The 271,738-nt window shown below is 42.8% G+C and overlaps 3 protein-coding genes and 1 long non-coding RNA gene across 4 annotated transcripts; all 4 read right to left on the bottom strand.

Moving 5' to 3' along the window:
- Positions 1–24,083: 24,083 nt before the first annotated feature.
- Positions 24,084–36,712, bottom strand: EIF6 (eukaryotic translation initiation factor 6). The gene is made up of 7 exons (XM_066587708.1): positions 36,609–36,712; positions 36,389–36,520; positions 35,662–35,747; positions 31,962–32,137; positions 29,479–29,655; positions 25,631–25,812; positions 24,084–24,303 (listed from the first exon to the last, which is right to left on the bottom strand). The coding sequence occupies exons 2-7, from the start codon at positions 36,493–36,495 to the stop codon at positions 24,294–24,296; spliced, it is 738 nt and encodes a 245-aa protein (XP_066443805.1). The 5' UTR covers positions 36,496–36,520; positions 36,609–36,712; the 3' UTR covers positions 24,084–24,293.
- Positions 36,713–43,148: 6,436 nt separating this feature from the next.
- FAM83C (family with sequence similarity 83 member C) lies at positions 43,149–65,765 on the bottom strand. Its single transcript, XM_066586364.1, has 4 exons — positions 65,051–65,765; positions 52,698–52,865; positions 46,910–47,034; positions 43,149–45,224 (listed from the first exon to the last, which is right to left on the bottom strand). Exons 1-4 carry the CDS (start codon positions 65,555–65,557, stop codon positions 44,444–44,446), a joined length of 1,581 nt encoding a protein of 526 aa, XP_066442461.1. The 5' UTR covers positions 65,558–65,765; the 3' UTR covers positions 43,149–44,443.
- Positions 65,766–96,015: 30,250 nt separating this feature from the next.
- Positions 96,016–101,461, bottom strand: LOC136587785 (uncharacterized). The gene is made up of 3 exons (XR_010787493.1): positions 101,432–101,461; positions 96,879–97,016; positions 96,016–96,172 (listed from the first exon to the last, which is right to left on the bottom strand). It is a non-coding gene; the product is annotated as an uncharacterized lncRNA (long non-coding RNA).
- A 32,897-nt stretch (positions 101,462–134,358) lies between these two features.
- UQCC1 (ubiquinol-cytochrome c reductase complex assembly factor 1) lies at positions 134,359–249,145 on the bottom strand. The gene is made up of 10 exons (XM_066586541.1): positions 249,063–249,145; positions 240,545–240,646; positions 224,624–224,725; positions 218,263–218,370; positions 214,732–214,804; positions 213,550–213,607; positions 193,321–193,429; positions 149,498–149,575; positions 144,274–144,387; positions 134,359–134,958 (listed from the first exon to the last, which is right to left on the bottom strand). Exons 1-10 carry the CDS (start codon positions 249,084–249,086, stop codon positions 134,824–134,826), a joined length of 903 nt encoding a protein of 300 aa, XP_066442638.1. The 5' UTR covers positions 249,087–249,145; the 3' UTR covers positions 134,359–134,823.
- Between the last annotated feature and the right edge of the window lie 22,593 nt (positions 249,146–271,738).

The raw sequence follows: 271,738 nt of genomic DNA, 5'->3' as shown, positions 1-271,738 counted from the left end.
TACAATACCACCCATGACACCAGTCATATTAAAAGTTCATACTTAAAGCTTAGAACTTTGCTCTCGTGCATGCCAAACAAGCTTATTTTACTCCTCTCATCTCTGTACTCTTCAACAATCCAATATGTCTTTGATAGTCTTCACTTCCTTTTTATCCCTAAAGTGCAGCCATCTATGACAAATCTCAGTGCAGAGGATCTGACTCTTTATTTCAATGATGAAATTGACAACAACTGGAAGTAATAAATCTCTCAAGCTCCAAGCAGCTTCGATCCTCTTTCTTCCCAAACCTCCTATTGTGGTTTTTTTCTTCATGTCCTACTACCTGCACTAGTGATCCCATTCCCTCATACCTCATCCATTTTCTCTGCCTGGCTGTTACTAGTCATCTCATTGTGATATTTAACTTCTCTCTTTCCTCTGGGATCATTCCCTCCTATTTTAAACATGCTATCATATCCCATTAGTTAAAAGGAAAGAGAAACTCTACCCATCATGTGCTGCTAACTACTGACCTGTGCCTAATCTTTCCTTCATTTTTAAACTGCTGTAATGGTTCATCTACTCTCCTCTCATCCTCTAACTCTCTGCTCTTTTCACAACCCTATTTAATTTCCATTCCCTCCAATCTACTGAAAGTACCCTTACAAAAGTGTCAGTTCATATATTGACAGGTAAATCTAAAGGTAACTATTTTCTATTGATTATTTTAAAACCCACTGCAGCATTTGACAGCGTGGATCAGCAACTTCTCCACAGTAGGTTCCACTCAATTGTCCTTAAGAATATTGCTCTTTTGGTTTTCTTCCTACCATGCTCAATGTATCATTTGGCAGCTCTACTTCTTATTCTCTTCTGTTCCCTTTGTAATTAGGGTTCACTCTTAGGTCCTTTTCTCTTTTCCCATTACACAGTCCCTACCAGACAAACTCTCAGCAGATTTTGCTTTCACCACCATCAGCATGCTGATTACACCCAATTATAAACCTCTTTCCGTGACATCTCCCCTTCTCTTACTACAAAAGACAAAACATTTCTGTTAACTGTTTCTAACACCATGTTGTGATATCCAGACAATGGACTTTAGTACCACAAAAACTGTCCATTTAAGTTTTAACTGTTTTGTTTATAGCAGTTTTATAATAGTCTAATACTGTGTATATTGCCTATTGCATTGTCTAAGTGGTGGATGCTACTTGTTCAGCTAAAATGCAGCATCACAGTTTCACAATTTGTAGTGATTCAGCAGACACTAACTAGCTAAGGTCACCAGCTTGTTCACTCTGGCAAACGACAATCATGAGGTTCTCGTTTGTCTAAAAGAACCTTTAGAGGAGTGAGAGCTAGAGCTGCAAGGGGAAGCAGAACTTACCCCATAGCTTAAGAAGTGAGATTGAAGGATGTAGCTACTGGTGGGAGGTAGAGCTCTAATTTGAGGAGCCACTGCCAGGCAGGGCAACCTCAAGATACTATACTTTTCCTCAGGAAAGTTAGGATCAAGGGTACCTACATTGAAAGAAAGAGCTCACATAGATCAGCTTTGGATCTAATGAGGAATTTGGCTACCATTTTGTAAACCAACCTGTTTGAAACAGTGTATTAAGTACTGCACCTTCATTTGGATGTTTGTATTCATCAAGCTAACTAGACAAGTAAACATGACTTTAACTGTTCTCCTGACTTTCTGGACTTTATTGAGGTATGTACTGCCACCATAACACCTGCAGCAGGAAGCGGAGACAAGTCCAGCACATCATAACCTCAAAACCCCATTTTTATACTGTTTTGTGACATGCCAATAACTGTCACCTGTGAGGGGAATTTAAGACAGTACCAAGACAAATTATCTGTATTTCAGACCAACATTTGTTATCTGCACTCCCAGTAACCACAATGTCCTCTGTCTTTTTCAAAAACTACTCTTGTTTTTTCAGTCTACTAACCTACCTAAACCTGATATTTCCAATTTAGTCTCTGATACTACCTACCATAACTCCTAGTTAGTCCATTGACTATTTTGCTGTAGTACTTGACTCCCATCCTTTCTTCACTTCCTGTATTCAATCACTTGCATGCTTATGTCATCTGCACCTGAAACCATCTCCAGGATCTGCCCTTTTCTTATTTTTGCTTTGAATTCATATTTTGACTTAGGTACAGTAACTCCTTATTATCAGTTCTTCCCCTCATTAAACTCTCCTATCTCCAATTTATCCTGAATACAGCAGCTTTCTGTCCAATCGCTACACCAATGCCTTCACACCATGACAGTTATTGCAAGGGTTTCCCATACATTCTAGAATACAATTAAAACTTATCACTCACACCCACAAAGCTCTGCACAGGGCTACACCTACCTATATTTCCTCCATCACCTCGGCCCATCATCCAACCCATGCCTTTTTGCTAATGATCTCAGACTACCATTCTCCATAAGCCAAACTTTCCATTCTTATTTCCAAGACTTTGCTGACCTGGACCATTTTTCTGGAATGCACAACCACAACCAATCAGGTTAATTTCTTCATATATCTTCATGTAGGCCTATTGCAATTCCAAATCTGACTCTTCTCTGTTTGCCCTTTTTTACATTCTTCCTCAGAAACGGATCCCTTCTGTAATACCCCAGTAATATCCCATTAGTAATACCCACATTCCATGCACACAAAGGCATTTCACAAAACATTTCAGATCTTTGCATAAACAGACACTGATTGGCAATTGGCTTATGCTGTTTGTTTTTGCATCATTCTATTTAGTCAAAGATGGCGAGACCATTGTATGGAACACATCAGACAACAATTCAATACATTCAACTTCCTACTCTTTCCCTAATATCCCCCTCTCCGTGTCAATTATCTCCACCAAGGACTTTGCTACATACTTCAAACATAAGACAGATAACATCAGAGAAAACCAAAGGACAAAGAGACACCATAGACTTCCACACAGTGGGGAAGAAATCAATGCTTGGTGCCAGCGCACAGTGACCGTTGACCCACCGATCTTCAGTAAGCACTCCAACAATATAGATAGCTGTGCAGCACTCAGGAACTCATATCCACTCCATATGGTTTTATCAAAGAATTTATACAGTTTATTGTAACTCCATGGTATCCAACAGCATCATGCTTGACAAAGACCGTAAAGTTCGAAACGTTGCATATCTGTTGGATACCATGGAGTTATAATAAACTGTTTGAATTCTTTGATAAAACCATGATAGAGTGGATATGAGTTCCTGAGTGCCGCACACCTAACATCAGAGAAAACGTCAACCTTTAGGTCCTGCAACCCTTCCACACAGCTACTCAGTCTTGTACCTCTTTAATGTTTCCTCAGCATTACTGAGGACAAGCTCTCCATCCTACTTTCCAAATTGCACCTCATTACCTGTGTGCTTGACCCAATCCCAACTTACCTCATCCCAGGGGCGTAACTAAATGCTCATGGGCCCGGGTGCAAAAGTATATCTTATTTCCCCCCAACTTCTCTTAACCCCTTAACGCAGAGGCATAACTGGAAGCTCCTGGGCCTCAATGCAAAACCTGTAACAGGGCCCCCAACGATAATTCTTTATTTATAGTACTGGGCTCCCTATATGGAGAAGAGAGGTCTTATGGGCCCCCTAAGGCTCCTGGGCCCGGGTGCAACCGCATCCCCTGCATCCCCTATAGTTACACCAGTGCCTCATCCCCTTACCAACATGTTTGTTGCAGTCCTCACCTAGGTTTTCAACTACTACTGGTGTCTTCTTTGTGCTTTAAACATACCTTCATTAAACCCATCTTCAAAAAGCCATCCCTTGATCTTTCTTCTCTGTCCAGCTACTGTCCCATGTTTCTGCTCCCATTTGTGTCAAACCTTCATACTTTCACCAGTACCACAAGTCCACTGTCTTGATATTTGACTCCACCCTCTCCTTCAAACTGTAAATACAAGCACTCAGCAACTTCTGCTAACTCCAGCTCAAAAACATCTCAGATACACTCTTTCCTCAAATTGAGTCAACAAAAATGCTCTCCTCTTCTTCAGTCTTGACCAATACAATATCTTTCTTTGCAGTCTCTTATTCAATGCTCTTTGACTCCTCCCATCCACCTCTGTCCTTGTTACTCTCCTGCCTCTCCTCTATGCCAATCTATTCACTGGCTATCCACTGTCCAGAGAATCCAATTCAAGAAATTATCAATAATATATAAGGCTGTCTGCAGTCTGTCCCCTCCATACATCCCTGACCTAATATCCTGATACCTCGCCACCTGTAATTTTTGGTCCTCACAAAACCTCTTGCCAGTCGTAGTGCTCCACATAGTAATATTATCTTCCATTTTGTGCTTTCTATAGGCCCAACATAGTAAGTGCAACTTTTAGTGAAAAATGTCCCTGCTCAGTTATAATGCTCCTTCCCATGGCCCATTCCATATTAATGCCCCTTGTCATGGTCCCATTCCATAATAATGCCCCTTGGCATGGCCCCATTTCATTATGCCTGTTATATGTTCTAAAATGGGAAATAGTTATACTCACCTCTGCTTCTCCTGGCCTCTGCAGTAAGCATCAGTGAGATCCTCTGCTGACTTCTGGGTTGCACAACTATGTAATCACTACAGCCAGACCCTAGCCTCAACAACACTGAGGCCAAGGATTGCCTGCAGTGATCAAGTGCGATTGTCACATCATTGCATCACCAAGAAGTCAGCGGGGCAACTAATCATTGTTTACTTCAGATGCTAGAGGTGAGTATAGATTTTTTATTTCAGTAAATTCACTTTCTCCCAGCAGAGTTAATGATCAATCAACTCCTGGACAGGTCAATAAATAATCCAACTTATCACCTCCTTGACAAATCTTTACACTAGATGACTACAGAGTTTACATTGCTTTCAAGCTTCAAGGCTTCCAACCTAGATAAGGCTTTCCTCCATGTCCTCCTTTTCCCTTTGCTTTGATCTAAACTACTCATTTTGACACTTCTGCACCTATAAGCACTAGATTTTTCTACATTCTTTCCTACCGTTTTGAACTTAATAAATTCTCTACTATACAACCCTCTTAAAAAGGCCTTAGATGCTAATAAAACTCATACAAAGGTTGTCGAGCCTATAATCACCCAAAAAACATCATTTCTTCTATTTAGTCCTTGAAGTAATTTTAAAAGAAGCCATTTGCATAATTTTTTCAGTCTGAATAAAAGTGGTCTTAGATGGCCAAAATCAGGTTTCTAACTCGTCTTATCCTATTAAATAATGTATTATTACAAATGGCCTCTATTCTGGAGTAAGCACGATGCATTTTTGAATAACAAGAAAAAAAATGGAACGTTTTCAATCTTCCATACATCAACCTCACATCTGTCATTAACTTTCAATATGAGGAGATTTATCCCCTAGGGTTTTTTTGTCCATAACTGTACACATTACTGTGTTCAAATCAACAATCACCAACATGGGACAATTAACTTTGTCATCCACAAATTTAATCAATTTGATAATAACTGTGCGAGTGTATGGTGAAATTTAATTGACTTATGCACCATTACCGAGACAACTCTAGAGAAATTAGAAAAAACATGAATGATATTCATGACTACATCAGTTACCTTATATGACCCAGTACAAAGTAAGACCACTACACGTAGACAATTTCCAGAAGATGAGTTGTAATAAGGTTATTAAAAAAATAATAATCTCATCCATATATCTACCATTCCCCTGGCAGTGTGTATTACACCATAGAATAATATGGGTCCGTCTGCTGTGCTTGTGAAGTCCATTTTTTCTAACATCTACAATCTTCACCATAACTCGCTAGCAGCAACATGTATATAAAATGCTCTCCCAGAGAGCCCAAACTGGTTATACAATGATGTAATCAACAAAAAAACTTGCAAAAGAGACATAGATTTTATTACCCTATAAAAAATTCCTAATATTAGAAATTCTTCATCAACTTGCTGTTGCTTACATCAAAATTAAGCAGTGCACAGGTCAATATCTGGGAAATATGTAAGCAGGACTGAGCTTCACAATACAATTTCAAAGTAGACTCAGATGGAACACACTATCCCAAATTATCTAGCCAATCCCTAACACATAAAATTTCAGGCGTGCCTCTTCAAGGAGGCATGCCATATCTCCCTAAACCAAACCCCTCTTCATTCCACCTGATAACATGCTCCCTGTCCAACTACAATCCCTCCTAGCAGCAATCAAAGGCCCCCTGCAGTCATACAGTTTCGGCCACTATTCAGTTCAATTTGACCATTGTCTATGTGTATAGCATCCCATACTCTCCACCTTGCCAAACCTTGCACATCTCCACCCTCTTTACCATCTGTATCACCCCATTATTTGTAGCATGTAAGCTTGTTGGAGCAGGACCATCACCCCTACTGTATCCATCAATTGATTACAACATGTAACCGTGGTCTTGTTTCTGTTCCTGCTGTTCTGCAAGCACTGCAGAATTAAAGGGGTTGTCCCGCGGCAGCAAGTGGGTCTATACACTTCTGTATGGCCATATTAATGCACTTTGTAATGTACATTGTGCATTAATTATGAGCCATACAGAAGTTATAAAAAGTTTTATACTTACCTGCTCCGTTGCTGGCGTCCTCGTTCCCATGGAGCCAACTAATTTTCGCCCTCCGATGGCCAAATTAGCCGCGCTTGCGCAGTCCGGGTCTTCTGCAGTCTTCTATGGGGCCGCTCGTGCAGAATGCCGGCTCCGTGTAGCTCCGCCCCGTCACGTGCCGATTCCAGCCAATCAGGAGGCTGGAATCGGCAATGGACCGCACAGAAGCCCTGCGGTCCACGGAGACAGAGGATCCCGGTGGCCATCTTCAGCAGGTGAGTATGAAGACGCCGGACCGCCGGGATTCAGGTAAGCGCTGTGCGGGTTGTTTTTTTAACCCCTGCATCGGGGTTGTCTCGCTCCGAACGGGGGGGGGGGGGGGGGTTAAAAAAAAAAACAAAACATTTCGGCGCGGGACAACCCCTTTAAAGATTATTATTTAGGTGACTTCAGAATACAAAGATTGTACAGGTTTACAAAGTGTGGAGGTAAACCTAGTATTTCTGCTATGCACAAGGTAGATTGGCGAAGTCTTTCACATAATGGAGACACATAGACAGGGCTTTAAGTAAAGTTACTCTTTCAGGTAGTTATTGAAAAGGCAGAAGAAAGGAAATACAGCATAAACTCAAGTCAGTTTGTAGAATATTAACACTCCATAGATAACCCTAAACATTTGGCACAGTGCACAAATTTCAAGTATCAGGGTAAAATATGTTTTTATAGCAGGGTCTTTATCAGAAAATATTACAAACTGTGTCACAGTCTCCAAAGTTTCTCCTCGGCGCTCGGCAGACACTTCCACAGCACCGGACCAGCAGCTTTGCACTCGTAAAGAGGCGACGGGGGCCAGGGTGCGCTGACAACTGAAGCATTGCAAAGTAATGGGGGTGCTGTATTTGCTGAAATCAGCTGCAAATATGCCGCTGATTTAGAGTCAAAATGTGAAGCAATGATGCAGATGTTGACTATTTTAGATGTGGAAGTGTTGTGGAATTTTTTAACTCACCTATAGGAAATAATGGGCGCGTTTTATGTACGATCCCATAAAAATAGGACAAGCTGCAGTTTCTCTGTCTCACAACATCGATGGGAGAGAAAAATCGCAAATGTAAATAGACCCATTTAAAATAATGGGGTCTATTTTCATGTGAGTTTTGTGTCGCAACGTACAAACTCACACAATAAAATTGCCCGTGTAAATAAGCCCTCAGAATCTTAGTCAGTGTCATCCAACATGACTAAACTTCATAACTAAGGTGTTGTATTTAAAAAATGGTCTATATCGAAGGTGTGATTAGAAGCCATGAGAACCTGATGCAAAATCTGTAACTAGGCCCCCTACCTACCATGTGCTGTTTATAATACTGGTGTCTTATGTGATGGAGGGGTCTTTGGGCCCGCTAAGGCTCCAGGGCCTAGCAGCAACTGCTACTACTGCATTGTTTTTCTAGCTATCTGCAATTGGGTTGTCCTTCATATAGACCAGGGGAGTAGCTATAGGGATAGCTACTCCCCTGGTCTATATGAAGGACAACCCAATTGCAGATAGCTAGAAAAACAATTTAAAAACAGCCTTTAACCTTGTAATCAGACCTCTGCAGGCTATTCTTGGGGTCTCACTTGGCCACATTTATTTTTTTACTTTCTTTTTTAAAATCCTTTATACTTTTAAATTGTAAGCTACTAGGGGGTGCTGATAAGTGCTTGACTTCATTTGTTTTCACATCAATGAAAATTATGTAATTTAAAAGCTCAATCTTTGCAATACACTTTGTGAGCAAATGTTGGCATGATCTCATGTGCCATTATTTTATGCAGGTTTGAAGACAACATGGCAGAGTCTGCAGCAGATTTCACTGCAAAATAGAGCATAGTGATGAAGTTTCTGTTTCTGAAAGAGATGTCGGCCAAAGACATTCACAGTCATATGGTGCAAACACTAGGTGACAAGTGTCCTTCGTACTCCACAGTTGGGTTGCCAAATTTGAAACTAGCCACTTCAAGTTCGATAAATGATGAAGAAGACCATTACGGAAGACCCCCGGTGGTGCCCGTTCCAAAACCATAGACACCATCCATGATATGATTCTAGTAGACCAGCAAATTTCTGCTAAGACAATACCCAAGACTCTGAACGTTTCCATAAAAATAGTTGGGTCTGTAACTCGGTATCATCTGGCCACAAGCAGTGCTGGTGCTATGGAGGGGCAAACCTAGTGCAACGTCCGAGGAGCGGGCTCAAAGCCGAGGAGATAGCAGGGTAGATAAGGCCTTGTCACGGGCGGGGCTCTACCGTCTCCTCCCCTTGGGGTAGAACAGGACCCGTCCAAGTTATTGCTGGGGGAGTTTCACAGGGAAAACCCAATCCACGGTTTACCTTAACGTCCTTCTTGTCACTCGTGGCGCCACCGTTCCATCCTCTGCGGTGAATCCAGAAGTTGAAATAAAATAGTCCACACCCAGGGATAATTTTCTAAGCAAAATCAGGAGCGATCGGTAGTGCTCTTTTACTTGAATAAATTTGAATACAGTCCAAACTTCATAACCTCAGGTTGATACAGGTACAACAAATGATAACGGTGAGTCAGGGAGAATGCACAGGATATCAGTAGAATCCACAGTCCCAGTTATCTGTGGGGCTTTGCTCCCTGCTACTCCCTTCTGTTACTTACTACCGGTCCACAGTCACGAATAGGGTTGCACTCTGTACTGCCCAGTGGTTACTCTCACTCTCTCTCAGTATGCCATATTAGCACCGAGGGGGCCTGGGTGGGTTGAGCCCAGGGCAGACATCGGACCATCGCTCAGCCTCTTACATCTTTGGGATCCTTGTACAACAAGGCACACTTTCTCCTACTCAATAAAGGTTCTTCTCCAGACAGGCTCAGACTTAAGCTCAGGCTGACTTGCAGAACCAACTTAGACTCCCTTGCACTCCCTAGACGTTAACCCATTTAGTGCTGCAGAGGTGCAATACACATCAGATGCACACACATTGAAGACACTGACAATACAAATGCATAAGACAAACACATTCATACTTATGTAGGGGCCCCGGTAACTCTGGGCCACTACAGGGGCAGTTGCCCAGGGCCCCCATTGCTAGAAAGGCCGCCTACTTCTGCACTGCTGTACATCTACCCATCATTGGAAGTGAGTGCAAGGGCAGCTGAAAAGCAGTGACAACTGGTGGTATGAAGAAAAGCCTTGTGAGCTGCGGTGTTTTGCACTGCTGCCAACATATTTCAGTTCTGCACCTGCTAACTGCACGTTTTCTGCCCAAAGTGAGCACAGTGGCTGCTGTTCTGTTTCCTGAAGACCTCCAGCATCTAGAAGTAGTGTGCAGCAGCACTAATAGCACCCTGGCGCTAAGTAGATGACATCACGCAACATAGGAGCAGAGCGACAGCATCTGAAGAGACGAGAAGCTGTAGCAGGGGGGTAGTTATCAGTTAAAACATCAATGTAGACTGAATTCCATTTATATTGCTGATAGTGAATGAAGAAAAAACATGGTATACCCAAACTTTGGGGGCAGAAGAGATTATTGTTTTCTAGGAGGCAAAATTACTTTGTAACATGTTTTCTAGAGGGTGTACAGAGGGGAGGGTCGGAATTACTATGTTGGGGCAGGAATGAGGCATTATTATTGTCAGTGTATCATAATTACTGTGTAGGGATGGGGTGTGGCTTGGACAAGGTACTGTGAAGAAGCTCACTGTATGAGCTCTGGACCCTGGCACCGCTTACTGAGACCTTGGTAACTTAAAAAAGACCCTAAGCAGCAGAATCAGTGACAGAATAGCAAGGGAAAGTGCACAGGTCGACTTCGATCCACACCAGCAGCTGCAGGGGAGAAGAGCCTTACAAGATTCCTGAGCTCTCCGCAGTTCCCCTCCCTGATGGCAGATAAGGTCAGCAATCAGCATGGTGCCCTTACAACCCTCTCACATCTACATCAGATAAGGATGGGGGCTGCAAGATGCCACCATGTGCTCCAACAGAGCCCTCAGCTTCCTCTAAAGGCTCATTTACATGCAAAGACAATCTTTCAAAAGATTGAAAGATTGACCGTTCTAGCAATCATTTTGGAGAAAATACTAATTAGCACTAATGCCAATTAGCACTTGATGAGCTTCATTTGCATGGAAATGAGCCTCCAGGAGCTGCTGGCAGAACACAACAGGTGGCCTGAGCTCTGCAATTAGCACCTTTGTTCTCGCAAAATCAAATACTTGGTTATACTAATCCCTGGAGACTTCTCTTCTCTGTATGCCCTGAACTATCTCCCCTTATTGGATTGCACATTGAAAGACTTGAAGAAATATGACAAAAAGTATCTTTCCTGGTTTGGTCGAATAAACGTGCTAAAGATAAACGTCATTTCCCGTTTCCTGTACTTATTCCAGACCTTGCTTATCCAGCCCGCAGGATCTTCTTCAAGCGCTTACAATCTGCCTTTACTCAATTTATATGGGAAGGGAGATACAGTTGCATTAGCTACCGAACCCTCTTAAAACCTAAAATTGCAGGAGGGGCAGAGCTTCCTCACCTTAAGCTTCATCACACAGTTGCTGTCCTCTTATGACTGTATGACTGGCACTTTCATGGGGAGTCTAAACTATGGATCCAATTGGAAACAGTCATTGTGGGAACTTCTCTAAAAACTTTACCATGGATAATGCCCTCATCCAGACCCTACAATAAGGTTAAATGCTCCCTCTTTGCCCCATATTTCCTCACATGGAATAGGATTACTGCAAAAATAAATATTTCCAGACAAAGAGGCCCTCTGACTCCCCTCTTCAATAATCCTGAGTTTTCCCCTAGCCTTGCAACAGAGAGATTCATGGAGTAGCTTAAGTCAGATGACACTAGAATTACCCGAATCTGAACAGAAACAGGACAACCGCCTTCACCCAGAAGTCTCACTCTCATAGTTCTCATACATGCAACTTTCACACTATCTCAACACTAACATATCTATCTCTGCATTCACAGCCCCTTTGACTCTCTTTCTAATTGTCTTTACTAAAAGGTTGCCTCCGATCCGGTGTCTCTCACAAACTTATGGCTGGTTTATTGAGGACCATTTTACTTAGCACCCTGTTTTTATGAGCACATGGGAAGAAGAACTTGCCACATCCATAACACCAGAGTGGAGCAAAGCATTTCTATTGTCTCACAAGCTTCCCATGGCCTGTAAAGTTTAAGAGAAGAATTATAAGCTGTTAACAAGATGGTGCCGATGTCCGCACTGCTACATCGTATCTATCCATCACTTACACCAAATTGCTAGAGATGCAGTTCGGGCACTTTAACCATGCTGCACGTGTGGTGGGACTGTTCTTTACTTAGACCATTCTGGAACATAGTGTTCTCCACCTACACAAAAGGTACCAGATGATTTATTACAGCGTCTCCTCAGATTGCCTTGCTCTCCATCCTCTCAGGATTTATCTAATCAATAAAGAAAGATCTCTTATGCCATTTTTTAACCGCAGCCTGTGCTGTTATCCCCAGACATTGGAAAACTTCACAAAAAGCCACTATTCGTGAGTGGATACAGGAATTGAATGAAATCATGTCAATGGAGGAGAGGCTGTCTGAGGATTCAGACCTCCCAGAAAAATTGATAGCAATGTGGAGCCCTTGGCTAGAGTTACAAAACGCCTCTGATTTTCAGGCCTTGTTAACCTAAACCTCATGCCATTAGTGATACCTCAGGGCACCCCCACCCTACCCTACCCTAATTTAAATTTACATCTTTGGTATGCATCTGTGAATCTCCTCCCACACCATCCCCTTTTTTATGTCTCTCTTCCTCTTTCTTACTTCCTTACTTTTGCCTTCTCGCTTCTCTTTCTCTTCTGTTAAATTCCTTTCTACTATGCTATCAATATTAAACCTATATAGAGTTCAATTTGATTGTGTGAAAGTTGTAACTAAGATACTACCTCCTTTTGGGTTGACGATATGGATGTATAGTTATCTATTTCATTATAATAACCTTAGTAAAATGGATTCATAGATTAGGCAATATAGAAGCTTGAATTGTTGACCTCATAAGTCCTAGCGGCTTTATCTCCTTCCTATAACAATCGTGACTCCCCCTGGAATCCCTGGTGGAGTCAAGTTTGACAGGGGAGTGACGCCCCCTGTACCTGATTGGGTGGATAGTTTGCTGGGCTGCAGGTCCTGGCAGCCCAGTAGCACACAGCAGAATGTGTTAGAAATGGAAGCTGCGGCGGCGGCAATATCAGCCCAACCACCATTGCAATAGCACTACTCCCCGACGCCCACCTCTGTGTTTAGGTGCAGAGCAGGGTTGGCAGCAGCGAGGGCAGACCGGACTGAGGCGACTTTACGTGGGGCGACGGCATTCGACAAGCGCAGCAACCTGCAAGCACATGTGACGGGAAAAATCTGTGCCAGCAGCATGGGGGGAGAGAGAGTGACAGGCAGCGGGGCCAGACTGTGTGCGGTGAGTGTGGGGAGACCACAGCGGCGCAGGGCACTGGCTTACATGCCTCCCCGCAGACAGCTTTATGCAAGTGCGGCAAGGGAATGTCACTGCTAGGCACCGGCCACGGACAGCAGGGAGGGCAGAACGCAGGGGGAAAAAAGCCAGGTAACTGCTGGTAGGCACTGGGCACAGACAGCAGCACTAGAAGGACAGCAGGGAGGGCAGAGTGCAGTGGGTTAGCCGGGTACCTTCTGTCAGAGCACTGGAGCTGAGCGGTGACCACTGGAAGAACAAAAGAAAGGTAGAAGGACCGTCAGCTCTTGACCCAATGAGAAGCTAGTGGTGTGATAGGGGGTGTTACTCATCCAAGCCCTGTCAAACTCCTAGCTTCCGGTGGCATTAAGATACACTAATACCCACACATGGTACACTAAGTGGTACAATATTGGCCATTATTGTAATGTGTGAAAACAAAAGGGAAATTAATATTTAGCAGGAAGCACAAACTATGCATTATTATTGTGTGGGGAACTAGAGGTGTTTATACATGTTACGCAGAAGTTGAGGAAAATGGTCAAATTCAACAATCATAGAAAGGTAGAGCTGGAAGGGACCTCCAGGGTCATCGGGTCCAACCCCCTGCTCAATGCAGGATTCACTAAATCATCCCAAACAGATGTCTGTCCGACTTCTGTTTGAACACTTCCATTAAAGGAGAACTCACCACTTCATGTGGCAACATGTTCCACTCATTGATCACCCTCACTGTCAATAAAGTTTTTTCTAATGTGTAATTTGCGTCAACTCCCTTACAGTTTCATCCCAGAATAGACTACATCTTCGTTTCACACAAACTGCTAGATGGCTCCCCCAAATGCTTATTGGGCAATTTCATATGGTATGATCATGCTCCTGTGTTTGGGGAAATCAGTCCTGGGAAACAGAAAATAACTTACATAGGGACTCAACTTGCATGGCTGATCTGTCTGAAACTATCAGAGTTTTCCTAGAATCTCATGGGTCTGATACCACCCCTGCGCCAATAAAGTGGGAAGCACTTAAATGCATCCTGAGAGGGGTATTCCTAGCTCATGGCTCAAGACTCAAGAAAGAACAGTCATTTAAACTCAATCAACTTTTGTGTTCCTTGGAGACACGAGAGGCAGCCAATAAGAAAAAGAGGTCAGATGCCCTACTAATAGAAATAACTAATATTAGACACGAGATACTCTGTATACTTGATAAAAATACCATACATATAAGAGGCAGATTTCGGGCAGGATGTTAAGAGTACGGCTACAAAAGCGGGAGATGGTTGGCAAGAGCCTTACATCCACGGATTTCCCAGGCAAATATACTTTCTATCAACTCACCCAATGGGACAGTCGCCCATGCCTGTCTGGAGGCATTTAGAACATACTATACTAGATTGTATAACATCCCTTGCCCAGCGGCGTCCAGCGAGGCCAAACTAAAAGATAATATTACACAATATTTACGACAAAACATCGTTAAAATTGTCCTGGTGGAAGAGGTGGCAACCCTCGAAGAAGATATCACTTCCTCAGAGCTATCCCAAGTTCTGAAAGACCTGAAAATAGGGAAGAACCCTGGGCCGGATGGGTTCACGCTGAAGTTCTACAAGTAGCTTGGCGGGCAACTGTCAGAACTTTTGCTGGAAGCGTTCAACACGGTTTCTCGGGGCTACCCTTTGCCCACCCAGGCATTGCAGGCCCATATCGTGGTGATATTAAAACCAGGGAAGGACCCTCTTTCTTGTAACAGTTACAGACCCATTTCCCTCATTAATAGTGATCTTCAAATATTCTACACGATTCTGGCAAACCGGTTGAATCCTCTTATCCTTCGCCTAATTCATCCGGAGCAGGTTGGGTTTGTCCGAGGTAGAGAGGCCCAAGATAATACAATTAAAACTATGTCCTTGATCAATAAGACTCGTGGCTCCCATATCCTCTTATGCCTCCTGGCTGTAGATGCGGAGAAGGCCTTTGACAGGGTGAGCTGGAAGTTTCTGAAGGAGGTGTTGGGGGGAGTGGGTCTGGGCCCAAGAGTCCTTTCCTGGATAATGACCTTGTACAGCTCCCTGTATGCGCGGATTAGAGTTAATGGTCTCCTATCAGACCCATTTGAGATCCATAACGGTACCAGGCAGGGCTGTCCACTTTCTCCGATATTATATATTCTGGCAACGGAACCTATGGCGGTGGCCCTGAGAAGGAATCGTGCGGGGGGGGGGGGAGGGGGGATCGTGGCAGAGACCATAAGTTATCTATCTTTGCAGATGATTTACTGATCTATGTCACAAATCCCCGTATCTCCTTACCTGGGATTATAACAGAAATGACCAGATACGGGAAGATCAGTAATTTTAAAATGAATTCTCAAAAATCAGAAATCCTTAATATTTCCCTTCCAAGTTCTGAAGTCAGCATTCTGAGGGAAACCTTCCCCTTCCTCTGGAGGGAGAAATCCCTAAAATATCTGGGAATACAGACATAGCCGACTCCTATGAACTAAACTTCAGACCCCTGCTATCCTTGTTGAAGATGGAACTGGAGGGATGGTTGAAGATAAACTTTTCATGGTTTGGAAGAATTAATGTCCTAAAGATGAATATCCTCCCTAGAATACTTTACGTCTTCCAGACAGTCCCCTGTGACCTTCCCAGGCGTTTCTTCACACAATTGCGGAAGTCTATGGTTCGATTTGTCTGGAGAGGTCTCTCCCCAGAATAAGCTATAAAACTCTAACTAGACCGAAAAGCTCGGGCAGGACAGGCCTACCAGATCTTGAACTTTATCATAAAGTAGCAATAGGGAGATGTATATTGGATATCTTGCTCTGCGCGGACGAGAAGGCCTGGGTGGCATTGGAAACAAGTCAGAATCTGCTCAACTTGGGGGAGCCTTTTGGATCCCAGGTAGGGTGGATTGGAGAGGGGCGGGAGCCCCACCCCTTGGAGGATTTCCGGTAAGAGGGGTCAAGGGTCCAGGACTCGTGATCACCCGCTTATTCCCACTCAGCCGGGTCCAAGCCACAAGCAGATTCAGGGCAATCTGCTGAATCTGCTTGTGGCTTGGACCCGGCTGAGTGGGAGTAAACGGGTGATCACGAGTCCTGGACCCTTGACCCCTCTTACCAGAAATCCTCCAATTCCAGCTACAATGATGACGGAGGTACTGTCTTTTTTGCCAAACCACCCCTCGCCACATGTTCGTAATGTCCTGGGTCCGCAAGGTATGTGCTCGCTGTGGGACCTAGCAGATGGACATAAAATAAAACCAGGAGCTTGGATGCAGTACTTTCAGGTGAGGGACTATTTAGGGTCAATTAAAGCCCCCGAACTATTAAGAGCGGAAATTACGCCTTTTGAAAGGTTATGCGTGGCCTCGGATTCCCCCCTCCCCCTCCCATGTGGTCTCTCTACTGTACGAGTTGCTAAACGATGCTGAGAAGAGGGGAGATTGCTTAAGATGGGAGGCGGGGTGGGAGGAGATGCTCGGGAGATGTATCCCCGGAGAGCTCTGGAATAAGTCCTACATCCTTTCCCACAAGATGTCCATCTTGACCAAAGCACAGGAACTAAACTACAAAATAGTGACGCAATGGTACAGGACTCCAGATAAACTCCACAGAATATTCCCCTTGACCCCAAATGAATGTTGGAGGTGCTGCTCAGAGGTGGGAACTATGTATCATATCTGGTGGAGCTGCTCGTTAATTGCTTTTCTCTGGGGCAATGTCGCTAGGCTATACACAGCAGTGTGCAGGTCCTCCCTGGTCCTCACTCCTGAGATTGCTCTCTTGTCCATGTTCCCGGGCTCTATCTCACAAGCCAAGAAGGGACTCCTGAGACATTTTATTATGGCTATGCGTCATATTATTCCCCTTCACAGGAAGCAGAGGGGAGCGTTAACAAGGGCCATGTGGGTAGAGGCACTAGACTTTATCAGGTACATGGAAGAGGTCAGGAGCTCCGACTCGGTGGTAGACCAGGGAATAGACAACTTTTCCAACACTTGGAAAGTGTTTGGCAGCGTTCTCTAAATGGCTTGCCAATGGCTCAACATAGGAGTTGACACAGTGGACTCCAATGACCCTAGTGGACAATGTCTTACTTCAATTTAATATGTGTGGTGGCCAAGGCAGAGATTACCGATTCCTACCTTTCCCGCCTTATGAAGTTTTTTTTTTTTTCTCTCTCTCTTTCTCGCCTAAGTTTCAATTCATTCTTTTCCTTTCTCTCCTCTTCTACCTCTTTCTTTCTCTCTCTCTTTCTTTTACCTTTTTTCCTTTCGTCCTTAAATTGTATTTGATATTTGTTAAAAGAGTTAAGTGGTATGCAACAGGTGGGCTCATATACATATATATGTACTCACTTCTTCTTTCTACCCCTTTGACAGTTTCGTCGCGAGGTTTATGTTCCAAACTATTTTCGAGGCCTCACAACCTATCTCTGGCAGGGCCCTTAGTTGGTCTTCCAGAGAGTAGCAGGCCCACAGGTTGCATAGTACACATTCATGTTTTTTAAAATTTGTCCTGATATATAAGTCAGAATTTAAGTATCGAGCTGCCAAGGTTATAACTAGATCAAGGTCTGTATTCAGGATCAGTATTTCCATTGCTATACACAAAATTTTCATTTCTCTCCTCCTTTGGTATATTAATAGATCATAATCTACTCTATTCTACTTTATAATGTAGTGTATCTCTTTGAAGTCTTGATAAGCGGGTCATGTTCAGTTATTGTATGTGATTTGCAAAAGAAATCCCTAATAAATACATTTTGAAAGAATCCATATGCAGACAGCTGTTTTGGGGGTTTTGTCCCTCAGCAGTCTGCAGTAGGATTCTGGCTTGGCTAGTGAGAGGCCTATGACGTCAGTCAGGAGGGCTATCGTCTCTCCTTAAGGAGAGTATCTAGAAGGTGGGTAAGGAGACTTATAAGGCCATGCAGTTGTAAATCCATCTAACAGTTTGCCTTGTCAATCCTATATTTGGTCATTTTTTTGATAAGTATGGTATGAGATACTATGTCAAATGCTTTACTAAAGTCAAAATATACTATATTTACCGCATTTTCCTGATCAACCCAGTCACTGATTCTGTTATAGAAGGAAATTAAATTCTTCTAGCATGGCTTGTTTGTTTGTTACAAACCTATGCTGGCTCTGGTTAATTACTCTATTCTCCTCCAAGTACTTGCATACATGCTGTTTAATAATTTGTTCAAAGATCTTTCCCGGTATAGAAGTCAGGCTCACAGTCCTATAGTTTCCTGGATCCACCATCATCCCTTTTTTGAAGATAGGGACATTTGCCCTTTTCCAATCTTCTGGGACTTCTCCTCTTCTCAGGAATGTTCAAAGATTATGGCGAGTGGTTCAGCAGTTACCACTGCTGCTTCCTTTAGTATCCTAGGATGTAATTCATCTGGACCTGGAGACTTGAATTCATTTAGGCCTCATGTCCACGGGGAAAATCGGGCCCGCTACGGATTCTACATGTAGAATCTGCAGCGGGTCCCTCCTGCCCCGCGGACATGAGCGCTGAAAATACAAATAAATGACAATAAACTCACCTCCCATCCGCTCCGTTTCTTCTCTTCGCGGCGGCGTCATCTTCTCTCGTCGCGGCCGGATCTTCATTCTTCGGCTCGGCGGATGTGCACGATGACGTCGGTGACGTGCCCCGCGCATGCGCCGGGCCGAAGCAAAATGATCCGGCCGCGGCTGAGAGAGGATGGCGCGGCGCCGAAGAGAAGAACCAGAGCGGGTAAGTAAAATGTGATTTTTGTGTCCCGCGGATCCGGACGGCTTCCATAGGCTTCAATAGAAGCCCGCGGGAGCCGTCCCCGCGGGAGACCCGCATGAAAATGGAGCATGGTCCAGATTTTTTCATGCTCCATTTTTTTTAAAATCACTTTTATTGACGATCCGCGGGTATTTATCTACCCGCGGGTGGTCAATGCATCCCTATGGGGTGCGGATCCGCGCGCGGGAGAAGAGTTAAAATCCGCTGCGGATTTTAATTCTTCTTTTCCCCGTGGACATGAGCCCTTAAGCTAGCTAAGTGTTCCCTCACCATCTTTCTGGTTATAGATAGCCTGAATTCTTTTATTCCACCACTAATATAAGGAAGATCAGTTGATGTTACATCTACTTTCTGAGAGAAAGCAGATACAAAGTAGGATCTTAAAAGTTTGGCCTTCTCAACATCATTGTTAACTAATTCACCATTTTCATCCTGTAAGCGTCCGATGGCATCTTTAACTTTGCTTTTGACATACCCTTGAAATCCTTTTTTATTGCTTTTGGCCTCTGTTGCAATCCTCAATTACTTTTTAGCTTTTTGAATGATCATTCATCGAGAGAAATATAACAATGAACGATCATTTTACTCAGCTGATGGTACACAGTCATTGGCTGAAAAGAAGTTGGCCATGTGTAAAATTTCTGCCCGATAATCTGATGAAAGATTTTTCATCCAGGAAGGATGAGCAGTCTTTTCTGGAATGTTCTTTCAAAGGAAGATTATTTGTTAACAAAAGATTGTTCATGAACACATAAAAACTTTTTTCTAACTCTCGGGCAAACATTTCAAGCATGGTCAACTTCTTTCCAAAGTGTGACTATCTGAAATCCTTCAGCTAAAATGTTTGTTTTTTGACAAATTTCACCCAACAAGCAATTGTTCTAGTTAAAATCATCCATGTTCATCAACTTTAGTCTGTGTACGGCCACCTTAAAAGGAGTACTATATCTGTTTTTAGATAATGAGAAAATCACAAACTTTGTGAGGTACAAAAGTTGGCAGTTTAACTTTGTGGTGTGTTATTACCATCTAGTGCAACACTAGTCTTGGACAAAATTTGGTGCACTATCTATCTGTCACTAATGTTATCAGGGGTGTTAAGAGATCGAAGCTGCAGCCCTCTGCAAATGCCACCTGCTGAATGAACTGAATATGACTGTGGTATTGATGCAATATTTGAGCATTTCGGGGCACAGATTTTAATTATTCCCAGGGCCATGCTTTGTCTAAATCCAGCTATGGACACAAGAAAGGTATATGCCAAGTGGGTTCAAAAATATCTGTCAGCAGATCAAAAGTATGCCTGAGTGCAAGCCTCATGGTGAATTCTGCAATATTTTCAGCAGGATATTTATGCTTTCCTCTCTTGACTGGTACCGATGGATGAGATGTGGATTTTTATGTATGATCTGGAGTAAAAATTACAGTCAAAAAACGGAGACGCAGTGGTTCCCCACATACTAAGAATTTTCAGTGTGAAAATGTCATCATCCAACGTGATGGGGTCTATCTGAGATAAAGATAGGCTAATGCTTGTGGACTACTTTCTAAAGCGGTCATGTCTTGGGTGTGTATTACACAATAATTCTGGATAAATTAAAGGAGGAATTGAAGTCTGAAAGGTGCAGAAACTTAACCAAAGGTGCCACGTTCTTGTACAAGCCTCATCCTACACAGCAGACATCACCCAGAGCAAACAAACTGACCTGGGCCTTGAGGTGCTGGATCATCCTACCTACTTGCTTGCTTGATCTGGCTCTTGGAATGTGTTATCTAAGATGTAGAAACACCACAAGGGAACCAAATGTGCCTACATTTCTAATGCAAGTGCTGCGGCTGACACCTGGTTTGCCACCCAACCAAAATAATTAGATCTAGCTGGGTTGAAGAAGTTGCAGCACCACCATCAGAAGTGCCTTGGTAGCTGAAGGTACTGTGCAGGATAACTGCTCACTGTTCTGTCAATATTTGTAGTCAAAGCTAAGGACTTATCGGCACCCCCATTATTAATAAAAGGAAAAAAAAAATCCACTTATTTTCACATCAAGAGTTTGCTTCAATTTCCTTACCAAATCAAAGACAAGACCTTATTTTTTTATAATCCCGCTAGATTCAATCTGTAATGCTTGTTTCAAATAGATGCCTATAATTGCCACCTTTGGCTTGATGATCCAAGGGTGTGATATTTAATGTACGTGCGAAAGATCGCGAAGCAGCCCTGACATGTGAGACTTTGGCTTCCCTTGCCCACCATAGCTGTAGCAACACATTTTATATGGTCTTAATCACAGCAGTCTGACATCTTCAGAACAGAGGTGCATTGTTTATATGGCATTGTAATTCCACTTGAAACTTTTAGGAAGTGCAATTATGGGAAAATCCAGCCTATAGGTCTTCATACAAGGCACTGTGTTAGCTCATTAACATATGAATGATCCTAGGATGAAATTCCAAATACACCTTCCTTTTTAAAAGCATTTATTTTTCCAGGGCCTTCCCTCGCATATAGTGTTCACCTACTGACATCAGTGTAAAACCTCTTGCTCCGTCCTCTGCATAAATGTGTTTACAGAATTGCCTATCTGAGTCATTGGTCTAGGGTTGAGAATCCCAATTTAAAGGGCCACTCCAGGAGGAAAAAGGGAAAGAAAGAAAAAAAAAAAAAGATCCCTGCCCTACTCGTCCGATTACACTGGTCTAGAGAATAAAAAATACTGTTACAAGAACAAACCACACTGTTTCTGGAAGATAGTTCGTCCTTGAATCCAGATCTCGTTTCAGAATTTCTGTATCAGCCTCAGTTTTCATGTGAATGTTTTTTGTAAATTCTTGCGTCATCGAGTTCCAAGAAAACAAAAAAAAAATTGCCAGTCCACAAAGAAATCAAAAGACAATAAATAAAAATTACCTGAAAGTGCTGCGTAATAAGTCGGCGCTATACAAATAACAAGATTTATTTCCATGCAGTGCAGCCTCTTGTGCAATTCTGATTTGGCACCACCTTGAGGGCTTATTCACACGAACATATATTGGTCTAGTTTTCACACCCGGCCGATATAAGAGACCATCAGTTCAGATGGCATAAAAACGATCGTCCGGAAGAGATAGCGCATACAGTGCACATTCCGGTCGGCCGTTTTAACGCCGGACAGAAAAGGTAGCTCTGGACTCCTCTTTTCGGCCGGAATACGGCAGCTAGTCACATAGACTCCTATAGGAACTTATGAAAGCTGCCAGGAAAGCATCTCTGCTAAACTCCCTCACCCTTCCTGGCTGCTGGCAAAGGAAGGGGGCAGAAGATTAGCACACTAGCTCCCGCCCCCTCCCATTGCCAACAGCCGGCAAGGGACAGCGTTGGGGAGAGTAAACGCTCTCCCCCTGTATTAGCCATCCATATTACTGCCAAATACTGCCGGAAAAAGCTAATCTGTCAGTAGTTTTCCCTGAACTCAGATGCGTGAAGGGTAGAGACTAGCTACTAGGTTATCTCTGATCCTGCTTCCCATCTATAGCATATCTTCAGCAGCAACAGGAAAGACATAATACAGCAATACTGTGCATGGTTGCTGTAAATCCAGTGCTGCTCTGAAGTGGCTTCTTCTCCCCACAGAATTCTATGGGCTGCAGCTGTAACCTGGTCTCCTCAGTGAGCTGATCATCTTTCTTCACATTTACAGGTTTGTCATTTTACTTTTCCCTTATTTTATGTGCGCACAATTGCTGGAATTTTTGGGATATTTAACCCCCTCCCACTCCAGGGTGTAAGTTTACGTCCTGGCAGCAGGATACTTCCCGCAACAGGGCGTAAACTTATGGATCTCGCGCTATCCTGCATCGGGAGCTGGCTGCCAGTCACAGCCGGCCCCCCGCTGTTAACCTCTTCCCTGCCGCGATCCATGTAGATTGCGGCATGGGAAGGGTTCAGAGAGCCCGGCCTGTTGCCATGGAAACAGGACACCAGACACTATGACGTCCTGTAGTGCCATAGCCTGTGATCGCTGTATAAGCGATAAGGCATGGCAGTAGCCCTGCCATGCCTTATCACAGCAATCATCAGTGCTGTGCTGCAAGTCCCTCAGAGGGACTCTCATTGTGTAAAAGCAAAAAAAAGGAAAACACCTTTTTTTAGGCTCTCATATTAGCATAAAAAAACGTTAAAAAAAAATTAAAACCCCACATATTTGGTATGGTCACGTCCGTAACGACGCGTACAATAAGTTGCACATGCTTTTGACTGTGCACGGAAAAAAAGTGTTGAAAAATAATTGTAATTTTTAGCATTTTGCCTCCCTAAAGACGCGATAAGTGATCAAAAAAGTCGTATGTACCCCAAAATGGTACCAATAAAAACTACAGCTCGTCTTGCAAAAAATAAGCCCTCATAGAGCTCCGTACATAAGAAATTAAGTTACAGGACTTTGAATGCAGCGATTTAGAAGAAAAAATAAATTTCCAAAAAAGGGTTTTTATTGTAGAAAAGTGGAAAAACCTAAAAAAAGTGTAAGAATTTTGGTATTGTTGTAACCGTACCAAACCGCAGAAAAAGTGGATTGTGTCATTTATGCTGCATGATTAACGCTGTAAAAAAAATTAAATAAATGGCAGAATTGATGTGTTTTCTCTCCCTGCTATCATAAAAAAATATATATAAAAGTTTCACAATATAGCCAATGTACCCAAAAGTGGCACTGATAAAAACTACACTTCGCCACGCAAAAAACAAGCTCTTATACAACCGCATCAACGGAAAAATAAAAAAGTTATGACTTTTGAAAAATGAAGACAACCCGCCAAAAATTGTTGCATCCTTAAGCCCAAAATAGGCCATGTCATTAAGGGGTTAAACAGGTAAAATTAAAAGAAAAATGTTGTGAAAGAGTTAGATAATACTGAACACAATACAGATGTGTGTAAACCTCAAAAACATATTTAATCCCTTATCAAACAGTAGAAACCCAATAAAAACGTCTACATACGGTTATGTATGTGCAATATTGTCAGTGTGGATGTCATACTGTAGCAGGTTAATGCGGGGAGCTCCGGATTGTGGACCTCTAATGTGAATGAAGCTAAGAGCCCCCATTGACTTACAATTTGCCAGTATTGATATGTTTGCTACTGTGAGAAGGCACTGCAATTTTAACAGTCCGCTGAAGAGATCATTTTGAAGTTTACATTTTATGGAAAGATACATCTTACGAAGTAGAGTTATAAAAGTGATTTTATTATATGAAGTGCATTATAGAACTGCTTGTTTTTATTTTTGAACAGGTACTGCACCTAAATATTTCTGTTCAACTAATGCAGAACATTTAGTAGGTAAAGCTGAAGCAGCAGTGACCCTCTTCTATTAACAGCCAAGCATGATTTTATCAAGAGCAGCTGATTCTCTGGACGTCCAGCGGTGAACAGTTTATGTCAGACTAAAAGACAAGAGAAAAAAGAGTCAAGTCAGTAAAATTGCATGACAGTCTGAAATGTCAGGATTAATAAGTGATGCTTTCCTGAAACCACCTAAGGCAAACAAATAAAAAAATGAGCTTTGTGATGACAGATCTGCATCCATTCAACTTAGTGCTATGCACCTTTAATTACCAAACTGCCATGGTTGGCACAATAGGGTTCAGAAGCCCCTTTCTTGTGGCTGCTGAATGATTTGCAAGTGTTTAAGATTAAATGATCTATTCCCCGACAGTGTTCTATAATACAACACACTTGCTACAACAGGTGAATGGCCAAACCTCAAGAGTCAATTGATGTTTCCTGGTTAAAAAAAAAATCCTCCAGTCTTATTTTCCTTGCAATAGATGATAAAAGTTTGATCAGTGGGGGTCTCACCACCAAGACCTGAACAGATCCCAGAGAACAGGGGTCTTGATCCCCCTCTCCTCCTCACTGTAGGCTCACAACACACCCTGCAATGAGGAGGATATTGAAATACACTGCGGCCGAACATGCACTGTGCTGCTATAGTCATTTAAATGGGGCTGAGAGACATAGCCAAGCACAAGCACTCTGCTATGTCAAACAGTGACACTATAAATGACTATAGGTGATAAGTCAATTTTGACATAGCATCTTTTATGCAGTTATGGGGGTTTTACATGCCCCTTTGGTGGCCTTTTGTACATGCCATTTGCATTTTTTCCTATGACAGAAAAAAACAAACAAAAACACACATTCACGACATTTGCATTGGAAAAAACTGTCGGAGCCCCAAAACACTGTACATAGTGTCTTTCAAACACACTCTTTCAGGTGACTTCAGAATAAGCCGTTGTGTGAATATCGCTGGCCATTATGTGGCATTTACCACCAGTTTTCCCCTCTGCAGGCTCCATCTCTTATTCTCAGTATATTATCATACAGTTGAAAAATGTTATGCTGAAACATACTGGAGACCAGAAGAACACCCCTTTGGCCTTGGTTTGCTGAATGGAAGTCTAACAAAATATTAACATGTGACAGAAGCTTTTCCTGGGGTATACAATGGGCTAGGTGAAATCTGCAGTAGCTTAATTGAGGTTTTATGTATTTGAAAATGGTCCTAAAACCCTAGCAGTGAAAGGGTTAAAAGTAGGGATAAACTGCAGACAACTATTTTTTTTGTAGTAGTAGATGCAAAAAGTCTCAAAAAGTACCCACAAGCAACATGAAGCAATTGTGTCAGTGGAATCAATTAGTGAGATTCAACGGTCCCCCAATGTTATATTTAAAAACTTTTACCTGGCTGAAGAGACAGCGACATACCTGTCAATAAGGGAGTCTCTCATGCTGGTGGCAATCGTGCTTGGCTGAGCATCACTTAGCTTAAATACACTTTCTATGACTGACAGTTCTGTACTCGTGGTGTCCAGGCCACAGAAAGCACACCAGTCGTTGACAACCATTCCCGCTGCAATCACTTCACTACCTCGATTTACTGTACCAGCCTGCAAAATGACAAGTCAAGGTCAGCGTCAAAAAAATGCTTACATAAGACAGGATTCATAGCAATTCCGAATACAAAGACTTGAAATTAAAAAAGTCTTCTACAGCTTAATATATGGGGAAAAAAAAAACATTTCATATACGCTGACTTTGAAAATAAACCTGCTCAAACAGGTAGTCCAAAATGGTCTCCATTTCAGCAATGAAACCCTATGCTTCAGTCCAGGGTCTCGCCTAGATCAGCTCTGAATTTACAAATGGCAATAAGGCGTACAGTCTTGTTGCAATGTGCAACTAGCTAACCACTGCTATTTTGCAGCTGCAGCTTTAAGAGAAAAAAAATTATATATCGTACATATATATCTCAATTTCTCCCCTCCATCTAGAAAACATTCTAGACACTAGTGTCTGCTAAGCTCACCTTTGATCCTAACTAGCATCACCTTTTGTGTCCCTCTTCAGCCACTACCCATCGAAGAGAAACAGAAACTGTCCTGCTCCTCACGACTTTTACACGAATCCCTGCTGCCCGTGCACATAGCCCAGACATAGTACAGACTGAACAATGCTGCGGAAGCAGGAGCAGTGTAGCCACCTTGGGGAAGGGAGGACAGCAGCAAAGGAGGAAGGCTGCACCAGGCCATGCTTCTGCTCAGACAAGCGTCCTCAGCGGTGTTCAGCCTATCCTACACTTGTCTTGGTGCTGCGTATCACTCCGGCAGGAAGAGAAGGAAGCTATACACATGGAAGATGGAAGAAGTGAGGTGTGCAATCAGAATAAGTGCCTCTCATCGTCATTTCTGTATAAAGCTTCCTGCCAGCAGGGGGTCCTACTCGAACTACTGGAAAGTTGGGCTGCACAAGACTTATAACTAAGGAGTGACAAATAAAGACTGGTACTTCAGATCCTACTAGGGGCCGCTTACTCCGAGAGGTAGATATTTGCACATGTAAAAAAAAAAGTGAATACCGATGGAACACATGTAAAGGGGGGGGGGGGGGCATACACATCAAATACAAATTAAAAACCACATGCATTAAAAACCATTTTACAGTCCAAATACGCATACGTCCATGCGAATGAGGCCTTAGGGTATGGACCTACATTGTCGAAGTGCTGTGGATTTTCTGCAGAGATTCCACAGCTTTTTACAATACCTTCAATATGGACAAGATTTTATGAAACCTTATTCACATGCTAAGAAATAGATCAGCAGCATAAATTGACCTACAGTGCGGACTTTAAACTTGCACTGCATCCTAACTAGGCTGTGGATTGTCACAGCACATTTCACTTCAAAATAACCAAGTCAAATCTACATGTTACCAATGCAGATTATGCCAGAGATGTGCTGCAGCTTGAAGAAGCAGAAGTTAAAAAAAAAAAAAGACACACAGGAGGGTCACTGTACCAATAGTGCTTTTATCATACCATTAAAAAGTTATCCATATACAATATATCTGTCTGGAAACCACTGGGTAACACTGACATGGAAAAGGACTTGGGGTTTGAAAGTAAATTGGAGCAACCAGTGTCAGACAGCTGCTGCCAAAACAAATAGAATCATGGGGTGCGTCAAGGAGATCTAGGGGCGCATGATGAGAACATTGTTCTTTCTCTTTACAAGTCACTGGTCAGACCACAAATGGAATATTACGTACAGTTTGGGGCAACTGTACTCAGGAAGGACATATCAAAGCTTAAGTGGGTACAGTGGCAGGCAACTAAAGTAATAAATGGAATGGGACTACAATACCCAGAGAGGTTATCAAAATTGGGATTATTTACAATACAGAGATCTCTCCCATCATCTGTTTATACCCAGGACTGTAGCAAGAGGGCGCCCTCTACGTCTAGACAAAAGTATCTACACCAACATAGGAGGGGGTTCTTTACTGTAAGAGATGAGAGACTATGGACTCTGCCTGACAATGTGGCGATGGCAAAATTACTAAAACAGTTGAAGAGGGGCCTGGACGTCTTGAGTAGAACAATATGTGTTATAGGCACTAAAAGGCGTGTTGATCCAAGGAATTATTCTGACTGGCAAAACTGGAATCAAGAAGGAATGTTTTTCCTAAAATGAAGAACATTGGCTTCTACCTAGTGTTTTGGGGGGGGGGGGTTTGCCTTCTTCTGGATCAACATTGCAGGATAACAGGCTGAACTGGGTGGACAAGTCATTTTTCTGCTACACATACTATGTTACTAAGGGCTTAGTTACTAAGGGGTTAAATTACATTCATTGTAACAAAAAAAACCCTAGGAGTTGTTGAAAAATCAAATGAAAAGTTTCTGTGTGATTGTAACATTGGTATAGGTAAGTGATTACAATATCAGAGCAAAAGGAGAATTTATTGCAGAAAACTGACCCCCTGAAGGGAGGCTCTAGTACCCTGCTGTACCGCCTCTAGCTTGGATACAAGATGTGATACGGGTGGGCAGGGATGCTCTAGTAGCCTGCTGTACCACCACTAGCTTGGATACAAGATGTGATACGGGCGGGCATGGAGGCTCTATTACCCTGTTGTACCGCCTCTAGCTTTGGATGCAAGATGTGATACAGACGGGCATGGAGGCTCTAGTACTAGCAGTGTGCCGCTCCATTGCAAAGACAGGATTAAGGTGCTCACCATTAGGTCTCCAAACTCTGTGATAATCAGGGCTTAAACTAAATCTTCATTTGTTGCTGAAGACAACCCATTTCCACTCCGTAGCAGTCCAGCTTCGTTGTTCACAACACCATTGGAAAAGGAAGCGATGGTGGGTGGGTGTCAAAGGCAGTATTATTGGGCAGTGTGAGACCAAATATCCTTCAGCCAAGCGCCTGGAAATGGTTCCAACAGGCACAGGAGCCTGTTACGATGTCCACCATCCAGAGACAGGCGGTAACGGAACAGTTGGAGCTGCTCATGCTTGCCGGACGATCATCTTTACTGTTGGTTTATCGAGGGCGCCCTGAACCCGATCACCTTGTGAGGAATGCCCTCACGCATCCAATGGTCCCAACACCTTCTAACAGTCTGGTCAGATATGACTATCTAGATTCTCGCATTCTATTAATGATCCTCCTCTCAAACTCTATTAACTGGGCAAAATCTTTTTCATTACATTATAGAGGCATCTAATGGTCAGCAAGCTCTACACAAGCAGAAAAAGAAGTCCACTACACACAAGGAGCCTCTGAGAGCCTTTCTATAGGCCAAGGGTAGAACCACTTTTAGGGTCTTCGGGAACAAGACCATTCATCTAATCACACCACAAGACTAATCTATTTGCATATCTGCATGAGATGTAATTGTATGTTAAAGTTTGCAGGGGGGTTTTTTTGTTTGTTTTTTTTAAATCTTTTTTTCTACAAAAAGAGTGCATATTAGGATTTAGTACAGTTTGACTGCAAACAGAAACAGATTTCTCCCTGGAAATAAGTACTGGCCTGTCTTGTGTATTGAAGATATTTTGGTGGCAATCCTCATAATAGAAATCCCTTTTCTAAGTGAGCAACAAGTTTGGCATATCTGAGGAAGACCTAACACCTTAATGAATTAAAATTTGTGCTTTAACCGTGTAGCACATTAACGACGCACAAATAGTTTGTAAGCTGGAAGAGAACTAGTTAAAGACCAAAACCAAGTCATTAGTACATTCAGGTTTTTTCTCCATTTACCACTAAAGGGACTTGGAGTAATGATGACAGTTCATCCTGGTCTTCTATTGATGTTTTGGGATGCACCAAACCGCCTTGATTACTAAATGCGCAGTAACTGCCAACAAGAACTTGATCAGCAACAGTCTGTCTGAAAACTTCTACTTTCAGGACATCGGCTAGGATCTCCTCCGTCTCCTGAAACATAAGGGAGAGAAAAAGTGTGCAGGACAGTTAATGTACAACATAGAATACTACAATATCTAGCCTTCAATTACTCCAGGAGCCATGACGGATCAATAATGCTTCTCCATACTCTGCCAGGTCTGTTTGCAGAGACAATCTTTAAATGGGACACTGCAAGCAGATTTAAGCCAATTACAGTCATCAGTGCCCAGGCGCCGAGATCTGCAACTGCCTGCGATCTCCCATATACAGGCTGACTGCAGCCTGTAAATACAGCATTAGAGGGGAAACCGCAGCTGTGGACACCTAGGACAGGCAAGTTTAGGATATTTTATTATGTTTTTCATGGGCAACATGATTAAAAAAATATATCTATCTATCTAGTTTAACCGACAGCCCCTTGTATAAAGGATCAAGAACCGTTAATACACAGCACTTGGTCCGGGGCATTAAAGGGGTTGTCCCGCGGCAGCAAGTGGGTCTATACACTTCTGTATGGCCATAATAATGCACTTTGTAATGTACATTGTGCATTAATTATGAGCCATACAGAAGTTATAAAAAGTTTTTCACTTACCTGCTCCACTGCTGGCGTCCTCGTTCCCATGGTTGCCATCTAATTTTCGCCGTCTAAAATGGTCTAATGGCCAAATTAGACGCGCTTGCGCAGTCCGGGTCTTCTGCTTTCTTCAATGGGGCTCCGTGTAGCTCCGCCCCGTCACGTGTTGATTCCAGCCAATCAGGAGGCTGGAATCGGCAATGGACCGCACAGAAGAGCTGCGGTCCACGGAGGAAGAGGATCCCGGCGGCCATCTTCAGCCGGTAAGTATAGAAGTCACCGGAGCGCGGGGATTAAGGTAAGCACTGAGCGGTTTTTTTTTTTTAAGTCCCTGCATCGGGGTTGTCTCGCGCCGAACAGGGGGGGGGGGGGGGTTGAAAAAAAAAAACCCGTTTCGGCGCGGGACAACCCCTTTAATGCCACGCCATTGAAGAATACGTTCTGCTAGTGACTCCAGTCACACTAAGGGGATGTTATCCCATGTAATTGGGTCTCCTATGGATGTTCCATTGGAAAACTCCAAAAGGTGTTCCCCCTGCCCCCCCCCCCCCCCCTTTTTTTTTTTTAAAGGACAGTGTCAATACCCTCCAGGGGTCTTACACGACAGACATCACAGATGTATGTATAAAAAGTTATTATGCACATGGGCAGGAAAATACATGTTACCATTACAACACTACAATGGGAGACCACTGGGTAACACCGACATGGAAAAGGACTTGGGGATTTTAGTAAATTAAGTTTAACTGGAGCAACCAGTGTCCGGTAGCTGCTGCCAAGGCAAATAGGATGATGGGGTACGTCAAAAGTGGTCTAGGGGCACACGACAACAAGAACATTGTGCTTCCTCTTTACAAGTCACTGGTCAGACCACACATTGAATATTGTGGACAGTTTTGGGCAACGGCACTCAAGGAGGACATATCAGAACTTGAGCGGGTACAAAGGCAGGCAACTAAAGTAATAAATTGAATGGGCGGACTACAATACCCAGAGAGATTATCAAAATTGGGGTTAGTTTAGAAAAAAAATAAATAAAATAAAGGACAGCTGAGGGGCAACCTAATAACTAAGTATAAATATATCATGGGACAATAGATCTAGAGGAAAGAAGGTTTCTACACCAACATAGAAGGGGGTTCTTTACTGTAAGAGCAGTGAGACTATGGAACTCTCTGCCTGAGGATGTGGTGAGAGTTCAAGAGGGGCCTGACAGCCTTTTTGGGTAATACATTATATGTTATAGTCACTAATTCATTCAGAATGTTTTTTGATCCAAGGATTATTCTGATTACCAACTCAAATTCAGGAAGGAATTTTTTCCTTTAAAATGGGGAAAATTGGCTTCTACCTTATTGGGTTTTTTTTGCCTACCTCTGGAAGAGCATTGGGGCAGGAAAGGGGGGGGGGGGGGGTAATAGACTGAATTGGAAGTACATGTGTATTTTTTTTTCCGGCCCAACATACTATGTTACAATGCTCTTGCATTCATTGGCAAGTCTCCATTCCATGAGGAACTATTTTGGTGGGAGGATGGAGATAACACAGGACATCCCAGTAATTCTATAAAGTCCATCAAGAAACAGATGACAATGGAAGACGTGTAACAATATCAACTGCAAGTCTTTGATGCAGAACAGAAGGCCATTGTGAGAGCACTCAACACGTTTAGGGACAAAAGAAGTCTGGTATCTGCATCAACAGGCATAGATCGACAAGGATGCACCTAAAACGAGAGGGGAAACAAAAAAAGTCATACCCGGTCAAGATCAGGGTGTACAAGGGCTACATAGTCATTACAAGCCATCACATTTCCTAATGCTGAGAGACGCTCCTCCACTCTCTGGATTCGGACAGAGTCTGGCAAACTGTTTCGGATGTGCTGGAGCTCTTGGTCGGTCGTGTTGTTTGGAACTAGAAGGCCATTTCGGTTTCCTAGAAGAAATACAAACACACGTAAAGCAAGCAAGTTAAAAAGGGCCTGTCCTCTAAAAACACATAATACCCTATCCACGCGATAGGAAATAACTTGTGGATCGACAAGGGCCTGACTGCTGGGCCCCCACCAATCCCAAGAACGCAGCCCCAGCGCACCGTGAAGTGAGGACAAAGGAAGACGTGAATGTGCACATCCACACCACTCATTAAAAAGGAGCCTGCTGAAGATTAGCAAGTTCAAGCGCTTTGCCATCTTTGGCAGTACCATTGAAGTGAACAGAGGTGTGCTGGGGGACTCAGCAACCAGACCCTCTCCGATCAATAAGCTAGATAGTGGAGAATTTGCGAGAACCTATTTAAAGCTTTAATAAAGAAAAAATGTATATAAAAAGCACAACTGTTTTAGTATTTTGATCACGTCATTTGATGCTGTTACGCAGTAAATAATGGAAAAGTCATATATGTTATCTGTGAGGGCTGTCGAGCAACAGATTTTTTTTTTTTGTGAGCTTGGAATCCTTCGAATACAAGATCATTGGGGGCCATCAATATTACAGTCCCAGAAAGGCAATACATATTAGATGAAGGTCAGCTGAAGCCACTCATTTTAGTGGGATTGGGCAGTCATCTTAACATATCAGGAGGTGATGTGCATCAAGATGCGCAATCCTTTCGCTCTCAAGGACAAGCAGCCAAAGGTGTGTAGTAGCAGCTTGTTTCCCTTTCCTCTGGCTAACTTTGGCTAAGCTGAGTGCACATGCTTAAGGTGGAAGAGGGGAAAACTGGTATACATAACTGTCAATCTAATGAGCATTCAGCAGATATTTATTTAAGGTCTACGGCCACCTTAAGATACGTACAGACTACAGCAATGAGGCAAGAAGATTTGTGGGGTCTATCAGACACCAGTCAATCAAGTACAAGTGGATCCTCAACATGCAATATTAATTGGTTCTAGAAAGATCACTATATGATGAAACCAAAACTTTATGGTAAATGGCAGCTGATTCCAAAATGTCAAATATTTACCCCTCAGGATTGAAGAAAAATAAGCACAGAATCAATACAGGTAAAACCAATCCTTATATATAATGGAAGGAGCTACTGGAACCTGGAAATCACTTCCTACAAGGACTGGAGCATCTACTGGATCTGAGACCATGGTCTGTACGTTCGATAGTACACGAGTCCCATCATGTCGGATGTAGCTGCTGCAGTGGAGTTATGCCAAGTGTGCTCCCCAAATCTCTGTACGGGACAGAAGCCGCTCTGCACCAAACATACAGGGAGCGGTACAGGCATTTCTATGGATGGCTGCTGTGTGCGGGTTAGGCCTCAAGACCACGGGCGGGTCGGGCTCCATCTGCAGCCATGGACATTTTCTTACTTGTCCATGCACGGCTTCTGCACAGCTGATGCGCCGACCTGCAGTACATTATTTTATTTATCTCCTGCTCTCCCACGAATCCGCGTCACGTCCGCAGTGTCAGCTGCAGGTGTGCCACGGATCACACAGCTTCCATTGACTTCAATAGAAGCAGTCCATGTGGGATCTGAAGAAAAAAAAAAAAAAGGGGAACATGCTGCAACTTGTTTTCCGGACCGAAAGTTCCGCAAATCAAGTCTGCATGCTTTAATAAATTTGCGGACACCCATGTATCCCTATGGGTGGCCTGATTTGCGGATCTTCAGCAAATCAGATCCGCCTGTGGACATTGAGCCTTAGGAGAGGCAGTAAGGTGCCCAGCAGTGCAGCTCAGACTGAGGTAAGCTACAAGGGGAACTTCTCATCAGGGCAACACAAAACAATGAATCACAGCATAGCTCAAGGGAAGAGAAGAACGTCCTTGTAGTGAAGCACTCAAACATGGCCGATTCTCCAGGCAAGACAGGAGGAGGCATCTGAGTCCATTCACATTGTGAGGTTAGAGTTTTGACAGAGTGGTGTTGATCTGTGCACAACTGATGCCCCCAGATGGGAAGACAGGACCTGAGGTACATTTTACCTGAAAAGCAGCTGGAAGGATATTAAAGGGTTACCTGAGGGGTTTTTTTTGCATAATGTGATTGTTCTCAGTAAGAGAAACCAAGCGATTTTGTAAATATACCTTCTAATGGCTAACAAAAATACATGGTGTTATAGCAAGCTTTCGGACCTGCGCAGGGTTCCTCAGGCTTATGATGGAACAAGTCTACAGACATTTAATATATACACACGATAACATGGGAGAGCACGAACATGGTGAACTTAATGTGCACTACATAAATACCAGAGACAGAGGGTGAAAGGGCCCAGACCATGCGCATTCATTACATTTGTCTTTAGATCTGTTCCATTATGCCTGAGGAAGGACCCTGCGCAGGTCCGAGAGCTCGCTACAATATCATGTATTTGTTAGTCATTAAAGGAGATGTCCCGCGCCGAAACGGGGTTTTTTTTTTTAACCCCCCCCCCGTTCGGCGCGAGACAACCCCGATGCAGGGGTTAAAAAAACCACCCGCACAGCGCTTACCTGAATCCCGGCGGTCCGGCGTCTTCATACTCACCTGCTGAAGATGGCCGCCGGGATCCTCTGTCTTCATGGACCGCAGGGCTTCTGTGCGGTCCATTGCCGATTCCAGCCTCCTGATTGGCTGGAATCGGCACGTGACGGGGCGGAGCTACACGGAGCTACACGGAGCCCCATAGAGAAGAGGAGAAGACCCGGACTGCGCAAGCGCGGCTAATTTGGCCATCGGAGGGCGAAAATTAGTCGGCACCATGGAGACGAGGACGCCAGCAACGGAGCAGGTAAGTATAAAACTTTTTATAACTTCTGTATGGCTCATAATTAATGCACAATGTACATTACAAAGTGCATTATTATGGCCATACAGAAGTGTATAGACCCACTTGCTGCCTCGGGACAACCCCTTTAAGATATTTACAAGATTGTTCTCAGTAAATGAAACCAAGCAGTCACATTTTACGCTACTGCCTAACACGGTACCAACCCCTCCCCCCCTCCTCCTTTTTTTTTGCATATTAATCCCACTTTCTGACCACAGCGTAGCTCAAATTTACACACAGCGCCAACAACGTGCCCGTTCTTTGCTCCAACAGCATGTCGCACGACATTGACGTCACTATTTCATTATGGCCCAGTGATATTTCATGCACCGATCACGAGGCTAGGGCACAATAGCCTTGTTTGCAGGATGACACTGGCGAGGTTCTGCGTGAGGCAGACAACTGACAGGAGATTGGCTGCAGCAGCGACGCGATTATACAGGCATGTCACCGCTGCAGCCAATGCAAAAAACACTGGTAGGAAGGGAGGAGCAGCAGCTCAGAGTAGCACACAGTTACGAGGTAAGTACTTAATCATTTTATAACATCCCCCACCCTCAGTTTGCCAATTCAGGCAACCCCTTTAATTTACTTGTGCAGTTAGCGCCAATCTGGGATCATTTAAGTTAAAGTTTCTCTATATCTATAACACACAGTTGTATGGCACGCCAAAGTCACGGTCCGTACTCACCAACGCACATTCTTCCAATAATTCGGCATCCAGCTATGGACGCATGCACAACCGGTATCGTCTCAGAAAGCTCTCCTTCAAACACGCTGCAAGAGAAACACTCAGGATTAAAGCAGGTTCTGTTGCAGCACATTTGTATCGGGTGGCGGACGAACGGTTCCGCTTGTGGGCAACCTCACGGCGCTCATGCGAGACTTGGCAGCGCTATACAGATGACTCCTACTGTCTCATCCATGTCCGAGGAGGCAAGAGGGGCAGACACTGGGGCCAAACAGGCTACTAGCAAAGACTGTGTCCCGCCAGCAGGAGGCGCTGCCTCATTCACATGCAGCGATGGAAAACTTTAAAAACTGATTACTAAGGTGGGCTTTTATTAACAGAAACGGAAATAACTAGAAAACATGACTGTCGGTATTGTTTTATTAGGGTCAGCACAAAAGTGGAATAGGAAGCCAAGACATCAATCCCATTGAAGTCAACGAGCGCAACCCCTATCGTACTTCCAGCTGTGAGAACGACAGCGGGCTGGAGGATCAGATGATCAATGGGGATCCCGAGCGGTGGACCCCTTGTGATCAACTATTGATGACTCATCCTGGGGGGATATCTTATCAATAGTAAAGGCCTGGAGAACCCTCCATTGCTCTGCCCATGGCCTCCTGTAACACGTGACCTCAGCAGCTCCATATAGATTCACTCCACAGCTGGTCGTGGAGACGTCACCCACCTGTAGAAGTTCTCGGAGCCTCCTATGGCTACCAGGCAATATGTGTTGGTTAGTTTCGCGAAGCAACCGATCTCATTGTTGTTCTCAAAGGAGGCGCGGACTGCCATGGCTGCTCCACCCGGGAAACCGTCACTAGAAGCAGACAGAAGACACGCTGACTCCGTGTATACACCCGCACACTGCCTTATCACCGGCAAATCAGCCCTTACCGCGGCCTTACCTCGCTCCGTTACCGATCACTCCCGACAACTTCTCGTCCTCCGCCAAACACGTGGCTTGGCCGCAAAAACTGGTTGCACTTCCGGGTTGCGCCACTTGACAGGAAGTGCCTCGAACGTAACCAATAGAAAGCAGTCTTTGAGGATGACGCGTGAGGCTGAGGACGCCATGTTTAGAGTGGTCATCGCCACTAATTCCATCCAGTCTCGTTTTATGGCACTCGAGCAGCAGCATTCTAGCACACAGCTGTATCTCTTAGTTCATATAGTTAAGGCTTTCATGGAATGACAGAAAAATGTTTAGAGGCAAAATGTAGGATTGCCACCATCACTGTCAAAAACATTGGGGAGGGATTGTGTAGGTGTGCTTTCACATAAGCACTTTTTTTATAGGATATCTATGTGGTAGGGAAGTGGTTAATATCAGCATCCATAATGGTTTGGGATAGTTAGGCCTCGCTCACACTGGTGCGTTTTACAGCAATTAACGCAGCGTTTTGAACACCACGTTAATCGCGATATAATGCTTCCATTGAAGTCAATGGGCCTCGCAGGCTTGCGTTTGATCGCAGCACTGGACGTCACTTTATAGACCTGCGATTTTGAGCACTGTCAATGGGAGCTGCGACCAAAAGTAAAATCACGGCAGAGCACCGCGCTTGAAATTGCGGCGTTTTGCCGCATTCATGCATGAGAGCGGCCTTAATAGGTTAATTCCATGGTGGTCTCAATGGGTCAATGACAATATCTACAGTCATTTGACTGCAGTCATTGAAAAGTTCAAAGCCAAAATCCGTGGTGTCCTAAGGCCGGCCGCATACTGACATATTTGCGCACACAATACGCAGAGAATAGAACCCATTGATTTCCCTGGATTCCTACACATTTCTGTATTTTGCATGTGCAATTTGGAGGCGGAAAAATAAAAATAAAACGTTCTATTTTTTTGCGTATTTGCGCACCAAAGGTCTTGACAAATGCGTGCGCAATACGCAAGGACATGTGTGAAACACCTGGAACTAAGACAAATTAGCCTTTCCACTCGGGGCGTCCCTGTGTCCCGCGCGCAAATGAACATACCCTGTGGGCAGTAAAATACACCGATATGCACATAAAAAATATAGTTCGTTTTGCAAAAACGCAGTGCTGAGGCGCGTGCGAATTCACGTATGCTCGTGTGAAGGAGCCCTAAAGAGCATCAGAAAATAAACATTTTTATTTTAAACATATTTTTTATGATTTTCTTTTTACGTTTTTGTTCATAATTAGAGATGAGCGAACATACTCGGCCACGCCCCTTTTTCACTCGAGCACCGCGATTTTCGAGTACTTCTCTACTCGGGTGAAAAGATTCGGGGGGGCGGCGTGGGTGAGCGGGGGGTTGCAGAGGGGAGTGTTAGAGAGAGAGAGCCCCCCCTGTTCCCCACTGCTACCCCCCGCTCCACCACGCCATCCCCCGCTCCCCGGCGCCCCCCAAATCTTTGCACCCGAGTAGCCAGGTACTCGAAAATAGCGATGCTCGATCGAGTAACTACTCGAAACGAGTCCGTTCGCTCATCTCTATTCATAATCTATATATTTTTTTTAATCCTGCATTTTTCACACTGACCACAGAGAAACTTTGCCGTTGTCATCTAACTCAGGGCCTTTTCATACGGGCGAGAAATCATTCAGATTCCCGCCATTAGCGAGAATCAAAACTAGTGTTAAGTCTAAATGAATGCAGAACTGAACGATAAAATAATTTGTTGTTTAGTTTCTGCATGCATGAAAACTAAACGACAGATCGGCCCGTGTAAACAGGCCTGTTTACTGTGAATACAGGCGGGCAGCTGGAACCATCCCCGGCCACTCCAACTCCATTCACTAGAGGTGAATGGAAAAATAAAAAAGCTATTGCGCGCAAAAGATGGCTGCAGAAAATTAAAAAAAAATATATATATATATATATATATATATATATATATATTTCTTTGAAAAAAATACAATTAGTACAGCAAAAAACAAAACTATATAAGTTTGGTATCGTAGTAATCGTACCGACCCATAGAATAAAGTTAACGTCATTTTTGTTGCCGTTTGTGCGCCGTAGAAGACGCACCAAAAGATGGCGGAATTTCATTATTTTTTTTCTTCATTTCCACTTAATTTATTAAAAGTTTTTCAGTACATTATATGGTACATTAAATTGTACCTTTGAAAAATACAGCTCGTCCCGCAAAAAACAAGCCCTCATACAGCGACATCAATGGATAAATAAAGGAGTTATATTTTAAAAGGGTGGAGTGCTAATGAATAAAATCCCATGCGGACCCCTGCTAATGGTCCATGATCCATACATGTATACTACAGTGGAGTTAGTAGGCGGTGCTGTGGTTGCGTGATGCAATGATCTGTATAACACGCGGTAAGCATCATTTGTCTTTGAGACAGCGTTCTGCGCAGTGGTGAGGGAATCATGGCAGAGCTGACGGAATTCCAACACAGTCAGATTGTTTGGGCTTGTATGATGGGTGCCGCCATAACAAAGGCAAAGGAATTTTTTGCTGTATCACTAGGCATAGTATCCAAGATTATAACCGTGTACAGGAAAAAGCACAGGACCGATCATCACTGGGACAACCTGTCAAGCATCTGCGCCCAACAGGTCGGCCCATGTAAATGCACCCTTAGAAAGGAGACATAATATCACAGGCGGATGGCGCCGAGAGGTAACACCTATATTTAGCTTAGGAACGCTGTATTCTCTCCTTAGGGAGAGCACATAGAAGGTGAGTGAGTGAGGAGATTTATAAGGCCATTCATGCTCCTCTGGGTAATATGCAAATAAGGGAGATGGAGCAATACCTCTACAGCACTACCTATTGGAAGACAGCATTCCTGCAAGTCAATATTAGACTCTTTATACAAGCCTTGTAACAATGACTGGAAATTGAAAGCCAAGCCAGCATCCATACACAGACAGCTGTTTCAGGGTGTTTGCCCCTCATCAGAGTGCAGTAGGTTTATGGCTTGGCTAGCAAGAGGTCTCTGTGGGTCAGAACCGCTATCTTTTCTCCTTAGGGAGAACACCTAGAAGGTGAATGAGTAAGAAAAGACTTATATAGCCATTCATTGTTCCCAGTCATTGTTACAAGGCTTGTATAAAGCATCTAACTTTGACTTGCAGAAATGCTGCCTTACATTAGGTGGCGCTACAGAGGTATTTTTCCATCTCCCTTTTTTGCATATTATCCAGAGGAGCATGAATGGTCTTATATGTCTACTCACTCACCTCCTAGGTGCTCCTCTTTTTAAAGAATTTAGAAGTGGTTTCTGCGCCTAAATCCTGACAGAATCCTACAACATTTTGCAAGTGAGTGGGGTATTTTATCTGCCATTTACAATGGGTTTAATCTGTGTGGATCCACTGGGACATCTGCAGTAAATTTGCCATGTGAACGTCTTTTGGCCTCATTTACATGGGCTGTATACTGTCATAGCCATGCCAGATATTTTCAACGTGGATCTGACAGTTTAACCTGTGTCAGAATGTCATGGACGAGCCTCGGAGTTCTGTGGTGGATTCACATAGATCAATACAGAGATGTCGCCCCTGTCAATGGAGCAAATCCCCTTCCGGCAGCCCAATAAGGTTTCCAAATGGATTTCATGTGGAAACTGCTCCAAGAATTGACATGGTAATTCTTTTTTAATCCACATGCAGAAAAATACGCATCATAGTTCATATGTAGTTCATTTTCATAGTATTCAATAGAATGCTAAAATGATGTGGATTTTGCAGTGGATTTGGGCACCAAAATCCACCACAAAATTCTGCCATGTAAACAAGGCCTCGTAGTATTATAAAAATGTAAAGAAAATGGTATATGCACAGCATAAATATATTTCATTATGGGACAATCAATACAAAAAAATCTATAGTCTATAAATCTAAGTAGTGATGGGATCTGCAGCAGACTGGAGATGATGTAAAAGCATTCCTTTATTCAGACTTCATAAAACAGATACAGGCAAGCGATGTTTCGGCCATAAATAGGCCTTTATCAAGCATGCCTGGTCCACCGACCCATCTGAAGTAACTAGTGACTATAACCTGTAATATTGTAACACTCAAGAAAGACATCCAGGACCCTCTTAGACTCTTTTTTCTAATTCACCAATACCACATCCTCAGGCAGAGAGTTCCATAGTCTCACTGCTCTAACAGTAAATAATCCCCTTCTATGTTCATGTCCTTTTTTCTTCTAGACGTAGAGGATGCCCCCTTATTACAGTCACAGTCCTGGGTATAAATAGATAATGGGAGAGATCTCTGTATTGTCCCCTGATATATTTATATACGGTTATTAGGTTGCCCCTCAGCCGTCTTTTTTCTAAACTAAGTAACCCCAAATTTTGATCACCTCTCTGGATATAATAATCTCTCCATTGCATTTATTACTTTAGTTGCCCAACTTTGTACCCGCTCAAGCTCTGATATGTCCTTCTTGAGTACCGATGCCCAAAACTGTATACTTTTTTCTATGTGTGGTCTGACCAGTGACTTGTAAAGAGGAAGAACAATGTTCTCATCATGTGCCCCTAGACCTCTTTTAATGCAACCCATGATCCTATTTGCCTTGGCAGCAGCTGCCTGACACTGGTTGCTCCAGTTAAGCTTACAGTTAACTAAAATCCCCAAGTCCCTTTCCATGTCAGTGTTACCCAGTGGTTTCCCATTTAGTGTGTAATAGTGACATGTAGAGATAAGCGAGCATACTCGGAAAAGCACTACTCGCTCGAGTAATGTGCTTTATCCGAGTATCGCTGTGCTCGGGTCTGAAGATTCGGGTGCCGCTGCGGCTGACAGGTGAGTCGCAGCGGGGAGCAGGGGAGAGCAGGCGGGAGAGAGGGAGAGGATCGTTCGTTCCCATCTGCCTTCATTCACAGTAAACAGGAGTCACTCAAACATTGAGCAGCTGTTTACATGGGCCAATAGTTTCTTGGTTTTGAATTCTGCTAAAAACCAAGAGACTTCGACAAGTGAGCAATTTCTCGCTCAGTACCCTGTCGGCAGCTACATGTACACAGGATTATTATCACCTTAAGTCACTGTTTCAAGCAAGAATTCGGGCGATAATCTCCCCGTTTAAAGCACCCTTTAGACTACTAATGCACTACACCTACTCTGATTGGCCAATCAAAGAGCAGTGCACAGCGTGCATTAGGTTGTTAGAAAATTGCTACTGCCATCTTGGACATGCAAAAACAGGACATGAAACTGCTGGATCAGAGGGGTGACAAAGAAGGGAAACTGCTGCTGATATGCCAACCACCCCTTACAGTCCAGGGACACAATTTTGTCCCGAAGCTGGAGGGTTGCTTAATAAAGTACTAGTACTAATTTGGCAACAAAAGCAGATGCTAAGTATTATAAATTAAGACTTGTGGTGCGGCATAGGAAAATAAAAGATGGCTAACATGCATATACCATTTGTACACAGTGTTTTGTGGAACAAATCTCATTGACATTTATTGAGCATCCGGGTGTGGCTCTTTTTTTTTACTATTGCAAAAGCTCCAGCGAAATGCCAAGTGTGAACCTGACCTAGAAAATGTAACACCATGAGATAACAGCTGAATACATGCAACATAGAAATCCAGTCCAAAGCAGGCAATTGTGTTGAAATCAAGTATTAAAATATTATTTATATAACAGTGACTCAACTATCCGACGCACCCAATTTGCAATTCAAATAATTTACTAGCAGATTAGTAATATGTAGATGGATTACACACCCTCGGTCCTGTGGTGTGGTCAATGACATGTAAGAAAATTACTTAGTATTATACTTGTTTATGTTCAGGACACACGTTTAGGTGTCAACCATACATTGGGTAAATAGTAATAACACCGCTGGAAACTTTCTAACTCATATCTGCAATAACAGAGCTCACGCAGATATGGCTTCCTTTATTTTACTTTGTGTGTTGCATTAAAGGGGTTGTCTTGCGAAAGCAAGTGGGGTTAAACACTTCTGTATGGCCATATTAATGCACTTTGTAATATACATCGTGCATTAAATATGAGCCATACAGAAGTTATTCACTTACCTTCCCTGCGCTGGCGTCCCCGTCTCCATGGCTCCGTCTAACTTCAGCGTCTAATCGCCCGATTAGACGCGCTTGCGCAGAAGGGTCTTCTGTCCTCGGCTCAGTCTGGCACAAGCGGTGTTCTGGCTCTGCCCCCTTCTACGCGCCATCGCGTAGCTACGCCCCGTCACGTGTGCCGATTCCAGCCAATCAGGAGGCTGGAATCGGCACACGTGATGGGGCGGAGCTACGCAATGATGCGTAGAAGGGGCGGAGTCAGAACACCCCTGCTGCCGGACAGACCCGAAGGCAGAAGACCCTTCTGCGCAAGCGCGTCTAATCAGGCGATTAGACGCTGAAGTTAGACGGAGCCATGGAGACGGGGACGCCAGCGCAGGGAAGGTAAGTGAATAACTTCTGTATGGCTCATATTTAATGCACAATGTATATTACAAAGTGCATTAATATGGCCATACAGAAGTGTACAACCCCACTTGCTTTCGCAAGACAACCCCTTTAAATTTACTACAGTGTTTATTGTATTTTTAAAGGGGTTGTTCTGCAATCAAAGGGGTTGTCTGACTCGTAAGACCTCAGGACAACCCCTTCCCCATGCAATAAAATAATATATGGTGATTTATATGCGCCTCTCCTCACTCCCACTGCGGCTAGCGCCGGTGCTCAGTCCTCTGCTCTGATATCTGTTTACAGCTGCAGTGCCTACCGGTTTACGGGACGCCACGGGAGCTGCAGTCAGTAACAGAGCTCAGCGATGGACTGCAGCTGTAAACAAAGACCGGAGGGGAGGACCAAGCACCCGGTACGGGTATACCGGGAGTGATGGGTATATCATCATTTGTTATTTTACTGCATGGGGAAGGGGTGATTGTAAGTGAATGCAGTTACTGTGTCACTCGAAGTTGGCACAATCTAGCAATTGCAAGAAATTCAAATCTGCTGGATTTTATGCAATTTTTGGGTTGTGGCCATGGCAACTTGCAAGCCACAACATTATTGCATTCACTTACATTAGTTTGTGATGTAGCATGAAATCACTGTTATCTTTGACTTCGCCACAGTGCCCTAACCTTTAATGTTAGATATACTAATTGGTCTCCCACCAATGCGTACTTTTAGCCAAAAGCGTTACAATCATCATGGTTGCAATCATTTATAACCATGTACAGTCAAAATGACTAGATGTAGTGGGAAGGAAAAAAACAAAAGCAATCAACACCTCCATTATGAGATCTCATCCGTCAATTGTTTTGTAAATTATACTAGAAGTTATGGGGAACTTTTGGGCAAAAATAATCAGCAGACTGTAATTTTAACAGATTGTCCATTATTGTTTGTTCGCTGTAATCATCTCTTTCTAGGGCTGACTTCAGCAAATGTATTTAGCATCCAGTTGAGCGTCCTCGTATATAGGACTCACCTTTTCCATATCTTTAAATTAGCAATTATATCAAGCACAGGTAGGGTGTGCAGGGTTTTCCAGACACAGCATTTTAAATCCGTTGCTAGATAGTTACACAGATGGCTATAAGGTCATGAATTATTGAAATGGATCCTATACAACACATATTACAGAATTATGAATACATTCTGAGTCACTTAGGATATGAATATAAGATAGATGTAATTCATGGATATTAGAACAGCTCATCTCGGCTGATAGCACCATTGCTCCACACGTCATTTCCCAACCTGGGGTAACATTTTGCCATCCTTAAAAGTTCTTTCCATTACATCACAGGGGTTAAGGCAGACCCTGAAAACGACTGTACACTTTAGTCTCCTTTATTTTGGAATTAAATTTTGTGATGAGTTCTAATTTACTATGTCCAAGGGTCATTCTTTTAAAATCTTGGCTAGCATCTTCTCTCTTAGTATCAGCAAAAGTAGTCTTATTTGCGGAAGTGCTGTCATAACTAGTTACTTTATTTATTGCTGCATCACTTTTCATTCTTGGAGACATCTTGTTTTGTGGATGTAGAAGTTTATTAGACTGCTCAAACTTGGCTCTAATTACAGACGGCGAGTCAATCAGATCAGAGGTAGATTTTGATAAAGTCTGTTTTTGGATGGCCAATAGGTTATTTTGGTCAATGTGAGGAACTGACGGTCTCCTCTGGTCTTTGGGTGATTCCACCTTTGCTTTACTTTTCTCATCATGTGAGTTTCTTTCGCGATATCTTGACAACACTGGTTTTTCTTCACGAATCACAGTAACTGCCTGATTATTAATAAAGGGTGGTGTCTTCACACTATTTTGGCTGTCCGTACTAGAGTTACTGTCAGATTGGGTCGAACGTTCGGGAACTACAGGTGGTTGAGGAGTAATTCTCACAGCTGGCCATCGGTTCCTGGTAGGAGTAGACCCAAAGAGATTGTAGTTTTCATTTTCTAGATTAGAAAAGTAGTCACTTTCTAGTGAATCTGCATACAAAGCTCGGAATTCTCTCTCAAACTCTTCTATTATGTTCCCTTTGAAGTAGGTTGCCATATTGCTGTGGACATGACCCGAAAGCCAAGTGAAGCTGAAAGATAAGAGAGTGTGAAAGTTACTTTTTTTGCTTATTAAAACCGAACATGAAAAAAAAAATCACAAAGTATCAAGAAGAAAGCTCACACAAGTTTTACCACCTCTACTAGTCACGTTTCCCATTAGGCCTCTTGTAACCTTGTAATTTGGCCTGATTTAATGGGCGTGTCTAACAAATGTGTGACCTACATAGAATATTATAGATTGGTATCATTCAGTCAACTAAAGAGCTTATGCACACTGCCATATTATGGATCCATAGTCTGGGGCTCCATAACACATTGCCTATAGCCTGCTATGGGCTCATACTATACCTTATTGGGGAGGCACACAAATGATTCATATGTAGTCTGTGAGAAAAATAATGTGTGTGCCATTGTATCCTGTATTAAAGGGGTATTCCCATCTCAGCCCCTCACCCTGTTGTGGCTCACCTTCTTGTGCTCTGCTCCACATCCAGACAGCCTGAGTTTTATGAAAACAGGCAAGCAGACCATTCAATTCTACGCGGTTTCCACATCTCTGATAGAAGTGAATGGGAGTTAGGTAAACAGCGTAGCACAGCTAGCTAAACTGATTCTGTAACTTCTGAAATGCGGAAAAAGTTTAGCTCGCTGTGCTGCGTAATTCAGCAATTCCCAATTACTTTTAATGGAATTACAGAAACACTGTAGAATGCTCAGAAAAGTTTCATTAAAACTCTCAGGATGTTGGAATGCAGTGCAGAGATGGAAGTGGTAAGCTGGGACAGGAAGGAGGAATTTTCGAGATAGATGTGGTTACCACCTCTGGAATCTGTGCCTATCAGACAGTTAAGGCAGGTCTGAGCTGGAAATACCCGTTGAAGGTGTTATTCTCTATAAGCATTTGTTCCATGTACAGGTCTGTGTACATAGCTTTACTGTATGCATGCAGGGGTGTAACTGTAATGGGTGTACAAGATGCAGTCGCACTCTGGCCCTGGAGCCTTAGGATGCCCATAAGGTCTCGGTTCCCCATATAAAATAAGACCACTACTATAAATTAAGCATTATCATTAGGGAAGCGCTGTTACAGATTTTGCATTGGGACCCAACAGCTTCAAGCTATGCCTCTGGATGGGGCGCTGTTAGGGCCCTTTTATGTGGGCCAATAATCTTTCATATTCCCACAAGCCAGCAAGAATCTGAATGAGTAGTGTTCAGTGTAAACGCACGCATCGACTGAACGATAATTAGCTTGCTTATGATTTGTCATTCAGTTTCTGCTTGCATAAAAACTGAAAGACAATCGTCCCATGTAAACAGGTAGTGGTTCATCTAGGAACGACTGCCTGTTTACTGTGAATGGTGGCGAGCGGGCAAGAAGGATCCCCGACCCCCCACCACCACCACCACCTACATTGAACAATGATCCTTCCTGTGTAAAAGCACAAGAATGATCATCACAGTGTAAAAAGGCCCTTACAGACTTATCATTGGGACCCAGGACCTTCAGGTTATGTCTGTGTATGCATTCCCCAACAATCCGGCACATTTTTAAGTCAACTATGCAAATATTGTCCAAAATGTATGCTACGACACAAAGGACCAGCTCAAAAGTCCTGGATTGTTGGGCATTGTTGGACATAGTTTACTGAATATTTTTGAAGTAAGAATACCATATGTTTTCCACTGCATGACAAATTTAATGTAAGATTACCTGTAGGAACCAGCAATGACATGCTCACAGTCAATCAACAGAAACTTCTCTAGTGACTGGCCAGAGAATTTCTTCCCAGACTTTGTACAGTACGTGTCTCCAGTTACAGTGCGAACTTTCAGATTCTACAATAAAACAGATGCATGAAGAAACTTGTAAAATATTACAGTAGATTTACCCAAACAATACTAATAAGGCATGTGAATTCATAAATATTCAGTGCAGATAGCATCAAGCTCTCAAAATGTTCATGTCAGGACTTTATAATGACTTTGTTAAAGTGCTCTTTTAGGGCGCAGTCAGACAAGCGTGTTTTATGTGCGTTGAAAATGAAAGCTTCTAAAAGAACCAATGGGTTCTTATAGAAGCGTTCATATGTGAGGAATTAGCAGCACAAAACGGTGCGAACCTAAAAAAAAAGAACATGCACTATCTTAGGTGCGCCCCAGCAGGAGTTTCCATTGACGTCTATGGGAGAAGGAGTTAATGGAAACTCTGGCGCTGCCAATAGCTTCCCACTGCTTACAGCAGGGCATGTAAAAGGTGCTGATCAGAAGCACCTTTTAAATGTCCCGCTGTTAACTCCTGTTAGTCCCTACAGGGATGAGGGGACTTTGCATGGGTTACATTAAGCCCCGCGGGGACTGACAGGATTTTACAACGAGACATTTAAAAGGTGCTTCTGGGCAGCACCTTTTAAATGTCCTGATATAAGCAGCGAAGTATTCCTACTGCCCCCTGTTGGGTAATTCCCAAGCAGTGGGGGGCAGTAGGGTACTCCCTCCACCTCTCTCTCCAAGGAAATTCCCTATAGTGGGGAGAGAGAGGGGGCGGAGTATCAGGGCTTCTGCCAAGAGTGTGGGAGGAGGGGGTGGGGCTAAAGGTACCTGCCCCACTAGTCACACCCCTGCAGGGTTTGCTATGGGGATTCTCTATGAATCCCCATAGCAAACCATGGAGGTGCGTGGCTAGGGGCAGGACTAAGGGGGGCAGCTCCCTCTAGCTCCGTCCCCTCCTCCCACGCTCTCGGGGGAAGCCCTCAGAATTTCTCCATAGCAGAGAGCAACAGCCCTGCTATGGGGGAATTTTCTTTAAATCGGCATGGTAAAAACAGTTTTGACGGCATACAATGCCTAAAGCACCTACGTGTTTCAATTCAAGTTGCATACATTTTGGAGTTGTTCCTTTTATGGCGGTCCACTAAGTTTCCGTCACTCTCCACAAGATTGCTAAACTGGGATGAATTCTGAATTTGCTAAAGATGGTTGAGCAAACAATTTTTTTTTACATTTGCTTGCACAATTCATTATTATCAGCAACACGTTTTGCCATGCAAATATGGAATGTGCTGCCAACAATAATAAAAGTGAATGTTGGACGAATGATAATATGAATGATCGGTCAACTGTGTGAAAGCCATGTGAACAAACACTGATATTGTTGATCGGTGCTCATCATCTGGCTTGGATTGAGCCTTGTTAAAAAGCTTTTTGGCACTTTCACTTTCTAGGGGCTACATTTGGGTTAACATTTTTCTGCTCTGTTATGACAGTCGGTAACTTGATCCAGTGCTATCGTGCATAATGAGGTCTGTCCAGCTTACATTCAGCTCTCCACCATTTTTGGGGTTGATATAGCGCAATTCTGTATTTTATCCAGGTTTTTTTGTTGCATCTGTGCCAGAGGCCTCGAAAGCAACCTCAAGTGCAGATGTGAATATGGTCTTAGGTTGCTTTCACAAATGACAGAAAAGTCCGCCACAGTCAAATCCTCAATTAAATCTGCAAGTCTTACAATTTGCAGCAAAATTGCAGCATACTTTGTCCTTTGCAAATCTGCAGCAATTCCACTGCAAATCCGTGTCAAAATCTGCATGAAAAAGCCCCTGCACATTGGATGACTGTCGGGTGCATAAGCGTCCCACAACTGATCCAGCAACTATTGCTCCTGTGCTTTACACAGCAGTGATAGTCATTCAAGTAAATAGCGGCAGAGTGGGTTGGGGATCGTTCCTGATCACCTGCTTCCATTCACAGTAAACAGGCAGTCATTCAAACATTGAGCTGCTCCTGTTTACACTGAGAGAGAAGCCACTCAGCAGTCTCGCTCATTGCCCTCTCCGCTGTCTCATGTACGCGGTCCAAAAGTCATTCGAAATTGCTCATGATTTAAAAAGTATCTTAAGTTATATGGATTTTGGTGAGTATTTGTCTGTGGCATATTTTTCTACTATGTGTGAAAACACCCATATGGTCCTTTTGCATTGGCACGAGCTGTCAGGCAAATGATGCCTGACAGTTCGTCCGAGTGATGTTCGCTCCTGTGCTGTTACACAGGAGTGAGTATCATTGACTTCACTCACAGCGCTGCGGGCAGGGCAGCGGTGTAGGTCAGGGAGCGTTCTCCCCCCGCCCTCCTCCATTCACAGTAAGCAGACAGTCGTTCGAAAGTGAATGACTGCTGCTTACACTGAACAGTACATCAGTTTTCTGCATAAAGAAACTGAACGACTGAACAATTAACGTTCCATCACTGCATGCGGAAGCGCGAGAATCTGAACGATTCAGAACGATAATAGTCTCATGTAAAAGTGCATTAGACTCTAGAGACAATACTATAAGATAATGGTGACTACGTGACTAGAGCATTCTGCTTTTCCCATTGTTTTCTCTAATGTCTTTCAATTTTGAATGTCACAAAAGAAAGCCAATTCTAGTATAGTGAAGGACCAATATGTTGTAATAATCGCAGCACAACAGATATATAGGAGAGAAATACTCACTAGAGCTGAATGGGCTCACTAGGTGCCAAGCTGAAAATGGATGCAGACCTCCCATCCAAAGTCAATCAAGATATATGCCACTGCATTGGCTTGATAAAGACTGTACACTACACAGTCGAAACGTTGCTGTATTTATATGCGAAATGGATTAAAGGTGAAGTTTTAAATCTCTAAGAAGTTACTGCAAATTTTTCAACAACCCTGGATGCTGCTGAAGATACCGTAGTATAGTGAAGGAGACATCAGCAAAACTAAATAGAAATAATAGCTTAGAAGCATAAGGGTGCTTTTAGATGGGACGATCTGTTGAGCAAAAGGTTCCCGACAGGTCGTCCCAAGGATATTTGTTCCTGTGCTTTTACACAGGATTGAGCATTGCTGACTAAATGTCATTTGTTGTGCATTTACACTGAACGATCGTCATTCAGATTCTCGCTGGATCATCGAAATCCGAACGATAATCGTTCAGTGTAAAAGCACCTAAAGTGGTGATTTATAATTGGACTTGTTGGCAAACCTAGCTAATAATAACAGTGAATACTATCAGAGAGTGAGTACATCATCATCATCCACACAACATAAAAGATTCCAACTACTTTGGAACTAGGCCATAGTTGGCCATCGACTGTAGCATGAATAGCCTTTGTGTTCTAACTTAGGGGCAAAGGCCATTAAGCCTTTCCAATCCACTGTCTCATGTCTAAAGACATTCTGATTGAAAGCTGTACAGCTCCAATGTCGGAAGACGTCCGGCAGGGTATTCTTACTGTATATTACTGGCTGCTCAGTTCTCGGGGGGCCTCTCCAGCATGTCACATACTGCAGTACTGGCTCTAGCCAGCAGATGGCACCATTGTACAATGCCAGAAAGAGAAAGCCCCCTAGGAAACCCTGAATCCAAAATTGGATTGCAAAGGGTTAAAACCCATCTGCATCAGCTTACAACATCTTTCATTTAGTTCTTTTAGATTGTTGTCTATCCTCAAAAAACATGACAAGAATGTGATATAATGGTGGTCACCCAAACAAGACGAAACAAGGTCACTACTAGTAAACTGGAAGCAACATAGTCGTCAAAATACACTAAACTGCAAGAAGTGAAATAAAGTGTAAGTATATACTATAAAATAAGGAGGAAATTTACTAACTAAAGAGTGTCCTGGAATGAGGTGCACCAAATTAAATTACGAGGTGTGCACCTCCCAATAAATTTGGCACAAGTCTGGCCAGTCCATGCACCAGAATGTGAAATCTATTCCAGCTATGAACTGGCATAGATTTCTACTATAATTATAGGCCAGTTTCTGGCCTAAATTATAATAAATCCAACAGGCTGCAAGAGGCCACGTATTTTTTACTAAGCTAGTAACAATTTTAGAAATTTGGAGAATGAGGAGGTACGAAGGTCAAAATGCTGCAAATTTCGTTTATGTAAAAATGTTTGGATTTTTAACGCCAGAATTCTGGGGCACGGTTTTTAATAAATTTCCCACTAAGGCCTCCTGTTCACGGACGATATTTCACTGCGTTACCCGCGGCGATAATCCACAATGGGTAACGCAATGAGTGTTTTCCATAGGATAACTATGGAAAGCGCAGCCCGATGTACACGAGCAAAAATTCATGGCAATTTTACGCTCGCGTAAAAAATCGCAGCATTCCACGATTTTCAACGATGAACCTATCATTACTGATAGGATCATTAGGGAAAATCGCGGTGGCTTTAGCGGTCTCCCGTGGTGGAAATCCGCTGTGGGAAAACGCTACGACTGTGGACAGCCTGCCTAAGTGTCTGCAGATTCTGCATTGTACTTTAGAGCTGGAGGCATTTCTAAATTCTCAATTCCAGCTTAATTGCAATAGTTTTTCCATAACTTGGACTTTTTCATTACCTGCGCTTAGATTTTAAATGAGTTATCTGTGACCTTTGGGATTTTTTTTATGGATGACCTATATACACATATACCAGTATATAAGCACTGCTGCTTATATTTAACTGTCATTTTTGTGTAAATGGACGGTCATGTTACAGTCCTCCACCCTCTGTCTGCAAGTGAACACCCAATTATTGTCCTGAGTAATACATGAATTCTACAAGTCAGCATGTCTTTAAGAAAAAACGTGAGCGTTTCAAGTTTATACATGTCAAATAATGGGGTTCATCTGACTGAATCATAATTATACATTGAACTTGTATTATTTAGGACTCGTGTACTGACGGCTCTCTGCATTGTAACTTAGGGCCCCTTCACACGATCGTATGCGCAATTGCACATGCTTCAGCGTAACGTATTTGCGCAGTAACCAAGGTTGGCTGAGGTAGATTTACCTGTATATCAGCGAATAGTACTGTACTTTTTGTGTGCACACAGAGCCAGTTCGCACGCTGGTGCGACACATCCCTTCCATAGTTAAATAAGCTATTTTAGCCTAATGAGGTCCAAATTTGTTCTTTTCCCCAAGGTTATACTTAGGCGCAATGTCCACAGGCGGGTTTTAATTATAAAATCGACGTGTGTCTCCCGTACGGGAGATCCGCAGGTCTAGAAGCCCATAGGGATGCATTAGCATCAGCAGGGCAATTTAATACATGCGGATGTGTAATTTTTTTCCCGGCGTGCGGATCGCACATGCGGGAAGAAATCGCAGCATGCTCCATTTCTCTGCGGATACATTTAAGTCAATGGAAGCCGTCCCCGCCGGTACGCCGACGGCATGCTGAACAAATCCGCCGGTCAGAAGACAGAAGATCCGGCCATGATGGAGGAGAGCCCCGCAGCGTCCAGACAGGTGAGTAAATGTCATTTTAGGCCTCATGTCTGCGGGCACTGGTGGAAACCGCTGCAGGATTTCACACTTGGAAACCGTGCGTGCCCGTAAACATGAGGCCTTCGTTTATGATGCTCATTGTTGATGACAGGTTCCCTTTGAGGAGATCCTCACTGTAATTTAAATTTATGTAGGTGTCTACTGTACAATATACATTATAAAATGAATACAACTTACAGGTATTTGAACTTTATTAAATCCCAACTTCTCAAACATCTCTGTGAAGTATATGAGGTTCTTCTCATCAAGCAACATATATACCGGGACTCTTCTTTTGCTTGCTGCATCTATCATATCACATAAGAGATCCACATCTGTGAAAACATCCATCACCAATGCAATGACCTAAATGAAATAAAAATAATCAGAATAAATATAACAATACAGTGAAATATTCAGTCTACCATCGCTAGGCAAAACAGAGTTCCACCCTAAATATCTACTATAGTGAGTCTGTCATGGTTGTGACTATATTACTGGTATCCATGTGTAGTGATATGCACTGTGCCCAAAAAAAATCAGGCCCTAGAAGTTGTCGTTTTGCTGCAAAACTCTGCATGCAATTACATCTCAGGCGGATATGCCAATGATTACAATTGTGGCGTGATTTGATGAACAGTCTTGCCAGCTGAGACCATAAAAGAGTTTCCACCATTGGCCTATAGAAAGGCTCTCAGAGGCTACTTGTGTGTAATGGCCCTCTTTTTCTACTTGTGTAGAGCTTGTTGACCACCAAACACCTCTACGATGCAATTGAAGAGATTTCACCAAGTCAACAGAGTTTGAGAGGGGGAACATTATAGAGGCTCATGTACAGCAAATGGGGACTGATATGTAGCAGGATACCATATGTTACCTACATGCCTCCATGCCCGCCTCTATCAAATCATATAAAAGGCGGATCTCGTATGAACTGGAAATCAGTTGATAAGAAACTATAAGACAGCACTTCATAACCAAATAGAAAATACATTAGATGTGACTATTCATCTAATTCTAATAGAGCTTGTCACTTGATCCGTTAGTAAGGAATTTGGAAATTCCATGACTTCTCTCTTATTGCCTCAATTTTTATTTGCATCAGGAAAAACGTGCTGCTAAGGGATACGAAGATCCAGCAGAATTGAAACTAAAAAGTTGATGAACTTTGATTTTGACACTGCAAGAATAAAAAAAAACACATATCTGATCATATGCAATTTATGCAGCCAAAAGTAAAAGACTGACCTATAGAGCTTAGGAGTCCAATAGGAGACCTTCCCTGTATGAATTGCCATGCAGGCACAGGGTAGCAGGTTCATCATAACAGGTTCCCTTTAAGCTGACCACAGAAGTTACTTGTCAGCCAACCTTTACAGTAACTTTGTTTTTCAGAACCCCATTGTAATATCCCAGAAAATTCTTGAAAATGTTCCAAAAAGTGCTTCTGTTGTATAAAACTACATTGAACTCCTACAGTGTATTGAAATCAAAAGTAAACATAACCATTGTTTGAAGATTTCACTCCATCAGTTTTGGTAGTACAGATGGGAAAAGCCGAGATAACATCATGTGAACTAATTATAATGACAGGTTGCTTCTGTGACTCATTTGCATTTCATTATTTACCATGAAACTAGTGACTTTCTAATGTCTGAATCATGCTTATCCACATGACATCACAGCACAAAGTAATAGCAAGTGCAAACGGTTTCATGTGACTTGGTCTTAAAGCGGTACTAACTTTTCAGACATCTTATGCTCATCTACTAGCTTGTGTTTGTTCCGTCATTTCTGTAATGTAGTTGCATTAAAAATGTTGTTGCTTTACCACAGTAAATCACGTTTAAAGCGGCTGCCACTAAGGGTTTCCCTTTCAGCTTCCCTGCAATCCACTGTCTGTTCTTAGGTATGAAACTTCTGTAGTAACAAGAACACAGGAATGTTTCCTTAGCAATAGGGGAGAAGCTATCCTTACAGGGGCTGCTCCAGTGCACTCAGAGGCTGCAGGCTGACATATCTGCAGACAATGCAATAACAATCTCCACAATCTCTGCCTCTACCGTGTTTGTGTGTGTTTATACACACATTATATTGGGTTTACTGCCCATTTAGAAAGAATGCCTGAATTGTCCTGGCAGAGCAGAGGGGCAGGCATTCAGATACTGCCCCTGTGCTGATTGGACTGCAGGCTGTGCAATACAGCACGGGAAGTGAGGGAAAAGAAGTGCAGGACAGGAAACTACTGGCAAAATGTTAGGCTTGCCATATGCCCCCTGCATGAAAGTAGATTGCAAACAGCAGGGCAACAGAAAAATTAAGAAAACTACCTGAAAATCAGAACTTATAGACATGAAATGGTGCAAACAGCAGCAAATAAGCAGGTAAAGAGAACCTGGTATATTTTAGAAAACTTGTTGAAAACTCAGGTACACTTTAACAAAATGTGATCACCAAATACTATGAGTTAACAAGAGTTTACGTAGGACAACTATCATTTGAATTGTTGGTGGAAATAGTTCCTACAGCAAGTTCTTAGCATACAGACAAGTACAACTGCTGTTCATGTGCTTTTACACAAAGAGATTGTCCAAATCTGCTGCATTGACAGCAGGCTGGAGGATCGGCTAATCAGCGGAGATCCTAAACAGCAGACCACACCAATCAGCTATTGATGTCCTTGCCTGAGGATAGATCATCAATAGTAAATGTCTGGAATACCCCTTTAGAGGGATTGAATTGAATTAAACAGAAGCAGTGCATGCATTACCAACCGAGGCCACTGCAATGAGTATGCCACCATTTCCTGCTCCTTACACATTAACAGCTGTTGGAGGAAGAGCTGATCGGCAAGGGTCCTGAGTGGTGGCCCCTGCTAATCAACTATTGATGACCTACCCTTACAATAGGTCATCAATAGCACAGAGGAGAACTTTCAATTTTCAATGTTGCTTGTTATCTAAAAGATGCATCATATAGTAATTGTTTTATGTTCATTTTCAGACTGCTCAAGAATAATTATAGGTATGTCTCTCAATATGGCTGAATCACTGAGAAAAATGGAGTCTAAAAATTAACTTTTATTTCATTTTCATTAAAATAATAATACATACTAACGCAGTTTACTAGCTCTTGCTTTTACTATCAACAATAACTATCAGGTCCGTATGCACGGATGATATGCATTAATACACAGATATTGAAAGGCACAGACTTTTACTGGTTCACTCAGACGTGCGTTAGGAATTATGATTACTGTGAGTGGAAGAAAAATCGTGGCATGCTCTATTTTAGCGTGGATTCCATGCATATGAGCTCCATTGATCTTTATGGATGAGAGAGAATATTATTGCATGGGTGGTCGATTGTGCAATGTTCTAATGTCATTCCCTGCTTGTGAACTTTCTTCCGTGCGGACAATACCCTGTCTATACACATACGTCCATGTGGAAAACCGCATGCATACAGACGATTCGCAATTTGTTTACGCAATCACTCGCAGGTCTTCTGCAGTGGATATCCGCAAGCAGAATCCAATCCGTTCGGGTGAACCCAGCCTAAATTATACTACTGCCTCCATCACTCACCCACTAATCCCATTATTAATTACTACCCCCCATTGCTTTGGAAGCTGCCAATCAGTGATCCTGTGAGTCTACTCCGCGGGACAGCATGTACACCCTTTTATGTCCTATGCATTTCTACCTAAAGTATCATCAGGGATTTCCTATACTGGATAGTTTTTGCTAGTCTTGAAATCTCTAACATTCATTTGAATATATAGCATTGTCTCTGACATAATATAGCAGCATTGACATCGGCTGAATCGTTCCTTAAACCCCCCCCAAAATATGCTCTAGGATAAATTTCAAAAGTCTTAGTACAAAATGACTATGGGCCTTATATTGAGTATCTCTTGTTCTCAAAAACATATCTATTGTATCGCATTCTTTTTCATGTGGAATTGATGAATATAAGGCTTCAACATCAAGACTCCCCAAATAATGTTCCTCTTCAATCTGTATACCCTCAATCCTCCTCAAGGCATCTGTTGTATCTTTCACATATGAGGGAAGAGACTCAATATATGGATGCAGCATGATATCCACATATTGACTTATATTTTGTGTTAGATTATCAATCCCTGGCATGATAGGTCTCCCTTTCAAAGGTATTTTATAGTCTTTATAGATTTTTGGAAGGCTATAACAAATTGCCAACCTTGGAAATCGTGGATAGAAATACTCAAACTCTTTTTGTCAATCAGGCTATCTTGTAATGCCAGGTTAAGTATTATTTTAGCGATTTGAGCGATAATTATAGTATCTAAATGTGCCCATCTTTCAGTTTTCTGTTTTTGAGTTCTGCTTTAAAACCATCATTCAGCAGAACAGCTGATAAGCAGGACCGCATGCTGTGTTCTACCAGGGAAGAGCTGATAACAACTGATTGCTTTGTCTCAGCTGTCAGCCCCGCCTAGCAGAACAGCTGATAAACAGGACCACACGCTGTGTCTGCTGTCCATGGTGCTGAATTTTCCTTGGGAAGCTAGAGATTACATAATTTTCTCTTAGCAGCCCCTGGCTGAACAATGGAGCTAATTACAGAGCTGAGACCTCCTGGTGAGTTCTGCAACAGCTCCCAGAAGCTGATTTGCATGTAAATTAAGCTGATAAAGTACTAATAGCAATTAGTAATGCAAAACGATCGCTGATTTTTCAATCTTTTGAAAGATTATCTGTGTGTGCAAATGGGCCTTAAAGACCCTTTTATATGCAAAGATAAACTTTCAAATGAATGAAAGATTTAGCAATCTCTTTGCAAAAAGTGTTATTGGCCATTAATGGCCATTAACACTTTATCATCTGCATTTGCATGTAAAAGGACCTCTATGAGTTGTCTGCAGACACGAGCATGTGTTTAAACACACTCCTAGCTGTGCAAACAGATGCCGCCACATTGTTCTCCTGGCAGCTAGTGTAAACATGCTGCAAGGAGAACATCCTGCAGTCTTTTGAAAGAGGAGCAAAATACATTTAAATGGTATGTATTTGCTCAGTCTTTCAGCGGCTCAACGATAAATTTTAAGTGAACAAAAAGCCATCGTTCAGACGAAAAGTGCACGATGCCCGCTTTTACATGTAACGACAATCCCTCATTTTCAACCGATAATAATTGTGTGTGAAAGGGACTTAAGACTGCGTAGCAATCTGCATTCAATAACATGTTAAAACACATCCCTCTATAATCTTTCCGAGACATAATCACTATGTTTCCCCCTTTATCTTGGGATTTTTAAGAAAATTAATTTGTCCGTTTCGAATAATAGTGACAAGTTCTGTTCCAACATCAGGGGGGACATCTGGAATATGGACAGTTTTTATTTTAACGTTTTTGACCCTGATTAGAGAGAATACCTGGAAAAATGGAAATCAAAGCCAGGAAAGATAACAAATATTTCTAAAATGTTCCATTCTGTTTCCTTTATTCCGTGGTGGCACCCTTTACCAGTTATGGTAGATCGTGTGAATTATGTATCTGTTACATTTAGGAACTGCTGTAAAATTATTTATTTAAACAACAATTTATGTGCCAAGTGGATGTGGGAACAGGATATGGTTAAAATGGGTGGCAACGAAATGCATGTTTAAATAGAATTCAACTGACGTACTTTTTAATTGCTTGTTTTACCACAACCGGAGAAAAACAGAATCGCACGTGGCACAACTCATGCCCTTGCAGTCAGAAGTATTTTGGATACAGTGATATTTAAAATCGTAGCTATTCAACCTTCATTTTGCACGTCTTTTGATATTTGATTATTCCATGCAGGAATGTTTTGTCTCTTAACCCCTTGCTGTCAAGACGTTAAGAGGCATGATACAGCAACCTGTTGTACATTTATAGCATGAGCCCACATCATCTGTAGTGGGTGTCGACTGTATATTAAGCACTTAGATACTTTGATCAACAGCATATGTTGCACTTTTATAGTATGCACTATTTAAGTTAGATAGAGGAAGGGGTCTCTTTCTGTTACCCCCTAAGCCCCCTATGATGCAACCAATCAGTGGAGCACCAAAACCAAATTACCTTTAAGATGTGTTTATTGCTATAAAACGCTTATATGTGAAGCCCATGGTGTCCAATGGGTTCTTTCAGGCTACAAAACATCTCTCATGTGAAAGAACCCACTGGAAACCCTGAGCTTCACACACATGCGATTTGTAGTGATGTCGCATCGCTACAAAATCTCACAGTTTTGTAGCCCATGTGAAAGAGGCCTAAATGTATTTGTTTTCATATGCATGTTCTTACTATGGTTGAGTCCAATGATCAGTGCTCATTTACCTAACCTTTATACAGGAAGATTCAAAATCTATGCAGTACGACCGATCGTTCATCCCCCATAGTGGATCAGCACTGTTTTATGGGGAAATGCGCTGCCATCAATTATGTTTTTTCGGCTACATAAAGTATTCGATCAGCTGACGTACGAGCGGCTGCTTGCTTATCAGCTGAACGGGTGCAGCTTTATATGTGTCAATGACCTGGTAAACAAGCAGTCTAAGAAACGCTGCACACAACGGTTGACCTGTGCAAATGGGCCTTAAGTGTGGGATAATGTGAGGTTCCTAGGATCTTGGCTTGGGGACAACATTGGCATGGAAAAGACATTGGAAAGCTTGTGCACTATCCATGCTGAGGGTAATTAGTCACATTCTTTAGCTCCAGACAATCCCTGTAACACCATTTGGTTTAGCTAGAGGTAAGCACCTTTTGCACAGGCAAACACTCATTTTTCTTTCTTGCAGCTCCAAAGATCTTTTTTGTTGGCAGCACATCTCCCTTTGTAAACGGGAGTGTACTGCTGACATTGATGAAACGAGCTTGACTCCAAACTGTTTGAATCGACTTGTTTGCAAGCCAGTCAAACAAGCTTCAATCTCATTGCTTGGCACTCGTACAGCTCAGAATGAGCTGTCTATACTGGTGTAGCTATGGGGGTTGAAAGGGTTGCAATTTGACTGGACGCCTAAGACAGAGGGGCCTAGAGACTCCCCTTTCCACGCTATGACTGTCTGATCAGACAATATAATGCTCCTCCTAGGTCGTCCACGTGGCACAGGCACTGGCTAGCTTCTCCTGCATGGTAATTGATAGCTAGAACTTCCTCACGACCCCAACTCAGTCTCCTCCCCTCCAATGTTCTGAGTGAAGGTACAAACATCGAAGGGAAAGAGACTGAACTGGAGTGGAGGAGGAAGCGATCAATCACTGCACAGGAGAAGCTGCCCAGTGCCCACATTGTGTGAAGCAGTGCTAAACTGTGTGGTCAGGTATGCAATGTGCATCTTCTTGTATGACAAGGGGTAGAGAAAGAAATATACGGGTGTCATGTGTGACAGAGGAGCAGAGGGAGAACTACAAAGCGCATTATGTGTAACAGGGAGTAGAGGGAGAAATAAAGGAGCATCACATGTGATGGTGGAAGAGGGAGAAATAAAGGGGCATTATGTGTGACAGTGGTGCAGCAAGAGAAATAATGGGGTATCATGTGTGACAGGGAGGCAGATGGGGGAACTCTAAAGAGCATCATGTCCGACAGACGCAAAGGGATAAATACTAAAGGTGTTGTGTGTGACAGAGGGTAGTGGGAGAAGTATTATGGGCATCATGTATTACAGAAGAAAGAGAAAGGACCATAAGAGGCATCATGTGTGTTGGGGAACAAAAGCAGCATTCTGTGTGGCAAGGTAGCTGGTGAACCATGTGATGAGAGAGGAAGGGGACAGCCTTAAGTGGCATTCTGTATGACAATGAAGGTGGACAGAACCATGAAGGGGCATTCTGTTTGATGAGGGGGCAGAGGAGAGGATTCGAATCTACGAGGAGGGGGACACTATGACGGATAGTCTGTGCGATGAGGAGGAGACAGAAACATACTGACTTTCTGTAGTCTATGTGAAAAAGAAGGGAATGGTGGGGAGCAGTCTGAGAGAGAGGGCGGTATGGGGAGCAGTCTGTGTGAGATTACTTATAAGAAGTAATAACTAGTTGGAATTATTATAGGGGGCAGCAGGATGGAGGTTTGTAAATGGTGTGGGGATGTGGTATGTGGTGGGAAAGAATGGAGCCAAAGATGTCTGGGTCACAATTCTGCAGAGACGAGTGGTGGCAGGAAAAAATCGTCATGGCAGTCTGGGCCTGGTAGAGGTGAAAACTGAAAGTGAATGATACCAATCAGATACAGTGTCATCTGTGACCACTGCTGGTAACTGCACTATACTCGTTATCATTGTGTAGAACTGGTATCTGACCATTATATGCTGAGTTCACCATTAGAGGTGCACTAGAGCTAAGCTGCCGTATCCGAGCCTAAAATGTTATGAAAATTATCTTATGTTTTCTCCAATGTGTATATACGGTATATATTCTTTTCTTTTTGTGGGGGGAACAAAACATAATATTTCAAGGCTTATGCTGCATCAATGGGTTACTTAAAAGACCAGCGATGCTGTAAAAGTGATGGGTGAGATATGGCCATGAAGTGAAGTTTTGGGGGGGGAAGACCCAAACTGAACATTTTGCACCCATGCCCATGAGCCTTTAGCTATGCCCCTGGCTGTCTATAAGGACCCTTAGGGTGTGGTCAGAATGCTGATGTTCTAGAAGATCAAGCATTTGCTTTATCTTGCAAGCCCTGTCATTAGCTTTGCCTGCAGTTGAATTTGGATCTCTGTTTAATTACTGTTGTACCTAGGCAACTCTTTATTCTAAAACACAATGCATTCATTATCACAGTTGTATTAAATATGTATAATCACAACATTATACATCTCACACACTGCCCTGGAGATATATATAGGGACAAGACAAAGTTTATTGTATATGTGCTATTAAGACTGTAACTTTGACTTTCATCTCCCCTTTACATGTTCCTGTATAGACTCTATCTTTCCTGCCCCATTAGGTTTTGAGCTTAGTTGCAGCAGCACACATTAGTTTGGGGATAGGAGCAGGGTGGGTAAAAATTAGTGTCTTTATAGTTTTACAAAAGCGTAGTGTGAAAAACAATTAAACAAAATAGCCAACTACACAGTGCCCGCCCAACAGATGTATGAGTTGTACTTCTCCCTGGTTAAAAATAACACCTTAATTGTTATTTTACAGTCTACATCTATTAAATAAAGGGCAGACATTGTGTCATATGTTTCATTTGTAAACTATTTTTATTGGTCGATTTGCCTTCATTGCTACAATTCACTGTTAAGGGCCATTTACACAGGACGGTATCGCTCAAAATTCGTTCAAACAAACTAAATTGAGCAATAATCATCCCGTGTAAATGCAAAAAAATCATTTACTATTACTTCACTTCTTGTTGTTGACTTTCAATTAGCATAAAAAACATTGCTGGATCGCGGGATTTTCGTTCAGTGTAAATGCTCCACGCTCAGGGCTTCACATCGAAGGTGAAGCACCGAGTGCGAAGCCCGGTTTTCAGCGGTGTTCTCTGCCAGTCTAAACACTCTGAATATGCGCGAACAAACTTAGCGGTGATGTCAGCGCTCATGCAGTCATTTAGACGACTCTTGTCCTGTCTAAATGGGACAGTAGGGTCGGTTTCCACAGAACAACTATCATCTGAATTGTTTCTGTGCTTTTACATTGTTATTCACTTGATTTGCTGGAAGCATTTACAGGGTCCGACATATTGTTTGTTAACTAGTTAGAGGGGGGGGGGGCATGAGATTCATTTGGTGAGCATGTATTTGGAATTTTGACTCGCTCCTCAACCCACACTCATTAGTTGCCAAGACCCCTGAATGCACATAATTACATGTGAATGGTCTTCAAGCGAACACTCATTGCTGCAGTCTCTCACTGGGTTGACTGAGCAGTTAGTGCTGCAGCAAGTGTATTTTTGAAGACCAGAACCAGCCAGAGACAGTAGTAGCGAGTGCCCTTTCAAAGACTAGTAGGGACTGTTCAATGGAGGATCACTCACACATCTTTATGGGGTTTTGAGAACCAATAAGCCTTAAGTGAGAGGACAAAATGTTCAAAGAAAAGTGGGAGTCAATCAGCGTTCAGTGGGAGGCGCACTCTGAAGAAGCGCACACCTCCTTGCAAAGTTGTTAGCTAGTCATGAAAGACAATGATTAACTATTTATACCAGACAGTAATTAATCAACCAACCACTATTTTTAGGTCAGCTGAAACAAAGCGACCAGTCGCTAGTGAATTAATTCTTCCTCATCACCCGGTTGGTGACTGTATAGAACAACTGTCTCTTTTTGAAGCAAAAGTTTCTTGTGGAGCCCCAAGCTGTGGTCAGGGAAGGGGTTAGAAGCGGGGCTTATCACAACATATGATTTTTACCTGCGTCATTATAAAAAGGACAGTGAGTTAAAAAAAAACAGTGAGGAACACTGGAATACTGAATGGGCTATTGATATGCATTATATTTAAAATGACCATTATGCAGAATTAAATCCCACACTATGTTAATGTCCGCACAGGTTTTGTGCAGATTTTTTCCACAGCGTATGGATGAGATTTTCAAAATGCCATTCACTTTGCTGCTATAGCTACTGTAAATTCTGCAGCAAATCTGCCCTGTGTAGTAATAGTAAGCCCTGGTATTAGTGTATCTTGACGCCACCAGGAATTCCTGGTGAAGCCAGGATTGACAGGGGGTGACGCCCCCTGAACATGATTGGCTGCACATGTGCTTGCCCTGTAGGTCCTGGCAGCCCACTAAGCAAAGGGTCATTAGGAGCAGCATACAGCAGCCCACGCTGCAGCCACACAGCCTGAGCTTCAAGGGGACACAGACCCTCAATTGGACCCCTGAGAAGGTCTCGCGAAGCCCTAAAGGCTATGCAGAGCACACGTTTCGAAACCATGTCATAGAGTTTCACCATTTTCGGCAGCACATCCCCCATTTACACAGGAGAAGGTGCTGCTGGAAATGATGATCTTTTTGTGCCACATAAAAGCTGCACTCACCTGATGAACAGCTTGCTTGTTCATCAGGTGATTGGCAGCACAATCACACAGGCCAGTTATTGGGGAAATATTCGTGCCCAATAATCAGTCAATGTACAAATCATTTAATGCAGGATCCTACCTCCCCTTCTCGCATGTCTTAATGAGAGGGGTCCCTGGAATAATAAAGGTTCTCTTGGACAAATAGCTGATTGGCCAGGGACATGCTCCCGGTATCCCCGCAAGCATTTGCCAACTAGGCATTATACCTTCAGCCACTGCAGGGGAAATGTAGTATTCCATTACAGGCATTCAAATGAATGGCATGCCTTGTAATAAAAGGACAATTCAAAGTCCACCTGAATGGGAACGGTCAGGCTCAGATGAGTGGTCCCGAGAGGTGCGGGACCCACTATATGATGGTCATGTGCCATAGTATAGCACATGAACGTCATACAAGCTGTCTGTACAACCAGCTGTCAATCAAATGTTTATTCAACCAACAGCTATTGCTCCCAACCCCCCACCCCCCATTACTAGAGATGAGCGAGCATACTCGGAAAAGCACTACTCGCTCGAGTAATTTGCTTTATCCAAGTATCGCTGTGCTCGTCCCTGAAGATTCGGGTGCCGGCACGGAGCGGGGAGCTGCAGGGGAGAGCGGGGAGGAACGGAGGTAAGATCTTTCTCTCCCTCTCTCCCGCCCGCTCTCCCCTGCTCCCCGCTGCGACTCACCTGTCAGCCGCAGCGGCACCCGAATCTTCAGGGACGAGCACAGCGATACTCGGATAAAGCACATTACTCGAGCGAGTAGTGCTTTTCCGAGTACGCGCGCTCATCTCTACCCATTACACATGCATGCGCACCTAAGGGGAATGTGCCATGGTTAGACACCCTTGGTACCAGCTTTTTTCCCTTGACAAAAAAAAGGTCTAGAATGTTAAAAACCAAATTGCCTAACCCTTAATTTTTCCCTAACATCTGCTGTTATCGAAGAATCCAGGACACCTCTACACACATCAGATGGTTGGCCTATCGCATCAAATTTAGCAAAATTCATCTATATGTATGGCCACCTTAATGGGGACTTTCTTTCCACAACACAGTGTCTCCTATTTGTTAAAGCGGTATTCACATCTCTCCCTAGAATGAGGGCCCCCGGCTGCCTTCTGCCTCATCTTGCCCGCACATGGCTGGGTTTTATGAAAACTGCTGAGCACCCTGTACTTTTCTGTTTCATAATTCCCGTTCACTTCTATAGGAGTTACAGAATTGGCATAGCACAGAATGCCTAGCTGTTTTGTTATATAGAATGTTTTATAATTGATACAGGGAAGCTATAAAATTATATTTTTAGTTCATGAAAAAAATTAGCAATAACTTCTAGCTCTGAATCCCTGGACCCTTATAAATATGAAAAAACAGGAGATGAAACATTGCAGTTAACTACAAGCCTAACACATAGGCTTGAAATAATAGAAATAAATACAGATATATTGGTAGTTTCTAGTGTATAATGCATCTGTTATAATCATTGTCTGTTAAAAAGCACTTACCGATTTGGCTTTATTGATGAGGGATCTGATCAGATCTTTGATGTTGTTGTTGCGGTATTTTTGGAAGATAACTTGTACTTCTGTTCCTTTACTGCGAGTGAGAAGCGGAATGTCAGGCCATCCCAGCTCTAGATGAGGTGCATCAATATCAGAAATCATAGGAAAGTAGGTGCCGGATGTCAGCTCAGAAGGACAGCTGTCAGGAAATCCAGAGCTGTTGACATCTCCATCCTTTTCCAATGCATCCTTGGATTTATTAACATTCGTACTACTGCAGATATAGTCAATGTCCAATGAGGATAAAAAGGGCAACTCTTTTTCATCACTGAGTGTCTGTAGATATGCCTTCTCTCCTTGCTCCACCAAAGAATCTGTGGCCAGTCGTGCAGACTCATTGTAATTCAGCACCAAAGGAGAACTTTGTCTCCAAGGGTTTTTAAGTTCGTCTACTCTGCTTTTCAGTTGTCCAGCAGTCCTCAATCCTCTCCTTACTTCAGGATTGAGCATCACTGCAAGAATATCAATAGACGTTTTCAGGTAAGCGTTGAAAGCTTCCACTTGTGCGTTGCAAAGCCTTTTGTCTTGTTTATATGCAAGTCAGCTGACTGTGTTGCTATAATACTTGTCACTCGAATTGAGTTTCACTATGTATCTACATGATCTCGCGCTCTCCAGGACTTCCTCATACTTCTGCAATCTCCCTGTTACTGCTGAAGGTTTGTAATCTAGTCGAATGTTCCAACACACCCACACAGCTACCTGTTTGTTGAGTTTTTTTTTTAAACCTACCATTGAAGTAGTTGCTATCCAACTTGTCCCAACAGGCTTCAGATAAGGCTTCCTGACAACTCATATGCTATTCTATTGGACAATGTTGCGGTGACTAAATGCTTCCTTCTATTGTTTCTCAGAAGGCTGTAATAAAGTAAACAGGACTGATACTTTTACCTGGAAAGTCAATCTTTATCCTTGCTTCTTGCACACAATATTTACTTGTTCAGTTACTTTTATTGTGTAATTATTTTTGCAGAAATGTTCAAACTTTTTCCTTAAGTAAAAGTAGTTAATAAAGAGTAGTTAAAATGTAAGCATATAGTACATATCTATGGCAGCGGGTTTTAGTTGAGCACATATGGTTATGATTTTAAATTTCTTTTTAAATCGGTTAACTCATGAACATTTATCACCTCTCTGCAGGATACCTTACAAATGTATTATTGTGCATGATTGCTGGGGGCCACACCACTAGGGGGCCTTAACCATAGGCCAAACAGTGCATCTGCATTGCCCGCCCCATCACCAGTAACCTTAGGTCCCCCAGAAGTGGCACCTGTTTAAACTGTGTCCACTTCTTCAGGACTTGGATCCAGTTGAAAGTATTGAGGAGGTTAAAAAAAATCTGTACTCAGTTATTGTATGCCTCCATTGCTCCGATCTCTACTCACTTCCAAGTCCAGTGGTCACATGCCTGTTGAAGCACATTACTGCTGCGGCCAATCACTAGTTTCAGTACTCGCTGAGGTCAGTGATTGGCTGCAATGGTCACGACCCTAGATGGGTGAAAGGCTGCTGGATCCCAGAGGAGAGTGGAGGCCACGGGAAAGCCTGCAGCCTGCTGGGACTTGATTAGGTGAGTTTGACTGCTCCCCCCCCCAAAAAAAAACCGTTAGGGGATGGACGGGCAGGGAGACAGTAAATCCTGTGCACTGGGCCCACTTTGGCATAAAACAACCCCTACTAGAGACCCCCACTGATCACTAGAATGGGGTTCCCGAGCCTCAATTCCAGAGGACATTGAATAGAGCAGTAGTCACACATGCACTGTCACTCCATTCAATCTCTTGGGACTAGCAGAAATAGTAAAGTGCTAACTGTACTCAGCTGCCTCCATCAGTCCCATAGACTATGAATTGAGTGACAGTGCGCATGTGTTCTTTCATAGTCTACAGGACTGACAGAGATAGCTAAGTACAGTGCTCAAATATCTCTGTCAGTCTCTTATCTTCCTTTTACATGAACCTATTCTTGGCATGATGTAACGAGTGCTAATTGACAAGCACGTCAACCAGTGTTCATTTGATGTGGACCCAATATTGCTGCTGTGGCAATAATTTTTACGATCGTTTGTCCCCAGAGGCTGGCTGTGGATCTCCTCATTTATGCCGTAATGATAATGTAAAGCTAAACAGTCAGCATTTTTATGCTCTGTGAAAATTAATGAATTAATGATCTGCCGATGAATGAGTATCCACTCATTTGTGGGCTAATTGGTATCCCTTTTTACATGTTCCGATGATGGGACGAACATTTGTGCCCAATATTTGGGCCATGTAAACAAGCGTTTAGGCTCCATGTAAATAGACATATTACTGCTCTATTCAGTAGCTGTATATTCAGTCAAGGACAGGATTGTATCAAGTGCTGTCAGATCAGGAAATTCCTTCCCAAAGCTTCCTTCTTCTGTGAGCTAAATATATCAACAGTAGAGACTACTGCCCTGATGATTTGCTACAATGTATCTAAGAGGATACATTTTATCAGCCTGGATTGCAGGCTGTTTAGATCACAGGAGGTTATTAACTATAGTAAGTGTTCAGCTCCTCAACTGCATTCAGCCTCTAAGGCCGGCTGCACACGGTCGTGACGGGCTCCACCGCGGAATTCCGCATCGAAGCCCATCACGGCGCCCCACAGAGACCCCCAAACTTACCTGCAGATCCGGCGTCCTCACTCCCGCATGACGCTTCGGCGTGACGCGCCGCAGCGTCTTGTGTCACGCCGGCCACGTCACATGACACGCCCACCACGTCACAAGATGTGGCCAGCCGCGTCATATGATGCGGCGGCGGTAGGCGGGGAAGCGGTTTCACGCTATCTTCTGCTGTGTTACAGTGGGAGATAGCGTGACGGACGGCTTCCATTGACTGCAATGGAAGCTGTCTGCGCGTACACCCGCAGCAAATAGAGCATGCGGCGGGTGAGGACGGGAGATTTCACGGTGTGGAATTCCGCGGTGGAATTCCGCACCGTGAGCCCTGAGCTATTAGGTTCAATAGAACCTAATAGCTGCGGGCAACACAGTGGATTTTGCGGCGGAAATCCGTCCGTGGGAAGGTAGCCTTAATGTAAAAAGCAGTAATGACAAGCAAGCAGAATTTTAAAAAAACTGAGGCTGCTTTCAAACCTGCGTTAGGGCTCTCTGCTCCATTTTTGGAGAAGAAAAACTAAAAAAAACAGAGCCCCATTAATATCAATGGGGTGTCAAAAAAATGGAAAGCAAGCGAAAAGGCTTCCGTTTGCTTCAATTCTGTCAAGTTTCCATTTTTTCAATGGAAATCGAAAGATGCAAACTGAGCTATTTCTGTCCCAAAAAACAGGATCCTGACGGAATGGAAGAATGCAGAAGTCTTCCCTTTTTTAGAAATCCATTGAATTCATTGGGAGAAAAAATGGATCATTTTTTTTCTGGTTTTATATTAGTTTCTCTCCTCCAAAAATGGAACAGAGAGACGGAAACCCTGAACGGAGCCCTAACGCAGGTGTGAAAGCAGCTTATGGGCTCATGCCCACGGTTGGGCAGAGAGCCAGTGGAGACTGTGTATGGCACTGCGCATACCCATGAATCACATACACACAGACATGCGCAGTGTGATTTTTTTTTAATTCCCCGTTCTCTTTTAGAGTGGGGATGAGTATGAAAATGCTGCCCATACACAATGTATTGCGTATGGACACTCAGTGTATCATACACAGCCTATACAAATGTATAGGGCTCACGCTGCACGGTACGCAGTGAAATACAGCGTGCTGCGATTTATTTCTCTTGTATATTGATACTCACACACTGATTTTCATTGGCTCCATTCACCGCATATCACGCGTCCATGCAACGCACAAGTAATACACGGTGAAAACACTGTCGTGGACATGAGCCCTATGTGTATTAGTATTAGAAACTCACTGAACTTTTCATACTACAGGTTATCCGGGAATTGTTCATCCCATTAAGATAATTATTTTAAAAAAAGTAAAGTAAAACAGATTTTAAAAATTATAATAATTGATTAACCATATACAGCAATTCTGAATCCCCCCCCCCCCCCCCATTTCTGACAAGTCACTTCACTATTGGTTTCCCTCAACCACAGCATGCATATTGCCTTTTCTGTGCCATTTTCTTGCAATGAGTACTGGGAATGTCAATGTTGCCAACCTGAAGAAAAAATCTTTGGCATTGCGTACCTGAGTCTTTAAAAAATAATCAAAAGCCGAGGTCTTTATTGGCTGCTGTTATACTGCTATTTGCACAAAGTTTGAGCGCTATCAATTTTCATTGAGATTTTGCTATGTTTTTGTTGCTCTACTGTTTGCAATCAAGTTTGCTAGCCATTCTGCCAGTACTGTAATGGGCAGGACTTCCTCTTCCACACTTCCCATGCTGCCTTGCATAGGCCTGCTCCAATTAGCTGCAAGAGAGCATCTGAACGACCACCCCTCTGTTGCATTTAGTAACTAGCAGTGTCCCCATATCTCTGTTACTAGTGAAGCCAAATGCCTAACAACAGGCAGTGGATTGCAAAGACATGTAGTAACAAGCACTTCAAACTTGATTTTCAGTGGTAAAGCAGAAAAATAATGTAATGCCATTATATTACAAAAATGATTGTTATACACACACAGACTGTTAGAGGATCAAGGGTTGTGTGAAAGGTTAATGTCCACTTGGGCCTATTGGTTTGTTTTTATTTGTACTGGTTTATTTTTTTATGAGTTTTCTTCATGGGGTGAACCCTGTACAGGATTTAGTGGTATCTGTATAGATGTTAGTTGATATATTAATGGGGTCTGATTGTTGGGACTACTATTCAACTCCATCACCAATGACCACAACCCAGCATCCCCTCCTGACAAGTGCACAACTATGTTAAAGGGGTTGGGTTGTCCCGCGCCGAAACGGGTTCTTGTTTTTTTTTCAACCCCCCCCCCCCCCCCCCCCCCGTTCGGCGCGAGACAACCCCGATGGGTTAAAAAAGAACACCGGAGAGTGCTTACCTGAATCCCCGCGCTCCGGTGACTTCTTACTTACCTGCTGAAGATGGCCACCGGGGCTTCTGTGCGGTCCATTGCCGATTCCAGCCTCCTGATTGGCTGGAATCGGCACATGACGGGGCGGAGCTACAAGGAGCCGGCATCCAGCACGAGCGGCTCCATTGAGGAAAGAAGAAGACCCGGACTGCGCAAGCGCGGCTAATTTGGCCATTAGACGGCGAAAATTAGTCGGCTCCATGGAAACGAGGACGCCAGCAACGGAGCAGGTAAGTGAAAAACTTCTTATAACTTCTGTATGGCTCATAATTAATGCACAATGTACATTACAAAGTGCATTAATATGGCCATACAGAAGTGTATAGACCCACTTGCTGCCGCGGGACAACCCCTTTAAGCAGGAGTGTGTATGTGGCACTAGTCATGATTGCAATAAACAGCAGTCAGACCCCACCAAGCTAACATGTATTGCCTATCCAGTAGATACAGTACTATGCAAAGGCTTTAGGCAGGTGTGGAAAATGTTGCAAAGTAAGGCTGGGTTCATATAGTACTGAAATCCCGGAGAAATCTTTCGGAATGACCACACGGAAATACCGCAAGATTTCCGCTGGAGAAATGCAGCTTCAAAACCCACGGCGGCCATTTCTCTCCATATAGAGAGAGGCTGTCACGCACAGTATGTCAATTTCAGCGCGGCGTGGCCGCAACGGTACAGCCGCAGTATGTGGATGAGATTTTTGCAAATCTCGTCCACTTTGCTGGCTAATCCTGGGATTAAAGTTGCAGGCGGAGTTTCCATGCAGAAAGCCTGCACAGAAATTCCGCTGCTATTTTTTTCAAAAATAGGTGTCTGATTGACTCAAATTTTTTTTGCAGCAGGACAAAAACCTCAAAGATACAGCCAATGTCATTAAGAACTATCCTCAGCGTGAAGAGGAACAAAGAGCCCTAAAAGTGATGACATGGCCCCCACAGAACCCTGATCTCAACATCATCTAGTCTGTCTGATATTACATGAAGAGAGAGAAGGATTTCAGGAAGCCAGCATCCACAGAAGATCTGTACTTAGTTCTTCAATATATTTGAAGACACTGCTCTGTCGAGTTCCTTCAAAAACTGTGTGCAAGTGTACCTAGAAGAGCTGATACTGTTTTGAAGGCAAAGGGTGGTCACACCAAATATTGATTTGATTTAGATTTCTCTAAATTACTCACTTTGCAATTTGTCATTTGACAAAAAACTATTAAGATTTCTATTTTTGAAAGCAAAACTGCTTGTGCATGCCCTCATCATCTCCCACCAGGACTATTGGAAAATTATTTTCTTTGGCTTTCCATCTAGCACCTCTAATTCATCCTCAATTCTACTGCCCAGTTAATCCACCTATACCTCTGCCAATCCCTTTAGCCTGGAATACTACCCTGGGTGAAAAGTCACCTCAAAGCTAATCTCTGACCCTCACAAGATCTCCTTTTCTGCTGTTCTCTTGTCTGCAATTCACATAATTCCAAGATTTCTCCTGTGCATCCCCCATACTCTAAAACTCAGTAGTCCAAACAATCAGACACCCACCTTCAAAGGAAACCTGAAAAACCAGCTCTTCAGAAAAGCCTATAGCCTACCATAAACCTACTGCCAGCACAGCACTATAAGAGCAGCTTCTACCCTCACCCGCTGTCTCCTTTCTTCTACCCTTGTAGATTGTAAGCTCTTACAGTCAGGGTTCTCTCTCCCTCTGTATCTTTGTCACTTTTTAGTTCATATACTGTATATTGTACTTGTTTTTATTTTATGCTATGGACTTTAACTCCCCTTCTTCATATGTACAATGCCCTTGAATTAATAATAGGAGCTGAAACCTGACTATTGTGACTTTGGCAAATTTGTCCATTTCCATCCATACAAATTGGGATTTTCTACCAATTTAGAATGAAAAATAGTAACATTATACAATAATATTAAATAAGGCTATATTCACACTAGCATTTTTTTTGTTTGTTCCAGTTTTAGTAAAACTGGAAATTGGCAAAAATGAAGGCATTTCTCCTGTGTGTTTTTTTGTTTTTTGTTTTTTTTGGAGATTTATAAAATGGGCCCATCAAAAATAAAAGAGATACAATGCTTTCCGTTTTCAACAAATCACTTTCTTGGGTAGCCTATTAGATATGATGAGAAGGTGGTGGTGGTGGTGGTTGTGGTGGCGGTTATTGCTCAATAAATGTGGTTCTGTGGTTAATACTGTTCCCTTGTATTGCTGGGCTCAAATCTGACCAAGGGCAACATCTGCATGGAGTTTGTATTACTGCTTCTTTTCTCTACAGAAGAAAGAACAAGCATGTTGGCTCCGTTATTAGCACTGTTGCCTTGCAGTTCTAGGTTCAAAACTGACCAAGGGTGTTGACTGTATGAAGTTTTTCAAAGTTGATGTGTTCCTTGATGAGATTTGAACTTAGGAACCTAGCATTGCAAGGCAACAATACTAACCACTCATTAATTGGACCACCACCACATAGGTGTCCCAAGGGGAGCAAAAAACTATGTGGTGTGCGTACTCAGGAAACAAAGCTGGAAATTAAAAATTGGTTTGCTTTCCAGTTTTTTCCTTCTCCCATTGACTACAATGCAATAAAAAACGTATCCATCTGTATTCCATTTTTGTAACTGAAAAAAAAGTGCAGCAGTCTTTTGTTCCAGTGTAAAAAAACCGTAATGGAGGCATAAAATACAAAAACGGATTAAAACTGAAGGTCTTCAATTTCAGTACAGTTCTATGGGTTGGAAAACTGAAACATTTTCTTTCCATTTTGCTTTTTCCACAACAAAACAGCAAAACAGAAAAGCAAATGCCAGTGTGAAAAGGCCCTAAGACAATTTGTCAATTTGACTAAGGCCCCCTGTCCATGGCCGGGCAAAATATCGCTAGTGATATTCCGCCGCAGGGAGGAGGTGGATGCGCTGACAGGTCTCCGAGGCGAGACTATCTGATAGATAGGCTCACTGCGGAGAATCACGGCAATCGCAGCATGCCACGATTTAAATCCCGTAAGCGGAAATCGCTATGATTCTCCGTTCATGGACGCCGACCCTGTGCTTTCCTAAGGCTGCCTGTCCACAGGCGATGATATGTGGGCGATCACCCTTTGTGCAGCTTTCAATAGGGTTGCTATGGAAAGTGCCGGTGTCCACGAGCTCAGAGGATTTAAATCGCTAGCGATATGCCACCTCGGCCTTGGACAGGGGGCCTAAGAAGTAGCAGGAAATCAGAGAGGATATGAAGGGCACTTTGGCTGTACTAAACAAGGCACTGTATATTAATTTAGTACAGCAAACTGCCTTGTCTGCCAGCTTTCCTGTTTTCCTCTCATTGGTTTCTAATACCTTTTGTCTCACAAGGAGTGTACCGAAACTGCTCACTCAAGAAGACTTTCTTTACTTTCTAACCTTTTCTCTATAAATAGCGCCAAGGTTTAGTAAAAATTAGATAACAAAAGTTAGTGTTTGCTTAGCTTGCAAATTTTTGACTAGATGACCATGTGACTATTGCAAGAATCTGTCACTCACAGTTATTTCATAAGGTTTTGTAAAATCCTTGAGATTAAAGACATAAATTATATTGTCACCTAATATCTCGTTCCCATCGCTGTTTTTCACTTGCATTGTAATACTCCATTTTATAGGAGCTCAATAATGAAAGTGATGGCGATGCCAGATCCCCCCTGTGCCGGATAACAGCTCCTGAGGGACCCCATTGACTATAAAAGGGTTCACTAGGATCCATCATGGTGTGCAGAACTTGACGAGAAAAAATATTGCTGCATGCTGTGTTAATTTTCTGGTAACTTAGCGGAATTTGCAATAGAGGTTCATAATGTAAATGTGAACAAAGCTTACAATATATTTATATACAGATGAAATTGCCACCTCTTTATTAATACAGCATTATAGAGATTTAAAGGTATATTCACATGCAGCAGATTTGTTGCACAATTTTCTGCAACTGTTGCATTCATCTGAATGAGGCTTCAGAAAATCCATATGCATGCTGCAAAAACAACCCCATTCTGATGTAAAAACCCCTTTAACCCCTTATCGCTCCAGGACATACATTTATATCCTGCAGTGACGGAGTATGTATGAAGAGAGATCGCGCAGCTATCTCTCTTCATGCGGTGGGGGCGTTAGCTGTTTATTACAGCTGACACCTACGGGCAATAGCTGTAACCAGCGGCGTGGCTGATCAGCGCTATAAACCCTTTAAATGCCGCTGTCAGTTCTGAGATCGCAGGAAGCCGTGTGGATGTCATGGCAGCAGGGGGCCTTCTGAAAGACCCTAGGGCTGCCTTAGAAGACTGCCTATCAAGCCATCCTCGTGGGGTGGCTTGATAGACTGCCTGTCAGATTGCAGTATAATGTAATGCTTTGAGAAGGTTTGGTCATGCAGCAAGAAGTATTGATACATAAACTGGACGAAACCAAAGTCAGGGTTGTTGCTAGATGATTCATGATGGAGATGTGTGGTATGCAAATGGCTCACATGTAATGTGTAGCAATGGGGAATTCTTCCGGTAAATGCAGGGCCTCTGTAAATACGGGAAGGACTAATGTCATATCATTTTTCTGAAATGATATGGTTTCCAACAAGAGAAAATAACCCCAAAGGTACTATAGAGCTAGAACATAATGTTGTTCCAAGAAACCGCATAGCCAAGAAACTGTACAACCTGCAGAGAATATTATTAAATCCTGTTCAGGTGTTGAGCGTCGATGTCACAAATACAAACTCACTTGGAAAGTTTTCTTTAAAACTAGTCCAAGAACCTGGATATACAGGGCGAGTCAAAAGTCTCCATACAGGTGTGTTTTGTAGGTCCACATAAGCAAGAAACAAATCAATGTGATCCTGTTAGCAGGGATGGGGTCAACATGTCACGTGGCCCAGACATGTGCTGCGCACACATTGAACATGTTCTTTACATTATATTGTGATACGTATCCTAAATGTTTGCATAGGAATAAACATGTTTGCAAACCTTTTACTCACCCTGTACAGTTCTGAGATTTACACAAGTGAAAATAATGTATAAATTGCAGTGACTTTTTAGTGCTTTCCTTATGTAAATGACATGCACAGATCCTAAAACATTTAAGGAATAGCCTACAGCACAAGCAAAGTAACATCAGGAGTTTGTTGGAACTTGTTTCATTCTTTAGTAACATCAAAATGTATCACTTCCACTTGTGTCATGGACTCTTGAATTCCCTGAAGCTAGACGCCACATTAGCTAATTCTCTATTTTTACAATTGTAAATGCTCACTGGATGAAGACTTGAAAAAATCCTTTACCTAATTATTTTTACATAACATGTTTATTAAAGGGGCTTTCCCACTAACAACACAAATCCCCTACTACAGAATAAGTGATAAGGATCTGTTCAAAGGGGACCCCACTGCTGAAATACCCACCAATTATGAGAACAAAGGTCACATATCCCCTGGTAGAATGGAGCAACTGTTGGGCATGTGTGCTGCCACTCTATTCAAGTTCTATGGGACTGAGAGAGATAGTCGAGTATAGTCAGTCCCATAGAGTAGCAGGTTGTGAGAGAATCACCGTAGAGGTACAAATGTATTGTACAAGCAACCAAGAGATTGTATGTTCAATTGCCACTTAGGTGCTAAAAACAAGCTTCATAAAATAAAAAAATTTTAAAAAAACTCTATAAAGAAAATAAAGGATTAACCCTCCCTTCCTCCATTGTTAGCTTTAATTGTTAATCTTTTTTTTTAATAACATTTGTGTCCCTCTGGGGGACTTTCACCACAGCCCTGATGATCGCTGTGATAAGGCATGGCAGAGCTACTGCCCTGCCATGCCTTATCGCTTATACAGCGATCTCAGGCATTGGCAACACAGGACGCCAGTGTCTGGCGTCCTGTTGCCATGGCGACAGGCCGGGCTCTCGCGATAACATCGTGAGAGCCAGCCGAAGACATAGAAGGAGCGCGCTCCCTCTGTGAACTCTTTACCTGCCGCGATCTACTTAGATCGGGGCAGGGAAGGGGTTAACAGCGGGGGGCCGATGCCCCCCCGCTGTTGCAGCGGGATGCCGGCTGTGACTGACAGCCGGCTCCTGCTGCGGGATAGCGCGGGATCATATGTGATCTCGCGCTATCCCCAGGACATAAGTTTCCGCCCTGTTGCGGGAAGTACCCCGCTCCCAGGACGTCTACTTACACCCTGGAGCGGGAAGGGGTTAAAGGATTTAAAAGCAGTAAAAAATAACTAAGACCTATATATAAACTTAGTAGCGCCATAATCATAGAACAAATCACAGAGACATAATACAGTACCAGGATAATCTAAAAGTAAATATATATATATATATTTGGGCACCCCTTTGTGTTATATTAATAGTTAATCATGTCCTCATGATATATTGAGGATGTTGTACCTGCATTGAACCTTTACAGGGCCTCATGTGGTGCAGAGTGTTAAGGCAGCAGAAATACAGTCTTAAAGGGGTTGTCTCGCGAAATCAAGTGGGGTTATACACTTCTGTATGGCCATATTAATGCATTTTGTAATATACATCGTGCATTAAATATGAGCCATACAGAAGTTATTCACTTACCTGCTCCGTTGCTAGCGTCCCCGTCGCCAAGGTTCCGTCTAATTTCGGTGTCTTCTTGCTTTTTTAGACGCGCTTGCGCAGATGGTCTTCTCCCTTCGGCTCCGCTCGGCAGCATCGGCGTTTTGGCTCCGCCCCCTTGTAAGCGCCATCGCGTAGCTCCGCCCCATGACGTGTGCCGGTTCCAGCCTCCTGATTGGCTGGAATCGGCACGTGATGGGGGCGGAGCTACGCGATGACGCGTACAAGGGGGCGGAGCCAAAACGCCGATGCTGCCGAGCGGAGCCGAAGGGAGAAGACCCATCTGCGCAAGCGCGTCTAAAAAAGCAAGAAGACACCGAAATTAGACGGAACCATGGCGACGGGAACGCTAGCAACGGAGCAGGTAAGTGAATAACTTCTGTATGGCTCATATTTAATGCACGATGTACATTACAAAGTGCATTAATATGGCCATACAGAAGTGTATACCCCCACTTGATTTCGTGAGACAACCCCTTTAAGCTCTTGCTCACAACCTGAAGGTTGCAGGTTCATTTCCCACTTGGTTCAGGTAGCTGGCTTCAAGGTTGGCTCCATGCTTCCGAGCTCAGTAAAATGAGTACCCAGCCTGCTGTGGTATAAGGATATCTGGGGAAGGCAATTGCAAACAACCTCGCAGAAACAGTCTGCCAGAAAAATGTTGCAATGTGACATCATCCTAGGGGTCAGTCATGACTTGCTGCTTGCACCAGGAGACTTTACCTTTCCTTATTCTGAATCTGGGGATTAGGTTTTAATGTAAGTCTATTAAAAGTTATATTTTATTAATAGGGATTTGTTTCAGGCTGTGATTCATCGCCCTAAACATACTGACACACAAAATGAAGTTAATGTCATTTTGTACTGCACAGTGAACGATGTAAAATTGAAACCCAAAAACAATGGCAAAATACATGTTTTTTTCCATTATATTCTACTTAAAAATGGTTTTCAATGCATTATATTTAACATTAAATAGTATGAAAAAAGAAAAAAGGGATGTTGCTCACCACCACACTCTCCCTGACATTCATTTCCGCAGACTGCAAGGCCTCTTCATACGCACAGCTTCTCCGCCTAGTCTTCAGCGGTGGTTCATGAATTATATGATCCAAGGAAAAAAAGAAGCTGGTTTACTGAAAAATCTCTTGCCTTTATTAAATTAGTGCCACGTGTATATCAGTAAAAAATGGACGTGTTTCAGTCTAAATCTAGTGACCAAGGTCTTGGTTAAGACCGAAACGCTTACATTTTTTACTCTGATATGCATTTGACACTAATTTGATAAAGGCAAGAGTTTTTTCACTAAACCAGCTTCTTTTTTCCTTGGACCATCAAATTCATTAAATAGTATGATTACAAAAATACAGCTCACCCTTCAAAAAAACAAGCCCTCATATGGAAGACGAAAGTGAAAAAAGAACAGAAAAACAAATGTTCATCATACGAAGGGGTTAATAGTTTTCATTGGCTATTTTTCATAAACATAAAATCCATGGCTCATAAAAGATTAATCTTACACTTACGGTAATATTGATTCAGTTCTCACTCCATGACTTCAAAATACCCATGGGATCAGATATTCAGCATTTACAATCATCAACCAGATTATATTATGTTTGAAAAAGTTTTTCAAACCTTCTGCAAATACTCAAAGTTCAACAAATGTAAACATGATTAAGAGGATATCACAATATTAAAAAAGGATTATATCACAATAAACCAATATATACATATTTACACTTTCAAAGGTTAATCACTTCATTTCGCACAATGAAGGTCTATAAAGAAAGTGGAAAGGTGAAGAAACACCTATACTCAGCACTGAGGTATATTAAGGCTGGGTTCACACAGGGCGGATTTGCCGCGGCTTTGCCGCGCGGCCGCTAATCTCGGGATTAGCCAGCCGTGTGGACGAGGTTTCTCAGAAATCTCGTCCACACGGGACGGCCAATCCGCTGCGGTAAGTGCAGCTGAAACCGCGGTTTCAGAAGATGCAGCATGTCTATTTACCTTTCCTTTTTTGTTTATTTCCGTCACGGCCGCGCTCTCCTTTATGGGAGCGCCGGCTGCAACAGAAAAGCAAGCGGCCGGGCCGCTTCAGAGCCGCCGCGGCTTAAACCTCGGCGGTTCTCCCGGCGGGAATCTCGGGAATGCTGTGGCCAAACCGCGAGATTTCCAATGGGAATCCGCCCTGTGTGAACCCAGCCTTAGGGTTTGGTCTTTGCGAGGTGATCTAAAATTTTTATTACTACCATTTTGGGATACATATGACTTTTTGATCAGTTTTTACTCCATTGCTTTTGGTCAACATGGTAAGCAAAACATGCAGTTCCAGCATTGTGTATTTCTTTCTTTTACTGCATTCACCAAGTGTGATAAAAAAAGCTATATTTTATCAGTTTGGAGAAGTTTTTGTTATTATGATTTTTTTAAGTTAACAATGGAGCTAGGGAGGATTAATCTTTTATTCTCTTTATATAGTTGTTGTTTTTTTTTAATGAAGCTTGTTTTTAGCACCTAAGTGGCAATTGAACATACAATCTCTTAGTTGCTTGTACAATACATCTGTACCTCGGCGGTGATTCTCTCACACCCTGCTATTCTATTGGACTGACAGAGATAGCTGAGTGCTATAGCTCATCGCTCATCGCTCATCGCACAGTTTAAACAGCTGCCGTTCAATAGCGAATGGCCGCTGGGTATCTCAATGGAGGGGGGCGAGGGAGCGAGAGGAGAGAAATCTCCTACACTGCCCCGCACCCCTGCTGCCTTCTCCGTGTGCGAGCCAGCTCTGTTAGCTCCTGTACAGGAGTGAGGAAACACAGGGTCGAGTGTTGGGCCATGTAAATGGGCCTTTATACAGACTCATTGCAAAGTTCTGATGAGATGGTGTTACACTCCCACTAAATTAGCAAGAAGCTTCCCTACGATGAGCAAAGAGTGCTGGAGAAATTGTAGCCAGGAAGGCACATTATACCACATTTTCTGGGAGTGCCCACAAGTTCAAACATTCTGAAGAGACGTGTTTAGCCACATTCAAAGGATAACGGATGTTTATATGAGTAGCAGCCCACAGTTGGCACTTTTGTTATTGGAGTGTGACCTTGTTCCTAGACTGCATTGAAAGTACAATAGCTCGAAAATGGAAATCAAGCTCTCCCCCTTGTATCAAAGGTGTACTATACACCTTGGGTGACCATTATGTGTTTGAAAAAATATATGCAAAATCCAATAATAATCTACATAGTTTTAATTCCATGTGGAATACTTGGCGGCAATCTATGATATCAGTTTAATAATGCTATATGTTGACTTAGATTTTGTTTATAATCACTAATCTATGCAGTAATAGATTTAATTTAGAAACAACTAAGTATAATTCAACATAAATGTAAAAATAGTATGAAACTTTGCCCAGTCTTTCTCTCTGTGATATACGATTATGGCCCGGTCAATCCCTCTTTTATATTTACTTGCAGTTGAAACATTGTATACAACATTGTGATGCTTACATTTATGTCATGAAAACTCAATAAAAATCAATTGGGAAAAAAAGGGAAGAAGGTGGATCCAGGAAGCCACAGGTCTGTGAGTCTGACTTCAATACGGGAAAGATCTTTGAACAAATTATTAAACAGCATGTATGCAAGTACGTGGATGAGAATGGTGTAATTAATCAGAGCCAACATGGGTTTGTAACAAGCAAGTCATGCCAGACTAATCTAATTTATTTCTATGAATCACAAACTGGGTTGATGAGGGAAATGCAGTAGATATAGTATATCTTGAATTTAGTAAAGCATTTGACAAAATATCTCATACATGTGGTGCTGGGTGCTAAGGTAGCAGAAATGCAGTCCTAAGTTCTCGCTCACGCTTAGCCCTTGCTGCATCACATTATTGACTCATGTTCAGTCAATGATCTATTAGTATACCCGTTTTTTTCACATGTGCTGCTTAGCCCAATTCCTCCCATTCTGTATGTGCTTTTTTCATTTTTCTTGTCCATTTGTAGGACTTTGCATTTCTCCTTGTTAAATACCATTATGTTAGTCGCTGCCCACTGTTTAAGCTGCTCTAGATCTTTTTGAATCCTCTCTCCCTCTTCCCCAGTGTTAGCTATCCCTCCTAGCTTTGTGTCATCAGTAGAGTTGAGCGAACATACTCTGCCAAGCTTGATGCTCGTTCGAGCATTAGCGTACTCGATAGTGCTCGTTACTCAAACGAGCATCAAGCCGTGTTCGACCCCGCCCCAGTTTTTGGCTCCTCCCCGCAGTGACGTGCCTGTTTTGGCCCCACCGCGGGGAGGGAGAGGGGGAGAGAGAGGGAGAGGGGGAGAGAGAGGGAGAGAGGGGGAGAGTGGGAGAGGGGGAGAGAGAGAGAGAGAGAGAGAGAGAGAGTGTGAGTGTCTCGGCACCCGGTGTCCCACATACAAAAATGCTAGAGTCTCCCATTGTAGTCAATGGGGTTCGTTACTCAAGTACAGCTCTCGAATTTAACGAAAAGCTCGACTCGAATAACGCGGACTCGTGCGTTTGGGTGCTCGCTCATCTCTAGTCATCAGCAAATGTAATCAATTTCGCATCAATTCCCTCCTCCAGATCATTTATAAAAATGTTGAACAGCACTGGGCCTAGGACAGAGCTTTGTGGTACCCCACTTGATACATTTTTTTACTTAAATGTGCAGCCATTTATGACCAGTCTTTGAGTACGATCACTCAGCCAGTTGTGAACAGTTGCGTTATCAATCCCATATTTGGTCATTTTTTCAATAAGTATAGCATGAGATACTTTGTCAAATGCTTTACTAAAGTCAAGATATCCTATATCCACCGCATTTCCCTAATCAACCTAGTCAGTGATTCTGTCATAGAAGGAAATTAGATTAGTCTGGCATGACTTGTTTGTTACAAACCCATGCTGGCTCTGGTTAATTACTCCATTTTCATCCAAGTACTTGCATACATGCTGTTTAACCCCTTAATGACTGCCCCATTGGGAAACTACGTCCTCAGAAAGTGGGCTTTAATCCTAGAGGACGTAGTTTTATGCATCCTCTTTGGATTAATGCCCACTTGCCTGAGGACGTGACAACTCCATGCTGTCGGTGCCCGCAGGTAGCCGACAGCATGGAGCTGTCATCCAAGGATGCGGGCAGTCCCCCCCGACATTGCGATCGGCGCTATCCAAAAAAGTAAATAAAACAGTGAAAAAAAGTAAAGATTCAGCTGCCCTGATGGATCTGATCCATCAGGGCAGCTAAAAATGCTCACCTGCCTTCTCCGCGCTGCCCGCGATGAAACTGGTCCTCCCGGACCCGCCGGCAGTCTTCTGCGCATGCGCGCCAGACGATGACATCACGCGCATGAACAGAAGCCCAAGTGCCCAAGGCAAATTTAAAATCTCCTGGCTCCCGGCTCCTGAAGGTAGCCGAGAGCCAGGAGGTGTTATTGGGGAATGCGGTGAGCAGTCCCCGGGCCTGCGATCGCCGCTATCCATTGCATAGCGGCGATCGCGAAAAAGTTAAAAAAAGTTTTTAAAAAGTGTCCGTTTCACCTCTTCTCATGGATCGGATCCATGAGGGGAGGTGAAAATACTCACCCCCGGTCCTCAGCGGTGTCCCGATGTTTCGGGACCCGAAGTCCCCCTCTGCGAATGCGCGGCCGATGATTGACATCGGGCGCATGCACAGAGGGGCTCGAGCCCCGGGAAATTTAAAATTCCTCTGCTCCAGGCTGCCATGTGTAGCCCGGAGCAGAGGGATGTCACCAGGGACATGATCACTGTTATCCAATGGATGACAGTGATCATGTAAAGTAAAAAAAAAAGTGTAAAAAAGTTTTTTTAAAAAGTGTAAAAAGTAAAAAAAAAAAGTTTTCAAAAGTTTTAAAAAAGTTAAAAATTCTTACGTCTCATCACCCCCCATGGATCATATCCATGAGGGAGGATGAAATGACGTACCTAAGTGGTGGACACATGCGCAAAACCTGTGGATTGCCAGCGTAATTTAAAATCTCCCTGCTCCTGGCTACAAAATTTAGCCGAGAGCCTGGAGATTTCACGGGGGGCCGCGGTGAGCGGTTCCTGGTCACGTGTTCGCCGTTATACAATGGATAATGGCGATCACGTAAAAGTTAAAAAAAGGTGAAGCTTCATCTCCCCTCACCGATGCGATCGGTGAGGGGAGATGAAACTTTTTAACGGAGGCCTCCGTATTTGCACCCCGATGCGATCCTCATCCGTGAACTTTTCCAGATTTTGCGCATGCGACCGCCGGCAAAATATCGGACACATGCGCAGGAGACGGGGAAGCCAGGAAATTTAAAATCCCCTTGCTCCCAGCGACCAACGGTTGCCGAGAGCCTGGAGCAGTGACAAGTGGTCTCGTTGAGCGGTCCCCAGTCACGTGATAAAAAGGTAGCAATCTACCTTAGGTCGGTCTCACATGACCGTATAGGAATTAGATTCCGCATGCGTCTGATCCGCGGTAATACGCAGATCAATCGCATTGGATTACACAATTCCGCTCACATTAGTGGGTCGGAATTGTGTAATCCACTCGCAGAAAAGAGAACGCAGCAGGTTCTATTTTACCGCAGATATCCGCGACATAGAGCCCATTGTGCTCCATGGTCGCGGATATACCCGCTGCCCATATGCAACTACGTTGTATACGGGCTGCGGGTACCCGCGTCATCGCTAAGCGACGGTGTGGGAAATACAAACAACAACAAAAAATATATACTGCGCATGACCGCCTGCGTGAGTAGGCAGTTATGCGCAGTACATTACATGGCCGTACGCAGGGTCACGGGCGGCTCACAGCTGGGATCCGCTGCGGGCCTCCGCAAGCGGATTCCACCTATGGCTGCGTGAGCCCGGCGTTATTCAGACCGCTACCTGTAATACGCAATTTACAAGAAGCCCCGAGAACGCTCGCCTTCCTGCAGTTCCAGGAGCAGCTTTTTGAGCGTCTTCTGTGCGAGACCACCGCACCTCAGCAGGCTTACGGAGACTCACGGAACGCCACTTTTTACACCCCCATACCCGCCACTGAGGTCACGAAATACCCCCAAAAAGCATGAGAGGAGGGGGGATACACGGTTTTATTGCCCCATGTACCCATCCCAACGAGCCTCCGTAGTTACCCCTGTCTTCGGAAATACTACACAGTTCACATTATTACTTTTATCTAAGATTTGGGGGAACGCCGAAAAGGGTGTGGAGGGGGGGATATTTTTAGGGAGTCAATTTGTATTCCGTACAAGTTGGCAATGAGGCCTGGAATTTATTCCGTTGTACCCTGAAATCCAACGAGTGCTCCTTCCATTATAGGCCTAGCCATGTGTCCTTTAAGTAGATTAGGGCCACAAGGGGTATGTCTCTGAACACGGTACAAACAGGGGTATCCATTTTGGGGTGAAAGTCTTCATTCCTATGTGTGCTGTACAAAAAAAACTTTTTAAATTGATACAACTGCCAAAAAATGAAAATTGTAATTTTTTCCCTATTGCTTTGCTTAGATTTATTCAAAAATTGTAGGGTAAAAATAAACAGTACACCCCTAGATAAATTCGTTAAGGGGTCTAGTTTTCAAAATGGGATCATTTGTTGGGGTTCTCTGTCGTTTTGGCCGCTCAAGGGCTCTACAAATGGGCAATGGGGCCTAAATCACCTTCATGCTAAATTTCGGTTCTGAAAGCCACCGATTACTCCTTTCATTTTGGGCCCCGTTGTGCATCCTGACAAAAGATTAGTACCACAATGGGTATGTCTCTGAACACGGGAGAAACAGGGGTATCCATTTTGGGGTGCAAGTCTTCATTCATGTGTGTGCTGTACAAAAAAAGCAGTTTTTAAAATGATTGAATTGCCAAAAAAACGAAAATCACATTTTTTTCCCTTTGCTTTGCTTGAATTTATTCACAAACTGTGGGGTCAAAAAGGGCAGTACACCCCTAGATAAATTCGTTAAGGGGTCTAGTTTTTAAAATGGGGTCACTTGTGGGGGTTCTCTTTGGTTTTGGCCGCTCAAGAGGTCTACAAATGTGCTATGGGGCCTAAAACGCCTTCAAGCAAAATTTCAGTTCTGAAAGACACCGACTACTCCTTTCATTTTAGGCCCCGTTGTGCATCCAGACATAAGGTTAGGGCCACAATGGGTATGTTTCTGAACACGGGAGAAACGGGGGTATCCATTTTGGGGTGTAAATCCTCATTTTCATGGGCACTATAGGAAAAAAATATGTCTTTAAAATGACATATTTGCAAAAATATGAAATTTTTTTTTCCTCCTCTAAATTTAATTAATTCCTGAAAAAAAATGGTGGGGTCAAAATACTCATGACACCCCTCAGTGGATACATTAAAGGGTGTAGTTTTTAAAATGGGGTCATTTGGGGTGGTATCTATTATTCTGACACTCATGAGCCTTTGCAAACTTGGCTTGGTGCAGGAAAACAAAGTGTTCCTCAAAATGCTAAAAAGTAATGTTAAATTTGTACGTCATCTAAATGGTTAAAAAAATGGATGGAAATATATATCTTATCAAAACTTTGTACAGTATGTTTGGACATATTTGAGATATTACAGTTGAAAATGTGAAAAAATGACAATTTTTTCAAAATTTTCCCAATTTTGGCGCTTTTAATAAATATACACAAATTATATCGGTCTCTTTTTACAACCAAAATGAAGTACAACATGTGGCGAAAAAACAATGTCAGAATCACTTGGATATGTAAAGCCTTTACGGAGTTATGCTACGTTGAACGACGCATGTCAGATTTCCAAAATTTGGCTCCGTCACTAAGGCGCAAACAGGCTTCATCACTAAGGGGTTAATAATTTGTTCAAAGATTTCTTTTGGTATAGAAGTCAGGCTCACAGACCTTTAGTTTCCTGGTTCCACTTTCTTCCCTCTTTTGAAGATAGGGACAACATTTGCCCTTTTCCAATCTTCTGGGATCTGTCCTGTTCTCCAGGAATTTTCAAAGATTATGGCGAGTGGTTCAGCAATTACCTCCGCTGCTTCCTTTAGTATCCTAGGATATTATTCATCTGGACCTTGAGAATTGAATTCATTTAAGTTAGCTAAGTGTTCCCTTACCATCTCTCTGCTTATACATAGCTTGCGTTCTTTTATTCTCCCAATAGAACAGAGAGGATCAGTTGATATTTCATCAACTTTCTGAGAGAAAACAGATACAAAATTGGAATTCAAAAGTTCGGTCTTCTCAACATCATTCTTAATCAATTCACCATTTTCCTCTTGTAAGCATCCAATAGCTTATTTTCCTTTTCTTTTGCTTTTGACATACCCCCAAAATCCTTTTTTATTGCTTTTGGCCTCTGTTGCAAGTCTCAATTCATTATTACCGTTAGCTTTTCTGACACCTGCCCTACAGTTTTTGCAGACTGCATTATATTCTTCTTGAGATATTACACCATTTCCACTTGATAAACATGTTTTTCTTCCTTTTTAACATGTGTGCAAGTTCTGTGTTCATCCATCCTGGTCTCTTTAAATGCTTCCCATCATTCCTTCTTTTAGGGATCATTAATGATTGTGCTTTGGGAATCTCATTTCGCAATATTTCTCAACCTTCTTGGACATTTCTGTTCTTAAAGGGGTTGTCCCGCGCCGAAACGGTTTTTTTTTTATTCAATAGGCCCCCCGTTCGGCGCGAGACAAACCCAATGCATGGGTTAAAAAAAAAAACGTTTAGTACTTACCCGCTGCGGCGACTTCTTCCTTACCTTAGCAAGATGGCCGCCGGGATCTTCACCCACGATGCACCGCGGGTCTTCTCCCATGGTGCACCGTGGGCTCTGTGCGGTCCATTGCCGATTCCAGCCTCCTGATTGGCTGGAATCGGAACACGTGACGGGGCGGAGCTACGAGGACCAACTCTCCGGCACGAGCGGCCCCATTCACCAGGGAGAAGACCGGACTGCGCAAGCGCGTCTAATCGGGCGATTAGATGCTGAAATTAGACGGCACCATGGCGACGGGGACGCTAGCAACGGAACAGGGAAGTGAATAACTTCTGTATGGCTCATAATTAATGCACGATGTACATTACAAAGTGCATTAATATGGCCATACAGAAGTGCTGAACCCCACTTGCTTTCGTGGGACAACCCCTTTAAGAACATCCAGCCATTGGAGTCTACCTACCCTCTTTCTGAGTTCTTTAAAACTCTGCTTTTCTGAAATCCAACCTTGAGGTCTGAGTTTTCTCAGGTCTACCTCCCCTTTTTATCCAAAATTCAAGGATAGCATGATCACTGCCTCCTAAGGTCCCAGCCACCCTTACTTCCTAAACGATTTCCTCCCTATTGGTAAGAATTAGGTCCAAGATAGCAGATCCCCTTGTTTTCTTTTCTATCTTTTGGAAGAAAAAGTTGTCAGCAAGAGCCGATAGGAATTTGTTTGATCCATTACTTTTACCTGAGAGAGATTCCCAACAAATGTCTGAATAGTTAAAATTTCCCATGATCACTATGTCATGCTTTTTTGAGAGCTTGGGCATCTGATGTAGAAAGAGTTCATCCATATCTTCTGCTTCTCCAGGTGGCGTATAATAAATGCCAATGGTGACCTTTCTGTTGTTCTCTCCTTGTATTCTTACCCAATTTCTACAGAACTACCATGCTCTGAAGCTTTAATCTCTGTGGAGATGTATGCTTTCCTAACATACAACGCAATATTTTACTAGGTCTGTTTCTTATAAAAAGGTTGTATCCTTCAAGCCTTGTATTCCAATTATGTGTATCATTCCACCAGGTTTCCATGATGCCTATGACATCATATTTCTCTTCCCGTGTTAGAAGCTCCAATTCCCCTTGTTTATTTTCCATGCTCTGTGCATTTGTGTAAAAACATTTTAGTTTGTGATCGGTGTCTCTTGCTCCTCTAGTTGCCTTCTGAATTTTTTGTCTTTGTTCTTTCTTTCCACTTCTAGTAGTGAGGGTCTCAAATGTATTATTTAAGCTGTATATTTATACCTTGCCTTTCACTTCCCTTCGCATATTGTTCTAGTTTAAAGCTCTCCTAATTGACTTCTGCTCAACCCAACTGAACCTTGTGCATGTTCTCTTTATGACCCTCAAGTAACCCTTTACCTGCCAAAACTGTTGACATACCATTCAATGACCACCATATCACCCCACCTAATCTCTTAGTGTTATAAGGAACTTAATAGACATAGTGTTCAGCCTTTTAAGAATATAGCTATTAATACCTAATGTGCATGTCTGTGTGTGTGTGAGTAAAAAAAAAACATTTAATGTTGAATCATTTTGATGATTAAATAAATTAAAAAGTATAACCTGCATCTTCCATCTGCTTTATTGAGTTATCAGGATCTATGTTTTAGCCTTTCAATAAAAAATGTGAACATATTTTACTTCAAAGCCGTGCAAAAAAGTAAAAAGTTTCGATGTGCTTGTGTTTTTGCCTGAGTTATTTTCTGTTTAAAGGGTTGTCTCATGACTATTAGTTACAAATTACAATCTCTGGGTAAGTCATATTTGCTTTGCATTTCCCCTGTATCATGGGGGACAAGAGAATGTACGTTGTCCAGTAATGTATGGACATGCTAGACTGGATACCACAGAGGAAGTGCTACCCCGTAAAATTGTATATCAATATGGCAACGCGTCTTGGAAGTAACAATCAACAATCTCCCTTTAACATTCCAGTGGCCACTTCCTTTCATGTCTTCTTGTGACGAATAAATCAATGGCTGAAAACATCTCTTTTCTGGACTGTATGATATTTCTAGCACAGTGATCAGTAATTCTGGAGTAAGGGTGTTAGCGCATTGTTTTTAAGACTGCCCTGACCCCCCCCCCACCCAGCGAAGTAGATGCTCTCTGTTATTTCTCACTTATATTAATATCCACTGGCCTGCTTTCAGAGCACTGCTCATCATTTTTGTTTATATCTATGTTTTTTATTACAATGTTTAGCTGTTTTATCTCCAAGCAAAACTGCCAGTAAAGGAGGGGGTGTCCATTCATGACCACATAACAGCACACTGTTGACCTTATATTTGTACTTCTGCACTCCTGCAAAGCTCATTTCTGTAAATAGCTTTGCACTGCTGCAGGGCGCATGGACGTTGGAGATGTCCTTACATCTCTTCTGTGTGCACTGTGAAGCAGAAGAACTAAGAAGACAACTAAGTGGAGGAAGAATCTGGGTGCACACACTGCCAGCATCAGTGTGCCCTGTACCTCTGCAACAGTGCTGAGCTCTTTACAGAAGAAATGAGAGCAGTTTGAAAAAAGAGGGCAGAACTACATGTATAATGTTTAGAGTGGCCACTGGGGTCATGAATGGGCACCCCCCCTTCTCCTCCACCGCTGGTAATTTTTCTTGGAAGTCCGGTAGGGAAGGGGTTGAAACAAAGCAATTTTTTTTAAAAACTTCTCTAGAATGGAACTGCCCCCTGAAAGGAGCCACCCTAGGAACTGGATCTCCAGTGCCTAGGGGTAAATATGGCTCAGCTAAGAACCACGAGTTTGACAGGGAAGTATGCCCCCTAAACTTGCACACTGGTTAAGTATGATTTGATGGACATCATGTTAAGGTGTTTGACCTATATATTAGTCAGGATTGAAAATTATGTTATGTATTAGCGGTCAGATGGCCAGGGATGTATTTCTATTCTGTTGACTGTGATGATTAACAATAGTGTAAAGCCTGTGTTATTGTTGCTGTGCCATAAAAAGGCTGACTTATCCAGGTTTTATAAACATTTTTGGCTCAGACATGTTTTTCTGGTGTGCGGCGATCCATGCGATAGATGAAAGATGGCGATCCACTGAGCTAACAAGCCTCTAGGTAGCCTTGAACGTGGCACTGTTAACATCATAATTTTATTTTTTCAACATTAAAAAGTATAATTTCTACAAGATTCATTTGTTTCTCTTATTGACCGCAATTAAACAAGCAACTTATTTAGAGCCTTCTCATGGCCTTGGGCCTGGTCTTGCTTCAGTTAAGGATGTATGAATTATGGGGAAATGTAGACAATGATGCCACCATTTTTGGCTGATATGGAAACACCTCTTAAAGTTGTATATGAAAGTCAAAACCAGTGAAAAGGAAAACTGGCTATGTTGCCCATAACAACTAATCAGATTCCACCTCTTGAAAATGAAAACGGAGACCTGATTGGTTGCTATGGCCAACTAAGCCAGATTTCCTTTGCTCTGGCTTTGATTTATCTCCCCCATTTAATTTTCACTTCTTTTCAGGCTTAACCGATCACAAATAATGGGTGAAGCCAGACTAAGCTTTGAACAAAGGAAACGTCTACTAAAGTAGTACTGGAAGCTTTAAAACACAATTGAAGGGCAAAGACCGTTTCAGACAGGGTTTCAAGCAAATCCACCTATGTGATTTACTATCCCTCGAACTAGAGATGAGTTTGAAGCAGATGGAGCAGTTTAGAATGTCCACAAGAAATGTACTGGAAGACCATGAACATCAACGAACGCCACAAAGCAAGATAGGTTGATAGAAAAGTATCTTCGTATTCCAAAAATATCTGTATGGCAATCCGGTCATGAGACAAGAATTTCAAAATCAAGTGTCCATCACATTTTAAAGCACTGTCATTGAAAAGGGTACATTCAAAGAATGGTCCATGCTCTCAATGAAGATGATCCAGACCGAAAAGTGCAGTTTTGAAAGTGGTCAATTAAATGGCTCAATTAGCCACTACAATTGGGGATCTGCAAATTATGGAGGAACATTATGTTAATTTACCAGGAGTTACAGCGCGGTGCGGGATTAATTGGACCATTCTTTTTGAGGCTACTGTGATTGGTGACATTTACTTGATCTTGCTGCACTAATCTGTTATGCCATTCATTCAGGAGGACTTTGAGGATAAAGTGTTTTATTTCCAACAAACTGGAGCATCCCTGCACCACCATCATGATGTAAGGGCCTAGCTTGATGACAATCTGCCAAACAGACAAATTAGATGAAGTTCAGTAGAACACCCATGCCTTCACTGGACCTCATACCACTAGTTTTTTTCATGGGGATACTTTAAAGATAAAGTTTACAACAAAAAATCAACAACAGTCAATGAATTGAGTGCAGCCACTGACTGAAAAGGAATGCACACAAATTAAATGATGCTTGATGTTTGCGATTTTATTGCTTTGCCTTTAGGAGACGTAATTTAACATTGATTATTCCAATTTTGAGGAACCTTTTGTTTTCCTGCACCAAGCCAAGATTGCAAAGGCTCATAGATATCAGAAGGATAGATACCCCCACAAATGACCCCATTTTAAAACATACACCCCTAATATATTCACTGAGGGATGTCATGAGTATTTTGACCTCACAGTTTTTTTTCAGGAGTTGATGAAAATATTTCATTTTAAAGACAATTTTTTTCTATAGGCCACATGAAAATGAGAATTTGTACTACCGTGTTCAGAAACATTTCCATTGTGGCCCTAATCTTATGTCTGTATGCACAGCGTGGCCCAAAATGAAAGGCACAGCCAGTGGGCTTTCAGAACACAAATTTTGCTTGGAGGTGCTTCAGGCCCCATCGCACATTTGTCGAGCCCTTGAGCTGCCAAAATGACAGAGAACCTCCAGAAATGACCCCATTTTGAAAACTATACCCCTTAACACATTCATCTAGGGGTGTATTGCGTATTTTGACCCCACAGTTTTTGAATTAATCTAAGCAAAGAAAATGGTAAATAATACGATTTTCACTTTTTGGCAATTGTGTCATTTTAAAAACTGTTTTTTTTGTACAGCACACATATGAATGAAGATTTGCACCCCAAAATGGATCCCCCTGTTTGTCCTGTTTTTAGAAACATACCCATTGTGGCTCCAATCTGCTTACTGGACACATGGCTAGGCCTGTAATAGAGAGAACACCCATTGTCTTTTAGGGCACAACTGAATAAATTCCAGGCCCCATTGCTCACTTGTGCAGAAAAAAAATTGACTCCCTAAAAATGACCCCCACCTCTTTGGCATTCCCTAAATCTTAGATAAAAGTAAAAATGTAAACTGTGTGATATGTCTGAGAACCGGGGTAATTACAGAAGTCTGGTTGGGATGGGCATATGGGACAATAAAACCGGGTGTCCCTCTTCCCATACTTACTGCAAACCCGACAATTTTTTGGGGGGTATTTCTTGACCTCAGCGGCATGGATGGGGTGTAGAAAGTGGAGCTCTGTGAGGCTTCATAAGCTCGCTGAGGTACGGCGGTCTCAAACGGAAGGCGCTCAACAAGCTGCTCCTGGAACTGCAGGAAGGCGAGCGTTCCCGGGACATCTTGTAAATTCTGTAAGCATTACAGGTAGCGATCTGAATAATACCGGGCTCACACAGCCGTATGTGGAATCTGCTTGCGGATCCCAGCTGTGAAAACAGCTGTGGCCCTGCGTACAGCTGCGTAATGTACTGTGCACAACTGTGTACTCACGCAGGCGGTCATGCGCAGTACACGTTTTGTTTGTTTTACTGCGCCGTCACTTAGCGATGATGTGGTTACCTACAGCCCGTACACAGTATATAGTTGCATATGGGCTGCGGGTATATCTGTGACCATAGAACATAATGGGCTCTATGTCGCAAATATTCGCGGTAAAATAGAACATGCTGCTTTTTTTTTCTGTCAGTGGATTATGTAATTCTGACCAGCTAATGTGAGCAGAATTGTGTAATCCGTAATCCAATGCATTTGATTGATCCGCATATTATTGTGGATTAAGCACATGCAGAATCTGCAATTCCTATCTGGTCGTGTGAGACCGGCCTAAGGTAGATCGCTACATTTTTAGTGCATTGGATAATGGTGATCACGTGACCAGGGACCACTAAACCAAGCCTTGCGTAGCTAGGAGCAAGGAGATTTTACATTTTCCAGGCCCTCCCCAGCTTTCGAGCTTGCGTCGGCTATTTTGGCAATGGGTACTTAGAAGCCGGAGAAAGATACCTCGGGGGAAAAGTCCGGGGCCTTAGGTAAATAATTGTATCCCCTTCATTGATCTGATCTGTGATGGGAGGTGAAACTTTCACAAGCAAGTTACCAGCAGCACTCAGATAGTGGACCCTTCCTTGGAGAGGCAGTGAGTTGCAAAGCTGCGGCAGGAACCACGGACATCAGTTCCCCAAGCAGTAATCCAAAAGGACAAATTCCAGCGGTAGAAGCTGTATGGTGCAAAAAAACAAAAGGAACTTTATTCTTCCATTATTATTAAAAATGTAAAGTTTCGACTATCATTTTTAAGCATTGCTTAAAAAAGACCGTGTGACGGTCGAAATATCGCAGTTTCAATGATAATGGAAGAATAAAGTTCCTTTTTTTTTGCACCATACTTCTGCTGCCGCTGGAAGGTGAAACTAACTTTTTTTTACTTTTACATGATTGAGGAGCAGGTAGACTTTAAATTTCCCGGGCAATCCTTGGGTTTTGCACATCTGTCTGACATTTTGATGACCAGTGCATACACGGAAGCCGAGGAAAGGTCCGCAGATAAAGGTCTCGTCAGAGGACAAATCTAGGAGCCTTAGATCAGTAATTTCATCTCAGCGTTTTATATATAAGCCAGAGAACAGCCGCAGTGAGAGTTGTGAGTTTTACAGCAGGGATTTCACAGCTTGCTCAATGACACTTGTCACGGGGGCAGACAAAACAATCAACACATTTTGACCAGGATATAGCTTGTACACCAAATTTCTTTGCGATGAGGAGAGGAAGGACTTTCCCGGGTATGAAAATATTTTTTTCAGAAGTTACCCTTGGCCTGAGGTGATGGCAGCATTACAGGAACTCACTTGCATCACTTTTATATTTCCTGAGAACTTATTTATCATCTTTTATTATTGTGAATGACGTTTCACTTCTGATTAGTGAGAACTAGAGATGAGCGAACGTGTCCGTAACGGACACATCCGCACCCGGACACCGGCTTTAGCGAACACTGGAGTGTTCGCGCGTAAGTGTCCGGGTGCCGCCGGGGGGCGGGGAGATGCGCGGCGGCGCGGGCGGCAGTAGCGGGGAACAGGGGGGAGCCCTCTCTCTCTCCCTCTCCCCCCCACTCCCCGCCGCACCCCCCCGCGCTGCCACGGCGGCCCCCGAACTTTTTCGCCCGAACACCGAGGTGTTCGCAAAGTTCGGTGTTCGGGCGAAAAAGGGGCGGGGCCGAACGTGTTCGCTCATCTCTAGTGAGAACTTGTCCCATGTGATCACAATGTTATCTTCTGCAGTCATTTGGGGATTTGAGAACAGATTATATCCTCTTTCTGTTTCACTGAGCATGTGACGTGTGACTTCTCCCATGAGATATCTACAAACAATCTAAGTAATCAAGACAGGGAGGAGGTAATGGTAGCGCACTTTAACCGCTTTGTGACCACCCTATTTTTCTAACTTAATGTACAAGCAATTTTTTCCGTTTTTTCATAGTCGCATTGCTAAAGCCATAACTTTTTTTATTTTTTTGTCAACATAGCTGTGTTGGGGCTTGTTTTTTTGTGGGTCCAGTTTTATTTTTTTTTAATGGCACCACCTTGGGGGAGCTATAAGGCTTTATTCACACAAGCGTATATCGACCGCAGTTTTCATGGCCAGCCGATATATGCTACCATATGATGACTTGGATTCCAATGCATCAGATCACACAGGCATATTACCACGACGTTAAAAGTGCATGGCCGGCCAATATACTGCCAGGCAGGAAAGATAGTCCTGGAACTATCTTTCCCGGCCAAAATACGGCCGCTGCCACAGACTCCTATGGGAGCCAATGACAGCGGCTGGAGAAGGGAGGTGGGAAGGAGTTTAGCAGCATGACTGCTAAATTCCCTCCCTTTTCGCTCCTCCTCTCCGCTCCTTTCTGGCTGTTTTACAATGGGAGGGGCGGGACCGGGTGGAGCTAGTTGCTAAGCTCTCGCCCCCTCTCCACCCCTTGTCAGCAGCCAGCAAGGGGCAGGGGTGGAAACTTAGCACACTAGCTCCCGCCCCATCCCGCTTCCCGCCCCATCCCTCCCCCTTGCCGGCTCTCTGCAAGGGGGAGGGAAGGGGGAGACAGCTTAGAAGAGCTAAACTGTTTTCCACCGCCAATGGCATTGCGGGATCGGCGTATATGCTCCGGGCCTGTGCCGTCTGAATGGGTGCACAAACGATAGATTTGTGCGCCCGCTCACGCATTTTTACGGCATCGGCGGGTGCACGTAAAAATGCCTACGGCCATGTGAATAATCCCTAATGTATTGTATAACTTTTATTATTTTTGGAGGGAAAGATGAACAAAAATAGACATTCTACCGCTGTTTTTTGGGGTTTGTTTTTAGGAAGTTCACCATGTGATAAAAATAATACGATAGCTTTTGTTTCTCTGGATCAGCACAATTACGGCGATACCAAGTGTACCTAGTTTTTTTCGGGTGTTACTAGTTTTGCAAACTAAAAACACTCTTAGCGCCTTTTCACACTACTGTATTGCTTTCTATTTTGCGGTTCCATCACTGGAATAGCAAAACAATAAGAAAAAGTTTCAGTTTTTCAGCTCATAGCAATGTTTTTTGTATTTTCCGTCTCCATTCCTTTTATTACAATGAAACAAATGCGCAGACTGCCACACTTTTGTTTCCAGTTCCACTAAGTGACCGAAACTGGATCGATTTTTTTATGTTGTAGTCGATGTCATCCATTTTTTGTTTTTTTTCTGATCATGCACAGAGGGTGGGAGACACTGAAGGTCAGGGCCAAAAAGGATCCACTTTCAATGTTGAAAAACGGAAGTGAAACGGAAATAAATGGAAAATATTTTATCTGTTTTTTTACGGATCTGTTTGATAGATCCACGAAAAAAGAGGGAAAGTTTTCATCAACAGAGCTGTATAGGGGCTTATCTTTTGTGGGACAACTTGTAGAGGACGTCTTGTTCTTTTTTTAGGAGGTAGGAACAGCAAAAAAAATTCTGGAGTAGTTTTTTTTATGACATTCAGTGCAGTATAAATGATATGATAACTTCAAAATGGCAATACCAAAGTTATATGGCTTCTTTTGCACAATAAAAACCATTTTTTTAAGAAATGACATGTGTACTTGCTGCGTGCCGATAAATCCCATCCTCTATCTTGGCATATATGTGCGCGATATAAGCGCCATGGTACTACGTATTATGCCCATGAAACTGTAGTGACCACATGCTCCTGTGGGAGAGGCCTTAATGACACAATACAAGGATATTACAATATTCTGTCTTTTATTTCCTATTTAGATGGAATTTTTCACTTACATCTGATGTGATTCACTTCTTAGGAAATATTTAATCAGATCACCTCAAGCATAGATTGTGAAACCATACAGAAGCATCCTGTAAATGTCCAATACTGCGTCATATTTCTATGGAAAAAAAAAAGCTTTGTAAGTTTAGAATACACATGACCTGTATTGTTATATTTGCTTATTCTTAATAAGATCCAAGATAATCAGGGAGCTTTATTGGGTTTGTTTTAAGCAGTGCTGGAAAGAATACATGTTAACCATTCATCAACTATCATATGATTTGGGTCAGAAATTGAAGAACTGAAGAGAAGGTAGCAATTTACTGTGATTTTTGGATTACATGGCTTGGGGCTCATTCAGACGAGCGTGTTTACATGCGTACATATGTCCGCACAAAACCACACGTCTTTTAGAACCATTGGTTCCCTATGGTGTGTTTACATGTTCGGGTTTAACAGGCGTGCAAATGCACGTAGCTGTAAAATATAGGACATGCATGCACCATAGGTCAGTGGTGCGCGTCAATATTCCCCGCAGGTAGTCCCCTTGTCATTAAACACTGTGACAGCACTGTGACTGCATTCAGTGATAAGGGGACTCCCCGCGAGGAGTAAAGAATCCCCTTCCACAGCTGTCATAGCTGTGGCAGAGGATCGTAATGTTCTGCCATTGCTTTCAATAGGGCCGCCGCTACGCATTTGAGTATTTTTTGCGTTCATCAGTGTATATTTTGCTGTTTTTTGTGCACGAAGTAAAACACGCATGCAAGACCAGAAGTTGTCATATTGTCCCTGCTCAATGTAATCAACCATAAAGAGCTCACATGTGCTGCCACGCGCCATTCTGCTGTTCTTATTGTACTTTCTGGGTTTGTGAGAGAGTTGCTGAGCTTGGAGACAAGTCTTCTAATGGTTGCTGTATCGCCGATTTAGACGGTCACGTGAGATGCTGCAGGACAGGCCTGTAAAGAAAATATACTGGATTCATCCTCTGGTGTTGCAGCATGTGCGTAAAGGGCATTTCCATACTCTTCACGATGACTCGAGGTGCCATTTGGACAAGTTTATCACCTTCTGTTTGTCAGTCTAGCTGTTTGATAAGCTTCTAGAGGAGGTGCAATCCGAACTTACATACACAGACACTAACATGTGTTGGTGTATCTCAGCAGAGGAAAGACTCCTGGTCACCATGAGGTAAGTACATGGGATGTTCTATGTTATAATCTCTGTTTTAGAAATGTATTCTACGTTATTTCATTCATATTTTCAAAATTTATAGTTGGCTAAATTTTGTCTCTTTTGGTTTCCACGTGCTGGTTCCTGGTCACTGGGAATTCGTATGCTTTGCTGCATTTCAAGTTTCTCAGTGGGAGATCTATGATCAGTGGGATGGATCATCGAGAAGACCTGTGATGTCCTTTGGCAGCATCTGGTACTTTGGTGATGCCTTCACCCTCTTGTCAAGACTTGATGGACATCCCCGAGGTTTCCGAACTGCTTTGGGGCGCTGAATGGCAAACACATCTCTGTTAAAAAGCCACGGCACTCACAGTCCCGGTATTACAATTATAAGAAGGACTTCTCGGTAGTGATGTTCACTCTTGATGATAGTAACTATCAATTTAACCCCTTAAGGACCAAGTGCGGTAAATATATGGCACTTGGTCCTAGGATTTAATCCCAGCTGATAGCAGAAAAATATGGTGTGAGATTGAAGCCTGTGCTCCTGCAATCAAGCAGGAGCAGGTCAGGTTCTCAGCTGTTATTCACAGCTGAGAACTCGGAGGAGGAGGGAGAAGCATTTTTTAAGTGCTTCTACCCTCTCCTTCCCCGGGTACGTAACGCTCAATGAGCACTATGTACTAAAAGGTGAAAGAGGAAGTGTTTCTTCCACTGTGCGACCCGGCGATCACGTGACCACCTGGAGCCCCCTGTTACAGGAGAGCTGCAGGGTCCAAGCAGACCCTGATCAGTTCTGCCAGTGACTAATGTCACTACAGGGGGATGTTTCAAAAAAATGGAAAAGTATCAAATAAAAAAAAAAGACCATGTGAATATCCCTGAGAGGTCTTATATGACGTCATAGGGGTCATAGATGTTAAATAAAATGGTTACAAAAATAAGTTTAAAAAAATTACAAAATAAAATAAAAATATATACATAAAAAAGAAAATGACCCAAAGCTGACACCAACCAAAACCACCACTGTATGTACCCTGTAATCAAAAACCATACATGTTATATATAAAAATGTCCAAAACAAAATGAGGAACCCATTCCCAGACTTTATTTAAGCATAAATATAGTAATTTAAAAAAATCTTTTTTTAGCTTTTTACCCCCAATAAAAAGTCAATGAAAAAGATATTTAAAAAATAGGCCTATATGTCATGAAAAAAATGCAGCAAAAATAATTCTGGTAGCTGAAGGTAAAAAATAGGGCAGTAAAACCACCACATGGGTAAAATCCCTAAAAATTGTCTGGTTCAGATACAAAACAGCTTGGTACTTAAGGGGTTAAAATTGTGGATATAGGGGCCTATGGAAGCACTGTGGATGCTCACATTTTAAGGGCTTCCAGACTGGGTCAGCAACTTATGGACGACCAGCTGTCCCGACCAGAACCATAGAACCTCCCTTGCTGTTCAGGTCCAATTGCCCCATTCGCCATTGTGCCAGATGAGGCTTTTTGTGTGACCCCTCATGTTCTGCATCCCTTCCCTCGCAAAGACATGGACACCAGAAGGCATGTCTTTAATTACCAAATCACCCGTGGCCACCGTTTTGTGGAGTTTCACTTTGGGATTCTCACCAGCACGTGGAGAGTTTTCCACAGCACACTTCAGCTGAAACCTGGTAACATGTGTGTGGTAATTACAACCTGAGTGGTTCTGCCGGGACAACGATGCGAGTTGGAATGCAGAAGAGGCTGAAACTGCAACTCTCCCATCGGATGTTGTGGGTGAGCGCAGATCAGCAGCCACTGCTCTGAGTCAGGGTCAACTTCACGGACTACTTTCTGAGTCTTCAGGGAGCAGTTCTTTGGCAGAAGGACTATATTTGAGGGACCAGATGAACTGATCTCTTAAAACAGCATCTTTTTTTTTCTCGTCTGGCTATTCTTTTATTTTGTATATTATTTAGCTAGTTTTGCACATTTTTAGTTAGGGACTCACACAACAACGAGGACCCTTGGTGTGGGTTGCAAGCTTAAACCATTTTGGAAAATGCATACACATTATAGTGATTTTTACCAACATTTTTTTATTTTCTGACATTTAACAATGTGCATAAGTACGCAAAATTAATAACCAATACCTTGTTAGCGCTTTCTCCAAAAATGAAACTCATCAATATAGCTATATAGAAGAAATAGTGTGTCTTTTATTTCTAATAAAACCATGTCCTGTGGTTAAAAAAAACCTTTTACACAAAATATGTAGGATAGTAGTGACAGTGCTGTTACCAACTACCATGTACACTAGTACAATACTGCCACTTACTGTTTGCATTTGTACTACTGCTTTCATACAGTGTGGAAAGCAAAATGGGAGCACAATGTATGAAAGCCACCTGTATCAAGAATGTGTTGGTGTGTCTATATGGTCAGTTAACATACAGTGGCTTATACCAGGACTACTGTATGATTACTGCCCTAAAAGTAGATATGGGTCAAAAGAAGATTGGGCCACCAAAGCCATGGATATCACACAACTGAAGAAGCAGTGCAAAACTGAAAAACATGGAGGGAGCTCGCCTTTAGGGTCACCAAGAGTCGTGAACAACTAAATGGCTAACAACAACAATATGGATCATGCCTATGTAACTGACCATGGGTGTATCTATGCAATGAAGGCTGAGACTCATGGCCAGTTTCATAGGGAATGTTCCTGTGGTACTGGGGTTGGAGAGGTGGTGGAGGTGCGACGAAGTTGTCTACAGGAGGTTGAAACTGCCTTATTTGCTGGATCCTCCAGGTGTCAAGGGCCACAAAGTGTTCATCTGTATTATAGGGTGGTAGATAGGCCTCAAATAAGGTAGTTATGGTCAACTACATTGGGTGGGCCAAGTGCTTTGGCAATTCATGGAAATTACAAGCCAAAGTGCAGCCATAGAGGTCTGCCCAGTCACCCTTTCTTTTGAATTGCAACTATTACAGGATATGTTGGTCTACTTGCAATCCAGGAGTGGCGGTGGTAGCTGGTCTTCACCGCCTTTGTGCAACAAGGCATGATTTTGCTGATAAGGTAAAGGGCTGCAACTGATCCTGGCCAGCTTCTTGGATCTCATGAGAGATGGAAAACGGAGATGAGATACCAGCAAGGTCAGTCCCAGCCCCTTCATCAATGTCATCATCCGGAAAATTATTAGCTGTCCTTATAGAAGAAAAAGCAGACTATAATGAAACAGTTTACAGTGTTTGTTGTATTAGTAAAGTTAAAACAGGTGACAGATATAATTCTATAAAGTGATTAAACACAGGTAAGTATTGGTCTGCTCTTCATGGAGCAAACCTGTCGGATGTAAATTGCAACTAGTTTATGCAACTTTAAAAAATTTTGAGTTAAAGGGGTTGTCCCGCGAAAGCAAGTGGGGTTCAGCACTTCTGTATGGCCATATTAATGCACTTTGTAATATACATCGTGCATTAAATATTGGCCATACAGAAGTTATACACTTACCCCCTCCGGTGCTGGCGTCCCCGTCTCCATGGCACCGAACGAAGCCTTCTTCTGCCTGGATTAGACGCGCTTGCGCAGTCTGCCCTCTTCTGTCCCGCTCCGGCATGCTCGCGCCGCAGAGGTCTTCTGCGCATGCGCAGAAGACCTGTGCGGCGCGAGCACGCCGGAGCGGCCCCTTTAGCGCAAGCGCGTCTAATCCAGGGAGAAGGCGGCTTCGTTCGGCGCCATGGAGACGGGGACGCCAACATCGGAGGGGGTAAGTATATAACTTCTGTATGGCCAATATTTAATGCACGATGTATATTACAAAGTGCATTAATATGGCCATACAGAAGTGCTCAACACCACTTGCTGCCACGGGACAACCCCTTTAATTTCCATCCTGTTTCTGTGGTAATAGTAATGGTAATGGTAAGCACTGTTGGCGCTATACAAATAAAGATTATTATTATAATATATAGAACACATGAAGGCCCAGGCTACTGTCACTTGCTCCACACAATGTTCATTAATTCTCAATAGCAATGGGCAAACCATAGCAATGGGACATTCCACTAGTGACACAATATATAAGTACTGGGCAAACTTCACCTTTTCTATGGCAAATTATGGCACATAGGGATTAATTAATGAAGCATAGTTTAAAGATGACAATCAAAACCCAGAAAATGAATAGAAATATGTCAAAACACTTACGGGGCCATGTTTACCACCCTTCTGAGAAAGAGCAGCAGTTTGTAGTACTTGTATTGCATCACCGGCGCCACTCCTTGGCTAGGAGGAGTATTCTAGCCTGAACTTGTCTTGACATTATTCACTATATATTTGAAAAAATGAAAGCACCCAGTATATACAATCAAATAAAGGAGGAATCTTCTTTACCACCAAAAAACCAAGTGACTGCAGGCAATATGAACACTGTGCTTTTCAACCAGTTTGTATGAGGCCGGCCCCAAATACTCTGTATACGGGTATTCATATAACTTTAAAATGCATACAACTTCTAGAAGTTTGGTGAAAGAGTAAAGCTTACTCCAACAGAAAGTGGCACGAAGAGTGCCAGAACAGGCATGTTAAACAATGTTTGCATTACACATGTCCTTCTGGGAGTTGGAACTTGCTAAAGATGTTTCAGAGATATAATATGGCAAAGAAGGCAATGAAAATATGTCAGCTACAATAATGCAGTGTATCACGTATCTCCGAGTGCATTGTGCGTGCATTTACACACCCCCATTGACTTCTATAAGGGCTTTTGGTGCACAGGAAAATAGAGTATGCTGTGGGTTTTTTTTCTTACGTGACCGAAACACGCAGGAAAACTACGAGCGTGTGAATGAACCCATTGAAATCAATGGGTTCTATTCTCTGCATATTGTGCGTGCAGATTTTGTGTGTGCTCATACGCCTATTTGATGCCGGCCTTAAATGTGGATTTTGACATGGATTTTGGTGACGATTTGCTATGGATTTCACCCCCTCATAAGAAAAGGTGAAATCCACAACATAAATTGCCATGCTGCAAAATTAAAAACAGAATAGGCCATCAGTATCTAATCAGTGGGAGTCCAACTCCTAGCACCCAGCCGGTCAACTAATTGAAATCGCTGCGATGCTTCTGCGTACTGAGAATACCATATATTTTATAGAGACTGTTCTGAGTACTGCAGTGATCGGATATTGATGGCTTATCCTGAGAATTTGCGATCCTTTTTTAAAAGCTGGATAATATTAAATACAATTAGCAAAGCAGTCCGTAGAGAAAGGTGAAGTTGTACATGTCTCCACTAGAGGGAACTATAATACCATTGAGATGATAAGTTAAGACTTTTTTTTTGGTAAGGAATATATGAATACTATTTTTTTTAAGAAGGGGTGGTGGACTTTGTTTTAGAAGGGATCTAGAGTGCATTATTAATAAGTACCCTGCAACACTTGAAAATGGGAAATAAATATAACCCCCTTCACGTCCTCCTCACCACCACCATATTGGGAAAAGTCTTGTAAGGTTGGCACATATATCAGTTCTGTCCGTTATCTTACATCTTATGTGATGCCAGACCCAGCTGCAGAACAAAGTAATTCTACTAAACAAGACAATGTAGCAGATTGCATTTCCTGAAAGACAATACATATAATTATAAAACTCTTAGGCCCAATGTCCATAGGCAAAATGGAATTGCGGAATCCGCAGTCTTAGCCGCCCATAGACAATCATGGGCGCCCGCAGCTGAATTTAAGCATGCAGATTTGTTTTGCAGAGATTGTGGTCCGAAAAACATATTGCAGCATCCTATATTTTGCTGCGGTTCCCACACTGACGGCTGCCATTGACACAGCAGACACCGCCCCTTGTCCATAGCTAGCACTGGGAAGGGGCTGGAGCTGGAGGTGGCGGAGCTTAGCCCTGACCCCTCCCATTGTAAACAGCCAGAGGGGAGGAGAGAAGACGTCAGCCAGCGAGGGGGAGGGAAGGGGAAGACAGCACGTCCTGTTTTTTAGGCGATATCGCATTTGAAATTCTATGGGGGAAAATAAATAAAACTTGCATTACACTTACATGCAGAATAGGATTTTTATGTGAAAGTTACACATGCAGAGATGCGATATGTTTATCTCGCAAATCGAATAGCAATCGTAACGAAAAGCCCGTGTTTAGAAGTGCAATATCGGTCCGGGCTTCTTGGACCGATATCGTGCTAACCATGTAAATCTGGTCTCAGGCCAGCTTCACACGAGTGTATACGTATTTGCGCACGCCTGAGCGTAATATTTTTGTGGAATTAACTATGCTTTTTTGCACACGCATCAACGTATTTCACTATACTTTTTGCACCCTCGAAGCATATTCATTTGCGCGTGGCAAACAAAGGCGCACCGATTGAAATTGCTAATTAGCCTTTATGAGTTCCAGATGTGTTCTTTTTCCTGCGCAATTATGCAGTGTTTCGCGCATCTCCTTGCTTAATGTGACCTTTACAGCCCAAATACGCAGAAAAATAAAACACGTTCTATTTTTTGTGCAACTGAAATGCATGCACAAAATACAGAAATGTGAACGAAACCATTGAAATCAAAGGGTTCTATTCTCTGCATATTGCGTGCGCAAATATGGCCATGTGAAGCCAGCCTAAGCTAGGGCTACACTGAGATATTCTTGTTGCTCTACTGATTCATTTTAACTCATGAGTAGAGATGAGCGAGCACGCTCGGATAAAGCAGTTACTCGAGCGAGCATCGCTCTTCTCGAGTAACTGCATTCTTGTCCGAGCAGGCTCGGGGGGAGAGTGAGAGAGATCCACCACTACCATGGTTTAGCATGGTCTTACTGAAATATGCTGCTCAGGATTAATAGTACCTTTCAAGATGTGTAAGATGCCCATGCCACAGGCACTAGTGCAACCCCATACTATCAGTGATGCAGGCTTTTGAACTGTGCGCTGTAGACAAGCTGGATGGTTCCTCTCCTCTTGAATCCACAGGAGATGGCGTCCGTGGTTTCCAAAAAGAATTTCAAATTTTAATTTATCTCACAGCAGAACAAATTTCCATTTTGTGTCAGTCCATTTTAAATTAGTTTTGGCCCAGAGAAGAAGCTGGCATTTCTGGATTGTGTTGATATATAGCTTTTCCTTTGCAGGATTATGCTTTAGGCTTCATTCACACGAGCGTATATCGGCCGCGCTTTCACACCCAGCTGATATATGCTGCCCATCTGATGCATTGGTTTACACTGCATCAGTTCAGATGGGCATATTCCCGCTGTATAAAAGCACCTGTCTGAAATGCGCTCCTTATGCACTTTCCTGGCTGGCGGCTCTTATGATAGCCTAAGTGAGCTGCTGGAGAAAGGAGGTGGGAGGGAGTTTAGCAGTGTGTCTGTTAAACTCCCACCCCTTCCCTCCTCTCTACCCCTTGCCATCTGTTTGCAATGGTAGGGGGCAGGGTGGGAGCCAGTTGTTAAGCTCCTGCCTGTCCTGCCCCCCTCCCATTGCTTGCTGCCAACAAGGGGCAGAGAGGGGTCTGGAGCTTAGCACACTAGCTCCTGCCCCGTCCCACCCCTCCCCTTGCCAGGAGCCGAGGCACATATACGTCGAGCCTTAGCAGAGATAAACTGTCTTCCCAGGCTCGACGTATATGTGCCGTGCCCAAGCTGCCTGAACAGGTACACAACTGGCAGGTTTAGGCGCCTGTTCAGGCGATTTTCAATTGCGCTGTGGCCGTGACACGGCTGACCGAAAAACACTATGTCTGTGTGAATAAAGCCTTAACTTGCATTTGTGGATTTCGTGATGGACTGTGTTCACAGAGAATGAACATAATGGACTGTGTTCACAGAGAATGATGTCCAGAAGTATTTCTGAGCCCATGCAGTGATTTGTATTACACAATCATGCCTGTTTTTAATGCAGTGACACCTGAGGGCTTGTAGATCGTGAGCATCCAAATTTGACAGTTGGCCTGTTCTCTTGTGCGCATGAATTTCTCCAGATTCTCTGAATCTTTTGATGATATTATGTATTGTAGATTGTGTGATATTTAAAGTCTTCGCAATTTTACGTTAAGGAATAGCTTTCTGAAATTATTTCACAATTTTTAGACGCAGTTTTTCACAGATTGGTGAACCTCTGACCATCTTTGCTTCTGAGAGATTCTGCCTCTCTAACAAGATCTTTTTATACACAGTCATGTGACTTAGTAGAGAATTGACCCTCCAGCTGTTTTTCATTCATACCACTTACTGTTCCAGCCTTTTGTTAAACCTGCCCCAACTTGTGAGATGTGTTGCTGCCATTAATTTCTAAACGAGTTAATTTTTTTAAATGTAATGAAAAAAAGTCTCACTTTTCCCTTCTGCTATGTGTTCTATGTTCTATTGTGAATAAAATATGGTTATATGAGATTTCCAAATCACTGCATTTATTTATTTACATATATTCACATTTTACACAGCATACCAACTTTTTTGGAATAGGGATTGCATTTTTCAATGCTACTATTTAATATACCATTTAATATACTGCAAAACTTTTAAACATTTCTAAGTGGTTCAAAATGGAAAAAAAAACGTAATCGCACCATCTGTGAGTGAGGTCTTGTTTTTAATGACATACTCACTGTGTCAATGATTACATAACTGTATTCTAGTAGTCAGTATGATTATACCACATTTTATATAGCTTTTTTTTTGCTGTACTATTTTTAAAAAATATACTTAAAGGGGTTGTCTCGCGAAAGCAAGTGGGTCTATACACTTCTGTATGGCCATATTAATGCACTTTGTAATATACATCGTGCATTAAATATGAGCCATACAGAAGTTATTCACTTACCTGCTCCGTTGCTAGCGTCCCCGTTGCCATGGTTCCGTCTAACTTCGGTGTCTTCTTGCTTTTTTAGACGCGCTTGCGCAGATGCATCTTCTCCCTTCGGCTGGTCTTGGAAGCATCGGCGTTTTGGCTCCGCCCCCTTGTACGCATCACCGCGTAGCTCCGCCCCCGTCACGTGCCGATTCCAGCCAATCAGGAGGCTGGAACCGGCACACGTCATGGGGCGGAGCTACGCGATGATGCGTACAAGGGGGCGGAGCCAAAACGCTGATGCTTCCAAGACCAGCCGAAGGGAGAAGATGCATCTGCGCAAGCACGTCTAAAAAAGCAAGACGACACCGAAGTTAGACGGAACCATGGCAACGGGGACGCTAGCAACGGAGCAGGTAAGTGAATAACTTCTGTATGGCTCATATTTAATGCACGATGTATATTACAAAGTGCATTAATATGGCCATACAGAAGTGTATAACCCCACTTGCTGCCGCGAGACAACCCCTTTAAAAAAGAAAATTTCTGCCACCATCGTCTCACCATCATAACTTTTTTATTTCTACATCACTATTGCTGTGTGAGGGATAGTTTTTTTGCAGGGCATCCAGTGGTTTCTATTGGTATTATTTTGAAGTACACATGAAACTTTGATGTCTTTTCATTACCTTTTTTTTTATTTGGAGTATGAGTGACCAAAAATTCTGGCATTGTGTGTTTTTTTGTGATGATGTTCACCTTTCAAGTTAAATAATGCATTTGATAGATCAGACTTTTATATAAGTGGCAATACCAAATATGTTTTTTTTTCTTCTTTTAAATATAGGAAAAGAGGGGTTTTAAACTTTTATTATCATTTCAATTTTACGAATGCATGGCAGCACTAGGGGCTTTCAGAAGCACCCAGGCGACACCCCGTAATCGAATCGCAGGAGTGGACACACACATTCAGGACCCCTGAGCACCAATTAGAATATTTAACTGCTGTTGCCAGAATTGATTGCTGGACATGACAGGTCCTTTAGAGTAGTGATTCTCAACCTGGGGTACGTAGCAGGCATCCAGGCTGTGCCCACTTACCACAGTATCATCTCGGTATTTTTCTGAAAATCACAAAAAAAATACGACAGGGGAACATCGGTTGTCTAGCTAAAACTCATTACCAATAATATAAGCAGAGAGCCACATACAGAAAATGGCTCCGGCTTCAAAATCCATCCAAGCCTGCATAAGGAGGCTTGTGAAAGTATGCATATATCTCTATGTATGTAGTCGAATGTGTCAGGATTCAAACCTACGACCTCCTGCACTGAGCGGCAGCCCTTCATACGGAGTTATTCAGCATTCTAGATAGCAGTCTTCCTAGTCTCCTGTTCCACGTCCTGGCTCTATGTTTCCCAGTCTAGTCCACCCTGTGTCTTGTCTCCACCTATTGTGAGGTTATAGTGTCAAGTCCTGTGCCAAGGTATAATACAAGCGCTATGGCGTTCAATCATTGTGATCGAGACACCAACATTTTATGTACCCTTACTTCCACACAACATACTACCTGACAAAAGACTGGGTCAAAAAAGCCATTGAATATAATAGACAGAGTGGGTCTTGTATAAAGACTGTTATATCTTACGCCATTCTAAGTGCAAGAGTTATGAGATGTTAAAGTGTTCTATACCATCTGGTTAACACCTTATAAATTTTTTCTTGCACTTTACAAGAGATGGAAGACTTGTAGGTTAAGTTAAAGGCGTTATGCAAGTCCTTTGGAGAGAAGGATTGTTGGAGCTCATCTTCCTAAGCAGAGATATATAGTATCGGAGCACTGGGTCCCCCTCTCTTTAGGAGTAATCCGCTGAGCAACTACACTAAATGGGAGGGAGGGGCTGATTGTGTGCATAGCCCTTTACATGGAGTAAGGTCTCCGTGCAAAAATTGTCTTGGTAACATAGTATTTATAAAGAAAGGTCATCAATAGGAAAAGTCCCCAACAACCCCTTTCATTCTGCGGTGTGTGGCCAGATTGCCAACTCAATAGCTGCACTAATTGTACTGCGGACAGTGGCATTAAATGAGCAGTGGTAGCATATGCCATTAATTAGACACTAAATGGCAGCATTTATTTAATAGCTGTCTGGATGGCGTTAATTGTGTACGGTGTTGGGATGCACAGTAGATATTGTATAGTAGTATGAACGGGGGGGGGGAGGGGACTGTGAACTATCAAACTGTCTGATTTTAAAGGGGTATTCCAGTTGTAACAAGCTATCCCCTATCCACGGGAAAGGTCTTAACTATCTGATGGGTGTGGTTCTGACAGCTGGGATCATACTGAATGGGAGTCCATTAGGTTGACGAATGGAGTGGATGTCACACAGGTTGCACTGCCGCTCCATTTATTTCAATGAGCACACTGGAGATTGCCGAGTTGAAGCACTTGGCAATCTCTAGCGCACTTACTGAAATGACTAGAGCGATGGTGCTCCTGTGCGACCTCCGCTTTATTCATTTGGAAACCAAACAGACCCCTGTTCTGGGGATCGGTGGGGATCCCAATGGTCAGACCCCCATTTATGTGCTAGTTACCCTCTATCCCATGGATAGGTGATAACTTGGTACAACCAGAATACTCCTTTAACTTTCTCTTGTGTTGCTATAGTATTGCATTATTTGTATTGCTTTATGCATGTACTGGGCAACATGACAGTATAATGTGCTGCCAACTGAAGCTGACATGGTCAATAGATTTGCTTGAAACTGCAGTATAAAAAATGGCAACTCCTTTAAAAGCAACATGCACACTCAGCTAAACATTGTTAATGGGGGAGTTGAGTGGGGGCTGTCTGTGAGAGAACGAACACTTGGCCTACAACTATCTAAATGTACAGTAAACGTATGCTTTAATGTGGATCTTCAGTTTTAAGATTACAACATTTTCTGTGGCATAAAATTTCCAGTTTCTTCACTACCACGTATGGCCGGATAAACCGCCAGCACATTCTGAACAAACCACATGTACGTGTAACTCGAAACTCCTGAGCCCTATGGAAAAACCGGGCAACCCATCCATCACATGCCTAGTACTGCAGTGTTTTGTGGCAGATGAGTCTTAAGGTCTCTAAAACACCAGGGCTCATATATGATCCACAATTTAAGAACTCCTTACAACTAATCCACTGGATCAGGGGGCTAGCTAAAGGGTGAGCACTTGGGTCGTGGTGTCTGAGGAGACGCCAAGTCCATCTGCCACATATGAAAAGGCCAGCATTATAAAAAGGTCATGGTAGATGGCTTGGTCCAGTTAAAGGTTTGCATTTGGATCTGGTAACTTCAAGCTAAACCTCTGCACTGAAGCTAAATGTTATCATAGCAACATGGGACACTATTAATCAGAACAGACTTTAGAGGGTACCTATAAGATCATAGGAGTCCCATAAACTAAAGTTATAGGATCATAGGAGAAGGATGCTGTGTCCAAGAGTGGGATTTTTTTTTTTTTTTTCTTTTTACACTCGCCCGACTGTGTGCCCCATCTATCGGCCAACAAAGTTGCTGTTTGGTGCATGCAGCAGACTCCTTGAACATACAAAATAATATAAAATAATAAAAATACATGTATATTAGAGATGAGCGAGCATACTCGCTAAGGACAATTGCTTGATCGAGCATTGTCCTTAGTGAGTATCTCCCCGCTCGGAAGAAAAGGTTCGGCTGCCAGCGCGGGTGACAGGTGAGTTGCGGGCATGAGCAGGGGGGAGCAGGGGGAGAGAGAGATCTCCCCTCTGTTCCTCCCCGCTCTCCCCCACCGCCGGCAGCCGAATCTTTGCTCCCGAGTGGGCAGGTACTCGCTAAGGGCAATGCTCGCTCATCTCTAATGTATATGCATGTTTCAGAAGTCCACAGACAGAGGAGGGATGGGGAGGCAGGCAAGTATAAAAGTGTATAAATATCACACCTTCGAATTCAGCAGCCCTCTCCTATGATCCCATAAAAACTTTAGTTTATGGTACTTATAGCAGCAGACGGGTACCTTCTAAAGTTAAAGGGATTTTCTGGGACTAAACTATTGATGACTTATCTTTAAGAAAGGGCATCAATACTTGATTGGTGGGAGTTTGCCAATTGGAATCCCCGCCAATCAGCTGTTAGGAGAGGCCACAGAGCTCAGGTGAGAGCTGCGGCCTCTTCTTAGGTATGCAACGTCACATCCATCAGTCACATGACCTGAAAGCAGCTCAGTGAGTGTGAATGAGTTGCCATACCAGGCATAGCCGATATACAATGTAGTAGCACCGATGTCATTTCAATCAGCTGATCGCCGGGGATTCCAAGCAGTAAACCCCTACAAATCAATGGTTGATGACCTATCCTGAGGATAGGGCATTAATAGTGTGGTCCTGGAAAACACTTTTTTGAAAGAAGCCATTGTGTTTGAGTTCAGCCTCATTAACCCCTTTGTGTCGAAGCCTGTTTGTGCTTTAACTAATGTTACTGTTGTTTTTATTGCAGTGTCCTAAAGCCATAACTTTTTAATTTCTCTGTCGACATTAAAAAATGAGGGCTTTTTTTTGCGGAGTATTTTTTTCCGACATCATTTTTGGTTACATATAATGTATTGTAGAACTTTTATTAATTTATTTTTAGGGGATTGGGGGTTAAGGGGGAAGGAATTAGGCAATTTGTTTTTTGGTTTTCATTTTTATGGCACTCAGAAGGCAAAATAAGTAATGCAGTAACTGTATTCTCTGGGTGGGCATGATTCTGGCATTACCAAGCTTATACCGGTTTTTTATGTTTTGCTATTTTTATATACTAAAATCTTTTATTTATTTTAAAGATTTGCTTTTGTGTCACTGTACTCTAAGAGCCAAAACATTTTTATTTTTCCATCGGTGGAGCTCTATGAGGACTTGGTTTTTGCGATATGAACTCTAGTCTTCAATTATCCTGTTTTCAGGAACACACAACATTTTAATTACTCTTTTTACCATTTTTTCTTGAAACAAGATTAACAAAATCTGCAATTCTGGCAGGTTTTAATTTTTATTAGATTCTACTTTTAGTTCTGTTTTTTAATCACACTATTTGTTGATCCATACAACATTCTAAATCACTTTCTATTCTCTTTTTTTGTAAGTGAAATAGGCAAAATTAGCTATTTTCACCATGTTTTTTTTTAAAGGCATGTACGTGCAGTATAAATACTGTATTAACTTTTACACTGAGTCATTACGAACACAGCGATATCACATTTATGATTTTTTTCCTCTCTTTTTCACAGTAAAGGGTGAAAGGTGTGGTTTTGACCGTTTTATTTTTATTATTTTTTTTACCATTTCTTTTTTAAACTTTTATTTTTGCCCTACTAGGAGACTTGAATATCGCCATCTTTTATCATTCTTTATAATACACTGTCATACTTCAGTATAGCAGTGTATTATAAAGCCTATGAGGCTCAACCAGAGGCTGAGCCTCATAGTCTACCGTAATCAACCCTCTGGGTACCATAGCAACCCATCCGGACCTTGGGATCACATCACAGGAGCCCGATGTATGACAGAGAAAGTCATCTCCCTCTGCCAATCTTTCACATGTCACGGTCAAATTGGCCGTGGCATGTAAGGAGTTAAACAGCGGGGATTGTTGGTTTCTCTGGTCCCTGCTGTTTGAGCAAGTGCCAAGCTGTCATCCAACAGCCATGCACATGCCCTGGTGCCAAACTTCTGATGAAGCACCATAAAAAGGTAATTGCATCAGAATAACAGCCACCATAAAAAGGCATATGGGTGGTTGTTAAGGGGTTCAGATCATGGTTCACCTCTTGTTCAAATAGATCAACAGCGAATTTAAAGGAGTATTTTCAAAGTTTACCTAACATTTCCATTTAAAGCCATTATTCCAAATGTCCATCTAAATCGTTAAACTGGGTTCCAGTACCTTTTTTGCCGACCTGCACCACCATTGTTTTTTTAGCCAGCGTCAGATTTCCACATTGTTATATTTAAAATGGGCGCCGGATGTGCGAAAAACTACATCATCCACAATGCCCCACTGCCAGTTACTGATGAGGGCGCATTCACAAGTGTACAAACTGTGCCATCATTACAGAATGTGAAGGCACTGAGCATGCCTGACCAGTAAAACACGGGAGCGTAGAGTCGTTGCCACTGGATACCAATGGAGAAATAAGCATGGGAAGAGACCATGGATAAAGTCAGATTTATGCAGTTTTATAAAACACGTTGTACGGTTATATTACAAATTTTCATGTTATAGCCTTATGAAGCATATAACTCTTATTTTAAATTACTGGAATACCCCTTTAAGTTTTGAATATGCGTAGTTCAGTTGTTAGTATAGAAGTGAGCGCTACATATCTCATAAATTATGCACCTAAAAGGGTTGTCCATTTGTAAACTATTGATGGTCTTTTTGCAGGACAGGCCATCAATACTAGATAAGTGGAAGTATGTCACCAGGAACTTCTGCCAATTAGCTGTTCACCAGGCTGGTGTGCTTATGCAATGAGCTGACTACTGCAGGAAGCAAACAGCTCTGTTCCCACTGCAGTGGCTAAAATTGGTATAGCAGGCAAAGTTTCTATGGAAGTAAAATACAGCTTTGCCTGTAATACAAGGCTTGGTCACTGTAGTGGGAACAGAGCTGTTTGCTTCCTGAAGAAGTCTATTTCGTGAATAAGCACACCAGGCTATTGAAAAGCTAATCAGAGGGGGTCCCAAGCATTGTACCCCCACCAATCTACAGAGTTTACAGCCGGACAACCCTTTTAAGGCTTTTGTACAACACATATGGAAAGATCTCCAAACGCTCATAAATATACTCCAAGCAGATTAGTTACTGGATTTTAACATCCTGAATACTTTTCTATTTACCAACATATATTAAAATTAACGAAAGCAATAACAAGAAATGGAGGGGAAAAACGAGAAGGGAAGTGCGTTGTCCATAAAACCTTAGGGATTAAATAACACATTTCTATACGCGGTAAAATATGCCAGAGTGGCTGTCATTAATTTTTCCATATATAATAGAAATGGCAAAATACACAGAACTAAGTTTATTTTGGGCACTGATGTACTTTTCTCCCATTAAAAATAAATTAATCAGCAAATTCCTACACAGTTAAGCCCTCTTTCTGTAAATATAACACAGCTGTAATACATTACAAGGTGAGATTGCTCGAAATTTACTTTAGAATGCTTTACACATAAGTAGGTTCTCTGCAGCTACCCTTGCAACAAAAGCATGTTAAATAAACTGAGAAAATTCTGTTTACTTTGTAATGTTTTGAAAGAAGTGGGATATACCTTACACTTATAAAGTTTCTTTATATGACTCATTTTATAAGATGTTAAAGTGAGGAAGTTTGGCTTGGAAAACAGAATTAACAAAATTGCCTTCTCTCGACTCAAAACCAACCTGTTTCTGTGTATTCAGAAAAAAAAAATCCATGACGGTTGACAAATGTTCACACAGATATTTTTAAATGTGCTGTGCTCTCAAAGGAAAGATATACTGTGAAATTAAAAAATGTGCCCTGTGGAAGCACGGATGCATTTTCAAACTCACAATTTAATATTTAAGCAGGTTTGAATAAACACAATATTTAATGCTGAGTAAATTAAATAATAATGAAGCACTCTGAAAAGTATTATATGCGATACGTAAAATACATAGAAGTATGCCAAAAATCTGAGTTGTTTAATTGGCAAGGAAAATCAATTATTTCTCATATATGTTTAAGAACATTTCGTCCTAAAATGAAAATATAGAAATATTCTTGTCCTTGAGTCTGTTATGGTTACTGGTAATACACCGTCTACCTTTCCATTGCAGTTTGCTATTCTTCCAGTTGATGCCTGTAGGGTCATACACACACTTGGCCCACCTCATAATGGGCCAGCATGCACACCCAGCTTTCCTGTCCCCAGCCTATCTCAGTCATTCCCAGGTTAATTTAGGCACCTCTCCTCACTGCAAGGTGCCTGAGCAAAAGGTTCCTATTGTTCCGTGTAAAAGTGTACTTGATTTCTGCTTGCTACTCGCTTTTGACCATTGTCTGTATGCCCAGCTTTCCTGAACTCTTCCTGTCCCGACCTCTTTCTGTTTTCTGACTAGGTCTTGCCTGATTGTTGTCTGGTCTGGCCTCCAGCCTTATTCATTGTATTGCATGAACTCCACCTACTCTGGCCTAGGCTCGTTATTCTTACTATATTCTTGCCTGTTCCTCTAGAACTACCATATGCACACTGCCTTTTGGCCCTCCTGGATAACCTGTCAATGCACTAAGACTACTACTGAAGAAATAACCTGTGGGTTTTATGTAGCTAAGACCAGATTTCTCAAAAAGGAGTTAAAGGTGAAAACCAGGGGACCTATTAGAGCGGCCCTCAAAAGTAGGCCAAAGGCAAATCACTTGGTGTCACCTGGTGTGAGAGAGTTTCTAACTAGAATATATTTTAATAATTTATTTCAGTTTTCTGGTAGTAAAGGGCCATTTACATGGCCTGGTTATCTGACAGAAACATTCACTTGAACATTTGTTTGCCTGATTGTTGGGCCTTGTAAAAGACCAAGTCAGTGCTGTTGGCATCAGTGCTCTATCCAGGCAGTTGCTATGAAAATATACATATAAGCAATCCAATGGAAAAGATCAGAGAAATGAAGCTAGGAAAAAAAAAAGCTCGGCACCCGGCATCCCACATACAAAAATGCTCAAGTCTCCCATTGTAGTCAATGGGGTTCGATACTCGAGTAGAGCTCTCGAATTTTACGAAAAGCTTGACTCGAATAACGCGGACTCGAGCATTTGGGTGCTCGCTCATCTCTAGTCACAAGGTGTTTTCACCATGCAATAGGGTCTCTATTAACTCCTTAGTGAGAGCCCCATTGCCTTTTTACATCCTAGATAAGTGGGCCTTAATCCTAGAGGATGTAAAAACATACAGCCTCTTTGCATTAAAGCGCTGTTGGCTGAGGACGTGACAGCCCCATGCTGTTGGTGCCCGCAGATAGCTTTCATCCCGGGCTGCAGGGAGCCCCCCCCCCCCCAATGCGATCGGCGCTATCCAATAGATAGCGCCAATCGCAATAAAGTGAAGAAAAAGTTAAAGATTCAGCTGCCCTGATGGATTAGATCTATCAGGGCAGCTGAGATTACTCAACTGCCTTGTCCGTGGTGTCCCGCTGTGAACTGGTCCTCCGGGACCCGTCGTCGCTCTTCTGCACATTCAGAAGGCCAGGAACCCCGGCAAATTTAAAATCCCCTGGCTCCCAGCTCCTGAAGGTAGCCGGGAACCAGGCGATGTCACCAAGTTTGAAAAAATTACATTCCAAAGGCCCACGTTCCTGACCCTACCCCTGCTTCTGCACACGCACCCGACGCCAAAGTGGCAGACGCATGCGCAAAAGCCGTGGATTGCCAGGGTAATTTAAAATCTCCCTGCTCCTGGCTACAAAACTTAGCCGAGAGCCTGGAGATTTCATGGGAGGGGGAGGGGGCGGTGTGGTGAGCGGCTCCTGGTCATGTAATCGCCGTTATCCAATGGATAATGGCGATCACGTAAAAGTTTAAAAAAACGTTGATGCGATTAGTGAGAGGAGATGAAACTTTTTATCGGAGGCCTCCGTATTTGAACCTTGACGTGATCCTTCTCGATGAACCTTCCCGGATTCTGCACATGCAACCGCCAGCAAAATGCCAGACACATGCGCAGGAGCCGGGGGACCTGGAATTTATTCAGTTGTACCCTGAAATCCAATGGGTGTTCCTTCTATTATAGGCCCAGCCATGTGTCCTGTAAGTAGATTAGGGCTACAATGTGCTATACAAAAAAAGCAGTTTTTTACAATGACAGAATTGCCAAAAAAAACAAAAATCACAATTTTTTCCTTTCGTTTTGCTTGAATTCATTCACATACTGTGGGGTCAAAATGGACAGTACATCCCTAGATAAATTCGTTAAGTGGTCTAGTTTTCAAAATGGGGTCATTTGTTTGGATTCTTTATGGTTTTGGCCACTCAAGAGCTCTACAAGTGTGCTATGGGGCCTAAAAGGCCTTCAAGCAAAATTTCTGTTCTGAAAGACACTGACTACTCCTTTTGGGCCCCGTTGTGCATCCAGACATAAGATTAGGGCCACAATGGGTATGTTTCTGAACACAGGACAAAAAGGGCTACCCATTTTAGGGTGTCAATTCTCATTTTCATGAAAAAAAAAATATGTTTTTAAACTGAAGTACAATATGTGGCGAAAAAACATCAGAGTCACTTTGATATGCAAAACCTTTACGGAGTTATGCTATGTTAAGTGACATGTCAGATTTCCAAAATTTGGCTCCGTCACTAAGGCGCAAACAGACTTCATCACTAAGGGGTTAAGTATCAAGCATCTTGATAAGATTCTAGTCCAGTGTTGAAAAGCGTTACATTTTGGAATAAAACTTTTTGAAACATAGTATGTTAGGCTGAATGAAGACAATGTCCATCTAGTTCAGCCTGTTTCTACTTCCCCCCCCTCCTTGTTGATACAGAGGAAGGTGAAAAACCTCCATGTATATCACTATTTGACATCGCATGTGTTTTTCATCCTCCTGGGGGAATTTTGAAATATTGTCAGCAAGATTTGTTTTATTGAATGGTACAGTTTTAGAGATCTAAATTTTCTCAAGATTTCAGATTTTTTAAAAACTTTAAGGGGTTGCCAGGAGTTAAGAATGGTGACCCCTTGGCCTCTGTTTGGCTATAGTGGTCACCTGACTTCCTAGTCTGTGCCGACAGCAGGATCTTCCCCGGAGCTGTTCTGCTGCTTCCCAGGAGGAGGAGAGAGGTAAGTACTGCTTCTTTTATTTTATCCCATGTCCAGCCTTTAAAAAAAATGTTATACTCAGATAACTCCTTTAAGTTTTTGTGATAAATTACCCCGAGGCTGTATTTACATGGGCAAGTCTGATATTGGTCTGATATCACACTCTTAAAGCCACAATTGGTTTGTAAGTGTGATGCGTTTTTGTGGGAAAAATAGCACTACTTGCGGTCCATATGATTTTCATGCGCGTGCAAATTGCATGTTGTTTCAATAGATGAAAATTGCATCGCACTGGTATGAAACTGTAAGGTCTACTACTCATGTCTGCCGCCCTCTTGCAGTTCCAGGTAACTGCAAGCATCTTTCTGTTGTTCCTGTGCATTTGGATCCTTTGTCTGTCTTTATCCAGCTCTAAGAGGGTTAACAAGCCTTCTGGCTGTCAGCTCAGCTGCAGAGTTAAAGGAGATGTCCCGAGGCAGCAAGTGGGGTTATACACTTCTGTATGGCCATAATAATGCACTTTGTAATATACATTGTGCATTAATTATGAGCCATACAGAAGTTATAAAAAGTTTTTTACTTACCTGCTCCGTTGCTGGCGTCCTGGTCTCCATGGTGCCGACTAATTTTTGGCCTCCGATGGCCAAATTAGCCGCGCTTGCGCAGTCCGGGTCTTCTGCTGTTCTCTATGGGGCTCCGTGTAGCTCCGTGTAGCTCCGCCCCGTCACGTGCCGATTCCAGCCAATCAGGAGGCTGGAATCGGCAGTGGACCGCACAGAAGAGCTGCGGTCCACGAAGATAGAGGATCCCGGCGGCCATCTTCAGCGGTAAGTATTGAAGTCACCGGACCGCCGGGATTCAGGTAAGCGCTGTGCGGGTGGTTTTTTTAACCCCTGCATCGGGGTTGTCTCGCGCCGAACGGGGGGGGGGTTTAAAAAAAAAAAAACCCGTTTCGGCGCGGGACATCTCCTTTAATGAGCAATTGCTTTCCTATTTTAGCTGAGCTGGTCCACTTCCTGGTTGCCTCAGTATTGGTGTTTCCTCTGGTCACTCCACTGCCAGGTCCTCTGTTTTTGGACTTCTATTATATTTCTCTGTTTGTCTGCTTGTACCATTTGTATCTTTGCCTTATCTGTATGTAGTTCCATTTCCTTTCTGTTTGTCCTTCTTGCTCATCTCAGTAGTAGTTAGGTCTGTGCAGTGTTTTCGTTTCAGTGTTTCAAATTCCATTACTGTTTCTGTCAGGGCTAGTCAAGCCCCAGGTTCTAGCGCAGGGCCGCCCCTATTGGGCCGATTACTCCGTTTAATAGGCAGGGACCTTTCCACCTCCCTATTTACCTTAGGGCCAACTACCCTTCTGTAGGTACCACCTGTCGGCTGGGGTCAGCTGCTAGTCTACCGCTCTGGCGTAATACCAGGCTGGTTGGTTAGCCCAGTGGGTCCACTTTCCGTAAGAATCCCTAACAGAAACTTGCATGTTCATGAAAGTTTCATGCGAGTGCAATGCGATTTTTAACTCGCCTATAGCAAGTGATGGGTACATTTTCAGCAATCTCGTTCAAAAATGAAACATTTCAGTTTTTCTATCTTGCAGCATCATTGTGAGAAGTGCACGGGCAAAAGAATCTATTGTAAACAATGGGTTAATACACTGCACGAGTTCTGTGCGTTGCGCAAATGCACAGAACTCTTATGATTTTCTTACCTGTGTAAATAAACCCTGATTGTGACATTCACAGGAATACTAAAATTAAAGAAAAAAATATACTTACAAAACCTATTACAATATTTAAATGATATTCCTTTTGGTTCCAGATTACAATCCAAGGGGTTAAAATACTAAAACAAAAAAAATCTAGATTTTAGATGTTCATAGAGAAATCTTTTTCATCTTCCCTCAGGGCTCGCTTTATTGGGCTTAGACTATGAGGCTGATAGCACTTCAAAACAAGTGAAACAGACCCATATTGTGTGATTGTTCTCAGTGAGAGAAACCAAGTAATCTTGGAGATATGATACCTTTTAATGGCTAACAAAAAGACATTATGTTACAGTGAGCTTTCAGGGATATTTTACCACCTTCGTCAGGCTAATGAATGAAACTAGTTTGGATGGCACATAATTATACTTCACCTCTCTAGTCTCCTCACGATCGCACAACCCTAAACAGCTCTTTGATACTTTTCACTCCCTTCTCAGCCCTAAACCGCAGCCCCCTGTGAGAGATCTCAGTGCTGAAGAGCGAGCTGCTTACTTCAAAAAGAAAATTGATGACATCCGTCAGGAAATAACTTCCAAATCCCAGACTAGCCCTGACCCTAGTCTTGTCAGCACTGCATCTAGCTCCTGCTCACTGTCTGTACTCAGACCAGCGACAGAGGAAGAAGTCTCCAAATTGCTCTTCTCTGCTCACCCCACCACCTGCGCTAGCGACCCCCTCCCCTCACACCTCCTCCAATCCCTCTCCCCAGTGGTCATCTCCCATCTCACCACTATATTCAACCTCTCTCTGACCTCTGGCATCTTTCCCTCTTTCAAACATGCCATCATATCCCCACTGCTAAAGAAGCCGACTGTGGACGCGACTGATGCTGCCAACTACCGACCCATCTCTAACCTCCTCTTCATCTCCAAACTACTAGAACGCCTGGTTTACTCCCGCCTTGTAAGCTATCTATCAGAGCACTCTCTCCTAGACCCCCTACAGTCTGGCTTCCGACCTCAACACTCGACAAAAACTGCCCTTACAAGGGTATCCAATGACCTACTGACAGCCAAATCGAGCGGCGATTACTCCATACTGATCCTCCTCGACCTTTCCGCAGCATTTGACACTGTTGACCACAAACTCCTCCTCAGTATGCTTCGCTCCATCGGCCTGAAGGACACTGCTCTCTCCTGGTTCTCCTCCTACCGCTCTTTCAGCATCTACTTTGCTGGCTCTACCTCCCCTCCTCTTCCCCTTGCTGTTGGGGTCCCCCAGGGCTCAGTCCTCGGCCCTCTCCTTTTCTCTATCTACACAGCCCAAATTGGACAAACCATTAAGAGATTTGGCCTCCAATACCACCTGTATGCTGACGACACTCAGCTATACACCTCTTCCAGTGACATATCTGCACCTTTCCTCCAAAACATCACCAACTGTCTGTTCGCTGTCTCTAACACTATGTTCTCTCTCTACCTAAAACTACACCTCTCTAAAATGGACTTACTGGTATTTCTATCCTCCACTAACCGACCTCATCCTGACATCTCCATCTCAGCGTGTGGCACCACCATAACTCCTAAGCAACATGCCCGCTGCCTTGGGGTCATATTCGACTCTGATCTCACTTTTACCCCCTACATCCAAGCTCTCGCCCGAACATGTCAGCTGCACCTCAAGAACATCACAAGAATCCGCTCTTTTCTCACTGTGGACATGCTAAAAACGCTTACTGTTGCCCTCATCCACTCTCGGCTCGATTATTGCAACTCGTTGCTGATCGCCCCCCCCTGCACCAGTATCTACCCTCTACAATCCATCCTGAATACGGCAGCCAGGCTTATCTTCCTGTCCAACTGCTACTCGGACACCTCTGCCTTGTGCTGGTCACTGCACTTGCTGCCCGTTGAATACAGAATTCAATTTAAACTCGCCACCTCCATCCACAAAGCCCTCCATAGCGCAGCGCCCCCCTATATTGCCTCCCTCATCTCAATCCATCACCCAGCCCAGGCTCTGCACTCTGCTAACGAAACCAGACTGCGTGCCCCTTTAATTCGAACTTCTCATTCTCACCTCCAAGACTTCTCTAGAGCAGCACTGATCCTCTGGAACGCACTACCAAAGGCTACCAAAGACTCCAATCCAGGACTCGCAGAACTTCAGGTGTGCTCTAAAAACGCACCTCTTCAGGGAGGCATACCGCATTCCCTAAACCAAACCCCTCTGTACTCCGCCAGATAACATGTTCCCTGACCTATTGACTGCAATCCCTGCTAGCCATCATAAACCGCTTCTGCAGTCATACTGATTCTGCCGTCACACGGCTAAATGTCTGACCATTGTCTATGTGTATAGAATCCCTCACTGTCCACCTCGCACACCTCCAGCCCCTTTACCTTCTGTATCCCCCCATTACTTGTAGTATGTAAGCTCGTTGGAGGGGACCCTCACCCCTATTGTTTGCATCAACTGATTACTATGTAACCGTGGTTCTGTAATGTTTGTATTTTTTGTCTTTCTGTATTCCCCCTGTCTATGTAAGCGCTGTGGAATAGGTTGGCACTATACAAACAAAGTTTATTAGAATTATTATTATAACAGCACACAGATGCACAGGAGAGGGGGAACACATTCCTCTTGATCTAAATAAATGTTCACACACAGAAATTTGAGACTGTTTTGCACTCAAAACTTAAAACAGACAAACTGAGCTGAGCCATAAATCCTAAATCAGTCCACTGAGCTCAGGACAGTTATGATGCGTCTTATCTCTCCTTCAATCTGCACATGGAAGGAGATGCAGCACCACCTATTGGATGACAACATTATTACAAGTCAAGTTATGAATTTTTATGAAGTTTTAAAAGAAAGTAAAAAAATGATTGGGAAGAGGACATCCCTTTTGACCTCCTTCAGACCTTTCATATTTTCCACTTATGCAGGAATCCCGGGCTGAGGTTCATTCCATTTTTGAGGGTATCAAACATGACCATAAAGTTGTACTCCCAAATTATTCTGTGATGCTGTGACTTGAAATTGCCCTTCAGTATAATAACTCATCTGCTCTATGCTGTGTCTCGGACCCCAAATATGTTTTGCCACAGGTAGTTCAGTCTTTCCCTCTCTAATTGTGTGGCGATGAGATCTCATCCTGTCTCTCAGTTTTTGTCCGGTTTCCCCAATATAAAGCCCTGCAACAGGATCACACATTTTTGTGTGTCGGAGGGAAATGCACTCCTGATTATACAGTTCCCCAAATTAGAAGGTTGCCTGTAACACAGAAGGTGAGGGTCCAGGAATATGGTTTTCAGACGGTCATCCTTGTGTAGGGTATGATGGATCCATATTAGTATAGACTTTTTCTGACTTTGTGTATGTTTCCATGGCAGATATTTGCTCAGGCTTTGCAAGGATTCTGCATTGAATCCACATGTGTAAAGACTTCCAATCATTTATATGCAAATCCATGCTGTAGTCTATACAACACAGATCTTTAAACACATGTTGATTTGAAATCCACATGTGGAGAAAAAAGTTGTGACATGTCACTTCTTGCCGCGAAATCCACATCGATAATTTTGACAGATTCTGTAGTGTGAACATACCCCATCGGCATTCGCATGTCGCGGATTTTGGTGCAGATTTGAATGCGGGTCCACTTTTTCAATTGAAATCTGCTACATGTAAATGCATCTTATGGTTATTTTCACTCTGTGCTTTGAATGCACATTTACCATATGCATAGGGCAAGCTTTTAGCGCACCTCAAACACAACAGTGTGCCCCGCATAATCGCCCGACAGCTGATTCAGCAACGATCGCTGCTATGCTTTGCACAAGAGTGATAGTCATTGAAGTGAATGGAGGCGGAGCGGGACGAACATTGAGCAACTCCTGTTTATAGCGAGAATCCGCTCAGCAGTCGTTCGTTTTCAGTGATTTAATAAGGAACGACTAGCGAGAAGTAAGCAACTTTTCGCTCAGTGCCCCGTCTGCGGCCATGTGTACATGGGCCGATAGTCACTCAAAAACACTCATTTGAGCGATTGTTCAGGAGTACCTTAGGGTTGCAATAACTATGAGTAGCCATACAGCTCAACCTACTAATTTATGAACATGTCTAACTACTGTGGCTTAAAGGGAATGTATCAGCTATATTTTATTAGCAATTAAAACCAGATAGTGAAATATTTTCCATTATTCTAATCTGTTTATTTTCTGATTGTAGTTTTTTTAAATTCTCTTTTCTGTACAAGACTATGGGGGTGGCTGGCCATCTTGCCTTCATAAAATGGTAGAGTTGGAAGGGACCTCCAGGGTCATTGGGTCAAACCCCCTGATCAGTGCAGGATTCACTAAATCATCCCAGACAGATATTTGTCCAGCCTTTGTTTGAACACTTCCATTGAAGGAGAACTCGCCACCTCCCGTGGTAACCTGTTTCACTCATTGATCACCCGCACTGTCAGAAAGTGTTTTCTAATATCTAATTTGTGTCTCCTCCCTTTCAGTTTCACCCTATTGCTTCTAGACTTTCCTTGTGCAAATGAGAATAGGGCGGCTTACTGCTTCCACATCTGGAAAGTTTCCAAGATCAGTCATTTTGGGATATGCTGACATCAATGTAATGTGCTTCACGGATCTATGCACTTACAGTAATAAGTGAATAAGCTGATTGCATCTCCTGAGCAAAGATAAATATGGATTCATCTCCATTTTACATGTTAAGTCTCTTCAAATGGACAGATGGCTATAGCTACAGGTAGTGCGATTGCATCGTTAGCTCTTATGACTAGAAGGTCCAAAGGATCCGATACCTAGTAAGAGAAAAGCACATCTCATGTGAATGGGAAATGATCATCACATTTGACCCCTATAAACTAACACAATGATAAGGTGACAAACTCATAGATGTTCGGTCCATACGCTCTTATTTATGAATATTGGCGTATGTTGCGCCAATTATTTTTAGATCTAGGCAGTTCTAAATTGTGCCAAATTTACAAAAGTGGAACACGGACTTGAAAATTTGGCACAATTTACACTGCAACACAAATAGCAAAGATGAGCCAAAAATGCGCCAATTTTCACATAGAAATGATGCATGCGCCAAATATGTGCCAATATGTATTCCGAAAAATGGTTTTCATCACAAATTAAATTCTGCTTTACGTACCATTATAAAAATAGTTAAAGTCAGTAATTAGACTCCTGACTAACACATAAAATGGGGGCAAAACATGAAAAAACACCCTACCCATGTAGTTTATTTTGCATCATAAACTGCGCCAAGTTTTGCTAACACTGCTTCGCTCCAAAATTTTATTCTGCATCATATACCAATGTAAAATAATTAATCAACAGCCAAAATAAGAAGAAAAATAGGGAAAAATCAAGAAAAACACAAAACAAAACTAGCCATGTATTTGGTTTTGCACCAAAAATGTGCCAAAACGAGTATGCGCCAAATCCCTCCATTTATACTAACTTACATTATGTTTTATTAGCGCCACTTTTTACCAACACTTTCTTGTAATAATGCTTAATAAATGTGTCGGAAAGATAGACAGAAGCTTGCCACACCCATTTTTGGGAGAAAAAAAAAATGGCAAGCTTGTCGGATCTCTCTTCTTTTTGGCGCAAACTATTTGGAAATTTGGCTAAAATTCCATGCACCTTAATTCTTGTTCAGTTTTAGACATGAATCTGTCGTAAACACATTCATAAATAAGGGCCCACGTGTCCAACAAATGATTAATGTTACCAGTTGAAGTGAAGCTTTTATCCTTGCGACATGTAGGGTTCACTTACACAGGCATATCACGCACGTATTTTGCTGCGTATTGTTAAACCTCCCCTAATATGTGCCAAAATAGGACACACTGCATTGTTGTCATCAATCACCTTATAGGACTGTGTAACACACAGCCCCCATAGACCAGGGTAAGTGAGCCCTAAGGGAGACTTGGACCATACATGGTGACGTAGCGAAGACCTTTCTGAGCGGCAAAACTTTTTTAGAGGCTCATATATGACAATATTGGCTCATGGGAAGATGGAACAATCCTTCCACAGTGCCACCTATTAGAAGGTAACATTCCTGCAAGTGAATGTCTGTCCTTTTAACAGACCTGGTAACAGGATTGTGAATATAAGCCAGAAAAACATGTACAGGTTTTTACCCCTCATCAGTGTACAGTAGGTTGAGGGCTGCTGGTTGAGAGGTCTAGGGAGAGCACCTAGTAAGCGTGAGGAGACTTAGAAAGCCATGCATGCTCCTCTGGGTAATTACTGCAAATGGAAAGCTGGAACAATGCCTCTACAGTTCATATTCCCAGTGATTGCTACTAGGCCTGTTAAAAGGTCTGACATTGACTTGGATGAATGCTGCCTTCTTATAGGTGCTGCTGTAGAGGCATTGTTCCATCTTCCCATTTGCATAAATTTCCCAGAGGAGCATACATGGCCTTATAAGTCTCCTCACACCTAGTAGGTGCTCTCCCTAGGGAGAAATTTTACCCATCCCAACGGTAGAGAGCTAACTTTACAGTGTGCTACAAGATCATATAACAAAACCAGACCGAGTGCCACTTTAATTTGAACCTCTCATTCCCGCCTCCAAGACTTCTCCAGAGCAGCACCAGTCCTCTGGAACGTGCTACTCAAAACTATCCGCGCAATCCCCAATTCACAAAACTTGAGGCGTGCTCTAAAAACGCACCTTTTTAGGGAGGCATACCATATCCCCTAAACCAAACCCCTCTGTACTCTGCCTGATAACATGCTCCCTGTCCTAGTGACTGCAAACCTGCTAGCCGCCATCAACCGCCCTCTGCAGTCACACCAATTCAGCCATCACACCGCTTAATGTCTGACCATTGTCTATGTGTATATCACCCCTCACTCTCCATCTCCCCATACCATGCACATCTCCACCCTTTACCTTCTGTATCACCCCATTATTTATAGCATCTTGGAGCAGGACCCTCAAACCTGCTGTTTCCATCAACTGATTATTATGTAACCGTGGTTTTTGTATTTTTGTTTTTCTGTATCCCCGTTTTTTTTAAGCGCTGCGGAATATGTTTGGGGCTATATAAAGATTATTATTATAATAATATTTAATTCAACATGACAACAGACAGACGTGGTATTACAAGTCTTTAATGAACACGTACAAATACTTAAATATCAACTCCCCAAAGTGTAATGTACATTTTTTCAAAATATTTGCTATACATATATATACTTTATATTTACCACACTTTTACCCTTAGTAGATATACTTTCTACAGCATAATTATATATAAGTTATTTAACAACCAAATATACCACTTTTATGACATCTACTAGACAAAACATACAGATATACAGAGAATGAAAGTACATTTGCACAGAAAATCAAAAAAATAATTGTATGTATACCAAAGTAATAACTGCTGTGACAATTTGAGTTAGCTCATGGCCACAGATCAGATCCTTTGTTTTGCTCATTCTAGTCCAAGTAAGTGATTCTAGAAAAAAACCTTTCATGTGAAAGTACACAAATGACTTTCCCTGTTATTTCCCAGTTTTAAATGTGCACATTAAAAGGAAATCTGTCATCTTTAAAGCGACCTTCCGATCAGGAGCTCAAAACTGATATATAAGTCAGTACCCACAGGTTCTGGCTGCAGAGAAGAAAGCATGGGCCAATCACAGGACAGTGGGTGTGTCCCAGACCACTTCAGATTACGCACTGTAGTTAAACTATAGTCACAGACCACAGCTTTGTCCTAATATTGCTGCCCTAAAAAAACAGCCAAGGGGGAAGATCTGAAGAAAAATAAAAAGCAGGTAATCATCCCCTGTAGGTACTGACTTACTTATTAATTTTGAGCTCCTGACTGGAGGGTCGCATTAAAGGGGTTGTCCCGCGATAGCAAGTGGGGTTAAGCACTTCTGCATGGCCATATTAATGCACTTTGTAATATACATCGTGCATTAAATATTGGCCATACAGAAGTTATACACTTACCCCCTCCGGTGCTGGTGTCCCTGTCTCCATGGCGCCGACCAAAGCCGCCTTCTGCCTGGATTAGACGCGCTTGCGCTGAAGGGGCCGCTCCGGAGAGCTCGCGCCACACAGGGCTTTTGCGCATGTGGCGCAAGCACGCCGGAGCGGCCCCTTTAGCGCAAGCGCGTCTAATCCAGGCAGAAGGCGGCTTTGGTCGGCGCCATGGAGACAGGGACGCCAGCACCGGAGGGGGTAAGTGTATAACTTCTGTATGGCCAATATTTAATGCACGATGTATATTACAAAGTGCATTAATATGGCCATACAGAAGTGCTTAACCCCACTTGCTATCGCGGGACAACCCCTTTAAGTATCGTGAGGACAGTCACCTTGTGAAAATGACAATATTCATGGTTAATGAGCTACGACAACTGTAATCAGAACTCACTGTAGTAGTGCAGCCACATTGACTTTGTGAGTGATTATTTTTAAGTACTTCTAAGAAGTATTCCTGAACTTTGTATATGGAAAAATCTAATTACAGTTTCAACTAAATTTCTTTCCTGGTTATTTTCCCAATTGAAGTCAACAGGGGGAAAACAGGGATGCTGCTCTGCTGACCATGAAACCACACAGCTCTCATTCATTAACACAATTCTGTACTTGGCAACATTGGTGAAAAATTGCAGTAGTCAAACTACTACAAAAAATCCTAAATGTGAAGGGGGCCTCGTGGATGGGCTAAATACGTCTTATGCGCATGTAATGACTTGCTCCCTTTTAAGGGGACCTTTGGAAATGTGAAAGTTAGGAGACAAGTAAAAAAAAAGGACTAGATGTGCTATAACTATAGATGAGCAAACCTACTCATTTCGAGTAATTACTCGATCGAGCACCGCGATTTTCGAGTACTTCCGTACTCGGGTGAAAAGATTCGGGGGGCGGGGGGAGGCGTGGCAGAGCGAGGGGTAGCAGCGGGGAACAGGGGGGAGCCCTCTCTCTCCCCCCCACTCCCCGCTGCAACCCCCCACTCACCCACGGCGCCCCCCCGAATCTTTTCGCCCGAGTACGGAAGTACTCGAAAATCGCGGCGCTCGGGCGAAAAAGGGGCGTGGCCGAGTAGGTTCGCTCATCTCTAGCTATAACCTTCTAACACAGAATCAATGTGAAGATAACACCAGAAAATGTTTAAGTGCAAAAGAGAAATACATACATAAGGATCTATACCGGTCAGTCATTTTAAGGGTGTGGCGTCAGGAAGAAGCCACAGTGTGTCAGCAATAGAGGAATTAGATAAAGCGTGGCCAGTAGTAACCAAAGTTTAGTACGCAGGTATATACAGCAATGTTGATAAAAGACAGAAGCGTAGTCAATACTTAAGCCAATGGTCAAACATCAGATAACAGTAGCAGTTGTACAGGAGGATGGCAGCAGAGCGTTATAAACTAGATTAAGGCTAGGCTTATATACAGGAAGTCCATAGGTAAAGCTAATTAGGCAATCAAGGCAAAACAAGACAAGGATTTCCAAAAGGCAAGGAACTAGATCAATGGGTTTAGCAAGGAGCTGTACAGTAAAAGCAGTAGCTCAGTGAGAAGAGTTACTGCCTGGGACACAGAGGTCTGAGTTCCAATCCTGCCATATCATTAAAAAACACTAACAAGTGACGTGAGTAACGCTGATTATCTTGTTACAATGGCGCCTGTCAAGAAGTAGAATATATTAGGCAGCAAGTGAATCGTCAGTTCTTGAAGTTGAGGCATTAGCAGCAGAAATGTTGAGTGAGTTTAAGTATCTGAGCAACTTTGACAATGGAAAAAGTTGTGATGGCTAGACAACTGGATCAGTGCCTCTCCAACACTGCTGGTCTTGTGAGGTGTTCCTGGTGTGTAATACTATCTGACAAAAATGAAAGGAAGGTGAAATGGTGACAGGGTCATTAGCACATAAGGCTAACTGACGTGTGGAGGGGGAAGGCTGGTTTGTCAAGTCTGATCCCACAGACCACTGTATTGCTGGCTATGATGAAAGATGGCAGAAGACACAGGGCATCACAGCTTCCTGTGCAGTGGCAGACTGGTCAGAGACCTGTCCATCGCAGAAAGAGTCTACAATATGTAGACAAAAGGATTTTACACTGACCAGCCATTGTAACGGTGTGGAGTCAAGATCAGGGTCCAGCTTCTGTCCTGATCTATTATAGCAGCTGGGCCCTGATTTTGACTCCAGAGATCAAGAACAAGCCAATAGCCACAAGTAGTTAGCCAACGTTCGGTACCTGGTATCCTGTGTTGCTAGAAGACAAAAAAGTGTAGTCAATACTTAGCTAGTGGTCGGTGCACAGATAATAGCAGCAGTTATGCAGGAGGATGGCAGTTGAGAAGTATGAGTTAGACTAAGGCAAAAGCACAAAAATCTTGCAAGAAGGAAGTCCACAGGTGACGCTAATTAGGCAATCAAGGCAAAACAAAGCAGGGATTTCCAAAAGGCAAATAACTAGTTTATCAGGGATATCCAGCAGTAGATCCCAGTACTGCCACCAATTTGTCTCAAACCAGGCCATCTCAGCATGTAATGTGGGTGCAACCATAAGGGATTGATCTACTTCTATTCCCTTATAATTCCTGCACGTATTGCAAGATGGAGCATAGATCACACCCCTACACACTCCAAAATGCACGTGGCCACCGTTTTATCATATGGCACGTCAGTTGCCTAAGTTTCAGTGACATACCATTAGCACAGCGAGTCAAGTTACTACCTGGGACACAGGAGTCTTTGGGTTTGGTTCCTGGCAGTCAAAACATTAAAAAAAAATCACTGACAGGTGAAGTGAATGAACATTGATCATATTGTTACAATGGTGCCTGTCAAGGGCAGATATTTTAGGCAGCAAGTGAACAGTTAGTTGTTGATGTGTTGAAGCAGGGAGAAGGGGAAAGGTTAAGAATCTGAGCTACTTTGACAAGTACAAATTTGTGATGGCTAGATAACTAGGTCAACGTATTCCCAATACTGCTGGTTTTGTGGGGTGTTCCCAGTATGTAATGGTTAGTACCTACAAAAATGCTCCAAACGTGGTCAACTGTTGACAGGATCATTGGTGCCTAAGACTCAGTGATGCACATGGTGAGTGAATGCTGGCCCGTTTAGTCTGATCCCACAGAAGAGCTTTTGTAGCAAAAATTAGCTGAAAAAGCTACTGCTGGCCACAAGAGAAAAATATCAGAATAACCAGTGAATCACAGCTTGCTTTATAGTTGTAGATTGGTCAGAATGCCCATGCTGACCTCTGTCCATCGCAGAAAGAGCCTACAACGGGCATGTGAGCATCATGACTGAAGGTGTCCTCGTCTGATGAATCACATCTTCATTCACTTCATGTGGACAGCCAGGAAAGTGTGGTGGAGGCAATGGTCAATTTTCAAAAGTAAATCTGGCCCATTACATTTGCCAATGCTTTACTTGATTGACTAGTTGAAATATACAGCTTGTCTGCTTGGTGTAATAAACCCTTAAAAGCCTGATAAAAGTGACCCTCTGGTTTCCAAACAAAATCTTGTCCTGGGACCGAAGGAGACAGTTCTACTATCTGCTGTTGGTCTTCTGTGCCGATGCCCCTCCGATTCGCTGGGTCCGAGTCCCGTTTTCAGCCATCCAAGATGACTGATGCAACCTTCAGACCACCTAATCTCTAAAGTTTATTGGTAATGTTACAATACCAATGCACTGTACTTGGTCTCTGATTGGCCAGCACTGCTCATATGATCAGGGATGGCCAATTACAGAGCAGTGCAGTGCATTAGGTAGCTAGAAAATGTTAATTACCATCTTGGATGGCTGTAAACAAGATCCTAAAGTAGTTCATTAGAAATACATTGGCAGAAATCATCATCAGCTGGTAATATACTGCAACCTGTGGCTCCGGGAAATAAATTTATTACAAAACCAGAGGGTCACTTTAATTCACAGTATAATAAATGTACTAACTACCCTCTGCCCCTCACTTCCCTTGGAACTACGGGTCTAAAGGCAAAATCCCTGAGTTGAGCTAGCCATAAACATTAGATTATCATTTTCTCACAGTTTGCTGACAGACTGAAACCAAGCATCCATAAAACACCCCTATTCTCTCAGATTATACTGTAAGGGCTCTTAGTCATTATACACATTAATTTGAAAGAACCCTAAACACACAGTTTTGTGTCCATCTGCACTGTAAGAAAAGTAAGAATTGTACAGAAAAGTAATCTTCAAATAAAAAAATTTATGTTTCAATGAAACAGAGTTTTAAAGGGCCACCCTGCAAAAACATTTCAGCCCCCTCACCTGATTGTCTGTCACACTCTGGAGGTCTTCTCTGTGTATTGCAACTACTTCCATGCAGTGCAGCCCTCTGTCTGATACTGATCCAGTACCATCTTGATGATGAGATGATGCATTAGCACAGCATTAGCTAGAGACTATACCATTTCTGCCTGCCGGGGGGACAGTTTAATTATTATTTCCTTCTATATTCACCTGAATAAGCTACAGACCATACACTCAGAAGGATGAGCTGTGATCTCCTCTATTATAACTGTATTACAGGAGGTGTGTGATCACCATCAGTAACTGTGATAGGAGTGCCTGTGTCCTTTGGAGACATTTTCTATGATGGGATTCATTTGACAGCAGAACAAAGACTAAGAAATTGACCAGAAATTGAACACATAAACCCAAGTAGATCTGAGCTGGTCAGTACTGAGATCACATGTCTATCTGAGGGGAAAAAGGCCAGGAATTTTTAGACAGAAAGGAAAATGTGATTGTTCTCAGCAAGAAAAACCAAGTAATCTTGTAGATATGATACCTTTTAATGGCTAACAAAAAGACATGGTGTTATAGCAAAATTTCAAACCTGCTTAGAGTTCTTCTTTAGGCTTAAGTCTGTTAATTCTTAAGCCTGAAGTACCACCATAAGTAGGTTGGAAAGTTTGCTGTAACATCATGTATTTTGTTAGCCAAATGAAAATGAGACTGAAATGAAAAAAAATCTTCCACTACTCCGAACCCAGAGAAGGCTGGATGCAGTCATATGCTATTTATTCTGCACATGACTGTTCAGCCAAGCAGATGCTTGATTCTACCATGAATGGCACATGACTGCTGAAGCCTGTGATTGGCTGGGCAGTCACATGCACAATGAACACCACATGACCGCACATGGCTTCTTTTGGGTTCAGAGTGGCATGGACCAGGGCTCCAGTATTGCATGAGGAGCAACTGAAGAAGAAGAGTGTGTTTATTTCATTTCATTCCACTGTGGTAGAATTTTTTTTGAGTCCTGGAAAACCCCTTTAAGCATCTTCTGATGACAGAGTCCCTTAAACGTCTGAGGTCATGGCTTACAGAAATTTGGATCATTTTTTCTTTTTAACCAGTGCATATCTTTAATATATATTTGTTCACAGTTTTCATGTAAATATTCGTAAGCAAATCAGAATTCCTGCACATCCATCATGGATTGGGCTAACAGCTAGAGACTAGAGATGAGCGAGCACGCTCGGTAAGGTCAGTTATTCGAGCGAGCTTTGCTCATCTCGAGTAACTGCCCTCTTCTCCAAGCGTGCTCGGGGGGGGGGGGGGTGTAACAGCGGAGGGGAACAGGGGGGAAGGGGGGAGAGAGATCTCTCTTCCCCCTCGCCTCCCCCGAGCACGCTCAGAGGAGAAGGCAGTTACTCGAGATGAGCGAGGCTCGCTCAACTGACCTTGCCGAGCGTGCTCGCTCATCTCTACTAGAGACCATTGCTCCGTAGCATATAAAAAGTCCTCTTCACCCTGACACTTTACACAGACGCTAGTAGAGCAGATACAAGTCACCTTTTCTAGATCCCAAGCATGACCTCAGGTTCTCCAAGTGTGAGATAATAAACTTACAGTATATAAAACTTTTAGAATCAAAAAACAATAACAAAGTAACGAAGATGACTAGGCAAAGGTCAGGCACCATCCAACTAGCTCTACCTTGTCTTTAAGCCCCAATTCATCTTTGTAACTGGTCAACTAGTTTGATAAAAAAAATATTCCCTGTAGCTTTTCCACCTTTGGGAAATAGCAACATTTAGGGTTTTTTTAATACACTGATCACCCCAATTGTCACTATGTCTTGTAAAAATGAATATTCTTGATTACTCATAATCAAAGACAGTCGCATAACTTAACAGGGCACAGATTGAACTTGTACTGGGTCCTGGTCCTTCAAGACACCCATTGTTTTTTCTGCCACAGCATACAATATAGCATATGACAATGGTGAGGGTGCTAGTTAACATTTCTCATAAAGAGACCCTCACTTTATGCCTCTGCAAAAAGACTTTCAAAAAGGTTTAAAAAAAATAAAAAATGGCTCGGGAAAAGAATAATCGAAGTCCACCTTTACTGAAAATTGATAATTTTGATTTGAAAGTTTCACAACTCATCAAGCCTAAAATATACAATGAAATGGAATTGTGAACACTGTAATACATGCATGGAGCATTTATAAGGGTCTATTTAGACGGGACGAATGTTGGGCAAACGATGCCTGATACTTGTCCCTATGTGTCCTTGCTCCAGTGCTCTTGCACGGGAGCTAGAAGCGCTGGCTCGCTCACAGAGCAGCCAGCAGGGGGAAGGGGGCGGCTGCAGAAGATTTCTCTCCTCACTCTCCCCCGCCCCCCTCCATTGACATAACATAGCGGCTGTTCAGTACTGAACAGCTGCTATTTACACTGAACGATCAAGCTCATCGTCCATCTTTTATGTTGCATCGTTTATTTATCGTTCAGTATTGAATGTCTGCTATGTTTTGTCAATGGAGAGGGGTGGGGGAGCGGGAGGAGAGAAATCCTTAGTAACAGGGGGAGGATCTATCTTCACAGGCAGTTCCTGTGCACCCAGAGGTTGGAAGGTGACAGAACTGCAGATACTGTGATAACGATCTCCACAATCTTTGCTTCTCCTGCTGTTAAAGCATGTGTGAGACTGTGCACACATTATAGTGGATTTATCATTTGGTCGGAATGTCTGAGTACCTAAATCATCCTGGGAAACCAGACACTTCCTTCCTGCTGATCAGACCAAAGACACTGCAGTGCATCACGGGAAGTAAAGGCAAGGAAGCGCTGGGCAGTGAACTACTGGCAGAATGCTAGGCTTGCTACACACACCCTTCCTAAAAGTAGATTGAAAACCGCAGAAAAATGGGGAAGACCACCTGAAAATCAGAGCCTGGAGTCAGGAAGGATTTTTTCCCCCTTAAATTGGAAAAATTGACTTCTACCTCATTTTTTTTTTGCCTTCCTCTGGTTCAACATGGTGGTGTGGGAGGGAGGGGGTAACAGGCTGAACTTGATGGACGTGTGTATTTTTTTGCTTTATATACTATGTTACTATTTGAAACAGTAGTAAATAAGAGGATAAGGAGAACCTGGTGCATTTTAGAAAACGCGTTGGAAACACAGGTGTGCTTAGAAAATGCATTTCAAGTTTTAAGCATGTCCTGTCTGCATCTTTCTTCCATATACCGGGTTTTCTTTGCACATCTCTGCAATGTATTATGATCATTTTGTTATCTCCCTTTACCGATGCATTCTACGACATGTATCAACTAAATGGCAAGTTCGGTTTCGAAAAAACACAAAAAAATACTTTGATTGTTTTTTTCCTGAGCCTTTCAAATGTCTCAAAAGAAAGACAAACATACTTTCAGACCTCATCCTTAATGAAGAAGCTATAAAAAAAAGTGATGAGACATCCAAACATTAAAATTTATTCCAACAGTAGAAACTAATATTCAACATAATACAATGGTCAGCAATTCAAGCTTCCCCCAAAACAGGTCAACTGACTATTGTAGGATGTTCTGCCATTATGTATCTAGGTCAGTTCTGGATGTAGAGTAATAACTGTATGGAAGTCACAACACTGTGGTGTGCAGAAATGTGTCAGAATTGTAATACCAATGGGCCATGATGGATATTGCATAGTATACAACGCACTGACTCTTCTGGCAAGAGAAGACTCAGTGGACCAGTTTATAATTTTTTAACCTATTCCCTGAAATTTATGTAAACCAATCCACTGAACGTATATAAAAAAAATTGTTCTGTCTGCATTATTAACAATTTCCCACAAAGCATACTCCTTGGATGGTCTTCAGGGCTAGACATACCACGCGCTATCTTCAAGACATACATACATCATCCAGCATTTTTTTTTTTAAAGTCCTTCATCATTGTACGTTGGGGGAGATGGCTTTAGGATGCTTTGAGGGTCAGTTTCCACAAGGGGGCGCCAAAATACTTCCCCAGTTAAGAGAAGATCTTCTCCGTTTAATGAATCAAGATACTGCATCTAAGAAAAATGGAGAAAAAGGGTGATATTATGCACAAAATAAAGAGTTAAAGAAAAAAAAATCGTGTTTTATTATGTTCAATAGAAATAAGTGTTTTTTGGTCTGTATGTTTATTGCAAGAATGACAAGGTTTTCAGCAAGAAATACATAAAAGATTCAACTGAGCATATGAAAATCCAACTCAAAATCCACATCAATGACCTTACAAACAGATAACTGCTAGTGAGGATATGGATAGTGATGTGGATGCTGATCATGTTGAATTTGCAAGAGACAGGAACAATAAATAAGGTCACGAGATCAATATAGTACAACTGCTTCAGCCATTGAGCTTGTGACTTGAAGAATTGATAACTTGGCACACAAGTTATAATTCATTTTCATGTTTTTAAGATACACTAAAAGATCTATTGAACACCGAATGGCCACATTCTGAGAAACCCATCGAGTAGCACATTGGACCTCTCTTGCCTTTAGAACCGCAGCAATTCTTCATAGCATCCTCCCATTGGTCCCATAGAGGACCAATGGTGTGCCAAGACAACATTCCCCACTCTGTTACCCCACTTACACCAGCCTGAACTGCCGACACCTGACAGGAAGGGGTCATCGATTCATCCTGCTTGTGCCAAATTCTGACCCTCCTATCAGCATGGTTCAACAGTAATCTGGATTCATCTGACCAGGTGATGTTTTTCCACTGCTCAGTGATCCAAATTTGTGCATTTTTGCAACTACTGGAGGCCTGTTTTTCTGTTCCCTGTAGCAGATGACTAGTATGAGTGTTTTTGGAGTCTATTAAAGTCCATCCGTGCTAAGAAACAACAAGTTGTGTATTTGAACACATAAGTTGGAGCACCAGCATTGCGTATAACTGCAATTTCCTTGGCTGTACAGAGGCTGTCAGAACAATTCTTGACATAGTCCTCTGACATGTTCTTTATGTCCAGAAGATCCTCTTTTGCTGGATGATTTTCCTTGATCACACCATTCTCTGTGTACTTTCCATACCGTTGCATGAGAAAACTCCATAAAGTTGGCAGTGTATGAACTCCTAGCCCCAGCTGGTCTAGCAGTGATGACCAGGCCGGGCCTCGTTTAAAGTTGCTCAAATTGATAAATTTTCCCATTCTAATGTGGACTGAGACTGATACACAGACAATGTGTCACTTGATTTTATGCTGTACTCCAGAGTCACAGGTCTAAACAACATACAAGGAAGTTCCAATTGTGAAGGGGCCGGGGTCTCTAATAAAGTGATCATTCAGTGTATATTACTTCTGGTAGGACAGGTCCTTTTTAAATGAAAACCTCACAAGAGGACCAGGCTGCACACCTTCACAGCAAAGTCATGTACAGTTTTTATTTTACTTCTAGGCTTCCCCCCTCCTGTTCACCCACAGGGCCTTTCCAAGATTTTCGGAGCCCGATAGTAATGAATTGTCATGTGGGCGACTCCAGCGTTCAGGATGAACAAAACGCTGTGTCAACAACTGGCAATGGGCGATAGAGGTTGCCTACATGATAACTGACTAATATTGGGTTTCGGTAGTAACAAGAGCCATTGCATGTGAACCAGAGGTGGGGGCTACGACCAAACTAAGGAGAGTTGAGGATTTTGCAAGAAGTTGATTGTAAGGCTGGGTTCACACAGGGCGGAATTGCCAGTGGAATGTCACCAGCGGACATCCCGCTGCAGATCAGCCGTGGAATGCCTGTTCCAACATTTGGGGCGGGTTTGATCGCGAATTCCTGTGCGGAACTCATCCCCTCATTGAGAGGGGGCGAATTCCGCGGTGGAAACAGTGATACAATTGACATGTAGCGGAACTGAATTCCACGCAGCAAGAAAGTTTCCGAACAGGTTTTGTGCAGGTTATTTCCACAGCATGTGAGGGTCCGCACGAAAATTCCACGGCAATTCCGCCCCGTGTGAACCCAGCCTAAAGGTATGCAGCTCGCTCCCCTTGTCAGGGAATGTGACAGGTCTGCTTTAATGTTTAAAAGGGACTCTGGTTGATAAACACTCATTGACCCAAAAAATAAATTTGCCAAGTAGGGGTTGCTGGAATCTGCTGAAACTTTCTATGTGTGAATGTAATGATGATATATAAGGGATTATAATATTACAGTGAAAGGAAAAGTTCACAGATGTTACAACAGGTCACTAGATTCTGCTTCAGACTTGTAGGCTGCTAAGGCTGACGTCCCAGCTAGTCCCATAAATGCGTGATTTGCTATAAATCTGCCACCCGGGCAGGCGAAGTGTGGCAACCTGGCAGGGCAATTCCTGGGTAATCTTTGTTGTTTTTAGATGAGCATTACCCTGCTGAAAAATGCCTGTTGGAAGCCCCCACCATGAGCGTCAACAAATATGGCCGCAGAATTTCCTGCACATATCGCTGAGCTGTTATTTTCACTACTAGGGGTGACAGACTGGCGTATGTGACGTCTCCCAAGATCATCACACCAGCTGTGGGGCAGGGTACCGGTCAAGAGCAAAGACAGAATTTAAGTGCTCACCATGAGCCCTCCATACTTGACCACCACCTGGATTAGTTGCTAAAGACGATAGGGTTTAAGTGTGTAGCAGTCCAATTTGCCGTTCACAACACCACTACAAATGAAGGCGATGTTGTTGGGGTGTTAATGGCAGGAGACGTAATGGGCCCATGACAACAAAAATGTTGCATCTGTTCGTTCTTGTAAGCGGATCAAATTATCTTCTCTGCTGTTGTTTTGTCTGGCGCCTGTTCGCTGTACGGGTGCTGTCACATAACCACTGCGCTTAACATCTTGGTCAGAATAGCATAGATGGTGGTCAATTTGTCGAAACGACTATCCCGCTTCTCTTATTCCAATGATGCGTGCCCTGTCAAAGTCTGTTAACTTGGCAAAATATCTTCAAGTGCATCGTAGAGGCGTCTGGTGGTCAAGGATGTCTCAAGAAGATGTCTTAAAAGAGCCTGTTTAAGACAACGGGGGAAGTAAATTTAACGACAACTAGTAGCAAGACCCATTGTCTGATCCCACCACAACTGCACTCATTTACATATCTGCCTGACACATAACTGCAGTCCAAGTTTTGCAGAAATTCGACATTTATATCTGGGTGCATTGGTTTCTTTTTTGTCAATGAATGTATTAAGGAACTGCATTATCTACTGGTTTTGATGTATTCTCCAGCCACCACCTGCTGATTCAGTGTCTCTATGCCGAGATAAAAAAAAAATACTCCCACAATGCAGTTCACCATAGTCAGCATAATATGTTCATAGCTAAGCTATTACACTTCTTGTTTTTCAGCACATTGCTCACAATTTCCAATTTGATTGCACAAACTGTTAAATGTTAGAAAAGTAGAACAAATCATGATGGCAAATGGTTTGTGTGTTGAGTAGGATACTAACATGTTGCTGGAGCCCCAAGTACCACCTTTAAGAATGGTTATTGATCTACACCTTTAACCCTTTGCAATTCAATTTTGGATTCAGGGTTTCCTAGGGGGCTTTCTCTTTCTGCCATTATACAATGGCGCTATCTGCTGGCTAGAGCCAGTACTGTTGTATGGGACATGCTGGAGAGGCCCCCTGACAACAGAGCGGCCAGTAATATACAGTAAGAATACCCTGCCGGACGTCTTCTGACATCGGAGCTGTACAGCCATCAATCAGAATGCCTTCAGATGTCAGACAGTGGATTCGAAAGGGTTAAAAAGGTAGAAAATCCATCCAGTGTTTAAAAACACAGAAGGAAATGGTGGAGATTTACCGAATGATCTGGGAGAGTTTTGATATAAGTATTGAGACAAGTAAAGGCGTTTCACATAACTGGTCTTTTTGAAGAGAAGCTTGCAGCGAATGTCACATCTCCGTGACTCGGAGCAACTTGTTTTCCATCCAACACCCATCCACTTGGCAAATATCGCATCTGACCATTTACCTACTCCTGGCTCTTTCAGATCATATTTATCTTTCATAAGATCTAAGTATTTCCAAGGGGAGCACGGCAGAGGAGGTGTGACATGCAAACTCATATTTTCAGTAACTTTTTCTAATTTGTAGTTGGGCTCAAATTGTTAGTATTAACGGCTTCAAAATGCTTTACGCCCAACTTGAGCTGCCAGGTCAATATATTTCCATGTGTGCAGTACTATCCTAATTTATTCAGCCATTTCAGCATGTAGTTATGCAAATATCATTATGAAATATAAAAAGTGTGAAGTACCTCATCAGAGCTCCACACAGGCTGTAAAGTAAAGCAACCTTAATGTAAAACATCATGGCATCTACAAAGAGTAAACTAATGGGCACCATCTATATACACTGAATGGCCACTTTATTACAGACACCGGCCCTTTCACGATTGAAGCTTACCTGCATGGATATTAAGACTTGTCATCCCGGAGTGCAGCATGAAATAAAACGGGCAAGTTTCCTGTGGATCAGTTTCACTGCGAATCCACATAACGATGGAAACATCGAGAGATGTGAGCAACAAGGTCTGGTCATTGGTGCTAGACTAGCCAGGGCCGGTAGTTAATACCTTCTGGGGTTTTCTTGTGCAACAGCGTAGAGAGTAATGGAGAGATTAAGGAGAAAAATCCAGAGAAAGGTGATCCCGTGGACATAAAGAACTTTAACGAAAGGGGTCAGTAGAGGATGTCAAGAATCGCACTCAGTGCAAAGTCAAACAAATTGCAGTTCGATGCAACGTTGGTGCTTCAATCAAATATGTAAAAATGCCCAACATGTCATTTCTTAGCACAGATAGACTATAATAAACAATAATAGCATTCAAACTGGTAGTCGTTTAAGAGAAACAGAAAGGTGAGACTCCAGTGGGCAAAAGGAGCCTAAAAATTAGATCACCAAGCAGTGCAAAAACATCGCCTGGTCAAATGAATCCAGATTTCTGTTGCATCATGCTGATGAGAGGATCTGAATTTGCCACAAGCTGCATGAATCGATGAACCCTTCCTGTTAGGTGTTCAGACTATGTCAGTGCCTCCATCTAATTTGTGACAACTACAAGAAGCTTCCTGTCCACATGAGGCAGTATTCCTGCAAAAGGATTTCAACACGTAGTGGAATCTATGCCACAACGAATTGCTTTGATTCTGAAGGCCAAAGGCGGTCCAACGCATTACTAGATGGTCTCTAATAAAGAGCCTGTTAATAAATTGCCTAATAAACTGCTTATTTACACATTGCTCATAAGTTTAAGCAATCAGTCATATTGGAAAGAGGCTTATAACCTACGAAGGGTTGGGGACATCTTCTCTACACTGTAGTAATCTCCGTTTTTTTTTGTGTGCGAGTAAGGAGGGGGGTGTAAATGCAACTTGCAATTATCGCAAAAAGTTTCAATTTGTGGATTTTCTTTAATTTTGCTGTAAAAACAGGCTCTATAAGCTCTTTAAAGAGATGAAAGTCCAAATCCAGAAGAAAGTCGTTTTTTTAAGCATACTAGTCCTTAACTTTTGGTATCTATAGCTAGAAGAGGACATTAGTTGCAATGCAATAGCTTCCAAAGTTTTACCGACTGCCTTTCTGACCCAGATTTTTACTATTGGCCATCTTCAAGAAATGTTACTTACAAATACATACACCCCCTGATAAGAATAGCGGTATGTGTATATCCAGGCAAAAACCGGACTAGTGGCAACTCTATCGGAATCAACTTTCACCCGACCAACTCAATAACTCATGTCCGCAAGGTGCGCGTGAACTACACTATGTCTCTGGAAGACGTCTGGTAGAATAACACTGCTTAGCATACATGGAGTGTCCCGAAGGTCTGGGAACTGTTTTCACCATGCTTGGCCTGTGTTCAGCCAGCAAAAGCACCAGTTCGCGGAGTGGCAGGAACACAGACCAGCTGAATAAACAATGACATGTTAGAGAGAAGGTTAGAAAAAAAAATTTCAATCTACTCTCAAGATCCTGCCTGTCCCGTACTTGTTAACACGGCTGTTCCAGCCCAATCTCACATAATCCATAATGAATACCTTGTGTTAAGAAGAAAAAAAAAAAAAGTTCGGAAAATAAAACTTAGCATTTTATTTCTTAATGGATTTACTAAAACGAGTTTAAAGTTCTCTTTTTCAAAAGACCCAAAATGAGTGATTTTGTTTCTCGACGGTGGGCGGAAGATCTGATGGTCCACTTGTCATGACTTTGACTAAAGGAGGGTTAAACTAGAGTTACACCTTCAGACTACTTATATATTTGGTAAATATCTCGCCGAATCTATGAAAGGAGGATGGAGTCATTTGGGAAAGGATTACGTAACTCACAGGTGTTTCTGCAGACCCGTACAGTTCAGTCCATGCAGAAAAAGACATCATTAAAACCAAACCTTAGAAGGACCTACAAAATCCACATGAGACTAAACACTAAAACATTCTTTGGAATTGAAGGATTATTAAGCATGTCACAGTGGTGTTTATTTCATTTAACAAGTTTCAGTCTAGCTACAAAGAACCATACCACAGAAGACACTGATGTTGAAAAACTCGAGATTTGCTCCGCAAAGTTTGGGAGAGGGTAGTACACAAGCTTCTCTTGCGTCCTCGGCACATCCATATGCTAGTAATAACACACTAGACATTATTAAGAAATGCCCCTGGTGGGTTGTTTACTGCATGCCAACTATATGTGTAATGTGTCTGCACAATAAAACATGGAGAAAGACTTAAGATCTATCTAATCCACCATTGCGAGTGTGACCAGCTGCTTTGTGTTAAAACGTGATCAACGGACTTTACAAATGTCTCTCGTTGTTAGCTACCAGAATAAGCAGCTGATATGTGCGTGCCTAATGAAACATTATCTCATGTTGAAAGTGAGCTTAGAACAGAACATGGCTCAAGACCATGCTTTGGCATTGGAATTGTACTTTGTGGATCTATATAGGATAATATAGATTACGAAAAGAAAAAAATATATATACAGTACATTGATCCCCGAGTTACAATACTTTGGTCTTCCTTGGGCCACTGTAACTCGAAGTCACATGCAACATACAATGCCACAAACATGTGATTGTTTGGAAGGTGTGGCCCATCAGCTTGTGCATTTCATTGGTAAATCACCTGTATTACTGAAGTCCATGGCTGCCTTGAACCGCCACTCTACAGTACAATATGGTACTACATGTTCTGTAACGCCCTTTACCAGTGTCGAAATGAGCAGCAACTTGGGCATCAGATAAGGCTGAGTCAACCTTGAGCCTGCTAACTGAACCAAGCGGGGATTGAACTCCCAACCTTCAGGTAGAGAGAGAGCTTAGGACAGCATTTCTGTTGCCTTAACACTCTGCGCCACACAAAGCACTATCCACTGGATAGGTAATGTTTATGATTGTGATGGTCTCACTGAGAATGGGGTTCCTGTGTTCCCCGTTGTCCTCACTATGAGCTTATTGCACTCTCTGGAGTGAGAAGAGGCTGAATGGATTGCTGGTTGTACAAGCATGCTCACACTCCATCTACTTCCAATGGGACTGTGGAGATAGCCGAGTACAAGTGCTTGGGTATTTCCATCAGCCCCATTGAAATGAATAGAGGGCCGACCGTGAATGTATGTTTGGCCAGCGTTCAATTCATTCCGATATCACTGCGAGGAGAGAAGCAACCCCACAGTGATAGGCTGACCGGGACAATGGGCCCTCCATTCTTGAGGTCACCAGGGATTTCAGAGGTGAGACCCCCGCAACGCAACAGGTTATCCCAAATCGTGTGAGAGGGGATAAGTTGTGATCTTGGTACAATCCATTTAACTTACTAGTACACTGTATGTAATGTAGATTACCCTGAAGAAGATTATGTCCTCAACATGGACAGTGATTTACAGCTTCCTGCAATTGTTTCTGAGGTTTATATGCAAGGATTTATCTTTATAAATTATCTACTTAATTTTATTTAATCCTCATGTGCCCCACATTAATACCTCGTTTGTTTTCCCACAAACTGAAAACTGCTCCCTTTGTGCCCCACAGTAATAATGCCCTTCTTTGTACCCACACAATAATTAATGTCTGCTCTACGTTGTCACAATAATTAATGCCCCGTGCCCCCACAATAAATAATGTCTCCTGTGTGCTCCCTCTGCCGTGACTTCATTTTGTGAGTTCAGCACGCTCCTCACACAATCCGGCGTACGGCAGTCAGTGTATCATCAATCATCCCCTCCTGTCTCCTGTTCTGCAGAGCCTCGGAGTGGAAGGAACCAAAGAGGAGAAGACCGTTCAGGACAATTTGATGATAAACAGGCTGCTGTTTGTTGAATTGTGCAAGAAGTGTGCTAAACTAATACAAGTGAGATCAGATTCCCTTCTGCTTCTCCCCGCCTTGTAAACTTGTTTGGACCATGGGCAGTCACAACCCCCACCAACCTGGTGGTAGAAATGGCTCTGCTTGAGGTCAGAGTCAATCATCATATTAAAGGGGTTTACCAGGGCTAAGATACTAATGACCTATCCATAGGATAAGTCATCAATATCAGATTGGTGGTGGTGTTCCACCGATCAGCTGAATGGGATTGAGATGCTATGCCAGGCACAACTACTATGAAATGTGCAGTTCTGTACCTGGTAAGATCAGTGAGGTATCCGACCTCTGGGGCTACCACCAATCAGAAGAATGAAGCTCCTGAGTGTCCCGGAATGCATGAAGCAGTGGTCATATGTGTGCACTATTGCTCCATTCATCTCTCTGGGACTGGCATAGATAATGAAAAGGGTTGTCCCCACTGTTTTGCTGCAGTAAGCAGATAGTTCCATAAGTTGTGTAGTAGCCAGAGATAGTCCTGTAGGCTGAGTTTCATTCACTTCAATACGACTCAGCCTGCAGTACCAACCCTGGCCACTACACAACGTACAGAGCTCTGTCTCTGCTTCCTGCAGCATAACAGCTAGAAGTGAGACAACGCCTTTAAGGAACAGTATTGGGCGAACTCTGGCAGTCCCCCCAATCTAATACCTATCCTATATCTGTGAAAGAGGATAAGTTAGCTTTATCAAGTAACTTTTATTAACTTTTTATACTTGGCTAAACAACAACAAAAAAGCGCAAAACACTCCATCCCTTCCCCTCAAATACTCAACAGCTAAACACCCGTAGATTTTTATGGCATCAAGAACAATTTCTTACAAAACGGTGTTGGAACTGGACACATTAATTTCCTGTATATCAAACAGAATACCAACAGAGGATAAATTAGTTAATTGGGACAGCCCCTTTACCAACACTTTCATTCCTACTCCAGCTAAAGTCATTTTTGGAAAGATATAAGAGAGTTTGAGAAGTTTACCTGCTTGCGCACATATTCGACCATTAGTTCCAGTTGCCGGGGATCATCACACTTCATATTAAAAAGATTGCGCCAGAGGGCAGCAGACAGAATACGATCATCAGATATAATTCCCTAAAACAGACAAAAGTATTTACACCTCTATTCATCAACATGACCTGCGGATCACTCAGGCCTCTCTCTCACAGGCGCTTTTTATTACGATTAACACGGTGTTTTGAACGCCGTGTTAATCGCAGTATAATGCGCCCACTGAAATTAATGGGGTCTTGCATGCATGCGTTGAGATTTTGAAGCAGAGACTGTTCTATTTTTTGCATTTAGCGCCTCTCGTCAATGAGGAGTTGTGCTAAACCCGTCGCCGCCCTGGAGCTGAATCCGCCGGTGTATCTCCACCGGTCAGCCCTATCTAATAGAGAGGCTGACTGCAGAGAATCGGGGCAATTCACAGCATGCTGCGAATTGCCCGCCACCAGCGGAGAATCGCAATGATTCTCCGCTCGTGGACACTGGGCCAGTGCGATTCGCCGGCAAATAAACTGCGATGGACAGGGGGCCTTAACCTAGAAAAATCTGCAGCAGCACAACATGTGTAAATCATACATCACCTTTATTTTTCTTCAGTAATGACAAAATTCATAAATAAAAAACTGCAGACTAATTTGTGCTAAAATGGCACCAAAATATGGAGGGAAAATTTCACAGATGTTAAAATTCCATAACATAACAAGCTGATTGCATAAATATACATCCATATACTGAACAACGGGAAAAGAATGAAAGTCCAAGTGCTATCCAGAGGAAAGCTGTCACCTTGAATGTGTTGTGCAAGCGGAGGACAAGAGGCTATGGAGCAGCAGGAGCTGAGCACATTGATCACAGGTTTTTTTTTACATTTTGCTATGTTGTGGCCTTGTGCAAATTAAAAAATAAATAAAATAAAGTTTTTCCCCATTATTCTGCACTCGATGCCCCATAATCACAAAGTGAAAACAGAATGTTAGAAATCTTATTAAATTTAAAAAAAACAAAAAAAAAAACGGAAAAATTAACAATTTGCATTGACATAAGTATTCACGCCCTGTACTCAGTACTGAGTTGAAGCACCTTTGGCAGCGATTACAGCCTCCAGTCGTCTTGGTTATGATGCCACAAGGTTCATACACCTGGATTTGGGGATTCTCTGCCATTTTTCTCTCAGGTTGGATGGGGGCAGTCTGTGGACAGCCATTTTCAGGTCTCGCCAGAGATGTTCGAGTTAAAGGGGTTGTCCCGCGAAAGCAAGTGGGGGTATACACTTCTGTATGGCCATATTAATGCACTTTGTAATATACATTGTGCATTAATTATGAGCCATACAGAAGTTATTCACTTACCTGCTCCGTTGCTGGCGTCCTCGTCTCCATGGTGCCGTCTAATTTCAGCGTCTAATCTCCCGATTAGACGCGCTTGCGCAGTCCGGTCTTCTCCCTTCTGAATGGGGCCACTCGTGCCGGAGAGCTGCTCCTCGTAGCTCCGCCCCGTCACGTGTGCCGATTCCAGCCAATCAGGAGGCTGGAATCGGCAATGGAACGCACAGAGCCCACGGTGCACCATGGGAGAAGACCTGCGGTCCACCGTGGGTGAAGATCCCGGCGGCCATCTTAGCAAGGTAAGTAAGAAGTCGCCGCAGCGCGGGGATTTGGGTAAGTACTATCCGTTTGTTTTTTTTTACCCCTGCATCGGGTTTGTCTCGCGCCGAACGGGGGGCCTATTGAAAAAAAAAAAAACCCCGTTTCGGCGCAGGACAACCCCTTTAAGTCAGAGGTCTGTCTGGGCCTCTCAAGGACATTCACAACGTTGTCCCTAAGCCACTGCTGTGTTGTCTTGGCTGTGTGCTCAGGGTCATAATCTTGTGGGAAGGAGGACCTTCTGCCCAGTCTGAGGTCCCTTGTGCACTCTGGATCAGGTTTTCATTAAGTATATCTCAGCACTTTTCTCCATTCAGCTTTCCATCAATCCTGACCAGTATCCCTGTCCAAGGCGCTAAAAACCTCCCCGACAGCACGATGCTGCCACCACCATGCTTCACTGCAGGGATGGTTATGGGCAGGTGATGGGTAGTGTCTGATTTCCCCCAGACTTAAAGGAGATGTCCCGCGCCGAAACGGGTTTTTTTTTTTTTAAACCCCCCCCCCGTTCGGCGCGAGACAACCCCGATGCAGGGGTTAAAAAAACCACCCGCACAGCGCTTACCTGAATCCCGGCGCTCCGGTGACTTCTCTACTCACCGCTGAAGATGGCCTCTTCCTCCGTGGACCGCAGCTCTTCTGTGCGGTCCACTGCCGATTCCAGCCTCCTGATTGGCTGGAATCGGCACGTGACGGGGCGGAGCTACACGGAGCTACACGGAGCCCCATAGAGAACAGCAGAAGACCCGGACTGCGCAAGCGCGGCTAATTTGGCCATCGGAGGCCAAAAATTAGTCGGCACCATGGAGACCAGGACGCTAGCAACGGAGCAGGTAAGTAAAAAACTTTTTATAACTTCTGTATGGCTCATATTTAATGCACAATGTATATTACAAAGTGCATTATTATGGCCATACAGAAGTGTATAACCCCACTTGCTGCCTCGGGACATCTCCTTTAACACTTAGAATTGAGGCCAAAGAGTTCAATCTTGGTTTCATCAGAACAGAAAATCTGGTTTCTCAGTCTTAGAGTTGCTTAGGTACTTTTTGGCAAACCCCATGCTGGCTTTTATGTGTCTTTTACTTAGGAGGGGCTCCTTTATGGCCACTCTGCCATAAAGCCTAAATTAGTGGGGTTATGCAGTGATGGGAGAGACTTCCAGACGGTCAGCCATCTGCACACAGAATATTTGGAGCTCAACCAGAGTGACAATTGGGTTCTTGGTCACCTCTCTTTTCGAGTCTCTTCTCCCCTGATTACTTAGTTTGGTGGGTCAGCCAGCTCTAGGAAGAGTCCTGGTTGTTCCAAACTTCTTCCGTTTAAGCATTATGGAGGCCGCTGTGCTCTTGGGAACTTTCAGTGCAGCAGAAGTTTTTTGTAGCCTTCTTTATGCCTGTGCCTCCATACAACTGAATTTACCACAAGTGACTCCAATTAAGGTGTAAAAACATGTCAGAGGTGATCAACAGAAATGGGAGGCCCGCAGAGCTAAATTTCTAGTGTCATTCCAAAAGGTCTGAATACTTAGGTCAATGCAAAAATATTTGTTACAAATGTTATTCGATTTTTTTTAAATGAAAAACTTTCTATTTTCATTTATCATTATGCAGTATTGAGTGACTGACAGCCTTTCCTGTACAAGTGTGCATAGAGGAAAGACTGTCAATTACTGCGTAGGACTGCCCACTTGGCTCCCAAGTGTAGAAAGAGCAGGGATTTCAATGAGCAGAATACAAGTTATAGCTCTACAGGGCTGTCTTCACAGGGGTTGCAAAATCCCTAATCACATTATCAGAAAGCCCAGTGACCCAATCAAAGAAAGAAGTTCCCTTTGATTATGCTGTGATTAGTCTCGAATGTGACAATCAAAGGGTTAAAACAACTGGCTGTCATCAGACAATTGAGAATCTGCTTCAGGGTGGCACAAACCTGCTGTGCAGAATTTATTCTATGCCATACAAAACACTGGCACTGCAGAATAAGGCCCCTCATGACCAACATGAAAAGGTTAAAAGGGCAGTCCATTTAAGGGTTAAGGATCATTCTATTTTGGCGGGCCTTAAAGAGGAACTCTCATGTTAATATCAGTGGGGCAGGCCGCATAGATTTGCTGACTCCAAGGATTTATCTTTTTTCCCTGTCTTCACTCCTATTTCCCCTTAAAGGCTCGTCATAGTTTCAGTTCCCAGAACGGTGAATGTGTCAAGTGGGTGGTTCCCACTGCTCACTGTCAGTGACAACAGACTCAACTGACTGTATTCTTTATAGAAATGCAGTCCTAAGCTCTCGCTCACAACCTGAAGGTTGCGAGTTCAATCCCCGCTTGGTTCAGGTAGCCGGCTCAAGGTTAACTCAGCCTTCCATTCTTCCGGAGTTGGTAAAATGAGTACCCAGCTTGGTCAGGGGTAATAAATAAATTACCTGAAACCGCTGCGGAATAAGTAGGGGCCATACAAATAAGATTTATAATTCTTTTTTATACTCGCCCACTTCCATGATCCTGCACTGTCACTCGGCGAAGTCTGTTCATGGCATGAAAAACCAACTCTTTTCAGAGTCCCATGACTTAGTTTGTGGTGCTAAGGGGAAGGGACAGGTTCCCTTTAACCCTTTCCAATCTAATTTGTATCCTTGTTTTCCTAGAGGGCTTACTCTTTTTCTGCCGTCATACAACAGCGCTATATGCTGGCTAAAGCCAGAACTGCATGAGGTGACACGTGGGATAGGCTCCGACAGCAGAGAGGCTGGCAATATAGAGTAAGAGAACCCCGACGGCCGTCTTCCAGCATCGGAGTTGTACAGCCTTAAATCCTAATGTCTTTAGACGTCAGACAGTGGATTGGAAAGGGTTAACTTACTAAGAATAACTTTAATCTATGGGTCGGTACCTATATGGTAATTTCAAATATTTGCACAATATTAGAAGACCCTCAGGGGTAGACACAGGGGGGACAGACACAGTGTCAACGTCACAGGTGCAAGGTTACCCAAGGGCAGTGAAGTAGGAAGGAAGTGTCTCAGACTTCCTAAGAACACTCGACTAAGGGAGGCCTGAGAGTGCGGTGGCCATTTTATGAAGAGGCAAATGGGGGACCAGAATGCAAGACTAGTGGCAGGATTATTCATAAGAAGGGATTAGGTAGATTTGCCACATATAGTCAAATTTTCATTTTTCCTGAAAACTCACTTTAAAATCCCAAACCAGAATCCATCGTACATACAAAGCTAAGCTCATGCATTTCAGATTCTAACTGCATCCTTACTCATAGCACAACATGCTGCAACTAAGGACGCAAACTTTTTTTTAGTCCTACCCCCCCCCCTCCCCCATATAAGATGCACTTTAGCCACCGCAGAATCAAAGGGATTACAGGTTTGTGATCATCACCGATCTCCTGTTACTGATCACATAGGCACAGCTTCTGTACTTTGCTACAATGTACATTTATGGCATGGTAACTTCACACAAGGCATCCCCATGCCACACATGTACCGCATGTCATTGTGCACGAAGGGATTAATACAAAATGTAAGAGGATGTTATATCGTACCTCATCATATCCAAATATAGATGCATAAAATATTTCCGTAAAATCTCTCATTGCTTTCTTCATTTTTACAGCATCAATCTGAAAAAAAAAATAAAAAACAACTTAGTCAAATTTCTTTATACATGCAAGGCTCCCTGCACACGGGCGGAAATTCCGCAGCGAGATTTCCTACAGAAGTTCCGCCCGTGCCCGCCTGCATAGGATTGCAATCCAAAACGCAATCATATGCAGATGACCGTGATTCATCCGCGTGAAAATACACGCGGAAAACAATCGCGGCATGTTCTATTTCTGTGCGGGTCTTGCAGAGCCCCGCACAGAAATGTCACTCCCGGCGCCCCAGCTCCACTCATGCAGCGGCTAGGCGGCATATCACAGAGTCAGAGCCGTGGGAGCCGCACTGTTCCCTGCAGGGGCGCGGGTCAGGATCCGACTCGGCCGTCTGCAGGCGACCTAATGGTTACCCATCTTGAGTGTCCACACTTGATCAGCATTTTGTTGTTTTAACCCCCAACAGTTACATAAAAATGAAAAAAAAACCTCCTAGTGCAGGTTGTTACAGCTGTGGCAACAACAATTGTGTAGTTTTTTTGTTCTTATTTTTTTCAATATTTAAAGCGCTGTGTAATTCAAAAACATTTTTAATTTTTTACTTTAAAACATTTAGATACAGAGGTGTTCAATGACTGCCATCTTTGGGGTTAAATGATGTAGAGGAGTGATTGGATGAGCTTCTAATTCCCTCTCTTTTTTGAATAAAAAGAAACCCCCATATGTGACAATCAGAGAGCAAATATGTTCTCTGATTGATGATGGGAGGGAGTGACCACACTAGACCAGATGGATCCTCCTGGAGCGACTGCAGTACCTGGGATCGCCGGGCACAATACTCTGACGAACTTGGTATTTGGTACAAGCATAATGCACTACTGAAGTCGAGTTGCAGAGTTTGACTTTAGTGTGCACATCCACTTCCCAAGGGGGCAGAGGGCCGCACAACGCAGGATTTCACCACGACTTACATTTTTACTTTTATGAAGGATTACATTGAGCTGGGGTACATGAAATATTTACCAGCAACTTATTAAGGCATACGGTACTTAAAACCCCATTCCGCTCCCATCAAGGCTTTCAGTTTTTATCATAAATCATTTATCATAAATCTTACAATTGTGTTCTTTTGTAAATATTTCCTCCCATTAACCCACAAACTAGGTTCACACGGTGTTCTTTTATCTCACCTGGTAAACTGAAAAAAAAATGTAAGGATTTAGATGTCATGCATGACAAAATAAGGGTTCAAAAAAGGGGGCCATGTATCCACTTTTCTAATATAGGTCTCTTTTTGCTGACTTTTCTTTACATACTACATGGAAAGTAGGGAGGAATATTTTCACAAGGTCTTTTCGTTCAGCCATTTCAGTTCTTTTTTGGTCCTTTCCCAAACTCTCAAAAAGTTAAAAAAAAACCTGACTTTACCTTACAACGACTGGGCCTTCATCAAAGCACTAGGGGCAGATTTACATAGACCAGCGGTTTATAAGCCGGTCTAAGTGGAGGTTACACTGGTGTGAAGTGTGTCAAATTTATTAAGAGGCGCCAAATTCCTAATTTGGAGCATCTTCAGGTTATCCGTGTGCCAAATATGAAATCTACATCAGCTATGACTTATAAATAAAAAAGTTGTGATTTTTTTTTAAAACGGGGAGGAAAAAACCCCAAAACGTCTGCGCCATTAAAGAGTTAAAGATTTGTATTATTCGCAAGTATGCTCTATCTGGACATATGTGGCGGCAGTGGCGTCTTCAACGGGGGTCGCTAATGCACCCTGTGTGACTCCACAGGTCAAACACCCCTATAGCTAGGCTTAATCCCCTTACTACTGAAGTACTGAATACCACAAACAAGTACCCTGCATCAGTTTTTTGATATTCTACAACATAAATTGATGAAAGGGTCACCCACAGGATACTAAGGTGCCCCAATGCGGTACGTTCCTTTACGTGACGGCCATTGTTACAGTTCGATCCAACATCCTTATTTATGCACGATTTCTTAAAAGTTGGTAAAAGCTTACTGTTTATAGAATAGCCATAGTGAAATGGTCCAATGTTTGCCGTGTTTTACGTAAATACTTTTTTTTCCACGTCTCTGGCCTTTTCTGTAATATGCTTGACTAAAAAAGCATCAGCCATTCTTGGATTGCGGTCAACCTGCCGTCTTCTAGACTGACTGTGTCAATGACAGCAGCCAGAGCACAGAGCTGTTGGATGCGCTAGTCTGCACAAGTGAGGTCAGCATGGCCGAGCGTATACCAACCAATTCCTTTTATTAAATTACAGCGCTTTTAATGACATTTTCTTCATCAACAGAAAGTGGTGTCATTTTTTTATATAAGGTTATTTTGGCTGCAGCTCTTGGGTTCAGTACATTACATGGATAATCTACTTTTTCAGTCATTTATTGTTTTTCCCTACAGGATATAAATAGAGGAAAATAAATTTTTAAGCTGGAGCTGTGACTTTAGACGTTGGGCTTTTCTGTCAATGTGATGGTAAAAAGATACTCCGTCATTTCATTGTGAAAGCCAAGACACTTGAGCTCTGTTCCAAAAGCACTTTGCTTGCATTTTGGGCTGACAACAAAGTTTATTTTAACTTTAATGTTGTAGTGACTTGAAATTCTATAAGCACTACTAACTTTTTTCCCCCCTTACTCGCGCATGTCTTGCTTAATCTAACTAAACTGTCTGCCTCGACAAGTATACTGACAACCGGTATTCTTGGGAACTTTTTCTGTTTAGTCAACATAATGGCTATCAATGCAGTACTAACTTGTGCTACATTGTTGGAATACTCGGATTCTTAGAGAGCTGTTGGAATGTCCTTTAACAACCATCATCTACCTAAAGGAATAGAACCAAAGTCTACCCAGCTTATGGGCTCCTTCACGCGAACATGTAGTGACAACTAGGGATGAGCAAGTATACCCGCTAAGGCACATTACTTGAGCGAGTAGTGCCTTAGCCGAGTATCTCCTCGCTTGTCTCTAAAGATTCGGGGGCCGGCAGGGGCGACAGGCGAGTTGCGGCGGGGAGCGGGGGGGAGCGAGGGAGAGAGAGATCTCCCCTCTGTTCCTCCCCGCTCTCCCCCGCCTCCCGAATCTTTAGAGAAGAGCGGGGAGATACTCGGCTAAGGCACTACTCGCTCGAGTAATGTGCCTTAGCGAGTATACTCGCTCATCTCTAGTGACAACATATTATGCACATGGGTTTTGAGCGTGTAATACAGTGTACCGATTTGCCACAGGGCTCCCATGTTGCTGCACACACATACTGTTTAAAATAAAGATTGTAGCATGCTCCATCTTGGCTAGTATTATACACACATAGACGCCAACATATTGAATGGCGATTGCTGCAAGTCACGTAACTGTCTAATGGGGGCGGCACGCAGTGAATTACGCTCCTGTGTAGACGTCCTGTGACTAAGCATTTACCTATGCAAATCAGCTCTCTTCCCAAGAAAAGGGAAAACGGGCTCTCAAATGTCCACTGATTGGAAGAGGCAGCCAAACTATGAATCAGCAGTCGACCGCTTAAAAGGGTATTCAGGGACTTTAATGACTAAAAACCTGTCCTCAGGATAGGTCAGCGATAATTGATCAACAAGGAGCATGCTGCTCAGCTGATCGTTCAACCCACTGTCAATGGAGCAGCCCAGAGAGTCATCGCTGGTCAGCCACAGAAATGTAACGGTCAGCTTCACTCCCACTTAAAATCACTGGAAGTCCTGCCTCCTGTTACACTTCTGGCTCCTCATTGCAGTCAGGGCTGGACAAATCAGCTAATTGGGGGGGGTGATTCCAAGTAGCAGATCCCAGTCGATCAACACAGGAGCAAAAGTGGTTCAGTGCATGGATGTGGAGCCGGCCACAGATAGTTTCCAGCCGCCTGGCTCTATTCACACAGAACAGGTAGTCCTTCATAGATGAAGACTTGCCTATTTACACAGGCCAATCGTTGCTTCATTTTTATGCCTGCCTAAACTCAAAGTCACCGTGTAGCCCTAGCCCAAATGTGGATTAACAAGAAAGTGTGAAATTGCAAACATTTGCTGATAAATATCTTAGCGTGAAGTTTGACACTTGCATTATGGCATCCGAAATGGTATGGTCTAGTGTTTTGTGATAGGTCTGCAATTATGTCAATTGCCAGTACATACAGTCATAACTCAGCACTCCCAGATGAACCACACAGCAAGGGAAGCGAACCACGTGGCTCCTGGGCCACTGGTTGAAGACCACTGGTTTACACCATTATTTTGCAGCAAAAAAACTGGTGCATGCCATAAAAGGGAAATTCCCAAGATTGACTATTATCACCTATCCACAGGATAGGTAATACAAATCTGGACCATGGGAATCCGCAGAGATCCCCACCAATCTCAATAACTGAGGACCCATATCCTACTCTTCTCATTACAAGCTTTTTGCACCCCCCGATTGGAGGTCGAATGTAGCGGTGGTTGAGCACCATGCATAGTATCTTCGCCAATCATTTCAATAAGGCTGACGGAAACAGTCAAGTACAAAAGCTTTGCTACCTCTAGCACTACCAACGAAGATGAATAGAGCAGCACTGCACATGTTCTACTGTCGCTCAATTCAATCTTTTCCTCACTGTGGGGGTGCAGTGAGCCCATAGTGAGGCAAGGGACCCCGTTCTCAGGATCGGTAGCAGTCTCCGCTGTGAGATCCTTTGGTTGGATGATAAAAGTCAATCTTGGTAATACCCTTTAATAAATAAGAAGTATTTTATGATTCGTCAAAGCTATGTCTCCTTTCCTAGAAACTTTTGGCAAGTGTCTAGTAGAGCATAAAAAAAAAAAAAAAAGTTGGTGCATGGCATGTGTGCCAATTTCTGGCACATTTTCAAGCAGATTTCTGGCACATTCTGAATTGTAAATCAGCTCCATCGTTTTAATGCTCAGCCATCATTAATACTGGGCTTGCTATTCTGAATCTAAATATAAAAGCGATGAGAGAATGCACAGCGGTGAATCCGGTTAGGATATGTCAGAGCAGTGTCTTCTAGAAGCTATGCGCATGGGAATCAATTGTGCATTAATCTAATCCAGGTACAAAGACAAGGTCTGTATTAAAAAGGACAGAGGTCTTTTGTGTTTTTACTCAAAACACACCGTAAAAGTAGGAAAATATATATATATTATAAACTAAAGAAACAATTTCTGAAAGGTGGTAATAGTCTGAAAAACAAAAGTTCAAAACACAGGTCTCAGCTGTAGTGGCGCCTTCTCTTACCCCCATGAGAACTTTTTTTTGGCTATTCTGAGCCAATTTCGTCTTAGAATGCAGACATATTTTGGAAGCCCTTCTATCTAGAGACACTCAAAAGCAGGTCGGCAGAGCGGAGGTCTGAGATGCAGACCTCGACTGGGCTGTCATCCAAACAGGGCCTTCAAAAACAGCAGGGGCCTTCTCTGCTACTGATGACTAGCAGAGTGTCAATCACAAAAGAGACGACTTGTTCTATCCCGCTCGCTGAGAGAAAAAAATCCTCCCCTCCAACGTACACTTTCTTGACAAAAAAAATTACATAAAAGTTAAACATTATAGGCGTATTGGGAAGGAAAGCTAAATAATGAAGTCATTTTTTTGTAGGTCACCCAAATGCCTTTCAATACATCTGGCTCCAACAGGGGGAGGGGGGATAATTTCTTACCTTTTGCTATACTCATGCACTCTAATCTATTATGTGACTGTACACAGACCCCACTTCCACACCTTATAAATATCACAAATTTCAATATATATGTGTGCATGTTAGAATGGCATGCTATTTACATTTTTTTTTTCGTATCAACATCTTGTAAATCAGGTTTTCTTTTATTATTACACAAGAAATATTTATATGAATCCGGTCTTTATTAAACACTTTTTTTTTTCACTCCGCCGTGTTGTACTGCTGCATCAGCAAGGTGTGTAAGGGTTATTAAGGGTATAATACACTTTTTTTTCTGGCCTTCAGTGACCTTTTAAAAAAGAAAAAAAAAAGGATAACAATGTGATGGCCTGTATTAGCAAAAACAGCATAGTGCACTTTTTATACTATTTAAGTCAACTGACCTTTATGGAGCCTATTGACTTCTGTACAAGTACATGGGGGAAAAAAAGGCTAAATCGATACATTTCTTGTGAATTCCTTGGACCATTCATGGTTTTTGCCCTTATTCAACTGACAAAATTGGGGAAGGGGATGGGAAATGAGCGCCTCTTAGGGCTGCGGGCGATATATATGTGTGTGATTAAGGGTGAGCTCGGAGGTTTATGCTCACCTTATAAATATCACAAATTTCAATACCCAGGTGTGCAGGTTAGAATGGCAGGCTATTTACAGATTTTTCTTTGGTATCAACATCTTGTAAATCATGTTCTTTTTCATTATTATACAAAAAGATTTATATGAATCCTGTCTTTATTAAACACTTTTTTACTCCATCATGTTGTACTGCTGCATCAGCAAGGTGTATGAGTGTTATTAAGGGTATATACACACTTTTTCTGGCCCTTAGTGTAATTCTACAAAAATAATAAAATGGCTAGTAATGTGCCTTTCTGTATTTGCAAAGCCAGAATAGTACACTTTTCAGGTCAACTGACCTTAGAATCATTTAATGGTAGAGTTGGAAGGGACCTCCAGGGTCATCGAGTCCAACCCCCTGCTCAGTGTAGGATTCACCAAATCATCCCAGACAGATATTTGTCCAATCTCTAGTTGAACACTTCCATTGAAGGAGAACTCGCCACCTTCCGTGGTAACCTGTTCCACCCGTTGATCACCCTCAAAGTTTTTTCTAATATCTAATCTGTGTCTCCTTCCTTTCAGTTTCTTCCCATTGCTTCTAGTCTTTCCTTGTGCAGATGAAAATAGGGCTGATCCCTCTGCACTGTGACAGTCCTTCAGATATTTGTAAACAGCTATTACCTTAAGTCTCCTCTCAGACTTTTTTACTGCAAGCTAAACATTCCCTTGTCCTCATAGGACATGATTTGCAGACCGCTCACCATTCTGGTAGCTTCTCTGAACTTGCTCCTGTTTTGTCAATGTCTTTGTTTAAATTGTGACCTAGATAAAATATTCCAGATGAGGTCTCAATAAGGAAGAGTAGACGGGGATAATTACTTCACGTGATTCAGACTATGCTCCTTTTAATACATCCCAGAATTGTGTTTGCTTTTTTGTGCTGCTGCATCACACTGGTGGCTCATGTTCAGTCTGTGATCAATTATTTTTCACATGTGCTGCTGCTTAGCCTAATTTCTCTCATTCTGTATGTGCTTTATTTTTCTTGCCCAGATGTAGGACCTTGCATTTCTCCTTGTTAAATACCATTCTGTTAAGGCTGATTTAGACACAATGATTTTCGCTCAAAAATCACTCAAAGCAGTCTTTTGAGCGATAATCGTTGTGTCTAACTGCACAGACATCGTACAGTTTTCATTAACCAGCCGCTGATCGTTCTCTTTCAGTATGTTGAAAGAGAACGATCAGCCTTATCAGGAATTCACAGCGGGAAACAGCTGATACTATTGTTTCGGCTGTATCCCACTCCATAAACAGCCGGGGTATGAAGAACACAGCGGTCCAGTGATCTGCATATCCCGCTTGAAGCCTACCGCTATATACCAGCTAAGCGCTCCAAGCAGAGAACAGCTGGATGCAGAAGCCAAGTGACCCCACTTGTCTTTTGCATACCCCGCTTGGAGTGCTAGATGATCGCTCAACGCTTGAGCGATCACCTTGCCCTGTAAATGCACAAAACAATTATTGTTCAAAAAGTCACTCATAAGACATCTTTTGAGTGATAATCGTTTTGTCTAAACCAGGCTTTAGTCGCTGCCCACTGTTCAAGCTTTCCTAGATCTTGACGAATTCTCTCTCTTCCCTAGTGTTAGCTATCCCTCCTAGCTTTGTGTCATTGGTAAATTTGATCAGTTTCCCTTCAATTCCATCTTCCAGATCATTTATAAAAATAGTGAACCCTACTGGGCCCAGGACAGAGCCTTGTGGTACCCCACTTGACACATTGTTTAAATTGGATGTGCAGCCATTTATGACGACTAGGAGTTTGATCACTCAGCCATTTTTTAATCCACCTAACAGTTGCCTTGTCCATGTCATAATTGGTAATTTTAAGAATAAGGATTGTATGAGATACTTTGTCAAATGCTTTACTAAAGTCAAGATATACTATGTCTACTGCATTTCCCTGATCAACCCAGTCAGTGATACTGTCATAGAAGGAAATTAGATTTGTCTTGCATGACATGTTTGTTACAAACCCATGACGGCTTTGGTTACTTACTCCATTCTCATTCAAGCACTTTCCTATATGCAGATTAATAATTGTTCAAGCATCTTTCCCAGTGTAGAAGTCAGGCTCACAGGTCTGTAGCTTCCTGAGTCCACCTTCTTCCCTTTTTGAATCTGGGAACATTTGCCCTTTTCCAATCTTCTGAGACTTCTCCTGTTCTCTAGGAATTTTCAAAGATTATGGCGAGTGGTTTAGTAATTACCTCCGCTGCTTCCTTTAGTATCCTAGAATGTACCTCTGCTGCTTCCTTTAGTATCCTAGAATGTAATTCATCTGAACCTTGAGACTTTAATTCATTTAAGTTAGCTAAATGTTCCCCCATCGTACCTCTGCTTATAGATGACCTGCATTCCTTTAATAGCACACAGAAGATCAGTTAATATTACATCTACTTTCTGAAAGAAAACAGATACAAAATAGGAATTTAAAAAGTACAGCCTTCTTCACATTATTTTTAACCAAGTCACCATTTTCATCCTGTAAACATCCTATATATAGCACCTTTAACTTTTCTTTTGCTTTTGACATACCCACAAATCCCTTTTTATTGTTGCAAGCCTCAATTCATTATTAGCGTTTTGACACTTGTCCTACAGTTTCTGCAGACTGCATTATACTCTTATTTAGCCATTTCCCCCTTTTTTGATTCAACAAACATATTTTTCTTCCTCTTTAGCGTGTGTATTAGTTCTGTGTTAAACCATTCTGGTCTCTTTAAAATGCTTTCCATTCTTTCTTCTTTTAGGGATTATTAAGGATTGTGCTTTGAGAATCTCATTTCACAGTATTTCCAAACATTCTTGGACATTTCTATCCTTAAGAACACCCAGCCATTGAATCCTTCATGCCCTCTTTCTGAGTCCATTAAAACCTGCCTTTCTGAAATCCAACCTTGAGGTCTGAGTCTTCCTCTACCTGTTATCCAAAATTCAAGGAGAGCATGATCATAGCCTCCTAAGGTCCCAGCCATCCGTACTTCAGCCATTTCCTCCCTGTTGGTAAGAATTAGGTCCACAATAGCAGATCCCCTTGTTTTATCTTCTACCTTTGGAAGATAAAGTTGTCAGCAAGGAGCAGATAAGAATTTGTTGAACCTATTACCTTTGCCTGAGACAGATTCCCAACAAATGTCTGGATAGTTAAAATCTCCCATAATCACCTATGCCATGCTTTATGAGAATTTTGCCATGTGATGTAGAAAGAGTTTATCCATATGTTCTGCTTGTCCAGGCGGTCTAAAGTAAATGCCTACAATGGTGTCCTTTCTGTTGTTCTCTCCTTGTATACTTACCCAAACAGTTTCTACAGAACTCCCATGCTCTGAAGCTCGAATCTCTGTGGAGATGTATGCTTTAACATACAATGCAACACCTCCTCTCCTTTTATTAGGACTGTTTCTTATAAAAAGGCTGTATCTGTCAAACCTTGTAATCCAATCAAGTGCATCATCCCATCTGTGTTAGGAGCTCCAATCCCTTTTGTTTGTTTCTAATGCTCTACGCATTTGTGTAGAAAACATTTTAGTTGGTGATCGGTGTCTCTTGCTCCTCTACTTTCCTTTGTGGGGCCTACTGGATTAAATGTATACACACAGGGAAAAAAAGGACCATCTGTACATTTCCTATCAATTTCTAAGGCGCATATTCCTCGGGCATTCGTGATTTGAGTTTTTATTCAACCGAACGGAGTAGATAGGGAAAAAAAAAGAAAAGCATAGAGCACTTCTTAGGGGCCGTGAGGGATATACAAGTGTGCGATTAATGGCGAGCTCGGAGGTTTATGTTCGCATTATAAATATCACACATTTCAATATATACTAGGGCATATTAGATTTTCAGGCCATTTATATTTTTTTATTTGGTACCAACATCTTGTAAATCAGGCTCGCTTTCATTATTGCACAAAATATTTATATGAATCTGGTCTTTATTAAACACTTTTTTCACTCAGTCCTTTTGTACTGCTGCTTCAGCAAGGTGTGTAAGTGTCATTAAGGGTATGTACGATTTTTCTGGCCTTTATGGATCCTTTAAAATATGCCTTTTTGTACTTGCAAAAACAGCACAGGGCATTTTTTTATACTGTTTCAGGTCAACTGTTTTTCATGGGGCCTATTGAATTCTATATGTACATATGAAAAAATTAAGCACTCTGCACATTTCCTATCAATTTCTTGGGCAAATCTTCTGCTGCTCTTCTTGGCTTGAGCCCTTTAGTGCAAGTTTGGAGGTTTGTGCTCTCCTTGTAATATAGCACATATAGGGAATTTTGGTGTGTGGATTAAAGGAGATGCTGCCTGTCTAGATGCACTAGACTAGTTATAAGGTTTCTTTTTAGTAATACCAGCAAAACAATACATTTTGAGACAACACACCTCTTCATCAGACAGCTTGAAGGGTGTACTGCTTACATGAGAAATAGGAGTGTGAATTTGAATTGGGGGGGATGAATGAAAAAGTATATCATAGGAATACATAAAAGCACATATATTTTCATAATTCATGTTTTTTTTTCCCTATTTGTTAAACAAATGCAAATGCCTTACTTTGCCGATATTACTAAAGATAAATCATATTACTACTCTTAGCCTCAAGCACCATCTCTACCCATACAGGTCATGTCGGATCCCAATACTTTTCTATAGTTTGACTACATTTCCATTAAAGGAGATGTCCCGCGCCGAAACGGGTTTTTTTTTTTTAACCCCCCCCCCCCGTTCGGCGCGAGACAACCCCGATGCAGGGGTTAAAAAAACCACCCGCACAGCGCTTACCTGAATCCCGGCGGTCCGGTGACTTCAATACTTACCGCTGAAGATGGCCGCCGGGATCTTCTACCTTCGTGGACCGCAGCTCTTCTGTGCGGTCCACTGCCGATTCCAGCCTCCTGATTGGCTGGAATCGGCACGTGACGGGGCGGAGCTACACGGAGCCGCTCTTTGGCACGAGCGGCTCCATAGAAGAAAGCTGAAGACCCGGACTGCGCAAGCGCGGCTAATTTGGCCATCGGAGGCCAAAAATTAGTCGGCTCCATGGAGACGAGGACGCTAGCAACGGAGCAGGTAAGTATAAAACTTCTTATAACTTCTGTATGGCTCATAATTAATGCACAATGTACATTACAAAGTGCATTATTATGGCCATACAGAAGTGTATAGACCCACTTGCTGCCTCGGGACATCTCCTTTAAGCTAAAGTCTGATCTTGCTGCACAATAAAATTACAGAAAACAGTAAGAACATTTATGGATGTTAATAGCAAAGAACTCAAAAAGTTAATTTGTAGTTGAAAAGTAAAAACTCGAGTGGTTGAGGCTGGCTGATTGGCTGAGGCGGTCTTCATATCTATTCATGTTCTGGGTGAAACCCATAGAAGGTGAAACCGTGGACAAATGTCAGCACAGCCTGAACCCGTGACTAACGTTTTTGGTTCTTGATTATTGAGGTTTACAGACGTTTCTAGTACTTTACAAGAACCTTTACAAAGTCAGAATTGCTTCTGAACTGGTCTCACTGACTCAACGTCAACTGTATTTCCCTTGGCCTAAAATATTAAATAATATTGATCAAGATATCGAGATCACATGAACACACAGATGTGCTGGTATTCTAGATTTAATTTGTTTTAAACACCCACATGGTACTTATGTGTGGAAATATCACTAGAGACATCTGATAAATATCAGAGTTGAAACCCAAAATAAAGGAATCGCATTTGTGAACAAACCAGAGCTAATTTTATCTATAGACACATTAGGATTATATGCATAAGCGGACCTGGTGGAAGAGCATCTTCTTAAAAGTACATCTCTGACTTGGGCCATATCAGGTCACCTTAAAATAACCTGGAGTAGAAATGTGCCCCTAACGAAGATCTCTCGTCACTCTTGAGATGTCTATTTTAGTGAATACTTGCATTCCACAATTCTAGAAAATCTTTTCTTAGAACTCCATGTTGTGTCGGTCTTCTGTTATTCTTCCTAAAAAATTATAAATAAATCGACAATTGTGTTTCAACCATTGCTGATGTGTCTTAATACAGTCTAGCATTACCCAATTAGTACTAACAATGCCAGACTGTGTAGGACACAACTCTTTGACAGGGAGAATAGGAAGACCTAGTTGTCAATTTATTCATAAATATTCAGGAGGAAGAGTACAACACAGAATTTTAAGAAAAGGGAGGTGTGAGGCGTGGCTTAGTTGACAGTGAATGAATGGCTGCCTGACTGCAGAGCTACTGAACCACCAGGGATCCACATTGACTCCAAAGCATTAAAACCATAGCCAAAGAGACTTCACCCGCTGCCTAAATGTATAGGATGCCACAGAGAGGGAACGGTCAACAGCTGAGTAGGAGAAGCTCATTTATTTTTTACTTTTCTCAGTCCCTGAGGACCAAGATGACTCAGTCGGAAGCTCACGGAGAAGCTGCCCTGTTTCTGCACCTGTGGAGTATTTGCCTGATTGTGCCAATTCTAAAGCAAAGGAACAGCTCCGAGGCATCAGTTAGCGCGTCCTTCCCTCCAAGCCTCACAAGTTCACTTGCAAATTTGAAGGGAGTCCCGCAAAAGCCAGATGGAAAACCTCACAACTACACGGTTGTCATCATCATATTGTGGACACGACCTCTTCTTCCTCGGCCAGCCCAGCAAAGCAAAGACAGAAAATGGACTCTCGAGGGTAACCCAATGCAGAGGTGAGTGACCCAACCTTTCTAAACCTAGATCATCCGCCATGGCAGATATTTTTGACATTAATCCTGTCAATGATGCATCAGTTATCGATACCTCCATAAAAGCTATGTTGAAAGCTCTGCAAAGTTTTTTACAATCCAGTTTTTCTCAACTCATCAAAACCCTTAAGGCCTCATGTCCACGGGGAAAATCAGATCTGCTGCGGATTTGTAACGCAGATTTGGGCTGCGGATGCACTGCAATTGTCTTTTATTTTTCATGCGGGAGGTCAATTGAGCTATGTGCTCTATGAGCTCCCGCACGCGTGATCCGCACTAAAATGGAGCATGTCCATTTTCTTTCATGCTCCAGAAATTTTTTAATTACCATCCGCGGGTATTTATCTACCTGCGGGTGGTCAATGCATTCCTATGGGGCGCGGATCCGCGTGAGGGAAAAACGCTGTGGATTTTAATTCTTATTTTCCTCGTGGACATGAGGCCTAACTCTGCTATTGCTGAGGTAGAGAATAGATTTACCAACTGGCAGAATTTACATCTTCACATAACATCATAAATGCAAATTATAACTTAGAATCAAAACTTGAGCGACTTCAAAGTAAAATGGCGGACTTAGAGGACAGGTCACGCTGCAATAATAAATTCAGGCGGGATTCCAGAAATAGTCTCTGCCTCAGAGCTGATGCAATACTTACAAAATCTCTTATGTTGTATAGCAGGCATAACCAATAGCCTACATGGTATGGAAAACCTGCTCCCATGATGACAACCCTATACATCTTTTACTGCAAAATAATCTAAGTAAATATGCTTCTTTTAGTTACTGTCAATCATTGTGATTAAGGTAGTATCAATAAATGTTAACCCATTAAGGACCAAGCACAGTAAATTTACGGGGCTTGGTCCTGGACTTTAATCCCAGCCGATAGTAAAAATATGGCTAAGGATTAAAACCCCTGTTCTGCAAACAATCAGAAACAGGTTGGGTTGTCAGCTGTTAGTCACAGCTGAGAATCTGTAGGAGAAGGCAGGAGTGGTTTTTAACCCCTTCTCCTTTCCCTAGTACACAGCGCTCAATGACCGCTATGTACTAACAAGTGAAAATTGAAATATAACTTCCACTACGCAAGCTGGCGTGACCGCTGGGATCTCCTGGCACTGCAGAGCTAAAGGGTCCCAGCAGACCCTGATCAGCTTTGCCAGTGACTATTGTCACTACAGGGGAAGTTTTCCCTGTAACTGGGGCTCCTATGGATGCCCTAGATACAGTGGAAAAGTGCATGTCCCCCAGAAATCTTATATAACGTCATGGGGGACATAGATCGTAAAAAAAAAATTATATAAATAAGTAGCCTTTGGCTCAAAACTATATCCACATTGTATTCAATCCCCTCAGTGTAACCATTTACCAACGGGGCCTTAACAAATGATTTCAAAAGTCACAAGGCAAGGCTGCCCACCGTCTCCACTGATATTTACAGTATACAGTCACTAGAATCATTGTCACACAGGCTCTTAATGAAAATACCTTAACTAAAAGAAATACGGATGGGAGGTTGTTTCCATTTAATATCGTTATACGCTGATATTATTTTGACATTAACAGATCCCATATCTTCTCTTGAAAATGCATTGGAGGTAACAAAAGTTTGGACAGATATCTTACTACAAAATAATTGCATAAAAATCCCATATCTAGCCGATGAAACAAAGACTTATTACATTATCTACAAAATAAAACATCCTTTTGACTGGCAAAGCGAAGGTATAACATATTTGGGTATAGCCAGCCATAACTGCTTTACACAAAAACCCTCCAATCAGCACAATTTCGAACCAATGCAAACAAAATCCTAAAGATTTAAATTAGAGATATCTTGGATGGGAACAATAGCCACTTTTAAAAAGCTTTCACTGCCAAAGTTATTATATCCATTTCAAACTCTTCCTATTGAACTACCACAACATTTTTTTAATAGCATGAACAGGCCTCTATCTCAATTTGTCTGGGCGCAAGATAAAGCTTGCGTGACCAGCACAATACTCACTAAGGATATATGGGTGGCAGCTCTAGGCCTCCTAGAGATTCAAGACTTATCTAGCTACACTTGTCTCCCAATTAGCTCCATGGTGGAGGTCCAAGACCCAGAAACACTGGGGTCTATATGGAGCATCATTTAGCATCTCCTGTCTCGACCAAATCCTTATTCATAATTCTTTTGTGGCATTTGCCTCTACTCTCCCACCTCTCTTCGCTTACTCATATATCTTTAAAGGCATGGATAAAATTAGGTATTAGGTATTTCTACTCTCGCACATTTATTGATAGAGGAATCTCTTGTTCCATTTGAGTCACTAAGATCTCCATATCATTTGACCTCATGGGACCACTACAAATATTTACAAATACAACATTTTTTACATACACATAAAAGTTCCATTATTCAAAATATTCTCTAAGGGAATCAAAGGGTTAAAGCCTATAAATACATCGCTACACGGATGTGCTAGCTTCCAAAAAGCATATCCATTAAGAGAGTAGGAGAAGGAGTTAGGCCAAAAATTTTGTGACAGAGTGGAAGCAAGCTTTTTCCTTGACATAAAGCACTCAATCCAATCACAGCGCTCGCTTTGCTGGAGGCGGGGTATTCAAAGCCCCATTTACCAGAAAGAATCTGATATGTCAGCGCGGAGGACACTGGAGCTTGCTGCAGCGCCACCGGAGACTATTGCGAGGCACCGGGACACCGCGGATCAGGTGAATAGAAGCTCCCCCCCTCCTGAAAATAAAATGATGCCTCTTTTGGGGCAAAAATTTGTATAAGACAGTGTCTTATTTTCGGGGAAACACAGTAATGGATGAGGGCGGCAATATTTTCTTTTTTCTGATCTTACATAATCCTTTTAAAATATCTAAAAATCAGGAAACCACAGATCCAAAATCTTTAACAAAAATTTGAATCCCTAATCCTGTCTATAGACAGTAAAAATGTTTTTAATACTCAGAGAATATGCCAGCTGCCAACAGGTTTCTTTCCCCTAAGCTAAAGATAAAAGACATGAAAGCAACCAGTAAATATCATATGAAAGGTTCATGGACTAGTGTCTCAATTGGGAAGAATGTATCACTAAAACGGTCCAACACCACCTCTTCCATATTTAATTTGGTACCCACCGATTTACAAAATACACTGTGACAAAGCTCTAATTTATGATACACAATGTCCCACTGGTAGACTTGACTGAAAGAGAAAGATTCTGTTGACGTTAGGATAAAAGGCTTTACCTTTCACTGCGTGATTTATTAAATCATGTTCTGCCGTGGAACATGCTCATTTGTGCTCTTTGCACCGCCTGCTGACTACAGTATGGGTATCAGGTTCACAGTTTACTGAAAAATGATATTTTATCTAAAACTGGAAATTCCTGAGATTTTTGCATATTTAAGATAAGTCTCTATTGTTTAATCAAACATTAGCATGGGGAGATAAAAGCCAAGTGGGCGATTCTCATTCACTTGTCCTGTTGTTGCTTTGAGCGATTACTCGGTCCAACATCGGCTCATGTAAAAGTACGTGAAGAGAGGTGTATTGTACACATGCTTAACGGTACACATTCTGGATTTACCCCGCCCCTGTAGGGCTACTGAACTGAAATAACAGCAGCATAGATCCCTACGGTCTTGTAAGTTCGTTAAGTAGAACTCCCTGTTGTATTTGGAGAAAAGATAACGGATGTTATTTGGGCACATACTGGGCACAACATTTGCAGTAAGCTAGTTTTTGGACTCACATTAGGTCAACCTTCTGAATATACTTTCATTTTTTTAATTATTTTTTTGGTGGGTGGGGGGAGGAGTATTAATTAAATATAGAAGGTTCATAAATGTATTCAACAGAGCTGTAGATCTTCCTTTCTAATACATTTTTTGTATCCTATAAAAATTAATGTGAAGAAGTATTTCCTTATTTGGGAGGGATACACAGGATCCTTAAAGGAGTCGTCGAGGGCTACAACACTGACCACCTGCATGAATAATATCCTGGTCACGGTCTACCTGTGCTTATGTAAATTATGAAGGGTCCATTCATTTTCCTGATCGACATGGGTCCTGAAGGTAGGATCAAGGTTAATTGCAGCAGAGGAGAGGGTAAAGCCACAATCGCACCATATATGCCCATTCGTTGCCTGTAAAAAGCTTGGCAGTGCAATGGTAGACATTAGTGGTTGTCACCGTTCAGAATACAGAATGTGTTAAGCTAAAATATTTCAACTGCATAGACTATGGTAGTCTCTCACCAAAGACGACATCTTATGTCTTCAAGTATTTTCCAAGCACAAAGTGCCTAAAAAATTAGTAAAAAAGAAATTTGGAAATACAGAAGACCGTAGAGGCTGCAAAGTAGGAATGTCACTAGAACTATCTAAGTTCAGTTCACGCAAGTGGTTTCATGAAAGCTGAGCAACATGGAATTAACTCCCCTCCTCCACAGAAAAAAAAAGACACAGTGCTGTAATAATATATAGCATTTTCAATGAAACTTCAGAAGAGAGAAGATGAAAAACAGTTTTACCCTTCAGTGATTTAGCAACTGCAGGAGAACCGAGCTCTCTAATCATACTCATGCTGCTATGGGCAATGGATTGTGTCACGGCGGTATGAATTTCCTTCCTTTTGGTAATATATAATATCTGGCCAAGACTGTAAAACAGAAGCACTTTATATAGCTCACTTCCTGTGGGTTGTATAGATTTGTTACAAGCAAAGATATATGGAGAAGGCAAGACAGAGCCATGCTTTGTAGTTCTAAAGAGGCCTTGGCCACTTCTCAACTTCTTTCAAGTACGTTTGAGGATTTGGAGTGTTCTGAATACACGCAGAACATATAAAATGCATTATATATAAATCAATACACACATCTTACACGTGTGTCCATATTTATTACACAAACTGCTTTCATTGGCATAACATGGATGACCATTCCAGGATATTTCATAAAACAATAAAAACCCTATATTGTAAAACTCCACTAATCTAACAGCGGTCAAGCGTACCTGCATCCAAGAAAAATAGTCCCAGTGACACACAAGAAAAATTCCCAATACCTTTAGATCCAAACTAGTAAGAACAAAGTGTAAGAGCAGAAATATGGAAGAATTTATTTTCTTTGCTGATGATCGGCTGGAGATGACCATAGCAGTGCCATCGGGCAGTATGAGCTGGAGGTCATCTCTTTTTTTTCGCATTAGAATTTTTTATTTAAGTTTTTACAGATTTTACAATCAGGTTTAACATTGATTCAGAATGTGGATACATAAGTATATAAACCCATTATATAAAGTCATGTTCAAGTATAGCACAATATTTTTATATTCTTTGTGTAGGGAAGGGAGAGGAGTAACCTGGGATAAGGGAGGTGAAGAAAGGGTGCATGAGTGCCAGTATATATAGGTTAGAATGGTTACCTTTTGTGAGTTTAAGGTCTAAAGTCTTGCCATTAAGAGTAATTTCAACAACCCAAGGTCTGTAACAGCCCAATACTAGGTCTCATCACTGTTTACTGGTGCCTTGGGAACCTTGCTACCGTCAAAGCTCCTATACAGGGAATTTATGGAGCCAAGGACCTTAGCATAAGTGGAAGGCGAAGAACCTATTTTGATTGAAGAAAAACATGCGTTCCAGAAAGCAATAGTTGGAGATTAAATCAGTTAGAGACTCCAAAGATGGAAAGGCGGAGGATCTCCAGTTCCTAGCAATCAAAAGTATGGGTGATTAGAAAATATGGCACATTAGTCTTCTTTTGCTCATGGGAAACCATCAATGCCTATTGCAAGTAGAGCTAGTCCTGGATTCATTACAATAGATATATTAGTTACTTCAGACACCAGCTTGAAAATAGCGGACCACCACTGACTGATCTTCAGGCATTCCCAGAAAACATGTAGGAGAGTTCCCCTTTGGCCACAATTGCGCCAACATAACTTTGAGAAGCCTGGGAATAGATGAGCCAATTTGAAGGGGTAATAGTACCATCTCAAAATTAATTTGTGGAAGATTTCTTGGAGATTGGCACAAGAGGAAGCTTTCAGGGACCATTTAATAGCAGTGGAACATTGTTCAATAGGGATAACCTTACCCAAGTCCCTCTCCCAATTACGTAGATGTGCTTCCTTAGAAAATTTCGCCTTTTTATTAAGATAACTAGAGATTTTGTAGTCTTTAGTCCTGATTTAGGTGGACCAAAGAGAAAAGTATTTTATTGTTGGTGGATTCTTTGATACAGTTGCGGGTGGGTAATCAAATAACTTCTAATCCTAAGAAACGTGTAGAATTAAGACTTAGGGATGTTATATTGCTGCACCAGATCTGCATAAGGTTTCATTTTCACCTGATGGACCAGATCAGCAATGCGAAGAATCCCTTTTTAACCCAAAGCTGTATCTTGATACCTGGGATAAACAATTTGAGAGTCTCCAATGGGAACCAGACAAGGAAAAAGGGCACCAACATTTTTAAAGGATTGAGGTAAAAGAAGACATGCAGTGAATGAGGCACTTATTCAGAGGGAATATTGGTATGGGTAATTTGGCATTCACAAGGAATTCCAGCAGGTGAGAACAAAAGGAGACCTTACCTACCAAGTGTTGTCATATAGCGGACCAGCTTACCACTTGAGGCGAATTCCACCAGTTTCTAAGGCGATGCAGGAGGAATGCATTGTGATATGCGGGAAGGTTAGGAATTCCCATTCCTCCTCAGGACTTCTGTTTTTGCATACTACATTCTGCTATCCTAGGACTAGAGATGAGCGAGCATACTTGCTAAGGGCAATTACTCGATCGAGCATTGCCCTTAGCGAGTACCTGCCCGCTCGGAAGAAAAGATTTCGGCTGCCGGCGGCGGGGGAGAGCGGAGAGGAACGAAGGGGAGATGTCTCTCTCCCTCTCTCCCCCCTGCAATTCACCCACGCCGGCAGCCGAACCTTTTCTTCCGAGCGAGGAGATACTCGCTAAGGACAATGTTTGATCGAGTAATTGTCCTTAGCAAGTATCCTCGCTCATCTCTACCAAGACGTTTGTCTCTCCAAAGCAAGCTCAATTGGCTTTGAAGTCTTTGAAGTAGAGATTTGGGTACTAGGACAGGAAGTGTACGGAATATAAGATTTTTGGTAAGAAACATTTTATGTAGGACTATTCACCCCATCCAGGGGGGTTCCGTCACAGGGAACAATGTCAAATCTTCTTTAATGGTATTCAACAATAGGAAAAAGTTTTCCTCTACAAATCCAGCCAATGGGGGAAAAAAGGTTAACAACAAGGTATGGGATACTCCTCTCTACCCATTGGAGGGAGAATTCAGCTTGTACTGCTCTTTCTAAGTCTTTCCTGATAAAGCAGACTAATATTTGTGATTTATTAAGGTTGATTTTATAGTAGGAGATTTTCCCAAATCTTCCAGAATTTGAAAGAATTTTATGGTGATTTTTGAATTCAGCAGATAGAAATACATAAGAACACGCTAATTTTGAGCCCGAAACAAAATCGTTGGGCAGTCAAAGTGAATAACAGATAGGATTAAAGGACATCCCTGTCTGGTTCCATTGGTTACTAGATAAAATCCTATTAACCAGAACTCTAGCTGAGGGAGAGGAATATAAGGCCTGGATAGCTTTCATGATGTTCCTATCAAAGCCAAATGTAGGGAGGACCGAGAAAGCAAAACCCAGATAAATTCTATTGAATGCCTTCTCTACTTTCAGGGTCAGGAGCAGAGAAGGCGCCTCATCCCTTTCCAAAATAGTCATCAAGTCTATTGCACATCTTTTACTTAAATACCGTGTGGCAGCACTAGCACTTCTCTCTAGGCATGCTACTGGTCACCATTGTGGCAGGTTCTCTGCTTATCTGAATCTATCATTTTGGCTCTATGTTTCATCTGCTAGAGCGCTCTATAAAGAACCCTGAGGAAACGGCATCATGTATATTGCTGGAGGAAATGTGTTGGGTTTTTTTCCCTTCTTTTCTCATGATTCTGGAACAGAATAGGGTTAGTTTATAGTCAGACCTAGTCTGGCTGGTCTAGGGTGAATTTTGTAGGTTTGGCTTCTCTACCTTTATGCAGTCTCTCTTCAAGTACTTAGGCCTCTGCTGTACCTTTCTAATCTTTGCCAGTTGGCATCCAGTCATCTTGGGGATACCCTCTCATTGACTCTGATTTGCTGAGGGATTATTGAAGGGTGTCTTCCGAGTATACTGCACTGCTCTATAGGCAAATCTTTAACAGTACTGTTAAAGTTCGGTCACCCTGATAGCCTTAGATCTGCTGAGTAAAAATGGTTGGGATCACAATTGTACTCCTGTCTAAACTTATGGGGTTGCTCTACACCTAGCCATTATGAATCTAGTGGGGGTGTTGCGCACCTAATATAGGCACACATGTATAGCCAAACATATATGCATCAATCAGAATCTGGCTCAATTTTAGCAGAGACCTTCTAAGTCAGTTATTCCTACACCTTATTATTCAGTACTGACCATTATAAAGGTGTCCTTGTGTGACGCTTTGAAACACACCGAATTGTCTTCACCTCTTGCCCTAAGTGAAGGAGCACATTCCTTCCCCACCTTGCTATACTGTAAATAGAAAAAGTGTGTTCACGGTGGTTAGATTCTGGTAATTCTCTCCGAGGTCCATTATTGGACAAGTGGAGACCTGGCTTTGTTGTGTGTTTGTCCGTTGGCCAAGTTTAGATTTTAATAGAACCAATAAAAGTTATATTTTAGACTCAATACAATCAAAAATTAACATACTGATGTCAATTTGCTCTTATACTGTTATCCAACATTTCTCTTGCTAATTGTAGCTCCACTGATGTTACTCTCCAGGCCACTTGTGGGTTTTATGGTACGAGTTCTAAAGGTCCTTTAGGTTAACAACTAGCCAGCGTTTCTCTTGATAACTGTATACAGAAGTGCAAGGAATCAAAGGCAGGGTGGGAATAGATGTCACTGCCAGTATAGTACTGGTACACTAACATCTAAAGGTCCTGGCACACCTTTAACAACGGTCAGACAAGCAATCATTTGACAGCGATTTCCACCAGCTCCACCATACACATAAAAGTTAGTTCGGCTAAATGCTGGTGTGTTTATGGATGCAAACCACAGCCAGACAGCTCTGGCGCAGGCTTACCTCCCGGGGAACAAAAGGATCAAATGCAGAATTCCGTGACATCATCTGTCAGGGAAATGTTAAGCCACCCCCATACACATTGGAGAGGCATCTATCCCTGACATTATTGGCAGGTTTTGGAAGCGAAAGTCTAGTGTGTGGGTCCTTTAGGGTCAAATCGCCTGCTATGGAGAGCATTGCAAACAGCAACACAATGGAAAGACTGTAAAAAAATAAAAGAATTGCAATGTTAAACTATTCTTCAACTGGCACCTGATGGGTGGGCAATGAGGCTCAGGGTTGATTGGCAATGAAGTACTAATGAAAACCATGCAAGAGTCCAGAGGATACATGCAGGCACCTCCCATTGCTAAACATCACAGATAATGAGAGTTAAGATTATAACAGGACTCACTGCATACTTATGGGTCTTGTGGTCACAGTCCATGTGATGGGTCTCAACGGTCATGGTCCAATTAGCAATGTGACAGATCTATAGTCTGTCACACGAAGATAATGCAGTAGATAGTGGGGAGAGGATTGGCCACCTTTGTCTGACAAATATCACATTATTGGCTAGGCACGAGTGACATTTGTCACAGGTGGCCAATCCCCTCATCACACAAGCCTCCTAGGAAAACCAGAATACAAATTGGATTGGAAAGGGTTAAAGAGAATGGGTCGTTAAAAAATGACCTACTGTATTGATCAAGCTTTTCTATTAAACATTTAAGAATTTTTAGTGATTGTAACATCAAAAATAATTTTAAAAAAAAGCAATCTACATTTTAAAGCCTCACAGTTGATACTTCCTGTTCTGCGGAAAAAACTTTTCAGCAGTAATATCATCATCATCATCACAGGCAGGATTACAGCTAGAGGTAATATATAGATAACACAGGATTCACAATAGATGATAATCACAGCCCACTACTCCCCTCCCTGCGCAATGACCTCCACACAGGTCACATAGCATTACTAGAACAGTCTCCCATAGAAGTCAATTCCCCTCTGGTCCATTGTATGAATCACTGCTCTAAATCATATCTCAGCAAAGGCAAGATGGCTGCCCCCATAGTCACATACAAACAACCGAATAAAAGAAATTAACAGTCAAACTAAAGACGGATTAGAAGCATTGATTCCAGAAATGTATCAAATTAGCATCTGGGTGTTACCATTCCCCTTCTGTGACACTGATGAATCTGCCATTGTCACACTGCATAGGGACACATCCAATTGACAAGGGAAATGGTAACACCCAGATGACAATTAATTCATACATTTCCAGGAAGAATAACAGAGGAATGACAATACAGCATTCTAAGAAAACGTTCCTTAGATCTCTAGATTATTGGTGGTTGTAAGCAGATACAAAGTTATTTTAGTTTCAGAAGTTTTTATTTGATTTTTATATAACTTTACATAATAACTAAAAAATACCCCTCGCAGGGGTGACTTTAGTAAAAACAATCTTAAGACTGTAACAAACAACCAAACAAAAAAACATATCATATAGGTTTCCACTCATTATTGTATCTGTAAGAAAAACAAACACTCACTTGTACATTGGAGGTTATTGGTGTGTCTCAGGAGATTAACTCCTATGAGGACAGTAGTCTTAAGGAAGCCCTCCGTAGAATCATCCCTCATAGCAGACAGCTTTTCACATATCATTTTGGAGGTTCTAGCTATGATGGGGTTCAGAATAAGGGATGGCTTCAACCACTGGGATGCTATATAGATCATTGCTGCCATATATATAAACTGGGAGAATTTGTGTTGATTATTGTACCCGGTCGGTTTGTCCGCCAGGAGGGAAACCGAGTGAGTGAGGGGGAATGTCTTACCTGAAACGCTCGAGTCCAGACTGGCTACCTGCCTCCACAGGGATCTCACCACTGGGTATGCCCACGAGGGATGCAAAACCGAACCCAGTGCCCCGCAACCTCTAAAGCGATTAGGAGAGGTAGTAGGCGAGAAGCTACAAAGTTATTTAAGTTATGTCTCTGTAGGGGATATGGAGCAGGAAAGTAAAGGGAACAAGTCATCAGAAAATGACCTATTGTTTAAATCTTGTAGTTTTCACAATGACCACTAAGAGTCCTTTTACAGAGGAGGCTTGTCGGGTTCTAAAGTGCCCAACAGTTGTCCCAGCGACAACCTAATACCACTGGATCCACCATTCACAACAGGTGAGGATCACAGCTCACCTCCTTCCCCTTCATCCTCAATGATCTCTGCACAGGTTAAAGAGCATACTCAAAATACTGTCCCATAGAAGTTAATGAGTCTCCTCCAGTCTTGTGTGTCTCAGGTCAATGAGGCTGTTGTAAAGGATCTCTTTATATGCTGCAACTCATGCAAGATGGCTTTCCCCCATAGTCATGTACAGATAATAGAATAAAAACATTGAAATGGGTTTTCCAGGAAAGTACTACCAATGATCTATCTTCATGAGAGGTCATCAGTAGTTAATGAGCTGTGGTCCACCGCTTGGGACCCCGGACGAGCAGCTGATCGAGCACCTGCTCTCAGCGCCGCAACACAAAGGAGGTATGGAATGGAAGCTGCTGCTCCGACACCGGTTTAGTGGCTAGCGCTTGTAACTGCAGGTGCAGATCTAATTGATCTTGATGAGAGCTGTGACTACAATTACCAGGCACAGCTCTCATTAAAGGTGCCGGCCACTACACAGGGGTTGGAGCAGCAGCTTCAGCTCCGTACCAGTGTGCTGTGGCGCTGACAGTGGATGCCTGATCAGCTGCTTGGCCATCAATAGTACTTCCATGGAAAATTAATTCATTAAGTCCTTTTCATGGCGTTCATGGTGCAGTACCTTTGTGTCAGTACAATAATGGTGATATTAAATGTATTTTCTTTTATGTTTTAGCAGTTCCAAAAAGTGACCTCAGTTTTAACACAAAAACTGTTCTCTGTCACGGCATTCTGAGACCCTTAGCCTTTTTAAATTAATTGGGCAGTGTGAAGGCCTGTTCTTTTTAGGGTAAACTGTAGTTTTTATGATCATCGTTTTGGGGCACAAACATCTTTTTGAGGATTTTTTTATTCAATTTTTGGGGGGCCAGAGAAACAAACAAATAGCAATTCTGTCATTCTACTTTTTTTTTTAATACTCACTGTGTGGAATTTTAATAGTTCAGATGATACCAAATTTTTTTTGTTCTCCTTGCTTAGATTTTTTATAGGAAAAATGGGTTTTTAACTTGTGATTTATTATTTTTAGTTCTTTTAATGATTTAAAAATATTTTATTAAACTCTCTCTCACATTTTTGTTTAATCCCCACAATGAACTTGAAATTGCGCTCACTTCAATATAGTATTATATAGTGATATTCATTGCTGCATATTAAGCTTTGTCACAGGCAAGGCTTAATAGGCATCCAGACATGATAGCACCGGTAGCCTTCCCTAGGCTCCAGGCTGCTGCGCTAGCCTGCCGGCACCCCACAATCGCATAACAGGAGGGCCGAGGTGGTCCGTTTCAACCCCAACACCTGAATAGTTAACTACCTCAAATCGGTGCTAGGTGACAGCCACCATCTTAAGCCCTCTCCATACACCCTGTGTGAGCGCATGACGTGTATTAACGCGATGTGGTCAGGAAGTGGTTGAGCTGTGTAATTTGGAGGATTTCTTGCTGCTGCAGGTAGTATAACACCTCCAGTCGATTGGGTCTCTGGACCATGTGAGTGGTGTACAAAACAGGAAATGTCAGACTATTATTAGGATTGGTGGCCAGAGTGAAAACTACAACATATGATTTTTCTAAAAACATATACATAGTTCTATGTAAAATAGTGTAACATAAAAACTTGATCTAATAAATTAGTCAATTTCAGATGACCCATTGCCTTTAATTATGATAAAATGTTGCACACTGAAATAATGCTATGGTGTTAAAGATGGACAAGGTGTAAATAAAAGTATTAAATGGGTTGGGCATAGATAGAAAGTTATCCTGTATCCATAGTAGATGAGATACATTTCTGATCAGTGGGAGCCTGACTGCTGGGTTCCCCACCGATCCCAAGAAGGAGGTCTTAAAATGTTCCGGCATAGAGTGGAGGTCACACATGCGCATTGACACTCCATCCATTTCAGTGGGAAGGCTAGAGATGGACAAGAAACAGCAGTCATGTGCAACCACCGCTTTGTTCATGCCAGTAGACCCTTTCTTGGAATTAGTGGGGAACCCAGCAGTCAGGCCCCCACCAATCAGAAAGTTATACCCTACGTTGTGGATATGGGATAATTTTCTCTCTTGGCACAACTCCTTTATTGCATATTAAAAGGATTCTTGTCACGGCTTACCAGCCGCGAATGAGGATTGGGACTGGGGTGACTTATTGACATCAGCCCCGGTTCAAACCATCCTCTGTGTCAATTCAGGACTGGACAATGACGGGGACACTTCTCGTCTGGTTTATGGAACGATTGGTTGGCTTAGAGGTGGACAACCCGGCCAGCCAATCCTCCAAACAAAGGACGCCGGTCATATTGTTGGTCTAAAGGCAATTTGGTTATGTTGGCAGCTCCTGGTCCTGATGTGTCGCTCACCTAAGATATGTTTGTTAGTGGTTTAATTATCTTGGGTGTCTGAACATCTATTTCCCTTTCATAGTTTATCGTTTTAGGAGCATCAAACATTTGCTACTATATCCTGTCACCATCTAGGGAAAGTCAAGGTTACCCCAGATTCCTGATGTGCAGTCACCTTCATCAGGGCTAGGTAGGATCTTCCCTTACCTGCGGATTTAGTGATCGTTTCCCACCATCCAAGTTTGTGTAAATATTTGTCCTTTTAGGACATAACCAAAACGTAAGGACGTAACAATTCTCTTCAGCCCAAAGGTTTATAGTGGAGAACTGAGAAACGTTTCTTCGTAATTATATAAAATGAGTTCTGGTGTCACAAAGGGGTTAATCGTAAAGAACGAGGCTCAAAGCATTCTGCGACAATTCCATGAATTATAGCAGTTAAAGAACTTTTTTTTTCTATTATAACAAGCCAGTAATTAAACCGGGTATATAAAGCCATCCATTTTCCAGCGTATAAAAGCAACAAGTGGATCGTTCGTGTTTGTAGGCTGTAAACACCTGCCTAAAGAATCATGGTGCCACTTACATCTGGTTATTACAATATTTAATAAGGCTTGATAAACTAACAGAGACACATTAGAAGGTTCATAGCATGATTACAATTCAACTGATGGTTCAATTATATTTTATAGTGCTCACAAACAATGAGGTCACGTCTGGCCAATGGGAGCGAGCTGTTCGACGCGAGTCACGGGACATGTTTTTTCTCAGTGGAATACATTGTAAATTAGGATTACTTGGCTTTAATAAGGCAGACCCGGTTACATGTAGCACACTCCATAAATTACCTCTCCGTTTTTAAATAAACAAACTCCGCGACTCACGATATATTTGCTACGCTCTTTTTATGGCATAGTAAAATTGTTACCCTGAGAATTGCTTAACACTTATTACAAAACTTACATCAGGCAAATGTAAAGAGGCAAGAAAAATAAACTCTGGCTCCATTAATTGAAGTACTTCACTCTATATACCTGAACCAAAAACCAACTTGCTTTTTTTTTTCCCAAAAGGGGATTAACTCTTGCATTATTGTACAAAAACACATATAGGCTGCATAAGAGGAAACAATGCGCTATATATAAATATATATATATATATTCATTATATATATATATATATATATATATATATATATATATATATTCATTCACATACATATTTATACAGAGATGGATGTGTCATTAATATATATTTTTAAAAATCTACTAGGGGAGATAGATACTTTGTTTACTTACTATAAAGCTTAAAGGGGTTGTCCCGCGCCGAAACGGGTTTTTTTTTTTTCAACAGCCTCCCCGTTCGGCGCGAGACAAACCCGATGCAGGGACTTAAAAAAAAAAACTGCACAGCGCTTACCTTAATCCCCGCGCTCCGGTGACTTCTTACTTACCTGGTGAAGATGGCCGCCGGGATCTTCTCCCTCGGTGGACCGCAGGGCTTCTGTGCGGTCCATTGCCGATTCCAGCCTCCTGATTGGCTGGAATCGGCACGTGACGGGGCGGAGCTACCAGGAGCCGCTCTCCGGCACGAGCGGCCCCATTCAGAAAAGAAGAAGACCGGGACTGCGCAAGCGCGTCTAATCCGGCGATTAGACGCTGAAAATTAGACGGCACCATGGAGACGAGGACGCCAGCAACGGAGCAGGTAAGTGAATAACTTCTTATAACTTCTGTATGGCTCATAATTAATGCACAATATACATTACAAAGTGCATTAATATGGCCATACAGAAGTGTATAGACCCACTTGCTTTCGCGGGACAACCCCTTTAAGTTCTCAAGGCATTAAAGAAAAGTCTCATTTAATGTTAAATTTTAATATGTAAAATATCTATTGTTTCATTTATACAAAGTTGAGACTATTAGTTTTCATTCTTATATTATTGCATTGTAAGTACACACTTTCTTCTTGCATTGCCTGTATAGACAGCACAGTAATGTGTGTGCGCCTTATGGTCGCTGGAATAAATGGGAGTTAACCCTTTGCAATCCAATTTTGGATTCATGGTTTCCTAGGGGGCTTCCTCTTTCTGCCATTATAGAATGGCGCCATCTGCTGGCTAGAGCCAGTATTGCGGTATGGGACATGCTGGAGAGGCCCCCCGACAATAGAGCAGCCAGTAATATACAATAAGAACACCCTGACGGATGTCTTCCAACATTGAAGCTGTATAGCCTTCAATCAGAAGGTCTTCAGACGTCAGACAGTGGATTGGAAAGGGTTAAAGGGGTGTCCAGGGAGACCATATCTGTGGCATCGGAACCTTCAATTTAGGCCTGGTTCTAACACCAACTGACATGGTATGGACTTTTCTTTGTGCTCGTCACATCATTGGAGGGAGCTCGATTGTTCCTCCCATCTGAATAACTAGGTCAGCCCCCTTCTCTGTCTCTGCATTGGCCATGACCGAGAAGGGGGCTGGAAGTGGATGTTACCATGCTACAGCTCTGGGCAAGGAGTCCACCTCCCTAGACTACCCCGTTAAAGACAACCTGTCATCAAGTATCAGCACCACAAACTAAGTTGATGGGTTTATAGGATAGGGCCGAGGTGACCAGGGATGTGTTTCATATTAACCTGGTCTTGGAGGTCGTTGGGTGGTCTGTGCATCGGACTCATCGCTACAGTCATTGTACGCTCTTATAGGCCAGTGTAGGTTCGCGCACACTGACTGTAGACACGAGTGTAATGCACAGACCAAGCACCGCTTTCCAAGGCTGACAGCGAGGAGCTGGGCAAGTATAAAAAGCAAACCCTCTGACTCCTCAGCACCTGTCCTGTAAGCTATAAATTTAGTTTATGATGCTTATAGATGTTGACAGGTTCCCTTTAAAGTTCAGAAGCATGTCAGTAGACTAATATAATCTCCAGGAAGTTATGGAGTACAGCCTTTTCCCTCCGAGACCAGTAAGCAAGGGAGAAAACATGTACAGAACTGTGCGCATAGTATATATCGCTGCTACACTTCCTTATCTAGGCCTCCAGCAGTATACAGAACGGCTCAACTTTCTCCTGGTCTACACAGCAAAGCTAAAAAGTGAGCTGCAAGAAACAGTAAGTGTGCGCTCGAGCGGCTAGTGTTAAAAATTCTAATATTTCAGGATTTTTATTTGTATAACTAGTCACATAAAACACTCCCTAAATAGGATAATTAAAAAAAAAAAAGTGTATTTAAATAAATGTTACTTTCCCTTTAACACTTCTGTAGAGCTCTGAGGGCAGTGATTGGCTGCAACGGTCATGTGTTGTCGACATGACGTCATTGTTGCAGCAAGGTAAACAAACTTCAAAGGTCAGAATCGAAGCAACAGTCAATGGTAAAATCATAATTTGGAGGTTTTAGGTAGCAGACAGGGCTGGGAGCAGATAGCTGACTAATACAAGAAACTACACTAAACTTGATCAACACCCAACTCAAAATGATATGAGAGAGTTGCGAAGGGTCATCAGAAGTCTGTCTGCGGAGTCCACAAATGTTGGGACTTGATACCCGAAATCTTAGGACTGGAATATTGTATATGTGACACAACATACATAAATCTGTCAATGCAAGAATCCCAGCTATCTCAGGCATGCGAACCATTACGTAAGGAATCTCAAGATGGGTAGGTGTCCTCAATCCACTGGTAAGAAATACAACCAGCTAACTGCAGGACACCAAACAAACTGTCAACCAAAGGTCTCCTCCCAAATGGTGCCATCATAAATGTGGAATTCACATATTCAAACATTCCAGACAAGGATGATGGACTAGCCATCCACCTGTCAGGTACACCTTGGGGCTAGTGGGATTGCTTCTGAATCTGTGCAACAACTCACAAAATTCATCCCTGCGTACAACGGTTTCTCTTCTGGCAAAGCAATGTATCCAACTCAATGGAACCACCATGGGCAGTAAAATGGCAAATATATCAACCTTTTCATGGCAAAACTAGAAAGTAACTTCCTAATATCCTGCTCCATCAACTAATTGGCTTATTTCCACAACATTGATGACATCATCTGGACTGACTCTGAACAAGAAGTAATGAAATTCAATGTAAGATACAACGAATTGCACCCCACCATAAACCTATCATGGAGCTACTCCTATAGAGAAATTAAAGGCGTATTCCAGAGACTGGGCAAAATTTTCAAAAATTTCCCTAACTTTTCCACTTATTGCCATTATTCTAAATGTCCATTTAAATAATCAAACTGAAATTCAGTATCTTTTTTTGCCATCCCGCACGACCGCTACTTTCCAAACAGCTTCAGATTTCCATAATGTTATTTAAAAAAAAGCCTCCAGGCAGTGCAAAAATTGCATCTCCCACAATGCCCCATTGCCAGTTCTTCCTGCCCACATCTTGCAAAGCGACACAAAAGGGGAGAGAGTTATCACTCTGTATGATGCAGATGGGAAGAGGCCAGTGTGGCCGGCCTCGGTGACTCAGAACTCAGTTCAAAAATGAACTTCAAAAGTGTGTTTCAAAATAGAACATACACGGGGCATGGTGCATAACTGTCCAGGGTTCATGCTGCCTGTGGTGTGGGCAGCATGAACATGGTGAGAGAATCCCTTTAAAACATGAGGTTTCATTGCCACATAGTTAAAGAACGAACCATTATCCTGTGGATGAAGATTTTTGCAGCTAAGGGCACAACATAGAACATTTGAGGGTTGTTATCTTAAAAAGGCAACTTCAAATCTCAAAAGAGAACCCATTTTCAATGGGTTAATTTACATGGCCGATTTTCCGCTCGTACTGATAATGCGAGATTGAAAAATCGTCCCGTTTATAAGCAATTTCGCCTACGAGAATCACCAATTCTTTCTTATGGGAGCCTGAAAGGAGTCACATTCATTCGCATTGCCATGTGATTTGAATGCTAGGGGGTTGCTTTTTTTTCCATTTTAGTATGTGCGTGAAAAATCACATAGTACAGTGATACGAATAGCATGTTTTTAATGCAGAAACGCATGGCTTAAGCCTGAAAAATCGCAGGTTTACAAGTGTGATATAGGTCAGATATTCTGGGACTTCTATTTTGCTCAGCTATGTAAATACAGCCTCTGTATGTCTGATGAAGACTCCCAGGTAGCCTAGAAAGGTTATTGGAACATTATTTTTGTTAGCCCATAAAAAGTATCATATCTACAAGATTATTTGTTTCTCTGAGAGCAATAATGTTTCATCCCGCTAGCACAGAAAGATGGAACTATAGACACGGGGAAGCCCAAGCTTGACAAACAGGCCAATGGTCTTCGTAAAAGGGTTTTGCAAAGCATTATTAAAAATTGTTGGAGGTTGGATGTATCTGCCTGAACGATTGAACTAGCTAACTCAGACGTCACTCGATCATTCAAACAATAATAGTTTGCTGTAAATGGACCCCACGTGTCTGCTGCTATAGCCTCAACGCCATGCTCTGTTAACACTGGCGGCAGCGGTGAGGTCTTTGTATGTACACATGACTGCTGCAGCCAAAAGGCCTCTCCGAGCGGAACCTCCTCAGTAAGACCCAGTTTACAGGGCTGCGAGTTTGCTCCCAGCTCCGTATATGGGCAGGAGCCGGTAGTGACAGTACAGGTTATACAATGCACTGCCGGAACAAAGAACAGGCCTATCTTCGGGGAGGTCAGTATATTTTAAAAAGGGCTGTAGGCAACAGGAGGGGGCTTTTGGAATAAAAAAAGAAATACAGAAACCCCTATAATTGGCTACTGGATCCATTAGGCAAGTGAGGTTTGTTTTATTGCCTTATGCAATTTGCCACCATTGCACATTTTTGGACTGAAACCGGACGATCCCTTTAAATGTCACAACCCTAACTACAATTATAGTGTTGGCAGTAAAACATTTTTTTTTTAAACTGTCATCGCCTATGAGCCCCATAAACTAAAACAGTGGGCTCCTAGGGGATGCCTCTTTGCCTTCTTCACCATTCCCCAAAGTCCACCTACAAAGCTGCTGCTCCATGCATCCTGAGAGCTGTTTATACGAGGGGCTGCTGATAAGGCTTTGGCTTTACCCAGAAAGAAATGAGATAGGAGGATGAAACGTTACATTTATTCCACATACTCTCCACTGATGCCAACACACTTCTTAAAACGGGATTCAAAGTTTTATAAGCCTTGCAAAAAGAAGGATTTCTGTTATGCCTCTAACCAGTCATCCGTAGCAGCCATGGCAACAGAAAAGGTGTGAAATGTGGTGCCCTTGAGGTGTTTCTTCAGGTTTGGAAACAGATGATAGTCGGAGGGAGCTAGATCTGGTGAATAAGGTGGGTGCTCAACCATCTGCAAGCCTAGCTCCACCAGTTTTGCCGTGGTTGCTTGTGCAGTGTGAGCGGAGGCGTTGTCTTGCAGGATCAAGATTCCTTTGGACAGCTTGCCACACCTTTTGGCCTTCAGAGCTGTCTTCAATTGGTCCAAAAGTTCAATGTAATACCTTGCATTGATTGTGGAACCATTTTGAAGGTCGTCCACTAGCAGCACGCCCTCATTATCCCAGAACACAGACGCCATGACCTTAGTGGCTGATTTTTGCACCTTGAACTTCTTTGGGCGAGGAGAAGCACTGTGCCTCCACTCTGACTGCTCCTTGGTTTCAGGGTCATACAAATAAATCCAGGTCTCATCCATAGTGACCAGTCGATCCAGGAAGTTCTAATCAGTCCAGAAACGCTAACAAATGGACCGGGAAGTTTTTACTTGCATGCTTTTCTGATCTGTTGTCAAACATTTGGGGACCCACTTTGCAGGTAGCTTCTTCATGTTCAAATGTTCATGGATAATGACACAAACACGTTCACGAGAAATCCCCATGATGTCGGCCATTCCTTTAGCTGAAATTGGCCGATTCTCCAGTATGAGGTTGTGTACAGCATCGATGATCTCCAGAACAACAACCTCTCTCGGTCGTCCAGGACGTTCCTCATCATTGGTGCTGAAGTTTTAAATTTGGCAACCCAGTTCTTAACTGTAGAATATAAAGGGCATTGATCCCCCAATATCTGCGACATATCACCATGAATATCCTTTGCGGACTTTCCTTGCAGAAACAAGAATTTTATCCCTCCTCTGCTCTGATTTGCTGTGAATATCACCTTAGACTCCACCATTTTGTTTTCCCATGTGCCTAGATCACTGTTGCCATAAGCTACAAACACAAAACTTTGAAAACATATATTAGACACATAAAGCTTTCATGTGATGTAACATTCGTTACCATAGAAACAAAAAAAGAACACAAAGCCAAAGACTTATCAGCAGCCCCTCGTATGTGTGCACATGACTCATTATGAATGCACATCCAAGCGGTCTGCTGGATTCATGAAGCGGTGGCTTTGCAGGTGGACAGCGAGGAACTAGTAAAAAGGAGAGAAAGGAAAGTATCATTTTAGGTAGGCATAAAAACCATCGTTGACTCGTTCGGTTTAAACAGGAATCATTCAGTCCCTCTCATTCGCTTCTACAGGGACTAAACAATTCTCATTTGAATGAACCAACAATGCATTTGCCCATCTAAATAGGCTGCGTGAGAGCAAATGAGTTATTAGCGGTGATGTCACTCGCTCATTCCAACAAGAATCGGTTAGTCTAAAAAGACCCTAAGAGAGGCATTCCTACACTCAGCATCATATTATAAGCAATTTAGGGCGGTTTCACATCTGCGTTGGGGATTCCGCTTTTCTGCTCTATTTGGGGAGCAGGAAAGGGGAATCCCCGTGGTCAAAAGGCTCTGACTCTGGACAGACCCCATTGACTAAACTGGAATCCCTCCACTATCTATCCAGCTACCCGGCTTTTTTTTCCGGTATTTTCAGAAAATTCCGACACAGATGTGAAACCGAACTTACTTTAGTTTATGGGGCTCAGAGGAGATGACAGAGTCCCTGAAGCAAAACCTTGCAGCTGTTACTTGAAGCCCCAATACATTGCAGCCATGGATGTAGAATTTTCTACTGATAATTGTTTACATTTTTTTTAAAATTACATTACTTTTTACCATTTTATCGGTTTTCTCAAAGCCAAAAACTGAAGGTAGAGCTTTAAAACCTATGTTGGCAAGACCTATAATCACAGTTTAACCAAATCGTTCTTTTAGATGACGAGAGTATTAGAGCTACATGAATACTGAAACAGAGCAGCGCGATAAAAAAAAACGTGCTGAAAAAAATATAACCGCATAAATAGTGATTTCTGTGACATTCTTGGTCTGCAGAGAATTGGGTGACCTCTTACATGTGGGCATCCAGTAAAGAGGTTGTCGCACCAGGACAGGCGGCTCAGGCACAACATATTACATGACAATACTGAATCAAGATGAGAAAAACAATAGAACCCCGAGCTTAGCACCTCATCATCATATACCGGGTAACCTGCAAGGAAATACTGTCTAAAGATATGCATGCACATATGTATATACATACACTGAACAAGTCCTAGCATTCTCCAGTGCTTTTTATGGAAGACTTAAAGCAAGTACTGGAACTTTGCCGAGATCCTTCAGAAATGAAGCTCTGCCATTACGTTTCCATAAGTTTGGACCTCGGTGGAAAGCTCCAGATGTACAGTGACTCATTGTTTCCCACGTTGCACCTGTACAAACGTTGCGGCATTGACATATCCATTTTCTTTCATAGGGCTGTGCCGCAGACTAGTAGAATGCCACTCCCCAGCACAGCTGTAAGACTGCTTTCATTGTTTCATCACCCAATTAATAGCAATCCGTTTCCAACTACTATATGTTCCTGGACTATACGTGAAACTTTCACAAACTTCGGTGTGAGCACTGTAGTGAGGAGGACATGGTTCCTTAATTACTTTGTCCTCTTGCCCACATACATTCTATATAGAAGGAGTATGTCTCTACATCAGGTTGTTGTACGGTCATGGTGAGGGTAGCGTTCTTATGCAACAGTCCCGATTACTTCATATAAATGGCTGAAAGCAATAGTATATAATGCAGCCATCTTTCCTTTCTTCTTTTCAGATCTGTGCCTTGTTCACCACATCTTCAAAGCGGCATAGGCTGATGATGTGATAATGAACGAATCCTACAAGGAGGGGGGGTGGAAGCTCCAGTCATATGTCCATATACAGGGTGTAGTCAAAATGACCCATCCAGCGCTATATCTCAGTAATGGTGTCCTATATTAATATAATCGCATACTGGAATAGGAAGGCATGGATACACTATATGCTAATATGACACACAAACCCCTGGGCGCCCTGGAACACCGATTTAAATTTTGGTTTGTGGCCCCTGCAAGAGAGTGTAAAATCCAATTGAAAGTTGAAGAGTAGCATGTGAGAAGCCGAAATCCACTTACCGCGTCCCTTCAAGTCCCCGCTGCTATGACTGAAGCACGGGAAGGGTACTTGAAGTGGCCTCCTCCTGCAGATGACGGTGGATGGCTTCCTGGATGATCTGTCCCCACTTTCCTTACTTCAGTCATAGCAACGGTCCTACACGACTTCGAAAGATGCAGAAACCGGATTTCTGCTTCTCCCATACTACTCTTCAACTTTGCAATTGGGTTTTACTCTCTATGTCCTACAGGGGCCACAACACAGAATTTTAATTTATGATCAGGGGCTGTGCCCCATACCATTGTGTAGCGCACCCATATCTTCCTATTCAAGTATGCTGTTATTTCAATATAGGACACCAGTTTTGAGATATTGCGCTGGATCGGTCTTCTTGATTAGACCCTGTATGGATAGTACATTCACTCTACACCAGTGAGGCCAACGAGGGTTCCTCAAAACCCAGTCTGGCGTTCCTAGAAGACGGCAGCAAGATCTGTCACTTTTACAGTAGGAATGACAAACTGATTTCTGTCTGCCCAAAGAAGTTTGTAACGAGGAGAGGAAAAAGCTGGAAAGCAATGCCTGATTAAATATAATGATGTCTATTCCTAAAACAAGCTTCTTTAGGCCCAATGTCCACGGGCGGATCTGATTTGCGGAATCTGTGCAGGTCACCCACACGAAAGATCTGCAAATCAAGGCGCCAATACGGATACGTGGGCGTCCGCAAGTGAAATAAAGCATGTGGATTTGATTTGCGGACCTTTTGGTCCGGGGTTGGGAGGGGGGAGGAATGTAAAAATAATAGCAAGCTCCATTTCACTGCGGGCCGCGGATTCTGTAGGAAAGCAGGAGTTTAAAGAGAAAAAACTCCATTGCGCATGTGCGCCAGATGGCGCTTCTGCACACATCCTTAGTGAAGAAAAGAGAAGACCCTGACGGGAAAGTAGAAGTCCCGCAGTGTCCTCAGGCAGGGGTGGATTCCGCTGCGGTCTCCCGCATACGGAATCCTATCCGCCCGTGGACATGAGTCCTTAAGGTGTGAACAAGAGTATAGGTGTCCTTGGAGTGAAGAACTTTATTAAAGGGTTTTGTTGGGCAACGTTTTAAAGAGTAGCTAAGGGCAAGGAAGAGTTGCCAATAGGATGCTCGTTATTTACCCGAACACCGGAAAGAATCACTGGCTTCAGAATTGATGCTGCCAGGAAAGGTACGTGACTTCTAAGGCCCGTGATTAGCTACAGCAATCACATGAAGGATGAACCGCACATGGCAGGAGAGTACAGGATTGGAGTGGCAGAGGATGAAATGGCTGCACTGGAGCAGCAGCACATTAAACAGGGGAGTACTTTTGCTTTGCCATGTGTTCAGCGCTTCTTTCCCCAGGTACGGCAATCCAGGTATTCAAGTGTAACACATATGGAACAATACCTTTGCAGTACCACCTATTAGATGGCAGCATTTCTGTAACTCAATGTCGACCCTCTATATAGGTCTTTGTAACAATGATTGGAAATTCAAAACCAAGCCAGAATCCACACACAAGCAGCTGTTTTAGGGCTTATGCCTCTCATCAGTGTTCATGCTGCCATCCAATAGATGGCGCTGTAGAGGTATTGTGACATCTTCCTCAGTTGCATATATTTCCCAGAGGAGCCTGCATGGCCTTATAAGTCTGCTTACTCACCTTCTAGATGCTCTCCTTAAGGAGAGACAATAGCCCTCCTGACTGACGTCATAGGCCTCTCACTAGCCAAGCCAGAATCCTACTGCCCACTGAGGGGCGAAACCCCCAAAACCGCAGTCTGCGTATGAATTCTGACTTTGTAACAATGATTGGGAATTGAAAACCAAGACCTGTATAAAGAGTCGAACATTGATTTACCGGAATGTTGCCAGCCAATAGGTGGCGCTGTAGAGGTATTGTTCCATCTTCCTTATTTGCATATTTCTCAGAGGAGCATGCATTACCTTATAAGTCTCCTCATTCACCTTCTAGGTGCTCTCCTTAAGAAATGGTGATACCCCTCCAGAACAGTGTGACATAGGGAGCTGTACTTGTTTATCAGAGCAGAGAAAGCACAGTCACCAGTGTACAACTGCAGTGGCTGTGTGTGACAGGTGTACTGACAACCAACGCAAAATTACAGAGAGCAGCTTATGATGTGCTATAAAGTCCTACGTCTAGGCAAGAAAAATAGATCATAGATGGAACATGATTCAACAGTGTGATGCAGCATCAAAAAAAAGGAAAACACAATTCTGGGATGTATTAAGAGAAGCACAGAGTCTAGATCACGTGAGGTAATTATCCCCTCTACTTTTCCTTAGTCAGACCTCATCTGGAATACTGTGTCCAGTTCTGGGCACCCCACTTTAAAAAAGACATAGACAAACTGGAGCAAGTTCAGGGAAGAGTTATCAAGATGTTGAGTGGTCTGCAAATCATGTCTTATGAGGAACAGTTAAAGGATCTGGGAATGTGTAGCTTGCAAAAAAGAAGGCTGAGACGAGACTTAATAGCGGTCTACAAATATCTGAAGGGTTGTCACAGTGTAGAGGGATCAGCCCTATTCTCATTTGTACAAGGAAAGACCAGAAGCAATGGGATGAAACTGAAAGGGAGTAGACACAGATTAGATATTAGAAAAAACTTTTGACAGTGAGGGTGATCAATGAGTGGAACAGGTTACCACGGGAGGTGGTGAATTCTCCTTCAATGCAAGTCTTCAAACAAAGGCTGGACAAATATATGTCTGGGATGATTTAGTGAATCCTGCACTGAGCAGAGGGTTGGACCCGATGACCCTGGAGGGCCCTTCCAACTCTACCATTCTATGTGGAGCAAGCGCTGCCCACCCATACTACAGTATGTCCCTGATCTCAGTCCATACACCAAGCGCTAGGAAGTGGTGCATCGACTGTTCTTAGCAACTGCTGAATCCTAGAAGAACTTCGGGGGGCACTTTCTTTTTAAGGAAGACAGATTTTATTTAGCAAACCTATTACTAGATTACTTAAAAAGCTTTTGCTGTCGATATATGGATTTAAAGGGGAATTAAAAAAAAAAAAAAAAAAGCTTACTCTTAAAAGCGCAATACCAACTGCTCTTCATATATGTCCATACACACACATAGCGTTCTTCCCGAACGCTGTGCACTAAACAAAGCAGCTCAGTCTTCCCTCTGTGAAAGGAACACTTGCTCCCAGAACAGGTTGAGTACGTGGGGTGGAGCGGGCCAACAGTTAAAGGATTTTCTTGCCAATGTTTTAAGAGTTCAGGAGGTTCCAAATGACAGATAAAACAAACAATGATAGGCCTATGAAAACCTCTGGCTGCCGTGCTCTCTGCTGTTAACAAGGCTCTCTTTATTACTGAAACTTTTCAGAAGTGAATAAAAATTATTACTTTGCCCTGTTTCTGCCCTCATCTGTGAGGAGGGGTGGACGGGATAGAGAAAAAAAAAATGGAAAAAAAATACACCGTGGAGTAACATAGTAGCAGTGTCAAGCATTTTTGAAAATTGCAACAGACAAGCTCTTAATCATGGAAACTTCCCAAGTTGTCACAGTTTATTGTGGATGAATGTCCTAAGAAAATATATTTAAAAGTGAAGATAAAAGCTAATTTCAAAGAAAAAAAAAATGGAATGAAAGGGCCAAGAAGAGTAAAAGATACAAATATGACTCGTTTTCTGCTGCAAATGTAGCCAAAAATGACAACATAGTGTAGGATTACCCATAATTCTGCCAATTTTCCTTAATCTTTTACAAAAAAACACGGTTCTACGCGTAGCTTACTTGCTGCCAGATTTAGGAAAAACTCAATTCATTTATTTGCACTGAACTGCATTTTGGTACTAAGTAAAGAAGAAGGGAGTCAGTGTATTTTGGCCGGTGATTTGGTAAAAGCACTTACACTCCGCTATTCATTTGTGATAATTATATTCTTTCTGTAATGATGCTGGCTGATTGCAGTTCCTCTACCTCCTCCTCCTCCTATCTGCCTCAAAGACATGCACCAAGTTCTTGAATCGCTCTTACAGCAAAGATTTGACTTTATTTGGCTAATGAAGACATGTTACTGGGAGCTTTAAATATGATTGCTCTACTAGGGCGGTTTCACACACCGCTATTTTTGGAAAAAAGCCGCAGTTTTTGTAGCAGTTTTTGATGTGGTTTTTTGAGCCATAGCCAGAAGTGTTTCTGAAGGAAGGAGAAATATAAGTCCTTCCTTTATATTTCCCATTCCTTCTGAATCCACTTCTGGCTTTGCCTCAAAAAAACTGCACTAAAACTGCGACATTTTTTTCCAAAAAAAGCTGTGTGTACAACGATCCTTAAAAGGGTTGAATAGTTGTAAGCTACTAGTGGCCTCAAGATAGGTCATCACTAGTAGATTAGCGGGGGTCTGTTGCATAGGACCTCCACCATATAGCAGCTTATGGGACCGGTGTGCTTATGCACAGTTCTGATTTCTGCAGGAAGCAGACAGCTCCGCTGCTACTGCAGTGGCCAGGTTTGATATTACAGGCAAAGTTTTTACTCACTTTAATGACAGAATGGCCTGCAATACCAAGCCTGGCTACTGCGGGGCGCCCGGAGCTACCCACTTCCTGCAGAAACAAGCTCAATACATGAGTACACTGGCCCATGAACAGCCAATTGGCAGGAGTTCCTGATGACAGACCCATGCCAATCTACTATTGATGACCTATTCAGAGTAAAGGCGATCAATAGTTTACAATAAGACAATATGGACTTTATTATGGCCTTGGAGAAAATAAACTGCAAGTCTAAGTTTTTGGGTTGTTCTCTTCTGTCTGGAATAACCACTTTGGGGAAAGCTAGAGGACAATCAATTTTGCCGTCATTATAGCGGTCACCAACGGTTTCATACTTCAAAACATCTACGTGCTCCCCTATGACTGCATCACTAGGATTCAAGGATAGCTGGCAATCAAACTACTTAACAAGTATGAATATAATGGGAAGATCGGATCCAGTCTTTAGTTCCCCGGAAGAATCTAGTGTGAAATGCGCTTTGGGTGTTTGGCGAGTTCCCTTTCCTTACTTTTTTATAGCCACATGCACTATGCACTTTATATATGTCTTTAGAAATGGTTTATATAGTTTGATTAGGTGATTATGCTTATTGATTGCACTTTATTGTGAGCTATTCATTGATTATTGCACTGATACTGTGCTCCCCTGAAATTAAGACCTAGTAGAGGTTTTGCTGAAGTGCTAAATGTAAGGCCTCCCCCAAAAGAAAGACCTAGCTCTGTCCCTGCTGTGTGTGAGTCTGCTGTGATGAGCTACCCCTGGTGGCAGGAAGCTACAATACCGTCCCTACTGTACAAGTGGTCCAGGAACTGCTGCGGGTGATCGTTACAGTCTCCAGACAGTGTGTGGGAACCAGGTACTTTGCAGCCCTTATTTTTGTGGCCCTGTGAGAGAGTCAGGCAACCAGTGTGTCACTTTGATTCTTTAGGGGGTGATCGGTACAGTCTCCAGACAGTGTGTTATAACCAGAAATTCTTGATAGGATTCACAGTTTGTCTGCTTATGCTGGTTTGTGATGACTACTGTACAGTATATAATAAATACCGTATATACTCGAGTATTAGCCAACCTGAGTATAAGCCGAGACAATAAGTTTCACCACAAAAAAACTGGGAAAACTTGTGGACTCGAGTATAAGCCTAGCTATACTCAAGTATATACTAGGTAAAAAAAAAAAACCTCCAGCCGACGTCTGTGACAGGCTACTTGAATTCTCCCCGCTGTCATTCCCCACCATCCTCTCTGCTTAGCTCTGTCAGTGCTGTGTAAGTAAGCGCTGTGATTGGATTGAGCACCAGCCAATCACAGCTGGTGCTCGATCCAATCACAGCACTGACGGCGGGGGATTTGAAAGCCGAGCAGGGAGAGCACAACGGGGAGAATTCTAAAGCAGCTTGATTGGCTGTGATTCATCGAGCAACAGCTGTGATTGGCTGACGCTCGATCTAATCACAGTTCTTACTTACACGGCGCTGATAGTGGGGCATGACAGAGCCAAAGAGGACAGCGGGTGATGTTAGCAGAGAGAATTCAAGCAGCCTGCCGTACCGCCGCCAGAGACACACCAGCCTGCCGCACCGCCGCCGCCTGGGAGGGGAGTAGGAGGTTTTGTTTTTTTTAAGCCTTCCCTGACCCAAGTATAAGCCGAGGGGGGCTTTTTCAGCACAAAAAAATGTGCTGAAAAACTAGGCTTATACTCGAGTATATAGGGTATTCATTTTTTTTGTTTAACAATAAATGTGAATTCTTCATGGAAAAATAAGACATCCCCTAAAAAAAATAAGCGTATCTTTGAGAGTAAAAATTATTATAAGACACTGCCTTATTTTCAGGGAAACAGGGTACATATATATCTAACCATCTAAGCACTTTATATGTATTTCTATGGCTTCAGGTAATTAGTAATTGGACTGGCAAAGGGTCGAACCAGTGTGAACACATGTATTGGTAAATTTTTTTTTATAACTAATTTCTTCATTACTTCCTGCATGTAAAGGTTAACATAACCCAGCTCACTGATACAAAGAGGTACAGAGAAGTAAGCAGGATCACAGAGGAAGCAAGAATAAAAGTCCAATGTTCAGAATGCAATAAAATCCAAAGCTTTATTAACAATTAGTCAAAGATTTAGGAGAAAAAGACCGGCCCTCAGAATTATGGCATAGAATTATATAGCACAATTCACTAACAGTAAAAGTGACTTGAAGCCCTGGGCTGCCCTCACATGGGCGTATTGTCTTCGTGTGTTGCTTGCGCATTTTTCCCACGCACAACACGCAATGCCAATAGCCCATTGATTTCTATTGGGTCAATTACACAAGCGGTTTTTTTTTTTTGCGCAAATAAAATCACAGCATACACTATCTTGCTGCGTATTATACGTGCATACATGCCAGGCTAGTGCATGGAGATCAGCGTCAAACAGAATGTCATTGCGTTCTTGCTGCATGCCTGTGTGCGAGAGATTCATACGCTGACTCGCACGGTCGTTACAGCCTGGCCTTATAGTGTACGATTCTGTCTTTTGTTTAGTCCCTCGTGTAGCCTTGTATATGAGAATATCGAAAAAGTTACATAGTGTACAAGTTTACATCTGTAATTACCTCCTCTATGGGAGAATACATTTTTTTTGTCGACCCAAAATGCTAGAAAGTACAGTAGTGAAAACCAAGGGTGTCTCTGTTTGACACATTCAAGCCTATGGTTCCATCTGAATGCCACTTTCGGTATTTGACATGGAAGCCCGCGTTGGAACCTGGGGATGTGTCAAAAAACAATATGTGGAAAGCACCTATTAATAGCAATATATTTGGAGTTCTACTATAAACAAATTGATGATCAATGATCAATGAGTGGAACAGGTTACCACGGGAGGTGGCGAGTTCTCCCTCAATGGAAGTGTTCAAACAAAGGCTGGACAAATATCTGTCTGGGATGATTAAGTGATCCTGCACTGAGGAGGGGGTTGGACCCAATGACCCTGGAGGTCCCTTCCAACTCTACCATTCTATGAAATTGTATGCATGCATCTTCAAGCAATATGGAAAAATATAAAGACAAAACTCACCCCCATGACTTTCCCACGCTGCTCAACATCTTCCCACATAGAGTAGACAATAAATCTGCACATGTACTTCCCAGCTCGTCCTTCCTGCTTCATTCGAACCATGCACATCCTATAAAAACACATTACTGTCAACTGGATGCCTTTCAATATCCAGTCTTTAACATAATCCATCATGGAACACATTTTACAGACGGGGATCAGTGCAAAAGCATTCATGTAACATTGATGTACTGTAACGTTCCATCCTTCGGTGTTCGTAGTCATTTGGTTAATATATTTAAAGTCATTCTTATAACATTTCTGGGCGTAAAAAGCCAAAAACCTTACATTTATATTCAGCATGCAAATAGAACAGTTAAAGTAACTCTCCGTTTCGGGACACAATTTAGTCCCAGGAACAGAGAATGAGGGGTGGGGGTAGATCACCTGCAGTTGCTCTTCTCTGCTGTTCCTGCCGATTCAGGGTCCTGTTTTTGAACGTCTAAGATGACTGATGGAATCTTCAGACTGCCTAATCTCCACAGTCAATTGGTAGTGTTAGACTTCCAATGCACTATACTTGTTCTCTGATTGGCCAATCCAATAGAAGTGCACAGTGTGCATTAGGTAGTTAGAAAATTGCTGCAGGCACCTTGGACAGGTGAAAACAGAGACCAAAACCGGTGGATTGGTAGGGCAGCAGAGTAGGTTTTATACCCCCCCCCCCCCCCCCCCTCTCTTCCAGGTACAGCATTTTGTCTCGAAATCGGAGAGTCATTTTATAAAGTCTTAACCTAAACGTTTCAAGAAAAGTTCCTGTGAGTCAAAACAATTTGCAATTTTTGTGCCTACAGTCAAAAGATACTACCGTATGACCGGATTTTGTCCTAGTTTCAAGCAATTTTTGTTATTATCTAACACTGAACAGCCTTGTAATTTTAAGACTGGCTACACTATCAAGTGGATGATATAGTAACACTAGTAAGTGGATAATTCATCTAATCAAGTGTGAATTTTCATGCTGTTGTGCAGGACGCCTATATAACTTAGTGAAGAGTCATGCTTTAATATTAACCATAGAAGATTTGAAAAAGTATCCATCCCACTAGTACTTTCACCAGGGTAACAGCTGTGCAGGGAAAGAAGATGGCTAAAAGGTTGGAGGGAAGGGGGGGTGGGGAGGGCAACAAGGGCGCGAATGATGGGGGGGGGGTCGAGTGGGGAGTGGGGTTAGTACGGTTAGAACTGACAAAACAGCTAACAGGACCATAAGTAGCATATGAATATTAGGACTATCAACCGTATAAATGGTATGGCAACGAATGCAAGAAGTCTGATCAGAAAAGTGGGTGAGCTCAAAGCGAGAATGTCTGAAGAAAATTACAATACAGTAGGAATAATGGAAACATGGCTTGATGATAAGTGCGATTGGGCGGTGCGTTACAGGGTTACAATGTACAGGGTTACAATCTCTTCAGAAGAAACCGCGGAAACAGAAAGGGGGAGGGGTATGTGTGCATGTTAAACCAACTTAATGCTGAGGCTCCGAGAAGATATAGGTGTAGGAGATGAATACGTGAAATCTCTGTGGGTAGAAATACAGGGATGGAAAAATAAAATCTCGATAGGGGTTTGCTATAGACCACGAAAAATAACAGAAGAAACTGAAAACTTATTAAGACAAATAAATTAGTCAAATTGCAGTAATTAAGTAATTATTATGGGAGACTTTAATTGTTCTTAAGAACTTATCGCCCTTGTGAGATTTGCAGGTTTCATCTTTCCATATTATATCCGAATAAGTAAATATAACTACCTTACTCAACATGTACGGAAGCCAACTAGAGGGAGGGCTACTCTGGACTTATTATTAACTAACAAACCTGACAGAATCACAGGGGTGCAGGTTGAGGAACACTTGGGAAATAGTGACCACAATATAATTAATTTCCAGCTGTCATTCAATAGGAAGCCTTATCAGGAAGAGACAAAAAGACTAAACTTTAGGAAAGCGAAATTTGATCAGCTCTGAATTGCTCTTGACAACATTAATTCAGACAACGTCCTCAAAAATAACAGTACAGGCGACAAATGTGAGAAGTTTAAAAACATCCTAATTACCATATGTGAGCAGTTCATACCGTGTAAAAATAAAAGAACTACAAGTAGAAAGAAACCAACATGGCTCGACAAGACTGTTAGGGCACCTTCATACGGGCAATAAAATCGTGCAAGATTTGTGCGTTGCAAGATGCACTAATATGAAACCCATTCTTCTGAATGTATTTCACTGGAAAAGGACCAAAAATGCATTTTTGGTTCTTTTCCAGTGAAATATGTTGCTGTGTTCCCCCTCACCTCTGTGATTTTAATTTACTCAACAGTGAGATAGTGTAGGTTCTGACGGACGCGGTGTGGCCTTGCCGTTGGCCTGTCAGCTTATGAGTCTTGGCCAAAATGCTGAACTAACATCTGCATTTTATTAGTGTGTATCAATATTTCCTTTATGCAGTTTACTATAGACTTCTGGGGGAGCCCAAGATGTCAGCTAGTGTCGCCCACTGTTGAGATACAGGGCCATGTCAGTGTGAGTTGTAATCTTGTATTGTGGTACACACCAATCCATTGGCTGGCTTCTGTGGTATCGTTCACATTGCAGATTTAGTTGCATGCAGTCGCTCCTCCCCAATCTGGGCTGCATTGAGTGGGTGACTGCATATAAGTCTGCAGTGGACAATTAAGCTCCTCCGGTTTATAGTCTGGCTTGCTGCATATTGTTAGGGTCGACGGCCATTGTGCCTGCTCTGCACCTTATCAGGTATTGCATTTTTGGTTCTTTTCCAGTGAAATATGTTTTTGTGTTCCCCCTCACCTCTGTGATTTCCATTCTTTTGAAGGAGTTCATGCACACCTGCAATGTTTTCCTGCATAGCACCGCGTTGCGATGTAGAAAACAAATCGCAGCATGTTCTTTCTTTTGGCAATATCACCCATTGTTTTCAATGGGGTCGGTGGCAGCAGCACCGGCCCCATTGAAACCAATGGGAGAACTTCACTGTTCCCTGCCGCGGCTGTGACAGCTGTAGCAGGGGATTCCTTCAGCAGTCTTCTCCCACTGAAAACAATGGGAAAACATTGTGATCTCCTGCAATGGCTGTGACAGTCGCAGTGGAAATGAAGGAACCCCCACAGGGATGCGAGGCGTTTTTTTTTTGTGATCCAGGAGGTTTCAGAAGGACTGCAAGGGCGATATCAGGCCATGAATCACGGCCCAATATGGCCCTCGCCAGTGTGCAGGAGCCCTAAGGGGAGCAATAAGTGAAAAAAAAGCATTTAAATTACTGAAGCAAGAAGGTAGTGAAGAAGTGCTAAAAGCATACAGGGAAAAAAACTAATTTTGTAAGGAAAAGATCAAAACTGCCAAGGAGGAGGCAAAAAGACCGATTGCCAAAGAGCAAAAAAAAAACAAAACAAGCTATTATTCAATTATATAAACAGAAAAATGCGATTGCTGTGATTGGTTCATCAAGCACTGCATTAATTGGTTCTTCGACTGTTGCTCACCCAATCACAGTCATCGTGTTGTGGAGACAGGATTTATGAATTTGCTAAGCCGTAGCATTGGCCAATTCATAAATCCCACCTCCCCAAGCCTGCTAATTTCCTGGATAACTCCTTCAATCTATCTGTTAGGGCAAGGACAGATGTAGCGGCAGCTAGAAACCATAGCCACATGTGAAAGTGAACGGGCACACAATTTTCTGATTACCACCAGCCACATCATGCCACCCCACGCTGACGTGGCTTGTGTCCACACATGCAGTTGCTACAACGCACGCCGTCGCTCTTTCCCTTTGCTTTTGTCAAAAGGAGCATCGGACCATTAAGCTTTTAAAATAATTTCCCAGAAAAGCTAGGGAAAAATAAGGACAGCTAATATTAGCATTGACAACATACTGTACCACATGCTAAAAATATTTCCAATGGTGAAATGGATTCTAACAGCAGTAGAGAATTCACTCTTCTAGGCTATGCTAGAGTTGTATAGTTGTAAACTACCAATTGCCTATGCTTTGGAAAGACCATCAATAGTAGATCGAAAGAGGTCTGCCATCCAGGACCCCCATTGATCAGCTGTTCTCTGGTTCGGTGCGCTCATCCACAAAGCTAATTTCTGCAGGACGCAGACAGCTCCATTCCCACTGCAGTACCCAGGCTTTGTATCACAGGCAAAGTTCCTGCTGAAGTAAATGGCCTGTAATACCAAGCATGGCCACTATAGTGGGAACAGAGCTGTCTGCTTCCTTTAAGAATCAACTCCGTGTACACGCACACTGTCCTGGCAAACAGGAGATCAGTGGGGATCCTGGAGGGCAGACTCCTGACAAACTACTATTAATTGCCTATCCTGTGGATAGATCATGAATAGTTTAGAACTGGACAACCCCTTTAACTTCACTAAGATGACTTACGTGAAACGTCCTCGCCTTCAACTTCTTGAGTTTCATAAAGTGGAACTATTTAGTCAATGAAATCAAGTCCTCTACAACTTAGTCAATTAAATATTCTTCATTATAGCTTAACGATGAGTGAGAAAGATTAAATCCCAAACAGACTGCTGAAAAGTAAACTATTGACCAATCATCGGTTTATAGGCGATAGTTTCACAATATTCCACCGACTAGTTTGGAAAAGTAAGGGGCGATTAGACAAAATCCACGCTCAGGTGTCATTTCCCAAACCACATTCACTTTGCAGGTTCCCACCATTGCAGGGAATGTAAAGGTCTGCTATTTCATTGTATCAACTGAAAACATGAGGTCATGGAATTCACTGATTTTATGCGTAAAGTAGCATTTTTTAGCTGCACCTGCAATCTGGATTTTTAAATACGTATATTTTCTCAGTCCATAAAATTTCCCGACTGTAATCAGTGCAGCTTGTAAGGCAGGACCTGAAGCACATTAAATGTCTGACTCATCACTGTCAAACCACAAAGGTAACATTGCATTCCTGTTTACTAAATGTTAATAAAGCCACTTGCAGTGCTTAGCAATTTTTTCCATAAGCAAAATGAGACTTCTATGTAACCCAGTTACGTCGGCAGTCTAAACGAGAACACAAAAGCAAGACGGTACAAATATTACACCACATCAAATGAACGTCGCTGGACAGGGAAGGCAAGAATGTATTTAGAAAGAATTAGGAGTGGGTTGTGATGATCCGGAGTCGGTCTTAGATTTAGTGGAGCTGATATGTGGGACAAGCTTCAGTGTAATGACCATTCAAAAGGAAATCACTTATAGTAGCTGTCAGAGTAGTTGTACATCATAAAGGTCAATGGAAATTGTACACAAGTATAACAGTCACACACAATTTAAAGGACCAATTCCCTTTTACAAAGGCGAGCGCAGGCTCATTGGCACCTGCTCATCCAGTCCAGTAACAGGCAGAAAGAGTAACACTGCAACAAGGAGATCAAGTACATTTGTATGAGTGACATTATTACCACAAGGCTCTGTTCGGATTTCCATCAGCTAGTTCCATCGAGGGGTTCCGTCATAGAATGATGGAAACCCTGGGCGGAACCAGATGGAACCCGTTATAGCCAAGGATTTCCGTCACATAGAGCCATCGAGAGGTTCAGTCATAGGGTGATCGAACCCCTGGGCGGAACCAGATGGAACCCGTTAGAGCCAATGATTTCCATCAGCTTGTTTCATCGAGGGGTTCCATCATAGATTGATGAAACCCGTTATAGCCAAGGATTTTCATCAGTTAGTTCCATCGAGGGGTTCAGTCATAGGGTGATCGAACCCCTGGGCGGAACCAGATGGAACCCGTTATATCCAATGATTTCCGTCAGCTTGTTCGATCAAGGGGTTCGAGGGGCAGAACCAGATGGAACCCGTTATATCCAATGATTTCCATCAGCTTGTTCGATCAAGGGATTCCATCATGGATTGATGGAACCCGTTATAGCCAATGATTTCCATCAGCTAGTTCCATCGAGGGGTTCGAGGGGCAGAACCAGATGGAACCCCTGGGTGGAACCAGATGGAACCCGCTATAGCCAATAACTTCTGTCAGGCACCACCTGGTTACTGCACAACATTCCCCCTTTAGGGTCCATTGTGTTAAAATAACAAAGAGCAGTACTTACCTGTTCTCTGCTCTCGTGATCCAGCACTGCAGCAAATCAGAGGCTGCAGCTTCACTGTTCTGAACTCCTGGCATCATGGCACTCAGGGTGTGAGTGATGATGGTTGGAGAATTGGCGGTGACATTGCAATCTTTGGCTGCAGCGGTCAGATGACTTCTAACGTCATCTGCCACAGTAGTAGGGCTGAGCACTGGATCGTGGCAGCAGAGGATGGGCAAGTACAGCTCCTTCTCTCATTTTAGTACAATAGGCCCCATGTTGCCAGTAACTATTAAGTCATTTTAACATGACTTGCCACAACATTCTCGGATCTTCAACTTTTGAGAAAATGGGGTCTATTAACCCTGTTTATCAATTCTTACTACCAGCTTTCTCGATTAATGGAGAAGTGTTGAAACTTGTATGCGGCTCTGGCTTTAAGACTATGGTCTCAGACCCTGTTCCCCTATATGTGAAGGTCCCAAATGTGGTAACTGCTCCGATTAGACATTTAGGACATGTTCTGTGGCTATATGAAGAATGCCTAAAAGGTGTTTTGCAGGACTTAAAAGGTTCTACTGTTTTTCCAGAAACAGCACCATGTATGTCCATTCGTTCTGGTAATTTCATCCTCACTGAAGTGAATGGACCCAGGGCCATATTCACAGTTCATGCTGCCCTTTTAGATTTCCCACTCGCTATCGGTGAGTCAGGTTAAAGCTGAGCTGCTATCCATAAACTTTAGAGGACTGTTGGCCGGGAACACACACACACACACACACACACACACACACACACACACAACTATCCCTCCCAACTCCCAAATGCAAATGCACACTTGCATAGATAGGGACATCAGAACAAAACTTACTACGTAGATATAGTAACAGAACCAAGCTTACTACATAGATACGATACCAGAAATTGACTTCCTACCTAGATAAGGTAGCAGAATCAAATCTTACCACTTGGATGTGGCACCAGAACGAAGCTTACTACATAGATACGGCACCACAGCAGTGTTAACTACATAAAGCTCTATAAGGCAACAGAACCGAACTTACTGCATAGAAGTTGTACCTGAACTATGTTTGCTACATAGATACAGCAACAGAACCAAACTTGCTACATAAACATGATAACAGATCTAAACTTACTGCAGAGATACAGTAACAGAACCACATTTACTGCTTAGATACATTACCAGGACCATGCTTACTGTATAGTTAAGATATCAGAACAGAGATCATTTCATATGAATATGGTACCAGAACCAAGATTACTATTTGGTACAATAACAAAACGGAGCTTATTGAATATAAATGTTTCTTCTTCATGATAAATCACCTACATTTATATAGTGCATATATGGGAGGAGAAGTAGTAGTAATTTTAGTTCGGCTGAGATGAAGCACCCGAGGTTCAGGTTCGTGCCAAACCGAATTTTTAACAAATTTCAACCCAAAACAGGGTTCAACTATTTCGGTTTGCTCAGTATTACTCAGCTGTATGAAGCAGTAAGGGGTCACGTCAATACATCTACAGGTCAGAGGCTACAGAGAGGGGACATGGGTCACTATTTTTATGAGTGTGCTTATGTTGACTGCCAGATCTGATTATTTACTACTCTGATAAGAACACTCATGTCTGTCTGGAAGGAAAGGCGTTGATGTGGCAGCTGCCTGGGACCATTATATATCACTGAATCTAAGTATTCTGGCAGGCATACAAGTGTAGCACCAGCTTTAGCACTCACAGTCTCCTCAGTCTAAACACAACCACCACAATCCCAGCTATGTACCCTGCCTGCTCCTTCTTCAGATACACTCCTGCCCTTGCTAGGCAGATAGTGGGGCCACAGCCCGCCTGCTGTCATGGAAAGGCTAGCTCTGGACAGCAGAGTTGTGACAAATGAAGCCCAGTTTTTAGCACTGTCGTGCAGCATGGTGCCATCCTGTCTACATCATCTGGAGGGATTAAGGTAGATACAAATTAAATCCTCCAGCCACTCCTAGGTCCCCCTCCACAATTGGACCCCCTGGGCCAGTGGTGGCGAACCTATGGCACGGGTTCCAGAGGCGGCACACAGAGCCCTTCCTGTTGGCACGCTCCGCCGTCGGCCACTCACCACGTTAGTGAATACCAGCAGGGGCTGCAGCTCCCCTTCAGGTATTCACTCAGCTGCGCTGCTAGCGACGACGATCCCAGCGCACACTGTGATGTCAGTGTGCAGCCGGGATCCTTCTCCTCTGACATCCCCTCTTAGCTTCCGTGAGAGAAGAGGAGGCGTCCAGCAACACACTGATGTCACAGTGTGTACCTGGGATCAGTGCCAGCAGCAGTGCCAAGTAAAGGATCAGCGGTGCTTCCACGAAAAGGAGGGGGTAAGTATATGGGACTCCAGTGGTCACTATTACTGCTGGGGCCGCTGTGGCATGTCCCCGTTGCCGCTGGGGCTGCTGTTGGGGGTCACTGTTGCCACTGTGGGGGGGGGTCACTGTTACTGCTGGATCGACTGTGGAGGGGGGGCCCTGTCACCACTGGGGCCGCTGTGTGTGTGTGTGTGGGGGGGGGATGTCACTGTTACCACTGGGGCCGCCGTGGGGGGTGTCCCTATTACCGCTGGGGTATGTTTACACGTGGCGGAAATGCTGCAGAATGTCCTTAGCGGAAATTTCTGTGGCAAATTCTGCAGCATTTCTACATCCAAAAAGCAGTCAAATCGGCATACTGTCCATTTTGAAACAGCCCTGTCCTTTTTAGAACAATGAGGGTAAAATCATACGTCGTGATAAGCCCCACCCCCTGACGTGTTGGCACTTGCTATAAATTAGTGGGTTTTGGGTTGCAGTTTGGGCACTCGGTCTCTAAAAGGTTTGCCATCACTGCCCTAGGCCCTGGATCCCTAGTGTCTAGTGGCAAATAAGGCCTTGAATTGAGCTAAACTGCATTACCAGACATAGGCATGGCACGGTTTCTGCAAATTAAAATAGAACCTTTTTCTTCTAATGCCTTTAACCCCTTAAGGACCAGGCTATTTTGTAACTAAAAGGACCAGACACTTCTTAGGGATTTTACGCATGTTTTTTTAGTGTGCCATATAGGACTATTATTTTAATATCTTTTTCACCGACTTTTTTCCCCCAGTTTTTTAGTTTTACTGGGGGGGGATAAAAAGCTAAAAAAATTAAACGTGAAGAAATTTTTTTAATTTAGTATATTTAGGCTAAATAAAGTATGGGAATGGGTTCCTCTTTATTTCTGACATTTTGATATATAATATATATGGTTTTGGAATACAGAGCGCATACAGCGCTAGTTTTGGTTGGAGTCAGCTTTGGGTCATTTTCTTTTCTATGTATATATTATTTTATTCTGTCATTTTTTTTACCATCTATGACCCCCATGACGTCATATAACACCTCTGGGGGACATTCACATGGTATTTTTTTTCTTTTATGACAAGCTTTTCCACTGTAGCTGAAAAATACATAGAACTCCCTGTAGTGACAATAATTGCTGGCAGAGCAGATCAGGGTCTGCAAGGACCTTGTAGCTCTGCTGTGCCAGGGGATCCCGGTGGTCACATGATCACCAGGTTGTGAAGTGGAAGAAACACTTCCGTTCCGCTTCTTAGTACATAGCACTCAATAAGTGTTATGTACCCGGGAAAGGAGAAGGCAGGAGAAGTTAAAAAATGCTTCTCCCTTCTCCTCCGGGTTCTTGGCTGTGACTTACAGCTGACACCCGACCTGCTCCTGTTTGATTGCAGAAGCAGAGGCTTTAATCCCACGCCGTATTTTTGCTATTGACCGGGATTAAAGCCCAGGACTAGGCGCCGTAAATTTACAGTGCTTGATCTTAAAGGGGTTAAGGAGGGAATACCAAGTAAACAGAATAAAGAGAGGAGGGAGGAGGAGATGCAATTGCAGTGAGAATTTAGTTAAAGGCCAATTCAGATGGGTATATTTACAGCTCGTGAGCTGTCTGAGTATTCTACGTACAGCACATGGACCTATCATAGCTTATAAGGGTATACATTTTTTTCAGATAGACTGATGTATTGCGACATGTCCTATTCGACAGTTTTCACTGACAAGAATAGGACATGCAGATTAGAGAGCACACCGACAGGGTGTTTGTGTACTGCCCGATGCACATTGCACCCAAATTTCTCAGACACAAAACGCATATGGCAGTCTTTATTAGTCCTTGGATAAAAGTTGTTGAAGATGGACAATTTCAACCAAAACAATCGTTTATAGGGTAAAATTTAACAACGAATGGTCGTTTTAGCCAAAAGTTGACAAACTGTCATCGCCTGCAAAGCAGTCTGTCATGTTTTAAAATTTTGTCTGATAGTTGAGTGAAAGAATGTCCCCAGAAGATTGCTTATCTGTTACCCAGTGGCACTGAACATTTATGGCTAGATGAGCAAATATAATAGCCAATACATATTAAATTGTGTCAAAAGGCAATGGTTTGTTCATCCATCAACCCACTATAAACGATTGTCAGGGACTCACTGCTCGGATGCCCGCCAATCAGCTGATTTCATGTGCTGCAGTAACTAAGGAAAATCGGAGGAAGCGGAAAGCGCAGTGACCTGGATTGGCATTGCAGTACAACTCATGTTGAATTCAATGGCAGCTGTGCCTGCAATACCGACCCTGGACGCTGCGCTACGGTCAGCACTTTCTGCTTTCTCCACTGACCAAAGCAGCAGTGGCATCAGGATTCAGCTGACTGGTGGAAAGGCGAGGGGTGGGTGTAAAATTAAAGCCCCGGATTATACCTTTAACTATTAGCGTTCTTTGCGCATTGTTTTCTTTTCTACTTTTTATTGCCTGTTTTGTTTTATTTATATCAGTGGTACCGTTTCTTTTAAAAATTTGTGGGTTTAAAAATTGTTGTTTTATGAATTGTTTTTAGCAGCCGATACGGACGCAGTGATTGGTGGATCTTCCTGTGATGTCAGAAGCTCTTCTTCCAGTCTTTCTAAATGTCCTTTTGTAAAGCCTCTTTTTTTTTTATAAGTGGCCTAAGGAAGCAGTTGATCCAGCAGAGAAATATGTAGCCTGCCAACTTTAACCCTTTCCAATCCTATTTATATCCTAGTTTTCCTAGGGGGCTTACTCTTTTTCTGCCATTATACAACAGCGCTATATGTTGGCTAAAGCCAGTACTGCATGAGATGACATGTTGGATAGGCTCCGACAGCAGAGAGGCTGGCAATATACAGTAAGAGAACCCAGACGGACGTCTTCCAACATCGGAGCTGTACAGCCTTAAATCATAATGTCTTCAGAGGTCGGACAGTGGATTGGAAAGGGTTAATAAAGCCTTTGCCCAAGAATCTCTAGCCCTGGGTCCTTCCTACAGTATTGCTGATTTCTCCCTTTGGTTCCACCTATAACCTATATAGATCTGTTTCCAGTGATCTGGCAAGAGGGGGGATGCAGCTGTTAAATGTCTACCAGTGTGTTGTGCCACAAGGACACCACCAGCAGGTGAGAGTCTTCCCATCTGCCCCCCTCTTTTTTTCCTCCATCGGAGTTTTGTGCAATTTGATACTTGCGCTTTGGAAGTTCTCTTTTTGTTCGTATCTCAGTAACCTAAAATTACATATCCACAGTTGTATATATACACTTTTTTTTTTTCGAAATAGCAACATTGTTCTATGATACAAAGAACGCCAACTTAATCTATGAATGTATTAAATCCAGAATTCCTCCCAGAAACTAACTCCTATTGCCCTTTAACATTTTAAGTGCAAAAGTATCAGAATTTGCGCCCAGCGAATGAATTATGGATGGCACAATTGGATCAGCACAATTAGGCGATTATAAGGATGGAATATTTTAATGCAGGGTTTCAGCACATATAAAATGTTAACTCCCTTAAGTCCATCAAAATCTTCAAGGTCAACTGAATTTCCAAATATCACATCATAACCCCAGCAGTGGGATAAATGAACAGAAAACCGCTGCATTCCATCTCTGCGGCTGGACAGGGGGATTCCAGCCCAGAAGGAAACAGTTTGGCGACCTAGGACATTAAAAATACTGCCGGGTTTAAATAAGGCCCCATACATTTCAGCTAAAGACAACCCCAGTAATCAGCTCAATTTATGATGTGTTAGCTCTTGCCGGCATGTTAGCAAATGTTTGAATGTACTTCAGCGAGGTTCCTGTTACACATTAAGATATATACCTTTCCCCTTGCCACAACATACGCTGACCTTTTCAATAATGCTAGATTAAACAATATTTTTTTCTGGCTATTTACTCCACAGATGAAAAGGAAAAATATTGCCTGGGTGTTAAATATTTTCACAAGCAACAAATCTGCAATTTAGGAAAATTGTGTGTGTATTTTTTAGGTGTAACATAAATGTCAGTGTAATAACTCTTATGGTCTAGTCTACTGACAACTCGCAGCGAGAATCCCAGCAGGGATATTTCAACTAAATCAATTTTAAGTAACTTAAAGTTATTTTAGCATCCATGCATCTATCCATCCATCTGCCCGAAGAGAGTTTTCTTGGAGCCCATATAAAGCCACGGTTATTAGAAGAGTCTACCGATGGTAAGGTCAGCTGCAACCTGTGGGTGATCCCATCAGCAAGTGTTTAATACCCACACCGCAATCTTAAGGGGAGAGGAGGCATTATACAGTTCTCATTAAAGGGGTTTCCGGGACTTAAAAAAAAATTTTTTAAAGGTTTAAAATTGTATAAAATAAAATAAAAAAAAATATATAAACTCACCTGCTCCAAAGGCATTCCGTTCAGTGCTGGAGCCCCAGAAGAAGCTGGCGGGCGGTCATGTGCCGTACAATTGCATGTGACCATTCAGCCAATCAGCAGCCATGGAAGCCAATCACCAAAGCCTGTGATTGGCTGAGCAGACACGTGCACAATAAATGACACGTCACTATTAGAGATGAGCGAGCACGCTCGTTTAAGGCAGATACTCGAGCGAGCATCGCTCTTCTCGAGTGACTGCTTACTCGTCCGAGCAAATGCGGGGGGCGGTGGGGGAAAGATCTCTCCCCCCCAACGCCCAACGCTTTGATGAAAATGACAGAATGGAGGCTGAGAATTCAGGAATAAAGTGCTTGCTAGGTTTTTTTTTTTTTTATTGACACTATTGTTTACCCAATAGCAATTTGCCTTGGCAGCAGCTGCCTGACACTGGTTGCTCCAGTTAAGCTTACATTTAACTAAAATCCCTGAGTCCTTTGCCATGTCGGTGTTACTCAGTGGTTTCCCATTTAGTGTGTAATTAGAGATGAGCGAGCATACGCGCTAAGGCAAACTACTCGAGCGAGTAGTGCCTTATGCGAGTACCTGCCCGCTCGTCTCTAAAGATTCTGCTGCCGGCGGGGGAGAGCGGGGAGGAACGGAGGGGAGATATCTCTCTCTCCCCCCCCCCCCCCCCTTACCCCTGCTCACCGCCGCAACTCACCTCTCACCCGTGCCGGCAGCCGAATCTTTAGAGACGAGCGGGCAGGTACTCAAATAAGGCACTACTCGCTCAAGTAGTTTGCCTTAGCGAGTATGCTCGCTCATCTCTATGTGTAATGGTGACATGTATTTCCTCTGCCCATGTGCATAACTTTACATTTATCAGTGTTAAACCTCATTTGCCACTTTTCTACCCACAACTTATCCAGATCATCCATCTTACAACCGCCTTGCGTCCGCTCTTGTTTTATTTACTTTACGTAGTTTTGTATCATCTGCAAATATTGATATTTTACTGTTCAATCCTTCTACCAGATCATATATATTAAAAAGAATAGGGTCCAAAACCGACCACTATTGTACCCCAGCAGTAAGAGTAACTCAATCAGAGTATGCACCATTAATAACCACCCTCTACTTTCTATGACTGAGCCAGTTACTCACCCACTTACACACATTCTCACCCAGACCAAGCATTCTCATTTTATATACCAGCCTTTTATGCGGCACAGTATCAAACGCTTTGGGAAAGTCCAGATACACAAGATCCAGTGACTCCCCTAGTCCAGTCTAGGACTTACCTCTTCATTGAAGCTGATCAGGTTGGTTTGACAGGAACAATCTCTCATGAAACCATGCCAATATGGAGTTATATAGCTTTTCCTTGAGGCATTCTAGGATAGCATTTCTAAGAAACCCTTCAAACATTTTACCCACAATAGAAGTAAGACTTACCGGCCTGTAATTTCCAGGTTCACTTTTTGACCCCTTTTTGAATGTTATGTGCCAATCCAGCAGAACAGACCAAGTCAATATAACGTCCTTAAATATAAGGAACGAAGGCCTATCACATTACTTAATTCCCTTAAAACCCGGGGCTGTAAGCCATTGGAACCTGGCGATTTGTGTATTTTAATCTTTTTAAGATGGCTCTGCACTTTTTCCTGAGTTAGACTACTGAAAGTTAATGGAGAGCTAACGTTATCACTCTGCATCTCATCTGACATTTCATTTTCCTATGTGAATACACTGGAGAAAAAGCTGGTTATTAGATTTGTTTTCTCCTTATCAGTCTCTATTATTTATTAAAGGGCCAACACTTTTATATTTATATAGTTGAACAGTTCAGGGTTAGTTTTACTACTTTGGCCATCAGTCTCTCTGTCTCCATCTTTGCTGCTTTTATCTGATTTTTAAATAATTTAAATGCTTTCTTTTTGCTGTTTATTGCCCCCTTTACATCTTTATTAAGCCACATTGCTTTTCTCCTATTCCTAAAGGCGTAATTAGACCCAACAAGTCACGCTCGAAATTCGCTCAAAGCTTTCTTTTGAGCGAGAATCGTTGGGTCTAAATGCACGGACATCGTGCAGTTTTCGTGCATGATTTGTTCCTCGCTCAATTCTAGTTTTCTTGAATTGAGTAATGAACTCTTATCAGCAGTGCAGGCTGTTATCAGAGGCGGCAGCGCTGATAAGATTCTATCAGCTCGCATCCTGCTGGTAGTTCATAGCGGGACGCGAGCTGTAATAGCAGAGGACAATACAGCTGTTTGCTTATGCAAAACAGCTGTATTGTTCACCGAGCGATAGCGGCCATGACCAGCTCTGCCTGCATAGCTCTTAAGTAGCTACTTAGCTACTATAGACTACACAAAGATGATCCCTCAAAACTGTCATTCAAACTGTCGTTTGAGCGATGATCTGTCAGTGTAAATGGGGTCTAACCCTTTTATTGCTGTAAGGTATGAACCTCTCACAGTACATTTTTAAGATGTTTTTAAACATTTCCAATTTGTTGTCTGTACTCCATTTTTGAGGACATTATCCCAGTCAAAAAGTTTAAGAGCAACACTATGCTGATCTAGCTTGGCCTTCCTAAAGTTTTGTATTTTTGTAGCTCCCCTATAAAAAAAAAAAACAAAAAAAACAACACTCTTTACCCCTTCCCACCACAGAGCGTAAATGTACGTCCTGGCAGGGAGGTACTTAACGCAACAGGGCGTACAGTTACATCCTGTGGATAGTGCAAGATCAGAACAGCTACTGCGCTATCTGACAGTGGGAGACAGCCGTCACCAATAACCAGCCTCCTGCTGCAACAGTAGGAGTGCATCGAGACAGTGACCCCCGCTTTTAACCCCATCCCTGCCACAATCTATGTAGATCGCGGCATGTAAAGGGTTCACAGAGCGATGTAATTGCAGAGAGCCCGATTGGTTGGCATGGCAGCAGGACGCCACCTACTGGCGTCCTGTACTGCCAATGCCTATGATCGCTAATAAAGATGAGCAAACGTACTCTTTTCGAGTAATTACTCGATCGAGTATCACTATTTTTGAGTACCTGGCTACTCGGGTGCAAAGATTCGGGGGGCGCCGGGAGTGGGGGATGGCGTGGTGGAGCGGGGGATAGCAGTGGGGAACAGGGGGGGGGGGCTCTCTCTTTAACACTCCCCCCCCCCCACAACCCCCCGCTCACCCACAGCGCCCCCCGAATCTTTTCACCCGAGCAGAGAAGTACTCGAAAATCACGGTGCTCGAGTGAAAAAGGGGCGTGGCCGAGTACGTTCGCTCATCTCTAATCGCTAATACAAGTGATAAGGCATTGCAGGGCAGAAGTCCTGCAATGCTTTATCATAGCAATCATAAGTGCTGTGGTGCAAGTCCCCTACAGGAACATAAAGCGTAAAAAAAGATCAAAATAATGTTAAAAAAAAAAGGAAATAAAACCCTTTTTAGTGCTTTAGCTCATATTAACATTAAAATCCCACATTTGGTATCACCGTATCCGTAATGACGTGTACAATAAATTGAACAGGCTTTTTATCCTGCATGGCCCCAGTAGTAACAGTGTCCCCTATGTCGGCCCCAGTGTTAACAGTGTCCCCTATGTCGGCCCCAGTGTTAACAGTGTCCCCTATGTCGACCTCTGGCCATGCAGCATCCCTACAGACTTTGCACTCGCCCAGCTTGTAGCTCCGATCCAGCTGCAGCCACTGCAAAGTCTGTCGCCACAGACTTCTCACCCTGATGTCTGCACTGTATACAGAATGGCACACGCAGATGCTGGTGAGGGGGTCAGTGGTCATACACTCTGCACTACTGCTGCCGGACCAGTTAGAAGAATTCCTATTAGGTTTGATGTACGGCTGGCGGACCACATAAAATGTGTGTGATCTAACACATAGGCAATAAAATCAGTGACATTCATATGTGTGTCTTTGTTGGTGAACATCACTGATAGGCCAAGGCCACACAAACTTTAAAGTCAATTGGTTAAACTACATAAACTACTGAGGAACAGCTGCAGTCCACAAGATTGCCTAAAATGCAGTATATTCCTTTGGACTACAGTTGGAGTTTGATAGTTAGAGGGGATGTTGCATGACAGCAAATAATTCCCTATCCACAGTATAGGAAAGACCTGGCTGATCTTGGAGGGGACAAACCCCTTGGGACACCATTAATCCAGAGAATGGGGGTGTGGGGGGGTGAGGGCCACACATGCATACCCCTGCTTCATTAATTTCAGTGGGACTGCCAGGAGATAAAAGTTCATGCATTCTTGTATAGGATATACGTTGTTAAAAGCAAGTTATTTAATAGCAACCAATAGTTATATAAAGAGTCTCAGTGTGGCCGTTAGGCTAGGGCTACACCAAGACTTGTTTTGTAGCAGGACATTTTTTTTGCCTCTATAGACTAATCAAAACCTTAAAAGAACAGCGGCACATTCAGCTAACTTTTGACATGTTGTAGAGACATGTCAGAAGTATTGATCAGTGGAAGACCCACTGCTGAATCACACGCTGATCGCTAGAATGAGGGGGCTGCTGCAGTCTTTGGCTGTATCCTGCATCTGAAGACGGCCTCATAGAGATGTATAGAATCTTCCTTTACAACTCTACAAGGCCGTCTTCAGCTGCCAAAAGCAGCCAAAAAGCAACAAAGACAGCTGAGGGGGCACAGTGATCAGGTGAGCGCTGCAGCCCCTTCATTCTAGTGATCAGGTATCTCGGCAGTGGGACTCAATACTAATCAATACTTTTGATACGTTTCCATAACATGTCAAAAGTTAGCTGAAAGTGCAGCTATTCCTTAAGCAGCAAGTTCCATGTTAATTGAAGGAAAGAAAAAAAATAGCTGGTACTTCTCAAAATGGCTTAGAAAGTTACTTAAAAGGGGTTTCCCAAGAAGTGAGAAAAAAATGGCTGCTTCGCATACAGCCTGTAAGAAACCCATCCTAGAATGTAACGAGGACAGGTTAAATGCAGCCCTAAAACAGGAGGGGAGGGGGGCAGAGCCTCAAGGCCCTTTTACACAAAATTATCGCTCAAAATTTGCTCAAAAGCCATCTTTTGAGCGATAATCGTTGTGTGTAAATGTGTGCCCATTGTGCACTTACCTTGCACTTTTCCTTCATCGCTGAGTTCAGCTCAGCTTAAAATCCATCGGGACTGATAAGACGGACCGCACACGGAGTTCTCCACAGGGAGCACTGATAACATTCTTTCAGCAGCTATCTCGCTGGAGAAAAATAGCAATGTATTTAGAGAACAGACCACCCGCAGTTCTCCGAATACATGCAAATGAAGCTAGTTAGCCAATAATGGGCTCATTAGCCCAGTAGTAGCTAATGCAAAATGACTACTCAAAACTGTCAGTTTTTGTCGAATTTTGAGCAATCATCTGTGTGTGTAAATGGACCTTAAGACTACCCCTGTTCCTTCATATCAGACTGAAAGACACTAAGCCTGCCCAGAGCACAAACAATGTGACTTTAGGCTCCGCCTCCTCTCCTCCAGTCTAGAGCTGCATTCATCCCACTTGCATTCAAGGACAGGCTACATTTACGGTGTTTTTTCCGAATTCCTAGACAAGCCCTTTAAAGCATTCCTATTTACAACTACATCACATAACTTTTAGTGACGAGACATAAAAAGTCTAGAGGTAGCGCTAACCAACGTCATCTACTTCAAACAAGTTATGATTTGAGGAAAGCCCATAGAGAATGACGGTGGCAATTCTAAGAATGTACAAGGAAGATCACGGCATCTCAGAAGAGGTCCATAAAAGTATTGCTGTTTTATTAAGATCATCCCAGAAACAAAGTGCGATGTTACGGTACCATTGCCTTTCTTTGTACACGCTTGAAGTTTGGGAGTTGGCGTCCCGTGATGACTTGTATGTCTGGAGTTTGTTCGTGTGTTGTCCTTTGCACCTAAGTGTTCTTGGACTGTGGCAATTCCAATTCACTAACAATTACTACATATCACCCATGTACTGCTGAGGAATTCCTAAGAGTAAGGTTCCACATAGGAGAAACTGGGTGACCTGCAACTGCAATTCCGTGCAGTTTTCAAGCTAAGCATTTCAAAATTCATTGCCAATTGATTGCTGCTTGGTAATGCAGTTTTGCCGGATCGGGTAGTAACCACATGCAGCCAAAACCCTGCCTACTTGGGGTGGCCCTTGGTTGAAAGATTTTGCCAGAAAAGGCAATCTCACTGGCAAAATCATCCAGCCATTGGTTGCTGCTGGTGGGCTTGATTTTGGCCGCCTATGGTTACTACAGGTACCCTATACCTGCAAAACGGAGTGGTCATCGTCAATCAATTTTGAAACAGTTAATGTGAAAGCTGCGCTGACTTGTACATGCATACTGATTTCCGCCATAGCTAGGCCACCACGGCTTCTTATAATTGGGACTGTATCTCCAATCCAGGACTTGTAGGAGATACCCAAGGCTTGGTTTAATGAAACGCTGCTCTATACAATGTAGACCAATTTAAAAGGTGAACCAATGAATCAAGGATTTGGATGGTATGCAGACTTCTTTACCTATGCTGCACAAGGCCTATTGATATACTGGGTGCAGTCAAAAAGACTGATAGCGCACTTGAATAAGGAAGGCATACGAGTGCTACACAATGGTATGAAGCACAGGTTCCTGTGGGCCTCCGGTAAGTGGATTTTGGCTTCTCACACGGTACTCTTCAACTTTGCATTTGGGTTTTAAATTCTCTTTTATAGGGGTCCCAACACAAAATTGTAATCCATGTTCTGAGGCCCCCGGGGGTCACGCACCATACCATTGTGTAGCGCATCCATGCTTTACTATTCAAGTATTCTATTGTTATGTCAATATTAGAGATGAGCGAACGTACTCGGATAGGCACTACTCGTCCGAGTAATGTGCCTTATCCGAGTACCTCCCCGCTCGTGCTGAAAGGTTCGGGTGCCGGCACGGAGCGGGGAGCTGCAGGGGAGAGCGGGGAGGAACGGAGGGGAGATCTTTCTCTCCTTCTCTCCCGCCCGCTCTGCCCCGCTCCCCGCTGCGACTCACCTGTCAGCAGCGGCAGCTCCCGAACCTTTCAGCACGAGCGGGGAGGTACTCGGATAAGGCACATTACTCGGACGAGTAGTGCCTATCCGAGTACGTTCGCTCATCTCTAGTCAATATAGGACACTTGTATTGAGATATAGTGCTTGATCAGACTTTTTGACTACACCCTGTATAAAGCAAAGTAGACAAAGTGTACACCAATAATTCTGTATGATTTTAGCAGATTTATGCTACATTTGAACAGCTACAGTTTTTCATAGTGTAGACAGAAGACTTGGAGGTTTGTAACTTACCATACATGTAGCTGCGTCACAAGGAACCAGGAAGTCAATGTATCAGGCAGACTGCATTCTGCATGCAAAAGAACAAAGCAGAGTTTTTCATTGGTCTTTAAGGCTTCCTTCGCACAAAGTTTTAGTGGCACTTTTAAGGCTTGTAAAAAAACAACAATAACCTTTATTTACAGAGCACAAACATATTCCGCAGCACTTTACATCATTTTTTTCAGACTTTTTCTTTTTTCCCAAATAGTTAAGAAGTTTATGGGAAAATACCTAAAAAAGTCAAACCTACAACACAACATGTTTGGAAAAACAAATGCCACGGACCCAAAAACCCTCTCGAACATCTGGTAGCTATTTTCTTTTGCAGTTAAGAGCATTTAGAAATACACTTTACAGAAATCCACATGGACTATAGCAAACAATAAAAAAAGGGATGTTTGTGGATTTGTTGACTCCTATGGGAGCGTGTTCTGGGCATGCTGTGACCTCTGCAAAGGTCACTGTGCAGGGAGGGGGAGGTGGTGAGCTGTAACTACAACCTATTGTGAATGGTGGATCCTGTGTCATCTATTTAGTTGTTACATTTCATTGGAATTCTACCGGTGACAAGAATCAGATGGCTACTTAGAAGTTTTCTCTTCAGACCAGGAAGACCATCATTAGTCCCAGTGGTCAGTGTGAAAACTTCAAGATTTCAGACATGTTAACCCTTTGCAATCCACTGTCTGACGTCTGAAGACCTTCTGATTGAAGGCTGTACAGCTCCGATGTCGGAAGACATCCAGCAGGGTATTCTTACTGTATATTACTGGCCACTCTGTTGTCGGGAGCCTCTCCGGCATGTCCTATGCCGCAGTACTGGTTCTAGCCAGCAGATGGCGCCATTGTATAATGGCAGAAAGAGCAAGCCCCCTAGGAAACCCTGAATCCAAAATTGGATTGCAAAGAGTTAAACATATTTTTAATTTTCATCTGTGTAATATATAAAAGTTCTCCTAAAAAGATTTGTTCCCGTTTTGCTGCAGGAAGCAGACTGTTCCATTCATCTTAATAGGACTCAGACTGCAGTACCAACTCAGGCCACTGTGCAATGTACGGAGCTCTCCACTTCCTGTGGCAAGCTGTTCAACACTTGCTCCTGCCAAGATACAGACATTGTAAGACTATCCACCAGATATCAGACATACTTACTGTCAAAAAATTCATCATACTCTATTCGCTCCACACAGCGGGTATACATGCGCAAAGCAGCTATTTTAATTTTCTGCAAAGGCAAAAAAAAAATAAAAAATACAAGATGTCAATTTCAGCACTGAAACACATTATAGGGGAACTAGGAGGCAAAATAACTTCAATATTCATAGGATGAATTCACTCGAGCATATAAAAACTCAACCGTGTTGAATTCACAAAAGCTGTTCGTTTTCTGTCTGCAATCAGTATACAGTAAATATGTCTTTTTTGTCAGCTGTTTATCATGTCTAAAAAAACCCAAACAGGACAGAATTCTTTGTTTTCTGCTTTTTTAGCCAGTGAAAGAGGAACATGCGGCATCTGGGAGCTATTTTTTTCTGCGTCGCAGTTGACTTTAATGGGCGAGTCTCATCCACAAGTTGGACCAGAATAGTGCAGGCTGAAATATCTTCATGCGCTCCATGCGAAAAACTGAAAGGTGAATTGGCATGTTAACTACTATGTGTCCATTTGCTGTTCGAGTCTAATCCACTGTAGACTTGGACAACACACAGACCGGATACGCTTATAAGAAACATCGAATTAGGTCTAATCAAGTCAACTACCCCATTCTCAGATAAAGAATAGTGATGGCCCATCCTGATCAGTGCAGGTGTGCCTTCCAGACCCCCATCAGTCAACTTGCACCATGAAATCTTCAAATAGCAGATCATTGAGGGCCACAAGTGGTGGAACCCTACCGATTGGATTTTGATGACCTATCCAGAGGATAGGTTATCAATATCCTAGTCACAGAAAACTCCTAAATGTAATTAGTTTAAATGGGGTTTTCTGGGCAAATACTATTGATGACCTATTTTCTGCATAGGTTATCAATACATAATTGGCTGCGATCTACCGTTCAGGATCCTGGCAGATTGGGCACCACAACACACATAAGTTCGGAGCGGGCCTAGATAACTCCAACCCCTGTGTAGTGGCCTGTGCTGAAAATTACAGGCGCCATCCACAATATCAGCTGGGATCCCAAGTGGTGGACCAACTGTTGATGGCTATCCCGAAGATAGGTCATCAATAGGATTTGCCTAGAAAACCCCTTTAAACCCTTTGAATAAATCAAATGACATTCAGCTACAGAAGAAATGCCACTCATTTCAGAAACCAGTGAGGTAACCCCGCCGAGATCCTCATACGCCACCGCACACCTTACATTTAGTCGTCAGAATTTAGATTCAATATTTAAATCTGGAAGGAAAGTTCCTCTGAATGGTTTAAGGAGAGTAAAATACACAAAGTCTGATTCAATGCACCCAAAATGGCAAAATCTGGACCCAAAGTTTTTATTAAATCACTTAACCTTTATTTAAAAGGAGTTAAAATGTCAGCATTTAGTGGATGCCAGATGCCACAAAACCACAAAGAACAGATGTCCTACACAGCTTACACACTGCATACTTCATTAAGCAGCGCTTTAAAAAAAAAGAAAAAAAAAGCCCCTAAAACTGATATTTGCTTTATTTTCAAATAAACGTTTGTGCAGACTTTCATTAAATGATGTGCGTCGAGTTGTCTCATTTTATTTTCCTTTACCGAAATAAAAATCGTCAAGTGTACAGTAATCGTTTGGAAAAAAAAAAAAGGGTTCCTTTATTTGGGTTTTACCGCAATGACTTTCAGGTAAGACACATCAATGGTGTTAGGCATAATTAGCGATGGTTATGTCTAGGCTTCTGCATAGGTTCCCTTTCTATATACAGTTTTTCATGCTTAATACTAAAAGAGAAGAAGATGAAATAAGTCATCTTGCTTGAGGAAGTGTGAAATATATTTAGTAGACTATATAGCCCGCAAATAGCGGGGTTTCCTGACAGAGCCGAGTTTAGCGAATCAAGCGGTCTTTCATGATTTGGGATTTCTGGACCTGGGACCCCCAATAGGAGTCAGGGTAAGCATGAGCCAAGTTGTTCATGTTTATGAAAGCAGGTCGATTAGTCTAGTTTGGATTCTATGATTGGTTCCCTAGACTTATGTATGATAATGTGTCTATATATGCTTATTATTAATTTCGGGCATTATCTATATATGTATTATTATTTAGTATTGTGACTGCCCAAGTTATCTATTATTCCATAGATATGGCTATTTAACTGTGCTTTCTGGGTCTGTTATTGCCAGTTTTGCTCCTAGCTCCCTTTGTGTCATTGTAATGTCTACATGTAATGGTGGTATATCACTTTGTACTTCATGTTGATTAATAAAATTTGTATTTTTTATTAATTTTGGCCATTTAGTCCCTGATTTTTGCTGGTTGGATAATAGCGCTGTTTTCAGGTTCTCTACAATAGTCTGATGAAGGGAGCGTCAGCACACATGCTTGGCCGATGTTCAATTCGTACATGGGACACAGAACCTCTATTCTCATGATCGGTGCGATCCTAGCAGTCAGGACTCCATCAATCAGATACCTTTTCCCTATTCTCTATATGAAGATAGTTTATATCTTGGGACACGGAAACCCTTTTAATAGAGGAATCATCTGTTCCGGTTCCTCATCTTTTAACCAGAGTGGATAGCGGTTGCAAATAAGGGTCTTTCGCCCTAGAGGACACGTCCAGTCCTGCACAATACAGAAAATTATTGATGTAATTGGGTACTATGTAAATCTTAATTTTCCCCATGGTGGAGCTTTATAAAATGTAACCCTTTGGCCAATTTCAAATGAGACAAATACATATGCACTTTTGCACCTAACTTAACCATGGGTCTAATGAGCTGGACTAAGAGAGGGTCAATAGAACCACGGTTGGGTCAGGACTTACAGCAATAATACAGCCTTAGAAACGTGCCAGTATAACGTTTGTGTGAAAATGGGCTTATTATGAAGTTCCCCCATAAACGGACGAGAGTTTCAGCAATGGGCTACTTTGTGTTCAGCTTATTCTCAAGGCTTCCTTCTAGGACTCTGTTCACACTTCCATTAGAACGTCTCTCTGTTCTGTCATAGGAACCGAAAAGCAAAAATGACGCACTGGATCCAGCAACACCAATGGACCCCAATGACTATAATGGGTTTCATCAGGTTTCCATCATGGTTTCTAACATTTTGTCAGAGAGAATAGTACTGTGTGCTGCGGCACATTTTCCAGCATTCATGAAACCCAGGAAGGAACCAGAGGTGTGAACAAAGCCTAAGTAGTAAGGATTGTCCAAGGCAGAAAACACTAGAGCAGAGTTTATGGAAAGAATTGGGCTTTTATCTTCTGCTACAACATATTGATCTGCGATCGCTTCATTCTCCAGTTTTTCAGGCATCACCAACAATTGTTACCACTCAACTCTGTTGATTTCAAAATGTTTTATAAGTCCACAAAGGCCCTCAAATCCAATAAATTGTATTCCTGACAATAGGTTTGGATCAAAACCAAATGTTTCCATCCCACTTTGGGTCCCAGTCCAGTGACGGCACACAATAATGCAGACCGACCTGTATAACCACCCCATTTCGCACCAGATAATCTCTTCCCTTACCCATTTGCTATATTTCAGTGGTCCAGTAAAGCCCATTGCTTCGATTATCTTGGTAAACATTCCAACCTCTTCCTCTGACGGTCGGAATTCATTTTTTGTGGAATTGTTCTAGTGCAGGAAAAATAAAGTAATTAATTCATACAATATACATCCATGGTAGGGAGCAATAAAACAAATGAAATACATAGTAATTTACAGTAAATGAATTCACAAAGAGTCTTTTACATGGCACCATTCTCGCACCTGGATTTCTCAAAGTTTTGATCTATTTTCAAGCAAAGATGACAGAATATTCTAAGGGCGTCATACATGGGCCAGGGTAAAGAGGTGAACATGCCCCAGGGAATCCCTGAAAAACACCATGAAAAGCTTAATGGGGTTGTCCAATGAAAGCAAGTTATCCCTTATTCACTGAAGAGGGGAAAATTTACAGATTGGTAGAGGTTGGATCACTGGGATCTACACCGAACCCCATAAAGGGGATTTGATGAGTTGAGGAATCAACCGAGTAGCAGTTTCATATGCATGCTGCCACTCTGTTCATTTCAATAGGGCCGCCAAAGATAGCAGAGTTCAAGTTTTTGGCTATCTCCAGCTGATCATGGAGTTGATTGGAGCAACACTGCACATGCCCATCTGGCACTCCATTCAAGCTCCCCCTCAATGCAGAGGGTGCAGTGAGAAGGGAAGGGCGTAACGGGAACCGCATTCTTACTTTGTTCTACATGATCATTTTGTTTGCTCTGGTAATAAAAACTTACCTTGTAGTGTGTTTAAAGTTCTCCCATACGGTATGTAAACGATGCAGGGTGGTCTGGATCGCCTCTGCTTGCAAACTGCTGGTCACCTAATTCCGCCTCTCAGACACGCGGCACAGCAAAGTCTCGCGTGTACGCCATGCGTTAGCCAGCAAATGTGCAGAAGAGCAGAGCAGAGCTGTCCACAAGAGGTAAAGTTCTTCTGTGCATGCACCGGCTCAGGAACACATGGTGCATGTGTCTCAGAGTCCAAGAGGGGCGGAATTAGGCGACATCCGGCTGTAAGCAGAGAAGTCCAGACTACTCTGCATCATTTACATACTGAGCGGAAGAACTTAAACGCATACCTGAGTAATTTGTGTTTAATTAACAGAGCAAGCAGAAGTACCAGGTAGGACAGAGCAAGGTGCAGATTGCAGAGCTGCTCTTGGGTTACATCATACAATTCTGCTGACAGGTTCCCTCTAAGGACCAGGGTGTTTTAGTCCTAAAGGAACAGACACTTTTTAGCAAGTTTACATATGTGGTGGTTTTATGGCTCCATTTATTTTTTTTCTTGGGCCACAAAAATATTTTTGCTGAGCTTCTTTTCTATTTTCCCATGAAACACAGAGCTATTTTTTAATACCTTTTTCACTGATTTTTTTGCCCTTTTTGTTTCATTAGGTGAAATGTGTGCAAAAAGTAAAAAATGACTTCTAATTAGTATATGTACGCTAAAAAAAGTACAGGAATGGGTTTCCCATTTTGTTTTGGTCGTTTTGATATATAATCTGTATAGTCTTGGACCGCAGGGCGGTTATGGCGATGCTGTAGGTTGGCATGGGTGGCGAGTTGTGGTTTTTTTATATTGGTATTGTATTCTGTAATTTTTTAAACTTTTTTTTGTAACTATTTTATTATTAGCTATGCCCACATGGCTTCATATAAGATTTCTGGGGGACATTCACAATGCCCATTTTTTTCCTAATTTGATAATTTTCCACTGTAGCTGGGGTGTCCATAGGAGCAGCATCTATAGGAGCCCCAGATACAAGTGAAAATATCCCCCTGTAGTGACAGTAGCTCTGCCATGCTGCATATCACATGATCGCCAGGTCCCAGTGAGGAAGCAGCACTGCCACTTCCTTTAGTCTCTACGTAGCGCTGTCCAAACACTCTGTAGCCTGCGAAATAGAAGGAAGAAGCTGTTATAAAACAGCATTCGTCTTCTCCTCTGGGTCTTCGACTGTTTTGAAAGAGTACCCGACTTGCTTTAATAAGGGGCTTTAATATTTTTACTCTTGGCAGAAATGAAAGCCCAGGACCAAGCCCGTATATTTACGACGCTTGTTCCTTAATGGGTTAAAAGAAGTTGTCTCATGATGACTACGCCTGTCCCCAAGTCCTAATAACTTGTATTTACCAAATATTCTCTATTAGATGTTATAATAAACAACAGGTTCTCTTTAACCCCTTAGTGACCGAGCTTTTCTTTGTTTTTCAATTTTTATTTTTTCCTCCCCCCTTCTAAAAAAAACGTAACTCCTTTATTTATCTATCGACGCAGCTATATAAGGGCTTGTTCTTTGCGTGACGAGTTGTATTTTTTAATGGTGCTATTTAAACATACCATATAAAATGTGCTGAAAAACTTTTTAAAATTCTGAGAGAGGCATTTAAAGGGTTAACAGCTCCGATGAGCCACGCGGCTTATCGGAGCTGTTGCCACCGGGTGTCTGCTGTAAGAAACAGGTGGCGTCTGCAATGTACGGAGGGAGATCGCCGCACGATCTCTCTTCATACATAGCCCACCGAAACAGGCAGTCAAAGGGCGTCCACTAAGGGGTTAAAGGAATGCTACTGTATGACACTTATTCTATATATTTGTTTCTCAGCGGTTTTCCAACGACTATGAAAACAAACAATTGTAAGAGAGATGGTGACGACCTGAGCTGTAGCGTTTGTAAGAGCTATCCTCTCTATACGATATACCAACATTAAAAACAAACTTCAAAAACATTCAGACGTTTGTTATCTTTAATTTAATCTCCTATTTTTTTTCTTTTTTTGTGTTTTTCGCGTCACATAAACTGACAAAACACTTCAGTTTGGCATAAATATGACCACAACTACACCGCAGTGTGTTTATCTTACAGTCTTGGGGTTTGGAGGTTGCAAGCTCTTTACAGAAGTAGCTATAAAGACCAGGGGTGAAGCAGATGGGTCAACAAACTTCTTTATATATAGTTACAGAAGAAGATCAGAAAATAAACAGCCAACATTGGCACGTGCCCTGAGAAAATATTCTAATATCAGAGGTAAACCACAGTGTTTTATTACACGAATCCAAGGGCAAGGTGAAATAAAGATGTATACACTGACAACAAGGGTCCTTTCTAGGCAACATGTGTATATAATCGCTAGGTTCCATCAGTACTTGTAAGATCCTTTTTCTTTTCAGTCTTAGGTCCACATAAACTGCGGAGAGGAATATTCTGAAGAAATTCTCTTTCAGTCATCAGAAGATTTCACATGTTTGATTAGAATATCAGCGCGATATTGTGTCATTCCCTAGATGGCTTGGGATACTGTTTCATCTTGTGGAGAGCACCAAGTAGGTGTAAGATTTATAGGCCATGCAAAGCTCATCTGGGAAATTGGATATGCAAATGAAGGTACAATGACTGGTTCTGAGCACCACAATTTTAAAAAGACAGACAAACTGAAGCAAGTTCAGAGAAGAGTTACCAAGATGGTTAGCAGTCTGCAAACCATGTCCTAAAAGGAACGGTTAAAGGAACTGGAAATGCTTAGCTTGCAAAAAAGATGGCTCAGAGGAGGCTTAATAGCTGTCTACAAATATGTGAAGGGCTGTCAAAGTGCAGAGGGATCAGCCCTATTCTCATTTGCACAAGGAAAGACTAGAAGCAATGGGATGAAACTGAAAGGGAGGAGACACAGATTAGATATTAGACAAAAACTTCCTGACAGTGATGGTGATCAATGAGTGGAACAGGTTACCACGGGAGGTGGGGAGTTCTCCTTCAATGGAAGTCTGCAAACAGAGGCTGGACAGACATCTGTCTGGGATGATTTAGTAATCCGGCATTGAGCAGAGGTGTTGGACTCGATGACCCTGGAGGTCCCTTCCAACTCTACCATTCTATGAATCTACATTTAACCCATTTAGGACCAGGCACTGTAAATTTACGGCGCCTTGTCCCGGGCTTAAAGCCCAGCCATGTGTAAAATTACGGCGGGGATTTAAACCTCCTGCCACTGCAATCAATCAGAGGAGGCAGGACAGGTTGTCAGTTGTTAGTGACAGCTGATAACCAGGGAGAGGAAGGCAGGAGGGGTTTTCTGCAAGCTCTTTACAGAAGTAGCTATAAAGACCGGGGGTGTGTGTACTTAAAAGTGAAAGCAGAAGTGTTTCTTCCACTACGCGATCCCCGGGGTCACGTGACTGCCGGGATTTCCTGCTATAGCGGAGCTGCAGGGTCATACTAGACCCTGACCAGCACTGCCAGTGACTAATGTCACTAAAGGGGGATGTTTTTCCCTGTAACTGGGGCACCTATGAATGCCCCAGCTACAGTGGAAAAAAAGGCAAAAAAAAAACACAACACAGGTGAATGCCCCCCCCCCCCCCCCCCCCCCAGGAGGTCTTATATGACGTTATGGGGGACATAGATAGTAAAAAACATAATTACATACAACAGTAAATAAAAATGACAGAATAGAACAACAATATATACATAAGAAAACAATCACCCAAAGCCGACGCCAACCAAAACAGTTGCCGTATGCGCCCTGTAAACCAAAACCATACAAATTATATATCAAAACGTCCGAAACAAGATGAGGAACCCGTTCCCATACTTTATTTTAGCAAAAATATACTAATTAAAAAATACAAAACTATAAATGTTAAAAGAAAAATAAAAAAATCTTTTTTTAGCCTTTTACCCCCAATAAAACTAAGAAAAAAAATGGGGGAAAAAAAAAAATAGTCAGCGAAAAAGATTTAAAAAATAGCTCTAAAGGTCACGGGAGAAAAAAAAAAAAAAAAAAAAACCGCAGCAAGAATAATTTTGGTAACTGATGGGGAAAAGAAAATAGGGCAGTAGTAAAATCCCTTAAGTGTCTGGTCCTTAAGGTATAAAACTCAATTTTCGAATTTCTAACACAACTTGCAACATGACTAAGGTTGGCGTTATTAAACAGGATGGCAATTGGCTTAACAATCACTAGAAAGAGCAAATTCAAATGATAGTCATTCAGTGTAAACACGGCCACCAATAGGGTGCTGAGCAAAAATGTGCTCATTAGTTGCTAGTCATTTTGTTTTACCTCACCTAATAGGGTTCTTTAATACCGCTTGATGATAATACACTTCCATATTTGTTACGCTAATTGGAGTTATTTTCATGGTCTGATATCTTATATATTTGTGTACATAAATTCTAATCGTTAGCTTTTACACAGAGCAATATTTGTTCATAAGTTGTTTGCTGAGATATCGTTCATAGAGGAGATCTCCATGCAAATTCATTCACAAGTCATTCAAATATGAACAACCACGAATTTACACCAGACAACTTTTGATCGACCAACGAGTATATCTTTTGGTAAGCTGAAGAAATCACCCTATTAGTGGCCGTACTTCTACTGTACGGTCATCATTTGAATTCGCTCTATCAAGCGATTATTCGGCCAACACTCGTGCATACCGTAAGCTTCTCTGGAAAAGTTCCTCACCAACACAGGACTTAGCAATTTTACAAAATGGAAAAGAGAATGTCTAGTTAGGTTTTTTTTGCAAAAGTACTAATAATTGGGAATCTGAAGAAAATCACAATAATGGATAAAACTGGGAACCTTCAAATATCATCTATCATCTGGGACCCTTAGAGTCACAATAAAGGTATGGTGCTTCTAGATGAAATAAGGCTCTGTTCTCACTAGCTCCACGACTTCTGTTTTAATACTTATTAGTTTAACGGATATTGACAAATCCTGACTTATGGGGTATATCAGGTTTTCTCTTGCAGTTACAGTATTTTATAGCAAGAATGTCTCTGCAGACTGCAACATTCTGGTTAACTCGCAAACAGTGTTCTAAGAATCGTGTTAGAGGGAATAAAGACTTTGCAGATTAATTAAATCTGGGCAGGTTATGCTTTGCCTTGTAGAGACCACCAAGAGTGTCTTACAGGTCATTCAATGCTACTTGGGAAAAAGTTATGCAAATAAGCGACAGAATAAGGTCTTCAATATCCCACCTTTTAACAGGTCTTGCAATAGGACTATGGATGTAAACCAAATCAGAATATCCATGTACACACAGCTGTTTCAAAGTCCTTGACCCTCATCAGTGTACAGTAAAGTTCTGGTAGGCTGGCTGAGAGCCCATCAATGTGAGTCTGGTGGATGTTTCTCCTTGTGGAGAGGACCACAAGGGTGTAGGGAGTTTTATAGGCAGGGTAATGTAACAATACTATACACAAAAGATCAAATGGAACAAACACTTTATGGAAAAAATGCCTCTACTGAGTCATTGCAAATTTCTACTGTAGACATATTGATGGGCACAATAACAATAGTAGCTTTGGTCTTACTCTTTGAGTGATGTGCATCGTCTTCCATATTTGTTTCCCAGTAGTCGTTTGTAGTAGTCCTTTGTGTTCATCTTTCAACCCCGTAGTAAAAGTACAAAAATGCTAAAAAGAAAAAAAACAAAACAATGAAACTTTTCAATAGGTCTTTCTAAGATTGGTTATAATATATTACGTACCAGTTTTTGAACGTGGACACTATAGGAGACCTGTCACACCACATAGCAATTTCTAATGGCCTACTAGACTAGTATTTTTCAAACAGTGCATCAGGACTCAAAGGACAAACTGCGCCCCAGTTGTTGACGACACAAAGATCAGGAGGCAGATTTGACAGGGAATATTGGGGCAGATTTACTAATATTGTCTAATAGTTATTTATGGTTCAAACACTTTTACTCAAGCAACTGAAAATCCAGACAAGACATTGACCACCATTATAAAATAAAGCCAGAACAAACAAGTGTATCACAGAAAAAGAGAAAAAAACTAAAATATAAATGGCTCTCATATTTTAAAAGCAAACTGAATATATCCCATAAGGGGAAGCATATTTGATCAACATGAAGAGAAAACAAAAATAAAGAAAGGAGATAAAAAAAAAAAAAAGGAGGGGGGTGGGAAATAGAAAGGTGGCAAAATACATGCAAGATTTCAAAAGATACCGAGTCAAGCAGAGAGCTTATGGGATTCACTAAACAAGAACCACTGGGTCCAAACCTGCATACATTTGTCAAGGCTATCCTGGTTCCTAGCATCGAGCACCTACATTCTACAGCTTTCCAAGAGAGTCTCGTACCAATCGGATGGACTTGAACATTGAGCCAATACCCAGTGACGTGGCATCACCAGCCAAGCCCCTTGAAGAAAGAAGCGGAGTAGGCCTTTTTCAAGAAGGAAATATACCCTGGGATAAATCGAGAGTAAGGCCATTGCAATGAACCAGTGCAGTATAAAACACTACACCTAATTACACAAGTCATCGATGGCTGACCAGAAAGGGGAACTCTTTTTCATAACACCACCAAATGCGTGTATGCGTACCCATCTCTTTTTCACATCGCACTAGAGAGCACTCAGAATAGAAGGAATTTAGGAGAGACAGAAGTTCTATACCACCTGGAAAGCATCTCATCATTTTTGCCCTGTAATTTATAAGAAATAGAAGATTTATGTACAAGGATAAATGCCTTACTCCAGTCCTCCGCTGAGAAGCTCATTCCTAATTCCTCCTCCCAGACACATATAAATGGTAGCCTAGGGCCTGTCCCTGCCATTTCCCAGAGCAATGACACCAAGTGAGATGAGGGTGAGTTTTTGAAGACACAGTCCCTCAAACAAGGTCAGGTCACGAAAAACTGAGCTGCATGTTGAAAGACTGGCCAGAAACAACGTCAACTGAGCATAAAGAAGCCAACACTCCCTAAGCAGAACCCTTAATTTAAAGAATGAATAGCATCCCCTGCCATAAAATATCAAACCTGAGAAGCCTTGGATTCTAAAAAAAAACAAAAAACAAGGATATAGGACCTACTCATACCTGCTGGGAAGGCCAAATTTTTAAAAACTAGAGTTAGGGGGCCCAGTCTGTAGGACAGGCCAAGAACCTCCATATTCTTGACCCAAGAGGACAGAATCAGAGGCAACAGGGAGTAAGCCACAATAGTGCGGTTTGATGGAAAAGCAAGACTTCCCTTTCTAAAGTCACCCGCTGTCTATCTTGTCCATGGTGAAACCAATTGAGATTACACAGCATGGAAGCTTTATAATATATTGCAATTTCTGGGAGGCCCATGCCTACACATCAATTAAATGTAATGTCTATATCCCAAAATTAATATCCCAAAATAAATAAGGATTTCGAAGTGTTAAGATAATATCTTGGCATATGAATTGTTAAGGCCAGGAAAAGATAAAGGATACGTGGCAGCACATTCATTCTTAAGGCATGGATTCTTTAGAATCATGGTAGAGGTGGTTTGCTCCCAAAAAGCAAGTCAGATTTTATTTGGGTAAGTAATTAAGAAAACTTTATCGAAAAAAAAAAACACCTTCGTGATCAGGAGGAAGCTAAGGACCGGGAAGCCCATTTTAACGAAAAAGAGCCTTTCAAATCTAGAAATCTTCTCTGGAGAGATGTTGAAATTCAGCACCTCGAATTTATGTAAGTTGACTTTGTAATTACTGAGACCTTCAAAAGATTGGAATTCAGAATGAATGCAGAGGAAGGCAATATTAGGGTTGAATGTAAATATTAAAAGTACATCTGCATAGCTAGCTAGCTTATAAACAGAGGCACCAACCACCAAATTGACCGATTAGCTTTAAGAGCCCTGGCCAAACATTCCATGACAATATGAAAAAAGGTTTGGTACAAAGGCCATCCAAACTTGTTTAATTCGTTAGCCTGACAAAGGGGGCAAGATATCCCCAACAGCTCGCTGTAACATCATGTATTTTTGTTAGCCATTAAAAGCTATCATATCTACAAGATTACTTGGTTTCTCTCACTGAGAACAATCACACTTTCCATGACAATAATATGTAAAAAAGGGAGTAAGAGGGTAATCCTGTCTAATACTATTTTTTCAAGTGAAACGAGAATGAAAAGCAACCATTGACTCTCACCCGCTCTGGAGGGAATGTGTAGAGAGCTATAAAAATGAGACATTATGGCCGCCCTCAAACACATTCTCTACAGCCAGCTCTAAAAAGTACCACCACGTCCAATCACATGCTTTCTAAGCATCAACAGATAGAAGCCACAGAGGAACTCCTCTATGTCTCACACAGGAAACCAGGACAAAAGTTTTAATGGTATTATCCCTGGCTTCCTGCTTTGGTCCAACACCTCCCCCCCCCCCCCGAACCCATGTGGACCAAAGAAGGGTCATGTGGTTGAAGGTTGTCAGCAAGCTTTTTTGAGTACAATTTCAGATCAATATTAATGAGACAAACTGGTCTATAGTTCCCAGTTTTGGGCAGAACACAGCTGTGAGCTGTTAGAGCTTGTGGAGGGAAGGAGCAGCCACCAACAATAGAATTAAATGCTTTCAGGAGAGGGTCAACTAGCTATTTAGAGAACATTCTATAAAATTGCAGTGTATAACCATCCGCTCCAACTTTATACCAAATATTAGTCGGCCTTACCTAGACAGTCTAGATAGTTTTTGGCAGGGTCATATTTAAGCCATACCCCTTTCTCACAAAGCCACACCCCTTTTTAAAATACGATGAGCGGGGGAAAAAAGTGTGCAAATGTTTGAAGCACATAATAAATGTGGTGCAAAGTATACAAGATTGCTTTGTGATACGATATGCACCAGAAAACTGTAAATAGTACTGTAAATCTAGTCAATTATATAGCGATTGCTCCAGTTGAAAGGCTTTTCTCCAGCTGCACCAATATCCCTGATTGAGATCACCAAGGAGGAGAGAGTAACCACGTATTTACACACGCTAATAGTGTGACAGTTTTTGGTTGCATGATCTTTACCAGTGAAATATGCAGAAGACATACTACCAGCCCATGTAAATACGTCTGTTCACACTAGATTTTTGCCCAAATAATGGGTTCTTTTCGTGCGTTTTACAAAAGCACAAAACTTCCCTGATTTTCTAGTGCATGTGAATGCACCCTTTTTCACTGAAACAATGTCCTCAGAAAAAAAAAAAGACTACATACAATAAATGGGACATTTTTAAAACCACATTAAAAGGTAAGCTGTCGGCATGATTTGGCAGGTTAAACGGCACTTACCTTTGTGTAGCTGCCAAGACCATTGCAGAGCAGTCCTTAGTAATGTTGCAAAAACTTTGGTGCACTGGCAACCATTTTGGCTGCCAGCTGGAGTCCTGAACAACCTGCACTTTCTAATGCCAATTTTCTGTCAAAAACCCTTAAAGGGGTTGTCCCGCGCCGAAACGGGTTTTTTTTTCTTTTTCAACCCCCCCCCCCCCCCGTTCGGTGCGAGACAACCCCGATGCAGGGACTTAAAAAAAACACGCTCAGCACTTACCTGAATCCCCGCGCTCCGGTGACTTCTATACTTACCGGTGAAGATGGCCGCCGGGATCTTCTTCCTCCGTGGACCGCAGCTCTTCTGTGCGGTCCATTGCCGATTCCAGCCTCCTGATTGGCTGGAATCGGCACGTGACGGGGCGGAGCTACACGGAGCCCCATTCAGAAAAGCAGAAGACCCGGACTGCGCAAGCGCGTCTAATTTGGCCATTCGACCATTTTAGACGGCGAAAATTAGACGGCAACCATGGAGACGAGGACGCCAGCAGCGGAGCAGGTAAAAACTTTTGATAACTTCTGTATGGCTCATAATTAATGCACAATGTACATTACAAAGTGCATTAATATGGCCATACAGAAGTGTATAGACCCACTTGCTTTCGCGGGACAACCCCTTTAAGGAAATGTGCCCCATGCAGCCTTAGTCCTGCTTGCAGATCACATTTTAATGCCATACGCCTGTTCAGCCATCATGTAAGAGGGGTTGTCCAGTTGTAAACTATTGATGGTCTATCCTCGGGATAAGTCATCAATAGTAGACAAAGGGGTTTGTTGCCCGGGCGCACTGCCAGTCAACTGTTCACCAGGCCAATGCACTGAGCTGAAATTTGCAGGAAGCAGACTTACAAGGAAAAAGTAGGAGAAATGGAGGTGGTGATGAGGGCTGTAACAATGTACAACCATGTAAAAAGTTTCTGCCACTCAGGCTCTAAAGAAATCAGGGTGACAACGGGCAATGCAAAACTAAAATAGACATTAAAAGTCAGCGACATCACCTGGTATTGGGAGTGGTTTATGGATGTGCCAGGGGTGCATTAGCACCTTTATTACAGTCCATGCCATTTTTTCATGTTTATTTGCTATACAAAAAACTTCAGCACTGCAGGAAGCAAGTGAATAAGGAGTATTCCAACAGAAGCAGATTCTGTTAGGACTACGAGCAGCTGGTCCAGTATCAAGTCAGAGGTGTTTATTGACACAGCGATACAGGATAAATCAATTTCTGCATTTCTGTTTATCGTTTTACTTCCTTTACTGAAAAGAAGGCTGCCAAGTCTTACTTGGCACAGGCTCTTCGGCGTAATTTACTTTCTTAAAGCTTTTCCTTTTATTTGACATGCATACCGTCTATCAGGATTCCTTTTTGTCTACTAAAGGCGAGCCATTGAATTTCATTTTACTGAACGGGAAAAACACACTTTTAAGTTGTTTGTTTAAGCAAAACTTCAAAATCAGCCCATGGACACAAGGTAGCAGTAGGAAATTTCCCTTTGCAATTAGTTAGGTCTTCTTGTATCCGTTTATAGATTGTTGAACCGTTAATGGAGTAAGACCTGAGTAAAAGGGAGGATGCCATCCTTGGTACCTTAAAATCATCTGAGGTGCTAACATTTTAGTGCCTGCACCAATTGGGGTTTCCAACAACATACTTTTAGGGTAGTTTCACACACAGGTTTCAACTGCAGTGGAAGTTGAATGCCATGTGACAATCCCTTTAAGGTGTAGCTATACTTTCTGAAAACTTTTGACATATCACAGGGACATCTTAAAAGCTTTAAATCGCTGGCGGTCTGGCTGCAGAGACCGCAGCCGATCGCTAGAACGAGGCAGCTGAAGCGCTTGCTTGAACGCCATCAGTTAGCTGATGACAGGACCACAGACTTTCTATTGAGTCCCTCTTCAGCTAGCAAGCAGTGACAGGACTTGGGCAAGGACTTCAGCTGACTCATTCTAGCAACGGTAGCGGTCTCAGCAGCCGGATCCCCACTGGTCTTTAAATGCAAGCTGATTTTTAGTTACATCCCATGTATGCCTAAGACAATTTATAAGACGTTAAAGAGGTTGTCTCACGCCGAAACGGGGTTTTTTTTTTGTTCAATAGGCCCTCCGTTCGGCGCGAGACAAACCCAAGGGATGGGTTAAAAAAAAAAAAAAAAGTTTATTACTTACCCGAATCCCCGCGCTGCGGCGACTTCTTTCTTCCTTTACCAAGATGGCCGCTGGGATCTTCACCCACGATGCACCGCGGGTCTTCTCCCATGGTGCACCGTGGGCTCTGTGCGGTCCATTGCCGATTCCAGCCTCCTGATTGGCTGGAATCGGCACACGTGATGGGGCGGAGCTACGAGGACCAGCTCTCCGGCACGAGTGGCCCCATTCACCAGGGAGAAGACCGGACTGCGCAAGAGCGTCTAAAAACGCCAGAAGACAGCGAATTTAGACGGATCCATGGCGACGGGGACGCCAGCAACGGAGCAGGTAAGTGAATAACTTCTGTATGGCTCATAATTAATGAACGATGTACATTACAAAGTGCATTAATATGGCCATACAGAAGTGCTAAACCCCACTTGATTTCACGAGACAACCCCTTTAACATTGACATGAATGGTGTGATAGTGTGCACGCATGACCACCGTTCCATTCATTCGGGGATCTTCAGACCCTCATTCTTATGAACGTTGGGAGTTCCAGTAGTTGGACCTCCAACGATACAGGGAATAAGTTGGTTTTATTAAAAAAAACAAAAAAACTTTAATGTATATTTGTTTTGTGGGAAAAACCCCTTTAACGTAGGGGTGGAGGGGAGACAAATATTAGGCCTGGGGACTGGATAATGGCTCTATATAAAAACTCATCAGCTAGGGTCGAGGTTAACAGATTCCTGTCGGATACATTTAATATTCAAAATGGAACAAGACAGGACTGTCCGTTGTCCCCTTTCTTATACATCTTAACAATTGAGTGTTTAGCCAACGCCATCAGAAGGAATGGCTCCATCAGAGGTATGGCAGTGGGCCTCACGAACCATAAATTATCTCTCTTCGCTGACAATCTTCTCTACCTGTCCTGCCCGAGTATAAGAACTCCAATTTTTTTTTTTTTTTTTTACAGGAGTTCAATAGATTCGGCGAAGTAAGTAACTTTAAAATTAATTTGCAAAAAATTAAGATATTCAATGTTACCATTCCATGGCCCGAGGTGCTGCTTATACAGATACAGTTCCCATTTCTGTGGCAAGACACTTGCATTAAATACGTAGATTGTTCAATTTCCATCATTGCCACTAATTCTCTCACTTCCCGATGTCGTAGAAACATGAAATTTGGCACGAGCATTGATTATGTCATAAATAGGAAAAGTTAATAGGTCCCAACTCGATTATTTAATTCTAAGCGCAAAAGAATTAGCGTCCAAATTTTACATACGGAATCTAATTCTCTCACTTCCTGATGTCATCTATATATATAAAAATGAATGTATGTCTTTCTGTCTGTCTGTTAGGCATTACTACACCATTCATCCAATTGCCATGAAACTTTGGGAAGTTGTTGAGTACACTCCTGGGAAGATTACTGGCATTGTACATCTATGCTATGATAGGTGGCGCGCGTACGAGCATTGTCGACAGTTATGTCCTCCAGACAAAGATCGTTTGATTTCCATCTCAAGCACGAAAGCAAAAGGCATTACGAGCAACGGGATGCGTGTTAAACTACAAAATGATGCATCCGCCGAACGTTTCGCAAGACAATTGCTGGATATTGAGAATGCTGAGGTAAAATGAAAGCTGTGCTGTGATTGGTTGCTATATATTATACTGCTGAGGTAACATGAAAGCTGTGCTGTGATTGGTTGCTATATATTATACCACTGAGCTAAAATGAATGCTGCGCTGTGATTGGTTGCTATTTTTTATATTGCTGAGGCAGAATAAAAGCTGCACTGTGATTGGTTGTTATCTGGATATATAAAAACGAATGTCTGTCTGTCTTCGCAGCAACACGCGACGGGTAAGCTAGTTCGAAATAAAATGGACTCCCTCCCAAGGTTCCTATATCGCTGCCAAACATTCACCATTCTATTGCACAGGCCCTTCTTGATGCACATTCGTTCCCCAACTACCAAATTGGAGAGGCCGCACACCTAGACTAAAATATAGCATACTTGCTAGGGCCAAGGAGTCAGTCTTCTAGATTTTTCCTTATACTACAAGTCCAACATAGCAAACTGCGTCTTAAACCTTCTCAAGCACCGCAAGTCCAAGCTATGGGTCGAAATAGAATATGACTTAGATCCCAAGATGACTCAGGGGGTGTTCTGGATTTCAAGTAGTTTGCTTAGAGATTTCCCTAGTTTATCTCCTCTGCTAGCCCAACTAGTGGATCCTTGGTCGGGCTCCTTGGTTTCAGTTCCGGGCCCTCTCACTCCACTGTTGGCTAATCTCCAATTTAAAGCCTTTGAGCAGAGTAAATCTCTTCCGATTACCCCACAAACCCCTTTTCCTGCTTGAGAGACGTGATCGGCCAGTCGGGGTTGAGACCATTAGCGGAATTCTTTATACAGTTCTGCGCCCTGTCTGGAGTATGGATGAATTATTTACAGCTGAGGGGGTTCATTGGATTTCCTGACACGCGGGTCCAGTAAGAGCAAAAAACACTCTCTCCTTTCAAGGAAAATTGCATGTCCTCTGACTCTCCTAGAACCTAATTTCACTCCTATACAAGATGTTACTGGACCGGGAGAAGGGGGACAAGCCCCCGAAATAAGTGGGAGCTTAGAAGACACTTCCCTTTGCTAAATTGGCAGAAGGCTTTTGCTCTAACACATAAGGGGACATCTTTTTCCAGACTTCAGGAACTCAATTAAAAGATACCGGCACGATGGTACAGAGCCCCGGAACGGTTACACAGAACATTTTCTCAGTCCTCCCTCTTATGTTGGAGATGCTCCAGTGGTAGGAGCAATAGGTTTCATATCTGCTGGAAGTTCACCTCTATAGCTGTGCTGTGGGTGGACGTAAGGAGGCTATACAATGACATATGTGGCTTATCTGGCTCTCACTTTCGAGACAGCAGTACGGTCCATATTTCCAGGGTCCATCGCAGGTGTAAAGAAAGGCTGGTTACGGTTCTTTGTCCAGGCTGTCAGACAAGTCATCCCAAGGTTCTGGCGCTCCAACTTGTATCCCCTCCAGAGTCCATTGGATGGAAGCAATTAAAACTCTTGCACGTTACGAGGAGATGAGAGCGGATGAGGATATGCAAATATCTGGGTTTTATGCAGTATGGCAGCCTTGGCTTGATTTCAGGGCATCCTCTAAAATCAAGGAGTGGTTGTCCCAGGGGTCAACCATGACATATGTAAAATGAGGGGGGGGGGGGGGGGTCGAGGAACCTATTTAGGGTGCCTATTATTCTCCGTATTGGTTACGCTATGGATTATGATCCTTTTTCTTAATAATTCAGCCCCTTGGAGCCACAGCACTTATATGTATGTAATCCTTTATATGCATTCTAAAGACCCCTCCTTTCCCCTTGCGAAACCCTTCACTCTCCCTTTCTTTTCCATTCCTCATGCTCTAAAAGTTGTTTTTGTTTTCTCCTCCCCTTTTTTGTGTGGTTAGTTATATCCTTATTTAATCATTGGAAAAGATGGATAGAGGTTTATTATTTGTAAGGGCTTCAAGGCTGTGCAACTGAAGCTCAAGGAAGTTGATTTACTAATTGGTGCATTCTTATACTTGTATAACTATGTTCTACTGCTATGTGTACCTTGTTCACTCTGTCCAAATTAAAACTTTCTGGACGAAAATATTAGGCCTGAATGCTTAAGGCCTTATGTCCACGGGGAAAATCAGGCCCGCTACGGATTCTCCATGGCGAATCCGTAGCGGGTCCCTCCTGCCCCGCGGACATGAGGCATAAAAATAAGAATAAACTTACCTCTCGCCCGCTCCGGATCTTCCCTTCGCCGCGGCGTCATCTTCTCTGCGTCGCGGCCGGATCTTCTTTCTTCGGCCCGGCGGATGCGCAGGGCACGTCGGTGACGTGCCCCACGCATGCGCCGTCCCGAAGAAAAAAGATCCGGCCGCGACGGAGAGAAGATGGAGCCGCGGCGAAGGGAAGAACCGGAGCGGGTGAGTAAATTCCAAATTTTGCGGGAGCCGTCCCCGCGGGAGACCCGCACAAAATTGGAGCATGGTCCAGATTTTTTCATGCTCCATCTTTTTTAAAATCACTTTTATTGCCAGTCCGCGGGTATTTATCTATCCGCGGGTGGTCAATGCATCCCTATGGGGTGCGGATCCGCGGGCAGGAGAAGAGTTAAAATCCACTGCGGATTTTAATTCTTCTTTTGCCCGTGGACATGAGGCCTAAAAGGTGTTGTAGCCTAACAGGCAACCCCTTTACTATTAGAATTGCAATAGCTCCTGACCACTAAGCTGTTGGACGATTAGTTCCCTTGCATCAGCCGCTGCAGACGTGATGTAGTATAATAAAAAGTCATGTAAATTTATGGACAGCTAGAGTTCACTGAAGTGAGAGCCACTACCCTCTTCCCTTCAGTGTAGATCCTAGATGTTAGTACAGTCTACAGAAAGAGGGTCTACCCACTTATACCACTCGCCAAAAGAAGACAGCACAAAATACTCACACTTTATGCTCATAATTCTTCCCCATAGATCATACTACCCCATCACAACACATAATGCCATGCAAATTAGCCGATTTAATCCAGACCTGAAAATAAGTATCCATCTGCTGGGTCTCTTCAATGAGACCCGCCGCAGTTGGAACAAAAGGCAACTTATCCAGTCAATCAGCACTCAGCCCACGGCCTTTGCTCCGCCAACGAAATCAGATTAAGCGCCCCTTTAACTCAAACCTCTCATTCCCACCTCCGAAACTTCTCCAGAGCAGCACCAATCCTCTTGAACCCACTACCCAAAACTATTTGAGCAATCACTGACACACAAAACTTCATCCATGCTCCAAAAATGCACCTCTTCAGGTTGGCATACCATATCTCCTAAACCAAACCCCTCGTTACTCCACCTGATAACATGCTCCTTGTCCTACTGATTGCAATCCCTGCTAGCCGTAATCAACCGGCACCTGCAGTCATACCGATTCAGCCACTATACGGCTCAATTTGACCATTGTCTATGTGTATAGCATCCCTAACTCTCCACCTCCCCACACCATGCACATCTCCAGCCCCTTTACCTTCTGTATTCACCCCATTATTTGTAGTATGTAAGCTCTTTGGAGCAGGATCCTCACCCCTACCGTTTTCATCAATTGATTACTACATGTAACCAGGGTTTTGTTTCTGTTCCCCCTGCCTTGTATGCACTGCGAAATATGTGGGAGCTACATAAATAAAGATTATTACTGAAAAGAGGCACGAATCTCAAACCAACCGTCTACAGATGGCTACTTTTCCTTTTGCAGGAGTCCCTGGTTTGGATAACATGAGCTAATTTGCATATCTTTTTCCTATGGAGCACTGCCTGAAAATAAGCCTCCACACACTTGCTGAGTCTCTTCAATAACAACCAGTACCTCCCCTGAGCTGTATCAATCCCATACAGCCAACGAGTATCCTGATCTGTACTGACAAAAGACAAAAACCCTGAAACTGGTTGTTCACTCTGCATTTTGGAAAATTCTATAGTTTGGATGACATGAGCTAGTTTGCATACTTTTTCCCTACGGAGCACTGCCTGAATACAAGTCTCTATACAGCCCCCCTCAGTGAAGTAAGTTCGACTTTATTTCATTTCACTCCTATCCTTTGGGTGACCAGCAGCGCCAGGAAAATATTTTTGCTTATTGATCCGACTACACACCTGCTGAGTCTCTTCAATGAATAGCAGGACCTCCCCTGAGGTACACATAATTCCACAAAGACTTGTACAGACTTCCCTCCATTTCTCTTATAGACTCCCATCCCACCCTTGTCCTCCCAGGCAGTTTTTGAATTTTTCTCTCATGCCTTTTTATGCCCACTTTTTATAAAATTTTATTTCATATGCCCAATAGAAACTAATAAACTTAGAAAAAAAAAATAGCCTCCACATGAATTTCATTGCTACACAGAAGCCAAGGACTTAATTAATGGATTATCACTCATGCATGTTACAATTACGTCTCCAGTTTCCTTTCAACTCTCACGCGGCAGTGAAGTTTTGGAATACAGGAATTAATAAATAAAAGGCCATTATTTCACCGTCTGTGTGAGTAATGTCCAGGATAGAAAAATAAAGGCATCAAAAATCCAAAAGTAGCAAATCCATATCTTCTTTGTGAACTACAGACTGTACATTTACATAGCAGAGCTTCAGCCAGTATCCCAGTGCCAGGTCTCTTTACGGTCTGTGGTTTAAATGTGGAAGAGAGCGTCTGTAAAAATGAATAGCTGCCACAATGGTAGACTGTTCCACAGTTGCATGCCGTGCCCCAACAGCTGCCAACAAGCCTTTCAATATCAAAACACTCTCTGTGGGTACCCAGCAAGCTCGCAGCACAGCAACCCATGATATATAGGTCATCGTCCACTACATTACTGTCTGCGCTGCCTTCAAGTGCCATAACGCTGGCACGCACTGATTGCACCATGCTGCGAGTATTGTGCGCTCTTGGAATTTTCATGCTTCGATGGCTCACTTGCATTACGCTCCTGCACTTTCGGAGATAATTTACATTACTAACATAAGATAATTTTATAAACAACGGGGACTGGAATTTCCTCTACAATAACTTCAATGCTGAAATTTTGCAGCTGACTTTTACATTGATTTATGAAACTTCCCCCCCCCCCCCCCCTTTATTTATGTACCCTGGCCTGATTAAGTGTCATTTGAAAAACATCTGGGGATCATTGACGCATTATGCCACAACCATGCTTCCACCAGGATCTCAGCTAGTGTTATACAATAAACACAGCTGTAAATCTCCAACCATTTTGTATATGTTTGCGTGTACCAGAGCGTCTTTAAACAAAAGAGCTGGCACATCGGGTTAGTGAAAAAGCTGGACAAAACAGGGAGTAAATGCGGGAAGTATCATGTTGAGACAGATGAGATCACGGAGTATTTCGGAAATGGGTACCGGCACCTGTACAGCCTTGAGATACATACAAGGTAAGGTTAGAGACACATAGCCATAAAGCGAGACCTCAGAGACCAGCGATTGGGTGCAGTGGTCACCAAAGGTCATTGATGCTCCTGTGCCCAGTTCAGATCTGGCAGTTCTGGTACTCCCACTTTCAAAAAAATAATCATGACTTTTTTTTATTTTTTGGGTAACATTTACATGAGGGCTTGTTTTTTGCAGGACGAGTTGTAGTTTTCAATGGCACCATTTAACATACCATATAAAAGTAGTGAAAGACTTAAAATACCCACAGTTGAACCGTTTTGGGGAGGGGTGGGTATTTTTCCAGCATCCATAGGGCAAGTAAAAGCGACACGTCTTTATTCAGTGGGTCAGTAGGATTACAGCGATACCAACATTTATGCAGTTTTTTCATATAGTAGTACTTAAAAAAAAAAAAAGATTAAATACATTTTGACCTACACAACTTTTATTAGTTTTTCTTCGACAGGGCTGTGTAGGGGCTCATATTTTGCAACCTGTAGTTTGTATTAGTACCATTTTGGGTGACATACAACTTTTTGATAGGTTTTTATTCCATTTTTTCCTTTGGGAAATTCTACCAGTGCAAAGTAATTTTCTGACGGAGTTAATCATGCAGGATTAACATTGTGATATGTTAATAAACTGGATCTTTACAGTTTTAGCTATACCATTTTTTTTAGATTTAACGTCTAGGAAAAGGTTTTCTTTTTTTAAGATTTCTTATTTTTATAATATTTAAAAAGTATGTTTCTTTTATCAGTATTTTACTTTTTGTTTTAAAATTAGTCCCCAACTTGTGATCATTTGATTGCTTATACAGTATAATGCAATGCTGTGATATTGCATTATACTGTATTTTAACAGGATGTCAATTTAAGACGTGCCACAGGCACGTCATTAACAGGCAAACGATCATGGCAGTCCTGGAGTCCTTCAGAAGTACCCAGGCTGTCATGACACTCAGACACAACCCCGCAGTCTCATTGTGGGCTAATGAGAACATTTAAATGTCAAATTTAGCCCAAATCTTCCAATGAATGGTGTAGATTCAGCTCGCAAGCCCGCCCCATAAACAGCATTTATGTCCTAGCTGCATGAGGTATGTGCAATTAGAACGTAAATAGTCATGTGTCACGAAGGGGTTAAACAATTCAAAGGCATATTCCAATCTCAGCTTTTTAGAGTCGAGATGGGAAGACCTGGCTCTCTGTTTCCAGCTACCTGTTTGCAAAGCTGTTATTAAAGTGAATAAGAGCTATGGAAAAATCATAGAACAGCGCGCTACGCTGTTTCCGTAACTCCTATTCACTTCAGTGCGAGCTATGGAAATAGTGCTGCGCTGAAGCACTCGGCTGTTTTTGTAGTTACCAGATGGTGGCCGGTAACTATGGTAGCGGGTTCCAATCTTGGCTATGAAAAACAGAGATGAAAACACCCCTTTATTTTAGCTTCTGCAACAAAATCAGTGTTACTATTCTTCATTCTGGGAGAATTAAAGGGGTTTCCCAGAACTTGATGGGTTTGTCCCGCTACAATTAAAGGCCGCAGCGTCATAACCTATTCTCCGGGCATTAGCGTTCCCATCCCGAGTCCAATGATGCCAGTTCTGAACGGTGACGCCGATTGGCAGGCAGTGGTCATGTGACGTCTGCAGTCAGGAGAGCAGTGAGACAGCAGCGCTAGATAACCAAAGCCAAAGACGGATAAGTACTACTGTACATGTTATTTTACCATGTCTATATCTGAGATTAAACTCCCAAAAAGTAATCAGACAAAGCCTTAAAAAATTCTGCTGGGTGACATTTGAATCTCTGGTACAATGGATCCGAAACAGGTTCTATTTCAGTCTGGAAGCAAAAGTACTTGCGAGCATCCTCCAAACTCAACTTGACCCACGCCCGCTGCACCAGCTCCGAGAGTTGGTGCACATTATGCCGATAAGTGGGAACAGATCTCACAGCCCTTTCCAGCATTCCCAAAACATTCTCAATAGGGTTACAGTGTAGTGAATTTGGGGGGCAAGGCAGTGTGAAGAATTTATTTTTGTGTTCCTACAACCACTAGTGATCAGAGCTTGATGACACAGAGCTTTGTCCTCTTGAAAGATATCATTGTGGTCACGAAGACTTCCTGAAGATAAGGTTGAGATGGACCAGCTAATAACTGCCTGTAGCATTACCAAGGAATGTGATATGATGACCAACAGTCCTAGACCATGCCAGGAAAACACTCCCCAGACGAGGACACCACCATGATCAGCATGTTGAATACCAATGGTGCACCTATGGGATACGGCTACATGAAGTTTACACCAAATGCAGACCTTGTCATCCATATGCTTAAGCAGAAAATGGGACTCGACCTTTTGCCATGTGCCCAAGGTCCAATCACGTCCTTCCTGGGTCCATGCGAGATGTTCTTGGTGAAGACTTGGAGACATCAGGGGTACTCTCGTTGGCTTAGGATATTATACCCCAGTCAACACAAGGTATGCTGCGTAGTCATTGTGAAAATTTGCCTAAATTTCACCTATTGTACTGCTGGGACAGTTGGTCCACTTTAGCACCCCATCACTAAGATATCAGATGTGCTACCCAACGCTCGCCTCTAGGATCAACCATACATCGCCTGCTGTTGTGTGATCTTCTGTCAGATGTCTGTCTGTGGTTCAACAAGTCTTGGCATACTCTTGATACCGTTGTTTGGGAACAGTCAACAAGTGTGACTGTTTCAGATATACTGGCACCGCAGCTCCAGGCACCAACTATTTGGCCATGGTAAAAGCCACACTAGTCCCCACAGTTACCCACGAATGTCAAGTGTCGTCTGGTGCTGTGCAGAGGAGTCAACTTGTTATCCATAAGCAGATCGTGATGCGGCCAATCACAAGATGTCATGTACCAACCGTTCCTAATACAGTGATCCTTAAGTGTATAATTCATAATGGAGATCAATTTCACATCGACCGGCACTCACCCTTCTTGTGTTGGGACATGATCTGTGCCATAGACTCTGTGCTGCACTGTGTTGTATTGCACTGCAAGCAACGATCTGGGAACTTATTCGTACCTGTAACGTCTAAGAAAAAAAAAAAAGAAAAAGTAAAACTTTAATTGACTGGTCCTTAAATATAAGCAGATTCTTATTATATCTACTTATGAAAACATTGGGCGACAACAGGCCCCATCCCACCTCCATAAGAAGTTGTCAACCAACTTTCTTACATAGTAACATAGTATGTAAGGCTGAATGAAGACAATGTCCATCTAGTCCAGCCTGTCTATCCTCCTGTGTTGATCCAGAGGAAGGCAAAAAACCCCAAGGGCAGAAGCCAATTAGCCCTTTTGGGGAAAAAATTCCTTCCCGACTCCTTAATGGCAATCAGACTGTTCCCTGGATCAACCCCTAATAGTTCCTACCTGCCTGTATACCCGAATTGACAATTAACCTAAGATTTATATCCTATAATGTCCTTCTTCTCCAGAAAGACATCAAGTCCCCTTTTAAACTCCTCTATGGATTTTGCCATCACCACTTCCTCCGGCAGAGAGTTCCACAGTCTAACTGCTCTTACAGTAAAGAATCCCCTTCTATGTTGGTGATGAAATCTACTTTCCTCTAATCGTAGCGGATATCCTCTTGTTACCGTCGTGGTCCTGGGTGTCTCCTAAACAATACATTTGCCTAATTAAAGCGATTCTCTAGTACCAGGACAAACTTTTTCAGGGACCAGAGGGGCGAAGAGAGTTATATTACCTGGTGTTGTCCTCTTACCAATTTTTGGGGCCCTTCTTCAAAACATCCAAGATGATGGTTGCGATTCTTAGACTATCCAATGCACACTGGCACTGCAGGGCTCTATATGGCAACTAAAATGGTCGCCAATGAAACCAAGATTGTGCAAATTGCAAGAAAATTTTTCAATATTGTTGCCATTTGTATCTAACCCTGCTGCCACTGTGCGCTGTCAGGTTGCAGTGAAAAAGCAGAAAAAGGATTTGTGTTGCATCCAGAAGACGTGTTACAAGCAAGGCACATGTCCTAGATAACCCGCCCGTGATGAAACGCTGCTTTCAGACATCCTGAGGGTCTGTGCTGCGGTGCTTCTGCCCCTCAATGCTGGCTGCCAGGAAGCATATGTAATATAAGCCGAGTGCAGCACAGCTTCTCTATGGGATTACTTGTGGGTTTGCAAGTGTCTTTTGGCTGCAGTGGTATCGCAGTGGGCAGGTGAGCGATAGGCTCCTGTACAGAAGAGAGGAACGGACCTTTGGATAGGTTACGCGAGTTAAGGAGGGGACTCTTCACAGTGGATGAGCACATGGGGGGGGGGGGGGCAGTACTATAGTGGTTAAATTCTTGCACATGGGGGGGCAGTACTATAGTGGTTAAATTCTTGCACATGGGGGGGCAGTACTATAGTGGTTAAATTCTTGCACATGGGGGGGCAGTACTATAGTGGTTAAATTCTTGCACATGGTGGGTAGCGGTACTATAGTGATTATCTGCTTGCACATGGGTGGGGGGCAGTACTATTGTGGTTACCTTCTTGCACATGGGGGGTGAGTCGGTACAATAGTGGTTATCTTCTTGCACATGGTGGGGGCAGTACTATAGTGGTTATATTCTTGGACATAGGGGGGTAGTGGTACTATAGTGCTTATCTTCTTGCACATGGGTGGGGGGGGCAGTACTATAGCAGTTATCTTCTTGCACATTGGGGAGGTACTGTATCGATTATATTCTAATACATGGTGGTGCAGGTATTACACTCTAGTGTAGCCTAATTATTGTAACTACTATAAGCTGTAAGAAACAAACAGGAAAAATCAGGAGCATTGATGCGGTGTACTGCAGAGATTAAGTCTTTCTCATTAGAACATTAATTACACTTTTATTTAAATTTGGCGACTAAAAATTTTACTTGGCTCCTAGAATAATTTTCTTTTAACGTATGAGCCCTGCGCTGGGGGTGCATTGGTAGTTTAAGATATCAAGCCCCAGGACCAGGCAGAACAGGGGCCGAACCAGGAAAAGGACAGCACTAGGTAACATAACATCCCCTTCAGGTCCCTGGACAAACTTTGTTACAGGACTTCAGGGATGCTTTAAGCAAGGAGGTGGAATTAGGTAAAAAACTTGGTTAGGATTAAGTAACACAATTTGATTGACACATTTAATTAGGTAAAATTTATGTATCAGAGAATCAATCTATTCATTAAGCACTACAAGGCATGCAAACCATCCCATCAAGCACACGCCAGGGATTTGCCTTCCATGGATCTCAGGGCAAGCTGGGAAATGTAGTGTCACAATAACTTGAGAACTGCAGGTCGCTCGAGGCTCCTGTGCTTCACAGAATTGTGGAGAGAGAAAAAAAAAAGCAGTATGGCGGCTCCACCTCCCAGTTCTTGCTCTCGTCTTCTGATACATGCCTCGCTGTTCTTTCTTTTACTTTATTGGGCAATCATGCATAAAAGCCATTTTAATGAAGCCAACAACTATCATGTTAAGGCCCAAGGCGCTACTTCTATTCATACGTGAAAATGCGACAAGTCGTTCTGCGCTGCAGAGCTCGTCAAGGCATAACAGCAGGACACAAAGAAGCTGCGCGTCTAAGTATTACACATCGGTCTTCTCAAGACTGGTTTCAGATTCCCATAATGCAGCGGCATCTTAGGATATATCAGCACCCCCTCTGGTGCTAGCGAACGGGAGGGGATAGAACCCTATCCAAGTTCTGTTCAGTAGAGATCCAGGTATGGCAGCAGTAAAAAGGTGCGGCGACGTTACAAGCATCTGAAAGCCGACCGAGGCAGATTTCATAGTCTATTTCACAAAAACTGCATCCAGTGTGATCTGTAGGCCGATAGGAAATTATGAAAAGTACTACAAGCTGCAGGCTTCTTTTTAAGGTGGACCTTTTTCACTTTTGGTACAATTTTTGCATTCATTGTGCTTTTTCAAAATCGAGGCCTACGCTCGGTATGGTGTTTTTTCTACAGTTTTTCCGTATGCTTCTCAGTACAAAAACACCAAAAAAAAAAAAAAAGGACGCTATTGGCCTAACGAGAGGTGCCATTTTCCCCCAGCCATTCAATAGGGCTTGCATGGACGTGGGAGATGGGACCACATGTTTTGATCAAACTGTGCACTGAGGACCTTGTATTTTTATGCAGTTAGTGTAAACAGTTGTGCGACTTTATTCAGCCATTACATGTGTATGAGTGCTGCAGTGTGTGTTTGTTACTGTATTTGGTACAGCCATGGCTTATGTGCACCTTCACATTCAGTTTATGGCTGGGCTCCCATGGCCATATGCGCAAAACGCTGCGCGAGTCACTCAGCGTTCTACCACCGGCGGTTACCTGGCCTATCAGCACGTATGGCACCGATATTGTACTGTGTATCTCACACACGCTGTCAGGCGCAGTCTTAGTTTGTTTTTTTTAAAGCTATATTTCCCATGCTGTTGCTTAGCAACGGCGCGTATACATGTCATCCATATGCAGTATAATTGGTTCTTTTTTGCAATCGCATATTATGCAATTCCTACATGCATATGTGAGCAAATGTGAGTAAACGCCCATTTAGACACAACCATCACTCAAAAATCGCTCAATACCATCTTTTCAGCAATAATCGTTGTGTGTAACTGCACTGACATCATTCAGTTTTCGCTATGCCGTCGCTCATCGTTGTCTTTCAGCATGCTGAAAGACAATGATGAGCCTCATCAGGGATTCACCGCAGGATACTATTGTTTCAGCTGTACCCCGCTCCCTGATGACAAGTGGGGTATGAAGAACACAGCAGCGTTCTCCCTACCCCGCAGCCAGGCGCTCCGTGCAGAAAACAGCTAGATGCAGAAGACAAGCTGGGCCACCCCGCTTGTCTTCTGTATCCTCCGCTCAGAGCACTCGGCTGTATAACAGCCGGGAGCTCCGAGCGGGGAATAGCTGGATGCAGAAGACAAGCTGGGCCACCCCGCTTGTCTTCTGTATCCTTCGCTCAGAGCACTCGGCTGTATATCAGCCGGGCGCTCGGAGCGGGGAATAGCTGGATGCAGAGAACAAGAGGCCCTGCTTGTTCTCTGCATCCTCTGGAGAGCAAGGTGATCGCTCAATGTTTGAGCGATCATCTTGCGATGTAAATGACACAACGATTATCGCTCAAAAGTTGCTCAAAAGACATTTTTTGAGCGATAATCGTTGTCTCTAAATGGGCTTTAAGTCAATGTAATTGATTGCCTGCTAATTACCATGTATCACAAGCCCTAACAGCGCATGCGTAATACGTGGTAATCTTATGCTCCTGTGAGCCCAGCCTTTTTTTTTGGGTTGCATAAACAAAAACCTATGTGTGACCAAAAATACTATACGCACAGCCTAATAAAAATACAAGTGTCATAAAAATATGCATGCAATTTCTCTATTTTCGAAAGACGCTAACCACCAGGAAAAAAAAAAAAAAGTTTAGCACTGCAACCCCTTCAAAGGAGTTCACCACATTTCAGGAAGACGCAGATACATTCACTTGGCCATAAGTCACTGCTTTGATGGGGAGAACCAAAGATGTTGCTGCCTCTTTGCTCTTCGGGTGAGTGGGGATTCCCCACCAAATGTTCCCACTTATTTCTATGAAGAGTGGTGGCACTCATGTGACAGTTTTTCATGCAGTTTTATTTTAGCAAAAGTCAGAAGTGGATTCAATTGGATTAGGAAATATAAAGGAAGGACTGGTTAAAAAAAAAAAACTGCATGCCGTGTGAAAACAGCCTTAATGAATAATAGGGTCCCCACAAGGATAGGGGATAACTTGCTGAGACCCCCAGCGATCTCAAGAATGACACTCCAGTGTCCTGTTCTCCTGTCACTGCGGGGGTTGCTTCTCCCGATGTCCACATGCGGATTTTAATTATAAAATCCACACTTGTCTCCTGCATCTCCAGAAGCCGATAGGAATGCATCAGCATCTGCAGGGCAAATAAATGCAAGCATGTGGGTATGATTTTTTGTTCCCCGGCGTGCAGATCACATGCGCGGGAAGAAATTGCAGCATGCTCCATTTTCCTGCGGATATCCCGCACAGATGGCTACCATGGCTTCCACTGAAGTCAATTGAAGCCATCCGGATCAGCGGCACACATACAGTTATCATTGTGCTGCGGATCCGCGGGTGTGCAGGAGACTTAAAAAAAAAAAAGGGGTCCTGACAGAAGACACCTACCTACCACCACCACAGAGATCCGGTAAGCTAAAGCACGGGTCCCCAACTCCAGTCCTCAGGGACCCCCAAAAGGTCATGTTTTCAGGATATCCTATGGTAAGAACAGCTGTGACAATGTCTGAGACACCAGCAATAATTACATCACCTGTGTAACACTGAGGAAATCCTGAAAACACGACCTGTTGGCGGTCCCCGAGGACTGGAGTTGGGGAACACTGAGCTAAAGGACCTATGGTGATGTTACTGCTGTGGGAGGAGCTAAGCTGTGTTGGATTTGCTACAATATATGCTACAATGTTACAAATCGCATGTATGTGAAGCCCATGCTTTCCAATGGGTTCCTTCACATTAGCGATGTTTTGTAGGCTGCTACATTGCTAGAAGACAAAATCGCGGCATGCTTTATACAGCCCCGATTTGTAGCCCACGTTTCCCTATGGACCCTGCCTATGTGTTGCATCGCAGGAAAACGCAGTTTTCGTGCGGTGCGATGCAGCTTTTACAGTCGGAAATCTTACTGTAAAAGCCCTAAAATAAGCAATATCTGCATAAAAAAAATACATCACCTAAGAGGTTCAAAATCCTCGCGTCCAGAAAGCACTGGCTGTGATTGGTTCTCGAGCGCCGCAGCTCAGCCAATCAGAGCCAGCACTTGATGAAGCAATCACAGCCATCGCATCAGTGATTGGTTCTCGAGGACCGCGGCTCACCCAATCACAGCCAGCGCTTCCTGAAGGCGGGGATTTTGAACCTCCAAACCAGTAAATGCTGGCTGAAAACTACAAGCAAGTCTGTCCGAGATGCAGAGGAGACGTGTGGCAGAGCCGGGCAGCGTCTCCTGGGTGATGTTTTTTTTTTTTTTTAAATGTGTATAGGGTTTATTTTTGGGGTAGGGCTTATATTTTAAGCCCCACAAATATCGCTGTTGCCCATGTGAAAGAAGCCTTAATGTATTTCTAGGATGTTCTGACTGAAATGTTTTTTTGTTGTGAATGGCAGTAGTGAAATGGAGAGGTTGTTGGGGAGAGAGTAAGGATCAATGGGTCACTTCCTAAAGGCGTTCTACCAAATTCTCCTACCCATTTCCAGCTTTAAAGAATCAGGCTACGTGCGCGGCAACTTGCTGGGGCATAGCACTGGAACAAGGGACCCGGTGAATACCAAACACCGCTCCCCAGGCTCCCCGTTTCCTTTCGTTTGAGCTCCATAATGTAGTTTATGGGGCTCAAACATGATGACAGGTTACCTTTAACCCTTTCCAATCCACTGTCTGACGTCTGAAGACATTCTAATTGAAGGCTGTACGGCTCTGATGTTGGAAGACGTCCGGCAGGGTATTCTTACTGTATATTACTGGCCGCTCTGTTGTCGGGGGCCTCTCCAGCATGTCCCATACTGCAGTACTGGCTCTAGCCAGCAGATGGTGCCATTGTATAATTGCAGAAAGAGAAAACCCCCTAGGAAACCTTGAATCCAAAATTGGATTGCAAAGGGTTAAAGGATGAAGGGAAGAAACCAGTAGTCCGTGAAAGCTTGAAAAGGTGGGTTAAGTCCGGCATGTCTACAGTGGTAGGGCTGGTGATGGGATGGGACTGGGTCAAGTGCAAAGGTGGTGAGCTGCAATTTGGAGAGTAAGGGGGTGAGGGGAGGGGTTCTTCCTCAATAATGATGGAGAAAGCAGATTAATGGGGGGGGGGGGGGGGGAATACTGACTAGTTGTGTAGAGAGGTGCAGTAAAGTCCTTGGCAGAGAGGAGGGTGGGGACATTAAGGGAAGGAGAATGGAGTTAAAAGTATTGAAAGGTTTTCCAGCAACAAATACTATTCATGACCTATCATCAGGATTGGTCATCAATGGCTGATCAGCTGCGTCTGCCAGTCCGAAATGATCAGTCGAGCGGGTGAATGCTCTTAGCACCACTACACACAGGGGTCAAAGTGCTGCTCCAACCCCCATGTAGTGGCCGGCGCTTGTAATTGCAGGTGCAGCTTTCTTTGCTTTCAATGAGACCCCAGCCTGCAGTTACGAGCGCCAGCCACTACGCAGGGGTCGGAGCAGCGGCTTCCACTCTGACCCCTATGTGTAGCAGCGCTGACAGCATGCGCCCTCTCAGCTGATCGGCCTGAGGGTAGGTCTGGTGCTGTACGGTGAGGTGATAGGGAGTCGGGGATTTTCTTACGATGGACCCCAGTGAAGTCCGCATCTGAGTCTTTTCAGACCGCTGTGTGAGCGCTCCAATAGGAGTCTATAGGAGACGGCACACACAGCAGTCTGAGAAGACAGACTGCATATGGACTTCACCAGAGATGAAGAATAGAAAGTTTCAGAGTTACCTTTTTTACATAGCTTTGTGCCCAAAAATATAGAAAAGTAAAACACTTGCCGTAGCGGTCCGCTCCCTCAGCATCTGACAGGCGACGTCAGAAGGCCTGGTGACGGCCTGACCGGTTTACGTGACGTCACTGACGACATTCCTGTCAGCCTGCAGAGGTTGTATGCGCCAACAACCTACGGGCGTCGTAATAGGAGTCCAGACGACCGAAACTGGGGAGCAGCGCGGCAGCGAGTATTTTAATATAAACCCCTTTCATGTGAACAGCCCATAAGATAACGCTGTGTGCAGACCCCGTACACGTGTGAGCGTCCATTACTGCATTCGCCACGTATGGCTCCTCTACGAGGGACCTTCCTACAAGCAATAAATGAGTGGAAGCAAAAAAAAAATCCGTATACATATGTGAACCTCCTGTATAAGGCTGGAGGCGCAGTAAGCGCACAGCATACGGCCACCATATTGTGCGCCCATACGACATGGGGCCGCTATACGGCTGTGTGCGTGAACCTTTAAAAAAAACAAAACGAATGAAATAGGTCAAGGTGAGGCGAAATTAATGCGACCCCGAAATGCAAATTTAGGGGAGGAACATATTACATTACATACTGTGGGTGCCTAAGCGGTGTCAAAGATAAAAGATGGCCATTATATATTAATGCAATTGACATGTTATATAACATCATAACACATTACTAGAAGCAGCAGTTTAAAAGAGCCTCCAATTTGGAAATCTCAGAGATGACTGACTGCCACAGGGACAGGGGGTCACCTTGGGTCACACACTACACATTGCCCAAAAAGGTCCCCACTAAATCTGCACCTCGCCACCCCTCTCTTGTGTAATGGGACACGACTTGCAGCGCTACGGGTACTGCAGACTATACCACTAGCTCACCCCGTTGAGGGGTGTTCTCGTGCATGTCTACTTACTCCTAATCTGACGAGCGCTGCCATAGTGACACCAGGGAGTTTACTTGTGGCGGCGGCCCCGGTCTCTCCTTTCCATGCTGAATCTAAACACTTCCGGGGTGAGCAGCGCTGGATCCGCCTTCAATCTGTCAGTGCAGACCGGCGGCCGCCATCTTGTGGTTGGCAAGCTATGTGGTGTGGGGGCTGCTGGTATGTAATGAATGTTCACTGCAACTGCTGCACATGCCAATCAGGAGATTAACCTGACTGCAATAATGTTTTTGGACATACTGTATGTACTGACTGAAAATAGGCAAAATCCACCCATTTAGGAACAAGTATGTGGAGATATATCCCTTTTTTGAGAGCTCCCATGGTATCCCCATAACAGTGACAGTCACGGTGCCCCCATAACAGTGGTAGATACTGTGCCCCTTAAAGGGGTTTTCCTGGACTTTGATGTTCATAACTTATCATTGGGTTAGAAACAGATATCTGGATACAATGAAGCCCATTCTATTAGATATCCCTTAAAGGGTTAAAGAAACCCCCGTCATTGGGTCCCCCATGTGTTAAAGTAACACATCAGCAGTTACCTCTCCGCTCGTGCCCCGCCCTGTGACCTCACTATACATCCTGAACCTATCTACAGACAAGCTGCAGCAGCCAATGACAGCCCTCCCTGATGATGCCTGAGCGCTGTCATTGGCTGCTGCAGCAGGTTTACGGGACGTCACTGCAGCCTGTAAACAAAAACAGCTGAGACCGGAGTCTGAGAGGAGTAGAAAGCAGAGGGAGATAAGTAACCTCTGATTTGTTATTTTAACACATGGGGGACGCGATGACAGGAGTTTCCTTAACTCGGACAACCCCTTTAAAATCCATGAAACATGAACCAGCAGCAATGTGCACACTAACCTACGTGTTTCAAGCCGTATCGCTCTTGCTTTTGAAACGTGTAAGCATTAGCATGCACATTGTTGCTGGATCATGTTTTATGGATTTTAAGTGATATCTAATAAAATGGATGTTATTATACCCTGATGTGCCACATATCCATTTCTATGCTGATTGCCTTCACTGTCAGCGCTTCGAGCATCTGGGGAAATTCAAGCCGAGCAGATTATTGCAAGCGCTACAACAGTGAACGGACTTTGTTTGTAATTGAGGACTATTTTATTCTTGGAACAGGTCATCAATAGTTAATCGGCATGGGTCTGCTGCTCGGGATACCCGTCGATCTGCTAATATAGCGCAAGCTGTCATTGCGGACAGAGTCAGAAGCAGACAGCTCTGTCCGTAGGGCAGTGGCCCAGCTTGGTATTGCAGGCACAACTCCCAGTGAATTCAATGCAATGCCTACCCAGGCTGCTGCAATTTTTAACAAAACTGATTGCTTCAGGCTCTGTTCGCAATGACTGCGGGCCCGGCAAACAGCTGATCAGTGAGGATCGCGACTGACAGACCCCTGCCGATCAACTATTGATGACCTATCATGGGAATAGGTCATCAATAGTAAAGGCCTTGACAATCCCTTTAACAGTGACCGCCACAATGGTGCTCACCTCATTAAAATTATTGACAGCCATAGAGTCACCATAGCAATGAAAGTCACAGTACCCCCATAATGGTTACAGCTATAGTGCCCATGTAACAGTGTAAGGTACAATGCCCTTCTAAGTTCCCCGTAACAATGAATGCTACAATCCCGCCTTACAGTGAGTGCCTCCATAAGAGCAACAGCTACTGTTTTCAATAACAGCAAGTGCCTCCATAACAGTGAAAAAGGAATTAAATGGGTTTTCCACGACTCCAATACTGATGACCTATCCTTAGGCTAGGTAAGCAATATCTAATTGGTGAGGCTCCAGTGTTTGGGACCCCCCAGCGATCAGCTGTTTAAAGAACCCTCAACACTCTGGTGAGCACCACAGCATTGTGACTGCAAAGCAGGTGCAGTGCCATACATTGTATAGTGGCAGTAGGTGGTATAGCAGCTCAGCCCCATTCACTTGAATGCGACTGAACTGCTCTCCAGCCATGTGACCAATAGATGTGATGTCACATGTCTTTGAAGCGGCCATGGTGCTCATGCAAAATGGCCTATCCTAAGGATAGGTCATCAGTATTAGAGTCCCAAAACGCCCCTTTAATCATAGTGTCTCCAGGGGTGCCAGCCACAGTGTCCCAACAATAGTACCATTTTTCTCATCCACCCTTCTGTGAGAATTTGCAAATGCCAAAATTAAATCATTGCTCGAAACTCAGACGTGAACAACACCTAAAAAATATTTAGGGCTCATTCATATCACTGTTTATGGATTCCTTTTGACTGTTTCATCATTGAAGCAGGAACACAGAATTTCTAGGCAAAACAATCAATTTGACAGAATTAAAGGGGTTGTCCCGCGGCAGCAAGTGGGTCTATACACTTCTGTATGGCCATAATAATGCACTTTGTAATGTACATTGTGCATTAATTATGAGCCATACAGAAGTTATAAAAAGTTTTATACTTACCTGCTCCGTTGCTGGCGTCCTCGTTCCCATGGAGCCGACTAATTTTCGCCCTCCGATGGCCAAATTAGCCGCGCTTGCGCAGTCCGGGTCTTCTGCAGTCTTCTATGGGGCCGCTCGTGTAGAATGCCGACTCCGTGTAGCTCCGCCCCGTCACGTGCCGATTCCAGCCAATCAGGAGGCTGGAATCGGCAATGGACCGCACAGAAGCCCTGCGGTCCACGGAGACAGAGGATCCCGGCGGCCATCTTCAGCAGGTAAGTATGAAGACGCCGGACCGCCGGGATTCAGGTAAGCGCTGTGCGGGTTGTTTTTTTAACCCCTGCATCGGGGTTGTCTCGCGCCGAACGGGGGGGGGGGGGTTAAAAAAAAAAAAAACCCCGTTTCGGCGCGGGACAACCCCTTTAAGTGTCACCGAACAGACCCCATTGACTTTAATGGGCTTCCCAATCACAACTTACAACTGCGAAAGTTGGACACTGAAGAAAACAGACTGGAGGAAGAGTGATAACTTCGAACTTTGGTGCTGGAGGAAAGTCCTACGAATTCCTCGGACTGCTAAGATCACTAGCAAAACAGTCCTAGACCGCATCAAACAAAAGTTTTCATTGAAGGGCAAAATTACAAAACTGAGACTCTCATATTTCAATCACATAATGCGAGCTAATTCATTAGACTCATCGATAATGCTTGGAGTGGTCAGCGGCAAAAGAAGACCTGGCCGCCTCAGAAGACAGTAGCTTGATACTATCAAAGCCGACACCAACATGCAAATGATCGAACTGAAAGAAGCAGAACAAAACAGGACCATGTGGAGAGGGCTGATCCATAACGTTTTCGAGAGTCGGCTCTAAATAAACTAATAAAACTAGATAGATGTTAGTGTGTCCTTAGACTTCATGCTTCGGGGAGACTGGAAAGCTGCACTTACCACTAGTGGTGCAGAACGTCTGCATAGTAACTCCATAATATATAATGCCCCCAGTGCTGCACAGAAGTAATATAAAACCTTGTTATTGTCTGTTTAACATATTTATTATAGCGTAGTTTGTAAGGCTGAAAAAAGATAAATGTCCGTCCAATTCAGCCTCTTAATTTGCAATGTTGATCCAGAGGAAGGCGAAAAAAAACACAAGTTGGAAGCCAGTTTTTCTCATTTTAGGGGGAAAAAAATTCCTTCCTGACTCCAAATCTGGCAGAATAACTCCTTGGATAAGAAACCTCCTCATGTATTCTAGTGACTATAACATGTGATTATTACACCCGGGAAAGGTGTCCAGGCCCATTTTGAACGAATTCACCATCACTACGTCCTCGGGCAGAGAGTTCCAAGTCTCACTGCTCTTACAGCAAAGAGCCCCTTCTATGTTTGTGTAGAAAACTTTGTTTCCTCTAGACTTAGAGGATGCCCCCTTGTTACAGTCACAGTCTTGGGTATAAATAGATGATGGGAGAGATCTCTGTAATGTTTCATGAAATAGCTATATACAGTTAGGTTGCCCCTCAGCCACTGTTTTTCTAAACTAAATTTTGATAATCTCTCTGGGTATTGTAGTCTACACTTTCCATTCATTATTTTAGTTTTCCACCTTTGTACCCACTTGAGCTCTAAAATGTCCTTCTTGAGAACCGGTCCCCAAAACTGTACAAAATATTCCATGTGTGGTCTGACCAGTGACTTGTAAAGAGGAAGAACAATGTTCTCATCATGTGCCCCTATACCACTTTTGATGCACCCCACGATCCTATTTGCCTTGGCAGCAGCTGCCTGACACTGGTTGGTCCAGGTAAGTTTACAGTCAACTAAAATCTTGAAGTCCTTTTCCATGTCAGTGTTTCCCAGTGGTTTCCCATTTAGCATGTAATGGTGACATGTATTTCTCTGCCAATTAGCATAACCTTACATTTATCAATGTTAACCTCATTTGCCACTTTTCTGCACCCAACTTATCCAGATCCATTTTCAACGGTATTCTATCCTCTCGTGTTAATTTATTTACATAGTTTTGTATCAGCTGAAAATATTGACATTTTACTGTGCAATTCCTCTACCAGGTCATTAATAAATATATTAAAAAGAATCAGGCCCAATACTGCCCCCTGTAGTACCCCACTAGTAATGGTGGCCCAATCAGAGTATGTACGATTAATAACCACCCTCTACTTTCTATGACTGAGCCAGTTACTTCCCCACTTACACACATTCTCACCCAGACCAAGCATTCTCATTTTATATACCAGCCTTTTATGCGGCACAGTATCAAACGCTTTGGAAAAGTCCAGATACTCGAGATCCAATGACTCTCCCCAGTCCAGTCTAGGACTTACCTCCTCGTAGAAGCTGATTAGGTTGGTTTGACAGAAGCGATCCATCATAAACCCATCGTTAGGTTGTGCTTCTGGGACCTGTAATTCTATGGGTTTCCAGGAGCACACCTTCCGAGGTGTGGCATGATTGAGCTGGCTTGATGTGGTGTTCTCCGGTCAGCCAATCACCACCGATCTGCTGCATATAAATACCAGACCCTCTGGCTAGAGGGAGCTGATTTTCCTCATTCCCCCTTGTATTTGCATTCATGCTTGTTCTGTGGGTGTAAGCTGCATTGTGTTTTGTGTGTCTTGCTGGGTGCCAGACATATGGTGTGAACAGTCCTGTTCCATTTTGTATGCATTCCATGCTGTGTTGGTGTGAACTGTGTCCTGTCTGCTTAGATAGTTAGCATCAAGGGCGAGGCAAGTCCTTAGGTTCTAGTGTGGAGCCGTCCCTATTGGGACGATCACCCCGCTGGCAGGCAGGACTCCTGTGGTAAGTTGTCTTCTGAGAATACAGACCCGCGAAACAACAAGGATCCTTGAAGCGGGCTTAATTATCTTGGCCGGAATATGAACGAATACCTCGTATTGTATCTATTCCATCTGTTTATACGTGTGGGTATGCTTGGTGCGTGTTTTGTCTGTTTGTCTGTCTGGTTTATGTCTGTATTCCGTTCTATGTCAGATACATCCATCCGTTTGCTGTTGGACGCCCGGTTCTTGTTTCTTTGTCCTAACCACCCCTTGGTTGACAGACGCCCAAGCCTATCCTGTCCCCTTCGTCCATTGGTAGGCGGACGCTAGGCCCTCTTATGAGTCCTTAAATATAAGAAACAATGGTCTGTCTATTACATTACTTAATTCCCTTGGAATAATATCTAATCTGGCTTTAAATACGCACCGCTTTATTCCACTAATGTTTTTTTCAAATAGAGACAGTCTTAACATCCGATGACCCTCTGTATAAAGAAGCCTAGTAAAACAAATGAAAGCGGAAGATGCCAAGATTCTATTACTGTTTAAATATCAACTATATATCATTTCAATTTACAGTTATGAACCCTGGGAAAATACACATTGAAGCCCCTCTCCTACAGTTAGTTTAATAAGTGTTAATGTCAGTTTCAATAGGATTTCACATTCAATAGTGCTACATTCAGCACTTTCCCTAATGAATGCGCCTTATAACGCTCCAGACTAATGGAGAAGATTCTTCCACCTGTACGAATAGATGGAGGCTCCTCTGCCAATTCTCTTCATTTCCAAGGTTCCTATTTGACTTCCCAGTAATCACCGAAGCTGAAACTAGAGACTGCTCTTTTTCCTGTGTACAGAAGCAATGGGTCTCACTGAACTGGCTGGCTGCGGGCTAATGTTCAGTAGGGCTCTGTGATAGAATGTCATTGATTTATAGAAATCTGGCATCACTCAGTTGGCAACCCAAGCAAAGGCCAATGTTTCTGTGCTGTCACTTAGTGTCAAGCGGCAGTATTTTAATACGAATCACAAACAGTCCTGGATACTTAAGCTATGTCAAAGGGTCAGGAAGGGGAAAAAACTCAGAGGCCTAGACAAATATGTGCTTTTTTATAAGTTTAAAGGAGAAAATTAAATATTCCATCAACAATTTAGTCTGTGAAGCAGTTTTTTTAGTGGCTTGTGCCTCTCCTGTAGTGACCTATCTAGTTTTAAGGAATATATAAATGGCTTTGACATCTATCCCACTAAAGAACAGACCTAAGCCATAATTATATTCTTTTCCTCTTGAGGTATACATCTAGGTTTTCATCATTTGAAAAAAGGTAGAACTGCTGTAGAGGGTATAACATTAGAGAACTCAAAGCGGATAATTCCCACAGGTAATTGTATTGTAATTGTTACCCCATATGACTATGGAGCTCTATCTTCATTCACCTTTATCAGCCTAAGTGTTAGATAGGGGGTTACCACTGGGGGCGCCGGGGTCCGGTTTGTGCGGGATGCTCGTCCTGGTGCTGTGGGGGCCCGCTGATGGCTCTATCCGGGGTTCCCCCACTCTGGTGGTTGGTCGCTGCAGTGTGGCGGGCGCGCCCATCCGTTGGTCGGGCCGGTGCGCGCTGCCAGGGGGAGGCAGCTTTATGATGCCCTCCGGTCGTCATGTGACTTCGCCCCACTCCTCTGGGCAGGGAGTTCTGCATTTATACCTTGCTGGTCCAGACTCTGGTTGCCAGCTGGTTTGACTTCTCTGCCTACATCCACAATTATTGACCTGACTCCTGTGTGTTTGACTTCGGCCTTTCATTTGACTCTGCCTCTGTTTTGCCCTCCTGTACTCCGCACGTGTCTTTCGGTTTGACTGTGCTTGTTTCACAACTACTCTCTGGTCTGCTCATTTGTTGCTTCCAGTCAGCTATGCGGTGCTCACCTGCCGGTCTCCCTGTCCCTCCTTCTTTGGGGTCCCTGTCACTAGTGCAGCGCAAGGACCATCGTCCAGTTGTCACCCTGGGGCCTAGCCCAAAGGGGCAAGTAGGTAGAGACCCGGGAGAGGGCTGGCGTAGGGATCCCCTGACCATCTGCACCTGCCAGTCCTAACACTCAGTCCATAAATTCAGAAATGTAAAAATGAACAGAGTCCCCTCGTTTGAAGAAGCTTTATGTGTTACTTATTTCAGAAAGTATACTCAACGGTTTTCCTAGCAAACCATCAAATTACCTTTATGGTGAGTATAATGGGACACCATCCTCTGCACTTATCTTCGTGGGTAGTGTTGAGTGAACTTTTGAAAAGTTTGGTTCAGCTGGTTCGCTGAATTTCAGCAAAAAGTTTGGTTCAGTACGAATTTGTTTGAACCAAAGCGGTAATTCACTAAAACCCCTTGGGGGTTTGGCTAAAACAAAGCGCCAGAGGTTGAGGTTTGTATCGAACTAAACTTTGAGCAAATTTTAACCCAATTTAGGGTTCGACTGCTTTTGGTTCGGTCAACACTAGTCCAGGGCAATGTCCTTGTTAGGGCTAGAATCGCCATAGAGACATGTAACCAGCTGATTGATGTTCAGTTTACAGCTTGGCATTTCTGTTAATTTAAACTTGCTCTGAATGAGCATATCTTGCCTGAGCAACAAAGTTCCTTGGTTCCTGAAGGTTTGTGAAGTTGTTTTGCATTTGCTATTTTGGCTTGATTCTGACTTTTTTTTACACTTTCAGGGTTACTATAATTAGTCACTTTCTAAGGTATATAGATCCAAAACCTTTAAAGAGGTAGACATGCAATATGGATAGTAGTATAGAGTCGGGATGAAAGTTTTCAACTATAGCTTTTTGTGGCGTCAGCAATATTTAAGTGCTCATGGAACAAGAAATTTCACAACACAGGTTGTTTATGCAAAGGAAAAAGTTCTGGGAGACACTTGTAGCACAAGGAACAACTGGATTGTCTGCAACTGCAACTTTGTCATACAAGCTGAAAAACTTGCTCACATATACTGAGCACACGCAGGAGACCGATCACCAACACTCATCAGGACTATAAGGTCCCTTGGACCTTCACATGTTCTATGTCAAGTGTTGTGTAACTGATTTTGTGCATTAAATGTCCTATTCGGGGCTTTATGTTGGAGAAATAGGACAAAAACTTAAAGAAAGAGATCTCATTGCCATACAGTTAAAAAAAGAAAGACCAAGTTACCTGTGGTTGAGCATTTTTGTAGCCAGAGACACAAAATGAAATATGTGACGGTTGTTATATTAAAAAACAACTCCAAACCCCAGGAAGACAGAAGAATTTAAGAATGCATGTTTTTGACCTTTTTTCATATCCTAAACACACATCTGAATATCTGTGAAGGTTTTTGGCGGCTATAACATCTGACAGACCTGGCCCAGGAAGGGTGAGAGCATCAGGCTTCTCAATTTAGAGACCGTGACGTTTCCACATCCTTATCTGTGGAATAATTAAGACTCTTCCCCTCATCCTGTACTGTTATTGGTTTTTAATGCAATTTTATCACACCATGTCTCTGTCCTGTGTGTGTGTATATGTGTATGTATTCAATGACCCATATCCAGACCAGAGTAAGTAGTAAAATTCAGGTAGTCCATTTTATTTTGGTGACAAATAATAGTTACAAAGTTAACAATTCTTTGCATTGTTGTTTATCCAAAATCCTAGCATCTGGCTACTAAATCACATAGGATTCGGTCCTATTTAACACAGTGGCCTAGCGCCACTACACCTCACAGCAATGACCAATAGCATACCCAACCAGGGTGTCAGTCTAGGGGCGTCCTTCCCTGTCCAACCCATGGCCATACCACAGCCTGGCCTGTCACAGACCTCAGGCTTTCAGGCTCCTCCCAGCTTCTCTCCCAAGAGGTTGCTCCAGCAGCAGCCCTGTGGCTCAGTGTGTCTGGAGGTTTTATCTGTTGCAGGCACACCCATATAGCTGTCCCTACTGATTAGTACACAGAATGCCTGTTTTACAGCCCTCTGCTGGCTATTCTGTGTACTGCCTTGCCAATATATATATATATTCTTTTACATTAACCGTGTTGATTGTTATCTGGCCTGGCTACTATTTTCCTGTATTGCTTATTGACTTGTACTACGACGCTTCTTCCTGTTGGTGCTGATACCATATCTATGAATACCATCTGCAAGCTGTTAGCTAAAGCTGTTATACTGGAGATGCAAACCTTCGGAAACTCCATAAATCCATGAGGGGTATTTAAAGGAGAAGGTCAAATAATACCTTAGATTAGCCCTGTGGTTTAACCCTAAAGCGCCATTTACACGCAACGATTATTGCTCAAAATTTGTTCAAACGATGGCGTATAAGTGATAATCGTTGTGTGTAAATGCTACCATCATTTACTATTCGGCTGAACGATGATTTTAAGGTGAACTTAAAATCCATCCTTCAGTCGGTGAGAAAATAACGCAGATCGCGCGCTGTGTTCTCCACCAGAGCACTGATTACATTCTATTCAGCTGATAGCCCCTGCGAGAACAAAGAAGCTGATTGCAGAATTCAGACCACCTGCTGTGTTCTGCAAGAAGCAGTTGGAGGCTCATTTACATGCAAATGAAGCTGATAAAGTACTTATGGGCATTAGTGCCCATTAGCACTTTATGCAAAATGATCGCTGAAACTGTCAATCTTTCAATCATTTGGAAGATTGTCTTTGCATGGGAATAAGCCTTTATCCAAATGTAATAATGAAGTGGGAATCCATTCTTACTCCTTTGGTCTGCCCATGACAATGAAGAACTCACCTAGTGGCAGTTTTTTCCAACTATATTATGTTCCTATGTAATCCATAAATTCAGACTTCTGCACCTGTAGGTTCTTTGTCTAATGTACTTGTGCATAAGCTCATCGGTGCATTGAAGCAAATGATCACCAGCTTTTACAGTGGAACAAGGGATTAATAAATGAAGATGGCTGTGATGGGAACATCATTTTCCATGAGGTAGCCAGGAGAACAACAACAGCTGAGCGTGGTTGAGCTGTACTATTTCCATAACTACCAGAGAAGCTTTGTGTCCTTTGTAACTCTCACGTAGCTGAAACAGCAGACATCATTTTGCTACATTGTTTGTGTAACTATCATTGACTTTTATGGGAGTTATGGAAACAGCGTAAATGAGCGTAGCTCGGCTGTTTCTGTCTTACCCATCAACCCTGGCTACCATATTCAGCCTAACGGGTTAGTGGGGCCCATAAGTCAAGATAGATGTGTAGCATCCGAGGAGCTGGCCCACAGCCGAGGAAATAGTGGGGTAGATTGAGGACTTGTCACAGGACTCTACCATCTCCTACCCTGGGGATAGCATGGGACTCGTCCAAGTTACTGCTGGGGGAGTAACCCAAGATGTGGATTACGTGAAGATTCCTTTGTCACTCGTGACGTCACTGTTCCTTCCTCTGCAGTGAATGCAGATGGTAGAAAAATAAGTAGTTCACACACAGGAAAACATTGAAAACAAAGCCGGGAATGGTCGGCAGTGCTCTTTTACTTGAACATAATGGTTCAACAGTCCAACAGTAATATACACACCAGCAGGAAAAATGGTGCAAAACACAAAGTGGTGTGACAGGGAGGATTCACGGCATGACAGACGAGTCCGCAGTCCACGTTATCTGCAAGGGTTCTGTTCCTGGCCAATCTTCACTCAGATTTGGAAGACTGGCACTCTATGCTGCATGGTGGCTCCTCTCTCTCTCTAACAGAGTTTTTAGGGGTAACACTGGTATCTCTTTGGTAAAGCAGGCCCAGGGTAGGCTGGTGGATACCTTTCAGCCTCTTCCATTCCAGACTACACAGAGCAGATGGTGTCTGTGTGGCTCACTCGCAGAACACTCTCCTCTCTCTTGCAAGCCCAGAACAAATCACTCACTTCCAGACACCTTGCACAAACATATATACAAAGCACAATCCCATGACATACAACATGATACATTTCCAGACATAACCCAAACGTTAACCCACTCAGTGCTGTAGAGGTGCAATACACATCACATTTATGTAACATAGAAAACACTGACAACACATAGGCACACGTCAAATGCATTCATACTTATGGAGGGGCCCCGTTGAATCTGGGCCACTACAGTTGCAATTCCCAGATGTGGGACCTGCATCTAGCTAAATTTTATGACATATCCTGTAGATACAAGTCGAGATGGTAATACCCCTTCAAAGCTAGCCACACCATGCCCAAATTTTTTTATCATGATAAGAAGATCAGACTCGGACTTGGTTGAAACAAAAGAAGATCTTGATTCTGACAATGTGAATAGTTCAGTATTACACATGAAGTTATAGCTACTGCTATTGGACCCACCACCTATAGAGGTTCTTCCAGGATCAAGGGCTCGATTTAGTTTTCTCTTACCAAATTGGCTGATCATTACATTTTTTTAGAAGCCCAAAAATAAGGGGGGAAGTGCCATTACTGTTTTAAGAGACTGCCAACTATGGCTATGGTGTTGAAAGGCAGAGTTATATTTGAGATATACAGAACATATATACAGGTGCCATGATAATGCTGAACCTCACAAAATATCTTTTACACCATGCTCAGTAGAAAAGACCTAACCAAGCATAACATTCCCTCTTATTTATCTTTAGGTCAGATGTTATTGCTTATACAAGCACAATGGGCACAAGGTGGATGCCACCCTAGAAGGGTCACCGAAACCAAATTCAGACTCCTCTTTTCCAAAGACTTAATCATCATGTAAAATAAGTATATTCATAAAAGGTCACTGCTGACAAGACCACCACATAAATGGTGGACTTTAACTTTGAGCAAGTTTAAGATAAATATGAATGTTGAAATGAATTGGAAAAATGAAATATACTTAGAAACTGAACTGATTCAAAAAGTAAGATTTTCCAGCTTGTGGTTCTACGTGTGTACAAATTGGCAAAGTGCCTCATTCAAGCAAATGAGATCTGTAAAAAGGTACATTGTTAACTTTCTTCTTCCTAGACAGCAAAATGTTAATGTGCTGCCGAAATGTCTGCCAGAAGATAAAGAACTTTATAATGTGGTCAATTGAGCTTACAGTGAAAGCAGAACGATTGAGTGATGAGGTCAAACCCAGTGAAATAATGTTTCTGTTGAAGAAGAAACACTATTTGTTCTCTTCTCAGTATTATTGATATTGCTGCAAATTATCTTTTTTTGCTGTGGGAGCAGATATTGAGAATTTCAAAACAGAAACATAACTTTGAAGTTAGTTAGTAACTAAAAACATTTTATCACTGCCTCTCCATTAGGAATAAGTTGTTTGGCAGCAGACCAGGTCAAACTCACAAGTTCCTGGTAAAGGTTTGTCTTTCGTGGCAGGTTAATGGACTAGTGATGGCCCATAGCCGATTCCACTTTTTTCTTGGATAACTTATTATATTTTCTTTAAGTTATTATATACAGTCAACCCACTTAAATGAACACATAAGTATCAGTAAATTATTTAAAGGGATTGTCTGGTATTTAAAAAGGTTTTCCATCACAACACTACTGATGACCTATCCCCAGAATAGGTCATTAATAGTTGATCGGCAAGGATCTGCCGCTCAGGATCCCTGACGATAAAACGAAGCACAGCGTCGTACATTGTATAGTGACTCTGTCTGGTATTCCAGCTTGATCCAATTCAATAGAATGGAACGTAGCTGCTTTAAGGCCATGCGACAATGTACCTGTTATTACAGGCCTGAGAAAAGGCTGAGGCACTTAGTCGAGCACCGTGGCCTCTTCAGTCAGCTGATCAACGGGCATCCCAAGCAGCCTACCCTGCCGAATAAAATGTGATTGTTCCCAGCAAGAAAAAACAAGTAATCTTGTAGATATGATACCTTTTAATGGCTAACAAAATTACATGATGTTAATGCAAGCTTACGGACCAACACAGGGTTTTTCTTCAGGCTAAAATGAAATTGATCCGAAGAGGCATGCAAATTTATACACACTTATGACACACATGCTTATGACAAGGCACAGACATGGATGTGATTGGTTTGCATTTAAAGGAATACTGCAGTAGAAACATAAGCATTTTCAACTAGACACTGATGAGGGAGTGAAAGTTTAATGGTCCCTAAATTACTGTTGGGGGGTCGCCAGGCCAGGAGTACAGAAACACAAACATCTTTAACTAGACCCTGATAAGGGAGTGAAAGTCTTATAGTCCCTGAATTACTGTTGTGAGGGTCACCAGGCCAGCAGTGTTATCTGTGTTATAGATGTATCATACTTGCCATTCACACATAAATCCTCGGGAATAATTTAGTCCACCATTGAATGTGTCAAAAGTTCTCAAATTCTTCTATGGCTTTGTGACTTGAAACCACCCTTCAATATCAAAACTCTCATATCTCATACGTCATGTCCATGACCAGAAAAGTGCTTGGCCATAGGTAATTCTGTCTTTCTCTGTTTAATTGTATGGCGATGAGATCTCATCCTGGCTTTCAGTTTCTGTTCGGTTTCCCCAACATAAAGGCCCCCAACTGGACATTTACTGTACACAACATCGGACATGGAACATGTGAATGTCCCTGGGATGTTATAATCCTGCTGTGTGTTGGGGATTTGTATCCTGTCCGTGGTCAGTATATGTGAGCAGGTCTTGCAGCTCCTTACAGTACAGGGATACGTTCCTTTTTGTGTATCAGAGGGCAATGCACTCCTGATTATAAGGTTCCTCAAATTTGGAGGTTGCTTGTAACACAAAAGCTGAGGGTCCGGGAATATGGTTTTCAGATGGTCATCCTTTTGTAGGGTATGGTGGAGTTTCTTTGCAGTTTTCCTTACTACCTCTAGCTGCAGATTGTAGGGCACTACTTTAGGTATCCGATTGTTTCTTTCCTTCTCTATACATCGGAGTAGTTGATTTCTGGGTATCCTGGTGGCTCTGGTGATTCGGTCATTAATTGAGGTGGGATCGTAGCCCTGATTTAAAAATGTCCTTTTAAGATGGTATAGATGTTCCTCTCTGTCTGTTGGGTTGGAGCAGATCCAGTTGTATCTGATGGCCTGGCTGTAGACTATGGACATTTTGATGTGTTTAGGGTGGAAGCTGTCTCATCTGAGGTATGTGGGCCGATCTATCGGTTTTCGGTATAGGGATGTCTATATTGAGTTGTTCAAAATTTTTATCATGGTGTCCAAAAAGTTGATTTCAGTATACGAGCAGGTTTATGGTGGGGTGGAATGCATTGAATCTCTCATGAAATGTTATTAGTTCTTGTTCAGTGTTCGTCCAGATGATTATGATGTGATCAATGTAGCAGAAGTAGGCCAATGGTTTGCTGGAGCAGGAGGCCAGAAAGTCACTCTCCAGTTTTGCCATGTAAAGGTTGGCATATTGCGGTGCTATTTTACTGCCCATGGCGGTTCCGGTGAGTTGCAGGAATATCTCTTTGCCAAAGGAGAAATAGTTGTGTGGGAGGATGAATCTTGTGAGTTGTAACACCGATTCAGATGCAGCCCCTATTGGTCTCAAGGTGCGCCTGGCAGGTGGTCAGTCCATCTTCCTGTGGGATGTTGGAATATAAGGATCCCACATCCATGGTAGCTAGGATGATGCCATCGGGGAGGGGACCCATGGTTGATAGTTTGTTCAGTAGGTCCGTGGTGTCTTGTAAGTAGCTGGTTGTGTTTCTCACCAGTGGTTTGGGACACCTTCCATCCATTTTGATATTCCTTTAGTGAGGGTTTCCACACCTGAGATAATTGGCCTCCCTGGGTTGCCAGCTTTATGCAATTTTGGAATTGCAATGTTCCAACCCTGGGGTTCTGCAATATCAAGTCCAGAAGTTATGTGGAGCCCACTAACAGACTTCTGATGACCCTTCTCAATTCCCTCACATATTTTTGAGTCGGGTCTTGATCCAGTTTGGTGTAGAATCTGGTGTCTGTAAGCTTCTTTCTTGTAGTCTGATGTATTCATAAGAACTATAGCACCACCCTTATCTGCAGGCTTAATGGTGATCTCCTTGTTCTTAAGTGCATAGATGGCCCTTCTTTCCTGCATATTGATATTAAATGTTTCCATTCCATGCTTCTCCAGTATAGTAGATTGCAGTACATTTCTAAAGGAGTCTATATATTTGTTCAAAGTAGGGTTGCGGCCCGGAGGGTGTGTCCAATCAGACTTCTTTTTGGCCCCAAGTTTCTCCTGTGTTTGTGTGCTTGGGAATCCTGTGACCTTTTTGTCATGAAAAAACTCTTTCAGTCTTAGTCTCCTGAAATATCTCTCTATGTCGCTACAGAGTTCTGTTTTGTCAAGCATTTTAGTGGGACAGAATGAAAGTCCCCTAAATAGGACATTGAGCTCCACATTAGTGGAGTTGTGAGATGACAGATTGATAACACAGCTGATTTTACCTTTGTCCGTGTCCTGTTGGGGGTTCTGTTACATCCTGTCAGACTCGGGGTGTTCCTGATTGGTGTTTGGGTAGAGGCCTGCTCTGGACTCGAGTTGTTTCTAGTCGGTCTTTGGGCACAGGCCTGCTCTGAGTTGAAGTCTCTAGAGTTTCTTTTCTTTGTTCTTAATCAGGCAGCATCGTAGTGTTGTGTAATAGTGTTGCATAATTTAGGGACCATTAAACTTTCACTTTCTATCAGTGTTTAGTTAAAATGCTTATGTTTCTATTGCAGTATTCCTTTAAATGCAAGCCAATCACATCCATGTCTGTGCCTTGTCATAAGTATGTGTGCCATAAGTGTGCATAAATATGCATGCATCTTCAGATCTATTTGATTTAAGCCTGAAGAAGAACCGTGTGTTGGTTCGGAAGCTCGTATTATCATCATGTATTTTTGTTAGCCATTAAAAGGTATCATATCTACAAGACTACGTGGTTTCTCTTGCTGGGAACAATCACATTTTACTCTACTGGCTAACACGGTACCAAACCTTTGTTTGCATTATACCTGCCGAATAACTAATGATGACCTATCCTGAGCATATTATATCCTCTGGATAGGCTATCAATAGTTGATCAGCCAGTGTCCGCCACTCAGGATCCCAGCCGATTAGCTGATCAAGTGCCTGTTGTCAATGCCACTACACACAGGGGTACGGAGCAGGCATAGGTTTCATTGATTTTAATGAATTGTGCCTGCAATTACATTCACCACTACCCAAGGGTCAGAGCAACAGCTTCCACTCCGTACCCCTGTGTGTAGTGGTTCTGACAGTGAGCACCAGAACAGCTGATCGACTGTGGTCCCAAGCGGCTGACCCCAGCCAATCAACTATTGATAACCTATCCTGAGGACACGTCACCAATCTTATTTTTCTGGAAAACCTATTTAAATAACATAAATATAATAGTTCCTTATTTTATGGAAACCATTAATTAAGTACAATGGAGATGGACGGAGTGCTCGTACGAAAGGCCCCTTTTACATGGGTCAATGATTTAAACATTCATATGAACATTTGCTTGTCCAATCATTGGGCTGTGAGACTGTGCCCGAGATAAGTCGATGAAGGAGAATTTGCTCATTCATCGGCTGATTGCATTGTTTATGTGGGTATAAAAATGCTCACTCCTCAACAGCATATCTCTCCATGTAAAGGAGGAGATTAGAGATGAGCGAGCACCCAAATGCTTGAGTCCGCGTTATTCGAGTCGAGCTTTTTGTAAAATTCGAGAGCTCTACTCGAGTAACGAACCCCATTGACTAAAATGACGCGCGCTGCGTCGCGGTGGGGAGGGGCCAAAACAGGCATGTCACAGCGGGGAGGAGCCAAAAACTGGGGCGGGGTCGAACTCGGCTTGATGCTCGTTCGAGTAACGAGCACCATCAAGTATGCTAATGCTCGAATGAGCATCAAGCTTCACAGAGTATGTTCGCTCAACTCTAGAGGAGATGTGCTGCCGACGAATGCAATCTGTAAGGTAATAAATGTTCATTGTAGTAACTATCGTCTGTCCCCATACTAATGATCATCTTAACGAGCCAATCGTCATATAACATTATCAGTCAGCACTCATTAATAGGCAATGTAAAATCACAATAAGACCTTATATGTTTCAGATATGTTAAAAAAGGGTCTGTGTCCTTTTATATACATTCTGACCTAAACCGAGGTGTGAGGACAGTGTCAAATTCTGGGATTGTGGAGATATGTCTGAAGTTCTGCTCCCTCTGCTCTCTCTCTCTGGGATTGACAGACCTCTGTCTAAACATTGATACGGATAGATCTATCAAGAAGAGTGTACAAGAAAAAGGGAAGGTGGAGGGGAGCTGCTGCTCCAATACTGCTGTACATTTACATTCTGCTCCACCTAGTCCTAAAATATGTGACATGATGCAGTGTTCAGTGGAAATACTAAACTTCTTAAGCTCACCAACCCTATCACTAACTTATGCTGCCCTTAAATAGAAGATTGGGATACGGTATGGGCTCATAAATTTGTAAAGGTATTGTGTGTGCTGGAGTCCTTAGTGGAAGATGAACTTAAAGTGCCCCTGAAAAAAACCCTAAAAGTTGTACCACTCGGCTATATGGATGACAAGAAACCCATCCACATGCTGCAGAAAACTTCTGCTGAATAAATCGATCTGCCATGTGGGTTTTGATTTCAACTCCAGCATGTCAATTAATTCTGTGGATTTCACCTCTTCAGATCAGGGGGGCAAATATTTGGCTGCGGGTCTGCATATGGAAAATAGGCAAATTCAAATATAGATTTCCCAATGTAAATTCCATATAAATTAGTTATGTCACTTTTTATCTGAATGCAGTTTTGAAATCTGTGTTTGGAAAAAAATCCACATCATGTAGAGTGTGTCATGGATTCATACTGAATATAATAGATTGCGGATTTGCTGCAGAATTGGTACAGATTCTGTGTCAAATTCCACAGCAAAAATCTGCTGTGTGAACCTACACTTATACGGTATAGACACATGCACCGTTGTATGCATACAGTACTTTGAGGCATTTTTACATATATATACAAATAAGGGAGATGAAACAATACCTCCACAGTGATTGGAAGGCAGCATTTCTTCAAATCACTGTTGGACTCTTTATACAAGACTTGTAACAATGACCGGGAATTGAAAGCAAAGCCAGAAACCATGCGCAGACAGCTGTTTCTAGCTTTGCTTTCAATTCCCAGTCATTGTTACAAGGCTTGAATAAAGAGTCAAACAGTGATTTGAAGGAATGCTGCCTTCCAATAGGTGGCATTGTTGAGGTATTGTTCCATCTCCCTTATTTGCATATTACCCAGAGGAGTATGAATGGCCTTTTATGTCTATTCACTCACTCACTGTCTGGGTACTCTCCCAAAGGAGAAAAGACAGTGTTTCTGGCCTACATATATATTTACATGCATGCATAAATTTCACATAGATATATACACTCAAAGGCATATTTTATACACAAACACGCACTTACTCCTTTGTTGGCCTAACAATGCCAAGAATGGCTCCAGTCCCATTCTGATGTAGTGAACTGAAAAAGGAGTCTGACATTCTCCTTTGGGAGCTGTAGGGAAGGAGGAAAGATTCCACTCCAGCCTCCACTGCAAGTCACAGGCATGCTTCCTCTGTGGAGATGCCATGTTAGAGATTTCTGTACAATGATTGGTAGAGCAGCAGACTGACTACCAACCAGTGAGGCTGGCTCAGTGCTTTACAAAAGCAGACAAAGAGTGGCGGAAGAAGTGCGCTATTTCTCTGCCTTGTGCTCCACCCCCTTCCTCCTTCCAGCAGTGTCAGTATCTGCGGCATGGACCACTGCAGTTACAGTGCAGCCCACTTCTAGTTACTCTTTGTATATTAAACCATAATGGCTTGCCCAGCGCATACTTAAACGGGCTGTTGGCTCACCGAGAGAATTCCCGGTGGAATACATTGCCAATCTGCCCCTGATCTTGTTATTAGTTTTACATTGCTGTGGAGGTATTTTGTGCTGCAGTGTGGTGTTTGGTGCTGCTGGTGAGGTATGTTCCGGTGCTGGGGGAATTGTGTTCTTCTTGGTGGTATCTGGTTGGTTCTTGGAGTAATTTACGCAATGCAGGGTGTTAATTGGTGCTGTGCTTTAACCCTTTCCAATCCACTGTCTGACGTCTAATAACATTATGATTTAAGGCTGTACAGCTCCGATGTTTGAAGACATCCGTCGGGGTTCTCTTACTATATATTGCCAGCTTCTCTGCTGTCGGAGCCTATCCAATGTGTCACCTCATGCAGTACTGACTTTAGCCAGCATGTACCGCCGCTGTATAACAGCAGAAAAAGAGTAAACCCCCTAGGAAAACCAGAATACAAATTGGATTGGAAAGGGTTAATGCTTGCTTAGGTATTATTGCATCTTGACGCCACCAGGAAGTCCTGGTGGAGTCAAGACTGACAGGGGGTGATGCCATCTGTACATGATTGGCTACACAGCTGGGTCGCCTGCAGGTCCTGGCAAGCCAGTTAACTTAAGCTGCAGCTGCAAGTGCTTGTCATGCAAGGGGCCGTGTACCAGATTAAGTAGTGGGACTCCGCTGCAGGTGCTCATTGGGCCACCTGAAAGGCCCTTCCCTGCCACTGGCTCACAAGGCAGCACCTCTCTGTGTTGAAGAGCAGAGCGGGGTCGGCATTACCAAGAGCACATTGACGTGAAGCGGCTGTGGCGGCGGCGGCGCTGAAGGCGTTTCCCCCCACCCCCCACATGTCTTGGAAGAATTTCCAGTGGGCAGCAGGGAGCATACAGCGTCGGGGGTCCTGTACGTCACAGACAGACTCCACGCGCAGCAGGGAGCCGGCAGTGACGTGCTGCACTCCCTCACATGCGTCCTCCGCACACTGAATTACCAGAGTAGGGAGGCTACACGGACAAGCGACACACACCTGCAGCCTGCTGCCGCATATACCAGGCGCAGGACAGCTTAGAGGCCACAGAAACAGGGAACAGCCAGTAAGCTGCGCACAGCACCCTCCAGGACCTTAACCAATTGACGCTATCAGGAGCTAGGGGTGTGAGAAAGGCGTTCCTCCTGTCAAACCCTTAGCTTCCGGTGGCGTCAAGGTACAATAATACCGCTTGCTTACTAGTGACGCTGGTGTAGAAAAAGTATGAGAATCTGTTAATCTATTGAATTTATCCAATGGATACCAGCTGATAATACTTACCAGCCATGCTCCTGGGCTGCTCTTCAACTCATAGAGTAATTTATTAATATGCAAAATTTGTTGCAGTGTGCCACTGTTATCCTACAGTGGTACGTAGAGTGGATGGGGGGCAATTTTGCAAGAAGGCTAATGCGGTCTATGTGCCAGAGATGCTTTCTAATCCCAGCCTGGCCATGAACTGCACATATGTTATCATATTGTATGACTTTGCAGGACATTACTAATATATATTTTATGTTTAGTTTTGGTACTGCAGACTAATGTAGACATTTTGACGGCTCTTCACCTCAAAAATTATATGTAAATACTGACTTTCTTAATATTCAAACTTTTGAAAACTTTCTAAAAATATATTTTCTAATCTGTATTTCTTCGCACTCACAATGCTGAAGGAAGACAAAAGATATGTTATGTGCAAGGTGCCCATTTACTAACTTAGACTACTGAGTTTTTAAGGTTCACTTGCTGTGAAACACACAATCTTATATTCATGTGAAATCTAAAAGGCAGACACAGACTGCAGGTGTGAATAATATACATCAATAAGGAAACTATACAATTTTACAACATTTTAACTCAGCCCCTGACCCTTTGTGCCTTATAGTACATTCAGTGATTATTTTGTGGTGCACACCTGGACAAATGCCTTAAAGGGGTTCTCCAGGATTAGGCAAATACATGCATTTTAACAGAGCACAAAACAGACTCAAACATTATATACTGGAACGTGTCTCAATTTGGCATCCAAATTCTGCTTAGTGGCGGCCATACCGACAGGAGCTGCTGTGTTCACATGCATTGTGATCATGGCCAAGGAATGCATGCCTATGTCTTTCCTCATTTATAGATGCATCACATACAAAGAAGCAGGCGACCCCTTTAGCTTTCTATCTCTATGAGTGATGCTCAAGACCAAGTTGAAACACATATGATGTTACTATGTTGCACTTATCTGCCTATCTATGGGCATTTCCGTATTTCTGCTATCAGGCAGGATTAAAGCCCAGGACCAAGCGCCATATATTTACCGGGCTTGGTCCTTAAGGGGTTAATGAGAACTGCACCTGCAGTTACAAGCAGCCCATACACCTGTATTTAGAAGTGCTGATCGCATGCAACTGATCAGCTGATTGGCTTGGCTTCTCAGGATAGGTCATCAATAGAGTTTCCCTAGAAAACCCCTTTAATAAGGCTTCAGAAACCGTGAATTACAGCTTCATGCATAAAGCTGTTTCACACTTACACCCAGATGTATATTGAATACCTTAACAGACATGAATTCCCAAGTCTGATATTTTACTGTTGTAATTTATGTAACCCATGTTTTCTATGAACTTATTTATGCCTAACCATACATCAGTCTTTATGCTCTACCTTATACTGGTCCCAATCAATCCCATTCTTTATACGCTCTTGATTGTGTCCACACTTCCTTAATATATTTATAAATAGATAGATCTTGTATCCTTTTATTTGACATACTATGTGCCTTGAACCAAAAATATTTTAGTGCTGAAATCATGTGAAATAATCTAGTTGATAGACGTTTCTTTTTTAATCTTTAATTTTCATTTAGAATAATTCATTTTTTTCTCAGAATAATTCTTTGTATTTTTAAACTTGATTTATGTAATGTTTGTCTAATCCCCTTTTATTCCTTGTGATATTGGTTTACACCCTATACCCTGTATAATGTATATGATATTGTAACACCACTACATGAATAGATTTGTGCTTCAAAAGGGAGCTGTAGCTCCGAAACACGGTGCACCTTGTACTGTCTGTCAATAAATACTCACTTTCTTTAGTACTGAAGATTCAACATCTCCTTATTCTCACCCACCAGTAATGGAGGTTATTCTCTCTTCCTGAGTTGTTCATCTCTTTTATGGTGTTTTTGGTATTTCTGGGATACCCTGAGTGCAGGCGTTCTTTTTTACTATTAGTTTTTTCTTATTGAATCTGGGGCACATCTTAGTTTCTCCAGTACCTCTCCTTGCTTCAGTTCTCCTTTGATGTCGCTTGGGACTGGGTAACACGCACCACGAGCACTCTTGTATGCACTTCCTTAGACACCACAGATAAAACTACTACAGACTTCGTGCCACACGAGAAAATGGCTACAATCAATTGGGCTCCATCTACAGAGGTGCTGTCCTAACTAATTATAACATTGTCTCCTCCTACTTATCACATACATAAAGGTTTCCATCATGTCTCCCCCTATCCCTT

This window comes from Eleutherodactylus coqui, chromosome 13 (assembly GCF_035609145.1).
Source record: "Eleutherodactylus coqui strain aEleCoq1 chromosome 13, aEleCoq1.hap1, whole genome shotgun sequence".
Lineage (NCBI taxonomy): Eukaryota > Metazoa > Chordata > Amphibia > Anura > Eleutherodactylidae > Eleutherodactylus > Eleutherodactylus coqui.
Note: the sequence above shows the minus strand (reverse complement) of the source record. Positions and strands in the feature narration are given on the sequence as shown.

What these genes read in the sequence shown, in the direction of transcription:
- EIF6 (XM_066587708.1), bottom strand. Translation starts at nt 36,495, where the DNA reads ATGGCAGTCCGCGCCTCCTTTGAGAACAACAATGAGATCGGTTGCTTC. An exon ending in TATTGGAAGAATGTGCGTTG is followed by an intron (nt 32,138 to 35,661) that starts GTGAGTACGGAC and finishes TATTTCTTCTAG; the next exon opens with GAAACCGAAATGGCCTTCTA. An exon ending in TACACCCTGATCTTGACCGG is followed by an intron (nt 29,656 to 31,961) that starts GTATGACTTTTT and finishes CTTATGTTTCAG; the next exon opens with GAGACGGAGGAGATCCTAGC.
- FAM83C (XM_066586364.1), bottom strand. Translation starts at nt 65,557, where the DNA reads ATGCTCAATCCTGAAGTAAGGAGAGGATTGAGGACTGCTGGACAACTG. An exon ending in TCATCAATAAAGCCAAATCG is followed by an intron (nt 52,866 to 65,050) that starts GTAAGTGCTTTT and finishes TATTTCATTTAG; the next exon opens with GTCATTGCATTGGTGATGGA. An exon ending in GTCATTGCTGGTTCCTACAG is followed by an intron (nt 45,225 to 46,909) that starts GTAATCTTACAT and finishes CTTATCTTTCAG; the next exon opens with CTTCACTTGGCTTTCGGGTC.
- UQCC1 (XM_066586541.1), bottom strand. Translation starts at nt 249,086, where the DNA reads ATGGCAGCGCTCGTCAGATTAGGA. An exon ending in AGCGTGGGAAAGTCATGGGG is followed by an intron (nt 149,576 to 193,320) that starts GTGAGTTTTGTC and finishes TTTTTTTTTCAG; the next exon opens with ATTGATGCTGTAAAAATGAA. An exon ending in CTATATTTGGATATGATGAG is followed by an intron (nt 144,388 to 149,497) that starts GTACGATATAAC and finishes TGTCTGTTTTAG; the next exon opens with GGAATTATATCTGATGATCG.